Source organism: Saccopteryx bilineata, chromosome 8 (assembly GCF_036850765.1).
Source record: "Saccopteryx bilineata isolate mSacBil1 chromosome 8, mSacBil1_pri_phased_curated, whole genome shotgun sequence".
In the NCBI taxonomy this organism is placed as follows: domain Eukaryota; kingdom Metazoa; phylum Chordata; class Mammalia; order Chiroptera; family Emballonuridae; genus Saccopteryx; species Saccopteryx bilineata.
The window spans coordinates 28,092,078-28,364,009 of record NC_089497.1 but is presented as its reverse complement, the minus strand read 5'-3'; the positions used below and the strand labels follow the sequence as shown (position 1 = coordinate 28,364,009).

The following is a 271,932-nucleotide window of genomic DNA, read 5'->3' as shown; positions in this document are numbered from 1 at the left end:
GTTATTGGCAACACTGAAGAGAACTTTTGGTAGAGAGCTGGGAGTGGGGTCCAGAGAAAAGGTCCTGAGGGCAGAAAGAATAATGTAAGTGAGAGAGAGTTCTCCCTCTGGCATGTAGCATCTTTCATGACTTGAACCACCCCGATGTGCTATTAAGATGACAAAACATCACAATTTCCCCAAGACAGTCCTGTTTTAGCACTAAAAGTCTGCCTCCCAGGAAATTCCTCAGCTCTGGACAAAGTGGGATGGTAGGTCGCATTACAACTCCTTCTGCGACACCTGGCAATTAGTAGGTTTTCAGTAAGTATCTGTTGAGCCAATGATTACAACAAAAACATTTGAGGCAGCACAACGGCTCTGAGGCTTGTTCCCTAACTTTCTAAAATGTGGTTGACGATATCTCTAGTGTCCAGCACATGAGATTTGTTTTGATAACCAGATGAAATAATGTGTCTGAGAACATTTGAAAAAAATAAACACTAAACATATATATTTTTAAAATTTTATTTAAAAAATTAAATTGGACGGGGTGACGTGGACTCGTAAGAGTACCTAGGTCTCAGGTACACATTTCTGTAGCATTTGAACTGTTGATGATGTTGTGTGCCCATCACCCAAAGTCAACTCATTTTCCGTCACCTTATATTTGATTTGTTCCTCTTTACAGCCTTTCCACCACTCCCTCCCCTACTATAAATGTATAAAAATATAGAATAACTTTTATTATTTTTACTTATTTTATAAAAACATACTATGTTAAAATTTTCACTTTTTTTTTTTTTGTTAATTAACTTCTCATTGCCACTGATCTGCTATTGGCACTGAAATGAGTAATTAGTTTTATTTATTCGGCACCTAACACCCAAGAGCCTCTAGGCATCTTGCCAAAGACTATTTTAAACATAGTCATTACGTGGAAGAAAATAACCAAACAAATTCCTAAACTGACGAGTGAAAAAAAGAGCAACTGCCAAATGGAGGGGAAAAAAGGAATTAAAAACAAGTATCAATTGAGAGGATTGCATTCATTATGTACAGACAAAAATTGCCCTCCAAACATAAGAGAAATATGGTTGTCTAAATTGAGCTATCCATTCTCCTACCTTCTGAATAAGAGAGTCCCTGATTCACAGATTTTTAATAAAAATTTCTTTTTATTTTATTTATTAAAAATACAGTTAGACCTTTTTTACTAACCATAAAATTATCTTGTTAAAGCTACAAGAGACCTTGGAGGTCATTCCGTCTCACCTTCTTATTTGATAGGTGATTTTCGTAGGAAGAACTCTGAGTAATATTTATTTGCATACAGAATACAAAGTTTTCTGAACATAGCTTGGTGAGTGCAAGGAGCACTGCCCTGTGACTTAGGAATTCCTGGCTGGGTTCTGAGCACAGACAAGGGATGGATCAGGGTCTCTGACTGCACTCGGTCCCCCCTGGCTGGGTTCTGAGCACAGACAAGGGATGGATCAGGGTCTCTGACTGCACTCAGTCCCCCCTGGCTGGGTTCTGAGCACAGACAAGGGATGGATCAGGGTCTCTGACTGCACTCGGTCCCCCCTCTGGCTGGGTTCTGAGCACAGACAAGGATGGATCAGGGTCTCTGACTGTACTCAGTGCCCCCTGGCTGGGTTCTGAGCATAGACAAGGGATGGATCAGGGTCTCTGACTGTACTCAGTGCCCCCTGGCTGGGTTCTGAGCACAGACAAGGGATGGATCAGGGTCTCTGACTGCACTCGGTCCCCCCTGGCTGGGTTCTGAGCACAGACAAGGGATGGATCAGGGTCTCTGACTGCACTCGGTCCCCCCTGGCTGGGTTCTGAGCACAGACAAGGGATGGATCAGGGTCTCTGACTGTACTCGGTCCCCCCTGGCTGGGTTCTGAGCACAGACAAGGGATGGATCAGGGTCTCCGACTGCACTCGGTCCCCCCTGGCTGGGTTCTGAGCACAGACAAGGGATGGATCAGGGTCTCTGACTGCACTCAGTGCCCCCTGGCTGGGTTCTGAGCACAGACAAGGGATGGATCAGGGTCTCTGACTGCACTCAGTCCCCCCTGGCTGGGTTCTGAGCACAGACAAGTGATGGATCAGGGTCTCTGACTGCACTCGGTCCCCCCTGGCTGGGTTCTGAGCACAGACAAGGGATGGATCAGGGTCTCTGACTGCACTCAGTCCCCCCTGGCTGGGTTCTGAGCACAGACAAGGGATGGATCAGGGTCTCTGACTGCACTCGGTCCCCCCTCTGGCTGGGTTCTGAGCACAGACAAGGATGGATCAGGGTCTCTGACTGTACTCAGTGCCCCCTGGCTGGGTTCTGAGCATAGACAAGGGATGGATCAGGGTCTCTGACTGTACTCAGTGCCCCCTGGCTGGGTTCTGAGCACAGACAAGGATGGATCAGGGTCTCTGACTGCACTCAGTCCCCCCTGGCTGGGTTCTGAGCACAGACAAGGGATGGATCAGGGTCTCTGACTGCACTCGGTACCCCCTCTGGCTGGGTTCTGAGCACAGACAAGGATGGATCAGGGTCTCTGACTGTACTCAGTGCCCCCTGGCTGGGTTCTGAGCACAGACAAGGGATGGATCAGGGTCTCCGACTGCACTCGGTCCCCCCTGGCTGGGTTCTGAGCACAGACAAGGGATGGATCAGGGTCTCCGACTGCACTCGGTCCCCCCGGGCTGGGTTCTGAGCACAGACAAGGGATGGATCAGGGTCTCCGACTGCACTCGGTCCCCCCTGGCTGGGTTCTGAGCACAGACAAGGGATGGATCAGGGTCTCCGACTGCACTCGGTCCCCCCTGGCTGGGTTCTGAGCACAGACAAGGGATGGATCAGGGTCTCTGACTGCACTCGGTCCCCCCTGGCTGGGTTCTGAGCACAGACAAGGGATGGATCAGGGTCTCTGACTGCACTCAGTACCCCCTCTGGCTGGGTTCTGAGCACAGACAAGGGATGGATCAGGGTCTCTGACTGCATTCAGTGCCCCCTGGCTGGGTTCTGAGCACAGACAAGGGATGGATCAGGGTCTCTGACTGCACTCGGTCCCCCCTGGCTGGGTTCTGAGCATAGACAAGGGATGGATCAGGGTCTCTGACTGCACTCGGTCCCCCCTGGCTGGGTTCTGAGCATAGACAAGGGATGGATCAGGGTCTCTGACTGCACTCGGTCCTCCCTGGCTGGGTTCTGAGCACAGACAAGAGATGGATCAGGGTCTCTGACTGCACTCAGTGCCCCCTGGCTGGGTTCTGAGCACAGACAAGGGATGGATCAGGGTCTCTGACTGCACTCAGTGCCCCCTGGCTGGGTTCTGAGCACAGACAAGGGATGGATCAGGGTCTCTGAGTGCACTCGGTCCCCCCTGGCTGGGTTGTGAGCACAGACAGGGATGGATCAGGGTCTCTGACTGCACTCAGTGTCCCCTGGCTGGGTTCTGAGCATAGACAAGGGATGGATCAGGGTCTCTGACTGCACTCGGTCCCCCCTGGCTGGGTTCTGAGCACAGACAAGGGATGGATCAGGGTCTCTGACTGCACTCGGTCCCCCCTGGCTGGGTTCTGAGCACAGACAAGGGATGGATCAGGGTCTCTGACTGCACTCAGTCCCCCCTGGCTGGGTTCTGAGCACAGACAAGGGATGGATCAGGGTCTCTGACTGCACTCGGTCCCCCCTCTGGCTGGGTTCTGAGCACAGACAAGGATGGATCAGGGTCTCTGACTGTACTCAGTGCCCCCTGGCTGGGTTCTGAGCATAGACAAGGGATGGATCAGGGTCTCTGACTGCACTCAGTGCCCCCTGGCTGGGTTCTGAGCACAGACAAGGGATGGATCAGGGTCTCTGACTGCACTCGGTCCCCCCTGGCTGGGTTCTGAGCACAGACAAGGGATGGATCAGGGTCTCCGACTGCACTCGGTCCCCCCTGGCTGGGTTCTGAGCACAGACAAGGGATGGATCAGGGTCTCTGACTGCACTCGGTCCCCCCTGGCTGGGTTCTGAGCACAGACAAGGGATGGATCAGGGTCTCCGACTGCACTCGGTCCCCCCTGGCTGGGTTCTGAGCACAGACAAGGGATGGATCAGGGTCTCTGACTGCACTCGGTGCCCCCTGGCTGGGTTCTGAGCACAGACAAGGGATGGATCAGGGTCTCCGACTGCACTCGGTCCCCCCTGGCTGGGTTCTGAGCACAGACAAGGGATGGATCAGGGTCTCTGACTGCACTCGGTCCCCCCTGGCTGGGTTCTGAGCACAGACAAGGGATGGATCAGGGTCTCCGACTGCACTCGGTCCCCCCTGGCTGGGTTCTGAGCACAGACAAGGGATGGATCAGGGTCTCTGACTGCACTCAGTCCCCCCTGGCTGGGTTCTGAGCACAGACAAGGGATGGATCAGGGTCTCTGACTGCACTCAGTCCCCCCTGGCTGGGTTCTGAGCACAGACAAGTGATGGATCAGGGTCTCTGACTGCACTCGGTCCCCCCTGGCTGGGTTCTGAGCACAGACAAGGGATGGATCAGGGTCTCTGACTGCACTCAGTCCCCCCTGGCTGGGTTCTGAGCATAGACAAGGGATGGATCAGGGTCTCTGACTGCACTCGGTCCCCCCTCTGGCTGGGTTCTGAGCACAGACAAGGATGGATCAGGGTCTCTGACTGTACTCAGTCCCCCCTGGCTGGGTTCTGAGCATAGACAAGGGATGGATCAGGGTCTCTGACTGTACTCAGTCCCCCCCGGCTGGGTTCTGAGCACAGACAAGGATGGATCAGGGTCTCTGACTGTACTCAGTGCCCCCTGGCTGGGTTCTGAGCATAGACAAGGGATGGATCAGGGTCTCTGACTGCACTCGGTACCCCCTCTGGCTGGGTTCTGAGCACAGACAAGGATGGATCAGGGTCTCTGACTGTACTCAGTGCCCCCTGGCTGGGTTCTGAGCACAGACAAGGGATGGATCAGGGTCTCCGACTGCACTCGGTCCCCCCTGGCTGGGTTCTGAGCACAGACAAGGGATGGATCAGGGTCTCCGACTGCACTCGGTCCCCCCTGGCTGGGTTCTGAGCACAGACAAGGGATGGATCAGGGTCTCCGACTGCACTCGGTCCCCCCTGGCTGGGTTCTGAGCACAGACAAGGGATGGATCAGGGTCTCCGACTGCACTCGGTCCCCCCTGGCTGGGTTCTGAGCACAGACAAGGGATGGATCAGGGTCTCTGACTGCACTCGGTCCCCCCTGGCTGGGTTCTGAGCACAGACAAGGGATGGATCAGGGTCTCTGACTGCACTCAGTACCCCCTCTGGCTGGGTTCTGAGCACAGACAAGGGATGGATCAGGGTCTCTGACTGTACTCAGTGCCCCCTGGCTGGGTTCTGAGCACAGACAAGGGATGGATCAGGGTCTCTGACTGCACTCGGTCCCCCCTGGCTGGGTTCTGAGCACAGACAAGGGATGGATCAGGGTCTCCGACTGCACTCGGTCCCCCCTGGCTGGGTTCTGAGCACAGACAAGGGATGGATCAGGGTCTCTGACTGCACTCAGTCCTCCCTGGCTGGGTTCTGAGCACAGACAAGAGATGGATCAGGGTCTCTGACTGCACTCAGTGCCCCCTGGCTGGGTTCTGAGCACAGACAAGGGATGGATCAGGGTCTCTGACTGCACTCAGTGCCCCCTGGCTGGGTTCTGAGCACAGACAAGGGATGGATCAGGGTCTCTGAGTGCACTCGGTCCCCCCTGGCTGGGTTGTGAGCACAGACAGGGATGGATCAGGGTCTCTGACTGCACTCAGTGTCCCCTGGCTGGGTTCTGAGCATAGACAAGGGATGGATCAGGGTCTCTGACTGCACTCGGTCCCCCCTGGCTGGGTTCTGAGCACAGACAAGGATGGATCAGGGTCTCTGACTGCACTCGCCCCCCCCCCCTGGCTGGGTTCTGAGCACAGACAAGGATGGATCAGGGTCTCTGACTGCACTCAGTCCCCCCTCTGGCTGGGTTCTGAGCACAGACAAGGATGGATCAGGGTCTGACTGTACTCAGTACCCCCTGGCTGGGTTCTGAGCACAGACAAGGATGGATCAGGGTCTCCGACTGCACTCGGTCCCCCCTGGCTGGGTTCTGAGCACAGACAAGGGATGGATCAGGGTCTCTGACTGTACTCAGTGCCCCCTGGCTAGGTTCTGAGCACAGACAAGGATGGATCAGGGTCTCTGACTGTACTCAGTGCCCCCTGGCTGGGTTCTGAGCATAGACAAGGGATGGATCAGGGTCTCTGACTGCACTCGGTCCCCCCTGGCTGGGTTCTGAGCATAGACAAGGGATGGATCAGGGTCTCTGACTGTACTCAGTCCCCCCTGGCTGGGTTCTGAGCACAGACAAGGGATGGATCAGGGTCTCTGACTGCACTCGGTCCCCCCTGGCTGGGTTCTGAGCACAGACAAGGGATGGATCAGGGTCTCTGACTGTACTCAGTGCCCCCTGGCTGGGTTCTGAGCATAGACAAGGGATGGATCACAGTCTTTGACTACACTCAGTCCCTCCATCCACATGCCTGTGGGGTCCTCCCTGGTAGACATAGCTACAATCTCATAGCTCTGGGGTGTTTGGACTCCATTTTATCCCCCAAGACTTGCACTGTGAATAAGACTTTTATTACCTTCTTTACTTTCCTTGTCTTTTCTCTGCTCTCATTACTTTTTTTTCTATAATAGCTTTATATATTTCTATGAGTGGTAGATGTAATGTGATTCAGATAAATATTAGTCAAGAACTTAATTTTTTTTCTATAATAAATTTGGCCTACTTTAATATTCTTGTATTATTATTCTACTCATACTGCCTTTGAAGATTTTCCCTGGGTGACACCCTATGTTTGAAGTGTCCTCTACCTTTCAAGTTCTATTTCCACAGCAACAAAAGTTTCTATAATTAGACCTTCCTCGCAAATAATTTTAGAATTTGCAGAATTATTATTCATTTTAAAACTCAAAATTCTATGTAACAGTACTGTGCTAAGCTAACAGGTTTTAGTAAATTATATGCACACATTTTGCAAATTGTGTGAAGTTTATTTCATATGATCCCTGCCATATAATGTCTGATTGTCTAATTGTACTAATCAAATTATAACTTTAATATAGCCATATATGATATTACTAGCAAGGGCATGTTGTTTGCTATCGTATTTATTTCATGCATATATAACTAGTCATAGAACTAGCTTGTGTTAAATTGTGACATAAAGATACCTCTCTTCACTTTCCCTAGTAAATTCTTAAATCTTTAATTTAGACAGGTGTCTCTTGCTAAGAACACCTTATAATGTTGCTGTTTCCAAAGCACTTCCACTCAAAAAATATGGAAAGCATGATGCTATTCTATGGGATTGTACACTGCACTCCAAAGGTGAAGCAACAGTGTATTTTTGGCTGAGAGGGAAGGTGCTGGGGTCCAAGAAGCTTCATAAGAGCAAAATTCACCTCTGAGTCCAACTCTTATTAGTGATTGGACTTTGACTAGGGGATGAACCTGGCAAAGCCTGAATTTTCTTATCCATAAAATAGAAAAATAAACTTTACAGATAAAGCAAGTAAAAGCGTATTACAAATAAGTTATAAAGCAATGTATAAATGCCATGTATCACTTAGCTTCTTTTTATACTTCTTGTAGTGACTTTTTAGATGCCTACTAAATATTTTTCAATAAATGGTGACATGGAATTTCTACAGCAGGTCAAATATAATTATTTTTTCTAATTAGTCCCTTTTGGGGAGTTGCATATATATCCATCAAATTTTACTTCTTAGAAGAGTACTGGAAATTCAATTATTGGAAAAACATTTTTCCCTTGGATATCTGGGATACAACATTTTATATAAATTTTACAAGCTAGGTACAGGACTACCTTGTAATATTGTCTATAGACTTATTGAAACACAATTGCATTTCATTCTCAAAAACAGTTTTATAGCTTCGTAACATGTTTTGTTTTGTTTTTTCTTCCTTTGACAAGAAAAAATATTGGTCAAAATCCAGCTGCATTGTTTATATGGTATTCGCTCAGCCAAAATTGGCTCCATGGTGTTTGAATCTTTTCTTCTTTCAAACAAGCAAAACCAAATAAGCACAGAGTTATTTTGAATTTTTTCTATAAAAATTACAATTATTTTGCTTCTTAAAATTTCCTTGGCAAAATATTGATGGTGAGGGCATTCATTGTCTGGTCATTTGAAAAAGATTTCTATTTTCAAGTTTCCTAGAAAAATTAATTCTGTTTTTTGGGAATCTCAAGGGGTTTATTATAGTTATTTTATTATATAGAGTTCAAATATATACTTGATTTTACACTTGTTAAAATATAGAATCAAAATAGATTTACATATTATCCTCAACATAAATATGCCCCCCAAGTCTCTAATTTCTTATTTTCTTCTTTCTCCACTTGCCTCCATGCACACAGTAAACTTTTACAAATTAATTGTCTATGAGCAAGTTTATGTTATTTTAATTCCAGTCACTGGGTCAAAACTTCTTTAAAATATAAATAGCCCTAGGCTGTTTGGATTTTACTTTCATATCAAAAACTTATTTCTAAGTCTATATCAGTAGTCATGCTGAATGAGCTGCATTGTAGTTAGTTTACTGCCCACAGGAAAACGAAGGTTTTGGTGAGTATCGTCTGGCTTTGATTTCATGACTAGAGGTCGGCTGACTGAATATCAGGCCAGATCCTAGACTGCACGTCCTGGGCAACATTCTTGCATTTGATCAAAATCTTCTTTCCTCTTCTCCTTCCTCCTCTTATCTCTATTCCTCTTATCTCTTCTCCTCTACTTCCTCCTCCTACAATTTTTGGAACTATTATTGAATGTGGTGGTAGATGGCATGTCTCTCAATGAAATCAAAGGCATATGGCAGGCCATTTTCAGTAGTTCCATGCCACCTAAGTTGCAGTATTTATATTTCAAAAGAAAAGAAAATTAGGTTGTGATACCAACCTTTGAATGTAGTCACAATGAGTACTTAATTATCAAACACCATGCATTTTGAAGTTTCTAAAAGGTTGTATAAAAATCCTCTTTTGAGGGTAATGAATGGTCAAGTTTAGAAAGAATTTGCTCTTAGAGGGGTCTGACAATGCTAAGAGACCAAAAAAGGAAGGATTTTGTTATTGTTGTCTGTTTTTTTTAAAGACATCTTAGTAGGTTTTATAGCTTGAGAGAAAATAGAAAATTTCAAAACCATGTTTTTATCTAAGTTAAGAAAACAATACACTCACTCTAAATGCCAAACCTTTGTCACACTTTCCTTGTTTTCCTGTTTATTTATTAAATTATATATACAAATCAGAATCTAGGACTTTAAAAATTCCGTAAGTTATTTGTGTGTGCACCTCATTAATTCTATATAAATAATTCATTTCAGAGTATTAGTGGTTAAATAAATCTAGAATAACAGTCAAAATTCTAAGGAGAGAACTTCTACTCGGTATAATTTTTTTTCTTATAACACAATAAACCTCTGTGTTTCCAGAAGACTGGAATCAGAAATACTGTTGCCCTGGCCGGTTGGCTCAGTGGTAGAGCGTTGGCCTGGCGTGCGGGGGGACCCAGGTTCGATTCCTGGCCAGGGCACATAGGAGAAGTGCCCATTTGCTTCTCCACCCCCACCCCCTCCTTCCTCTCTGTCTCTCTCTTCCCCTCCAGCAGCCAAGGCTGCATTGGAGCAAAGATGGCCCGGGCGCTGGAGATGGCTCCTTGGCCTCTGCCCCAGGCGCTAGAGTGGCTCTGGTCTCGGCAGAGCGATGCCCCAGAGGGGCAGAGCATCGCCCCCTGGTGGGCAGAGTGTCGCCCCCTGGTGGGCGTGCCGGGTGGATCCCGGTCAGGCGCATGCGGGAGTCTGTCTGATTGTCTCTCCCCGTTTCTAGCTTCAGAAAAAATACAAAAAGAAAAAAAGAAAAAAAGAAAAAAAAGAAATACTGTTAACTCACACCATCGTATCTCTCTGGAGTCCACATTTTTGCATGCAGAAAATCAGCACCATGAAACAGGGACAGCTGCCGTGATAGGAACCCTGTAATTGTCCTGGGCTGAACTCCCAGGAGAGTAAAAGAAACCAAGGTAGAGAAAAGAAACAACACCAAGGCTCAAAGAGTTTCCATTTTTCTAAGTTACCTCAACACTTAATATCTGGACATTGCATATGTTTGAATTCAGAGTTAATAATTGGTCTTTTATTAGGTAAAAGAATGTTGCAATTTTTTTTTTCATCTGCAGACATTTTTTTTTTTTTTTCATTTTTCTGAAGCTGGAAACAGGGAGAGACAGTCAGACAGACTCCCACATGCGCCCGACCGGGATCCACCCGGCACGCCCACCATGGGGGCGACGCTCTGCCCACCAGGGGGCGATGTTCTGCCCATCCTGGGCGTCGCCATGTTGCGACCAGAGCCACTCCAGCGCCTGAGGCAGAGGCCACAGAGCCATCCCCAGCGCCCGGGCCATCTTTGCTTCAATGGAGCCTTGGCTGCGGGAGGGGAAGAGAGAGACAGAGAGGAAAGCGCGGCGGAGGGGTAGAGAAGCAAATGGGCGCTTCTCCTGTGTGCCCTGGCCGGGAATCGAACCCGGGTCCTCCGCACGCTAGGCCGACGCTCTACCGCTGAGCCAACCGGCCAGGGCCTGCAGACATTTTTTTTTTCATTTTAGTTGAATTATTATTTGCTAACAAGTTTTATGGCTTTTGTAGAGCAGATCTCTGAATTCAAGCCATTGCTTCACAACCAGTTCCCACGAGATAAATCGATAACCATCTCTTTTCCTCTGCTTCAAATTTGACAATGCCACCAGAAACTACTATTATAAACATTTTCTCTGTTAGATCTCACTCTACTCCTTTAGGAAGTGCTAGGCATTTATTTCCAGTAAGCTTCATTATGTTTATCTTTAGGCATCACAATTGTGATGCTAAAACTCAGAAAAGGCAACTTGATTGAAATGACAGGTAAAGAGTCACCTCTCCCGCACTGAAGTATCTACACCTCCTTCCATTTTCTGTTTGGTGTACCATTGAGAAATGGTAAGGGGTTTGCAGAAACACCTTCATTTAGGATGAAATCTTTGTTACTCTGAAATTTCTTGACTGCTGGAAAATACCCAGGAGTCAACTTATGCTGCACAATGTGTCTTGCTAAGTCTCTCCTGCCCAAGTTTTGGCAAGTAGAGGATTAGAGTCCTCCTTGTTATCAACCAGAATCACTCCCATTGGTATTTTCTTGTTATCATAAATCCTAATGTACAGTGTGTAGTTGTATATTTTAATAACTAAATTTTAAAAATGGCTATTTGGAACCTATTAATACGTTATAGCGTCCTGGTTAAAAGCACATAATCTGAAACTAATTGCTTGGGTTGAATCATGCTCCTTTTATCAGCTTTGAGACTCTAGACAAGTTACTTGACCTCTTTGTGCCTCAGTTTCACCACTTGTACAATAAAAATAATAACAATGTTTTCCTCACACAGTTATTAGAAATATTAAAAGAATTAATGCATAAAAAGCACTTAGAACAATGCCTAACACACAGTAAACACTAAATAAAAGTTAGCTGTTTATTCTTGAAATACAGAAGGTAGAAAATGTGATTCAATGCTTATGGAACATTATTGAATTCTAAGTATTTTGTTGTCCCAGCAATTATACTGCATTTGGGAAAATCACTCAGCCATACTTTTCTCATCTGTACAGTGGGGATTATAATAGTTACTTTAAAGGTATTACTGTGGATATTAGAGATCAAATATGTCACACTCTTCAAATACTCGCTGGCACAGAGTAGGCACTCAAAAAGTGTTAATAATTGTTGTTACTCATAGTCTCTAAGCGCAACCTTTCCTAATGTGCTGATTTCAGAAGTAAAATATACATGAAAACATCCATACTGTATTTCTATTGAAAAAAACTTATGAGAAATATATTTAGAAAAATTCAGAAATATGGAGCAACTGATTAAGCTAGTGTTGCACCTCCTTATCAGCCTGTCCTGGCTAAGCTTGGGGAAGCTCAGGCCAAATTCCGTACCTCAAAGTTCAGACCGGTGCCAAGGGAGCCATCATCCCTGATGTGGGCGAAGAGCGGTTCATGTTGATTCGCACATGGTTTTCTTTTTACTGAATGAGATTATTCTTTTGACACTGCTATGTTCCCAAGGTCAGTGAGAACTTTGATCTTCTGCAGGTGTGCCTATTCTTAAGCAGGTAGGAGTCAGATGGTTTAAGATAATTGAATTTCAGGGCTTGATTTGGAAGAAGTGAATAAAATTGACTAAAATAACAAGCATAATTTTTATTGACATAATTCAGGAAAGTTTCATCTAAAAAATAGAACAAAGATAAATATAGCATATCCATTATATATTTGCTAACATTGCTATGCATGATATAGCATAGAACAGTTTTTCCTCTTATGTGTTACATTTTACATGTACATTGGCATTTAGTTTCTAAGTACTTACTGATGAAAAAATAACAATGGGTCTTTTCCTTTAGAAAGCTCTTTCTATACCCCCTTTTTTGCTTATGTAGAATTTCTATCTTGAGGAGCCGACATGTATTTTAAAATTTTACTTATTGATTGATTTTAGAGAGAGAGAAGAGAGAGAGAGAAACATTGATATGTTGTTCCAATTATTTATGCACTCATTGGTGATTCTTGTATGTGCCCTGATCAGGGATCAGACCTACAACCTTGGTGTTTTGAGATGATGCACTAACCAACTGGACTAGCAGTCAGAGCCAGACATGTTTTTAATAATTTTCTTAGTAGACAATTAAAATGATTAGGTTACATTGTGCAAAAAGGAGAGCCACAGAATCTAATTTGATGTATGCATTAGTTGAATGCTTTAATCATTCCAAGTTAAAACCTTTATGTTGGCTTTTGTTAACCCTCTCCCCTCCTCCTCCAAAATACAAAAAAAAACAAACCCCAAACCTCAAACATATGCACATACACACATGCATGTGTAACTAAAGAAAGTCCCATTTCTTCCAATCTCTGTTTTTATATTTTTAATCCTATTTTTCCAAACAGTGAGTCTCAGCAATTTTAGATTTCTAAATAAGTCACAATGATGCCAAGGGGAGAATAATGTTCAAAGTGGTATAAATGTCAATCTAGTGATCGTAAAACAAAACTGATTTTGATAACCTATTTTACCTAGAAGCACATAGTTGTCAATTAGTGTAGATACTTTCCAGCACAATGGATCGCATCACTGCTTGCATGTTAGACTGACCCAGAAAACTTTCTAAAGCTGCCAGCACCTGTGCCTGTACTGGAGAGGTTAAGGACAACAGCTCTAGTCTGATATCTGAAATACAACATTTAGTAATTAAATATGCATGGGGCTTGTACTATCCTCTTTGAAAGTCATGATTCAGTTGTTCAACTTCCCTGTGACTTGAAGATCTATAAGAGTAATATTTTTGAGACTATGTATCTCCCCCAATAATGGTGCTAAGAACAGAAGAGTCATTCCTATAATGCCTTTGCATTATAGAGATTGGACTAGAAAGAGGAAAATAATGAGATAATGAATGTGGGATGAAGCAACTTCTTAAAAATAGTGATGTCCTACAGGAAATTGAACAATATAAATAGAGGGGTAAACTGACTCATGACAGGGGCCTAGAAGTTCAGAAAATGTGATGAGCTGGAAAGCTGTAGGTCAGTGAAGATTTATTTCCTACCCAGGAGGTTACAGAAGAGGACTGTGATCATTACTGCTAAAGCCAGTGGGGGAATTTTAGATGCCTTGAGTGGACAGGTACGCTGTGTGCCAGTCACCTGAGCTTGTTCTGGGGTGAGTAGTGTGAGATGGAATTTACAACTGCCAGTAGGCATAAACAGTTCACTGTTCTGACTCTTTTGTTAACTATAGCAATCTATTTTTTTAAATGCTGGCTTTCTAACATAAAAGGTATAACTGGTATTCTAAATAGCAATGAGCAATTATAGGAGTTTAAATGATTTTGTGTGTGTTTGACTTTAATTTGAAAGATCTGTTTTCTGTGTTTTTCCAAATATTGCTTTGTCTTTTATTTTTTGTTGCTTAGTCTATAAACTGAAGTAATTTAGAGTTCCCAACAAGATACTCTATAGATTATGGTGGTCTCTGGACGTTCTTAGTCTTTGATATGTGGCTCATCTGAATGATAGATTCTGTGGGAAAAAGTATTGACTAAGCCAGCTGATTTGAGCTGGAGTGAGAACTAAGATGACTGAGTGTTAATAAATTTAAAATATGAAAGGTTGGTGGTGTTGATTAGAAAATGCAAGAACTACCTAATGGCAAGCTAAGGAAGCATTTTTGAGAATGGAGCAAAAGACTAAATATCTGTTCTTAGGTTTAGTTTTAGGATAAATTACTTATTAATTTGGGTGCTATAAAATTATTTTATATTAGTGGCATTTATAAGACTGTCCTGGTGCAATTTATGAACTGGCAAGTAAGGGGACATGATACAAATATTAAGTAGTTAAAAAACATAGATTTTTTTATAGTTATTCAAATAGGGTAGAAGAAATGCTATTTTTAGGGACATATATGCAGTCAAAAATAATATTATATGTATATAATAAAGTTACACTAGAAGAACAACTGCAGAATGTCTCCAAGAACTCTTAGTGGGAATGAACAGAAAAGCTGAAGAAAACTACTTTAGCCTTACTATGTAGGTGTCAGTGTAGATATATAGAGTGTGAGAATACAAGAAGTAAATAGTGAACTGGAATATTTTTAAACTTTTGTTAATTTTAATGTATTGTGTTTCATAGATTCAAGTGTCCCACTGAATATAACTCCCTCACCCCCCACCCCTGTGTCCCTTTTTATACCACCTTTGCCTGCCTCTCCCTATCTCCCTCCCCCCTTCCCTCTAGGACCCTGATGGCGAACCTTTTTATAAAAACCGCTCACTTTTGCAGTGCTGGTCAACCTGGTCCCTCTCGCCCACTAGTGGGCGTTCCAGCTTTCTTGATGGGAAGTAGCGGAGCAATCTAACGGTGCCACGTTCTTTATTTCTCTTGCTTGTGGAGATAAATCAGCAAAAATATTGCTACGAGTGATATTGGAGAGTTTACTGCCTGTGTTTTCTTCCAAGATGTTTATGGTTTCATGACTTACATTTAAGTCTTTTATCCATTTTGGGTTTATTTTTGTGAATGGTATAAGTTAGTGATCTAGTTTCAATTTTTTTGCATGTACTTGTCCAATTTTTCCAACACCATGTATGAAAGAGAGTGTCTTTACTCTATTGTATGCTTTTACCACCTTTGTCAAATATCAATTGACCATAAAGGCATGGGTTTATTTCTGGATTCTCTGTTCTGTTCCACTGATCTGTTCTTATGCCAGTACCAAGCTGTTTTGACTACAATGGACTTGTAGTATAACTTGATATCAGGAAGTGTGATACTTCGCACTTCATTCTTTATTTTCAGGATTGCTGAGGCTATTTGTGTTCTTTTTTGGTTTCATATACATTTTTGGAATATTTAATCTGTACCTTTGAAATATGCCATTGGTATGATATTTTAATAGGAATTGCATTGAATTTATACATTGCTTTGGGTAATATAAGCATTGTAATGATGTTTATTCTTCCTATCCATGAACACGATATTTGCTTCCACTTGGACTTCCAGAACTGTGTTGAATAAAAGTGGTGAATGGGGCATCTCTGCTTTGTTTCTGATCTTAACGGGATTGGTTTTAATTTTTGCCCATTGATTATTATGTTGGCTGTCTGTTTGTCATAGATGGCCTTTATTATGTTAAGCTATGTTCCCTGTATTCTCACTTTGCTGAGAGTTTTTATCATAAATGGGTGCTGGGTTTTATCAAATACTTTTTCTGCATCTATTGATATAATTATGTGATTTTTATCCTTCCTTTGGTTTATGTGATGAATCACATTTATTGATTTACTAATATTATATCAGCCTTGCCTTCCTGGAATAAATCCCACTTGATCATGATGTATGATTTTTTAAGGTATTGTTGGATCCAGTTTGCTAATATTCTGTTGAGAATTTTAACATATCTGTTCATCAGGGATATTGGCATATAGTTGTTTTTTTTTTCTTTCTGGTTTCTTTACCTGGTTTTGGTATGAGGATCATACTTACCTCATAAAAAGAGCTTAGAAGTTTTTCCTTCTCTTGAATTTTTTTGAAATAGCTTGAAAAGGACAGGTGTTAATTCTTCTTTGAATGTTTGGTAAAATTTGCCTATGAAGTCACCTGGGCCAGGACTTTTGTTTGCTGAAAATTTTTTGATAACTGTTTCAATTTCATTTGTTGTAATAGGTCTGTTCAGGTTTGCTGATTCTTTGAGATTGAGTTTTGGAAGAATTTATGTTTCTAGGAATTTATCCATTTCACCTACGTTGTCCAACTTTTTGGCGTTTTGTTCTTCATAGTATTTTTTTTTACAATCCTTTGTATTTCTGTGGTGTCAATTGTTATATCTCCACTTTCATTTCTAATTTTATGAGTTCTTTCTCTTTTGTTTCTGGATGAGTCTGGCTAAAGATTTATCAATCTTGTATACCTTTTCAAAGAACCAGCTCTTAGTTTCATTGATCAAATTTTCTATTGTTTTTTTATAAAGCTTCTATGTATTTATTTCCACTCTGATCTTTTTTAGTTCTTTCATTCTACTTCCTCTGGGCTTTGTTGTTCTTTATCTAGTTCTTTTAGGTGCTGTGTTAAGTTATTTATTTGAGCTTTTTCTTGCTTTTTAAGGTCGACCTGTAATGCTATGGACTTCCCTCTGAGAACTGTTTTTGCTGTGTCCCATAAATTTTGAGTTGTTTTATGTTCATTTTCATTTGTTTCAAGGAAATTTCTGATGTCGCTGTTAACCCATTTGTCATTTAATAACATGCTATTTAGCCTCCAAGTGTTAGAATGTTTTTGTTTTTCTATTGTATTTGATTTCTAGTTTCATGCCACTGTGTTCAGAGAAGATACTTGATATGATTTCAATCTTCTTAAATTTATTGAGACTCGTTTTGTGTCCTAACTTGTGGACCATCCTAGAGAATGTACCATGAGCACTTGAGAAGAATGTATATTTTGCTGCTTTGGGGTGAAAACATCTGAAGATATAAATTAAATTCAGTTGATCGAGTGTATCATTTAAGGCCACTGAATCTTTGTTAGTTTTCTGTCTGGAAGATCTGTACATTGATGTTAGTGGGGTATTAAATCCCCTATTACAGTATTGCTGTTTATCTTTCCCTTTATGTCTATCAAAAGTTGTTTTATATATTTAGATGCTCTTATATTAGGTACATAAATATTTACAATGGTTATATCCTCCTCTTGGATTACTCTCCTTATCATTATGTAGTGACCTTCTTTATCCCTTACATAACCTTTGTTTTAAAGTCTATTTTGTCAGATATAAGTATTGCTACCCCAGCTTTCTTTTCCTTTCCATTTGCATGAAATACTTTTTTCGATTTCTTCACTTTTAGTCTATGTTTATCATTTGTTCTGAGGTGAGTCTCCTGTAGAAAACATGAGTATGGGTCCTATTTTCTAATCTATGCAGCTACCCTATGTCCTTTGATTGAAGCATTTAATTCACTTATATTTAAGGTTATAATTGACATGTACTTATATTGCCATTTTATTCTTTAAATCTATATTCCTATTTTATTCAATTTCCTTTTATTTTATAGTATGCCCCTTAACAGTTCTTGCAGTACTAATTTGGTTGTAATGAATTCATTGAGTGTTTTTTCTTTTTTTGATCTAGGAGGCTTTTTATTTCTTCTTCAATGTTAAACAGTAGCCTTGCTAGATAAAGCAGTCTTGGTTGTAGGCTTTTTTGTTCTGCATTACTTTGAGTACTTCTTGCAGTTCCCTTTTGGCCTCAAGTGTTTCTGTTGAGAAATTGGATATCATCCTTATGGGGACTCCTTCACAGGCAATTAACTGCTTTTCCCTTGCAGCTTTTAGTATTCTTTCTTTGTCTCTTAACTTTGGCATTTTAATTATGATGTGCCTTGGTGTGGGCCTCCTTGGCTTCCTCTTTAATGGGAGTCTCTGTGCTTCTTGATGTTGTGTGACTTTTTCCTTCATCAATATAAGGAAATTTCCAGCTATGATTTCTTCAAACAGGTTTTCTAATTTTCGTTTTCTTCTTCCTCAGGAACACCAATGATGTGGACGTTGTTTTTCTTCATGTTGTCACCGAGGTCTCTTAAAGTTTGCTTAGTCATTTTGCACCTCTTTGCATTTTGCAGCTTTACTTCTTTGCTTATGTTTATCTTGTCTTCTATTTTTTCTTTTTATTTAGACAATTAAATTTGACAGGGTGACATTGGTCAACCAGAGTACATAGATTTAGAGAAAAAATGTCCACATCATTTGGACAATCCATTATGCTGTATATCCATCACCCAAAGTCAAATTATCTTGTCACCTTATATTTTGTTTCTCTTTAAGTCCTTCCCCTTTCCCCCAACCACCTTCCTCACCTCCCTTTCCCTTCCCCTGGTAACCACTGTACTTTTTTCTATGTCCATGAGTCTCAATTTTGTATCCCACCTATGTATAGAATCATACAGTTCTTAGCTTTTTCTGGTTTACTTATTTCACTTAGTATAATGTTCTCAAGGTCCATTCCATATTGTCGTAAATGATACTATATCATCATTTCTTATGTCTGAGTAGTATTCCATTGTATATATGTACCACTTCTTTTTTATCCAATTCTCTATTGAAGTGCATTTAGGCTGTTTCCATGTCTTGGCCACTGTGAATAATGCTGAGATGAACATGGAGGTGCATGTGTCTTTATCTTGTCTTCTAAATTGCTGATTTGATCTGCTGCTTTATCCAGGATACTGTTGATTCCTTGTAGTGCAGTCTTCATTGAAGATATTGTATTTTTCATTTCTGACTGGTTCCTTTTAATGATTTCAATGTCCTTTTTGATATTTTCTATCTTTGTATTTAGGTGCTCATTATGTCCATCTATTATTGCTCTAAAATTCATGAGCATCATAAGAATCATTATTTTAAATTCTGCGTCTGGTAGTTTGGTTACTTTTATATCATTTAGTTCAGGGGTTGGGAAACTTTTTGGCTGAGAAAGCCATGAATGACACATATTTTAAAATATAATTCCATGAGAGCCATACAACGATCCATGTACGTTATGCATTATCCAATTAAAATTTGGTGTTGTCCCGGTGGACAGCTGTGATTGACTTCAGCCACCCACATCCATGAACATGAGCAGTAGAAAATGAATGGATTGTAATACATGAGAATCTTTTATATTTTTAACATTATTTTTTTTATTAAACATTTTTCTGCAAGCCAGATGTAGCCATCAAAAGACCCACATCTGGCTCGCAAGCCATAGGTTCCCGACCCCTGATTTAGTTATTTTACTGGAGATTTCTATTATTGATTAATTTGGATCACATTTCTTTGTCTGCTTTTCTGTGTATTAGCTAGCACTATCTGACTTTGAAATTTTTGTGTTATCTTTACGAGGAGGATGAACTTGTTGGTACTAACCTCTAGACCAGCTATTTCCCTTGTTCTAGGAATGCTTCTTGAGGGTACTATATTCCCTCCTGTTGGTGAATATTGAATGCAATTGTTTATTTCATCAGAACAATATTCCTTCAGACTTCCTGGCTCTAAGGGTCAACCATGATCATGTGTATTACACACTGTCCAATGTCTGTCCTTTTTGTATTTATTCTTCATAGTGTGTGGTGCCTGCTAGATTCCTCCTTTGTACATGCGGCTTGTGTAGCTAGCTGAGTCTGGGGTTGGTGCTGTCTGCTACATACTACTACTTCACGCTTTGTATAAAGCACATAGCATCATGAGATTGGCATCCACTTCTCAGCAGCTCCACCTACTCTTACAGCTGCCTGTCTTCCCACAGAGGCTTTGAAGAGAGACTGTAGTGTGGGACCAGACTGCCATCACCCAACCAACCTCTATAAAGTTATAGATATTGGATTAGCATCAGCTGTGGTTTGTAACCCACATGGGCTATTTGCTTGTGCAACTACTGCTCTTTATGATGTTCATGTCTGCGTTTTCTCTTTGCATTTTGCTGCTCTACTTCTGTGCTTCAGTTTATCTTACCCTTTAAATTGCTAATTTGATCCTCTGTTTTATCCAGCCTGCTCTTAATTCAACTAGTGCAGTCTTCATTTCTGATATTGTGTTTGTCATTTCAGACGGGTTGTTTTGTTATGATTTCAGTGCCCTTTTTGACACTTGCTATCTCTTTATGTGGGTGCTCATGATGCTCATCCATTGTTGCTCTAATATCCTTGAGCAGCCTAAGAATCATTATTTTAAACTCTTCACCTGGTAGTTTGGTTATTTCTATTTCATTCACTTCTTTTTCTGGGAATGTCTCCCGTTGCTCATTTGGGTCGCATTTCTTTGTCGGCTAACTTTTTCTGTGTATTAGGTAGCAATGTCTGAGTTTGTTTTTTTGTGGTGTCTTTATGAGGCAGATAGGCTTATGGGTTCTAATCTCCAGACCACCTATTTTTCTAATTCTAGAATTCTTTCTGAGGACAATATTTTCCCTCCTGTTGTATGTGAGTATTGAATGCAGGTGGTTCTTTTGTGAATATGGTTATTACTTCAGGCTGGTTGGCTCTATGGGTCAATCTTGATCCACATCACGCAGTGCCTGTTCTGTTGTGCATATGTATTCTCCACCATGACTAGTGCCTGCTAGACTCTTCCTTTTGGAGCGTGGTGCTTTTGTATTGCTTAGTGTAGATTTGGTGCTGTCTGCCACCCACTACCAGTTTTGTTGGTTGTAGATCTTCTTGGGTTGGTGTCAGCTGTTATTTGTAACCTGCTGTGGGCTACTGGTCTGTGCTGCTGTTCTTTATGCTGTTTGTGTCTGTGTTTTCTGTGCCTGGCCTGTATGGGATGGCACCAGTGTATAAGGATCAGCTTCCTCCTGGTCAGAGATGATTGCAGCTGCATAAAAGCCTCAGGCTCCACAAGATTTGCCTCCACTTCTCAGCTGCTCCACCTCTCCTTGTACCTGCGTGTCTTCCCAACAAGTTTTTGGTAGAAAGACTGTAGTGTGGTCTCAGACTGGCCTTACCCAATGACTCCTCTACAATTTTCAAGCTTGTTGGGTTCAGGGAGCTGAGGTCGGGAATACAATTTCTGTGGCACCCCCTTCTTCAGGGGTCTCTTAGTCAGGAGTTCAGTATGGGGAATGTGGCTCCTCATCCAGAGCCCAGTCCCTCAGTCATTGCTGGATACTCAAATTTTATTTTTCCCCAGCAAGGTGAGCAGCAGGGTCACTTCGAGTGGGGCCGACAGTCTCTTCTGTAGAAGTTCTTACAGCTGGTGAGACCTTGGTCTCATGGAGGAAGACTGAGATGTTTTCTCCTGGGGAAGACTTGGCCCCCAGAATGTGGTTAAGCCCCTTGACCAGATCCAACAATAGGCTTACAGGAACCCACACTTTAAATGTCCATGCTCCAAGCCTCAGTCCTTTCCCCTGTGGAATCTAGCCCAGCAGGGCAGGATATCCAGCACCCAGGTCAGCTGAATATGAAGCTCCACCTTATGTAATGTACATGAGCCGCTGTGCCGGTGCTGATCACAGAGAGTGGAACTTGCCTCAGCTGGGCCAGGTGTGAGGAGCTATTCCTTAGGATACCACTCTAGCAAGCGTTGTTAGGTTTGAACCGATGTTCTCTGCAGCTGGGCACTGGATGTGCCAGCCTGGGCCTCCCAGGCAGAAACCCGGTGCAGACCAGTGGGAGACACTGCCCGTGATTGGCCCTTAGCAACCTTCCTGGAGCTACAAACAGTCCCGATTTTGTGGCTGCCTCTGCTGGGCCCAGGTGCAAATGGAAATCCCAAGTTGCACACCTAGGCTGGCTTTAACCTACACTGCGCCTGGGGGAAGGTCTGCTTAAAATGGCAAGATTCTCTGAGTTCCACCTCCTGAACCCTCTGTCTGCAGGCTGCATTTTGTGCTCCACCACTGAAAAGACCTCTGGCAAACTCTATAGCCTGCAGCAGTTCCGGGATTAGGAAAGGTGATGAGTGTGACTTTGCCTCTCTGCCCCAGGTGTCAGTCTGTCCAGAGCTTTTTTTACAGTCCTCAGTAGGGTGTGGCCCCAGGAGTCTGGTGGGTGTGGCCTCAGATTCCCAGAAATGTGGTATGCCTGCACTCTGGCCAGTTTCTCCAGTGTCTTTCGAAAGGTGGAATTATCGGTCTTAGACTCAGGAGCGTATGGGGGACAGCCGCGACCTCCACACCTAGAAAACTGGGTCACTGACGTGCCCCTTTCTTCCGGGCTTCTCAGCCCAACCAAGTCACCATGATTCATGCAGGAGAGACTCAGAGGACAGAGCTGTTGCTTCTCTTTAGGCTCATGCTGCTCAGAGGGAATGCTTCACCCAAGAATGATGGTAACTGCAGTATTGCAGAATGACTCAGCACAGGGGTTCCTGTGGCCATCCCCCACAGTGTCTCTCCCTGGGCCTCCAACTTTAAACTCTCCTCAGGCAACTCTAGTCCCCTCAGCTCTCCCTCTACTGGGGTCCCAGGTAGGTGCCTGTGAACAAGATTCTCTGCGTGGGCCCTTTAAGATGGAGTGGCGTCTCTCAGAGCTCCGACTCTTTTCCGCAGACAGTAACCTGGCTCTTTTCACTTCCACAGGCTGTGTAGGCACCGCTTCTAGGCTCTAAGGCTCTAGGTTGGGGCTCTGGGCCTGGAGCTCAGTGCCCTCAACTCTAAGGGCGACACTCCCTGCACTGAGAGTCCCTCCAGTCCCTCAGCGGCCACTGGCACCTGGGAGCAGGGCAGCGCTTTTGCATTTCAGCTTTTCCTCCCAGTCTCAATGTGGTTTCTTCTATGATCCTTGGTTATATACTCCTCTTTGTTCAGTCCAAAGTTGTTTTTTCTCGGTGATCATTCTTAAATTAGGTTAAAGCAATTTAGTCCTAGGAAGTGGCAGTTGGAATGTGTGTCTACTGTGTCGCCATCTTAGAATCTGTTGTTTTATTCTTTAAATCTACAATCCACTGTTTCTCAATTTTTTTCTTTTTTTCCCTTTGGTTTTTTACAGCAGGCCCCTTAACATTTCTTGCAGTACTGGTTTGGTTGTAATGAATTCCTTGAGTCCTTTTTCTTTGATCTGGGAAGCTCTTTTTTCTCCTCCAATATTCAATGATAGCCATGCTGGAGAAAGCAGTCTTGGTATTAGGTTCTTGTTTTGCATCACTTGGAATATTTCTTGCCAATCCCTTCTGGCCTCTAGTGTTTTTGTTGACAAATTGGATATCATCCAATGGGGGCTCCTTTACAGGTAGTTAACTGCTTTTTTCTTGCAGCTTTTATTATTCTATCTTTGTCTCCTAACCGTGGCATTTTAATTATAATGTGCCTTGGTGTAGGCCTCTTTGGTTTCCTCTCTAATGGGAGTCTTTGTGCTTATTGATTTTGTGTGAAGTTTTTCTTCATCAACTTAGGGAAATTTTCAACTATGAATCCTTTAAACAGTTTCTCTATCCCCTGTTTATTCTCTTCTCCTTCAGGAACCACGACGATGGGATGTGGTTCTCCTTCACGCCGTCATCGAGGTCTCCTAGAGTTTCCTCAGTCTTTTGTGCCTCTTTGCATTTTGCTGCTCTACTTCTGTGCTTCTGTTTATCTTATCTTTTAAATCACTGATTCGATCCTCTGCTTTATCCAGCCTGCTATTGATTCAACTAGTGCAGTCTTCATTTCTGATATTGTATTTGTCATTTCAGACGGGTTGTTTTGTTATGATTTCAGTGCCCTTTTTGACACTTGCTATCTCTTTATGTAGGTGCTTATGATGCTCATCCATTGTTGCTCTAATATCCTTGAGCAGCCTAAGAATCATCATTTTAAACTCTTCACTTGGTAGTTTGGGTACTTCTATTTCATTCAGTTCTTTTTCTGGAAATGTCTCCCGTTGATCATTTGGGTTGCATTTCTTTGTCGGCCCACTTTTTTCTGTGTATTAGGTATAAATGTCTGACTTTGGTTTTTTGTGGTGTCTTTATGAGGAAGATAGGCTTGTTGGTTCTAACCTCCAGACCATCTATATTCCTTGTTCTAGGATTTTTTCTGAGGGCACTATTTTCCTTCCTGTTGTACTTGAGTATTGAATATAGGTGGTTCTTTTGTGAATATGGTTATAACTTCAGGATGGTTGGCTCTATGGGTCAACCTTGATCATTTGTATTCCACATCACGCAGTGTCTGTTTTGTTCAGTTTATTTATTCTCCACCATGTCTAGTGCCTGCTAGACTCTTCCTTTTGGAGCGTGGTGCTTTTGTAGTTGCTTAGTGTAGGTTTGGTTCTGTCTGCCACCCACTACCAGTTTTGGTGGTTCTAGATCTTCTTGGGTTGGTTCCAGCTGTTTTTGTAACCTGCTGTGGGCTAATTGTCTGTGCTACTGCACTTTATGCCATTTGTGTCTGTGTTTTCTGTGCCTGGACTGTATGAGATGGGCCAACCAGTATATAAGGATCAGCTTCCTCCTGCTCAGAGATTACTGCAGCTCCATAAATGCCTCAAGCTCTACAAAATTTGCCTCCACTTCTCAGCTGCTCCAACTCCTCTGGTAGCTGCCTGTCTTCCCAACAAGTTTTGGTAGAAAGACTGTAGTGTGGTCTCAGACTGGCCTTACCCAACGAACTCCTTTACAGATTCGGGCAGCTGAGGTCACAAATACAATTTCTGTGTCACCCCCATTTTCAGGGGTCTCTTAGTCAGGAGTTCAGTATGGGGATGTGGCTCCTCATCCAGAGCCCAATCCCTCAGTCATTGTTGGATACTCAAATTTTATTTCTCCCCAGCAAGGTGAGCAGCAGGGTCACTTCGAGTGGGGCCGACAGTCTCTTCTGTAGAAGTTCTTACAGCTGGTGAGACCTTGGTCTCAGGGAGCAACACTGAGAGAGTTTTGTCCTGGGGAAGACTTGGCTCCCAGCATGTGTTTAAGCCCCTTGACCAGATCCAACAATAGGCTCACAGGGACCGACACTTTAAATGTCCATACTCCAAGCCTCTGTCCTTTCCCCTGTGGAATCTAGCCCAGCAGGGCAGGATATCCAACACCCAGGTCAGCTGAATATGAACTCCACCTTATCTAATGTACATGAGCCGCTGTGCCGGTGCTGATCACAGAGAGTGGAACTTGCCTAAGCTGGGCCAGGTGTGAGGAGCCATTCCTTAGGATACCACTCTAGCAAGCGTTGTTAGGTTTGAACCGATGTTCTCTGCAGCTGGGCACTGGATGTGCCAGCCTGGGCCTCCCAGGCAGAAACCCGGTGCAGACCAGTTGGAGACGCTGCCCGTGATTGGCCCTCAGCAACCTTCTTGGAGCTACAAACAGTCCAGAGTTTGTGGCTGCCTCCGCTGGGCCCAGGTGCAAATGGAAATCCCAAGTTGCATACCTAGGCTGGCTTTAACCCATACTGCGCCTGGGGGAAGGTCCGCTTAAAATGGCAAGATTCTCTGAGTTCCACTTCCTGAAACCTTTGTCTGCAGGCTGCATTTTGTGCTCCACCACTGAAAAGACCTCTGGCAAATTCTACAGCCTGCAGCAATTCCGGGATTAGGAAAGGTGATGAGTGTGACTTTGCCTCTCTGCCCCAGGTGTCAGTCTGTCCAGACTTTTTTCACAGTCCTCAGTAGGGTGTGGCCCCAGGAGTCTGTTGGATATGGCCTCAGATTCCCAGAAGTGTGGTATGCCTGCACTCTGGACAGCTTCTACAGAGTGTTTCGAAAGGTGGAATTATCGTTCTTAGACCCAGGAGCGTATGGGGGACAGCCGCGACCTCCACACCTAGAAAACTGGGTCACTGACGTGCCCCTCTCTTCCGGGCTTCTCAGACCAACCAAGTCACCATGATTCATGCAGGAGAGACTCAGAGGACAGAGCTGTTGCTTCTCTTTAGGCTCATGCTGCTCAGAGGGAATGCTTCACCCAAGAATGATGGTAACTGCAGTATTGCAGAATGACTCAGCACAGGGGTTCCTGTGGCCATCCCCCACAGTGTTGCTCCCTGGGCCTCCAACTTTAAACTCTCCTCAGGCAACTCTAGTTTCCTCAGCTCTGCCTCTACTGGGGTCCCGGGTAAGTGGCTGTGAACAAGATTCTCTGTGTGAGCCCTTTAAGATGGAATGGCGTCTCTCAGAGCTCTGACTCTTTTCCACAGACAGTAACCTGGCTCTTTTCACTTCCACAGGCTGTGTAGGCACTGCTTCTAGGCTCTAAGGCTCTAGGTTGGGGCTCTGGGCTTGGAGCTCAGTGCCCTCAACTCTAAGGGCGACACTCCCCACACTAAGAGTCCCTCCAGTCCCTCAGCGGCCACTGGCACCTGGGAGCAGGGCAGCGCTTTTGCATTTCAGCCTTTCCTCCCAGTCTCAATGTGGTTTCTTCTATGATCCTTGGTTATATACTCCTCTTTGTTCAGTCCAAAGTTGGTTTTTTTAGGTGATCATTATTAAATTAGGTTAATGAAATTTGGTCCTAGGAAGTGGCATTTGGAATGAGCGTCTACTCTGTCGCCATCTTAGAATCTGTCATTTTAGTCTTTAAATCTACAATCCTCTGTTTCTCAATTTATTTCATTTTATCCCCTTTGGTTCTTTTATAGCACGCCCCTTAACATTTCTTGCAGTACTGGTTTGGTTCTAATGAATTCCTTGAGTCTTTTTTTTTTGGTCTCGGAAGCTCTTAATTTCTCCTCTAATTTTAAACCTTAGCCGTACTGGAGAAAGTAGTCTTGGTTTTAGGTTCTTGTTTTGCATCAGTTTTAATATTTCTTGCCAATCCCTTCTGGCCTCAAGTGTTTCTGTTGAGAAATTGGATATCATCCTTATGGGGGCTCCCTTGCATGTAATTACTTGCTTTTTTAATGCAGTTTTTAGTATTCTTTCCTTGTCTTCTAACCTTGGCATTTTAATTATGATGTGCCTTGGTGTAGGCCTCTTTTTTTCCTCTTTAATGGGAGTCTCTGTGCTTCTTGACCTTGTGTGATTTTTTTCTTCATCAACTTAGGGAAATTTTCAACTATGAATCCTTTAAATGGGTTCTCTATCCCTTGGTCATTCTCGTTTCCTTCAGGAACCCCGACGATGGGGATGTGGTTCTCCTTCACGTCCTCACCGAGGTCTCCTAGAGTTTCCTCAGTCTTTTTGCGCCTCTTTGCATTTTGCTGCTCTACTTCTGTGCTTCTGTTTATCTTATCTTTTAAATCACTGATTTGATCCTCTGCTTTATCCAGCCTGCTATTGATTCAACTAGTGCAGTCTTCATTTCTGATATTGTGTTTGTCATTTCAGACGGGTTGTTTTGTTATGATTTCAGTGCTCTTTTTGACACTTGCTATCTCTTTATGTAGGTGCTTATGATGCTCATCCATTGTTACTCTAATAACCTTGAGCACCCTAAGAATCATTATTTTAAACTCTTCACCTGGTAGTTTGGTTACTTCTATTTCTCTCAGTTCTTTTTCTGGGAATGTCTCCCATTGATCATTTGGGTGGCATTTCTTTGTCAGCCCACTTTTTCTGTGTATTATGAAGCAATGTCTGACTTTTGTTATTTGTGGTGTCTTTATGAGGAAGATAGGCTTGTTTGTTCTAACCTCCAGACCACCTATATTCCTTGTTCTAGAATTCTTTCTGAGGGCACTATTGTCCCTCCTGTTGTATATGAGTATTGAATGCAGGCGGTTCTTTTGTGAATATGGTTATTACTTCAGGCTGGTTGGCTCTATGGGTCAACCTTGATCATTTTTATTCCACATCGCACAGTGTCTGTTCCGTTGGGTGTATTTATTCTCCACCATGTCTAGTGCCTGCTAGACCCTTCCTTTTGGAGTATGGTCCTTTTGTAGGTTCTTAGTGTTGGTTTGGTGCTGTCTGCCACTCACTACCAGTTTTGTTGGTTGTAGATCTTCTTGGGTTTGTGTCAGCTGTTATTTGTAACCTGCTGTGGGCTACTGGTCTGTGCTGCTGCTCTTTATGCTGTTTGTATCTGTGTTTTCTGTGCCTGGCCTGTATAGATGGGCGAACCTGTTTATAAGGATCAGCTTCTTCCTTTTTCAGAGATGACTGCAGCTGCATAAAAGCCTCAAGTTCCACAAGATTTGTCTCCACTTCTCAGCTGCTCCACCTCCTCTTGTAGCTGCCTGTCTTCCCAACAAGTGTTCAGTAGAAAGAGTGTAGTGTGGTCTCAGACTGGCCTTACCCAACGAACTCCTCTACAGGTTCCAAGCTTTTTGGTTTGGGCAGCTGAGGTTGGGAATATAATTTCTGTGTCACCCCCTTCTTCAGGGGTCTCTTAGTCAGGAGTTCAGTATGGGGAATATGGCTCCTCATGCAGAGCCCAATCCTTTAGTCATTGCTGGATACTCAAATTTTATTTCTCTCCAAAAAGGTGAGCATCAGGGTCACTTTGAGTGGGGCCGACATTCTCTTCTGTAGAAATTCTTACAGCTGGTGAGACCTTGGTCTCAGGGAGGAAGACTGAGATGTTTTCTCCTGGGGCTGACTTGGCCCCCAGCATGTGGTTAAGCCCCTTGACCAGATCCCACAACAGGCTCACAGGGACCCACACTTTAAATGTCCATGCTCCAAGCCTCTGTCCTTTCTCCTGTGGAATGTAGCCCAGCGGGGCAGGATATCCAGCACCCAGGTTCGCTGTATATGAAGCTCCAATTTATCTAATGTACGTGAGCCGCAGTGCCAGTGCTGATCACAGAGAGCTGAACTTGGCTTAGCTGGGCCAGGTGTGAGGAGCCATTCCTTAGGATACCACTCTAGCAAGTGTTGTTAGGTTTGAACCGATGTTCTCTGCAGCTGGGCACTGGATGTGCCAGCCTGGGCCTCCCAGGCAGAATCCTGGTGCAGACCAGTTGGAGACGCTGCCTGTGATTTGCCCGCAGCAACCTTCTTGGAGCTACAAACAGTCCAGAGGTTGTGGCTGCCCCTGCTGGGCGCAGGTGCAAATGGAAATCCCAAGTTCCACACCTAGGCTGGCTTTAACCCACATTGCACCTGGGGGAAGGTCCGCTTAAAATGGCAAGATTCTCTTAGTTCCACCTCCTGAAACCTTTGTCTGCAGGCTGCATTTTGTGCTCCACCACTGAAAAGACCTCTGGCAAATTCTACAGCCTGCAGCAATTCTGGGATTAGGAAAGGTGATGAGCGTGACTTTGCCTCTCTGCCCCTGGTGTCAGTCTGTCCAGACTTTTTTCACAGTCCTCAGTAGGGTGTGGCCTGTCTAGTGCCTGTTAGACTCTTCCTTTTGTGGCATGGTGCATTTCTAGTTGCTTAGTGCAGGTTTGGTGCTATCTGCCAGCACCAGTTTTGTTGGTTCTAGATTTTCTTGCGTTGGTTCTGCTGTTGTTTGTTATCCGCTGTGGGTTACTTGTTTGCAGTTCCTGCTCATTATGATATTTGTGTGTGTGTGTTTTTTTTGTGCTCCAGCAATTTGTAAAGAGCCAACTATTGTGTTAGCCTCTATTTTTTTCTGCTCAGAGGTGATAGTATCTTCATAATTTCCAAGCTCCATAAAATTAGCCTCCAATTTTTTTTCTGGGTCTACCTTCTTTTGCAGCTTCCGGGTCTTCCCAACAAGTATTTTGTAGAAAGACTAGTGTGAGCTGAGATTGGCCTCACCCAACCAACTTTGTCAACAGGTTGCAAGCTTGTTGTGTTAGGCAGCTGAGTTTGAGAATACAATTTTAGTGGGACCCCCTATTTCATGGGTTTTTTCTGAACCTCAGTATGGGGAATGTGGCCTCTACTCCAGAGCCTATTTTTTCAGCCACTGCTGGATACTCAAACTTTATTTATACCCAGCAAGGTGAACAGCAGGTTCAGATAGAATTGTACTGACAGTCCTTTCTCCTGACAGCTCACCAGTTTTTGCAGCTGATGAGACCCTGGACTCAGGGAGGAAGATTGAGAGAGTCCTTTCTTGGACCTGACTGTGCTCCCCCACCAGAAAGTGGCCAAGCTCTTGACAAGATCTATCTGTAGGGTAAAAATAACCTACATGTTAAATATCCATGCTCCAGACCTCTCTTCCTTCCCCCCTTTTGAATCTAGCCCAACTGGGCAGGATACCTAGCACCCAGGCTAGCTGAATGTGAAGCTCCACCTTATCTAATGTATATGAGATGCTGTGCTGGTGCTGATCTCAGAGAGCTGAACTCATTTAGCTGGGTCAGGTGTGAGCAGCCCTTCCTTAGGATACGACTCTAGCAAAGGTTCTTAGGTCCAGAAATGATGCTCTCTGCAGCTGGACACTGGATGTTCTAGTCCTGGGCCTCCCTCATAGGAACCCAGTCCAGACCAGTGGAAGACACTGCTTATGACTGGTCCTTAGCAACTTTCTTGGATCTACAAGCAATCCAAATTTTTTGGCTGCCTTTTTTGGTTCAGGTGCTTAGAAATATCAAGCTGCACAGCTAGGCTGGCTTTTACCCGCTCTAGGTCTGAAGTGAGGTCTGCATAAAATGCCTGGGTTTCTGTGAGTCTTGCCTCCTGCAGCCTCCATTTTCTAGATGCTTGTTGGACTTGGCCACTGAAAAAACTTCTTGTAGAGTTTAGAGCATGCAGCCCTTCAGGGATTAGGAACGGTAGTAGGTGTGGCTCTGAACCTCTGTACCAGGTGTCAGGTTTTTTTCAGATACCTCAGTAGGGTGTGGCCTCTGAGATCCAGATGTGTGGTCTGCTCGCACTCTGGACAGTTTCTACTGAGTCTGCAGTGAGGCTGGATTACTAGTCTTAGACTTTAGGGTGTGTGAGGGAAAGCCCCGGCCTCAACAACAATCTGAGTCACTGACAAACCCCTGCTTTCTGGCTTCTCAGCACAACCTAGTTACCATAAGTGGCATAGCAGAGACTCCCGAGGGCAGAGTGGTTACTTTTCCTCAGGATTGGTGCCAGTCAGAAGAGACTGCTCCATCTCTAAGAATGATAATGACGGTGGTATTGGAGAATGAGTCAGCACAGGAGTTCTGTTGACTGTCCCCCACCGTGTCTCTCCCTGGGCCTCCAACTTTACACTCTCCTCTCAGAACTCCCATCCTTTCAGCTCTCCCTCCACCGGTGCCCCTGGTAAGTGGCTGTGAATGAGATTTTCTGCGCCCTTGAAGATGGAGTCTGCATATCTGAGAACTCCATCTTCTTGTAGGCAGAAACCTTGCTCTCTTCACCACCAAATGCTGTGTGGGCACGTCTTCTAGGCTCTGGGGCTCTAGGCTGGTGCTCTAGGCCTGGGGCTGAGGACCTACACCTCTCAGGGTGGCCCTTCCGTCAGTGTGAGTCCCTCTGGACCCTCATGCTCCACTTGCTCCTGGGAGCTGGGCAGTACCCTTCAAGTCTCCACCTTTCCTACCCGTCTCGTTGTGGCTTTTTCTGTGATCCTTGTTTATAGACTCCTGTTCATTTATTCCAAAATTGGTTCTTCAAGACGATTGTTTTTAAATTAAATTGTAATCCAATTTGGTCTTGGGAGGTGGCAGCTTGTACACCTGCGTACTCCTTCACCATCTTGAAATCTTGAACTGAAAATTTTGATACAAGCAGTCAAATTCATTCTGGTAATAATTACTGAGCCCAATTGAGTTTTATTTATAATTAAAAGAAACTAAATATGCAAGAAAGAAATATTTTTTTGAACATATCTATAATTATAGTGGATTAGTTTTCTTCATTTGTTCTCAATTCAAAAGAGAATATCACATGGAAATTTTTCTCTGGAGAACTTAAGGATAAGTAATCAGAAACAGATAGCCCTCTTTAGGTAATCAATACTTGGCATTTGCAAATTCAGAATTTTAGTGTGATCCTTTAAAGTAAGTAAGTCTAGGCCCTGGCCGGTTGGCTCAGCGGTAGAGCGTCGGCCTGGCGTGCGGGGGACCCGGGTTCGATTCCCGGCCAGGGCACATAGGAGAAGCGCCCATTTGCTTCTCCACCCCACCCCCTCCTTCCTCTCTGTCTCTCTCTTCCCCTCCCGCAGCCAAGGCTCCATTGGAGCTAAGATGGCCTGGGCGCTGGGGATGGCTCCTTGGCCTCTGCCCCAGGCGCTAGAGTGGCTCTGGTTGCGGCAAAGCGACGCCCCAGAGGGGCAGAGCATTGCCCCCTGGTGGGCAGAGCCTCGCCCCTGGTGGGCGTGCCGGGTGGATCCCGGTCGGGCGCATGCGGGAGTCTGTCTGACTGTCTCTCCCCATTTCCAGCTTCAGAAAAATACAAAAAAAGAAAAAAAAAAAAAAAGTAAATAAGTCTAAACCAACTCTGGTCATTTGTTGTGTATAATTCATTCCACTGTATGTTATAATTTTATCTAAACTATTGCATTTTTATACAATACCCATAAAAGTTTGCCTGCACTTTTCCCTTGGGTTCCAGTTTATAATATTTCTTGGGGTCCATCTGTTGTGTAAATATCATGTAGTTATCCCTTCTCTGCCATAACTTGGCCAAACTACATTTTAAGAAGTAGAGTAGTAATTATAGCCAAATCACCCCTTTGCACAGATAAGGGTGAGTCGAGACTTTACTTACACATTTCAAATAAAAAGAAGTGATCCCGGCCCTGGCCGGTTGGCTCAGCGGTGGAGCGTCGGCCTGGCGTGCAGGGGACCTGGGTTCGATTCCTGGCCAGGGCACATAGGAGAGGCGCCTATTTGCTTCTCCATGCCCCCCCCCTTCCTCTCTGTCTCTCTCTTCCCCTCTCGCAGCTGGGGCTCCATTGGAGCGACCATGGCCCAGGCGCTGGGGATGGCTCCTTGGCCTCTGCCCCCGGCGCTGGAGTGGCTCTGGTCACGGTGGAGCGTCGCCCCTGGTGGGCGGAGCATCCCCCCTGGTGGGCGTGCCGGGTGGATCCCGGTTGGGCGCATGCGGGAGTCCTCTGGCTGTCTCTCCCCGTTTCCAGCTTCGGAAAAATACAAAAAAAAGAAAGAAAAAAAAAAAAAGAAGTGATCCCTTGTCCAGGAAACTGGTATTTTAAAGACCTTTCATCTGTATTTGTTACATGTGAAAATAAAATGGAAGTCTGCATTCTTTTCTCCCCAATTTCTCTCCTTTAATCTCTCCCCAACACTAGTTCCCTCTGAAATAAACATTATCTTGAGAAGGAGTGCTTTCTTTATGTTTCTTTTTTTTTCTCTCCTTTTTCTTTTTAATGCAGGAGTAGGCATCTGGATGCTTAAAGCTGCCAGGTGCATCCCATGTAAAACCACAGCTGTTCCTTCTGATAATTAGGAAAATAAAGAGCGAAGAGCTAGACATTTGGAGTCAGAAAGAGACAATGCATTATTATTATAATTAGACAGGGCTACTGATATATTTTTTAAAAGTTTATGGTATTCATGGAAAAGTACCTAGTACAGGCATGGCCAACATATGGCCTGCGGGCCGGATAATGAGTTTATGCGGCCCGCAATTAAATATTCAATATTTTCCACTATTTTAAAATCTTAGCTACTCAGAAGCGGAAACATCTTTGATTATTGGAAATAGAGATATTTAAGAAGATCGTGATATGTGGAAAAGAATTCCGCGTGTGACTAATCTAGAGTTAACTTCCAATAATTGGTCGAATGGATTTGCGATACTTCTTTATTTTTTAAAAAAATTCCATTATAAAGATTTACAACTTTTGTACTCGTGTGTACTCGATATGAACTGTTTGACATTTAGTGGCGATGTGAAACCCACATTCTTTTAGGCAGAGTTTGCCAGTGCGCACCGAAGGTCAAACGATTCGTTATTTTTGTGGTCAAGTGTGCTGAATCAAGTGGCATTGTAGCATAGACAATAGCTGCAGTTGATAACTGAAAACGTGTCCAGGCTGTTTGTAAAATGAAATAATTGTTTTATTTGCGATATAACCCTTCAAGCTCATTCTATTAATTAAATATTGTTTCAATTGATTGTGATACAGTTTGGATATTTATACAATATGTAATTATATTTTTATTAAAATAATATTGTATATTAAAATCTTTTTTCACTCACATTTATTCATAAACAAATTACATAATAAAATTTTGTTTACTTAAATGAATCATTTTGTATTTAACATTTTTTAATTTTAATATTTCATCCGGCCAGTGAAAAAAGTTTTCTTTCTAAACTAGCCTGGGGGCAAAAACTGTTGGCCGTGCCTGAGCTAGTGTGTCATTCTCAATAGCTCTAGAGCAGGGGTCCCCAAACTTTTTACACAGGGGGCCAGTTCACTGTCCCTCAGACCGTTGGAGGGCCAGACTATAAAAAAAAACTATAAAAAAATCCCTATGCACACTGCACATATCTTACTTTAAAGTAAAAAAACAAAACGGTAACAAATACAATATTTAAAATAAAGAACAAGTAAATTTAAATCAACAAACTGACCAGTATTTCAATGGGAACTATGGGCCTGCTTTTGGCTAATGAGATGGTCAATATGCTCCTCTCACTGACCACCAATGAAAGAGGTGCCCCTTCCGGAAGTGCAGCGGGGGCCGGATGAATGGCCTCAGGGGGCCGCATGTAGCCCGCGGGCCGTAGTTTGGGGACCCCTGTTCTAAAGGCTGCCAATAAGAACAATGCTTAGGCACATAAGTCAGGAGGGAACAAAAAATGATGATTGCCACAGTTTCTGAAACTCTATTTTAAAGTCAATATGACTGGGAGATTAATAAAACATATAGTGAAAATTATATAGATTCTCTAGTTATTCTGTCAAGACTTTATTATTTTCATGATCACTTTCTATTATGATAGTTTTATCTGAAATTTTCCTACATAAATGCATTATTTTTAAAATGTGTAGCTTTTAAAATATAATTTTACTTGTAAGTTATCATTGCTTTGGGTTCATATCTATGTTTACTTAAATTGATGGTTGTAGAAAATTGCATTGGCTTATATTAAAAAATAAAAATTAAAGAAAGTATTTAAAAAATAATATAGGTCTGGTTTATTTGGATCAATCATGATATACATGTAGACTTTTACTAAGCTTTAATATATTATTACACTTAATCTAGAGTAAGATATCATTACCATAACCACATGAGTCAACACATGGCTGATTTAGCAGACTGTCTTATGGCAATACTGTGTTAATCAATATGATTACAATTATGGATTTAGTAAAAGATTTTTAGATTCGAAGTTCAGACAATGGCAAAATATTTTACTTGGAAGCACATTTCATGCTTTGGGAAACATATTCTTTACATTGGAATATACAAACATTACATTTAACTGTTAGGCTTTTCATTATAAAATTTAGATCAATATTTAAAATGTGTTGGAAGATTATAGGAATGTGGACTAATATGCACCCTCAGTCACACTGTATACAATGTAAACATACAATCATTTGATCATTTTTGAGAGGCTTTTATGTGCCAGGCACTACTCTTAAGAAGCTTCCATTCTAGCAGAAGTGATAGGAAAGAAGCTATAATGGTTTCAGTAGGTAAGGGATACTGTCAAGCAAACCAACGTGAGATGGGGAGAAGGGTGGTGAGCAAGAGCACGCTGTATCCGAGGCCTCTGTGGGAAGCCTCTCAGGTAAGGTTTGGTCTTTTTAGCAAAGAACTGAGGAAAATGAGAGATTAGGATATTCAACTATCCTGGACAAGAGTCAACTTCAAATAAGAGGTAGCACTCTCTTATGCATAAATTACTATAAATATTTGTTTATTGAAAAAATATTTATTGAGCACTTCTAAGTCCTAGGCACTGGGCTCAGCAGCAGGATTACAAGGGTGAATAAGATATAGTACCTGTCATCAAAATATTCACAGATGCCTTGCCAGGCAGTGGCGCAGTGGATAGAGTGTCGGACTGGGACTTGGAGGACCCAGGTTCAAGACCCTGAGGTCACCAGCTTGAGCGCGGGCTCATCTGGTTGTAGCAAGGCTTACCAGCTTGAGCCCAAGGTCAAGCAAGGGGTCACTTGCTCTGCTGTAGCCCCCAGTGAAGGCACATATGAGAAATCAATCAATGAACAACTAAAGAACCGCAACGAGGAATTGATGTTTCTCATCTCTCTCCCTTCCTGTGTGTCTGTCACTATCTGCCCCTCTCTCTGATACTCTCTCTGTCTCTGCCACAAAAAAAAAAAAAATCACAGGAAAACAAAAAAGGAAATAATAACAAAAATGCTAATTATCATGACAGGGGCTATGCATGGGGCATTAAGGTCCAATTTCTCCACTTTATCTTTATTATACTATTAATAATATAACTACCATCTCAAATTTGTTTTTAACAAAGTCTTATAGTAATTAATATAATTACATAATCAAAGGGATTTGTTCAAGTTCTGGCCCTAGTATTTTATTAATCAGGACTTTTCCTGTTGTGTTAATAGAAATCCAACTCTAGTTTTAATAAAAGTAGTATTTATTGGCTTTTGATATCAGCAAGTCCGAGGAGTGGCCTCAGCCTCAACTACTCCCAGGTTCAGCAGGTGTCATACTGTTCACCTTCTTTCCATCTCTCAGCTCTGCTTTCCTCACTGTTGGCATCACTCATCAAGGCTGTGTTTGTGTAATGACAAGGCCACCAGTACTCTAAATATATGCGACTCATATTGCTGTCATAAAAGTAGAGAGATCATTTCTTTCCCAGCATCCATACCTACTTTCCTGGCATCTGGTCCTGCAAGACACACATGGTCACTCCTACATCCATCACTGCATCCACCCTGACTATCCATTATGGTAACTTAGCCACACTTACTAAGTTAAGTCAGGGACAAGCAGAGCCATATAAGTAATATATTTACCAGAATCCTATCCAATTTGAAATGGACAGTATAGAAATGGTTCATCTACTTAAGTGAGAGGCAGGGAGGCAGGGGCAGAGAGAGATATTCCTGCATGCACCCCAACCAGGATCCACCAGGCAAGCCCCCTACAGGGCAATTCTCTGCCCATCTGTGGCTGCTCCTCCCTTGATCAACAACTGAGTTATATTGGCACCTGAGATGAGGCCATGGAGCCATCCTCAGTGCTTGGGGCCAACTTACTCAAACCATTTGACCCCATGGCTGTTGGAGGGGACAAGAGAGAGAGAGAGAAACAGGAGGGAGAGCGGTGGAGAAACAGATGGTTGCCTCTCCTGGGTGTCATGACTAGAAATCAAACCAGGGACTTCCACATGCTGGGGCGACACTCTACTGCTGAGCCAACATGCCAGGGCCTCTTTTTACCTCTTTCAAAAGTGAGAGACATTAAGTCATTAAAAGTACTAATAAAATATAATATCTTATGAGAAATAACCCAACTTTTAAAATGGTTACTGTTTCTTTTTAACTCTGGGACTGTAAGACTGCAATTATTTATATTTTGTTCTCTATCATCAGTGATTGTGGAAAATATTTTTATTGTCTAATTCAATGTTAATATTACTTTGGTATCCAACACACAAGGTGTTTGAGGTTATTTGTGCCAACTTATTCTTTAGAATAGAAAATTCTAATTTCTAACTAGTGAGAACTTACATGAGAAAAGAAAATTCTAAAGCTCACACAAAGAATAATTTTATACAAGCATCTCCTATAGTATATGTGACCTTTGTACTCAAAAATACAAACCAATAGTAAACTAAGATTAATACAAATTACTTTAAATTTTGTTTTTATCAATTTCTTCTACTACTAATTTACATTTTCACAATAGAATTATTATCTTTATCATAAACATTCAAACCTCTATTAATTAATTATAATATGCACTGGCATATAGTAGCATCCGTATAATAAGTAGACCTTTCAATTTAAGTAAGACTCTGGATAGTTCATTTTGGAAGTTTGTTTTAAAAAATTAAAGTATTCATATTACCTTACTCTTTTTTGTCCATCTTTGTTGTAGTTTTGGTGTGGTGTTTAATTGTAGGAATATTGGTGGAGAGTTTAAACAAAAAGAACTTGAACTAAAGAGCTCAGGAATCTGGAGATGGCAGTGGTCGATGAGGAGAGGTCGGCAGACTCCTGGGGTCGCCACGGGTGGTGCAGGTCTCCTCCTTGGTCCTCGTGTGCTGTTTGGTTCTTTGCCTTTTGTCAACAGAGTTGGAAGACATGAGAAGAAGTATAATTATGTTTGTCATTTAAAACATCTTTTCTTTTTGATTTTTGCCTAAGAGTGGAAAGACTGGTTTAAAAATATTATGGTTTCATTTTAAAAAATAAAATACCTTTTTTTAAAAAAATCTATAGACAAAGATCTGTTAGCAATGTTTGCCTTTGTGGAACTAGTTTTGGAGAATTTTATTTTAGTGATTCAAATCTTTTTAACCTTGTTAAAAAGACTTCTGTAATTTGAAAGTGTTACAAATCAATAAATAGAGATAATATTAATTTTCATTGTTTCTATTAATTTCTTATATGTCTCTTTTTTTTTTTTTTACAGAGTCAGTCAGAGAGAGGGATAGATAGGGACACACAGACAGGAACGCAGAGAGATGAGAAGCATCAATCATCAGTTTTTTGTTGTGACACTTTAGTTGTTCATTGATTGCTTTCTCATATATACCTTGACCACAGACCTTCAGTAGACTGAGTAACCCCTTGCTCAAGCCAGAGACCTTGGGTCCAAGCTGGTGAGCTTTTGCTCAAACCAGATGAGCCCACGCTCAAACTGGCCACCTCGGGGTCTCGGACCTGGGTCCTCGGCATCCCAGTCTGACGCTCTATCCACTGCACCACCGCCTGGTCAGGCAATTTCTTATATTTCTTATTTGCATTTTAACAATATAATTTACTCTATTACCAATATTAACAAAATTAAATATCTATAATAATGACTTATGGATCAACTGTAATCTTCAATTTTAAGGAGTTTCATGGGTGGCAGAGAAGTTAAAATTTATTTGAAGGCATAAAAACTTTGCTCTTTTAACTATAAGCTTAACTATTTTGAAAAAAATAACTGCTAGGTTCCATTTCAAACAACTGAAAAATTATATATTTCAGAAGTTACTTATAAATAAAGTTGCCACATAATTCATCCTTTAAACCAGGAACTCTAAAAATAAAATATTAATAAAAATAAATATACGAATAGCCAAAGCAATCCTGAGGAAAAAGAATGAAGCTGGGGGCATTACAATACCTGACTTTAAACTATATTATAGGGCCACAATAATCAAAACTGTATGGTATTGGCAGAAAAATAGACACTCAGACCAATGGAACAGAATAGAAAGCCCAGAAATAAAACCACATATATATGGTCAAATAATCTTTGATAAAGGGGCCAACAACACAAAATGGAGAAAAGAAAGCCTCTTCAACAAATGGTGTTGGGAAAACTGGAAAGCCACATGCAAAAGAATGAAACTCGACTACAGCCTGTCCCCGTGTACTAAAATTAATTCAAAATGGATCAAAGACCTAAATATAAGATCTGAAACAATTAAGTACATAGAAGAAGACATAGGCACTAAACTCATGGACCTGGGTTTTAAAGAACATTTTATGAACTTGACCCCAATGGCAAGAGAAGTGAAGGCAAAGACAAATGAATGGGACTACATCAGAATAAAAAGTTTTTGCTCAGCAAGAGAAACTGATATCAAAATAAACAGACAGCCAACTAAATGGGAACTGATATTTTCAAACAACAGCTCAGATAAGGGACTAATATCCAAAATTTACAAAGAACTCATAAAACTCAACAACAAACAAACAAACAATCCAATAAAAAAATGGGAAGAGGACATGAACAGACACTTCTCCCAGGAAGAAATACATATGGCCAACAGATATATGAAAAGATGCTCAGCTTCATTAGTTATTAGAGAAATGCAAATCAAAACTACAATGAGATACCACCTCACCCCTGTTAGATTAGCTATTATCAACAAGACGGGTAATAGCAAATGTTGGAGAGGCTGTGGAGAAAAAGGAACCCTCATACACTGTTGGTGGGAATGTAAAGTAGTACAACCATTATGGAGGAAAGTATGGTGGTTCCTCAAAAAACTGCAAATAGAGCTACCTTATGACCCAGCAATCCCTCTACTGGGTATATACCCCAAAACCTCAGAATCATTGATATGTAAAGACACATGTAGCCCCATGTTCATTGCAGCACTGTTCACAGTGGCCAAGACATGGAAACAACCAAAAAGCCCCTCAATAGAAGACTGGATAAAGAAGATGTGGCACATATACACTATGGAATACTACTCAGCCATAAGAAATGATGACATCAGATCATTTACAGCAAAATGGTGGGATCTTGATAACATTATACGGAGTGAAATAAGTAAATCAGAAAAAAACAAGAACTACATGATTCCATAAATTGGTGGAACATAAAAACAAGACTAAGAGACATGGACAAGAGAGTGGTGGTTACCAGGGGTGGGGGGAGGGAGGATACAGGAGGGAGGGAGGGAGAGAGTTAGGGGGAGGGGGAGGGGCACAGAGAAAACTAGACAGAGGGTGACGGAGGACAATCTAACTCTGGGTGAGGGGTATGCAACATAATTTAATGACAAGATAACCTAGACATGTTTTCTTTGAATATATGTACCCTGAATTATTAATGTCATCCCATCAACATTAATAAAAATTTATAATAATAATAAAAAAAAAAGAAACAAAAAAGAGAGAAAAAAAAAATAAAGATAGTTTCTCTGAAAGGAACCGTGGGAGCTAACAGTAAAGAGGGCAGCCAAGTTCAGCTGATGGGGCCTTGAATCCAGGAGATAAAGATGTGTTGTTTTTTGTTTGTTTGTTGGTTGGTTTGAATGAAAATGGTCACTATAAATATTAGACAACCATAAGGGCTTACATCACCAGAGACCATGGGTTTTTGTTGCAAAGGATTGCCTAACTAGAGTGTTAAGTGCAAATGCCAATAAAGATTAGCTGTGCTGCATTTTTATTAGAAAAAATAAATAAATATAGGAATTTTTAGGAAACTATTTTAATTTTTTTTTTTTTTTTACAGAGTCAGAGAGTCAGAGATAGGGACAGACAAACAGGAACAAAAAGAGATGAGAAGTATCAATCATTAGTTTTTCGTTGTGACACCTTAGTTGTTCATTGATTGCTTTGTCATATGTGCCTTGACCGTGGGGCTACAGCAGACCAAGTAACCCCTTGCTCAAGCCAGCAACCTTGGGTCCAAGCTGGTGAGCTTTGCTCAAACCAGATGAGCCCGTGCTCAAGCTGGCGACCTCAGGCTTTCAAACGTGGGTCCTCCGCACCCCAGTTCGACGCTCTATCCACTGCGCCACTGCCTGGTCAGGCTTAATTAATATAATTTAATAAATAATTGCTTAGTGCAAAAGACATTTAAGGTCTCATGTTAATATTTGAAGGTGATATATGAAAAACATGTTACTAGGCTAATCAGAATAATGCGGAATTTAGTATAAAGTAGGTGGGTTCATTCCCATGTGGCCAAAGGTTTCATAACTGAGGTGCCCACAGGCCTCGCTATGATCCTTTTCTCCTACATCACCAGGACTTGATGGAAGTGCTAAGAGGGAGGCTTCAAGGTGGTCTGAGTGCGTCATTTTCCTTCTAGGAATGTCACTGTAGTTTCCATGCTTACAGTTCTGCTACTACTGTTTCTCTACCCAATGTTTTCTGATACAGTTCATTGGTATCGACATTATTCACAGTCCATTCAAACAGGCAGAGAGATGAAGGGAGTGACTGGTCTGAGGGTGAAGTTTAACATAATTCTGAGATAACTTTTAAGGAAAAATAATACAGTACATTTGAAAAGGCTTTTCTTACTCATTATTCCTTGCTGCTAAGTACAGTACAATGATACCTCGGTTTTCGTCAATAATTCATCCAAGAACAATCAGCGAAATCCGAAAGCAACAATAACTGAGGCAATTATTTCCATATAAATAGATGTAAATCCAATTAATTCATTCTAGACACTCCAAAATGTATACGAAAAACACATTTTATAGAGAATAAATGTAGTGTTAAATACTAAAAACAATGAGAAATTAATATAAAATGAATATAAAAGACTGGCATTTACCTTTCTGAAGACTCTTCTTGGAGTATGGAAGACGGAGAGGAGGAGTGCAGATACTGTATTCGCAGTGATCACTTAGATGTCATTTTAGTATTAGCACCTGCAAGCAATAAAAAAAAGCACGGAAACACTGGACTAGACGTGCGGGGTGATGCTCACACAGTGAGAGGCAATGCCACACTGAGCAGGAGAACGCGTGGATCGCCCTCTGTTTTCACAAAATTAGCAGTGAGGTCACGTGGGCATGCTGATGAAATCCACAGCAACCAACAAAACCCGAGACAAACTTTTTGTGGAAAAAAAGCGATGATAACCAAAGTCAACAAAAACCAAGGAATTACGGTAGTCCTATTTATCATGTATTAAAAGAGACAAGGTATTTTCACACAGAATGTGGCAAAAATCAAAAGCCTGTAAAAAGAAAATAATTTAGTGTTAAGGCGCTCTATTGGGCTTATGTGTTTGTACAATATATTGTCTACGATATCATTTCTCAAACAATAGCCACTGCATCATATCCATGGAAACCTCCCTAAGCTCAAAAGACATTTTAATGGTGAATGCCATTTTTTTCTCAGGCCAATAGCTAAGATCTGATTGGTTATTACCCTATTTCAAGGAAAGCTTCAGGAGCTAATCAGGGGTGTTATCAGCTATGACTTTTATTGCTGCTGTACTATAAACTTAGCAATAAAGAAAACTGTAAATTTAGAATTTACTCTTTGTAGAGGTGTACCTCATGCTTAGAAGATTAATGAAAAATTCCTGGCTCATTGTTTATTAAAGATACCACCATTTAATAGCACTTTAATTGTAAATCTACTCTTTGACATCCTAACTAATGGTTCTTGCTAAATTAATGAAAGCAACGTAATAAGTGTATATCCCAGATAAGATAAAGATTGCTATTTTAATATCCCATCAATATCCTTTATCTTTCTACAGGGACTTTCAGGCCAGTAGTTTTTATAACATGCATGAATGAAGATGCTCTTTCTTAACTCTAATTGTGGCAAAGAGTTTTTCCTTTATATTAGCAGACAATCAATTTCAATAGCTTTTTAATGCTTTCTTAAAGAATCAATTTTAAAGCAGACGTTCTTCAGGGGACCCTCTTAAACTTCTACACAGCCAGTTTCCTAATTTTCTATTTCAATGCAATCTAAAGCAGCTACAAAAATACTGCAGATAATGTTTGCTGGGTAGTGATTTCCAATTTCCCCATTCCATGTACCCTGTTACTAGGAGAATCATCTTGGTTGTGTAAATTAATTTTCAATTCACTTCAGGGGAACATTACAATGATTTATTTGGCAACAGTGTTGAGGAAAGTGTTGGGAGGATTTTAGCAATCTGAAAAACAAAATCAATTTGTTCTGATTATCACCATATTAAAGGGTAAAAAGGGGAGAAAGAAGAGAGTTACTAGAATGTGTGTCTGGACTGTTGCAAGCACACTAGAAGCATGATTTGATGGTGGGTTGTCTCTTAATACATGCACTTAGCGAGAGAATGGTGCTCAGTCACTCATCTCAACTTGGAGATTAAACAGTGAAATAAACAGGAATATTCCTCCATATGCTATTTCAGTTAAAGATTTTCTAGGCAAGATAGCCAGCAGTCACATTTCTTTGAAAAAAGGAAGTATCATGCTAAGTTACAATCAAGGAGGAATAGTTTTCCTGCATACAGAATAATGAGCCAGTTTGACAAAATGTAAAACAGGAGCTGTCAAAGCAATTGTCTCATAACTATAAGAAAGACAACTTTTTTCTTTATTATACTTTATCTCCAACAAAAATTTTCAGGATTGTGGATAAACTATGGCCCTTATATTGCAAATAGGCCATCCTTTGTAAAGGTTTTATTGAACATTTGCTTTAATGAATTTCGATGTGTTGGTCACTGGAGTGAAATTTAACGGTGTCCAAGTACAAATGCAAACTGATGTCCTCCCACCCCCATTCACTGCACCAGATCACTTATCTTTATTCAACAAATACCTATGAGACTCTCTGCGGTATCCTGCACTGTGCTGAGTGCATAGAGAGATGCTGAGTCAGAAAAGCAAATTGCTGTGTGACATTGCAGCCTGTGGCACAGCCTGTGAAGAAGCTCATGGTACTATAAGGACATATAATATTTTAAATAATTTAAGATTAATAATGTAAAGAATCAGTCTTAAATTTAACAAGGTCAGAAAGGCCAGGGGAGGTTTGCCCAGGAAGTGATGGTCAGAATTGTTAAAATCTGACCTGAAGGGTCAGGTGAACTGACTAGAAGACGGGAGGGAGCAGTGTTCTAGGAAAAGAGACATGATCAGACTTGTGTTTTGAAAAGGACACTGTGGCTGCACTGTGGGGGACATACTGGGAGGAGCATAGACAATGGATGAAAGAATTCATATAGAAGACTGTTACCTCCGTCTAGAGAGAGAGGAAGCTTGCCAGTACTGCATGCTTACTGTTGTTGCAAATCTCTGCCCTCTCAACTGTAGGCGGCCAGGTTGGACATTCCTTTCTTGATTACATGTAACTGATGGTGAAGGCCCCGATCTGTGTGGATTGTAGTGAATGGGCTCAATTGAATTCCTGAAACTAGGTGCTTTTAGGTTGTGCTGATAAGTAGGAATGGATTTAGGATCCTTGACTAAGCAGTGGACAGTCATAGAAAAATGCAGAAGTATGAGTTTGATTTATGAAGCTAAATATTTGTTTGGTTTGTTTTATATTTGTATATTATTTGGGGGCACTACTGATCAATGCTCTTGTTTCTATAGAAGTTTTCTTAATAACACACAAATGTACTGTCTTGGCCAGATTCTTTTTCCAGGTCATATATTTCAGCTTGTCTTTCTCATAAGAAGTGGTTTGATGAAGTGATTAAATTGGCCATGCTCAGCCTGATGTGTGTGTGCAAAGCCAGGCTTATTCACTTATTAGCTCTATGGCTCCGGAAGCTTCCCAACCCTTGAGGCTCAGTTTCCTCTCCTGTAGGGTGAGCGCACTCAGCATCTTTATTATATGCGGCTTAAGTGTCTGTCGCCGATAGCTTATTGGTTGCTTGCGTAACTGTACTAGCCAATGGGATGAAGTTGCCACGGCTGAACGCAAATTGAGCATGTCAGGGGGAAGGTGAACATTTGTTTGCATTGGCAATCACCTGTTTTACATAAAAACTACGTCTTAACGTAATTTCTTTTAAGAATGCCTCCTAGAAAATACAGCACTGAAGAGGAGAGAAAAGAAGCTAAAGCTGCACAAAAACGACTTTCTCAACAAAAAGAAACCACTGAGCAGAGAAAGACAAGGCTTGCTTCAGTCACAGAGCAAACGCGTCTTTCTCGGCAAAATGAGACTGATGAGCATAGAGAAACAAGGCTTGCCTCAGATGCAAGACAAAAAAGCCTGTCTCGACAAAATGAGTCCCTTGAACAAAGGCATGAGAGAAATGCAAAAAACAACAACAGAGTAATGCTGACCGAAATGCAAAAAGGATTAAAACAGTTTCAAACGGAGAAACTTTAATTTTTGAGCATTCCTCTGGTGACATGAATATTAAATGTGAACACTGTCAGTCCTTAAACTTGAAGTTAGAAACTAATCGATTTGACCGTGGCAAGAAAGGATTTTCTCAATGTTGCAAGTATGGAAACATTGTAGTTCCACTAATTGAGAATTATTCACCACTCTTGAATAAATTATTGACTAATCAGCATCCAAATAGCAAACAGTACATGGATAGCATTCAATCCATTAATAGTTCATTTGCTTTTGCGTCCATGGGAAACAAACCAATTGACTTGCCTGGACCAGGACTTTATTCCTTTTGACTTCATGGTCAAGTTTACCATCAATCTGGAACTTTGCATCCTTCTGATGGGAAAAGAAAGTTTGCTCAATTATATATACTTGATCCCTCAGAAGCCAGTTCGGCATGTTTAGAATGGAATAAAAGAATTCCTGAGACCTTACTTAATGAAATGGGGGAATTATTTCAAGACATTAACCCATTTGCACATAAAATTAGAAATAATTGATGGTCCTCTGCAAGGCGAGCTTAAAAATGATGGAAAGATCTACACAAGAAATGTTGTGTACAAAGAGATCTTTGACATGTAAATTAACATTTTATTATTTAAATCACCTTTATTTATTGAGCTAGCGGTGGCTCTTAAGAAATGTACCGCCAGTGGTTTCCTTCATTGCACTCTACTTTAAGCAATTAAGCAAGTAGAAGGGGGAAACCCCGTGGGGCACTAAGCAAAGGGGCGTCCTCGCCACCTGCCCTGGGTAATTCAGTTTGAATTAGCAGACACCTTTGCACAAATCATTTTAATTACAATTTATAATATCTAGAACAGCGGTCATTTCGTATGACCGCCAGGCTTTCTAGTTCCCTCGTATGAGCTTATAGGAACTAGGTAAGGTAAAGCTTGTGAAGCTCCAAGCGGAATTCCTGCCATTCAGTAATCAGATCACACACACCTTTGCTCTTGTTAATCCAGAATTGTCTGACTATAGATAAGCAATCAGGAAAAATAGATGTTTTGGCACCAGCTGGCAATGTTCTTGGTTCAGGGTCATAGTCAGTCTAGGTTGGACAGGTTCAAATGACCCACTTTAGGCAGTTATATGCCACTCAGAATAGATGTGACCCAAGAATCAAGGAACCAGGGCAGTGGCAAAGCAAGTTTCCTGAACTTGTGTAGTAAGGGACACAAGATGACTGTTGGAGAGTCTGTCGGCACCAGAGTGTCCTGGTGAAGATGGAGTTCTGTGGCAGTTATCACTGTGGTTTCTGCTTCCTTTATAATAGCTCAGCATAGGCCAGCAGTATGAGACCTGCTCTCAGGACACACCGGGGCTCTCAGTCGTGCCCATGATGTGTCTCAGACAGCACTGACTATAGCACTCCAAGAGAGCATGAGTACCTAAGGTCTTGCCCCTGAAACCCGGGCACCTGCACAATGGTCTGACTTTGGACAGCCAGACAGGAACCTGGGCCATCTGACCCTTTAATGTGTCCTCTCTTCCATTATCCAATGTGCTTTGACCTCTTAATGTTGTTTTTGGCATTGGATTAACCCTGTAGTAAATGGCTTCAAAGAAGGCCAAGAACAGGGACATACATATTCACAGACATGTATTCTTGAATCATCCCTTTTTCAAAGACTTATATAAAGCAAGAATAAGGGTCGGTTAGGCTATCTAGAAGATTGAAATAGGAGCTCAATGTAAATAATATGGAAACTCAAGACAACAAGGTTAGTGGGATTCATTATTGATGGTCTCTCAACAATGCAAATGTAAATGAATAATTAACATATATGTGTGTGTGTATGTGTGTCTATTAGTTTGGGCTGTTTAACAGAAAAAAGACATTTTTAATGTTAAAAATTTTTATGAATGTTAAATGCTGTTGTAAAAATAGAACTACTATATATTTAAAAACTGCATTTATGGGAGTTAGTAGTATTGATTTTTTTTTAATATCAGCACTTTTTCCCTGGGCTTGTCAAAAGAGAGGAAGCTATCATGATTTCAAAGAGCATGCAATCAATGTTTATTAATCTTCCAATTATTTCTGAATTTTAACAATAAACTGACAGCTTGAGTTAGAAGTAATCACACCTAAATATTCTGTGCTTGGGGACAACTAACTCCATTTACTTAATCTCTCAAAACCATATAAAAGTTAAATCTGCTTCATGAGAAAATGGATATGTGAATAGTCACCAAATTTATTGGCTATGTTTTAAATGATCTGATGTAAAAATGTAAGCTGTGTAGCATCTACAGAATTCACTTTGGGAGGCTGTGAAACCAGCTCAAGGAGAGGGATTATGAGGATGGCTATCAGTAAATATGAAAGGTAAGTGGGAGGTCGTCTGACTTTAAAACGCAAATATAATTGAAATTTATGATATATTCCCTTTTGAGGGCAACTGAAGACACCTTAAGTGGAGGAAAATTCAACTTCCAGAGGTTGAAAGGGAGGCCCATATGCTGTTCTTTGGAAAAGAACTATCCTACATTTTGAGATAAGTTGGATTGTGAAGACAGTCAGTGGTTTTAACAAATAATAGGACAGATGCTCAGAATTCCAGGCATTGGTTTGCATTTGAGCTGGTTCTCACATGGGCAACTATGCTTCTTACTCAAGGACTAATTGCAGAACTGTGGCAAGGATTTTAAACACACACACATACATGAATCATGGTTAATGGTTTTCCTAAGAAAAGTTGGAAAGTGCAGCTAATAGAAAATATACCTCTTATTCAGCATTTTAAATACTGACCTCACCCGCATCTTGCCTTCGCCATCAACAAGTCAAACTGGTAGGACTTGCACCCTTCTGACTGATGCCTTTGTCTTGCATAGGCCACAACAAAGGGATTTTAAAAATCCTCTTAAGACTCTCCTGGTCACCCTCCACCAGCCCTGGTGGTGGCCAGAAGAGGCTGGGCTCCCACCATCAGGCAACCCAGTATTTCCTTCTTGGGTTCCACACCCACAGCTGGTGTTATTGCAGCTGGGTGTGGTGGGATGGGAGAGCACACAGGGTCAGGCTGGAATGCTGGGCTGCAGGCAGCATTCATAGCCTCTTGGCTGGATGGTGGAGTGTTGGCCCTGGCCTCATGGCTGGATGATGGAATGCTGACCCGGGATGCTGGGCTGGGTGGTGGAGCGCTGGGCCAGGGCTTGGGGCTGGGTGGTGGAGGGCTGGCCCGGGAGGCTGGGCTGGATGGTTGAGCGCTGGGCCAGGACTTGGGGCCGGGTGGTGGAGCGCTGGCCCGGGAGGCTGAGCCAGGTGGTGGAGTGCTGGGCCAGGACTTGGGGCCAGGTGGTGGAGTGCTGGCCTGGGAGCCTGGGCCCGGTGGTGGAGCGCTGGCCTGGGAGGCGGGGCCAGATGGTGGAGTGCTGGACCTGGAGTCTCGGCCCGGTGGTGGAGTGCTGGCCCGGGAGGCGGGGCCAGATGGTGGAGTGCTGGACCTGGAGCCTGGGTCCGGTGGTGGAGTGCTGGCCTGGGAGGTGGGGCCAGATGGTGGAGCGCTGGCACAGGAGGCGGGGCCAGATGGTGGAGTGCTGGCACAGGAGGCGGGGCCAGATGGTGGAGTGCTGGCCTGGGAGGCGGGGCCAGATGGTGGAGTGCTGGCCTGGGAGGTGGGGCCAGATGGTGGAGTGCTGGCCTGGGAGGTGGGGCCAGATGGTGGAGTGCTGGCCTGGGAGGTGGGGCCAGATGGTGGAGCGCTGGCACAGGAGGCGGGGCCAGATGGTGGAGTGCTGGCCTGGGAGGCTGGGTCCGGTGGTGGAGTGCTGGCCCGGGAGGCGGGGCCAGGTGGTGGAGTGCTGGCCCGGGAGGTGGGGCCAGGTGGTGGAGTGCTGGCCTGGGAGGCGGGGCCAGGTGGTGGAGTGCTGGCCCGGGAGGCGGGGCCAGGTGGTGGAATGCTGGCCTGGGAGGCTGGGTCCGGTGGTGGAGTGCTGGCCTGGGAGGCGGGGCCAGACAGTGGAGTGCTGGCCCGGGAGGCGGGGCCAGGTGGTGGAATGCTGGCCTGGGAGGCTGGGTCCGGTAGTGGAGTGCTGGCCCGGGATGCGGGGCCAGACAGTGGAGTGCTGGCCCGGGAGGCTGGGCCGGGTGGTGGAGTGCTGGCCTGGGAGGCAGGGCCAGATGGTGGAGTGCTGGCCTGGGAGGCGGGGCCAGATGGTGGAGTGCTGGCCTGGGAGGCGGGGCCAGATGGTGGAGTGCTGGCCTGGGAGGCGGGGCCAGATGGTGGAGTGCTGGCCTGGGAGGCGGGGCCAGATGGTGGAGTGCTGGCCTGGGAGGCGGGGCCAGATGGTGGAGCGCTGGCACAGGAGGCGGGGCCAGATGGTGGAGTGCTGGCCCGGGAGGCTGGGTCCGGTGGTGGAGTGCTGGCCCGGGAGGCGGGGCCAGGTGGTGGAGTGCTGGCCCGGGAGGTGGGGCCAGGTGGTGGAGTGCTGGCCTGGGAGGCGGGGCCAGGTGGTGGAGTGCTGGCCCAGGAGGCGGGGCCAGGTGGTGGAATGCTGGCCTGGGAGGCTGGGTCCGGTGGTGGAGTGCTGGCCCGGGAGGCGGGGCCAGACAGTGGAGTGCTGGCCCGGGAGGCGGGGCCAGGTGGTGGAATGCTGGCCTGGGAGGCTGGGTCCGGTAGTGGAGTGCTGGCCCGGGATGCGGGGCCAGACAGTGGAGTGCTGGCCAGGGAGGCTGGGCCGGGTGGTGGAGTGCTGGCCTGGGAGGCAGGGCCAGATGGAGTGCTGGCCCGGGAGGCTTGGCCTGGTGGTGGAGTGCTGGCCAGGGAGGCAGAGCCAGATGATGCAGTGCTGGCCACGGAGGCTGGGCCCGGTGGTGGAGTGCTAGCCCGGAAGGCTGGGCCTGGTGGTGGAGTGCTGGCCCCGGAGGCGGGGCCAGATGATGGAGTGCTGGCCCCGGAGGCTGGGCAGGGTGGTGGAGCCCTGGCCTGGCACTCTGGGTTGGACATACCTCCTTCTGGGCTACTGGCAGAGCCCTCCTCCACTGGAGCCTGAGGTGAGGGAACGATGATGTCATGCGTCTGAGGGCAGGGCCTTAAGGGGACAGTGTGTCCATTCCTCTGATATTTCCTTGCCTCCAAGAGGAGGTAGGTCCCCATTATGTGATCATATGACTGTTTTCTCAGTGCCTCCTGTATCTCATGGTGCTGGATCCCGATGCGGATCATCTCTTCTATAATTTCGGGGTCCAGGTTCCCCCGGGGCACGTCACCGTATGGCTCTAGTTGTTCCTTCTCGCCATTATTTACCCACAGATCTTTGAGGATTTCATCAGCGGCTGACCTCTCGCTGGGGTTGAGAGCCATTAATTTCTTTAGTAAGGCTTGACACTCCACCGACAAAAAACCTGGTATGGTGAATTTCCCAGCCATAATTTTCTTTTTCACTTTAGTTAAGTCCCAGCCCTTAAATGGCAGCTTTCCTGTCACCATCTTAAACAGGATTACACCGAGGCCCCAGATGTCCACTTTCCGGCCCTCATAAGTTTGGCACTGCAGCATCTCGGGCGCCATAAAGCATTCCGTCCCACAGTATGTGTCCAGTTCGTCCTTTTTCATCCTCCTCCCTGAACCAAAGTCTGTGACTTTGATGTTATTGTCCGCATCGACCAGGACGTTCTCCAGCTTTAGGTCCCTGTGGACGATACCCAGCCTGTGGCAGTACTGCAGTGCTAAAATGAGCTGCCTGAAAATGCGCCGCGCTTCCGCCTCGGTGGTCGGGCGGTGGCGGGGTAAATAGTTGGAGAGGTCACCGCCGCTGGCATACTCCATAATAATGAATAGTGTGGAGTCCGTGACAATCACCTCCACCAGCTTTACCACATTGGGATGGTTTAAAGCTTTCAGGTACTCAACCTCCCAGAAGGCGTTAGGGCAGTCCCCTAAGTTTTGAATTTTTACAGCGACGAGTATGCCCGTTGGCAAGTGCCGGGCCAGCTTTACTGTGCCTGAGCCCCCTGTGCCCAAAGTGCGAATAAACCGATAATTTCCCACCTCAGATAATTTGCCCTTCTTCCACCTAGTGGTTACTCCAGGCATGGTACTTGATGATGTTAAAGTTCGGATCTAACCAAATCGGAATCCAAAAAGAGTAATCCGAGTCACAGTCCGAGTTCCAAATCCAATACAATCAATCCGAGTCCACAAATCAAAATCCAAAAAATCACAGTCCAAATGTGTCTAAAACCTCAGGTCACTGTAACGCTTCCTGGGCTGTAACAGACAAAATGCTCAGCCCAGCCAGGGCCTTATATAGGTCAGTTTGTAATTCCATCACAATGGTGCCTTTATGAGGTCAGAGCCAATCATGGCCAATCATGGCTGAGGATAAACCACTGTGTTTTTTTCTCCCTTTCGTGTCCCATAACCCTTTTACTAAAGAAAATAAATAAAAGAACCCCCAAAGAGCTTTCTGTTTATGTGAGATAGTAAATAAAGATTGATATTGACTATATTGAAAATAAAAATCTAAGATGCAAAACCCTGGGGCAGGACCAGGCCACGCGCGAGGAGGCCTGTGTGGCTGGAGTAAAGTGAGAGAGGGGGAGAGAAGGAGAAGGTGAAAGCAGGGAGGGGATGGGGGCAGGTAGTGCAGGGCCTTGTGGGTCGCTGTGAAGGCTTGGGCTTCTAGTCCAAGGGATGGAGGTGGGAGCCCTAGAGGGCTGTGGGCAGATGGGAGACAGGACTTGACCGGTATTCAGGGGTGTTGCGGGGAGGTCACACTGTGCAGGTGCAGGGATTGAATACAAATCAGGGAAGAGATCAGGAAAGAGAGGGCAACTTTACCCAGACTCCTGTTTGGTGCCTTTTGAATTTTGAATCTTGGGAATGTATTCCTTGTTCAACAGAAAAAAATTTAAGTACACATCTGTTGATTATTTGTGTGCAGTGCTATGTTGACTGTGGGCAGGCTGGGGAGTTGGGCGGGGAGGTCTCTCACTTCCCCTGTGTCTCCCCAGGCAGTGGGACAGGGAGACTGGGCAGGAGAGATAAATTTGTGAGATTCAAATGCAGCCCGATGCCCTTCCCTCAATTCTGTCCAAGCCAAGCTGTGGCTGTGCAAGTCTTATGACACTGGGCAGAGCACTACCCTACCTGGGCCCAGAGAGTGGGAGAACATTTGTTAACTATCCAAGCACCTCAGAAAGACATCATTCCAAGCTAGGACATAGCTATTGACGTTCAAAAACAAATTATCTGTTATATATTTACATTTCAAAGTTTTTAAAAGGGAAACATTTCAAAAAAATTTCCCTATTTTTCTTTACAGCTGCTTGGCCTAGAGGGAACATAGGACTTCCCAGGAAACACCAAGGCCATGTGGGCATGTGGGGCTGGCCGGCCTGGGAGCTGGTGGTGGCCACCCGGGGTGCTAGGGCAGCAGGTGTTATAGCTGAGCCCCCAATTCTGGGAAACTGTGGCCCCACTGACTGGAGTTGCCCTATCCTATGTGGCCTCCTCTGCTTTTGCCAGGCTCTGCCCACTTCTAGGAGCACTTTTCCCAACCCATGACTCATTCCTCAGGTCTCAGCTTACTTCCTCCTTCCAGAAGCTTCTCAACTCCCCGAGGCTAGCCAGGGGTCCCCTTTGGGTTCCAGCAGCCCCCTACAGTTCCCCATCACAGCCCTAATTACCCCATAACAGTCTCTGCCTCTGGCATTGGGCCATGCACACTGAAAGGAGAGGGCGGGGTTGTCATGGGTCACCTCCAGGGGTGACCACTCCACTGTGCCCACAGGGCCTGCACACAGTAGGACCTCAATAAATGTTGGTTGGAGGTCCTGGCCGGTTGGCTCAGCGGTAGAGCGTCAGCCTGGCGTGCGGGGGACCCGGGTTCGATTCCCGGCCAGGGCACATAGGAGAAGCGCCCATTTGCTTCTCTACCCCCCCTCCTTCCTCTCTGTCTCTCTCTTCCCCTCCCGCAGCCAAGGCTCCATTGGAGCAAAGATGGCCCGGGCGCTGGGGATGGCTCCTTGGCCGCTGCCCCAGGCGCTAGAGTGGCTCTGGTCGCGGCAGAGCATCGCCCCCTGGTGGGCAGAGCGTCGCCCCTGGTGGGCGTGCCGGGTGGATCCCGGTCGGGCGCATGCGGGAGTCTGTCTGACTGTCTCTCCCCGTTTCCAGCTTCAGAAAAATACAAAAAAAAAAAAATGTTGGTTGGATAAGTGAATAGACGAATCCACCTTCTCACTCACTGCAGGTAACAGGTCTGTGTCCCCAGAACCCCCCACAGGCTCACACACAGCAGGTGTTCAATAATTGTCAAAATGACTTAATTACCAAGTGTAAAGCCAGTAGCCACAGCCACCATCACAGCCACCTGGCCCATGCAGGTTCACATTTGATTCGGACAGACAATAATGAAACAATGGAGGCAAGAACTGGTGGGCCATTAGCTTTCATCTTAGCTTGCACCCGGCGGGCAAGAAATACACACAGTGGGAAAACACTTCCCTTTCCATTCAGGGCTCCCAAAGCCACTGACTTATCCGAGTTTCCTAGAATCAAAGGTTTGTACCTCACCAGCCTTATTCACCTCTGTTCCCCATCTCCTTCTCTTTGCACAAACTCTGCATAAACTGGCTTCTCCTTCAGCACTCCGCCATCTTGGCTGCTTCTCCTCTCCTTTATGTGGCCTTTCTCTGCTCTCCTCTCTAATGCTAATCTCAGGAACCAAGAGAGAGAGAGAGAGCAAGCCTCGGTCTGCCCCATTTTATAGTGTAGAAATCCAAACCTTTAAGCCAATCTACAAATAAGAAAGTTTCTGATACAAAGCCACTTATCTAGGGCATAATGGAATTCCTCATGAGAGTGCACCACCACACAACATGCAACAGTCAAGGGTGTGAGGAAAAGCTTAGTTTTGAAACTAAGCCTTAGGCTATAATGACTTTGCCAGTTTACAGCCTGTCTCCCACACCCAATGCAAACTATAAGCGAGCAAACATATATATTTGCAAACTTATTTGACCGACACCAAGCACTTACCATGTGCCACGCCCTGTCCTAGCTTCTGAAACACCATAGTGAACAAGACAGATCTGGCCCCAGCTCTCTTGGACTGGACAGGTTGTGATAGAGAAACCATGAATTAACAAATACTAAAATTAACAAGAATATTTCAAATAATTAAAAAATTGAGGCAATGAATTAACAGGCTGCTCAGTCTGTATGGGCCACGATCCAGTTGAGAGGTCCCTGGCTGTTTATTCTGACCTTGAAGGCTACTTATAAACTGTATGACCTTGGATAAGTCACTTCATCTCTCTTGGCCTCAGTTCCCTCATCTGTAAATTGGGGACAATGATAATCGCCAGCTTCTGGAGCTGCTGGGAGAATGAAACGCACTCATCCGCCCTAGTCCCCTAGCTCCCTCCCACCCTGGCCCCCAGTCTGTCCTCCCCACAGCAGCCACGAGCCCTGTGAGCACCTGAATCAGGTCCTGCCCTTCTCAGGCCACAAGCTCTCGAGGGCTCCCACCTCCCTTGGTGGGTGGGGAGGGGGAAACCCACGTCATTTAAGTGGCCCACAAGGCCCTCCATGAACTGCTTCTCCCAGCCATCACCCCGCTCCAGCCACTTAGCTCTTCTTCCAACAGGCCAAACATGGCCTCAGCCCAGAACCTGTTTCCTCTTCTAGATCATCCTTATCCCAACCCACCCAGTTTTTTCCATGGCCAGCTCCTTCTCTTTCTCTAAGTCTTGGTTCCAGTTCCAATACCACCTCTCAGAGAGGCCCTCTCTGGCACCCCGATCAAAGTTCTCCTGGGATATTCCCATCACCTCACCCTGTTATCTTTCTTCCTTATTTGATGACTCATTCATGGCTCTCCTCTCCTCCAACTGGAAAGAGAGCAAGGGGCAATCACATCTGCCCTTACTGCACCCCACTGCCTGGGAAGATCCTGGCAGGCACTCAATCAATGTTGGTCAGATAAGCACATATTCATTGCCACTCTCCAGTTGTGTGCAGCTCTCTCTTGCCTCTGACACCTTCTATCTCCAAAACCCTGCCTACTCTACCCCACCGCAAAATCTATTCTCAGACCTTCCTCCTACAGGTTTCACTTCATTGCTGCTGGGAGGCCAGGAGCAGACCCTTGACCAAGTCTGAGTCCGTCGCAAAAGCAAGTGGCGAATGACAGCCTGGGTGACTCACACCAGGCCTGCTCTTGAGGGTGGCAGGCACTGGAGGAAAGTAGGTGCAAAGCAAATGTCAAATCAGACAGCTGGGTGGAGGGAGCCTTTAGCTATTTGGCTCAGCCCACCCAAATTCCTCCCTAAGCCCTCCCATCATTTCCTCCTTGGAAGTTTGGCTTCCTCAATTGTAATCTCTCCAGTTCCAATCCATGACTTTCGGGACCAGAATTCACCTCTCTGGGCTTCAGTTTTCCCCATTTGTACAATGGGCCCAACCATAGCAGCTTCTACCTTGGGGGTCATTTTGGGAGATTAGAAGATGTTTAGATATTTAAAGCCTCCAGAATCATTACGTGGTGAGTGCTCAACAGATTTTAATTCTATTCCTCTCAAGAAAGCATGAATCCCCTTTCTACCAGGCATGTGCAGTTAATAAGCCCTTACACTGTCCCTGGTGTTTCAGTGTTACAGAATGCTTTACTGATGAACTTGAAACAGTGGAATTGTAAATCCACTTCTGAGAAAGTAGGGGCTCAGAGTGGTGAGGATACTTGCCCCAAATCACACAAAAGATAGCTTGCAAAAGGCCAAGAGCCCCTGGCCTGCTTTATTATAGCCATATGCAAATAAGGAAGTCTCTGATACAAAGTCACACAACTCCAAGGCAACCCAAGAATTCTCTCAAGTGCAGAAACCCTTCACCCTGCATAATCAACCAACATCAGAACAAAGAAAGGGTGAGAGGAGGGGCATGTAAATTACTTCTAGCAACTTAACCAAGCAAGTGAAATGGGAAGATGGGATGATGGCAAATACTCAGCTTCATAGCCAATATGGAGGTGGGGGAGAATTTAGCCTTTTGCTAAGCCTGGAACTTACAAAGGCTTTGCCACTTGCAGCCTCCCATACAATAGGTCACTGGCTCAGCTGGAGTCCGCCAATCAAGGGATGTATGAGAAGCAATCAATAAATAATCAAAGTGAAGCAACTATAGGTTGATGCTTCTCCTCTCTCCTCTTCAAAAAAGGAGAAAAAAAAGAGAGAAACATCTGTATATGTATGATTCTTAAATATCTCCTTTGACTCTGTTGCAACTACTTCTTACTTACTGTAATTTTACTGATTTCCTCACTAATTCATGATTTCATTTTTCTTTTTTCTCTTTCTCTCCTTTCCTTTCTCTTTTCCTCCCTTCCCTCTTTCCTCCCTTTCTCCCTTCCTCCCTCTCTCCTTCCCTCCCTTCCTCCCCCCTCTCTCTTTCTCACTTTTCTTTCCTTCCTTCCTTCCCTCCTTCCTTCCCTCCTTCCCTCCCTCCCTCCCTCCCTCCCTCCCTCCCTCCCTCCCTCCCTTCCTTCCTTCCTTCTAGAGAGACAGACTCCTGCATGTGCCCCCACAGGGATCCTCCTGGCAACCCCCCTCTGAGGGTGATGCTTGAATCAACTGAGCTCTCCTCAGTGCCCAGGGCCGACATTCTATCCACTGAGAAAACTGGCCAGGGCTCATGATTATAATACGTTTGGTGTGTTCATTATATATTTGTAGAAAAATCATTATTTTACCTTCCCTGAAAATTATTATCTTTACAAATTTTTACTTATTGATTTTAGTGGGAGAGGAAGGGAGAGAGACAGGAACATCAATCTGTTCCTTTATATGCCCTGACCAGGGATTGAACCTGCAACCTCTGCGCTTCAGGACGATGCTCTAACCAACTGAACTGTCCGGCCAGGGCAAGAATTATTTTTAAATAATGGACATTTTCTCAACAATGTATGACTAAAGGCCTCTACAGAAGATAATGCTATTTTTGCTGACCTGCAACTTACAGTGGAAGTAAAAATTATGCTTTCTTTGCAAATGCTGCTTCAAGACCTAACTACTATAACAAGTGCAAGGACCAGTCTTTCTGTGCCCCCCTGTAGGAAACTATTTCATGTCGGATGTGAGGGACAAAGTGGACACAGAGCACAGCTGAGAAATTTCCAACTTCCACTTCTGCCCAGGAGATTCAATATAGAAACAGTTGTATCAATCAGATAGAGGATAGATAAGCAGTGTCTCTCTCTCTCTCTCTCTCTTTCTCCCCTGCCACACACAAGGAGGGTGAGATCTGGAGAGTCATATTCTTACCAGTCAGCAACGCTGAAGTCTCTTGTATCTGAATGAAGGCAGGTAACAAGAGACAGGAAAGGAACCAAACTCTCCCACCTTATTCAACAGATAAAAACAAGTTGTTCTGAGCAGCAATCCTTGCGGCCATCTTCATCATCTGTATCCCAACGTATAACCACTCTCAGAACTGTGACAATCCTTCAGCTTCCACTCTGCCATGTAGACCGATGGGCTTTGGAACAAGTGGTCAAAGGACCTGATCATGCCCTTCCAGTTCTTCTCTGGCTCATTACGTGATGGTCCAGCTTTGATGCATCACCTAGAAGAATAAGGAAACAGCTACTGAACACATTAAAGAAGAGACGGAACATCTCTGTGCAAAGTAATAGCTCTACAATAGCTTCCGTTGCTTGACTTCTCAGTTACCTTATCCTGAATGGGGGAAATAGTGGCAGGAATAGTTCCTGATTTAGAGTTTAACAACTGTTAGCTATTGATACTGTACATTAAGCTCTGCAGGGGGGAGGGGTGGTGTCGGATTTTTAACGTCTTTCTGTCTCCCACAGAGCATAGCAGAGGGGGGAGGCGCGGAGAGGGGGCTCGCTAGGTTTCAGAGAGATTTGGAGGGCACGCCCCGTGCCCAGCAAGCCCGACAGGGGGCGTTTCCGCGTGGGACCAGCACAGCCGGAACCCAGAGCTCGGGGTGCGGAGGCGCCGGAGCGCCTTCGCGCTGGGACGCGGACCCGGAAGTGGCGGGGGCGGGGTCTGCGCTAACGGAGGAGATTGGCCTCCCCGCAAGGATGCTGCTGGAACTGTCGGAGGAGCATAAGGAGCACCTGGCCTTCCTGCCGCAAGTGGACCATGCGGGTGCGGCGACGCAGCGGCGGAGGGTGGCGGGGTGTGGGGTGCGGGGCGCGCGCGGGGCTCACGGCCTGCCGGCTTCCCTTGCAGTGGTCGCGGAGTTTGGGCGCATCGCGGTGGAGTTCCTGCGGCGCGGCGCGAACCCCAAGGTCTACGACGGCGCGGCCAGTAAGGAGCGGAGGGCCGGCCCGGCTGGCTGTGGGGCGAGAGCTGGCCGTTGTCGGCCTGGAGGGGACGGGGCCGCTGCCCGGGCGGGGCGGGGGCGCGGGGCGTCTCGTTCTCCCTGCGGTCCCGTCAGACCCGAAGGCTCCGCAGTCGGGGCGCCCGGCGGCTGGGTCTCCGGTGACTGCGGGGGTGCCAAAGCTCCCAGGTCGGCGCCCTCCTGTGTAAGACGGGCACAGAGTGTGCGGGACAGCCCGGCGACCTAAGTGTCGCGCAGGCGCGTTATGGGGCCCCGCTCCCCTACTGGGGGGGGGGGCACTGTTGTCCCCGTACTGGGTGAGCGGTGACCGCCCGGCCTGAGGGCGCTGAGCATGGGGGTGGGGGGGCGCCTACCCCCGGCACTGGTCTCCAGGGGTGCATGCCGTAAAGAAAGGGACAAGGCGACAAATGCTGCAGGCTTTTGCTGGGAGTGGAGAGAGAATGAGAGGCTGTTGCCAACTCTTTGTTTTCCTCTTGATTTGAGAGCGACAGGCATCCAGTCCTCGTTCCACTGACTTGTTCCATTTAGCTGTGCGCTCATTGGTTGCTGACTGGGATCAAACCTGCGATTTCCACCAGCTGGGGTGGCGGGGTCGGTGCTTTAGCTACTTTGCAACCTGGCCAGGGCCTTAAGGGCAGAGTTTGAAAAAGAAAAGGGAATAATGGAGAATATTTATTCTTAAATGAGAGTTTGAGTAAAAGTGAGAAATATGACACAACAATTTATTTGCTCATTTTTCCTTTTTTCCTCAGGAAAACTCAGTGTGAGTAGTGACACTGTCCAGCATGGCGTGGAAGGGTTAACATACCTCCTCACTGAAAGCTCAAAGCTCATGGTAAGGGCTTGGGTAAACTGGTGTTAGTGAACCTTAAAAAGAGCATGTGGACCCTGGCCGGTTGACTCAATGGTAGAGCATCGGCCTGGCGTGCAGAGGTCCGGAGTTCTATTCCTGGCGAGGGCACACAGGAGAAGCGCCCATCTGCTTCTCCACCCCACCCCCCCTCCTTCCTCTCTGTCTCTCTCTTCCCCTCCCGCAGCCGAGGCTCCATTGGAGCAAAGATGGCCCGGGCGCTGGGGATGGCTCCTTGCCCTCTGCCCCAGGCGCTAGGTGGCTCTGGTCGCAGCAGAGCGACGCCCCTGGTGGGCGTGCCGGGTGGATCCCGGTTGAGCTCATGCGGGAGTCTGTCTGACTGTCTCTCCCCGTTTCCAGCTTCGGGAAAAAAAAAAAAAAAAAGGGCATGTGATGTGTACCACTGGTCTGCAGACCCCTGCCAGTCAGCCAGAGATTTCTTGTGGGTCCAAGAAAGAGTTAAGCACCCGGGTGTTGTATGAAGAGTGTAGAGTCTGTAGTCCAAAATCGTTGAGTCTGGCATCTTCACACAGCATCAGGGTGGTTAACTCTTTTGCAGAATGGCACCATTCTGCGGAGCATCAGTTAAAAACCCTGATGTAGCCTGACCAGGCCGTTGCACAGTGGATAGAGTGTTGGACTGGGACGCGGAGGACCCAGGTTTGAAACCCCAAGGTTGCTGGCTTGAGTAAGGGGTCACTCGGTCTGCTGTAGCCCCTCGGGTCAGGGTACATATGAGAAAGCAATCAGTGAACAACTAAGGTGCTGCAATGAAGAATTGATGCTTCTCATCTCTTTCCCTTCCTGTCTGTCTGTGTCACAAAAAGAAAAAGAAAACCCCGCTCTACATCATAAGCCCCCGCAGGTACCTGCTCATTTCAGTAAGGTTGTTGATGATTTATACTTGATTTGGTGAAGCTGTGCCTAAAGCATGTGTCTGTGCAAACCTGCTAGCATGAGTACCTACCTCATGTTAGTGTAAATTAGAACTGCTTGTATCTGCGTGTTATTGAAACATACACCGCAGTATGTGTCCTAAGAGAAGGGAGAGTGGAATGAGTTAGCTTTTTTGCATATTAGCAATGTCTGGCTTGATGAAGAATAGGAGAGAAAATTGGGTGTTTTAATGATTCCTTTTATAGTTTAATAAAGTATTTTTGTGTATCAGAAGCTTAGATTTTAAAATAGCGGGCAAGGTGGGCTCTCTCGGGAGCACACCCACGCCTTTCTACCCTCTCCCACGTGCCTGTTTCTCTCCTAAACTCTGCGGGCCCCCACAAGACTTGCAACCAGGGGAGCAGCAGGCAGTGGCCGCTCATCTGGGCTTAGCCACGCACCTGTCTCCAGCGCCTCTTTTATTTGACTTCAGTGAGCCGAGAGCCGTGATGCACTGCTGTCCCTGTGACTGACCTCTCGGGGAGTTCACACAGCCCGGTGTGACCCACTTCTTCCCTGTGACGTGTCTACGAGCCGGCACAGAGCACCACCCAGACTCTCTTGCTGCCTCTACCCTAAGCCCTTCCTTTGTTATTTTTTTTTTTTTAAAGATTTTGTTAATTGATTTGAGAAAGAGAAAGAGAGAGAGATAGAAAGGAGAGAGGAATGGGAAGCATCAACTCATAGTAGTTGCTGGTCATATGTGCCTTAACCAGGCAAGCCTGGGGTTTCAACTGGCGACCTCTGTATTCCAGGTCAAGGACTTACCCACCGCGCCCCCATAGATCACGCTAAGTCTCTTCTTTGTTTCACTGTCCCCAGCTTTAAAAAATGAACTCTCAAAAGCAAAAAATAAAATAGTTGTCTTTAATTAAGGAGTGTTGTTGCCTTTACTAGACAGAAAAGCGTTAGGGGGTTTCATGGCCTTTTGTGTATGTCAGCTGTTTCAGAATTTACTAGACAAAGGTAAATTTTGATGTTCTGTTAAATCAATTCACTTTAGATCTCTGAACTGGATTTCCAAGACTCCATTCTTATTCTGGGATTCTCTGAAGAATTGAACAAATTGTTGCTTCAGCTTTACCTGGACAACAGGAAGGAGATCAGAGCGATTCTGAGTGAACTGGCCCCGGACCTTCCCAGTTACCACAGCCTTGAGTGGCGACTGGATGTGCAGGTGGGGCTTTTTTTAAAGTTAATTGTTTCGGGTTTATGTCCTTGGGCTTATTGTGTTCTTTACCACTGTAACCAAACTTTGCTTTGAAACTTTAGTCTTCTCTTGCTCATTTTCTATCCATTTCATAAATAGTTCACTTTCTTATATTTTTAATGTGTCAAATTGGTTTAATTTTCAAAGATTGTGAGAAATTGATTCTTTTGGAAAAGAAGATAGATGGTTATGCATATTTTTTTAAGTGATGCTTAGATTTTTTTATTTTTAAGATTTATTGATTTTACAGAGGGAGGAGGGAGGGAGGTGGAGCAAGAAGTATCACCTCATAGTTGTTTCGCTTTAGCTGTTCATTGATTACTTCTGGCATGTACCTTGAGTGGGCAAGCTCAGGGTTTCTTTTTTTTAAGCCTTTATCATTTTAGAGAGGAGAGGGGGGCGGGCAGGAAGTATCAACTCCTACATGTGCCTTCACTGGGCAAGCCCAAGGTTTCAAACCAGCAACCTCAGTATGCCACATTGATGCTTTATCCACTCTGCCACCACAGGCCAAGCAGTGATGCTTAGATTTTTTTTAAAACTTCTGTTTAAATAAATACACAGGTCAGTGAAAGTACAGCTCAGTGAATTATAGTGAAACACCTGTGAAACCAACATTCGTGAAACCCATGATCGGCATCCTTCTTGCCTCCTACGAATTCTTATCCTTTCCTCTTTCCCTGACTTCTCATACATAGATTACTTTTGCTGACCTTGAACTTTGTGTATGTAGAATGATTCAGCAAATGTTCTTTTGTGTCGGGCACATATTATATTTATGAGGTTCAGTAGGGATTTTTTTTTGTTTGTTTGTTTGTGTTTTTTGTTTGTGTTTTTTGTTTCTTTTTTGTATTTTTCTGAAGCTGGAAACGGGGAGAGACAGTCAGACAGACTCCCGCATGCGCCCAACTGGGATCCACTCGGCACGCCCACCAGGGGCGAAGCTCTGCCCACCAGGGGGCGACGCTCTGCCCCTCCGGGGCGTCCCTCTGTTGCCAGAGCCACTCCAGTGCCTGGGGCAGAGGCCAAGGAGCCATCCCCAGCACCCGAGCCATCTTTGCTCCAATAGAGCCTCGGCTGCAGGAGGGGAAGAGAGAGACAGAGAGGAAGGAGAGGGGGAGTGGTGGAGAGGCAGATGGGCGCTTCTCCTGTGTGCCCTGGCCGGGAATCGAACCCTGGACTTCTGCACGCTAGGCCGACGCTCTACCACTGAGCCAACCGCCAGGGCCTGTTTGTTTGTTTGTTTTCCTGAAAAAGAAGAAGGGAGAGAGAGAAATTTGTTTCACTTAGTCCCATTTAGTTGTGTACTTGCTGATTGCTTCTCGTATGTACTCTGACGGGTCAAACCTGTAGCCTCTGGCATGCCAGGTTGGTGCTTTACTGAGCCATCCAGTCAGAGCTGATTCAGTAGATTTGAAAGCCATAGAAATGAGTGGTTTTTAACCTTTTTACACTTGGGGACCTGTGAAAGTAGGAGAATTATTTCAGGGACCGCTGAGGCAGATACCACCCTAAGCATCCGTGAATTTGGCTAAGATCACTGGGCCTGTGACCCTCACACAACAGCAGAGTGGTGGGCTTTTTTTTTTTTTTTTTTTTTAAGATTTTATTTATTGATATTTAGAGAGAAGAGCATCAACTAGTAGTTACTTCACTTTAGTTGTTCATTGATTGTTTCTCTTATGTACCTTGACGGGGTTTCAAACCAGCGACCTTGGCATTCCAGGTTGATGCTCTATCCATTGTGCCACCACAGGTCAGGCAGGGTGATTAACTGTTCTGTGGACCAGTGTGAAATTTCTGACGGAGTGGTCTGCGGACCTGCAGTTGAAAAACACTGGATTAAGAGATGTTTATTGAATGTCGTCCATTTGCTGACCAGAGCCTTGCTAAATGTTTTGGGAAACAAAAGTGTAAGATGCCTTCTCAGCTGTAAAAGATATGTCATTTATGAATATTAGGTGGTCTCAAAATAACTAGTAATTAGAGATAGTTGTGAAATATGATTCTGGGGGGGGGAAAAGAATAGAATTGTGTAAATCAACGTACAACTGAGTATTTCAAGAAAGCTGTAGCTCAGGTAATTTGGTTCAGTGTACACAGGAGTGATCCAGAAAGGATTCAGCAAAAGGAGGTGGAATCTGAGAAGGATAAATGAATGGAGAAAACCAGGGTAAATGTTCTTGGTAGAGGAGACAGTGTCTGCTGCCAAGGCCCGAGCGCATGGGAATGAGCGTGTTGAGTATGTGGCCTAGCGCACCAGCCCTGCCAGCATGCTGGAATGACCCGGGAGCTTTCAAAAACTAGGTTCCATCCCCCCCCAGAGATTCTGACTTAATGGTAAGGGGTTTGGCCAGGACATCAGGATTTTTAATAATTCCCCATTCCCCCAGGTAATTCTAATATGCAGTAAAATTTGTAAACTACTGTTTTGCTGAATTCTTCCTGATTCCAATATTGGTGAGGTGGTCCAAATAGGTTACAGAAATTCAGTGAGGGGAGTTGAGCCATTATAATCTAGTGTGATGAGTGCTTGAATAGATATTAAGACAGGATATGGTATAAGCCACGTTATAGACTCCACAAGGACGGGTACAGTGTCTTGTTGACTCCTATGTCCCCAGCACAATGCCTGGCACAGAATAGGCATTCACTGCTAAATATAAAAACGGCGGGGAGGGGCCTGACCAGGCAGTGGTGCAGTGGATAGAGCGTCGGACTGCGATGCGGAAGATCCAGGTTCGAGACCCCAAGCTCACCAGCTTGAGCGTGGGCTCATCTGGTTTGAGCAAAAGCCCACCAGCTTGAACCCAAGGTCGCTGGCTCCAGCAAGGGGTTACTCGGTCTGCTGAAGGCCCATGGTCAAGGCACATATGAGAAAGCAATCAATGAACAACTAAAGTGTTGCAACGTGCAATGAAAAACTAATGATTGATGCTTCTCATCTCTCTCCGTTCCTGTCTGTCTGTCCCTGTCTATCCCTCTCTCTGACTCACTCCCTGTTTCTGTAAAAAATAAGTAAATAAAAAAAAAACAAACAAACAAAAAAAAAAAACGGCGGGGAGGGGACTGGCGGTGGTAAACACCGTCTTAAATAAAGTATTGGTCAGGTATTTCTTGTGTGCCTGTCCTGTGGTATGGAGACAGCAGAGAACAAGGCACAGTGGCCACTCTGGGGATCATAAGCAGCAAGTCCTGTGGAGCTGGTGGGGAGGAGGAGATGGCTGGCCAGGCCTCTGTGTTCGGGTCCTTTCCTGACAGCGGGCAGAGGAGGATGGGGATGTGCGTGTTCCTGTGGCTCAGCAGTGACTGCACGTTTCTAACTGGGGTATCTCCTGACTCTTTGCATCCTCTAGGCCCGAGAGGCTCTTTATTTTTCTTGATTTGCTTTGAGTTTTTTCCATTTTGAAGACATTTCTTAGAAGTTAGAAAGTTAAGCAATTGAATTTTCTAAAGTTAAACTCAAGAGTGCTCATTTATCCAGTGAAATGAGTTTGAACGGCTGTGTTACCACAAGGATTAGCCCCGTTTAGTGTGTGCCGCCGAGGTGAGCACAGGGATTAACACGGACTAAAGTTGAGGGTGTACAGAAAGAGTGTTGCCTCGTGGTGAAACGCATTTAAAAAAGCTACTTGGAGAATTGATTTTGTGAGCTTACTAATTGAAATTATTACAACAGATTTTAACTGGAGTGTATTCTGTGTATGGGAGGAAGACTTGTCAAATGAAAATCAGCTTAAAGGCTAGGAAACTAGTAACAGTACAGAAGCTTTTGTTTTTTGAGTAACTGATTTGTCTCCTGGAGACGAGTGGTGAATGAATAGTTACCATCTAATTATTGTGCATTTGCTTATGGGGAATAAATTAATCATCATAGTTTAGATTCTAATAGAAACATTTCTTGTACTTCATAAATTGCAAGTGTAATTAATGCCTTTGTTAATAGCATCAGTAAATATTGGATGTATCTGAGATTAGTGAAGGAAGATGTTACTCTTTAGGGATGATTTATTTAAAATTGCTATCATTTTTACAGGGAGAAGGGCAGAATTTCGTCCTCATTAAAAATAAGTTCATACATATTATGAATTTTGTGGAGTACTACTGTCAAATTTCTCTCTGAGAAAAATTAGGCCTAGTTTTTCTTGCTAGGTATTTGTTAAGAATGTTATGTAATCTTTATCTACAAATTTTAAAGAATGGTGCAGATACCTGTCTGTAAAGATTATTAATTTAGATACTGTGTTATCTAAAAATGGGAGGGTAGCCTGACCAGTGGTGGCACAGGAATAAAGTGTTGACCTGGGACACTGAGCTCACCAGCTCGAGTGTAGGGTCATTGACACAATCTCAGGGTTGACCTGGGACTCTGAGCTCGCAGCGTGAGTGCAGGGTCACCTGACCAGTGGTGGCACAGGAGTAAAGCGTTGACCTGGGACACTGGTCTCGCCAGCTTGAGTGCAGGGTCATTGACACAATCTCAGGGTTGACCTGGGACTCTGAGCTCGCAGCGTGAGTGCAGGGTCACCTGACCAGTGGTGGCACATGACTAAAGCGTTGACCTGGGACTCTGAGCTCGCCAGCGTGAGTGTGGGTCACCTGACCAGTGGTGGCACAGGAATCAAGCGTTGACCTGGGACTCTGAGCTCGCCAGCGTGAGTGCAGGGTCACCTGACCAGTGGTGGCACAGGAATAAAGCGTTGACCTGGGACTCTGAGCTCGCCAGCGTGAGTGCAGGGTCACCTGACCAGTGGTGGCACAGGAGTAAAGCGTTGACCTGGGACTCTGAGCTCGCAGCGTGAGTGCAGGGTCACCTGACCAGTGGTGGCACAGGAGTAAAGCGTTGACCTGGGACTCTGAGCTCGCCAGCGTGAGTGTGGGTCACCTGACCAGTGGTGGCACAGGAATAAAGCGTTGACCTGGGACTCTGAGCTCGCCAGCGTGAGTGCAGGGTCACCTGACCAGTGGTGGCATAGGAGTAAAGCGTTGACCTGGGACTCTGAGCTCGCCAGCTTGAGTGCAGGGTCATTGACACAATCTCAGGGTAGCTGGCTTGAGGCCAAAGGATGGCCTGAAGCCCAGGCTTGAGCAAGGGGGTCACTGGCTTGACGAGTCCCCCGATCAGGGCATGTATGAGAGGTAATCAATGAACAACTAAAGTGCCACAACTCCGAGTTGATGTTTCTCATCTCTCTCCTCCCTCTCTCTCTTTCCTTACTCTCTCTCTCTCTCTCAAAAAAAAAAAAAAAAAAAAAGTAAATAAATAAAAATGGGAGAATAGATCGAGTGACCTTAAGTCTTTCAACAAAAATTAATTGCTTAGTTACACACCTAGATACATTTGGTCCTTATCTATCAGTGTAGGTAGAGAGGAAAAGAAGTATAAACTGCGTAATTGAATAAGTAGTATTTTCAATAATTATATTTATTACCATTTGCTTTTCTATAATCTACTAGACAAATGATCTTATACAGATAACTTACCTTACAATTACCTGTTTTGTGTTTGAGGACTAGCTTACCCAAAGGGATTAATATAGTTTCCAAAGTATTTTGAGACATTACATTTCAGCTTTGGATCAATACCTTGGGTTCTGTTTTTTTGCACAAATGACCTAGAGTTAATTGGAAGAAGTTAGAGTGTTCTATGTGGTGGTATTTAAGTTAATCCTGAAATCTTAGGTTTAGATGTGTTACTCACTTGGAATTCTCATTGATTTGGCTTGTCCTTTTGACACTACTGCAGTAGTTTTAGATAACAATCTTGCTTTCTCCGATAGCAAGATCTTTCAGGTTCATCTTGTACAATTCCTGTCCCAGACTTGAATCAGCTATTACTTTGGGAGGTCCTGTTTCCTTTTAAAGGAGAATGGTCTGCGAGCACACTTTGGTGCGAGGGTCAGATAGCATCATTTCCAAGTTGGTCATTGTTTCTAGTGGGTTTTTTCTTTTTCTTTTAACAATATATCGATGGTACATTTTAAAAATTTTGGAATATATCTTAGAAACAAAAGATTATATAGCTACTCAGTTTAGAGAAGAATGATAAAAACAAGTACCCATTGCCAAGCTTAAGGACTCGAACAAAAGCAGTACCGTACGATCTCCCTCCTCCAACGAGAATCGCTTCCGGCGCCCTGGAGGGCACCTCCATCCTGAATTTTTTGTTAATTTTTAGTGCTAGGTTTATTTACACACATTTTTTCCAGTAAACTGTTTTTTGATTTGCATGTATTCTTCAGTGACTTGCTTTTTTGGTTAAACACTTTCCTTTTAGATTTATCTATGACAATTCATGTTGCCACAGTGTATTTCTTTTTGCTGCCAGTTAGTAAGTATTTCATTGTATGAGTATTCTCAATTTATCCATTCTGTTGTTAAAAAATATTTGAGCTGCTTCTAATTTTTGGTTCTTAGGAACAAATACTATTAGGAATATATGTATATGTAGAAGAGTTTACTTAGGTCATCTGCCTAGGAGTGGAATTACTGGTAACACTTTTCCAACGTGACTCAGCACTCTCCCTGCAGTGGATGAGAGCTTCCATTGCCAGTACTTGCAGGGTTCCTTGTGGAGAGGTGTTTAACTCATGCTAGTCTGATATGTGGACACTGCAGCATTTTTATTGGCCTTTTGATCTTGTTTAGCAGCAAGAGAGAAACAGACAGGCAGGCAGGCAGGAAGGGAGAGAGATGAGAAGGATGAACTCATAGTTGTAGCACTTGAGTTGTTCATTGATTGCTTCTCATATGTGCCTTGACCAGGGTGACGGGTAGGGGTGGTGCTCCAGCAAAGCCAGTAACATTGGGCTTAAGACGACCATGGGACCATGTATATGATCCAGTGCTCAAGCTGGTGACCTTGGGGTTTCAGACCTGGTTCCTTAGCTTCTCAGGTTGACACTCTACTCTCTGCGCCATCACCAGTCAGTCTTATTAGCCATTTTCTTGATTCCTAATAATGTTGAACATATTTACTTATGTTTATCTGTTTGTGTTATTCTTTTGTTAAGTGCTTCCTTGGGTCTTCTACACATTTTTTTCTTGGTTTTGTTCCTTTAAATCAGAGCAATTATTCATGCATTCTGGATACTAATCTTCTTTTTTGTATATTTGCTACAAAATAACTTCTCAGTTTGTGACATGTTTTCCATTATTTTTAGGTATCCTTTAAGACAATGTAATAATTTTAATGTAGTTAAATTTGTCATTTTTTTCATGATGATTTGTGCCTTTTATATCATTCACTGTAAGGTTGCATATACTCATTTTTTTCCCAAAAGTTTTAAAGTTTACTTTTAATTGTGAAGTCTGTGATTTCTCTGAAACCTGACTTTATATATGAGATAAGGTAATTATAACTATTCTGTATTCAGCATGATGATTCAATCGCTGTTATGCTTTCATTCCATTTGAAATCAAGCTTGCAAGCAGAAGCCTCAGGCAGCAGATAAAACCGGCAGTGACTCTGAAGCTCCACCTGAATCGGAACGGAGGTCAGGGCACCGAGGTTCTGCAGACAGACCCAGCCACGCTGCTGCACCTGGTTCAGCGGCTGGAGCAGGCCCTGGAGGAGATGGGAACCCGCCACTGCAGGAGAGTCGTGCGCAATGTCAAGTAGCCCTGGCCGGGCCGTTCATTCCTTTTGAGTCATGTGTGCATTAATACATGCAGCAGCGACTTTAATTTTCTTCCTGTTGTTGTAAAGTACCCGTACCTCAATTCCACGGGTTTACGTAGAGACACCAAGTCCAGATGAATTTTGAAGAGTTTTATTAAAGGAGGAGATTTATTAAATATGCTGTCCGCATATGGCTGACATAGGGCAATTGCAAACCCAAATCATGTGCCCCAAATACATTTCAGGGTCTATTTATGTACCCTTGATCACACATGGGTGGGAGTGAGCGTGACATCATGGCACAAGCTTACAACATTTGTGTAGGGGATACACAGAAACATGAAGACTTTCAAGATAACACAATCAAAGATGTTTACAAATCTTTTGGGGTTCATCTTTGCTCCTTTGCCTAGAGGTATGTTACTCTCAGGATTCCAGGGAGGGGGAGGAACTACAATCAATGCAAGGTGGTGTATAAATTCTGTCTCCCATTGTAAGAGAAGAAGTTTCTTGGTTAACCTTTATTTTAGATTTAAAACTAAATGACTCATTGTTCTCACAAGCCAGAAACTTCTGCATTCTTTTCCCTCCCCTCCCCAAAGGAAGGATGGGACAGGAAAGCCTGACCTTTCCTCCTAGATTATCAGTATTAATTTTGCAGCTTTTTGATACCTTACTACACTGTGAGGGTAATAACTACATATAGAGTCTATCAAAGTTCTTTTTCTATGACAAGATTTGAGATCATGTTCAAAAGCTAACGAAAAGTTCCTTTCCTGGGGCTAACTATGGTCACTTTCTTGACAAATGAAGGTGATCTTATACTTTAGATGTGTAAATAGGATTGAATCAACCGAAAGTGAATCTTGACTGTTCATTTTTTCTGTATATTTGAATGACTATCCTTTTTTTTTACTATTTCTTTTGACTGCTTAACTTTATTATTTTTCTTTGTATTGACCAAAATTTTGAAAATGAAACAGTGTAATACTGTTCCTGTTCACAGTATTTCCAGACAGTTCAATGTTTTTGACCTTTAAAAGCAACCTGGGACGTTAATAGCCACAGAAGAGTTGAAAATAAATATGAATATATATATATATATATATATATATATTTGTATTTTTCTGAAGCTGGAAACAGGGAGAGACAGTCAGACAGACTCCCGCATGCGCCCAACCGGGACCCACCCGGCACGCCCACCAGGGGCGATGCTCTGCCCACCAGGGGGCGATGCTCTGCCCCTCCAGGGGGTCGCTCTGCCGAGACCAGAGCCACTCTAGCGCCTGGGGCAGAGGCCAAGGAGCCATCCCCAGCGCCTGGGCCATCTTTGCTCCAATGGAGCCTTGGATGCAGGAGGGGAAGAGAGAGACAGAGAGAAAGGAGGGGGGTGGGGGTGGAGAAGCAAATGGGCGCTTCTCCTATGTGCCCTGGCCGGGAAACGAACCTGGGTCCCCCGCACGCCAGGCCGACGCTCTACCGCTGAGCCAACCGGCCAGGGCCAAATATGAATATTTTTAAGGTGCTATATTGCTTAGACAGTTCATGCATTTTTCTTTGCATTTGAAGATAAGTACTTGCCATGTTGCTTAATTTTGAGTTGTTGTGGCTAACTAGCTTCAGTGTTGAGTGCTCGAATTTATGTGATTTATACTGCATTTTATTAACTCTTTGAGTAGTATGAATGCTCATGTATGTCCTCTTGCATCCTGACCATCCAGAGTACAATCATACAAAAATTTGTATTTTAAAAATGTGTAAGGCAACATTAAAAAAAGGCAAATGTATGTTTTTCTTATTTCCATAAATTGGTTATCAAACAATTATAAGTTAATAAAACTGTAACTGGAACTAATTTTATTTTTTTAAAAAAACAACAAAACAAAACAGAACTCACTTCTGAGAGTCAGCAAACATGAAAGAAACTCACTCCTCAAAGGGGTAAGGACTCCCTTTTTTCCCTAGTACCCAAAGCATCTAGGAGACATGCTGTCATTCACTTTTATAAACGTGTGTAGGGGTAATAGAATTGATTCTTAATTGTCTGGGTAAAAGTTATAGTCACTTTTGCCTGACCGGTGGTGGCCCAGTGGATAGAACATTGACCTGGAATGCTGAGATCCTAGGTTTGAAACCCCAAGGTCACTGGACTGAGCCCAAGGTCATTGACTTGAGCAAAGGGTCACTGGCTCAACTTGAGCCCCATTGTCAAGGCACATATGAGAAGCATTCAGTGAACAACAAAGGTGCTACCACTATGAGTTAATGTTCTCATCTCCCTTCCTGTCTGCCTCTCTCACTAAGAAGAAAGTAAATAGCCTGACCAGGTGGTGGCAAGGTGGATAGACCATTGACCTGGGATGCTGAGGTACCAGGTTCAAAACCCTGAGGCTGCTGGCTTAAACACAGGCTCATCTGGCTTGAGTGTGGGATCATCGACATGACCCCAAGGTTGCTGGCTTGAGCAAGGGGTCACTGGCTCAGCTTGAGCCCCCTGATCAAAGCATGTGTGAGAAAGCAATCGGTGAGCAACTAAGGTGCCGCAACTATGCATTCATGCTTACCTCTTCCTGTGTGTCTGTCTTGCTGTGAGTGAATGAATGAAATTACAGTTACTTTCTATATTTCTGTTTGAATAAAGTACAAAGAAGGCAAAGGAGAACATGCTTACTACATTCCAGGGAGATATCCCTTCTTCCTTACAAATTTTGTTTTGTTTTGTTTTTTAGCAGGTAACTGTAAGCTATTCTGAAAAACTCAGATGCTGATGTATCAGGTCCGCTGGACAGAGTTCAGGGACACAGGGAGGGAGACTTAAAGAGAAAAGGAAGCTCAGGGAGGAGAATCATGGAAGGGTGGGAATGGATTCAGTCTTAAGTGAAAGATTTTCAGGTCAAAGTGACATTGTGTTTCTTTGATATGGGTTTACAGGTTTACATCTAGCCACTCTTACCAGGAAACAGGCCATTGAAAGAACAACACTATTGAAATCACCACCCAACAGCCCACTGCAGGTTTATGGGTCACTGTTTTCCCATAGGGATATGTTCTACAGTTGCAAAATAATCACATCAGGTATTAGCAAACTAATCAGAAAAATATTTTAATTACAGTGATAACTTGATTAATCCAACTTTCCTATTTTACAACCTCATAAACAGAAGGAAACTATATTGCATAAAATAGCATATGTTGTGGGGTTTTTTGTTTGTTTGTATTTTGTTTGTTTTATAAGCAACATGCCTGCCAAGCTGCGATGATAAAGACAGCCCTGTGAGGCTTCTTTTTTGTCCATATCTGGTGGAAGATAAGCAGGACTGACCCCAGCCAAAACTGAAATAATAGCCTGTGTCCCCTCGGGGTAGCCTTTCTTCCATTTCATATCCACAGTTCTCACCCCAGTCTTACCTTAGTCTTTTTACACTTGTATGAAACTTTCCTCTCTGTTCTCCATTATTCTTTCTGATGGTCTTCCTTCTGCGCCTTTTTGGGCCAGAGTAAGTTGGGAGCAGTCTCCTCATATCCCTTTGAACCTGGAGCTCACCTTTGAGTACAGGCCATCGACATGAGCCTCTTTCTTTTCCTGTTTAAACATACTCTACCCTTGTAGGCAGCTCTGCTTTCTTGGCTCTATGGCACATTTGATTGTTTTGTGTTTTTTGGTAGCTTGTATATGAACACATTTTCTGCAGATGCAATCACTGTTCTATTTGCCTGTATGGCTCATATGTCTGGACTCTGGGTAAAACATTTTGGGTTATTAGTGTGCCGGTTTTTTAGGATTAGCTGATGCATGTTTAGACATAATTGTCATGTCCTTCCTGTCTCAAACCTAGAACAGAGCTGTGAAGAAGAAATGCTCTTTGTCACAAAGCCTGTGTCCTTCACCGGCTGATTTCTTGGTGTTTCAGATTTCAGTGAGCTTGTTTGTATGTTTCCAAGCTTGGATAAATTAGAAAAGGGAGGGGAGTGGGAAATGGTAGGAAGAATATATATCTTTTTGAAAACTGAACGAGGAGAACCAGACAGCAAGGAAAGTTTGAAAAGTCATTAACTGTGTGGAAATGGTATGTGTATTGGGTCCTTATTATTTATGGTAGTACTTGGCCTTTTAGGGGATAATGTGAAAAAGTTAAGTCAGTCTTTGGAGATGGATGAAGGAGTTTGAATTTAGGCTTTGTGGCTTATGAGTCCTTGATAAATTCCCAAAGTCTTGTTTTCTTCATGTCTAAAATAGAAATACTAACATTGTTTTGGCTTGTGGGGTCTAAATGAGACTATGAGTATAGAATGTTTAGCATTGTGCCAAACTTAAGAAAATACTTGTGAGGATTGAGGTCTCATTATCTTATGGCCTTGAATTATGTCCCATGTACACTGTTACCTGGTGGTTCCTGGGTAGTTGGATTATGGCTGTTGATTCTCCTCCTTCATTTTTATAATGAGTTTGATAATGCATAATATTAAAAAATACAACTTGCAAATCTGAAGAAAGGAGAAAAAATGATCAGGAAATTTAAATACATTTTCAGTATTATTTCCATCCAAAGTTTTAATTCTCGGAATGATACATATATATATATATATATATAGTTCGCCAGAAAACTCAGGTATTCAAAACTACTCAGTGCCCAAAGGAGTCAGGAGGTGAGGCCGAGGGTGGACACACGGGCTTGGCCTAGGGTCCCCTCTTTTGTCCTTTTCTTCTCCCTACTAGTGGCAAAAGCACGGGAAGCTCAAGACATCTAAGACAGTTCTCTTCTGTTAGGTTGCTTGATTTGCAGCTGAGACGGTTGTACAATTCATAGACGAGGTCAACTGGGAAAGGCTGCAGGAGATTTTTTTTTTAGTATGTAAAGAGCAAAAATGATTTGTCTCATGATATGAGCAACGTAATAAAAATCTTTTTTAAAAAAAGTTTAGACTCCAAGGATGTAATTATCAGGTGTTTTCTTCTATGGCCTTTTTTCTCCCACTCTTTATCTTCGCCTTGATAGAAATACCAAATTCCATGCTTTTCTTAGGCCCTTAAAACAATTTATCTTCATGCCAAACCTCTCATTAAGGCTCCTCCCTCCCTTTACATTTTCTATTTTTATTTTTGAGAAGTAGTTCACATAAAATCCATCCTTTCGAAGTGTGCAATTCGGTGGTTTTCAGTATGTTCACGAAGTTGTGCAAGCATCATCGCTGTCAGATTACAGAGCGTTTTCACCGCTCCAGTAAGAAGCCCGTCCCCATTAGCGGTCACTCTCCCCCGTCCCCTCCCGCCACCTCCCGGCAGCCTCTGATGCCTCTGTGGCTCTGCCTCTTCTGGACAGTTCCTACCAGCAGGATTGGACGACACACGGCTTTGTGTGTCTGCCTTCTCTCACTGCGTGTGATGTTTTCAAGGTTTGTGTTGTAGCGTGTGTCAAATCTTCATACCTTTTTCTGACTGAATAAGAGAGCCTCTGACGACACATTTTCTACAAGGATGGTATTCTAGAATTATCTTCCCAGATATAAGTTAGAAAAGTCTGGGAGTGACTCCTTCCTAAGTACCAGTTACTAGTAGTTACTCTCCACTGCCCTGAGTATTTTATTCTTAGTCTCCTTCAAAAAGTTATACCAGGTAAGTAGCTGGTCAGCTAAATGGTTGGAGATTTAGCTGAAATTAGCTCCCAAGAAAGTTACATTCGTGTTCTCTTTAATTTATTTAGTAGATTTCCTAAAGGAGAAATCTACTTATATTTTCAACATAAGGAGTGTTCTGTGGGCATTTTAAAGGTTTAGAGAAAATAGGAAATCAGCTAAGATTTATGTCTTCCTGTATTCATTTAGTATATTTTTCATATTAGATAAAACCATGAAGAATTTATAAAAATTGTCTGGAGTGGAATAAAGACATTTACTTTTGCTTAAGTTCACTCCTCAGAATTTTTTTTAAATTTATTTTTAGCGAGAAAGACAGGAAGGGAGAGAGATGAGAAGCATCAACTCCTAGGTGCCTCACTTTAATTGTTCATTGATTGCTTCTCATAGGTGCCCTGACCCAGGGGCCCAAGGGGAGCCAGTGATGCCTTGCTCAAGCTGGCAACCTTTGGGCTCAAGCCCGTGACCTTGGGCTTCAAGCCAGCGACCATGGGGTCATTTGGACCTTGGGGTTTGGAACCTGGGACTGCAGTGTCTCAGGCGTTCTAGGTTGATGCTCTATCCACTGCCCCAAAGTCAGGCACCTCAGAATATTTCTGAACTAATTTTGACGTCGAGCACCGAGGGGTCTCTGGGACGCGATCCTCCCGATGGTCCTCCCGATGGTCCTCCCGATGATCCGCTGCTGCAGGTGCTGTCTGGGGCTCCACGGGCCGGAGCAGGAACGGGGAAGGTGAGCGGTGCTGGTTCAGGCAAAGTGCAGTGACACACAGGAGGGGTACAACACACGAGGAGGGAGGGGCGAGCAGTGCTCACTGGGGACGCCTGGGAGGCTCCTTTCCCTTTGATCATTTTTGCTCTTCAAGTACTCACACTCCCATTCCGTTTGGGGAATAATCTCCCCAGCCGCGTGTAGTGTGGTGTGACTGTCAGGCAAGGGACCAGGCCTTCCTATCTTCGTGCTGAGCCTCTTAAGTCTCTCTCTGCGGACTCCGAAACCTGAGGTGTCAGAGAGAGTAGTAGTGGCAGCCTCAGGAGATGCTGATGGCCTCCGGAAGGTGGCACGGCCTCATGGCCATGTCCCTGAGCTTGTTCCATAAGGACCTGGTCTAGGCGCTGCCCCTTAATTCCTTCGAGTACCAAAACACGTCCAGTGAATCCTCTCTGCTTAACTTAACCCTGAATATTACTGGGGTAATACAACTAGATTAGTTTTTGGAAAATTGCGTACTTTATTTCATGAAATGAGAGTTTTGTAAAATAGCTCTACAAATCGTTGGGCATCTAAAAGTTAAGCATTATTTTAGGATACAGGGTGAGTGCAACAAAACTCATAATTAGGCTCTCACAGTTGATAAAGGAGGTGAAGATTCAAAACAACTTTTTTTTTTTTTTTTTTTTTTTTTTTTTTGTATTTTTCTGAAGCTGGAAATGGGGGGAGAGACAGTCAGACAGACTCCCGCATGCGCCCGACCGGAATCCACCCGGCATGCCCACCAGGGGGCGATGCTCTGCCCCTCCGGGGCGTCGCTCTGTTGCGACCAGAGCCACTCTAGCGCCTGGGGCAGAGGCCAAGGAGCCATCCCCAGTGCCCGGGCCATCTTTGCTCCAATGGAGCCTCGGCTGCGGGAGGGGAAGAGAGAGACAGAGAGGAAGGAGAGGGGGAGGAGTGGAGAAGCAGATGGGCGCTTCTCCTGTGTGCCCTGGCCGGGAATCGAACCCGGGACTCCTGCATGCCAGGTTGACACTCTACCACTGAGCCAACCGGCCAGGGCCTCAAAACAACTTTAATTAGCCTTTGAATGCTGGACTCTTCCTTGTATTTGCTTCCTGTGTTTTCTCTATCATGTCTATAAACTGTTTCCTTCAACTTTACAATAATCTGGTGGTTTCACTGTAATCCTTTTAATCAGTGCAGTGCAGTTTGCTTGTAGAGATCAGATAAAAACATAAAACAGTAATTATCAAGTGAAACTGCCTGGAATAGTACCTGGCACATAAGATTTAAAAAGAATGAATGAACAAATGGATGAATAGATAGAGGGAGCAAGCAGTCTGCACGCTGAGTGCACCCTGCGGGACTTCAGAGCAGGGAGAGCAGGGCAGCCGGAAGTGGTCAGGGGACGCTCCCGAGCTGTTGCGGGAAGGGCCAGTCTGAGCAGGTGGATGAGCGAGGTGGGCATTCTGAGCAGGAGGTGACCACGAGCAGAGGCACAGCCGTGGGGAATCAGAGGGCGCCCTCTGTCACCTGCCGAGCTGTGGTATGGGTTGTGGCTGCCCCTGTGCAGATTGACACCCTGTCGCTAATCTCAGGCCTGGTTCTCCCCTCAGGACCCATTTTCCTTTGGCCAGTGGGTGTTGTCTGGAGCCTTGGGGAAGTCTGGAGGGGCGGCGGGTGGTGGTGGTGGTGGTGGTGGTGGTGGTGTAGTGTCACCCACCTCGCATCTCCAGCTGCCCCTTTCCCTCTTGTTTCAGGACCTAGCCCATTAGCAGGTGTGCCATTCGACTGTGCCCCATATCATTAACAGCCGCCTCTCATGTACTTCCTGGCTTTAGTGAGCACCTACTATGTTCCAGGATCTGTATTGAGTGCTGAGAATACAGTGGGAATGGGAGAAAACCCCTGCCCTCACTGAGCTTGCATCCTAGTGGTGTGATAGATAAGAAAGATAATAAATGTTCACTACATGGCTCACAGAAGTTAAGGGATCAGGGAACGTGCAGAAACTCCACTACCTTCAGCCTTTTGCACAGTGCATTTTCACCAATGAAATAAAACTTGGTTTTGCCTCTCATTTGCATAATTGAACAACTTTCTTTGACTTGTTTGCTTTTCTGATGTTCTTGCTTAATAAAAATAAATCAAATGCTTCTCTTTTTTATTGCTTTATATTCACTTTGAAACATCCCCTAATTTTTCTGAGCAGTATATAAACTTGGATTGATTAGGGGTTAGGGTGAGGGCTCAGAGTCAGGAGTTGCCATTGCAGGTAGACTGGTGAGAGAGAACTCGGAACAGGTGATGTTGCAGCAGCAGCCTGAACCAGGAGAGGGTGTGAGCCATGGACCATTTGCAAGAAGAGTAAACGAGGAGAGGGCGTGAGCTGTGGACCATTTGGAAGAGGAGTAAACGAGGAGAAGGAGTGAGCCATGGACCATTTGGAAGAAGAGTAAACGAGGAGAGGGCGTGAGCCGTGGACCATTTGGAAGAGGAGTAAACGAGGAGAGGGCGTGAGCCGTGGACCATTTGGAAGAGGAGTAAACGAGGAGAGGGCGTGAGCCGTGGACCATTTGGAAGAAGAGTAAACGAGGAGAGGGCGTGAGCCGTGGACCATTTGGAAGAAGAGTAAACGAGGAGAGGGAGTGAGCCATGGACCATTTGGAAGAAGAGTAAACGAGGAGAGGGCGTGAGCCGTGGACCATTTGGAAGAGGAGTAAACGAGGAGAGGGCGTGAGCCGTGGACCGTTTGGAAGAAGATAAAATGAGGAGAGGGCGGGAGCTGTGGACCATTTGCAAGAAGAGTATTCAAGACTGGAAGACGGGTGTACACAAAGCCTGAGGTGAGAATGAGGTTGGCATGCTTGCGAGGGTGTGAGGAGGGTGGCGTGGCTGGAGTTAGGTGTGGGTAGCAGTGACCTGAGGACTGGGTTATGCAGGACCCTGGGCTTCCAGTGTTCTTCTCCCCCAAGGTCTTCCATCAAAGAGAGTGTGTCATTTATCCAGCGCCTCAGCTTCCCGTTTTCTGGACCTCATTTCCCACGCTCTTCTCGGTTCCTTTCAGCCACTGCCCCCCCCACCCCCCACCCCCGCACAGCCTGGACATTGTCCCCGCCTGAACGGTTCCATTTCTGAAATCACAGTCTCAGATGTCCCATCCTCTGAAATTGATCCAGCTCATCGGTCAGTTCCTTCTCCATCTGACAGCCCTTGCCTATCTCTGTTTTCCTCCCTATCTGGCTTGGATTCACATCCCATCACTTCAAACAACCCATCACTGCCAATATTCTAAGTCCTTTTTATTTCACCTACCGTTGCACCTGTCTCGCCCACTGTATATGAAGGCCCCTGTCCGTCCTTCCACTTAGCTGGTTCCGTCTTCTCCAGTCCGCTGAAACCTGACTCACCCGCTGCAGGATCGCCTCCTGCACAGAACGAACGGCAGGGAGCAGACAGGCGTTCTCCCCGCCTCTGGGCAGCACACCTCCAGCCCTCGAAGTGCCCTGCACTTCGCTCCTCCCTCTCCAGTCTGGTCACGCAGACATCCCGCACACTTCTGGACCCTGAAACTTGTGAACTTTTGATTCTTCTACTTATCCATCTTCCTGATTTCTTTCCATTAAAAAAAAATTCTAGTATATGTCATCATAATATCCCTTGACTCACATTCCTTTTCAGTTACCTCACACTCACTCTCTTCTCCACTTTCTTAACTTTTTAAAAAGTTCACCTTCCCAAGGTACTCCTGGTAGTGAAGCCAGAAAATACATCACAGTCCGTGCTGCCCGTCACCCATTCAGACACAGACTGAACCTCTCTGGGCGCTTTGTTCCGAGGCCGGTAACCTGGGGAGACAGGGTTACGTTCCCAAACTGTCTCCACCGCCTCTCCCAGCTGGCATTTTTATAAGGGGGAGGGAGAGGGCAGGTAGGAGTTTGGGGATTTGAAGGGAACTGGGTTATAGTCAGCGGGTGTCCTTGGAGCACAAAGGCTTTTCGGGAAGTCCCCTGAAGCACAAAGAAGGGGCATTCACAGATCTCCCAGGGGCACAAAATGGTATTACTTACAGTCTTCCGGGGCACAACGGTGGGTCCCTCCCAGACCTCGTTCAGTCCTGTGTGCCTGACAAGGGTGGACCACCAGCAGGTAGTCCTGTAGGGCTGTGCCGGTCTCCCAGCTCCTGGAACAAAGCTCTTCCTTGCATTTACCATCATGCCCACTGACCATAACCAAAGCCACCATGACTCCAGCTAACATTTAAACTCTTGAGTGCCTTCTGTCGGTAGCATTTCCAGACCCTTCCATGTTGCTCTATTCAATGTACGTTTTTCAGTCCCCATCTTACCAGACCTTCCAGGGTTTTTGGCAGATTGATCACTATGTCTTTCTTTAAAAAAAATCTACCCATTCCTTGCCTGGCCAGGCGGTGGCGCAGTGGATAGAGTGTCAGACTGGGATGCGGAGGACCCAGGTTTGAGACCCCAAGGTCACCAGCTTGAGCGCGGGCTCATCTGGTTTGAGCAAAGCTCATCAGCTTGGACCCACGGTCGCTGGCTCGAGCAAGGGGTGACTTGGTCTGCTGAAGCCCCATGGTCAAGGCACATATGAGAAAGCAATCAATGAACAACTGAGGTGTCGCAACGGAAAACTGATGATTAATGCTTCTCATCTCTCTCCATTCCTGTGTGTCTGTCCCTATCTATCCCTCTCTCTGACTCTCTCTCTGTCTCTGTAAAAAAAAAAACAAAAAAAAAAACTACCCATTCCATCTGTGTGTGTGTGTATAAAACATGCTCCTGTTCGGTTTTGCCTCCAATATCTCTGGTGATGTGTTCCCAATTTCTCTGAAAGACTGTCCTCTACACTCCTCTTAGTTGTAGATTTTCCTCAGAGCTTCTTCCTGAGCCATTGCTTTCGACAGGCCTACACCAGGTCATTCGATTCTTCTCTTGGCTTTAATTACTATTAATGTCCTGATGACTGTCAGCTAGACAACTCTAGCCCGTATTGCTCTTCTGAATTGAAGAGACGTGTAACCATCCACCAGCTCTTTGCACCCACATGTCCAAAAGACACTTCAAGCTCAAGATAAGCAAAATTTAACTCATCTCCTTCAAACTTGTTTTTTTTTTTGTAACTTTCTTTTATTGACTGATTGATTGCTTTTTAGAGATACAGAGAAAGTGGGATGGGAAGCATCAACTTGTAGTAGTTGCTTCTTGTTTGTGCCTTGACCAGGCAAGCCCAGGATTTTGAACTGGTGACCTCAATTCCAGGTCGACGCTTTACCCACCTCGCCACCACAGGTCATGGATAAACTCACTTTTCTTCCAGCGTTCTTTATTCAAGAAATGACATTGCCATCCACATAGCTGCTCAAACCAGAGATAGGTGTGTCACTCTTGCTTTCTGTTTGCCCCTCAGTCAGCACAGCTGGTCAGTGACTAAGTCCTGTCAGCTCCACCTTCTTACATGTCACTCAGATTATTCCGCCTGATGCCTTTCCTGTGGCCACCATGTTCTTGCTGGACAATGTATCTGCCTGCACTTAGCCAGTCTCCCTGACTCCCTCTTAAGCTCTGCCTTCCTTCTACACAGCAGCCAGAATTTTCTGTCTTTCTTTTTCATTAGGTGAGAAGCGGGGAGTTAGAGAGACAGACTTCCGCATGTGCCCCGACTGGGATCCACACGACAAGCCCTCTCTGTAGGGGGATGCTCTGCCCCTCTGGGGCCGCTGCTTCACTGCTTGGCAACTGAACTATCTCAGCACCTGAGGCGAGGCCATGGAGCCATCCTCAGCTCCTGGGGCCAACTCGCTGGAGCCAATTGAGCCATAACTGAGGGAGGGAAAGAGATAGAGACCAGGGCAGAATTTTCTTTCAGAAAGAGAAATCACATTCATTGCTTAAAGCCCTTCGGTTTACTTGCATTGCTTTTGGGATAATGTTCTGGCTCTGGTCTTCCTCTCCAACTTCATCTCTCTGGTCCTCTCCTCTTCTTCGTGCGACATGAGCTTTCTCTCAACAGTCTGGGTCCTCCATCATCGACCAGGTAACTCATGTGCATCCTGTAATTTTTTTTTTTTTTTTCCTGAAGCTGATGCCCCTCCGGGGCATCGCTCTGCTGCATCCAGAGCCATTCCAGTGCCTGAGGCAGAGGCCAAGGAGCCATCCCCAGCGCCCGGGCCATCTTTGCTCCAATGGAGCCTCGGCTGCGGGAGGGGAAGAGAGAGAGACAGAGAGGAAGGAGAGGGGGAGGGGTGGAGAAGCAAATGGGCGCTTCACCTATGTGCCCTGGCCGGGAATCGAACCTGGGACTCCTGCACACCAGGCCGACGCTCTACCGCTGAGCCAACGGGCCAGGGCCTCATAGCTACTCTTATTGGTCATGTGTCCGATGGGGTACTTGGGAAAAGGACACCTCTAAAAGGAAAGAAGTATATTCTAAGACAGGGGTCCCGAAACTTTTTACACAGGGGGCCAGTTCACTGTCCCTCAGACCGTTGGAGGGCTGGACTATTAAAAAAACTATGAACAAATCCCTATGCACACTGCACATCTTATTGTAAAGTAAAAAAACAAAACGGGAAGAAATACAATATTTAAAATAAAGAACAAGTAAATTTAAATCAACAAACTGACCAGTATTTCAATGGGAACTATGGGCCTGCTTTGGTTAATGAGATGGTCAATGTTCGGTTCCATATTTGTCACTGCTAGCCGTAAGAAGTGATATGACACGCTTCTGGAGCTGTGACATGTGCGTCCCGCGACACCGGAAGTAGTACTGTACGTGAGCGACACCATGCTTTGCAGCACTGCCACATACAGTACTCCACATACACTGACCACCAGTGAAAGAGATGCCCCTTCCAGAAGTGCAGCGGAGGCTGGATAAATGGCCTCAGGGGGCCGCATGTGGCCCGCGGGCCATAGTTTGGGGACCTCTGTTCTAAGAGAGGGGTAGCTCTGTCAAACTGCACCACCCAGGGGTGAAATCCCTTAGAGCTGATCATAACCAATCCCCTAACCCCCCGCTGGAAGGCTGGAGAAGTGCTAACACTTGGCATTGACGGGTGGGGGCTAGATCCCATCATTCCAATTGTTACTAGAGGTCAGGTACTGCACCACCCCGCTCAAGCCTCCCAAGTATATAAGTCCTTTTATAAGGAAGCAACTGAACCCCTACCTCCACCCCCACAGTCAACCAAGAACTTGTTCCTCAGGATGGCTGAGGGAATAGCCCGTTCCCTAAATGTCGGCTCCTGCTATGTATGTGGGGGAACTCTAACGGGGAACAAGTGGCCGTGGGAAGCCAAGGAACTAGTTCCCACTAGGGCTAGGCCAAATGTAACAACCCCCACACCTCTGAGGACAGCCAGTGGATTCTAAAACATGCTATCATAGGGAAATACTGCTTAGGCAGGGGAGGAGATCTGACTGGATCAGTGGGGGAACTGACTTGCCTTGGACAATGGTATTATAATGCCACCTCCAAGCAGAGTGTGTGGTGAGGAAACCAGACGGAGAGGAATCCGCCGGCCAGGTCCCCGAGCTAACTGGAGCCTGGCAGGACCCAGGCAGGGCCAGAGACTGGGTAGCCCCACGTGGACTTTACTGGATCTATGGGAACAGGGCTTATACCTGTCTCCCCACAAATCGGGAAGGAAGCTGTGTGATAGATGTGATAAAGCCCTCCTTTTTCCTCTTGCCTCTGAAAACGGAACTGCTTGGCTACCCAGCTCCACAGTCCTGACAACGAGTAAAAAGAGAACTCCAGATAGGAGTCTAGAAAGATAATGAGTGGCCCCCAGAGTGGATAATCCAATACTACAGACCTGCCATCTGGGCAGAGGATAGATTTTAGGGATACTGCATCCCCATTTACATGTTAAACCAGATTATCCGATTGCAGGCAGTGTTGGAAATCATTACCAATGAGACTGAGAGAACCCTCACCCTCATTGCACATCGGCAAACTCAGATGAGAAACGCCATCTACCAAAACAGGTTAACACTAGACCATCTGTTCGCAGCAGAAGGATGAGTGTGTGGGAAATTCAATCTCACTAATTGTTGCCTGCAAAGGGATGACCAGGGCCAGGCAGTTGAGGACCTTGTCAAAAAAAATGACAAAACTGGCACATGTGCCTGTGCAAGTCTAGCACAGGGGGAACCCCGGTAGCCTTTTTGGGGGATGGTTCTCAGCCTTTGGTAGGTTCAAAACCCTAATAGGAGCAGTCTTCCTGCTCCTAGGAACTTGCCTGATAGGTCCGTGTCTGTTGCCACTGCTAATGAACAGCATAAAAAGCATGATAGCGATCACTGTGCAGCAACAACTACAGATTAATGATCTTCCAAGGTACTTACACTGCTCACCCCCCCACCCCCATAGAGAATGAGTCAAGGATTTGACCCATGATATAAAACCAGTGAGGAATGTGATAAGGTGCCAAAGAACTGTGAAACTTAGCATTACAAATACCATTTTAAAGAGGAAAAGTCAGGCTTCTTACCCTCTCCTTTCTGTGGAGAAAGGAAAGAGAAGAATGCAGGAACTTCATGGCTTACAAGAACAGCTAGATGATTTAATCATAGTTTAGCTGATTCCTAGAATTCTCTGAAAGGGTGCCTGGGGCCACTTGCCACACAGAGCAAAGAAGATAGAACTTATCTGAAAACCTTAGAAAACAATGTTTATGTACCTTAATCAAGAATTCCTATACTGGGACTCACCCTAAAATCAGGAGAGTGACTTATACCTCTAGACCAGTGGTAGTTAACCTGGTCCCTACCGCCCACAAGTGGGCATTCCAGCTTTCATGGTGGGTGGTAGCGGAGCAACCAAAGTATAAATAAAAAGATAGATTTAATTATAATAAGTTGTTTTATAAAGATTTATTCTGCCAAACTTAGCAAAAATCCAACATAAAGTTCTTGATAATTATTACTATATGCTTTAACTTGCTGTAACTCTGCTTTACAAATTTTATAAAGTAAAGTTACTTCCCTACTTTATAAATCACCATTACTGTGGAACCGGCAGGCGGTTAGAAAATTTTACTACTAACAGATACAAAAGTGGGCAGTAGGTATAAAAAGGTTACTAGCCCTGCTCTAGACAAAAGGATCACAAGCTCCTTCTTACCCACTCCAACCAGTACTTGATTTTGTATAAAAGCAGGCTCAGAACTGTATTAGGCCTACATGATTTGGGATTGTGCCCCGTGTAGCTAGCCGGCTAATTAATAAACTCCTCAAAAATTTTGGCCCTGGCCGGTTGGCTCAGCGGTAGAGCGTCGGCCTGGCATGCGGGGGACCCGGGTTCGATTCCCGGCCAGGGCACATAGGAGAAGTGCCCATTTGCTTCTCCACCCCCCCTCCTTCCTCTCTGTCTCTCTCTTCCCCTCCTGCAGCCAAGGCTCCATTGGAGCAAAGATGGCCCGGGCGCTGGGGATGGCTCCTTGGCCTCTGCCCCAAGCACTAGAGTGGCTCTGGTCTCGGCAGAGCGACGCCCCCTGGTGGGCAGAGCGTCGCCCCTGGTGGGCGGGCCGGGTGGATCCCGGTCAGGTGCATGCGGGAGTCTGTCTGACTGTCTCTCCCCGTTTCCAGCTTCAGAAAAATAAAAAAAAATAAAAAAATTTATCTGGACTTGTTGCCTTTGTGGAACTCACAGGTTACATTACAACACTGTAACTCAACAGCATTTTAATCTCATTTAGAACTACCTATTTAGAGAAGTTTATTTTTCTTGATACCGATCATTGTTCCTTTTCACTTTTATTTTGAAATGATTATGGATTCACAGGAAGTTACAAAAAAATGTACATGGAAGTTCCATGTACCTTTTCACCTCTTCCCCAAATCTCCCAACTTGCATAACTGTTGCATAATATCAAAACCAGGAAATTGACATTGACACAACTCACAGCACTCACTCAGATTTAAACAGCCATACGTGCAATCCTTTGTGTGTGTGTGTCTGTGTGTTATAGTTTTGTGCAGTTTTAACACATGCATAGCTTTGTAAATACCGTTGCAATGAAAATACAGATCTATTGTATCACCACAAAGCACCCTCATGCTTAACTTTTACAGACTCAGCCCTGCCCTCCTCCCTAATCTTTGGCAGCCACTAATCTGTTTCTCATCTCTAAGATTGTGTTAAGCAATGTTATATAAAGAAAATCATGCAGTATGTATCCTTTTGAGATTGGGCTTTTTCACTCAGCATTTTTAATAATATGAAGACTTTCCATTGTTTATTGACTCAAACTTAAATCTTCCTAGTTTCTTTTTCTAAATGTCTTAAATATTTTGCCACATTTTCCTTTAACTGTTTGGTGATCTCCTTTTTCGCCCCTATAAGAAGTGAGACTCACAGGGCTCTAATTTCCCCAGTTCTTCTCTGAAGCACTTTTTAGGGACATTGAGATATTACCCTTAGATTCTGTAAAATTGCAGTTGGTTACAGGGAAGAAGCCTTTTGTGAAGTACAACACACTGATGAACTGGGTATTTTTTTTACATTGTAGTAAATTTTAAAAAAATCGTATTTTCAATCTGTTTTAGAATAATAGGTTCTCGGAGGTCAAAAAGACCTTGGAGATCATACAATTAATAACAGTCTTAGAGGCAAAGCTGAAAAGATGATCTTCCATCCCTGGCAGATGAGAGACAACGCTGTGTTTAAAGGTCTCCCATGGAAGAGATGTATCATCTCATAAACACCTATTCCTGCCTGACCAGGAGGTGGCGCAGTGGATACAGCGTCAGACTGGGATGCAGAGGACCTAAATTTGAAATCCTGAGGTCGCCAGCTGGTTTGAGCAAGGCTCTCCAGCTTGAGCCCAAGGTTGCTGGCTTGAGCAAGGGGTCACTCGGTCTGCTGTAGCCCCCTGGTCAAGGCACCTATGAGAAAGCAATCAATGCGAAACTAAGGTGCTGCACCGAAGAATTGATGCTTCTCATCTCTCTCCCTTTGGATCTGTCTGTCCCTATCTGTCCCTCTCTCTGTCTCTCTCTGTCTCTGTCACAAAAAAACCAAAACAAAACAAAAATAAAATGCTTATTCCAACATCTAACAAGTGGGACTAGTATAAAGACTTTCAATAGCCAAAATCTGTAGAACTTAATAATACTGAATGCTAACTGAATGTGTACATAACCAATATTCTTGTAGGCAAACTCTAAAGACACACCTTTATTTCCTTCATATGCTTTTTACATCGACAGTGGTATTATTATTATTTTTTTTTGTATTTTTCTGAAGCTGGAAAAGGGGAGAGACAGTCAGACTCCCGCATGCACCCTACCGGGATCCACCCGGCACGCCCACCAGGGGCAACGCTCTGCCCACCAGGGGGCGATGCTCTGCCCCTCCGGGGCGTCGCTCTGCCGCGACCAGAGCCACTCTAGCGCCTGGGGCAGAGGCCAAGGAGCCATCCCCAGCGCCCGGGCCATCTTTGCTCCAATGGAGCCCTGGCTGCGGGAGGGGAAGAGAGAGACAGAGAGGAAGGATGGGGGTGTGTGTGGAGAAGCAGATGGGCGCCTCTCCTATGTGCCCTGGCCGGGAATCGAACCTGGATCCCCTGCATGCCAGGCTGACGCTCTACCGCTGAGCCAACTGGCCAGGGCCGACAGTGGTATATTTTAAAAGTGGTTTTCATAGCTTATTAGAATAAAAATAATGATGATGTGGTCTCGTGTATATGCTTTAGGACACTTGGTTAAACAACAATCTGTTTCTTTGATGATCATCTGAAAAGGGTGGCAAAGTTCACTGTGTAACCTGATAACATTCATGGGAATGAATGATTCTGTTATGACATTTTGCCTACAAAAGAACATTCTGACAGTCAGGATATTAAATGGAAACAGCACACAGTTTAAAGTATTCAAACACTGCTGTCTGGCAAGTAAAAACTGTCTACAACCATTCATGTATTTTGATTGGATATAAAAAATGATGCAGCGGCCTAGTTCTTTTGTACACAGCATTTCTTTCTGAGAATGGGACCAGCTCAGGCAAACTTAAAAGCAGTGTAAGGGATAATTTCTTCCTTTTAGCTATTAAGAAAAAAACAAAACAAAACTAAAAGACTAAATTACTATAACAATAGGGGCCATGGAGAATTAAATAAATAAAAGGAAAGAATATTTTCACTATTTCAGTCTTCCGGATCAGAGACTATGGAAGAGGGCATTGAAAAACCATTTTATTTTTACATAGCCCAACAAGAATTCTCACTGATTACCTGAGCACCCATGATGTCTGGTTGCTTATGAGAATACACATACTTCAAGCTTCCTGCCCCTTATGAGCGGGTAGCACCTTCCACACTAAGCATGATTAAAAGCAAACCACGCACTCAGACTGCAGCTGTCTCCGCCACGTGACCCTTCGGGGATGCTCTGTGGGCTGGGCAAGGCAGAGCATTCGAGTAGGGTCTAAAAGGGCAACTCCCTTGGGTCCTGTGCCCCTGGCAACACCTCCTCCAGGCGGGTGTCCAGACTCCTGCCCGGGGGAAGCCAGCAGCTGGCCTCCCAGGGGAAACCTGGCCTGTCTTGGGCCAGGGTGACAAGCCGGCAGAGCAGCGCTCCCAGCCTCCAAGGTTTGACAGCTGCTGCTGCCGCTGCCGCTGCTCCATCACTGCGCCGGTTTTGTTATGCAAAATCTGGTCCAGGCAGAGTGGGGAAAACCTTTCTCTCACATTTTTAAAGAAATGGGCTTAACAGGAAAAAAAAATGGAGGTGGGCTAATTTTATATAATATAGACCAAATTATATATTTTTCTTCCGGTGGTAAATTTGTATCTTGTTGCTTTGGGTAAAAATTTTTTTTTTTTTGAATTTTTCTGAAGCTGGAAACGGGGAGAGACAGACAGACTCCCGCATGCGCCCGACCGGGATCCACCCGGCACGCCCACCAGGGGTGACGCTCTGCCCACCAGGGGGCGATGCTCTGCCCCTCGGGGGGGGGGGGTCGCTCCGCCACGACCAGAGCCACTCTAGCGCCTGGGGCAGAGGCCAAGGAGCCATCCCCAGCGCCCGGGCCAACCTTGCTCCAATGGAGCCTTGGCTGTGGGAGGGGAAGAGAGAGACAGAGAGGAAGGAGAGGGGGAGGGGTGGAGAAGCAAATGGGCGCTTCTCCTATGTGCCCTGGCCAGGAATCGAACCCGGGTCCCCCGCACGCCAGGCCGATGCTCTACCGCTGAGCCAACCGGCCAGGGCCCTTTGGGTAAATTTTTGACAAAAGATTTGAGGTGTTCCTTTCCCTTCCCGTGCTGGGGAACCTGACCACTCCCAGGTCTGGTGACTGAAAGGATTCGCAGGGCTCAGAATCTAGTGTACTCACAGCTAAGATTTCCCACTTAGCTGTGGATATGGTGCAGAAGCAGCACAGTGAAAAGGCAAGCAGGTGACGTCAGGCGGAAACCCGGCTTATGCTTCCAAGCATCCCTTCCCACTGACGTCACAGGGGATGTGCTCAGTTTCTTCGGCGGTGAGCTGTGACAGCACAGGCAAAGTGTTCACGGGAAGCTCATTGGCGAAGACCTAGAAAGACTTCATGTTTAGGAATTGATTGGGACAAAATGTTGAATTTTCAGAATGTGTTTACATAACCTCACCCCTTTTGTCCTGATCATTTATTTAGTTAGCAGTCTAGAAAAGATCAATCTCTATTTGGGGACAGCTATATTTAATTATCAAACTTCCTGACTAAACAGAAAGGTGAGTGAAGTACAACTAGGCAATCAATCTATTGTCGCAAGTTTTAACTAATCTGGAAAGTCAAACACAAGTCAACAGCAGTGTGACGTCCCTGAGAATGGGTCAAAGCCCTGACTGGTTGGCCACACGGGTAGAGCATCAGCCCAGAGTGCAGACATCCTGAGTTTGATTTCTGCTTAGGGCACATAGGAGAAGTGACTATCTGCTTCTCTCCCCCTCCGTCTTCTCCTTCATTCTCTCTTCACTTCTTGCAGCTGGTGGCTTTATTGGTTCGAGTGTCAGCCCGGGGCACTGAGGATAGCTTGGTTGAGTCAAGCATCAGCCCCAGATGGGAGTTTCCAGGTGAATCCTGGTCAGGGCTCATGCAGGAGTCTGTCTCACTATCTCCTCTCCTCTCACACACACACAGAGAGAGAGAGAGAGAGAGAGAGAGAGAAGGGACTGAGAGTCCCATTGGCCAGGGGTGGGTGAGAGGTCCTACCCCCCATGATGTGCTGTCCCCAACTTGTACCTGTAGCTTTCGACAAGCGTGGTTTCTTGGGATCGATCATCTCAGATGCAATTAGTCTTCACATTAGAAATGCAGAGCCACCAGCGGCTCGGTCTCAGATGGTCCCATCAGAGAAGAAGTCTTTCCTTCTGTGCATCTTCCAGGGTCCCCTGTGGTACAGGCAGTGCCCAAGATGTTTGTATAGTTTATTGTTCAACTTATTTATAAATGTATTGGTATGTGCCCTAGCTAGGGATCAAACTCACAACCTTGGTGTGTCAAGATGATGCTCTTAACCAACTGAGCTAACCAGTCAGGGCAGATGTTTGTATAGCTTATGGCCCACAGGCCAGCATCTTGAATCTGCAGGAGTCCCAGAATGCCAGTTCTGCTCACTGACACTGTGCCTGTGTTTGGAATAGTCCATCACAGATGTTATCAGCTTTCCACCCATGGTCAGGACCAGGAAACGAGGGTTTGAATTCAGGATTCCAAACCTGCCAGTGACTTTTCCTTTTTAGCAGCAGCATAGCTGAGAGACGAAGGGGTCAGGCAGTGGGACTCCAGGTCCTCCTAAGGCCTTTTTGTCTCATCAGTTTTGGAGTCCAAATTGACCCAATCTAAAATGTGCACCGTAAGCTGGAAAACCATCAGCTTTGATGGGTCAGCCAACTGATTTCACAAGAACTGATTAGCAAACTAAAAACTGCGTTTTAAAACACAAAAAGGGTATTTTCCTGTGGAGCTATCTTTCTTAGCTTTTACATTGTCTATTTTTTCCAACAGGGGAAAGTCATAGCAAAAACAATCAATCATAGAGGATTCAATACTCAGACAGTCGAAGAGTTTAAATTTTAACCCATCCACCAACAGCAAAAAGCAAGGGAGCTGTGTTGCACTAACACTTTTTATAGGGAAGCTTTCCTAGACTGGGACAATCTCTCTACCATTTATGACAATATAAGCATATGATATTTTATTTATTTTTTTTTGTGTGTGACAGAGGCAGAGAGAGACAGAGAGAGGGACAGACAGGAAGGGAGAGAGATGAAAAGCATCAATTCTTCGTTGCGGCTCCTTAGTTGTTCACTGATTGCTTTCTCATAGGTGCCTTGACGGGGGGGGGGGGCTACAGCAGACTGAGTGGCCCCTCGCTCAAGCCAGCGACCTTGGGCTGCAGCTGGTGACCTTGGGGTTTCAAACTGGGCCCTCCGCATCCCAGTCTGACGCTCTATCCACTGTGCCACTGCCTGGTCAGGCTGGCAAAGCATATAATATTTTACATCAGTTTTTATCATACATCTAGAAGCAATAAGCCACAACATAAAAAGGCATTTTTAAAAGTCTCTCCTTTTCTTTCTTTTTTTTTTTTTCATTGCAAGTTTATTCAAACCCTGGTCAGCAAATTCAACACTTGAAGGGTTGCCTGAGATTGCAGCTGAGCTACAAGGAGCTGCTGCCCCAGTGAATAGAGTGCTGTTCCTCCCCCGCCCTTCCGCCTCCCTTTTTTCTGATTTATCTAAAGTTTGCTCCAACCTTGGAACTGACTTAATTGTTCACCCTCCCACTTGGAGGGAGCAATCCAAAGATTAACATTTTGGATCACCCAAACTGTGTTTTGGGGAATTTTTGGACCTTTTCCCTCCCACCTAGAGGTGAGAATAAAGCCCACAGACAGCACCCAGACCACACTTTTTAATCCCTTGACTTTAGCTATCATGGCCCAAAGCAGCCAGCGGATCCAGTGAGCCAGTTCCCCTGGGGTTGGATGTATCAATTTTAAATTACGTAGGTGACATTTTACCTCACAACAGACATAAAAGTTCAGCTGCTGTTTCGTACCAAGATGGCTCTGTAGCCAACGGGCATAGAAGGTTCATCATCTCATCCCCTTCACCCTTCCTTTTCTCAGGGGTGGTGTTAGCAAGTTCCACCTCTGACGCCGACCGTCAGCCCTAGTTTGGGAATCTATCAGAAGGATTTACAGGACTGAGCATATAGTTGTGCTTATGGGTCAGATATATTGTACAGAAAGGGTACACAGCAAAATCAGAAAGGGGGAGAGGCGTTCAGGTGAAGTCCAAGGAAATCAGAAACAAACCTGCAAACATCCTATATGCTTTGCTTGATTCCTCCAGCAATGAGTTTGTGGTTTCACATGTGAAGTATCGTCTACATCAGGGGTCCCCAAACTACGGCCCGCGGGCCACATGCGGTCCCCTGAGGCCATTTATCCGGCTCCCGCCGCACTTCTGGAAGGGGCACCTCTTTCATTGGTGGTCAGTGAGAGGAGCATAGTTCTCATTGAAATACTGGTCACTTTGTTGATTTAAATTTACTTGTTCTTTATTTTAAATATTGGATTTGTTCCTGTTTTGTTTTTTTACTTTAAATTAAGATACGTGCAGTGTGCATAGGGATTTGTTCATAGTTTTTTTTATAGTCCGGCCCTCCAACGGTCTGAGGGACAGTGAACTGGCCCCCTGTGTAAAAAGTTTGGAGACCCCTGGTCTACATGCTTAGTAGAGACTTAGTGCCCAGGGCTTTTTACTGGGTGCTCGTCATGGAGGCTGGACTAAATGTTTGGGGTCCTCCCAAATTCATATGTTGAAGCCTAACCCACAATGTAATGGTATTTAGAGGTGGGGTCTTTAGGAGGTAAATATTTTAGATCAGGCCTGACCTGTGGTGGCGCAGTGGATAAAGCATCGACCTGGAAATGCTGAGGTTGCCGGTTGATGCTTCCAGCTCCTCCCCCCCTTCTCTCTCTCTGTCTCTCCTCTCTCTCTCTCTCTCTCTCTCTCTCTCTCTCTCTCTCTCTGTCTCTCCTCTCTCTCTCTCTGTCTCTCCCTCTCCTCTGTAAAAGTAAATAAATAAATAAAATCATTTAAAAAAATATTTTAGATCAGGAGGATTTCATGAATGGGATTAGTGCCCATGATACAGGTATTGATCGACTTACGACCTATGCAATTTATGACCATTCGACTTTACAGCCACAATCGCTAGCCACGACTGCTCCGCGTCTGGCAGCGCAAGCGTTATTTTGATATGTTTTGCAATTGGGAAAATGTTTCCTATGGTATTTTTTACACCTGTATTTTGTAATTTTGTATGTTTTGCAAATATTAAACCAGTTGTACCGGTAATGTAGTGTTTTACTTAAACCTGACGAATGTAAAAATAAGAAGCAAAATGGTGTAGAGATGATACAAATGGCACCAAATGAACAAATAAAATTATGATGTATAACAATAATGAAATAAAATTATGACAAAATATGACTTGAAGATTTTTATAACACCATTTCATAGTACTGTACATATAGCCTACTCAACTTATCACCGAATCATGTTATGACCGATCTGTCGGAACCAGTTGTGGTCATAAATCGAGCAGTAGTTGTAGTTAATTTTCTGTAATTTTGATGGTCTAGGGCTGCCCAGATTAACCACTATGTCTGAGCGTGCCTGTAAGGGTGTTTTTAGATGAATCAGAGTTTGAATAAGTGGACTCAGTAAAGCAGGGTGCTCTCCCTGACGTGGATAGACATCATTATTCAATCCGTTGAGCGCCTAAATACAACAAAAGGCAGAAGGCAGAATTCACTTTTTTTTTTTTTCCTGCCGCATTGCTTGAGCTGAGATATCTCATTTCATCATTCCCCAAGAGAAGTTGTCTTATTCCTTTCTTTAATAACAGAGACAACCAACAGTGATGAGATACAGTTGTAACTCTCTATCTCATCTGGGTCGTTGAGAAGCAGGCTTCTGCCATTCCCAAATAAAAATAATACTGTTGATATAGAAAACGTCCAAACTTATAGAGAGTTTTTACGAGTTTATTTGAGTCAAACTGATGACAGTTTCCAGGAAGTAAAATCTCAGTGGATTGAGAAAATGCTCTGGGGAATGGCAATTTTACAGCCTATTTTATAGATACATTAGAATCACATGAGTAGACAGTAGAGGGTTCCATGAAATTCATTGGTGGTAAATTAGGGAGACAGGACAAAGCAAAGAGGAGAATCTCTGAGATTGGATAAAGAACAAAACAGAGAGACACATACTTGTTTTACATTAGTGACTATAGGAGAGTTAACAATGAACATTTACAGCGCATAGAGATAGTATTTGGGGGACAAGATAACAATGAGGGCTTCTATGGTCTTGTGTTCTGGTGTGATGGGAATATCCTGAGGCGTCCATAAAAAGGGGTTTGCTCTGACATTCCAAGGGTATATTATCTTAGATGCTAAAAGATGAAGGAGAGGCTTACTTAAGGTAAAGACTGACCTTTGTCAAGGAAGCTACAGACCCAGGATGTGTCTACCCACCATAACTCACTGTTAGGAATTTTTTTTTTTAATGTTTATTGTATTGATTTTAGAGAGAGAGAGAGGAAAGGAGAGAGGGAGAGACAGAGAGATAGAAACATCAATCTGCTCCTGGATGTGCCCTGACCGGGGATCAAACCAGCAGCCTCTGTGCTTTAGGACAGTGCTCTAACCGACTGAGCAATCCAGCCAGGACTTAGTTAGGAATATTTGTGTTCAGACCATTCTGTGTGGTTCCTTTTAGTGCTGTGAAAGCCTCTCCTGAGCTTGTCAGATTTAGTAGGTGCCCCCTTTTCATCCACATTACAAAGTAACAAGCATGCATCTCTCTATTTAAAACAAGATATAAAAATGTTACAAGCCACTTTATGCTGTGGTTACTTTTCTTTAGTGACGTACAGATTGTGGTGACATGCTCTAGGTAGCAATGTGGTAGCATTGCTCATAATTATCTTCCTTTCTGCAGCTCAAGGAAGAATTTTCATATGAAAAAGGGCCAAGAACACCTCTGTTTAAAACTGTAAGATTTTTCAAAGGTCTCTTCGGAGAACTGAAGGAGTGGTGAAAAGAGCCTAGATTTTGTTATTTTACTACATGTTTTAAACTCGGCTGTGCTGCTTAGTAGTAATTTCTCCTTGGTCAAATCATTATTTGAATCTTAATTTTCTCATCTATACAATGTATTACAAATCTCCCAGCTACGGGGTTGTTATAACAAAAATAGCATATGTAACATACTTAACTCCATACTTAGCACAGAAGGGCTGAATATGTATAATATTTTCCTTACTTTGGAAAAAAAAAAAAAGGCCACTGAAAGACAGGGACCATAATGTTCATAGAAGCTTTGTTTGTAATAGCCCAACTGGAAACAACCCAAATGACAGCCTCAAATGACCATAATTAGTAGATTGGAAAAAAAAAATGTGGATTATTCGTACAACGCAGCATGTAATACACAGCGTGAACTATTGTTGTGATAAAAGCATGGATAAACCTCACCAACATAATGTTGAATGACCCAAAATAATAATTCATTGAAAGAAAGTTCAAAAGCAGGCAAAACTGATCTATGATGACAGAAGTCAGAAGTGGCCATCTTTTGGAGGGAGGATGGACTGGAAGGAAGCAGGAAGGAGGCTGCGCAGGCTTGGCGTGTTCTACAGCGGTGATCATACGAGGGTAGATGGATGTGGAAGTTCATCAGACTGTGCATTTAAGATTTATACAACTTGCCTGACCAGGTGGTGGCACAGTGGATAGAGCGTCGGACTGGGATGCGGAAGGACCCAGGTTCGAGACCTCAAGGTCGCCAGCTTGAGCGCGGGCTCATCTGGCTTGAGCAAAGAGCTCACCAGCTTAGACCCAAGGTCGCTGGCTCCAGCAGGGGGTTACTCGGTCTGCTGAAGGCCCGCGGTCAAGGCACATGTGAGAAAGCAATCAATGAACAAGTAAGAAGTCGCAACGCGCAAAGAGAAACTGATGATTGATGCTTCTCATCTCTCTCCGTTCCTGTCTGTCTGTCCCTGTCTATCTCTGCCTCTGTAAAAAAAAAAAAAGTTAAAAAAAAAAGAAAAAAAAAGATTTCTACAACTTACTTGTACATTATTTACACTTAAATATATATAAATAATGTCAATTAAAGTCCTGTCCCCTTTTCCCCACGACCTGGATTTTATATCTATATCAATTTTATGTTGTAGGAGACTATCGAGCTCTAGATATGACATACCAATAGCTGGCCATCTTGCAGGCTGCAGTCAATCTGTCCCCTGTGCGTGTCCCCATTTTAGAGCTGGCCCAGAGCTGACAGGCATATGATGAGGGTCACGCACTATCATTATTGACAGATGGAGATGCCATCACATGCCACTGGCAGCCCAGCGCTGGGGAAATCAGGCAGTGGACCGTGCTTCCCACCCTGAGGCTGCCAGGCACCGCCTGGCAATGGAAGGATTAGAAAGCTTCTCGGTTTAAAAAGGCAGAGGGAGGGGAGGGGAATGTGGGCTGGACAATTTATAAATAGACATTGTTGGAGGCTGCCCGATGGTGAAGGCGTTGTTTAGTAAATCTTTCTCCTTTAAGGGTCCCGTGATCGGAGACCCCTTGAAAATACCAGCGTCTTTTTGTTGTTCGTGGGAGATTGTAGGTTTCATCAAGTCCGCTGAGTTGGATGCTATTTCTCTCTGCCAGATTTAGGGACAGGCCTTGGATATTTTGAATCGCTTTTACATGGAGCACAAAGATGACAATGATGATGGGGGTGATGAGGTGTCTTTTGCCAAATGGATGAGCAGCTTCTGGGGTCACAGCTGGACAGAGGAGGATGAGCGACGACCCCGGGACCGCCACGGACCGCGAGACGCCAGCCGCAGGAAAGCCTCCTTGCCCTGCTCAGTGAGTTGTGATCGGGAGCTGGGGCGAGCTGAACTGGGGGGGGGGGGTCCCCTTAGGTAATTTTTGAAGAGCCCTTCCGTATAAAGTTTTCTTTGATTGAAAATGAGTATAGTACTCCCAAATCTTTTTATAGCCACAGAAATGCCTTTTATTATTTTGTCTTGTCCTCCAAGGGACCTGATTTTCTTCTATTAGGTAATGATTTCTTCATTTTTAGTAACCTGAGATATCTTTCCCTTCTATTCAGAGCTCCAGGTAGATAAACCTGAGATAGTCCTACCGCGTGACAATATAATTCAAGTAAAAGGGAAGAAACTTGATGTCACAGTCAGTCTGTGTAGCCTCAGTGTGGATCAGTGTGTGATTTCCAATAGTATTTGGCAATATTGAAAATAGCCTCACTGTTCGGTGACTTCTAAGGAACTGGGGAGTCTCAATAATAAATCACTCCTTTTGATACATGGGGTGCACTTTTTATTCTGGTTCCCATTTGGTTTCCTGATGGGAGAGGGAGATAACATTCTCCCATCCTCAGCACTACTTTGGCGTGGCTGGGCAGCGTACCTGGTGTCCCGAGAGTAAGCTGTGAGTGGGAGAGTTCCCCAGCGGGGAATGGGTGGGCGTGGCGAGGTACGGGGTGGGCGTGGCGAGGTACTGACTCAGCCGCAGGTGCAAACAGGGTTCTCTCTTCTACTGCGAGGCTGGATGACTCCACAGTAGACGTGTACGTCCTCTGATTCGCAGTTACACTGGGATAATACAGCTCTTCTTTTTTGCAAGTCACTTAGAATTCCAGGTAGTAGAGAATCCTCCCTACCCTCTGCTTCTGCCAACCCCAGAACCAAATCAGTTTTGGGGTAATGTTATTTTATTTTATTTTATTTTTAGTTCTAGAGTTCTCAGATGCAGACTGCTGTATTCCCAGGGGTCAGCAAGTGGAGGAATGAGACCTTTTTGAGACATAAATATTTGAAAATAGATCCCTTATCAAATGTATATATACTCAAGGACAAAAGGCAAGCTTTAACACCTCTTTGAACTTCAGGTTCCTTAAATGAGAAAGAAAAGAGGTTGTCTTGGATGGTCTCTGAGAGCCCTTCTCGCTCTAACTTGCCATGATTCTGTTGTAAAATAAACACCTACTTATCACACTTGTTTTGATCTCTTATGTTCCACATCAAGTGAGATATTCATAATGTGTGAGCCAGGGGCGTGATTAGTTTCCAGTTTCCAGATAATGTGAACTGGGAAGAAACAAGGAGAAAAAAACCTGTGATATCGAGGCTAGAGTCACGCTTGGGTATCAACTATGGCCTTAGTGTGCTAGAGTCCTCGAAGAGTGACCACTGACCTTATTCACTGACTGTGGCCCCCTATGGCATAGCCAGTCACCAGGCTAGTGACATGTAAAAAAAAAACCCCAACCCCCCCCCCCCCCACAAAAAAAAACAAACCTTGTGATTTACTATTTATCACAACAGCCCTTTGGAGCCACAGGAAATATGAAAACAAGGGAAGGTACATGACATAAAATGTAATTTCTTAAATAAATGTTACTACCTACTAGACTTTAAAACCTGAGATAATCTACTGTATTTGGAGACTCAACTTACAGGTTGCAATTTTTTTTTTTTTTTTTGCCTTAAGCTATTGGGGAAGCCCAGAATTTGTTAGGTACAATATTTCTAAATGGTGTCCACATATCTTTTTTGGGTCATGCTGGCTTTGAACATTTGCCTGAATTAATCTGTTTAGATTCTCCGAGTCAACAATGAATTCCATAATTATCGGGCTAACATGCAGAAAGCATGTGTTCATTTAAGGAGACGAGGCATGGAGCAAAAACGACAGGTTGCCTGAATAGAGCAGAGAGAGCACCAACATGGGACACAGACCAGGGGACCCAGGGGGATGTGGGCAGAGCACTGGAGAGTAGGCGGTTTGATTCTTTAAATTAATTATTTTATTTATTCATTTAGAGAGAGGGGACAGAGAGAGGGGGTGGGGGAGGAGCAGGAAGCATCAACTCCCATATGTGCCTTGACCAGGGAAACCCAGGGTTTTGAACCGGCAACCTCAGCGTCCCAGGTCGACGCTTTAACCACTGTGCCACCGCAGGTCAGGCGGCAGTTTGATTCTTAATCTCTCTTTATACAATTTTGTGTATTTGTGAAGATAATCTGTAACTGGATACTTAACTCTAAGATGTGTTCAAATTTTTCTTATGTTAGAGATTTGAGAACAATTAGGTATTTAATTTTTGTGTTTGGTTTTGAGGTTAATGAAAATAACTTCAAAAGAAGAACTCACTCTTAACCTTATCTTCTTTCTTCTCTCCCCACTGTCCCAGTCTAAGTCTCTTCCCTCTCATTACCTGTGAATAACGTCATTATCACACACATATGAGAGAATTTTCCCTTTCTTTCTTATTTGAATATAATATGGCTTTTAGTCTCATGATTTTTGATAAATTATAGTGATGGAGTATTAATTCATTCAACATGTTTATTGAACACCTACTATGTGCCAGGCATTGTACAAGGCACATTAGAATTATACCGTAAAAGGAGACATATGTGGTCTCCAGACTTGTGACACTTCAGTCTGGCAGAAACACAAATCTGACAGAAAGAATGAGGTGTGACAAAGGGTTAAAGCTGAGTCTTTCGCAGAGAATACTGTTTTTCAACCAGAATCATTACGATCTGTGATTGCTGATTTAAAGTGAATAAAAAAATTCATCTTTATTGTTTTGGTTGTCCTTGGTGAAAAAAAAATTTAATATGACATCTCTCTCATTACTGAACTGATCTACTCTTTCCTGCCATCATCCCGTGAATACAAACTTGAAGTAAAGTGACTTTGGTATCTCTTATTTACTCTATTTATTGAAAGTGGAGCTCTAATACTTAGTCTATTCAGATTTCTAGGCATCTTCTCTTTCAGCTCATGCTTCTCTCAGTGTTGCTCTGTATAGTTTGGACCTAGTAGAAGGAAGGAGTAAGCTAATGAAAGACTCTTTGAGGAGGTACTGAGTTCATTGGCCAGGGCTCGGTTAACTCCAGATGGACTTTCTCAGTGCTCCTTCTCTGCTCCAAGGTAGGCACAATATGTATCTGCCCATGTGGCATCATTTGAGGGGATTGAGGGATACAAAGTAAGTCTCTACCTACCTTCACCTACGGTTTTTTTTTTTCATTTGTTTTTTTTAAAAATCACCTTTTCCTCCACCTTCTAATTTCTCTTCATATTCTCAATTTAAAAGAGTAGAAAGGCCCTGGCTAGTTGGCTAAATGGTAGAGCTTCAGCCTGGTGTGTGGAAGTCCCAGGTTCAATTCCCGGTCAGGGCACACAGAGGAAGTGACCATCTGCTTCTCTACCTTTTCCCCTTCTCTCTCTTCCCCTCCCACAGCCATAGCTTGATTGGCTCAAGCGAGTTGGCCTCAGGCTCTGAGGATGACTCCATGGCCTCCACCTCGGGTACTAAAAAATGGCAACAGCCTCAGATGGGCAGAACATCGCCCCGTAGTGGGCTAGCTGGGTGAATCTTGGTCGGGGCTCATGCAGGAGTCTGTCTCTCTGCCTCCTACACAGAAGTCTTCCACTAGTCCTACCAGCTACCCCAACACCTCTCCAAATAGATACAGTTTTACCCTGTTACACCCTCTCATTGCACCTTAAACCTTTGTAGCATTGGCCAAAGGAGCAAGAACATACCCTATTTGTTTCATGTCTACCGTCTGTGCAGACATAAACTCCAAGATGGGCACATTCTGCCTGTTTTCTCCCCAACAATTTATAGCACCAACTAGCATAAAAGGACTTATATATATACAGATTGATCTCATGTATCTTAGTGCTTTACAAATCTTTAACCATATTTCTGAGTATTCATTGACAGTAAGTTTTTAGACATGTGTATTAGTTTGTTTGGATTCCCATAACAAGATACCACAGACTGGGTGGCTTGAAGAACAGAAATTTATTTTCTCACAGATCTGGAGGAGGTTGGAAGTCCAAAATCAAGGAGTCGGCAGATTTGGTTTCTTCTGAGGCCTCCTGCCTTGGCTTATAGACAGCCACCTTCTCACTGTGTCCTCAATTGGCTTTTCTCTGTGTGAACAAATCCCTGGTGTTTCTCTGTGTGTCCAAATTTCCTCTTCTATTAGGATACCAGTTATACTGGATTAGGGCCTACCCTATGGCCTCATTTTAACTTCATCTTTAAAGGTTCGACCTCCAAATGCTGAGTTACTCACATTCTGAGTTACTCACATAGGGCTTCAATATGGGAACTGAAGAGGGAGGGCACAATTCAGCCCGTAACAACACTCAACAGATGGATCCAAGGAGGGAAATCGTTTAAGCCTCCAGACATGTTTTACCGATGGCTCTTTAGGAAGGTGTGTACATCTATAGTCCTATCAGCCAGGAACAGCAAGCTCGTCTCTCTCCACTCTTGCCACTATTGGTATCATTTAAAAACTTTTTATTTTATTTTTTTGCTAACCTGAATGGCAAAATTATACCTTATTCCATTTTATATAACCTTTCACTACCAAAAAGCATAAACAGTTTTTACCATTTGGTCTTTCTAATTTCCATTTTTTATATATTTATTAATCCAATATATATTTAATAAACTAATGTTATAAATAAGAAAAGGTGTTGCATAGTCTGGCATTCCCATAGCGAATGAAATGTAGCCCTTGATGTCATGGAACATACAAGCTAACGGAAGAGAGACTTGTAACAAAACTCCCCAAATTATTGATTACAGTTGTGATAAGTAGGAATATGAGAAAGGAGAAGTAGCCTGACCAGGTGGTGGCACAGTGGATAGAGCATCAGACTGGGATGTGGAGGACCCAGGTTCAAGACCCTGAGGTCACCAGCTTGAGCGCAGGCTCATCTGGTTTGAGCAAAGCTCACCAGCTTGGGCCCAAGGTCACTGGCTTGAGCAAGGGGTTACTCAGTCTGCTGAAGGCCCAAGGTCAAGGCACATATGAGAAAGCAATCAATGAACAACTAAGGTGTCGCAACAAAAAACTGATGATTGATGCTTCTCATCTCTCTCTGTTCCTGTCTGTCTGTCCTTATCTATCCCTCTCTGTGACTCTCGCTCTGTCTCTGTAAAAAAAAAAAAAAAAAAAAAAGAATAGATTGGTGTTCCTGTCTCTCTCTCTCTCTCTCTCTCTCTCTCTCTCTCTCTCTTCCTCTCTGGTTAAAATAAAATAAAAAAAAATAAAGAGAAAGGAGAAGTATGAGATCCCAGGAGAACATATAACGGACTTGAACTGATCAGGTTGGTGGGAAAGGTTTTCCGGGGATATGCAGTTTGGGTGGTGACTGAAGGATGATTAGCTACTAGCAAGGTAAAGGTGGTTGGTGAGGCCACAGGCAGGAAGATCAAAGGGAAACCGGGAGGGTACAGTGGTAGAAAGACAGAGGAAAGAGTGTTTCCACAAGGGCCCTAAGGGCAACTGAGTTGAATGCTACTGAATTAATCAAGACCAAAATGTGCCCAGAACTTGGCAACATTGAGACCAATATCATGATCAAAATTAGTTGTGGGTGCAAAAGCTAGATTGGAGTGTGTTGGTGAATGAGAGAAATGAGAGAGCAAGTGTCACAATTTTTTCAAGTTCTTTCTTCTGTTTTTCCCTTGATCATTTTCCAATATGATTTTAACACTGATGTCATTGTATTACATGCCCTCTATGTTTCTCTGTTTGTATGCAAGATATATTATGCATTGAAAGGATATTTATTAAACATTAGTAACATGTAGCACATGTTTTTGGATCTTGTCTACTATTTAATTTTAAGTTGGTTTTTATAAAAATTGATTTGAGAAAGGAGGAAGAGAGCAAGAGAGAGAGAGAGAGAAATACTGATTTGTTGTTCTAGTTATTTATGCATTCACTAGTTGCCTCCTTTATGTGCCCTGATCAAGGATCGAACCTGCAACCTTGGCACATTGGAACAATGTTTCAAGTAACTGAGCTATCTGGCTAGGGCTAATTTTAAGTTGTTCTTGTTGTACATCAGCTTTTACATAGTTAAATGAATTTTTTACCTTATGACTTCTCCCTTTGCTCTCTGCTTAGAAATTCTTTCTTTGTACCTAAATAATATAAACATTAATTTTTATATTATTCTTTGAAAATTTATGGCTTCGTTAAATTGTATTTATAATTTTGGAATTTACTTATACATATAAATTCAAGGTTTGGAATGCTTGATTATGTGCCCTAATGGTGGAGGAGAAATGTAGCAAATCTTGGGATGTTCTACTTAACATTTTAACCAATTGATTCTATTGCTCCATTGTAGAAGAAAGGTCCTACTAATGAAAACGATGAAATTACAGTTCAACATGTGATTTGTTTAGTTACTAATCTATGGATATTCTGTCTCTGTGCTAATATCATGTAGTGTCTTTATATTATAAACATTTTTGTTTTATATTTCCAGTTTCCTGTGCTTCCCAGAGTCAAATCATCTGACAGCCATCCAAGAAGGCATTCTCATCAGGGCCACGAATTCCAATGCTGTACTCACATGAAGGAATACGAAAAAAGCTCAGAGGATAGGTCATTCAAGGAGCCACTGGAGTCAAAAAGAAGATCCCATTCCAAAATTCAGGCATTTTCAGAGTCTTTTGAACAACAACTGTCCTTTAGAACCAACCGCTCTGTCTCTTTGGTATGTAACGGAGTTATTGAATATTTAAGCCACATTAGAAAAGGAAAATTAAAGGGTGCCTCCTCCCCAAATTTGAGAAGACCAAATCTAACTTCTTAATTTACAGCTTGGTGATGATAGTTCTGAAAAGCAATTCTTTGTTTTACATAGTTCAGTTGTACAGAAGATTTTCTAATTATTATTTTTATTGAAAGCATCTGGTGTAGGAAGAATTCCTAGAGGACCATTAGTGGAAAGTTTTTGCTATCAAAGTCCTCTAATTCTTTTAGACTGCTTTCATCACCCTTAATATAAGTAATTGTGACTCATTCTCCTTTCACTGTATGGAGAAGAGAAAAACTGCTCCTACTGCTCCTATGCAGTATTTAATCCAGTAGCAGGTAGTCTATGATGGTGTCATATTCTCCTGTACATTTATTTATTTATTTATTTATTTATTTATTTATTTATAAAATGGAATTTAATAGGGTGACACTGATCAATAAGAGTACATAGGTTTCAGGCAAACATTTCTATAGCATTAGAACTGTTGACTGTATTGTGTGCCTATCACCCAAAGTCAAATCACTTTTCATCACTGTATGTTTGTACCTCTTTACTCCCCTTTCCCATCCTCCTTCCCTTGGTAACCACTTCACTTGAAGTCAGAGTAATGGTGGCATGAGAGATACTCTTGCTCTCTCCCCTTGAAATTTCAACAAATTGAACAGCTATAACACAGCGAAAGAATACCAGGTAGGCTTGTAGGCTTGCCTGAAAAGATCTGCTCATGAAACTGACTAAAGGTGGGAAGGGTTGAGAAAGGGGATGGAAGTCAAGACATACTTGCAGTCGGGCTTTAGAGAGGGGAGAAACCTGGAGTGAGTGGACTTCTGCAAAGAGGAGTGGAGAGATTAGGGGGCACTTGGGGAGATGTGAAGCCAAAGTGACAGCATAATGAAGGGTCACTGCCAGCATTCCTGTGGTCTAAGGACAGCTCACACTCAGCACAGTGACAGAGAAAAACAAAGTGTGGCTACCCAAGTCCCAGATCCCACCTCCATCCCTTCATGGGGTATGGAGAGTGACAGAGACATACCCCATAGCTAGTTCTACAGTACAACTCTTTCCCCTGAAGAAAAGAAGTGCTCTGTGTCTGGTCCCCTGGTCTGTTGAGACATGAAGAGGAGCATTGGAAGGCTTGAGATTGCTATATATAAAGCCATAAAGCCCTCACAACATGCCCTACCCATCATCCTGAGAGCAACATTTCAGTGGAGGTCAGCCCAGGAATATCACATAATTAATTCTTGTACTCCAGTGTCACAATTGGAAAATAAAGAGAAAAGAAAAACTTCAGAACTGAATTTTTCCCCTTTCTTCTCTTTATTCTTTTGAATTTTATTTTTTATCACTATTTTATATTTTTATTTTGGTGGGTATTTTGTTTGTTTTTTATTTATTAGTTTTGGTTTTCTCTGTTTTCTGTGGTTTTTCTCTTTTACTTTTTATTATTTTAAAAATGGTTTTCTTTTTATTTTATTGTATTTTTTACTTTTACTTTTCTTGTAGTTGTTTTCTGTTTGATTTCTTAACAATACCACTCTCAAATGCCATCAAGGATGAAGAAAGCTAATACCATGACTACACATAAGAGAGACATAGTTCAGAAAGAAAATGAAAAATCTCCAGAAAGCAATCTCAATTACATGAAAACCTTGAAAGTACTCATGAGATGTGAGAAAACACTGATAGACAATTTAAAGAACCCAGAAAACAAATTAATGAACAATTTGAATACTTCACCAAGGAGATTGAAACTTTAAAAACAGAGATGAAGAAGTCTATACATGAATTGAAAAATGAGGTAGGAAATTTAAATAATAGAACAGGCCAGATAGAGGAGAGAATCAGTGACATTGAAAAAAGGCAACTAGAGATGCTACAGAGAGAAGAAAGACTCACACACTTTAAAAAATGAGAGAGCTCTATGAGAATTGTCTTACTCCATCTAAAAGAGCAATATAAGAATAGTGGGTATATCAGAAGAAGAAGAGAGGGAGAAGGGAATGAAGAGTTTATTAAGACAAATAATTGACGAAAACTTCCCAACCTATGGAAAGACTTAGACCTTCGAATCCAAGAAGCAAACAGAATGCCAAGTTACTTCAACCCAAATTGACCTTCTCCAAGGTACATTGTAATGAAACTGTCAATAAAACTGTCATTCTTTCAATGACATAGAAAGAATCCTCAAGGCAGTCAGGAAAGGAAGAAGATAACATAAAGGAAGGCCCATTAGGTTATCAACGGACTTCTCAGCAGAAACTCTACATGCCAGAAGATAGTGGACTCAAACATTAAAAGGACCAAAAGAAAGGAATTACCAGCCAAGAACACTATATCCATCAAAGTTATTCTTCAAATATGAAGGAGAAATAAAAACTTTTGCAGAACTACAGAAGCTGAGAGAATTTATCACTAGAAACCCCCACTGCAGAAAATATTCAAGGAGGTTATTCTGCTTGATACAAAGAACAAAGCAAAACAAAACCACAAGTAAAGGCCCCATCACAGTTACATATAAACAAGGACAATCTGTGACAACAAAAACATAAAAAGGAAGTGGATAAAGGTCTGAAGTAGCTAAGGAGGATGGAGTGCAGAAGCACTCATAAGACAAAGGACTCTAGTATATATAAAACATTTTTTCTAAATAACCTAATGATAACCACCCACAAAAAAACCAAAACTGAAATCCATAGCTTAAAAAAGAGGAAATAAAGGAAGCATGGAATATCATCAACAAAAGCAACTGACAGACACACAAAGGAAAGAACTAAAGGAGACAGAGCTACCAGAAAACAAAACATAAATGGCTATAGGAAATCCTCATATGTCAAAATTACTCTAAGTGTAAATGAACTAAACTAACCATAAAGAGGCACAGAGGAGCAGATTGAATCAGAAAGCAAAACCCAACCATATGCTGCCTTCAGCAAGTTGCAAGAAAAAAGTAGACTCAAAATGAAAGATTGGAAAACAATTCTCCAAGCAAATAATGTAGCCATGTTTATATGTGACAATACTGAGTTCAAGACAACAAAAGTAACAAGAGACAAAGATGGACATTTCATAATGGTAAAGGGGACACTGGATCAAGAAGACACAACACTTCATAATATATATACACTGAATCAGGGAGCACCAAAGTATATAAAGCATCTACACATCTAAAAATAGGATCTGAAAAAAAAATGCAATCATAGTCTGACTGGTGGTGGTACAGTGGGTAGAGTTGACCTGGGACACTGAGGACCCAGGTTTAAAATTCTGAGGTTCCTGGCTTGAGTGTGGGTTTATCCAGCTTAAGCAAAGGCTCACGAGTTTAGCACAGGGTCACTGGTTAGAGTGTGGGATCATTGTCATGATCCCATGGTTACTGGCTTGAGCCGAAGGTTGCTAGCTTGAACAAGGGGTCACTGGCTTGGCTGGAGCACCCCTGTCCAGGCACATATGAGAGTCAATCAATGAACAACTAAGTGATGCAACTATGAGTTGATGTTTCTCATCTCTCTTCCTTCCTGTCTTTCTATCTCTCTGTTTTTGTCTCTTTCTCATTAAACAACAACAACAGCAACAACAACAAAAGTGTCATTATAGTTGGAGACCTCAACACACCATTGATGACTTTTTCCAAACAGGAAATCAATAAAGAAATATTGGCCTTAAACTACACACCAAGCCAAATGGACATAATAGACCCTACAGAACATTTTATTCCAGAATAGATTATACATTCTTTCCCAGTGTGCATGGAACAGTCTCAAGGATAGATCATATGTTGGGCCACAAAACTAACCTCAACAAATTTAAGAAGGCTGAAATTATACCAACCATATTCTCTGACCATAAGGTTTTGAAATTAGAACTTAACTGCAAAAAGAAACTAAAGAAACTCACAAAAATATGGAAATTAAACAATATACTTCTAAAAAATGACTGGGTGAAAGGAAAAATAAAAGCAGAGATCAAATATATATATATACAAACAAGAATGACAACACGACATATAAAAACTTTAGGGATGCAGCAAAAGAAGTAATAAGAGGGTAGTTTATATCACTACAAGCTGAAGTCAAGAAACAAGACATATCCCAAGTAGACAACCTAACATTACATCTGAAAGAACTAGAAAGAGAAGAACAAAGGCAGCTGAAAGTTAGCAGAAGAAAGAAAATAGTAAAAATTAGAGCAGAACTAAATGAAATAGACTATAAAAATCTATAGAGATATTAAGACAACAAAGAGATAGTTCTTTGAAAAGATTGATAAAATTGGCAAACCCCTGGCTAGATTGACTAAAGAAAAAAGAGAAAGGATGCATGTAAACAAAATCTGAAATGAAAGAGCAGAAATGACGACAGACATCAGAGATATACAAAGGACCCCACTAGAATACTATGAAAGATTATATGCCACCCAATTCAACAACATAAAAGAAATGGATAAGTTCCTAGAACAATACAATCTTTCTAGACTGAGTCACAAAGAAGTGGAAAACCTAAATAGACCCATAAGCAGAGAGGAAGTAGAAACAACTATTAAAAACCTCCCCCAAAATAAAAGTCCAGGACCAGATGGCTACTCTAGTGAATTCTACCAAACAATCAAAGATTTGGTACCTATCCTTCTAAAACTCTTCCAAAAAACAGAAGAAGAAGCAATGCTTCTTAACACATTTTATGAGGTCAATATAACCCCAGAGGCAGATTTAACAGTGAGCGCACTGGGCCCTGACTTTTGAAGGGTCCCACAAAACCCCAACTTTACACTTTTTTCTAATGACACCAAGCTTGGTTTCAGATGTGCAATTTTAACATTAATAGCACATAATACTTTTTATTTATTTAAAAATATGGTTAACATGTATTTTTATTTTTCCTGTCTCTTTTTTTTAAGGAGCCTCGTATTTTCTTCTGCACCTGGGGCCTCAACTGACCTTAATCCACTTCTGCATAAACCCAATATCAAAATCTGGCAAGAACAACACAAAAAAAGAAAACTATGGACCAATATATCTAATGATTACATATACAAAAATCCTACAGAAAATATGAGCAAATTGAATACAATAATACATTACAAAAATAATATGTCATGAGCAAGAGGGATTCATTCCAAGAGCACAAGGATGGTTCAACAAATTGATTAATGTAATACACCACATCAACAAAACAAAGGACAAAGATCCATCAATAGATACAGAAAAGGCATTCAATAATTTACAATATCCATTTATGTTTAAAACACCCACTCACCACTGCGTAAGTTCACTTGATAAGCATTTAGGGTTCCTCAACATTTTTAGATCAAATGGAGGAGGGGGAGAACAATGATTTTTCTTTCTTTCTTTTTTTAAAATTTTATTTATTGTTGTTAGAGAAGAAAGAAGGGAGAGAAACATTAATTTTTTTGTTCCACTTATTTATACATTTGTTGGTTGATTCTTGTATGTGCCCTGATTGAACCACTAACCTTGGCATATTGGGATGACATTCTAACCAACTGAGCCACCTGTCCAGGACTATTTCTTTACTTTAAAAAAGAGAAGTGAAAATAGGTATCATTCCTACATTTATTAATACCTTTTTTTTTTTTGTCAGTAATTCCTTTGAAAGGCACTCCCTGACCATGGAAACTAAAGAAGCAACACCTCTCCCCCATTGTTTTTTATCATATTATCCTATCATTGCACTCATCACTATTTCTTATTCTTTTGTCTCCTGTTAGACTTGTTGATTAATTGCCTGTCTCTCTCCACGTAGGTATAAAACATAGGAAGCTGGGTCTCTGTAGTTAGTGTATCTCCTGATACCAGTGAATATGGACCCTTGGGTAACCTGTTGGGGACTGTTAATAGGTTTGGATGTAATTTTGACATTTCAGTCTTTACAGAGTCCTCTTCAGTCTTTTTTGTTTCTTATTTTTCCGAAGCTAGAAACGGGGAGAGACAGTCAGACAGACTCCCGCATGCGCCCGACCGGGATCCACCCGGCACGCCCACCAGGGGGCAATGCTCTACCCACCAGGGGGCAATGATCTGCCCCTCCGGGGGCGTAGCGACCAGAGCCACTCTAGCGCCTGGGGCAGAGGCCAAGGAGCCATCCTCAGCGCCCGGGCCAACTTTGCTCCAATGGCTGCAGGAGGGTAAGAGAGAGACAGAGAGGAAGGAGAGGGGGAGGGGTGGAGAAGAAGATGGGCGCTTCTCTTGTGTGCCCTGGCTGGAAATTGAACCCAGGACTTCTGCATGCCAGGCCGACGCTCTACCACTGAGCCAACCAGCCAGGTCGAGTCCTCTTCAGTCATTACAGAGTCCTCATATGAAAACTAGTGCAGGCCCTGGCCTGTTGGCTCAGTGGTAGAGCGTCAGCCTGGCGTGCAGGAGTCCTGGGTTCAATTTCCGGCCAGGGCACACAGGAGAAGTGCCCATCTTCTTCTCCACCCCTCCCCCTCTCCTTCTTCTCTGTCTCTCTCTTCCCCTGCCAAGGCTCCATTGGAGCAAAGTTGGCCCGGGCGCTGAGGATGGCTCTGTGGCCTCTGCCTCAGGCACTAGAATGGCTCTGGTTGCAACAGTGACGCCCCAGATGGGCAGAGCATCGCCTCCTGGTGGCTGTGCTGGGTGGATCCCCGTCTGGCACATGCGGGAGTCTGTCTGACTGCCTCCCCGTTTCCAACTTCAGAAAAATACAAAAAAAAAAAAAAAAAAAAAAGAAAACTAGTGCAAACACTACTGTTAGTATAATTTAAGGGAGTAGACATAGGAAGATTAGAATTATTGCATGTAGGATTCACTTATATTTCTTTTCAAAAAAACACCTGGAGACTATTAATTTCATCATTCTGTGAAATCACATTCAGAGGCAGAATCAGAATCATGGGCTGAGTTTCCTCCATAGACCATCTGCTGATGCCCAGGCCCCTTAGTCTGTTTATTTATGACTAAGGCCCTTAGCACCACCCTTAGGCTTATGCTAATTTATTACAAGAAACTAAGATGTAAAGGCCTGCTTAATAGTCAGGCCTTTCTCCATTTCTGATAATGAAGAGAAAAGCGGAACATTGTCAGCCATTGGCACATTTTTATGCTTTTTAAAATCCTTTTCTTCCAGGGACCTGAGAGCAGAAAGGAAAGAAATGAAAGAGAATGCCAGCAGAAGGAAACAGGACCCCTCAAGAAAGTGGAGGAAAGAAGGAGGTGTAGGAAGGAAGAACATGGAAAAGCATACGTGGCTCCTCTCTTTGAAAAAGGACCCAAGTAGTACATTGTTTCCACATTGCACCCACACTGCTACTGTGTGTTTTGAGTCCAGTATACTAGCTGAGGGGCGGCGACTTTAAAAGATTGTCTGCTGGCCTGACCTGTGGTGGCACAGTGGGTAAAAGGGTTGACCTGGAATGCTGAGGTCGCCGGTTCGAAATCCCGGGCTTGCCTGGTCAAGGCACATATGGGAGTTGATGCTTTCTGCTCCTCCTCCCCTTCTCTCTCTCTCTCTCTCTCTCTCTCTCTCTCTCTCTCTCTCTCCCCCCCCCTCTCTCTCTCCTCTCTCTAAAAAAGGAATAAATAAAATCTAAAAAAAAAAAAAAGACTGTCTGCAGGCACTGAGTGATGGAAGTGGGTGGTTGGTGCGACTGCTTCCCAAGAAGGCTCTCATCTTAGTTGAGAGTTTGATCTGCTTTTTTTGTCCTTTTGTAAGAATAAAAAATACAAAAAATATTTTAATAGAATAAAGTAACTCTTGTAAATGTAAAGAAAGATATTTAAAGAGCCACCCACACATCTTTATCAACCCCTCTTCCACGTCAATATCAAGTTAAATAAACGTCATTGATGTGACTCTAAATTTATTTCCTTATTAGAAGTAACTATGTAAGTATGCCTAATGGCCAGCCTTTAACTGCTAATTAACATGCCAAGTACTAGGCTGAGGTCTTCAATGCCTTACCTAAAACAATCCCCACCACTCTAAGGTGGGACCTATTCTTGTCTTCACTTGCTGGCTGAGGAAACTGATATTTAGAGAAGTTCAGGACTCACAGGTGTGGTGACAGAGTAAGGGCCAGACTCATACTCCTACCCTAAGGCGGGGCCTCCATTTCCCCTTAGTGGTGGGTGCTGACTTAGTGTGTATGTGGTGTACGTGGGAATGAGCTGTGTGAGAAAAGCAAGACTGGGGATGATTTCCCATTTTGACTGTATGGTAGAGACTGATTCTTTGAGGTCTGCTTTATACTCTTGGTTATAATTTTATGAGGCCATATACTTTTATATATATTTATTAATTATTTTATTGAAATATAACTGACATATAACAGTATATGTTTCAGGTGTACAGCATAATGATTTGATATAGGCATATATTGTGAAATGATCACCACAGTAAGGCTAGTTAACATCTATGACCACACATAGTTACATTAGTTTTCTTTTTAAAAACGTTTTTCCAGCCCTGGCCAGTTGGCTCAGTGGTAGAGCAATGTGCAGCATGTGGAAGTCCCAGGTTCAATTTCCGGCAGGGCACACAGCAGAAGTGACCATCTACTTCTCCACCCCTCCCCCTCCTTCTCCCCTTCTCTCTCTCTTTCTCTCTCTTGTCCCCTCCCACAGCCATGGCTCAAATAAACAAGTTGGCCCCGGGCACTGAAGATGGCTCCATGGTCTCACCTCTGGGGCTAAAATAGCTCGGTTGCTGAGCAATGGAGCAGCGGCCGCAGATGGGCAGAGCATCAGCCCCAGATGAGGCTTGCTGGGTGGATTCCTGTTGGGGCACAGGTAGAAGTCTGTCTCTCTGTCCCCCTGCCTCTCACTTGATAAAAAAAAAAATTTTTTTTCATTGATTTGAGAGTGACAGAGAAAAAGAGAGAGACTCACAAGGAAGAAACAGAGAAGCATCAACTTGTATTTCACTTAGTTGTTTCATTTAGTTGTGCACCCATTGATTGCTTTTCATTGATTGTTTTTTGTACATGCTCTGAACAGGGATCGAACCTGTGACCTTGGCTTGCTGGTATGACACCCTATTCACTGACCCACCCAGCCAGGATGCAACAATTTTTTTTCTTATGATGAGAACTTTTATGATTTACTCTCTAAGCAATCTTCAACTCCACCATAGAGTATTGTTAAGTATGGTCACCATGCTGTATATTACATCCCTTGAATTATTTAAAAAATATGGAGCACTTCACAAATTTGTGTGTTATTCTTGCTCAGCAGCCATGTTAATCTTTGCTGTGATATTCCAATTTTATATGTGCTACCGAAATGAGCATTTGTTTTTCTTACTTTTCAGCTTTATTAAGGTATAAATGACAAATAAAAGTGTATATATTTTAATTGTACAGCACAGTGATTTGACATATGTACACTTCATGAAATGATTATACAATCTGGTTAATTAGCATATTGAGGCCAAATTCTATCACTATTATTTTTCTCTAGAGGACAAGACTCTGATACTCCCCTGATTTACTCTTTGTCTCTGTCTTGAATCTTTAAATGCTCAAGGGCAGATAGTCTCCGTGTTGTCAAGAAAGACTATCTCCCCAAACTACTACTTATAACTAAGACAATAATTTATTGATTAGGTAAGATACAAACTAACTTTGACATAGGCAGTGGAAAGAAGGAAAATGAGAAGGAAAAAGAGGAACACTGAAAGAAAAGTAAAATAGTGATGATCTGTGACCGGAATTTTTTCAGTTTTCATACAGCTTATACCTTCATCCATTCCGCGGCCTTTATACAGTTTTGGGCTTTTTACTCCTGTAAAAGACAACTTCAAGCTTTTACATGTGGCGTTAGCCTCTTATTTGCCAGCACCAAGGGGAGGGTGGGGCCTGAGCTGCCATCAGGCCTGCGTTATGCTGTAGCCATGCCGTGGGGAAAGCAGTTGTTTTTCAAGCCTTTCTATAGGGAGTTTTTAGTCTTACCAACCCAGGTTCAGATTTGGGGACAGCCTGCTCACCGACTCTGGCTCCTACAGGAAGAGCTAGGGAGAGGAGGTCCATCCACAGGAAGAGGAGAAACTGATGGAGCTCCCTTGGCCAGTGCTGGCCAAGACGATAGCCCCTTCCTACTTCCGCCCAGACACCTGTGAATGTTCTTCCCCTCCCTGAACTCAAAAATGGCAGTCCCTGGAAAAATCATGATTAGGGATTTTATGATATATTTCATCAAAATGGGGGAAAATTTATTTTCACCATTTTTTTATTTTTTTTAATTTTTCTGAAGCTGGAAACGGGGAGAGACAGTCAGACAGACTCCCGCATGCGCCCGACCGGGATCCACCCGGCACGCCCACCAGGGGCGACGCTCTGCCCACCAGGGGGCGATGCTCTGCCCCTCCGGGGCTTCGCTCTGCCTCGACCAGAGCCACTCTAGCGCCTGGGGCAGAGGCCAAGGAGCCATCCCCAGCGCCCAGGAGTCTCGGCTGCAGGAGGGGAAGAGAGAGACAGAGAGGAAGGAGAGGGGGAGGGGGAGGGATGGAGAAGCAAATGGGCGCCTCTCCTATGTGCCCTGGCCGGGAATCGAACCCGGGTTCCCCGCACGCCAGGCCGACACTCTACCGCCGAGCCAACCGGCCAGGGCTATTTTCACCATATTTTCAGGACCAGAGCACAAGAAGGAGGGGGGACTCTCTGAAAATGAAGTCGCCAGCTTATGACCTTTTTCATATCACAGAACAATACTTCTCTTAACAAAAAAGGCTGATAAGGAAAAAGAATAAAAATTATAAGCCTTTTATTGTGCCTACTCAGAAATAAATATGGTTAATACTTTGGTATATGTCCTTCCAGAATATTATCCATGTATACACACACATATATACATAAACAAACTAAGAAACTATTTTTCGGACATGAGCTCATTCCAGTTGACAGTATATTATTAACATCTCAAATTAATAAAATAATCTAGTGTGTAATTTAATGATTTCTTTCCAATAGCTTTTAAACAAGCTCAAGTCTCTTCTATCTTAAAAACTTTCCCTGATAATACACCAGTCGGTACCACCCTTGATATCCTATGGTTATCACCTTAACTATTTTTTCTTATCAAGCAAACTTCTTGAAGAATTATGTACATGTCCCCTTTGACTTTCAGCCAGCATTAATGTGACTCCTATCCTTATACTCTATAGAAGCTGTTGACATCAAAGTCACCTATAACTTCTTTTCTGTCAAATTAATTTTAGGGAAACAACACTTGACTTTCTTCACTTGATTTTCTGGCAGCATCTGACATTGCTGGCCAACCTCCCCCTCTTGCCTGTCCTGACCCATATTCTGCATTTTCTTTCATCTCTCTAATCACTTTGGGTTGGCCTTTGGTGAGGGATTCTTATCTCTTAAATAATGATTTTTCTCTGGATAGTCACTTTCCCTCCTGTCTTTATTCTCTCTGGACAATCTCACACATTCACACCGTCAGTGCCCTGTGTGTCGATGCTCCCCAAATCAATCCCTGTGCTGCAGACCTCTGCTCTGAGCGCCGCAGCCACACACACAAAACTGGCTTCAACACAGAAGTAGTTGCAGGTTTCACTGGCATCTCAAACTCTCTTTTAAAAGCAAATTATTACTTCTTGCTTTGTCTGCCCCCCATTTTCTCACCTCCTGTCTTCCTTATCTCAGGGAATAGTAGTACAACTTACCAGTTGTTGAGCAAAGGACTGCTTTACTTTGAAACCATCATGTACTCTTCTTATTCTCCGTTCAAGTAATCACCAACTTATGCCTCTTTTGCTTCAAAATATCACTTGGTTCTACCCAATTCTCTTCATTTTCATTGCCATTACTCTTTTATACCTTGCCTTGATTCCAACAAAATTACAATATTTTGGATATATTTAACAAAATGAAATAGAGTATTAAAATTAATTTCTCTTGTCCCCTCCCAGCCCTGGCCAGTTGATTCAGTGGTAGAGCGTCGGCCTGGCGTGCAGAAGTCCCGGGTTCGATTCCCGGCCAGGGCACACAGTAGAAGCGCCCATCTGCTTCTCCACCCCCCCTCCTTCCTCTCTGTCTCTCTCTTCCCCTCCCACAGCCAAGGCTCCATTGGAGCAAAGATGGCCCCGGTGCTGGGGATGGCTCCTTGGCCTCTGCCCCATGCGCTAGAGTGGCTTTGGTTGCAACAGAGCTACGCCCCGGAGGGGCAGAGCGTCACCCCCTGGTGGGCGTGCCGGGTGGATCCCGGTTGGGCGCATGCGGGAGTCTGTCTGACTGTCTCTCCCCATTTCCAACTTCAGAAAAATACAAAAAAAAAATTAATTTCTCTTGCCCCCTCCCATTTTTAATGTAGCTGCTAGAAAATATTACATCTATGTCTCATATTTCTTTTGTTTGTTTGTTTGTTTTTGTATTTTTCTGAAGCTGGAAACAGGGAGAGACAGTCAGACAGACTCCCGCTTGCGCCCAACCGGGATCCACCCGGCACGCCCACCAGGGGGCAACACTCTTCCCCTCCGGGGCATTGCTGTGTTGCGACCAGAGCCACTCTAGCGCCTGGGGCAGAGGCCAAGGAGCCATCCCCAGCACCCGGGCCATCTTTGCTCCAATGGAGCTTTGGCTGCCGGAGGGGAAGAGAGAGACAGAGAGGAAGGAGAGGGGGAGGGGTGGAGAAGAAGATGGGCGCGTCCCCTGTGTGCCCTGGCTGGGAATCGAACCTGGGACTTCTGCACGCCACGCCGATGCTCTACCACTGAGCCAACCGGCCAGGGCTCTATGTCTCATATTTCTATTGGGCAGCACTGATCTATATATATCCTGACTAATGCTCAGACCACCTTTTGTATTACTTGCATTTTACTTTTTAAGTTCTCCTGAGATTACAAAGTATTGGAATTTAATTAATTCCTGGTGTCATTTGGGGTTACTGGGCCTAATTACAGCATTTTAAAGTTCATTGTGCCTCATTCTGTCCTTCCTTTTTTTCATCCTTCCTGCTTTCCTTCCATCTCCAAATAAAAATGCCTCTCTCATTTCATATTCTCTCGTGTTCTATAGTACAATTAAATAGTTCTTATTATGCAATGTAATGATTTTCTTACATATCTGTCTTCCCATCTAGACTGTGGCCACATCTTAATTGTGTTTTCATTCCCAGAATTTAATAGCTGGGATTCAATATATACAGTTTGGGGAAAAAAATGTAGTTAATATTTTCCTCTTAAAATGGAACATTTTTAACTTATAAAAACAATATCTGACACACTTTCAAATAGTGCAGAAGCATATAAAACACAAAGTGACAGTCCTTGGGAAAAGCTCAGTGTCAGAATTATGAACGTAATACACAGTTCACCGATAAGGTTAAGGCACTCTGGTTTTTCTACTCTAGAGGGCAGACTTGAGCTGACATTTGCACAGGTAACGCTGGACACCCAGGAAGAAGCCCCAGTGTTTGGCCAATGATAAAATCATTACCATGACTTTCAAACAGAAAGGAGAAAATTCTATGTATGTATGAATCTGACTCTATTTTGCTCATGAGTTTATTTTTTTCATTCGATTCCACATTTGAGTGAAATCATATGGTACTTGTCTTTCTCTGACGTAACATAATGAATAATACATAGAGAGCAGGCTTACAGCTGTGGGGGCTGGGGGCTGGGTGAGAGATAGAGCAAAAAAGGACACCTCCCCCTCAGTTATGGATACGGACAGCAGTGTGGTGATTGCCAGGAGAGGGGGTGAAATGAAGGAAGGTATAGGGGGCATAAATGGTGATGGACAAAGACTTGACTTAGGAGAGGAGTGGGGAGTGAACACAATGCTGTGTACAGAGATGTGTTGTAGAATTGGGCCCCCGAAATCTGTATAATGGTAAATAAGTGTCATCCTAATAAATTAAATTAAGGTTTTTTTAAATTGGAGAGAACTGCAGCATTTCCTATCAAAACTCTTTGATGTTAGATTAAATGCTGGGTTATTTTTTATGACTTATTAATATAGTTAAAAGTATTCATGAGGGAAGATGATTAATTGGTTATTTCCATGGTACACAAAAAGAGAAAGAGTGCTTAAAATACTGCTTAGATGATTTACATTTACACCATGGAAAATTTTAAACTGGTGAAGGGAGGAATTATAAATTCTGATTTTTTCTGTCTTTGGAATTTTTAAACATCCTATTCTAACCTTGGATATAATTCTGTTTTGGCTAATTCCTGCTGTAGTTTGAAGCCAGGATTAATTGAAGCCAGGATCATATTAAATGGCTGAACACAGTTCTTCTCTTTCTATATGTATGGAGTTGTGAGGGGGAAAAAATAGTGAATGGGAACCCCTGTGCACAGTTAGGGGAAATGTAAATTGGTGTAACCACTGTGGAAACAGTATGGAGATTCCTTAAAAAATTAAAAATAGAGCAATGATATGACCCAGTAATACTTCTGGGTATTTCTCTAAAGAAAATTAAACACTAACTTGAAAACATGTTCACTGCAACATTATTTACAATAGCCAAAGTGTCCATCAATGGATGAATAGATAAAAAGATATGGTATATATACACAAAGGAATATTATTCAACCATAAAGAGGAATGAAATCTTGTCTTTTGCAACAACATGGATAAAACTTGAGGGCGTTATGATAAATAAATGAGTCAGATAGAAAAAGACAAATACTGTCTGATCTCATGTATATGTGGTATCTTTAAAAAAAAAAAGCTCATAGATATGGGGAACAGATTGTTGGTTGCCAAAGACAGGAGCCAGGGGGTGGAATAGGTGAAGAGGGTCAAAAGGTACAAACTTTCAGTTATAAAATAAGTCCTGGGGATGTAATGTACAGACAGCATGGTAACTATAATTAATATGCTATATTGCATATTTTAAAGTTGCTAGGAGAATAAATCTTAGAAGTTCTCATCACAGGAAAGAAATATATATATATATATATATATATTTTTCCAGGGACAGAAAGAGAGTCAGAGAGAGGGATAGATAGGGACAGACAGACAGGAACGGAGATGATGAGAAGCATCAATCATGAGTTTTTCGTTGCAACACCTTAGTTGTTCATTGACCACCTTCTTATATGTGCCTTGACCATGGGCCTTCAGCAGACCGAGTAACCCCTTGCTTGAGCCATTGACCTTGGGTCCAAGCTGGTGAACTTTTTGCTTAAGCCAGATGAGCCTAGGCTCAAGCTGGCGACCTCAGGGTCTCGAACCTGGGTCCTCCGCATCCCAGATCGATGCTCTATCCACTGCGCCACTGCCTGGTCAGGTGGAAAGAAATATTTTTTAACTGTGTGGTGATGGAAGACTTACCATGGTGATCCTTTCACAGTTTATACAAACGTTGACTCATGTTGGATACCTAACACCTGGAACAAATGTGAGCAAAGGGGATAAAACCCCTGCTGTTCAGGAACTCACATCACTGGCTCAGAGATAACTTGTTAAAAACAACAACATTGTATAGCTAGAAGGCCTCTGCAGGCTCATTGGTATTTACAGAATTTAATAAAAATCTTTAAGCATGACATCAAACACCCATCTAGCTGGTTTTCAAACTTTAAATGAGGACATTGTTTCAAAATCTCCTTACCTCAACATTCTGTGCACAATATGCCTTTCTTCACAGCTCATGTTTTCATTGTTATTGTGTAAATTGCCTTGAAGTGTTTTGGTGGAGGGATAAATGCAAACAAATGGAAACTTTATAATAACTATTGTATTTATTTGTTTAGATTTTTCATTTGGGAAGGGCACAGTTTACCCATTAATTAAGGGGAAGTAATAATGTGATACTGGCCATGAACTATTTTAACATGATTAACGAGACAACCAAATACTTTCCCAGGAATCTCTTTTCTCATCTCTGAAATACACCTACCATCTGTGATTAGTTAATATGTTTAAAGACTACTCATTATGTTCTTATAAACAAGTAGCTTTATTTTTTACCCCTGAATTTGCAAATATAGTAAGATAATGACAAGTCACCATTTCCAGAAAGTGCAGGAGCAAATAAGAAACAAACAAACAAAAAACATGTTAAGGAAGGGAAATGAGAGAAACAAATTACAGGACTATTAAAGATCACCTGATAGCACCAATGCTAGACTCAGCTAGCTACACAAGCAGAACACCCAAAGGAGAGGTTCAGCAGGCACCAGACACTGTGGGGAATAAATATGCCCAACAGGACAAACACTGCACAGTGTCTAGTACATATGATCAAGGTTGACCCTTAGAGCCAGCCAGCCTGAAGGGATAACTTCACCTATGAAAGGACCAACTACATTCAATACTCACATACAACAGGAGGATAAAAACTACCCTCAAGAAACATTCCTTGAGCAAGGAACTCAGGTGGCCTGGAGGTCAGTACCACTGAGCTCATCTTCCTCAAAAAGATACCACAACACATTTTAAAGTCAGAGCAGAGCAACCCAATACAATGGGCAAAGAAATATGACCCAAAATAAATCAACAAGAGAAATCCCCAGAAAAAGAACAAAATGAAATGGAAGTAACCAAAATACCAGATGCATAGTTTACAATAATTATTATTAGGATGCTCAAGGATCTTAGAGCAACAATGGATGGACATCTACGACACTGTGGACGAGCCCAGGGTATTTCTTCCAAGAAGCAGGTAAACTGATCTCATTTGCACAAGGGCCACTTAACTATGTTTGGCCTGAATAGTCAGGTTTTTTATTCTTCCCTCAAAGATCTCTGTTGTGGGTGTTGATAGTCCTATGTTCTGATGCTTTGCTTAATATATAGTGTTTCCTTTATCCCTCCTATCTCAATGCCCCACTCATATTTCAGGCTGGGACCTACTCCTAATTTAGAGCTCTCTTTCCCCCTTTTGCCAACTTCTATTATGAATCTACCTTTGCCACCCAGCTTAGTGTATCCCAAGGTTCTCTTTACCATGCCACAGTCGCAGAGCTCCAGGGAAAAGCTACCTGGTCTCATCTCTCCAGGCAGAGGAGAACAGAAGCTCCATATCCACACATGCTGCAAATGGCTTCTCCAGTCTACCTGAATCATTACCAGCTAGAAGCAGCAATCACTGGGACTTGGACATGAGCTGCAAAGTATAGAATGGTGACAACAATTCCAGTGCCATGCGGACTTTTCCTGGATGTGGACTTTTCCTGGACTCCTGCTCCCTGTGACAGATCCTAACAGACTGAACTGTGGTTGGGTTGCATTTTTCAGGGATTTGACATGGTGATGGGGCCAACTTGGACTTGGTGAACATGTTAAGGACACTACTCTTTTATGGATTCTTGCTGTATGGGCCAAGAGTTTGCTTAAAGGCTTTTAATCACTGTAAAAAAAAATAGAAGGCTGGATAAAGAAGATGGGGCACATATACACCATGGTATACTAGTCAGCTAGAAGAAATGATGACATTGGATCACTTACAGCAGATTGGTGGAATCTTGATAACATTATGCGGAGTGAAATAAGCAAATCAGAAAAAAACAAGAACTGCAGGATTCCATACATTGGTGGGACATAAAAGTGAGACTAAGAGACATGGACAGGAGTGTGGTGGTTACGGGGGGTGGGGGGAGGGATGGAAGGAGGGGGAGGGGTACAAAGAAAACTGGATAGAGGGTGACGGAGGACGATCTCTTTTTGGGTGATGGGTATGCAACAGAACTAAATGACAAAATAATCTGGAAATGTTTTCTTTGAATATATGTACCCTGATTTATTGATGTCACCCCATTTAAATAAAAATTTATTTATTAAAAAAATACAATGGATGGACATAATGGGCATCTAAATAAAGAGATAGTAAGCATCAAAAAGGACATTAAAATCATAAAAAAGAACCAATCAGAAATGACAAATACAATATCAGAAATGAAGACTGCACTAGAAAGAATCAACAGCAAGCTGGATGAAGCAGAGGATCGAGTCAGTAATTTAGAGGACAAGATAAACACAAGCACAGAAGGAGAGCAGCTAAAGGAAAAAAAGCTCAATAAGACAGGACACTCTAAGAGACCTCTGTGACAACATGAAGAAAAACAACAACTGCATCATGGGGTTCCTGAAGGAGAAGAGAACAAATAAGAGATAGAGAATTGTTTGAAGAAGTCATAGCTAAAAATTTTCCTAAACTAATGATGGAAAAAATTACACAAGATCAGAGTCCCATTAAAAATGAACCTTAAGACACATTTTAATTAAAATACCAAAGTTAAGAGACAAAGAAAGAATACAAAAAGCTGCAACAGAAAAATAGTCAATTACCTATAGAGGAGCCCCCATAAGGATGGCATATGACTTCTCAACAGAAACACTTGAGGCCGGACAGAATTGGCAAGAAATATTCAAAGTGATGCAAAAACAAGAACTTACAACCAAGACTGCTTTATCCAGGAAGGCTATCATTTAAAATTGAAGAAGTAAAGAGTTTCCCAGACAAAAATGACTCAAGGAATTCATTACAATCAAACTAGTACAGCAAAAAATGTTACGGAGCCTGCTATAAAAAGAGCAAAGGAAAAAAGAAATTGAGAGAAAGAGGATTGTGGTTTTAAAGAATAAAATGGCAATAAATAAGTATATATCAATAATATACTTAAATGTAAATGTATTACATGCTCCAATCACATTACATAAGGTAGCTGCATGGATAAGAGGACCTATCAATAATAACCTTAAATAAAAATGGATTACATGCTCCAATCAAGAGACATAGGGTAGCTGCATGGATAAGAAAATAGGACCCATACATATGCTGTCTATAAGAGATCCACCTCAGAACAAAAGATACACATAGACTGAAAGTGAAAGGATGGAAAAAAGAATTTCATGCAAATGGAAATGAAAAAAAAAAAGCTGAGATAGCAATATTTATATCTGACAAAATAGCCTTTAAAACAAAGGCTACAGTAAGGGAAAAGGAAGGTTATTACATAATGATAAAGGGAGCAATCCAACAAGAGGTTATAACCATTGTAAATACTTATGCACCTAATATAGGAGCACCTAAATATATAAAGCAGACTTTGATGGATATAAAGGGTGAGATCAACAGTAATACTATAATAGTAAGAGATTTTAATATCCCACTAACATCAATGGATAGATCCTTCAATAGAAAATTAGCAAAGAAACAGCAACCTTAAATGATACACTAGATTGACTGGATTTATTTGATACTTTCAGAACATTTTACCCCAAAGCAGCAGAATATACATTCTTTTCAAGTGCTCATGGTACATTTTCTAGGATAGACTATGTGTTAGGGCACAAAACAAGTCTCAATAAATTTAAGATTGAAATCATATAAAGCATCTTCTCTGATTAGAATGGCATGAAACTAGAAAGCAACTACAATAGAAAAACTAAAAACATTCAAACACTTGGAGGCTAAATAGCATGCTATTAAATAACAAATGGGTGAACAATGAGATCAATGAAGAAATAAAAAAATTCCTTGAAACAAATGAAAATGAACATATAACAACCCCAAGTCTATGGGACACGGCAAAAGCAGTCCTTAGAGGGAAGTTCTTAGCATTGCAGGCTTACCTTAGGAAGCAAGAAAAAGCTCAAATAACCTAACCTTGCACCTAAAGGAACTAGAAAAAGAGCAACAAATAAAGCCCAGAGAAAGTAGAAGGAAGGAAATAATAAAGATCAGAGCGGAAATAAATGATATAGAGGATAAAAAAATACAAAAGATCAATGAAGCCAAGAGCTGGTTCTTTGAAAAGGTAAACAAGATTGACAAACCTTTAACCAGACTCATAAAAAAATTAAAAAAATAAAAGAGAGAGAGAGAGAGAGAGAAGACCAAAGTAAAATTAGAAATGAAAGTGGAGAAGTAACAACTGACACCACAGAAATATGCCAAAAAGTTGGACAAATGAAATTGAAACAGTTATCAAAAAACTCCCAACAAACAAAAGTCCTGGACTGGGACACTAGAATCCATTTCAACACAATAAATTTTAAAAATTAATAATCCAAAAAAGAATGACAAAAAAAGAAATATTATTTTCTTTAAAAAATTATCTGATAAATACTAGGGATTTGCACATGACTATGGTTAACATGCATGTATGATATGTATAAAAACTTAAGAGAGTAAGTTTTGAGTTTTTATTACAAGGAGAAAAAACATTTTCTCTCTTTTTTTTCATTTCTTTTTATTGAGTCTATATGAGATGATGGATGTTAACTAAAGTTATTGTGGTAATCATTTTATAAAATATTTGAATGAAACCTTTATTCTGAACACCTGAAACTTATACAATAATGCATGACAATTACCTCTCAATAAAACTGGGGAAAAAAATCTGATCCAAGACTGTCTCATCCAAATTTCTGCTTGAGACAGACACTCCCTCTGTAATGGGTCTGACAGCCTTCTCTTGATGACTGCCAGAGCTGGAAGTCAGCCTATTTCATTGTGTGGAAGCTCTCATAGTTGATGCTGTTGTTATCCTGCCGTCCCTTCTGCTCGCAACAAAAAAAGGTCCTTTCACACCCTGAGCTGCAATCTCCCTATTTAAGAGCTCCATTCACATAGAACCTAGTCCCTTTCTTTCCCTGGAGTTCATTATGGCATGGGTTCTTCTCCTGAATGATGTCTTTACAGTTTCTGGAAGAGAGAACTCATGCCTTTCTCTACTTCTCTGATCCCAGGGCACTTTCTCAGGTGATGTTCTGAGCTATCTACTATTTCCCACAGATCCTGAGTTCCACAGCCCATTACCCTGAATGTCTTTAACCTCTCTAGTTTTTCTTTCTTCTTTTTTTTTATTAATAATTTTATTTTTTTTAATGGGGTGACATCAATAAATCAGGATACATATATTCAAAGATAAGTTTTTCAATTTTTTGTTTAAAACATGACATTGATAGTAATAAAAATGTAAACAAAATAAGAGGCTATTTAAAACTCAAATTCGCAAATGTTTGGGGGGGGGTGATAAGAGGTGATGTTAAAAGTACGGTTTTATTTAACCTTTCTTGAAAGTATTCTGTGTCTCAAGAACATTGAAACTATTATTACTATTTGACTTAGTAAATGTCATTAAAGGAATGCATTCTTAAGAAATACGATTTGTGGGGTAAAATATTTTTGCATAATGATGTTTTATAGCATTATTTTATATCAAACAGCATCTAAAACAGCTTTATTAAGGTATAATTTACAGATAAACTGCTCATATTTAAAGTGTATACTTTGAGGCCCTGGCTGGTTGGCTCAGTGGTAGAGCGTCGGCCTGGCGTGCAGGAGTCCCGGGTTCGATTCCCGGCCAGGGCACATAGGAGAAGCGCCCATCTGCGCCCATCTGCTTCTCCACCCCTCCCCCTCTCCTTACTCTCTGTCTCTCTCTTCCCCTCCCGCAGCCGAGGCTCCATTGGAGCAAAAGATGGCCCGGGCGCTGGGGATGGCTCCTTGGCCTCTGCCCCAGGCGCTAGAGTGGCTCTGGTAGCGACAGAGCGACGCCCCGGATGGGCAGAGCATCCCCCCCTGGTGGGCGTGCCGGGTGGATCCAGGTCGGGCGCATGCGGGAGTCTGTCTGACTGCCTCCCCGTTTCCAGCTTCAGAAAAATACAAAAAATAAAAAAATAAAAAATAAAGTGTATACTTTGATAATTTTTTTATTTGTAGTTAAATATACATAACATAAAATTGAACATATTTGATAAATTTTGAAACATGTATATACTTATACTCCTAAATAAGCCCTTCCTCTTACTTCATCCTATAACTCTCTTACCCTGCCCAGAAAATCATTGATCTATTTCCTGACACTATAGATTAATTTGAATTTTCTAGAAATTTGTATACATGGAATCATACAAAAGAGAATGTTTTGATGTGGCTCTCCAATTTTCTCAGCACTATTTATTGAAGAGGCTTTTTCTTTGTCAAAGATTGTTTGCCCATATACATGTGGTTTTATTTCTGGGCTCTTGATTCTAGTATGTTTCTTCTTCTGTCAATAGCATGTTGTTTCAATTATTGTGGTTCTACAGTATAATTTGAAGTTAGGTGGTGTGATACCTCCAGCTTCAGGGTTGCTTTGGCTATTTGGGGTCTTTTATACTTCCATATAAATCTGATGATTTTTTGTTTTATTTCTTTAAAAAAGGACATTGGGCCTGACCTGTGGTGGCACAGTGGATTTAAAGCGTCAACCTGGAAACGCTGAGGTTGCCAGTTCAAAACCCTGGGCTTTCCTGATCAAGGCACATATGGGAGTTGATGCTTCCAGCTCCTCCCCCTTCTCTCTCTCTCTCTCTCTCTCTTCCCTCTCTTTTATGAGGATTGCATTAAATTTGTATATTGCTTTGGTTAATATGGCTATTTTAACTATGTTGATTCTTCCAATCCATGAACATGGAATATTTTTCCATTTCATTGTATCTTTTTCAGTTTCTTTCAATAATGCTTTGTAATTTTCAGTTTTTAGGTCCTTCCCATCTTTTGTTAAGTTTATTGCTACATATTTTGTTTTTTTGTAGCAACTATAAAAGAAATTTTTTTTTCAATTCATTTTCTGAAGTTTCATTGTTGGCATACAGGAAAGCAGTAGACTTCTGTATATTAATTTTGTATTCTGTGACTTTACTGTATTTGTTTATTATTTCTTTTTTTATAAATAAATTTTTATTAATGTTAATGGGGTGACATCAATAAATCAGGGTACATATATTCAAAGAAAACATGTTGTTATCTTGTCATTCAATTATGTTGCATACCCATCACCCAAAGTCAGATTGTCCTCCATCACCTTCTATCTAGTTTTCTTTGTACCCCTCCCCCTCCCCCTTCCCCTCTCCCTCTTTCCCTCCCGCGTCCCCCTCCCCCCCACCCCCGGTAACCACTACACTCTTGTCCATGTCTCTTAGTCTCGTTTTTATGTCCCACCAATGATGGAATCATGTAGTTCTTGTTTTTTTCTGATTTCCTTATTTTACTCCGTATAATGTTATCAAGATTCCATCATTTTGATATAAATGATCCGATGTCATCATTTCTTATGGCTGAGTAGTATTCCATAGTGTATATGTGCCACATCTTCTTTATCCAGTCTTCTATTGAAGGGCTTTTTGGTTGTTTCCATGTCTTGGCCATGGTGAACAATGCTGCAATGAACATGGGGCTGCATGTGTCTTTATGTATCAATGTTTCTCAGTTTTTTGGGTATATACCCAGTAGAGGGATTGCTGGGTCATAAGGTAGTTCTATTTTCAGTTTTTTTTAATTTTTATTTTTTATTTATTTATTTTTTAAATTATTTTTTTAAATTCATTTTTAGAGAGGAGAGAGAGACAGAGAGAGAAGGGGGGAGGAGCTGGAAGCATCAACTCCCATATGTGCCTTGACCAGGCAAGCCCAGGGTTTCGAACCGGCGACCTCAGCATTTCCAGGTCAACGCTTTATCCACTGCGCCACCACAGGTCAGGACTATTTTCAGTTTTTTGAGGAACCACCATACTTTCTTCCATAATAGTTGTACTACTTTACATTCCCACTAACAGTGAATGAGGGTTCCTTTTTCTCCACAGCCTCTCCAACGTTTGCTATTACCTGTCTTGTTAATAATAGTTAATCTAATAGGTGTGAGGTGGTATCTCATTGCAGTTTTGATTTGCATTTCTCTAATAACTAATGAAGATGAGCATCTTTTCATATATCTGTTGGCCATTTGTATTTCTTCCTGGGAGAAGTGTCTGTTCATGTCCTTTTCCCATTTTTTTATTGGATTGATTGTTTGTTGTTGAGTTTTATGAGTTCTTTGTATATTTTGGATATTAGGCCCTTATCTGAGCTGTTGTTTGAAAATATCATTTCCCATTTAGTTGGCTGTCTGTTTATTTTGTTGTCAGTTTCTCTCGCTGAGCAGAAACTTCTTAGTCTGATGTAGTCCCATTTATTTTTGCCTTCACTTCCCTTGCCTTTGGAGTCAAATTCATAAAATGCTCTTTAAAACCAAGGTCCATGAATTTAGAACCTATGTCTTCTTCTATGTACTTTATTGTTTCAGGTCTTATATTTAGGTCTTTGATCCATTTTGAGTTAATTTTAGTACAAGGGGACAAACTGTAGTCCAGTTTCATTCTTTTGCATGTGGCTTTCCAGTTTTCCCAGCACCATTTGTTGAAGAGGCTTTCTTTTCTCCATTGTGTGTTCTTGGCCCCTTTATCAAAAATTATTTGACCATATATATGTGGTTTTATTTCTGGACTTTCTATTCTGTTCCATTGGTCTGAATGTCTATTTTTCTGCCAATACCATGCTATTTTGATTGTCGTGGTTGTATAACATAGTTTGAAGTCAGGTATTGTAATGCCCCCAGCTTCGTTCTTTTCTTTAGGATTGCTTTGGCTATTTGGTTTTTTTTATAGTTCCATATAAATCTGATAATTTTTTGTTCCATTTCTCTAAAAAATGTCATTGGAATTTTGATGGGAATTGCATTAAATTTGTATATTGCTTTGGGTAATTTGGCCATCTTGATTATATTTATTCTTCCTATCCAAGAGCAAGGAATATTCTTTCATCTCATTGTATCTTTTTTAATTTCCCTTAACAATGGTTTGTAGTTTTCATTATATATGTCCTTTACATTCTTTGTTATGTTTATTCTTAGGTATTTTATTTTTTTTGTTGCTATCGTGAAGGGGATTATTTTTTTGAGTTTGTTCTTAAATGTTTCATTGTTGGCATATAGAAAGGTTATGGACTTTTGTATGTTAATTTTGTATCCTTCGACCTTACAGTATTGGCTTATTGTTTCTAGTAGTCTTTTTGTAGATTCTTTGAGGTTTTCGATGTATAGGATCATATCATCTGCAAAAAGTGATACCTTTACTTCTTCTTTTCTGATATGGATACCTTTTATTTCTTTGTCTTGTCTGATTGCTCTGGCTAGAACCTCTAGCACCACATTAAATAGGAGTGGAGAGAGTGGACAACCCTGTCTTGTTTCTGATTTAAGGGGGAAAGCCTTCAGTTTTGTGCCATTTAATATGATGTTAGCTGATAGTTTATCATATATGGCCTTTATCATGTTGAGATATTTTCCTTCTATACCCATTTTGTTGAGTGTCTTAAACATAAAATTGTGTTGTATTTTATCGAATGCCTTTTCTGCATCTATTGATAAGATTATGTGGTTTTTGTTCTTTGTTTTGTTGATATGGTGTATTACGTTAACCATTTTACGTATGTTGAACCATCCTTGAGATTCTAGGATGAATCCCACTTGATCATGATGTATTTTTTTAATATGTTGTTGTATTTGATTTGCTAGTATTTTGTTCAGTATTTTAGCATCTGTATTCATTAGAGATATTGGTCTGTAGTTTTTTTGTGTGTGTGCTGTTCTTGCTCAGTTTCGGTATGATTATGTTGGCCTCATAAAATGTGTTTGGAAGTATTGTTTCTTCTTCAATTTTTTTTTCTTTCATTTTTTCATTTTTCTGAAGCTGGAAACGGGGAGAGACAGTCAGACAGACTCCCGCATGCGCCCGACCGGGATCCACCCAGCACGCCCACCAGGGGCGACGCTCTGCCCACCAGGCGGCGATGCTCTGCCCATCCTGGGCGTCGCCATATTGCGACCAGAGCCACTCTAGCGCCTGAGGCAGAGGCCACAGAGCCATCCCCAGTGCCCGGGCCATCTCTGCTCCAATGGAGCCTTGGCTGCGGGAGGGGAAGAGAGAGACAGAGAGGAAAGCGTGGCGGAGGGGTGGAGAAGCAAATGGGCGCTTCTCCTGTGTGCCCTGGCCGGGAATCGAACCCGGGTCCTCCGCACGTTAGGCCGACGCTCTACCGCTGAGCCAACCGGCCAGGGCTTCTTCAATTTTTTGTAAGACTTTGTTGTTTATTATTTCTAATAGTTTTTCAGTGGAATCTCTGGGGTTTTCTATATACAGGACCATGCTACCTACAAAAAGTGATAACTTTACTTCTTCTTTTCCAATATGGATGCCTTTTATTGATTTTTCTTGCCTGTTTGCTCTGGCTGATACTTCCAGTACTATTTTGAATGAGAGTGGAGGGAGTGGGCATCTTTGTCTTGTTCCTGATTTTAGAGGAAAATCCTTCAGTTTTTCACCAGTTAGTATGATATTGTCTAATGGTTTTCATATACAATCCTTATTTTATTGAATGTTTTAAACATAAAGGGCATTGTTTCTTCCTGAATGCCTTGTTGGCATTTATTGATAGGATAATATGATTCTTGTCCTTTGTTTTGTTGATGTGGTGTATCACATAGGTTGATTTGCATATGTTGAACCATCCTGTGCTCCTGGAATAAATTCCACTTGATCATTATGTATTATATTTTTAATGTATTGTTGTATTTGATTTGCTAGTATTTTGTTTAGGATTTTTGCATCTGTATTCATTAGAGATATTGGTTTGTAGTTTTCTTTTTTGTGTTGTCCTTGCCAGGTTTTGGTATCAAAGTTATGTTGGCCTTTCAGATATAATGTTAGGGATTTTACTTAGGAGATCTCTTGTTTCTTGATATAAGCCTATAGTGATATAAACTTCCCTCTTATTACTGCTTTTGCTGCATCCCAGAAGTTTGATATGTTGTGTTGTCATTCTCATTTGTTTATATATATCTTTTGATCTCTGATTTTATTTCTTCTTTGACCCAATCATGTTTTAGAACTATGTTATATAATTTCCACATATCTGTGGGTTTATTTAGTTCCCTTTTGCAGTTGAATTCTAATTTCAAAGCCTTATGGTCAGAGAATACGCTTGGTATAATTTCAGACATCTTAAATTTGTTGAGGTTAGTTTTGTGGCCCAATATATGATCTATTTTTTAGAATATTTCATATATATTGGAAAAGAATGTATAACCTGATGTTCTGGGATTGAAATGTTTTGTAAATGTCTATTATATCCCATTGGTCTAGTACTGTGATGGCAAACCTTTTTATAAAAATCACCCGGAGGGACCAGGTTGACCAGCACTGCAAAAGTGGGCAGTTTTTATAAAAAGGTTCGCCATCACGAATCTAGTATGTCATTTAGAGCTCATATTTTTTTATTGATTTTTATTGGATGAGCTATCTAAAGTCATCTAGAGATCTCCAAATATGATTGTGTTTTTGTCTGTTTCTATTTTTAGATCTGTTAGTAGATACCTTCTATATCTTCATGCTCCCTGCTTCAGTGCATATATATTAAAAAGAGTTATGTCTTCTTGATATAGTGTTCCCTTTATCATTATGAAATGTCTTTGTCCTTTGTTACCTTTATTGTCTTAAAGTCAGTATTGTCAGATATAAGTATGACTAAACCTGCTTTTCTCTGGGTATTATTTGTTTGGGGAGTTGTTTTCCAACTTTTCACTTTTGAGACTGCAAACATTCTTGAGAAGATAGTCTGGAAGAAAAACTGTCAGTGCTTCTGCTCTTTAGATGTGCAGAAACCTGAGACATCCAATGGAGAAGTGTCTCTCAAACAATATACATCTGTTGTTTTTCTACCTTTTTCACTTCAGAGCACATTTTCTCCAGGTATGCCACTCCATCAGCAAATCTCATTAATCTTACCAATAGGAGCGAGGACCATCTCTGTTTAATTTGACTCAGATGTCATTTAAATAAGGGTACTATCAACAGGACTTCAAGCAGCAATATTGATTGTAACAGTAACCTCAAACCATCTTCCCTCTCCATTCAGGGTCTTAAATTTAACCAGTTGAACAGATCCCACACACCAGGGGTTGGGAACCATTTTGGCTGAGAGAGCCATGAACACCACATATTTTAAAATGTAATTCTGTGAGAGCCATACAACAACCCGTGTATGTTATGCATTATCCAATAAAAATTTAGTGTTGTCCCGGAGGACAGCTGTGATTGGCTTCAGTCACCCACAACCATGAACATGAGTGGTAGGAAATGAATGGATTGTAATACATGAGAATGTTTTATATTTTTAAGGTTATTATTTTTTTTTATTAAAGATTTGTCTGCAAACCAGATGCAGCCATCAAAAGAGCCATATCTGGCTCGCAAGCCATAGGTTCCTGACCCCTGCCACACACCATTAGCGCATCTACCTTACACAGCTGGGTGGCTTTATTTTTAAGTTTCTGTGTTAAGCTTTCCACTTGGCCCAAGGGATTACTCTGGATTCAGCAAGACATATTTGTGATTGTACAGACTTTGCTTTGGCCCATACACAGACAGCCCAGGCCAGTGAGTTGAGGCTGACCTGAATGTCTTTGAGGACCACAATGGTATCATTGATCACTTTAGCTAAAATAAGGAGTAAACTTGCACCGTCTTTTCTAAGTTTATGACTCCCATTGTAGGGACGAGTGCCAGCAGATGTGCATCAAAATAATGAATCATTTATCCATCTGAAAAGCTTCTGCAAGTAACCAAAGGTAGTCTTGTTTTTGAGAGATCATCATAATTTAGAGTATGTGATCTGCTCATAATGTTTGTTTAAACACTTGTAGGTTTCTCATAAACATTCCTAAAATGCAACTTACTATGTTTGGGGAGGGAGACAACATAATACCTTGGTCTCACATCAAGAAGTATACCCCTGGCAACAACCATGGTGTCCCTGGAAATACCAGGGTGTTGACAATTATTGGGGCTGCTCAGGGATGGGTCCACATAAGTGGCTGATGGGGGGGTGCACAGACAGACACTGCTTCCAGTATGGCCTCCAGGCTAACTGATAAGCCTTAAGATTCTCAGTTAAGGGTAGACTAGTCCTTGTTTTTGGAAAGACTACCAGAGGGTAGTCAGTCCAACCTGTCTTGTTTGTCTATACCACTAGCTGAGTGGTATTTTTTTTTAATTGCATCGGATTACTGTGAATGGAAGTGAATAAAACATTCAGAGGTATTGACAGGTGTTTTGTGGACAAGGCATAGGAGCTGCTATCTTTTGCTGTTTCTAATAGACTTTTTGGTAAGATCGAAGGGAACGGCTATCAAATTGTGATCAGATCTGACCTGCAGTGGATGACAGACCACAGTGTCATCTAAGATGCATGTAACAGTTTGGAAGAGTTTCATCAAGGCATTTTCCTTGGGGAAAAGGGCTCCAGGAGCAGTGATAAAAGAGAAGCTTTGATTAATACTCTCCTCCCCACTGTTTCATATATTTCAAGTTTTGTGGTGTCCCTCTTCAGATGCCAGGATTATTGCTTTCCCATCTCCTTCACAAAATGAATACGTTCATTCCAGTAGCTATACCCTCACTTCTTTCTCAATCATACTCTACTTGCACCCACATTTTTTGTCCAGCAGGTGAGGTGCAAGAAGGACAATCACATCTTTATAGAACTTAACAAAGATCCCTTATGTTCCCTTCATGGAGCTGTAGGAGGACTCAGTGAGCAGTGTACTCAACCAAGTTTGATTACCTTTATGATCTAAGACCATGTCAACAAACAAGAGGATGCAGGTGGCTGAGCTAGAATTAACTTTGAATCCCTAGATCCCTTTAGGGCCAGGATGCCACCTGGAATGTGTACCAACCCAGCAGGCTTAGTGTGTTGCCATTAAGGAAGAAAAAAATAAAACATGTCCAAGAATGGTCAGAGCAGAATTCCAAATATTCCAAATACTTCTGTATAACTCTCCACTCCTTTCATCCAGAACATTTTTAGAAAGTAACTAAATGGTGATTATTCCTTTCTAGAGAGAGTTGTATCCAGTGACCAGACTGCTACTAAGTTGTGTGGACCAGGAGGAGGTCAGCGAGATAGAGTCAGAAATCTTTTTTTTTAATTAAACTTTTAATTTTGCGATAATTATAGGTGCATATACAATTGTAAGAAATAATACAGAGAGATCGTAAGTGTCCTTTAAACAATCATCTCCAATGGTAACATTTTGCAGAATCATAATACACTGTCCCAACAACATCTCATAGATACAGTCAAGCTACAGAATATTTCTGTCGCCACAAGGACGTCTTATGTGGCCCTTTTTTAGCCACACTAGTATCTTCCCACCACTTCCTTAATTCCTGGAAACGCTGAATCTGTCCTTTAGTTCTATAACTTTGTCATTGCAAAGATGTTGTATAAGTAGAATCATAATGTGTGTATGGACAGCATCTAGTCTTTCACACAAAATGTAATGTTAGCTGTAGGTTTTCTGTAGGCGTTCTTTACCAAATTACAAAAGTTTCCCTCGATTCCGGTTTTTCTGAGCATTTTTATGGTGTTAAATTTTGTCAAATGTTTGACCTCCATCGATTGATATGTTGGTGTAATTTTTCTTCCGTGGGCTGTTAATCTTATGGATTATATTGATTGATTTTTGAATATTCAACAAGTCTTGCAACTCTGGAAAAATCCCATGTGGTCATGGTGTATAATTATTTTTAAGTATTACTGAATTCTATTTGTTACCATTGTGTTAAGGCTTTTAGTGATATATTCAGGAGAGATATTGGTGTGTAGTTTGCTTTTTTGTGAAGTGTTTTTTTTTGGTTGTATATTAGCATAACACTATCTTAAGAAAGTGTATTGGATGTAGTCTCTCTTGGTTTCTGGAAGAGATCATATAGAATTAGTGTTAATTCTTCTCTAAACACTTGGTAGAGCCCTCCAGTGAAACCCATTTGGGCCTGAAGATTTCATAGTTAAAGTATAGGAGTATTTAAAGTATGAATTAAATTTCTTTAATAGTTATAGGGGTAGACAAATTATTAATTTTATATTGGGTGAGCTGTGGTAATGTGTTTTTCAAGGAATTGGTCCATTTCACTTAGTCATATTTATGTGTTTTTTTTTTAAATTTTCTTTTTATTATTATTTTTTTTTAGAGAGGAGAGAGAGTGAGAGGGGGGGGAGAGGGAGGAGCAGGAAGCATCAACTCCCATATGTGCCTTGACCAGGCAAGCCCAGGGTTTCGAACTGGCGACCTCAGCACTCCAAGTCGACGCTCTATCCACTGCGCCACCACAGGTCAGGCTATTTATGTGTTTTGAGTTATTGTCTTATTTTCTTTTTGATGACTGCAAGGTCTGTTTCAATCTTGACATTGGTAATCTGTGTCTTTTCTGTTTATTTTTTTGTCAGTTGTGCTAGTGGTTTGACACTTATATTGATCTTTTAAAAAACCTAGCTTTTTGTTTTAACTTTTCTTTTTTTTTTTTTCTGTATTTTTCTGAAGCCGGAAACGGGGAGAGACAGTCAGACAGACTCCCGCATGCGCCTGCACGTCCACCAGGGGGCTATGCTCTGCCCCTCCAGGGCGTTGCTCTGTTGCGACCAGAGCCACTCTAGTGCCTGGGGCAGAGGCCGAGGAGCGATGAGCGCCCGGGCCATCTTTGCTCCAGTGGAGCCTTGGCTGTGGGACGGGAAGAGAGAGACAGAGAGGAAGGGGGGGGGGGATGGAGAAGCAGATGTGTACTTCTCCTGTGTGCCCTGGCCCAGAATTGAACCCGGGACTTCTGCACGCCAGGCCGACGCTCTACCACTGAGCCAAACGGCCAGGGCCTTGTTTTAACTTTTCTATAGTCTTGTGAGGATGGAAGTTTAGATTCTGTACTTCACCTTTGCTGGTATGGGTGTGGGCAGAACCACAGTTTATTCTGTGGTGTTGGCTGCAGTATGGCCTTTACTATCTCAGCTTTGTTGTTTTAGGCTCCACTTTCCTGGTCCTTTGGCTAGAGAGAACAAGCCTTTGCTGGCTCCAAGTCTGGGTCAATGAGGCAAAAATAAAACCCAGGCCCTGGCCGGTTGGCTCAGTGGTAGAGCGTCAGCCTGGCATGCAGGAGTCCCGGGTTCGATTCCCCGCCAGGGCACACAGGAGAGGCGCCCATCTGCTTCTCCACCCCCCCTCCTTCCTCTCTGTCTCTCTCTTCCCCTCCCGCAGCTGAGGCTCCATTGGAGCAAAAAGATGGCCCGGGCGCTGGGGATGGCTCCTTGGCCTCTGCCTCAGGCACTAGAGTGGCTCTGGTTGTGACAGAGCGATGCCCCGGATGGGCAGAGCATTGCCCCCTGGTGGGCAGAGCATCGCCCCCTGGTGGGTGTGCCGGTGGATCCCGGTCAGGCGCATGCGGGAGTCTGTCTGACTGCCTTCCGGTTTCCAGCTTCAGGAAAAAAAAAAAAAAAAAAAGAAAAGAAAACCCAGAGAACTCACTATCTTGTCATTCATGGGTCACTAGATTTCTAGCTGGTGTGTCATCTTCCTCTTCTTATGTTGGTTTACATATATATCAGCCTTTTTAGCTGTACTAACAGGAGAAATGGGGAAAATTATATTAACTCTATCTTATTCTTGCAAGCAGAAGGTACACTCTTGTCTGATTACAAGTGTTTCAGAAAGACAGACTTTTCATTGATTTCAAAGGCCAACCCTTCATTTTGGGTTTTCTTGATTGCTGGAGGAATTGAGTGTTGTGAGTCCACTCAGTTTCCCAGTTTACTTGGTAAGCAGGGCCCTGAATTTTTTTGGAGGGCTTGTGGAAATGTGATAACATTGCGATCAGGGTGACGGAGACTGACGGGTTGACTAGCCCACTGTGGCATACATACCCTAGGTAATCCCCCCATGAACTCCACCTCCTGGCTTTTAGGATGTATAGGAGCTAAGAATAAATTAGAGCAGCTGCTTGCTGACGTCCAGAAAGAAACTGGGGACTCAGCCCTACAGTTGTTGCAAAGAAATGAATCCTGCCAGCAATCTGAGGGAGTTTGGAAGCAGATTCTTCCTTAATCAAGCCTCCAGATGAGAATGTAGCCTGGACAACGCCTTGATTGCAGCCTTGCCAGACCCTGAGCAGAGGATCCAATTAAGCCATGTATGGGCTTCAGATCTTCAGAAACTGCAATAATAAATGTGTGGTGTTTCCAGCTACCATATTTGTGGACTAAATTTGTGGTAATCTATTACATATATAGCAATAGATAACCAATACACCAACCAAGAGGACATCAATATGTGGTGAAAGCTTTGGACATAAGAAGGTAAAGGCACTCTCAATAAATTCTGACTCATCCATTCCTGGAAAACAGCATTTAAATTTATGTTCCCGTTACGCAGGAATTGGTCCATTTCACTTAGTCATGTTTATGTGTTTTGAGTTGTTTTCTTATTTTCAATATGTTCTGCGAACATATTGTATATAGGAGATCTTGGTGGTATGCTGAGATAGGCTTTTCTGCATCTTGGTAGCCTCATCTTAAAATAGAGATAATTATAATATCCACTTTATAAGGTGGTTGTAAGAATTAAATACGTGGCTCAAGATGTTTATATAGTACAGAACCTGGCACTTTCAATGTGTGTGGCCCAAAAAATGTGGCCCTCGCAATTTTAATATTTCAGTGAGGTCATATTTCTGTCAACATCTTTAAGCTATAATGGCAAGTGATTTGCAAATCTCCATGCCTCCCCCCCCCCCCCCCCGCCCCAACTCACACCAAATTAATGAACCAATCAGTCAACCCTTCCACGATTTCCCTAGATCAAAGCATTGTTAGGGGTAATACTAATTTCCTACAGAACCAAGCAACAACCCCCACTCCCCGCCCCCATCTGACATCAAAAACAACAAACCCACCAAAGCACTCTTGTAACCAGTCCTGGCCTTTTCTCCACAGGTAACAACCATTTTCCGGTTAATAAGGATTTCAATGAAGGCTTCATTAAGGCTTTTCTGCCAACAGAAGAACACTGTCCTCAAAGAAGAGAGAGGCTCTTGGATTTTACAATTTGCTCCCTAGAGAAAGTGGAGAGAATGAGGTCCTGAGGCCTGGCCTGAACCTGTCCAGTCCCCGAGCCCCTTCCACTCGGAAATGCAAGGGAGTTAAGCAAGCACGGGGCGCTCCCTAATTTCAACCCCGGAATAGATTGAAATCATCCTATTCAAATCAGCCTGTCTAAAAGGACGGGCATAACAGAGGCCTGGGTGCGGGGGTCCCCCTACCCCGCCCCAGGGATCCTCTCGCGTTCGCTTGCTGCCGCCGACTGCCACATCAGCGCCCGCGCAGCACTTCCAGGTTTCCTTAAGAGGATGGAGAGGACTGGCTGGGCGGGTGGGGGCGGCCCCCAGGACGGAGGGGCGGCCCGAACAGCCAATAGGGGCCAAGTGAGAAACCGAGGCCACCAATGAGCTGGAGCTTCGGGTATCCGCGGCGGTCGTGATTCGTGCCCCGCGGGGGAACCAGCTGAGGCACATCTGGACAGCTGCGCTGAGGAGCTGAGCAGCCCCTTCGCGGGCCAGACCTTAGTTGAGCACGTCCCCCACGTCCTCTCCTTCTAGCCACTAATTGTTTATTCATTTTCCCAAAGAAGCAACCAAGGATCCAAGTTTAAAACTTTTTTCCCCCTCTAATGCGAGACAGGGCCAGATTCCATACAACACACAGTTTAATTTTCATGGGGCTCTGGGATCAAAAGAACAGAAACAACAACAACAAAAGCCCAGAAAAAGTGGGAAAAATTAAGTGTTGAGTAAACAGACCGAATTGGGTAAGTTTTGGATACGTGCTGGATATTGTATTTCTCCCGCTGTGATCTCTATTCTGAGTCTTTCTGCTGTTCTTACTAGTCTTCTCTTCATCAGGGAAAGAAAAAAAAAAAAAAAAAATACTGCTCCCTGCCACAAACTGCACAGAGCCTTGCCTTCCTTTTCTTCTGCGTTTCTAAGATTTCAATTTAATTTAACTTTTTGGTTATCTGTATACTATTTTAAAATTTCCTGGTAACAGAAATTTAACTGGAATCCTGTTGTAAACTTCTTCTTACTTCAAAGTTGAACCGACTGATAAGTTTATTTTTCTATTTTCTTTCTGTGAAAACAGATTATACATTTGTAAAGCCGAAATCTTTATACATCCTCTCCTCCCTTACTGTCTTGATAGAAGATCGAGAAAAATTATCTGGCTTATTCAGAGTTAACAAAACTTTTGTTTCTGTTAATAAGATGTTTAATATTAGATTATTTAGAACCTCAATTATATAGATAATTGCTGTTTCACTTACATTTGAATGTAAATTGTAACTCAAATGTGTCTTTTCTGTATTTTCCTATCAATATTGGGAGGCCCAAATTCTTTTATGATTGTTAAAAAAGAGCATCTTAAACATGTGACAGATAACTGTGTGTATCAATAACTTTATACTGTAATTGTCTATTAATCCCAAAATTCTATCAAAATACTACTCAGAGTGATCATTAGATGTGTATATTTGCAGATGGTTCTGGTTATATTTCAGGATGGAAATGATGGCAAATATTAGGTTAGGTGAGCGGCCTGAGGGTCATTCCATTTGAAACATCTATAATTCCCTCTGTTTAAGCAATGTTTTGGATTTCAGACCTTGTCATATATTACTTACTATAATGGCAAATATGGCTAGAATTGATCTTTAATTTATGGCTTAGAAGGCACTAGGTGGGAATTTGGTTCATAATTACAAGTTGCAAAGCATATTTTTGACTCAGAAAGGCAATACATACAATGAGTGGAACAGTTGAAGTAGTTTTCAGGGATGCAGGGTTAGAAGCAACAGTGTTACAGAAGAACAAAATAGAGAGCCTGCTGACCTGACTCAATTCACAACCCCACTGTTTGACTTTAGGCAAGTTACTCAGACCATCTGTGCCTCGGTTTCCACCTCTGTAATGTGGAGGTAATAGCACCTACCTCATGGGACTGTCTTATGGACTAATTGAGTTAGTATATGTTAAATATTTAGAATAGTTCTGGCAGATAGTAAATTTTTGCTGTTGTATTCACTCTTTTTTTTTTTTACTTTGCAATGAACTTAGATTTTATTTATCACAACAACATCTATATTCATTTAGAAAATAGTAGTCCATTAAAGTGTTAAAACCATGTTATTTATTCAGCTTAAGGTTTTTGTGCAAATAGATTTATGTACGTACAATAATCCTATAACCTCCCCTCACCCTACCACCACTGGCTCAAGGGTTGCTACCATTTAGTGTACTAAAGGCCCAGAGAAGACAGTGAATGCAATTTAGAAAAGAATCTTCTGATAAAGATTTGAATATCTAGCTGAAGAAGTGAAAAAATAGTCCGTAATATCCTTCATGATCCGGCCTCTGCTGCACATTTAGCCTCATCTCATACCAATATCCACATTGCTTCCCTTGGTCCAGACAGGTTGTCCTGCTTTTGCTTCTCAGGAAGCATTATTCTTTCTCCTTCTTCAGGATCTTGCAAGTACTGTTCCTTCTGCTTGGAACACTCTTTCTTACACACACACCCCACCTTTGATTAATATATTCTTAGACATCCTCCAGACCAACAATGCTATTTTAGGTTCTAGTGTCACTATGGCACAGTGAGAAAACCCTGAACTATATAGGTTGTGAGAACTTGTTTCTAAACCTAGATCAACTTCCATCTAGATATGTACCTTGGGTTCTTCTTTTTTTGTTCGTTTGTTTTTTCCTTTATTTATTTATATTTTTCTGAAGTGAGAAATGGGGAGGCAGAGAGACAGACTCCCGAATGCGCCCAATCAGGATCCACCTGGCATGCCCACTAGGGGGCAATGCTCTGCCCATCTGGAGTGTTGCTCAGTTGCAACCGAAGTCATTCTAGCGCCTGAGGCAGAGACCATGGAGTCATCCTCAGCTCCTGGGCCACTTTGCTCCAGTGGAGTCTTGGCTGCAGGAGGGGAAGAGATAGATGGAAGAAAGGAGAAGGGGAAGGGTGGAGAAATAGATGGGCTCTTTTTCTGTGTGCTCTGGCCGGGAATCGAGCCTGGGACTTCCACACGCCAGGCTGATACTCTACAGCTGAGCCAACTGGCCAGGGCTATTTATTTATTTAGATTCAATTGTTGATAGATATGTATTTATTACCATTTTGCTCATATTTTTAATTTTTTTTTCTTCTTAAAGAAGACCCTTTAACATTTAATGTAATACTGATTTGGTGGTGATGAACTCCTTTAGCTTTTTCTTGTCTGGGAAGCTCTTTATCTGTCCTTCAATTCTAAATGAAAGCTCTGCTGGGTAGAGAATCTTGGTTGTAGGTCTTTGCTTTCCATCAATTTGAATATTTCTTGACAATCCCTTCTGGCTTGCAAAGTTTCTTTTGAGAAATCAGCTGACAGTCTTATGGGAGCCCCTTTAGGCAACTAATTGCTTTTCTCCTGCTGCTTTTAGAATTCTCTCTTTGTCTTTAAACGTTTGCTTTATTTAATTATAATTTATTCATTTTAGAGAGGAGAGGGATAGAGAGAGAGAGAGAGAGAGAGAGAGAGAGGAGAGACAGAGAGAGAGAAGGGGGGAGGAGCTGGAAGCATCAACTCCCATATGTGCCTTGACCAGGCAAGCCCAGGGTTTCGAACCAGCGACCTCAGCATTTCCAGGTTGGCGCTTTATCCACTGTGCCACCACGGGTCAGGCCTGCTTTTTAATTATATATGATGTGTCTTTGTGTGGTCCTCTCTGGGTTCATCTTGTTTGAGACTCTCTGCATTTCTTGGACATGTATGTCTATTTCCTTCCTTAACCAGGTTAAGGAAGTTTTCCATCATTCTTTTATTCTTTCTTTCTCTCTCTCTCTTTCTTTCTTTCTTTCATTCTTGGTTGATTGATTTCAGAGAGAAAGGAAAGGAGTAAGACACAGAAACATCAATCTGTTTCTGTATGTGCCCTGACTGGGGATCGAACCAGTAACTTGCATTATCAGTACGATGCTCTGAACAACTGAGCTATCCAATCAGGGCCTGTCAGTATTTTTTTCAAATAGGTTTTCAATGTCTCCCCTTTCTCTTCTCCTTCTGGCACTGCTATGATGCAAATGTTGGTTTGCTTGATGTTGTCGCAGAGGTTCTTTATGCTATCCTCATCGTTTTGGATTCTTCTTTCTTTTTGCTGTTCTGACTGGATATTTCTTGCTTCCTTATATTCCAAATCATTGATTTGGTTCTTGGGTTTATCTACCCTACTGTTAATTCCTGTTAAATCATTCTTCATTTCAGCTAGTGTATCCTTCAATTGAGTTACTGGGTGGTTTTTTTTTTTTTTTTTTTATGTTGTTGAGGTTCTCACTAAGTTCATTGAGCATTCTTATAACCAATGTTTTGAACTTTGCATCTAGTAGATCACCTTTCTTCATCTTGTTCAGTTCTTTTTCTAGAGTTTTGTTCGGTTCTTTCATTTAGGGTATGATTCTTTGTCTTCTCATTTTGACAGCTTCTCTCTTCCCTGTTATTGTTTCTCTTTTTTTTTATTTTATTTATTCATTTTAGAGAGGAGAGAGAGAGAGGAAGAGAGAGAGAGAGAGGAGAGAGAGAAGAGAGAGACGGGGGAGAAGCTGGAGGCATCAACTCCCATATGTGCCTTGACCAGGCAAGCCCAGGGTTTTGAACCGGCGACCTCAGCATTTCCAGGTCGACGCTTTATCCACTGCGCCACTACAAGTCAGGCCCTGTTATTGTTTCTATGTGTTAGGTAGAGCTGATATGTCTCCCAGGCTTGGAAGAGTAGCTTAATGCAGTAGGTGTTCTGTAGGGTCTAGTGGCACTGTTTCCCCAGTCTCCCAAGCTGGGCACTCAAGGTGCACCACTGTGTGGGCTGTTTACAGCCTTCTTATTGCAGCTGAGCCTTGATTCCCATTGGTACCTCAATGGGAGGGATTTACTCCTAGGCCAACCAGCTGCTGTGACTTGACTATCGGCCACTAACTTCTGGCCACAGTCGGAGATCAGCTGTGCAGGGGCCCACCCCATGGAGTGAGGCTTACTTTGTTGGGGCTCTGGTGTCTGCTGAGTCTCACCTTTGAGTGTGCCACTTGTGGAGATGGTGTGGTGGTGATGCTTCAACGTGGACTAAAGTTGTCTACTAGGTGTGTTGGCTCTTGGCTTCCTGGAATGTGCAGGCCAAGTCAGCTGCTGCTTGCAAGTCTAACTGTGCCTGACTACAAAGTTATCTGCAGATGGCTGCTACTTGTGCTGGGCTTAGCGGTACGCAAGAAGGGCCAAGGTGCGAACCAAGGGTGGCTGCTGCCTTTGCAGGCCTTGGGAAACTTAACAAGGGTTATGGGGCACACTGAAACTAGATGCTGCTTATTTGAGAGATTTTAGGAAAATCTGAAGTATGACCAAGGCAAGCCATTTGTGTGAAAAAGCCACTGGAAACAGCTTGGGTGGGCCTGAAAGTTGGGTGAGGCAGGACTTCAGGGAATCACCAGGGCAGGACAAACAGTGATAGCTAGGTGGATGGAGATTCAGATATAGTGGCTGCCTGTGAGCTGTGTTAGGGTAGCGCTCAGAAAAGGAAAAATGGCCTCTGCCAGCAGTTCTACCTGGCAGAGAGCTTCCCCCTAGCTTTTGCTCTGATGCCAGACAATTCATTTCCTCCCCATATGTCTCTGGTGTCTTTCAAGTGGCTGCTGCAGCACTGGGACTCAGAGGGTGTAAGTCCACGTAAGTCTGTCTGTGAGCTATCCCTTTAAGAGGGACTGCCTGGGACTCCAGCAACCCTCAGTCTCCTTCAGCCATGAACCCTGCCGGTTTTTACAGCCAGAAATTATGGGGACTTCTCTTCCTGGCACTGGATCCCTGGGATGGGGTCCTGGTGCAGGGTTGGGACCACTTATTCTTTAGGAGAGATCTCTTTAGCTGAGATATCCCTTGTGATTTTTAACCACAACACATGGGTATAGGACCAGCCCACTCTGTGTCTCCACCGCTCCTGCCAGTCTTGATGTGGCTTCTTTAATTTTTTAGTTGTAGGACTTCCCATTCAACCTGATTTCAGGTGGTTCTACATGATGGCTGCTTTGTAGGTTAGTTGTAATTTTGATGGGGTTGTGGAAGGGAGCAAGTGCTGCATCTGCCTATGCCCCCATCTTGACTGGAAGCCGTTGTGCGCATGCTCTTCAGTGCCTTCCTTCCCAGCTCCCCCTGCTGCACATCGGTTTTCCCGGGTGCCATTCTGACCTTTGTGCTAGCAACTATTAGCGCTGACCACTCGTTAGCATGCACTGTGAAATGCTGTGAAGGACAGAGTCTTGGGGGGGGGGAGAGTGATAGAATTCATTAAATGCCTTAGAAAGACCTAGAAGGTTTGGAAGCTGCAGAGGATGGAAAGATGACTGCTTATTGTATGATGGCTTCATGGAAATGGCATTTCTGGGAAAGATTTTTGCCAAACAGTTTTAATGGAAGGGAAGGGCTCATAGAACAATAGCAGATGGCAGGCATTTTAGGAGGAAGAGAACAAGCCTGGGAAAAGCGCCGAGGCTGGGAAGTGGATCTACGTGGACGTTGAAGTGTAAGGCAGGACAGACTGTGAAGGGTTAGTGAGTGGACAGGCCGGGAAGGTGGGAGAGTGGGGGGATGGCATGGAGAGCCTGCTGGGGAAGGAGAGGTTGTGGAGGTAGATCGGTGAGGTGGGGGCTGAACTGGCAGCAGTTCCACAGGGAAGGTGTTTCAGGAATGATCTGTCTCTGTAGCCTGGCCTCTACCTTCTGTCCAGCGTACCCCCCCATCTGCTCCGTTGCCGCTGTGACCTGCTTTCAAGACCTGTTGGCTCTGTGTGCAGGGTGGTCCCAGTGAGTCTGGACCCCACTGTTTGGACTCGCTCTGTGGTGGCTGTCTTGGAGCCCTGCTGAAGTGGTCTGGCATTCTGGGCTACTACCAGGCTACAGTTCAGAAACAGGCCACGCCCTGGAGTCCTCGACGTGGGTGATTGTTGCACTTCTCACCTGCCCCCCATGCACACAAACTGTGTGCAGAATAGCTCTTGCTCAGCCCGCTGAGAGAATTGTCTATCACACGTTAACACTTACCACTTTGTAATTTGCAATCATTGAAGTAGATAGAACTTGTAATATATACGGAAGTGGGGAGGCAGTTCCGAGATCTCTTCCTGTCTCTTCCCCCAGAGCACTGAGCTGTCAGAGAGAACCTGAGTCTGACCCTGGTGCTGCTGCTGGCCACCTGTGTGACCTCAGGCGTGACTCGAAGCCATTAGCCCTTTGAACAGTGAGTTTTTTTCATGCTCGTTGACTCCCAGGACTGAGTTTTTTCCCCTCAAAAATGAAATTAGTTCCAGTTCCAGTTTTATTAACTTAAAATCATGTTTGTTTGATAACCAATTTATGGAAAGAAGAAGAACATACATTTGCCTTTTTTAATGTTGCCTTACACATTTTTAAAATCAATTTTACTCTGGATGGTCAGGAAGCACAAGGACGTACATGAACGTTCGTACTACTCAAAGGATTATGGCCCTGTCTGTGTCATTGTCTGTAAAATAATCTTTAAGTTCCACTTTCCCTTGGATGTTAGTTTATTTTTCTTCCCCACCATCCTTGGGACAGTCTTTTGCTTGCAGATGGCTGTGATGCATCTATGGCTAACATTGTCTGACCACTTAATACATGGTTGACATTGTTCTAAACCAGGGGTAGTCAACCTTTTTATACCTACCGCCCACTTTTGTATCTCTGTTAGTAGTAAAATTTTCTAACCGCCCACCGGTTCCACAGTAATGGTGATTTATAAAGTAGGGAAGTAACTTTACTTTATAAAATTTATAAAGCAGAGTTACAGCAAGTTAAAGCATATAATAATAATTACTTACCAAGTACTTTATGTCGGATTTTGGCTAAGTTTGGCAGAATAAATTTTTATGAAACAACTTACTATAGTTAAATCTATCTTTTTATTTATACTTTGGTTGCTCCGCTACCACCCACCACGAAAGCTGGAACACCCACTAGTGGGCAGTAGGGACCAGGTTGACTGCCATTGTTCTAAATGCTTTACATGCCTTAGCTTATGTAAGCCTCTCAACAACCCAGTGAGTGTTGGTACTTATTAGTTGAGGAAACAGAGACACAAGCAGATTAAGAAAATTGCTTACAGTCACACAGTAAACAAATAGCAGATGTGGACTCAGACAGTGTAACACCAGAGCCTAAGCCTTAACCATTAGTCTATACTGCCTTAGGTCTAACACAGCTGTGGTGATGGTAGTCAAGAAGTCCATGGAAGAAGGATCATTGAAGGGGCAGGGGATATTTGAAGAAACAAGTTGGTAAAATTTCCCCAGAAGGGTCAGAATAGCATCATGAGTCTTGTTCGTGGGCTGTGCTGCACACGGAAGCAGGAGATGCTTTACCGGCTTATTCCATGGAGTTTATTGCAGACACTGTCTTTTCATCCTGTTTCAACAGAACCACCTTAGCCCTGGACTTAAAGTACATGTTGAATAAATGTCAGTTAGATCAGTGGTCCCCAATCTTTTTTGAGCCACGGACCGGTTTAATGTCAGAAAATATTTTCACGGACCGGCCTTTAGGGTGGGACGGATAAATGTATCATGTGACCGAGACAAGCGTCAAGAGTGAGTCTTAGACGGATGTAACAGAGGGAATCTGGTCATTTTTTCTTTTTTGAATCTGCTCATTTTTTAAAAATAAAACATCATTCAGACTTAAATATAAATATATAAAACGGAAATAATGTAAGTTATTTATTCTTTCTCTGTGGACCAGTACCAAATGACCCACGGACTGGTACCGGTCCGCGGCCTGGGGGTTAGGGACCACTGAGTTAGATGATTATCTTCTTTGAAAAGCTGAAATGGTATAAAAGTCAAAAGTAGTGGTTTCCCCTTTATTTACCTGCTTTCTTCCCATTTTACTACTTTTTCCAGAGTAAACCTTTGCTAATAGTTGGATCAGTTCCAATCCGTCTCTAAGAACCCACTCACATGTATAGTGCTAAACATATATGTAATTTGAAAATACAAATGAGACCACAGTATTTTATTTAAAAAAAAAATAGGGAAGCTACAAAATGTTCCAAGGCTTACGGAAAAATGGGGCAATTTCATGAACATATTCTACCCCTATTTCTTGAGCATTCTGGCTTCTTGTCTGATTTTTGGATATGCTGTGGTTTTGGGATAAGAACTTCATGGTGAAGGCCAATCTAAGGCAATCTGGGGTGTCCTGTTACAATCGTACCCGATACGTAGTTCACATCATTTTGGAAATTCATTATTTAAAATTTTAATGTATATTCAACTTAAACTATCATTTGAAAAATATATATATATATATTTTTTTTTTACAGAGTCAGAGAGAGGGATAGACAGGGACAGACAGACAGGAACGGAGAGATGAAAAGCATCAACCATTAGTTTTTCATTGCGCATTGTGACACCTTAGTTGTTCATTGATTGCTTTCTCATGTGTGCCTTGACTGCGGGCCTTCAGCAGACCGAGTAACCCCTTGCTCGAGCCAGCTACCTTGGGCTCAAGCTGGTGAGCTTTTTGCTCAAACCAGATGAGCCCGCGCTCAAGCTGGCGACCTCGGGGTCTCAAACCTGGGTCCTCTGCATCCCACTCCGATGTTCTATCCACTGCGCCACTGCCTGGTCAGGCTCATTTGAAAAATATTTTGACTTGCTTTTGATCTCACTGCCTTAATGTAGTCACTCTTTTTAGTATAACACACTGATTAAGCACATAGAGCTTGGAGTCAGACTGTGCTTGTTTCCATCCCAGATCTGCTTCTTACTAATGTACCTTGAGCTAGTCACTTTCTCTAGGAGGCCTATTTAATCTGCAGAATGGGTTATCAATAAACATTGAGTGGGAGAATCAATTTAAGTCATTTAGCATAGTGTCTGAATCTTAGTAAAGCCTATACACGTAAGCACTTCATTTTTTTTATTGTGGTAAAATATGAATAAAATGTGCCATTTTAATTGTCTTTAATTGTATAGTTCAGTGGCATTAAGTACATTCACATTGTTGTGCAACCATCACTATTATTCACCCTTAGAATTTTTTTTTTTTTTTTTTTTGGTATTTTTCTGAAGTTGGAAACGGGGAGGCAGTCAGATAGACTCCCGCATGCTCCCGACTGGGATCCACCCAGCATGCCCACCAGGGGGTGATGCTCTGCCCATCTGGGGCCTTCCTTTGTTGCAACCAGAGTCATTCTAGCACCTGAGGGAGAGGCCACAGAGCCATCCTCAGTGCCCGGGCTAACTTTGCTCCAATGGAGCCTTGGCTGTGGGAGGGGAAGAGAGAGACAGAGAGGAAGAGAGGGGGAGGGGTGAAGAAGCAGATGGGTGCTTCTCCTGTGTGCCCTGGCTGGGAATCAAACCTGGGACTCCTGCACGCCAGGCTGACGCTCTACCACTGAGCCAACCGGCCAGGGCTCCTCCTTAGAATTTTACATCAAACTAAAACTCCATATTCATTTAAATAATAATCCTTTTTTACCCTTACTCTCAGCCTCTGATAACCACCATTCTGTTTTCTGTCTCTATGAATTTGACCACTTAGGTGCCTCATATAAGTGGAATTATACAATATTTGCCCTTTTACAATTGGCTTATTTCATTTAGCATAATGTTTTCAAGGTTCACCTATATTATATCATGTGCCAGAATTTCATTAGTCATGCATTGCTTAATGTTGGAAATACAGTCCAAGAAATGCATCCTTAGGCAGTTTATTCCTTGGGCAAACATCACAGAGTACACTTACACAAACTTGGATGGTAGCCTACTTCACACCTAGACTTTATGGTATAGCCTATTGCTCCTAGGCTACACTCTTATACAGCATGCTACTGTGCTGAATACTGTAGGCAATTGTAACACAACGGCAAGTATTTCTATCTCTAACACAGACAAGGTACAGTAAAAATATGGTACAAACGACAAAGTGTGTCCTATGTATGAGCATGCCTGTGGGGGTGGGGGCAGGAGGAAGGCTGTGAGGGGAGGCTTCTTCTGATGGGGAGTAGAACTCCGGAGAAGGATGGAGAATGTGTGAGAGGGAAGGAAGGGAAGGTGAGAAAAAGGGACAGCAGAGTTTGGAAGAGAACCAGAAAAATAGAGCTTGGGACAAGAAATAATAAAAGAGAAAGGGGAAGAAGCATAGGCGGATTAAGGTCCGTTGAGGCTTCTGGCCCAGAAGAAAATATTGGGCCCCTTACATTAGAAAAAAGTGTAAAGTTGGGGTTTTGGGGGACTTTTCGGAAGTTGGGGCCCAGGGTGCGCAGTGTGTCAACCCTTTAAGTCTGCCTCTGGGGAGGAGAGAGAGGGAGAGAAGGAAGGAGAGAGGAACCAGCTTGGGAGGACAGAGAGATCAAGAGAAACAGGAAGGGAAGTGCGTGTGTGTGGGTGTGCGCGTGCGCACGCGTGCGTGTGGGTGTGCGTGTTTGTGCAGGGGTTTCCCTCCGCCTTAGCTCCCACACCAACTCTAGACCCAGACCTGGGACCTGGGGTGGACTCAGGGCGGACAGACAGCATGCTAAGCCTCCTCAGCTATTTAAACCACACAGAGCTAGCAGCAAGTTCGACGACTTAATTAGGTCCAGCCTTTCCTTTCAACGTCAGAAACAAACATTTTGCTTATAGTTCATTTTAATCTTATGGGACCACTGTCGTATATGCAGTTCCTTGTCGATGGAAACATCACTATTCAGTGCTTGGCTGTATTCTTTTAAGGGCAAATAATGTTCTATTGTATGTATACATCACTCATCTGCTGAGGGACATCTGAGTTGTTTCCATCTGTGATGGTTAGTTTTTCTGTGTTGATTTGGCCAGGCTATTACCCAGATATTGGATCAAATATTTAAAATATTTCTATGGTAGTATTTTTTAGGTGAGATGAACATTTAAATGACTAACTGTGAGTATAGCAAATTACTTCCCATAATGTGGTGGACCTCATCCAATTATTTGAAGGCCTTAATGGAAAAGAACTGATCTCCCTTGAAGACGGAGTTAGTTCTGCCAGCAGACTGTCTTTGGACTTGAACTGCAGCTTCAGCTCTTCCTGGCTTTCCAGCCAGCTGGCTTACCCTGGAGATTTTAGACTCACCAGCCTCTAAATGAGTGTAATTCATAAAATCTCTGTCTCTCTTTATATATGTGTATATTATATATTTAATATATACATTATATATAATATATAGATATATTTTTATATATAATTTAATATAATTATATAAATATATATATGTTCTATAAAATGTAGAACTCTGACTAGTATACTATCTTTTGGCTATTGAAGATATCGCTACTGTGAATATTGTGTACAAATGTCTGTTGAAATTCCTGCTCTCAGTTCTTTTGCGTATATACCCAGCAGCTGCACCAATTTACATTTCCTTTAGTGGTATACGAGGGTTCCAGTTTTTCCACATTTTTATTCTATTTCTTTTATAAATAATAGCGATCCTTATGAGTGTGAAGCGATATCTCATTGTGGTTTTGATGTGCATTTCCCTAATGATTAGTGATATTGAGCATCTTTTTGACTGCTTATTGGCCCTTTACATTTCTTTTTTGGACAAATGTCTATTCAAGTTCTTTACTCTTTCTTAGGTCAGGTTGTTATTTTTGGTTTTTATTTTTGTTTTGTTATGGAGTTGTATAAGTTATTTATGTATGCTCGATATTAACTACTTATTAAGTTTATGACTTACAGATATTTTCTTCCATTACCTGGGTTGCCTTTTCAGCTGTCAGTTGCATCCTTCGATGTTCAGAAGTTTTTTATTTTAATGTAGTCCAATTTATTTTTTCTTTTGTTGCCTGTGGTTTTGGCAGAGAAATCTTTGCCAAATCAAATATCATGCGGATTTTCTTCGAAGAGCTTTATAGTTTCAGTTCTGATGTTTAGATTTTTTTTATATATTTTGAGTTAATTTCTGTATATGATGGAGGGAGGGGTCCAACTTTATTCTTTTGTATGTAGATATATAAGCAATTAACTTATCAATCATGATAATGTTCATCTTTATATAAATATCATTAAAATAGACATAGCCATAGTATAAAAATATTGGTTCATTCTTGACTTATTTTTTAAATATGTCTAAAGTGCTAATATTTTTCTCATAAAATTACTCAAAATTTCTACTCTTTGTAACTTTTCATGTTTCTGTGTTGAAAGGGAATTGATTGCTGATAGCTTTCCTTCTTCCTTCCCTCCCTCCCTCCCTCCCTCCCTCCCTCCCTCCCTCCCTCCCTCCCTCCCTCCCTCCCTTCCTTCCTTCCTTCCTTCCTTCCTTCCTTCCTTCCTTCCTTCCTTCCTTCCTTCCTTCCTGGTCGTTCCTTCTTCTCCTTCTCCCATTCCTCCCCTTCCTTCCTTCCTTTACTCCTTTCTTCCTTCCAGACCCTCTTTATCTTTCTGTGGCTTTTAGAATTAAAAAGGCAGTAATTTATGTTTGTTAAAAAAAACTGAATCAGGGAGTATAGAAAATTGAATCGGAGAGTATAAAGTTAAATGTAATGGTTTCCCCTTTATTTACCTACTTTCTTCCATCCCACTGCTCTCCCCAGAAGTAACCTTGGTTAATAGTTGGCCTGTATCTTTCTAGACCTTCTCCGAGAATCTACTCGCAGGTATAGATCTAAACATAAACATAGTTTTAAAATATAAATGAGACCATATACACTAATTGTTCTGCCTTTTTTTATACTCTCTATATATGCACATGCAAATACGTACACATATACATGTATAATATACATATTGCAACTCGTCAATTAAAACATATAGGTTTTTGAGAACCAACAGTAGAGCTCAAATGGAATAATGTTCTTTTTCTACAGAAGACCAAGTCACTTAAAGTAAGTGGCATTGAGTTCGTTTTGTCAAACCAAGCTTGTGTGCACTGTTCTTTCTCTCTGGACTGTTGGCTTCTCCCTGGGAACCATCTGACTGTTTGCATTCTTCTCTGGCTTTCAGAGCTCCCACCAAAGACTCTGATGCTCAGCTGCCTCAGGGAAACCTTGGAAGACGAGTACTTTTTCATGTATCTGCCACCACTCTGACCAGCCAGGCCTCTCTGGTGCCATTAACTCTCCTAAAGTGTAAAAAGGTCCAGAGCCAAATTTCCCCCTTTCTTTCCTGCTGTTCAGAGCAAAGGTTGCTGTCCTCTGTGGATCTTGTTTTTCTTCCTTATAAAGAGTGACCAGCACTTTCCATGGAAGGAAGTGAGTAGTGTGTCCTTACCTGTCTCATGGTGCTTGAAATTCTATAGCTTCTAAAAAATATATGCATCATCTTATTAAATTCCTTTTAATAGGTAAGAAAATTGATTTTTAGAAAGTAGTACTAAATGCCTAAGGAAGTTGATGTTTAGAAAGTTATACTTTGCTCTTTGTCTAATAAGTGAGGAATATGAAAACTTATCTAATTTTAGTGTTCTTTGAATTAAATATTCCTGCTGTTTCCAAAAGACAGCACACTACCCTTGAGAATTCTAGAGTCTAGCACCATGACACATAACTGCAGTTGTTCAGCTGAATCACCTAGGAACTAATTGTCTTTTTTTTTTTAATTTTATTTATTTATTTATTTACAGAGACAGAGAGTGAGTCAGAGAGAGGGATAGACAGGGACAGACAGACAGGAACGGAGAGAGATGAGAAGCATCAATCATTAGTTTTTCATTGCGCGTTGCAACACCTTAGTTGTTCATTGATTGCTTTCTCATATGTGCCTTGACTGTGGGCCTTCAGCAGGCCGAGTAACCCCTTGCTGGAGTCAGTGACCTTGGGTTCAAGCTGGTGGGCTTTTGCTCAAACAAGATGAGCCCACGCTCAAGCTGATGACCTCGGGGTCTTGAACCCGGGTCCTCTGCATCTCAGTCTGATGCTTGATCCACTGCGCCACAGCCTGGTCAGGCGGAACTAATTGTTTTTTAATGAAAGAGGCAGAAGAACAGACAGAAAGACCAGAAGTGAGAGAGATGAGAAGCAACTTGTAGTTGCATCAATGTTTAGTTGTTCATTGATTGCTTCTTATATGTGCCTTGACTGAGGGGCTCAAGCCAAGCCAGTGACCCCTTGCTCAAGCCAGTGACCATGGAATCATGTCTATGATCCTGTGCTTAAGCCAGCAACCCTGCACTCAAGCTAGTGAACCTGTCCTCAAGCTGGATGAGCTCATGTTCAAGCCTGCGACCTTGAGGTTTCAAACCTGGGACTTCAGCATCCCAGGTAAACGCTCTATCCACTGTGCCACCACCGGTCAGGCTTACCTGGGAACTATTAAAAAAATATTCCTGCTCTTTTCCTGCCCCTGGACATTATTTTTCAATAGGTGTAGAATGTGGCCACACATCTGTAAAAAGCTCACCTGTTTGTTCTGATGCTTGGTCCAGGTTGAGAACCACTAGCCTAGTTGGAAGAGTTACCCAGACAACGGTAATAACCATTACAGGTAGGCTGGTGCTTTCGTTCCCAATGCTCAGAACTGGCCCAAGGAGTCACAGTTTCAGGAAAGCTCTTCATAGATCATAATTAAAACAAAACAAAACAAAAACAACAAATGTGTGGTGATGGATGTTAGTTAAGTAGACTATAATAATCATTTTGTAATACAGACATATATTGAATTATTATAATATACACCTGAAACTAATATAATGTTATATGTCAATTATAACTCAATTAAAAAAACAACAACAACAAATACATTGGATGGGAACCTCTTCTTCCTGAGGATGTTTACAATGGTTTCCTTTTCGTCTTATGGCCTAATTCTCATGAAAACTCACTTCTTTAACTAAACTGAAAGGTGAACTCTTTCTCACTGAATTATAACTTCGCCTTTATCAGAGCCAAATTTCCCTCAGTGCTGTAGTTATTTCCTGGTAGTAACTTAGGTGTTTGGAAAAATCTGCATGCCTCCTACCCACTCAATGACCTGAAAGTAGTCCATTTTATGATTGGGTTAATGGCTAGGATGGCTAAGTAGATCCCGTCCTTGTGCGAAGAGATGATTTCTATCTCTGCATTTGGCCCAGAGTTTACCACCAGTTACATTTTCAGTATAAAATATTATATTTAACTGGTCATAAATTTAATAGAAAAAAAGTAAAATGTGAGAAATTTCTGAATTTCAGGTGGTGAATTTTTTTAAAAACAATAGTATATTCTAAAAAGTTTCTTCTAAAATTAGAACAAGGTTAAAATATCAAGATACTGAAATTATTAACTCTTCTCACAAAATGTAAAACACATCGTTCAGATCCAAATAGCCCTATGTGGAATTATTACTTCCGTATTTTAAATAAAATAGAATAAAGTTTGAAATTTCACTTTTATACATTTAGATATGGATTATTATTATTATTATTTCTTTGAATAGCATTCTTTCTATTTTTTTAAAAAAATTTATTGAGCCTGGCCAGGTGGTGGCGCAGTGATAGAGCATCAGAGTGGGATGCGGAGGACCCAGGTTCGAGACTCCAAGGTCACCAGATTGAGCATGGGCTCATCTTGTTTGAGCAAAAAGCTCACCAGTTTGGACCCAAGGTCTCTGGCTCAAGCAAGGGGTTACTCGATCTGCTGAAGGCCCACAGTCAAGGCACATATGAGAAAGCAATCAATGAACAACTAAGGCGTCGCAATGAAAAACTGATGATTGATGCTTCTCATCTCTCTCCCTTCCTGTCTGTCTGTCCCTGTCTGTCCCTCTCTCTGACTCTCTCTCTGTCCCTGTAAAAAAAAAAAAAATTATTGAATTTACATTGAATTTATTGGGGTGACATTGGTCAATAATATTATATAGGTTTCAAGTGTATAATTCTTTAACACATCATCTGTATATTGTATTGTGTCACCACCCCAAGTCAAGTCCCCTTCTATCACCACTTATCCTCTCTTTACTCTCTTCTACCTCCCCCAATCTTCCTTTCCCTCTTGTAATCCCCGTACTCTTTTCTGTGTCTATGAGTTTGTTCTTTGCTTTATTCCTGCACCTTTTCACCCACCCCCAACCCCTCTGACAGCTGTCAGTCTGTTCTCCATATCTAGGAGTCTGCTTCTATTTTATTTTGTTTGTTTATTTTGTTCATTAAATTCCACATATGAGTGAAATTATGTTACTTGTTTTTCTCTGGTTCTCTGACTGGCTTATTTTGCTTAGCATAATTAATGCTTGCCAGGTCCATCCTTGCTGTCACAAAAAGTAAGACTTACTTCATTCTAATAGCTGAGTAGTATTCCATTGTGTAAATGTACCACAGCTTTTTTATCCACTCATCCACTGATGGGCACATAGGCTGCTTCCAAATCTTGGCTGCTGTAAATAATGAATATAAGGGTGCATATATATTCTTTCAAATTATAGTTTTGGTTTCTTTTGGATATATTCCCAGATGTGAAATTATTGAATTATAAAATACAGTCCTCCAATCACTAATCACTAGAGAAATGGAAATTAAAACCACAATGAGATATCACCTCACACCAGTCAGAATGGCGCTCATTAACAAAACAACACAGAATAAGTGCTGGCAAGGATGTGGAGAAAAGGGAACCCTCCTGCACTGCTGGTGGGAATGCAGACTGGTGCAGCCACTGTGAAAAACAGTATGGAGATTCCTCAAAAGATTAAAAATGGAACTGCCTTTTGACCCAGCATCCCACTTTTAGGAATATATCCCAAGATCACTATATCACTGATTCTAAAAAAGAAATGCACTCCCATGTTTATGGCAGCATTGTTTACAGTAGTGAAGATCTGGAAACAGAAAAGTGTCCATAAGTGGACAAGTGGATTAAAAGTGGTGGTACATATATACAGTGGAATACTATGGGGCCATGAAAAAGAAGGAAATATTACCTTTTACAACAACATGGATGGACTTGGAAGCTATTATGTTAAGTGAAATAAGCCAGGCAGAGAAAGAAAAATATCATATGACCTCACTTATTTGAGGAATCCAATGAACAATGTGAACTGAGGAACGGAATTGATACAGAGGAGGGATCAAACAAATGGACCAGAGGAAAAGAGGACAGAGGGAAAGGGGGTGATAGGATGGGATAAACCTGAAGGGAAGGGGGGAGGGCGCTGTTGAAAGGGGGCAAGGGAGATGTTGAGGGGAATATGGGGGAGAGGGGGATGCATTCGGGCTGACTAAAATCTATGCAAACACAATAAATTAAAATAGATAAAAAAAATGTAGTCCTCCAGCCCACTGGCAAGTACCAGTGTGGCGTGGAAAAACTTGCTCAAGACACAAACTATTGTCAAGAAAGGAGGGAAAGGCAGTCAAGAGATACTGACCTCCTGAGTCCCCTGCTCCCAGAGCTTTTATTGATCAGAAGCAGAAAGGTAACAGGATTACAGAACAGGGAGATCAGGTGATAAAGGGATTAACAAACACAAAGGGAGTGGCAATCTAAACATCTAAGCAGTTTTCCTAAAGCCTGTTCACTCGCATTCCTTTGTGTTTGCGCAAAGGTCACTTACATAGTTTCTTGGTGTTTGCATCCAAGAAACCTATTTATCACCATTCACACTCAGCACTTTTTAACTAAAGTTCCTTAATCCAGGTTATAGAGGGTCCAATATTAGATGGGTGATTCCCTACAATAAGGCAGTTTCATTTTTAATATTTTGAGGTAATGTTATAAAGTACCGTACCCCAGATTCTGAAAGGCACTGTCCACGTAGAGACACCCAGTCCAGATGAATTTTGAAGAGTTTTACTGAAGGAGGAAATTTGTTAAATATGCTGGCCGCATATGGCTGACACAGGGCAAAGCAGGCCCAAATCATGTGCGCTGAGTGTATTTCAGGGGCTGGTTATATACCCTTTGACCACATACAGGTTCGGGGGCATGATAGCATGACACAATCATTAACAAGATTATAACATTTGTCTAGGGGATTTACAAGAAATGTTAACTTTCAAGGTAATACAATCAAAGACATTCACAAATCCTTTTAGTATCTATCTCTCCTCCTTTGCCTAGAGCAGGGTTCGGGAACCTATGGCTTATGAGCCAGATGTGGCTCTTTTGATGGCTGCATCTGGCTCAAAAATTTTTAATTAAAAAAAAAATAACGTTAAAAATATAAAACATTCTCATGTATTACAATCCATTCATTTCCTACTGTACGTGTTCATGGTTACAGGTGGCTGTAGCCGATCACAGCTGTCCTCCAGGACACCAAATTTTTATTGGATAATGCGTAACATACACGGGTCGTTGTATGGCTCTCACGGAATTACATTTTAAAATATGTGGCGTTCATGGCTCTCTCAGCCTAAAAGGTTCCCGACTCCTGGCCTAGAGGTACACGTTAATCTCAGGATTCCAGGAAGGGAGGGAGAGCTAAGATCAGTGTAGGGTGGTACATTAATTTTGTCTTTTATTGAAGGAGAAAGGGAGTTCTTCAGATAACCTTAATCCTTTCAGAGAACTTAAAACCAAATTACTCTAGTTGTCCTTGTAAATCAGGAGACTTCTATATTCTTTTTCCTCCATTTTCCAAAGAAAGGACAGGAAAGCCTGACCTTTTCTCCCAGAATATTAATATTAATTTGCAGCTTTCTGATACCTTGCAACAGTAACTTCCTTCTGCTTTCCATAGTCGCAGCATTAATCTGCATTTCCACCAACAGTGCAGAAGGGTTCTCTTTCCTCCACACCCTGCCAACACTTATTGTTTGTGGGTTTATTGATGATAGCTATTCTGAGAGGTGTGAGGTGATTTCTCATTGTGGTTTTAATTTGTGTTTATCTGATGATTAGTGATGTTGAGCATTTTTTCATGTTTATTGGACATCTGTACGTCCTCTTTGGAGAAGAATCTATTGAAATCCTTGCTCATTTCTTAATTGGATTGTATGTTTTTTTGTTTTTTTTTTGTGGTTGTAAAGCCAGCAGCCGTGGCCAGGGCCACCATTACAGCAGCCTGGCCTATGCAGGTTCACATTGGATTCGGACAGTTGGTAAAGAAACAACGGAGCCACAAACTGGTGGGCCATAGTCTTTAATTCTAGCTTGCACCCGGCGGGCAAGTAAAAACACACACTGGGCTCCAAAACCCAATCACATTCAGTGCTCACAAAGCTACTGATTTATCGGAGTTTCCTAGAATCAAAGGTTTCTAGCTCACAAGTCTTATTCTCCTCAGTTCCCCATCTCCTTCCTTATCCCAGATACAAACTCTGAACAAACTGGCCTTTCACTCAACACTCCGCCATCTTGGCTTCTTCCCCTGGCCTCCTCCACGTGGCCTTTCTCTGCTCTGCTCTCTAACGCTAATCCCAGGAACCAAGAGCGCAAGTTCCTGCTTCGTCCCCATTTTATATTGTAGCTTCACAACCTTTAATCCAATATACAAAATAGGGAAGTCTCCAATACAAAGTCACTTCTCCGAGGCATGATTGGATTGTACCACCCCACATCAAAAAGGGTGGGAAAGGCTTAATCCCCAAACCAAGCCCCAGGCTACAAGGATTCTCAACACACATTAATATCACCTGGGCGACGGCCTCACATGGGCAGCGTTAACTTTAACAAAGTGAGCATAATACATTTTATCCGCCCAACAGTGGTGTTGAGTTTATTAAGTTCCTTCTTCATTTTGGATATTAACCCCTTATCAGATCTATTGATGAATATGTTCTCCCAACCAGTGGGTTGTCTTTTCATCTTGTTGGTTTCCCTGGCTTGCAGAAACTTGTTAGTTTAATGTAGTCCCATTTGTTTATTTATTTATTTTTTGTTTCCCTTGCCCAGGGTGATATGTCAGAAAAAATATTGCTACCTGAAATATCCAAGATTTTGCTACCTATGTTTTTCTTCTAGAATTTTATGGTTTTGAGTCTTACTTAAGTCTTTAATTCATTATGAGTTTATTTTTGGGCATGATGTAAGAATAAGGTCCAGTTTTATTTTTTATTTTTTTTTGTTATGTATCTGTCCAACTTTCCAACACCATTTATTAAATTGACTATCTTTAGACCATTGGATGTTCTTGCTTCCTTTGTCAAGTATTGTCTCTGAAGATGTGGGTTGTTTACTGTACTTTGTTCGGTTTTTATTTCAGTACCATGCTGTTTTGATTTTTATGACCTGATAGTATAGTTTGATACTAGGTAGTGTAATTCCTTCATCTTTGTTCTTTTTTCTTAAGATTGCTGTTGCTATTTGGGGTCTTTTGTTGTTATACATTTTTGAAATATTTGTTCTAATTCTGTGAAATGTGCCATTGGTATCTTGATAGGAATTGCACTGAATCTATAGATTACTTAAGATAGTATGGGCATTTTAATGATGTTAATTCTTTCTATCTATGAATGTGGTAAATGCTTCCACTTATTTCTATCTTCTTCACTTTCTCTCATCAGTGTCTTATACTTTCTGAGTACAGGTCTTTTGCATCCTTTGTTAAATTTATTCCTATGCACTTAATTCTTTTTGAAGCAATTGTAAATGGAATTGTTTTATTATTTTTTCTTTCTGATAGTCCATTATTTGTGTATAAAAACAACTGATTTCTGGATGTTTATTTTGAATCTTGCTACTTGACTGAGTTCACTTCTCAGCTCTAGTAGTTTTTTGGTGGAATCTTCAGGATTCTCTATAAAAGTATCACATCATCTGCAAACAATGACAGCTTTACTTCTTCCTTTCCAATTTGGATGTATATTTTATTTCATCTTCTTGTCTGATTGCTGTGGCTAGGACTTCCAGTACTATGTTGAATAGGAGTGATGAAAATGGACATCCCTATCTTGCTCACAATGTTAAGGAAAATGCTTGTAGTTTTTGCCCATTAAGTATGATTTTGGCTGTGGGTTTGCTACATATGGCCTTTCTTACTATGAGTGCTGGATTTTATCAAATGCTTTTCTGCATCTATTGATAATCATGTTGTTTTTATCTTTCATTTTGTTTATATGATGTATCATGTTTATTGATTTGTGGATATTGTGCCAATTTTGCATCCCTGGAATAAATCCCACTTGATCATGGTATATGACCTTTTAAATGTATTGCTGGCTTTGGGTTGCTAATTATTTTTTGATGACTTTAGAATCTATGTTAATTAAGGATCTTGGCCTCAAGTTTTCTTTCTTGGTAGTGTCTTTATTGGTTTTGAAATTAGGATAATGCTGACCTTGTGAAATGAGCTTGGGAATATTCCTTCCTCTTGAATTTTTTGAAATATTTTTTTGTTTGTTTGTTTGTTTTTGGATAAGTGTTAGCTCTTCTTTGTGTATTTGGTTGAATTCATTTCTGAAACCATATAGTTGGGACTTTTGTTTATTGGAAATTTTGATTACTGCTTCATTTTTGTTAGTTGTGATCTGCTTTTTTTTTTTCAGATTCTTTGATTCTTCCTGATTCAGTTTTGGAAGATTACATGCTTCTAGGAATTTATCCATAGCTTGTTCATTTTATTAGCATATAGTTGTTCACAATATTTTCTTATAATTCCTTGAATTTTTTTGGTGTTACTTGTTACTTTTTATTTTCAATTTTATTTTATTTATTTGGGTTCTCTCTCTTTTTTTCTTCATAAAGCTGCTGAAAGATTTATAAATCTTGTTTATGTTATCAAAGAACCAGCTTTTGGTTTTATTGACCTTTTGTATTTTTTTTAGATTTTATTTTGTTTATTTCTGCTCTGATATTTATTATTCCTTTTGTTCTATCACTTTGGGCTTTGTTGTTCTTTTTCAAGTTTCTTGTAGCATGAAGCTAGATTGTTTATTTGAGATTTTTCTTGTTTCTTGAGGTAGGCCTATAATACTATCAATTTCCTTCTTAGGACTGCTTTTGCTCTGTCCCATAGATTTTGGGTTATTGTGTTCTCATTTTCCTTTGTTTCAAGGTGTTTTTGATTTCATTCTTTCTTCTTCTTTTTTTTTATTTTTCTGAAGCTGGAAACGGGGAGAGACAGTCAGACAGACTCCCGCATGTGCCCGACCGGGATCCACCCGGCACGCCCAGCAGGGGCAATGCTCTGCCCACCAGGGGGCGATGCTCTGCCTATGCTGTGACCAGAGCCACTCTAGCGCCTGAGGCAGAGGCCACAGAGCCATCCCCAGGGCCCGGGCCATCTTTGCTCCAATGGATCCTTGGCTGTGGGAAGGGAAGAGAGGGACAGAGAGGAAGGAGAAGGGGAGGGGTGGAGAAGCAGATGGGTGCTTCTCCTGTGTGCCCTGGCCGGGAATCGAACCCGGGACTTCTGCACGCCAGGCCGACGCTCTACCACTGAGCCAACCGGCCAGGGCTGATTTCTTTCTTGATCTCATTGTTAACTCATTCATTGTTTAGTAACATGTTATTTAACTTCTATGTCTTTGTGTGTCTTTCGGGTTTTTCATCTTATATTTATTGAGACTTGTGTCTTAATATGTGGTCTCTCTTAGAAAATGTTCTATGTGCACTTGAAAAGAATGTATATTGTGTTATTTTGGGGTGAAATGCTCTGAAGGTATAAATTAAATCCACCTGCTCTAGTGCGTCATTTAAGGCCACCATTTTCTTATTGACTTTCTATCTGGAAGATCTATGCATTGATGTCAATAGGGTGTTAAAATCCCCTACTATTACTGTATTACTGTCAATCTCTCCTTTTACGTACATCAAGATTTGCTTTACATATTTAGGTGCTTCTAGGTTGGGTACATAAATGTTTATAAGGATATATTCTCATATTAGATTGATCCCTTTATCACTATGTAGTGTCCTTCTTTGTTTCTTTTTTTTTGCATTTATTTTAATAACCACAAAATTCTTTAAAAAGCATAATCTGTTGAAGGCTTATCTGCTTAGATACTATCAAGCTCTCACATATACATATTTATAAATTGTCTTTGGTGCTCAAGGAACCTATAGAAGTAAGATATGAAGTAAGAGATATTGTCATAGGCCCTGGCCGGTTGGCTCAGCGGTAGAGCGTCAGCCTAGCGTGCGGAGGACCCGGGTTCGATTCCCGGCCAGGGCACACAGGAGAAGTGCCCATTTGCTTCTCCACCCCTCCGCCGCGCTTTCCCTCTCTGTCTCTCTCTTCCCCTCCCGCAGCCAAGGCTCCATTGGAGCAAAGATGGCCCGGGCACTGGGGATGGCTCTGTGGCCTCTGCCCCAGGCGCTAGAGTGGTTCTGGTCGCAACATGGCGACGCCCAGGATGGGCAGAGCATCGCCCCTGGTGGGCGTGCCGGGTGGATCCCGGTCGGGCGCATGCGGGAGTCTGTCTGACTGTCTCTTCCTGTTTCCAGCTTCAGAAAAATGAAAAAAAAAAAAAAAAGAGATATTGTCATAACAGAGACATATAGTTAAGTTGAAACTTGAAAGAAATTACATGAGTAGAATCTAGCCCCCAACTTAACTTTTCCTAAGTTGACCATAAATATGCAAGAGCCACTTCTGAGAAATGACAACAGAAAACAATTACACATGATGAACTGGTTTCCAGAGGAGTTTTTTTTTTTTTTTTTTTTTTTAACAGAAATAGCAAATGGGTGGCCACTCATTCCTTGGAAAAGGATTCCTATTAAATATCCAGAAACAGCTATCAGCCAAAGCCATTATTTGTTCTCATCACATCTCTGTATCTTCAGAATTGGAGGAAGAATGAGAGGCTGTACTGTAGGCTCGTTCCTTTGCTGTGTGTGAGTCGTGCGCTGACTCTACTGATGTTCCTTCTTGGGAATCAAGGGGTACATCTAGTGGATCAGCCATGGAGGAAACAATAGGTTTTTTCTTAGCCTGGAAATAATCATAGGCCTTCTTTCCACAGACTAAAAGTGTGACATTCTTCCCACTGCTCTGGATTCTGTCCACCATTTTCTCATAGCGTTCGTCCAGCACATTTACCCCATTCACTTCAATGATGATATCCTCATCCTCTAGCCCAGCCAGGTAGGCAGGGCTGCCCTTCTGTACCTCTTTGACGAAGGGGCCTGGCTGACCCCGAATTGCATTTAAGTGGAAGCCATAGCCATTTTCATCTTTAACCAGTCTGCACAATTTAGGCTTATGATCTATTTCCTTTGTAGTATCTGGACTTGAGCTCCCCAGAGGAGCAGGAATAGGAACTGGAGCCTCCTTGAATAGGAACTGGTTGTTCTTGATTTTCATAGTAGAGAAATGGAGAAAAATTAGCCAGTTTATATATGCTGTCCGTCTCTTTGTCTACCACCAACAGTGAAGTCTGATCTCCACCCTTTCTGATCATTTCCACCGCACTGTCATGATAGAGGGTTTCCACAGATTCGCCATTGACAGCAACTACCAGGTCACTGGTCTTCAAGCCAGCCTCCTCTGCTGGACTTCCAGGATCTATGTCTTTGATGATTTGACCTTTCTGTTCTGGGCCTGTCCTCAGATAGAAACCATAGCCATTGCTTCCTTTCTTCATTTCAACAACTCGAGGCTGGTGGGGTAATAATTTCAGACTGGCTGTTTCTCTCTTGAATTTTATATTCTGCTCACTATGGTGCTTGTCAGTTTCCTTGTCCACCAGCAGGAACATGACACGGCTTCCTGACTTCCTCGCCTTTTCAGCTACTTCCTCATGAGTGGCATTTTCTACAGGCTCTCCATTCACCTCAATCAAGTGATCATCAGCTAGAACACCAGCTTTCATAGTCACACCTTGAGGTATTATGTCAGTCACGTACACTCCCTTTTTACCTGGGACAGTTTTTAGAGAAAAGCCATAGCTGTTGTTGGGCAGATAAAATGTATTATGCTCACTTTGTTAAAGATGGCGCTGCCCACGTGGAGGCCGTCACCCAGGTGATATTAATGTGTGTTGGGGGCGGGCTGTGGGCAGGCAGGATCCTTGTAGCCTGGGGCTTGGTTTTAGGATTAAACCTTTCCCACCCTTTTTGATGTGGGGTGGTGCAATCCCATCATACCTCAGATAAGTGACTTTGTATTAGAGACTTCCCTATTTTGTATATTGGATTAAAGGTTTTGAATCTACACTATAAAATGGGGGCAAAATGAGAGCTTGCTCTCTTAGTTCCTGAGATTAGCATTAAGAGGAGAGAAGAGAGAGCAGAGAGCAGAGAAAGGCCACGTGGAGGAGGCCAGGAGAAGCAGCCAAGATGGTGGAGTGTTGAGTGAGAAGTCAGTTTGTGCAGAGTTTGTACAGGGAGAAGGAAGGAGATGGGGAACAGAGGTGAATAAGTCTGGTGAGCTAGAAACCTTTGATTCTAGGAAACTCGGACAAGTCAGTAGCTTTGTAAGCACTGAATGTGAATGGCTTTTGGAGCCCAGTGTGTGTTTTTACTTGCCCGCCGGTGCAAGACTAGGATTAAAGCTAATGGCCCACCAGTTTTTGGCTCTGTTGTTTCTTTACCGACTGTCCGAATCCAATGCGAACCTGCATGAGCCAGGCTGCTGTGATAGTGGCCGTGGCCACTGGCTTTACAGCTGTTCCCCTCCTTCACCAGGTAGCAGAGCCGTGGCTGGGTCCAAGTTCGTGCGCCTCCATTCATCATAGGAGGCAGTTTCTTATCATTCAAACATGGCCCCTTCTGACTTGGACTCAATTGTTTCAAGTCTACCTTTTTTTTCATGGCTTTCTCATAGGAATCCCCATCCAGAACTAGTAAAGTCACTGAATTCCCACTCTGTCTCACCAGATCCACAACCTGTGTATGTTCTTCCTTGTCCACAAAGACACCATTGATCCTAAGAACTCTGTCTCCATCCTGGAGGGCAGCCCTCTCTGCCGGGCTCCCCTTCTCAACCACCCGGACAAGGCGCCCATCAGTGTCTCTCAATCCTCAGGAAAAAGCCATAGCTGTGCCCTGGCCGGTTGGCTCAGCGGTAGAGCGTCGGCCTGGCGTGCGGGGGACCCGGGTTTGATTCCCGGCCAGGGCACACAGGAGAAGCACCCATTTGCTTCTCCACCCCCCCCTTCCTTTCTGTCTCTCTCTTCCCCTCCCGCAGCCAAGGCTCCATTGGAGCAAAGATGGCCCGGGCACTGGGGATGGCTCCTTGACCTCTGCCCCAGGCGCTAGAGTGGCTCTGGTCATGGCAGAGTGACGCCCCAGAGGGGCAGAGCATCGCCTCCTGGTGGGCAGAGCATAGCCCTTGGTGGGCGTGCCGGGTGGATCCGGTTGGGCACATGCGGGAGTCTGTCTGACTGTCTCTCCCCATTTCCAGCTTCAGAAAAAAAAAAAAAAAAAAAAGCCATAGCTGTGTCCTTCTTGTTTGGACAGCTTACATTCTCGGGGGTTGAAGGCAGAGGCCATTTCTGGATCCTGGAGGAAAAGCTGCTGGATCCACTCAGGAATTCACTCTCTGCTGCTGAGTTGTTGTCTTGGAACTCACTGGACTTTGAACAAAGGTTGATTTAAAAGCTGATGTATTTAACAGGGACACATGGTCTGAATTCAAGTGACCTCTGTCTTGCTTTCTGCCAATGGGCTGGGCCCTAAGCTGGACAAACCCAAGGCACTGGCCCACCTGCCTAACTGCGGAATTCCACTGCTCACCAGCCCCTCCCAGATTAAAGGAGGGCAGAAAAGAGGAGAAGTGCAGCCGGGGGGAGGTGCCTCTGCCTTCTCAGTTCTCTCTCTTAGGCAGATGCCTTGGTCACCAACTAACACCCAATGCCTTAGGGGTGTCCACTGTCTCCCATCCACAGGTGAGGGCTGAGGGTCACCTGAGCATCCTCACACAGTGAGGTCTTCTTGGGGAGTAGTAACCTGTGCAACCACAATAGAAGTAGAAGGCCACAAGGCCAATAAGCCCAGTAAATGGAGCAAAGCTCCTCACCTGCCCGTCCTTTCTCCTCTGGCAGTGGAAGTTCTAACTTGCTCGCTCCCTAGGGGTTGAGCAATAAAGCCCTAGCTGTTATCACTCAGGCTCCCTTCCTCTTGTTACACACTGTCTCTTCCCTCTCTCTCCTTTTTCCCTCTCTTTCACCTGAGAATGCTGTTTTATTCTCAATTGTTTCCCCCTTTCACCCTCAGTCTCTCAGTCAAACCCAGCTAGGTAGGTGGAAGGCATTTCTCCAAACCTCTTCTTCGTTTCTTACTGTAGCCTTTGTTTGAGTCTATTTTGTCACATATAAGTATTGCTTTCCAAGCTTCTTTTTTTCCTATTTTCATGAAATATCTTTTTTTATCCCCTTACTTTTAGTCTCTGTGTATCTTTCCTTCTGAGATGGGTCTCTTGTAGACAATATATATGTGGGTCTTGTGTTCTTTTCCATTCAGCCACCCTTAATCTTTTGATTAGAGCAGTTAAGCCATTTATGTGTGAAGTGTTGGCTGTTTGTTAGGCTCAGTCACTGAAAGGGCCTTTGGCAGAACTGAGACGATAGACCTAGTGGATCTCCTATAAAAGAGAGGTGCTGGTCAGTTTCAAGGAAGGTAGTGAGTGTGGCCTCCATTCTAGAGCTACATAACTTAGTCTGTTCCAGATATGGCCCAGACCTAGCAAGATGGAGCCACTAGGAGCTGGGCAGGAGACTGGGGCTTTTGGAAGTCTAAAGGGTTGTTCTATTATATACATCTCCCGAGAGGGGGAATTGCTAGTCAGATTCACAGAAAAGTAGGGTCTTGGTCCCTGCCCCAAAGCTGATAGCTAAGTCACTGACACTTCTTGAATGTGCTCATACCTCTCTATTCTGGCCAAGATAGCTGACTACTCAGGAGGGTCTAAGCTTCCTAAGTGGGATGAGAGGGAATCCAGAGGGTGGGGCAATTGCTTTCTCAGAGGCTGATGCCACATTGGGTGGAGTGCTCCACCCAAAAAGGATAGTGTTTGTGGCATTAGACAATGATTCAGCACAGGAATTCTGATGGATGTCCCTTATGTTTCTCCCCAGAGGCACAAACCCCAGATTTTCCTCATGCAACTCTAGTGTGCTCCACCCTCCCTCTGTCAGAGCCCAGGGTGAGTGGCTGTAAATGAGATTTTTGTGTATTGGTCTCCCTTTTTTCTTTTGTAGTATTTTTCTAAAGTGAGAAGTGGGGAGGCGGAGAAACAGACTCCTGTATGAGCCCGACCGGGATCTACCTGGCATACCCACTAGGGGGCGATGCTCTACCCATCTGGGGCACTGCTCAGTTGCAACTGGAGCCATTCTAGCATGTGAGGCAGAGGCCATGGAGCCGTCCTCAATACCTGAACTAACTTTGCTCCAATGGAGCCTTGGCTGCAGGAGAGTAAGAGAGAGACAGAGAGAAAGGAGAGGGGGAAGGGTGGAGAAGCACATAGGAACTTCTCCTGTGTGCCCTGAATGGGAATCAAACCCAGGGCATCCACACATCAGGCCAGTGCTCTACCATTGAGCCAACTGGTCAGGGCCATGCATTGGTTTTTTAAAGAGGGTGCCTGTGTCTTTAACCATCTCTCCCTGGCTGACAAGAACCCCACTCCTTTTCACAGCTGAATGTTATGTGGATGCTTCTTCCTGGCTCTGGTGCTCTGGGCTGGGAAGCCAGGCTTGGGGTGTAGGCCCCACACTTCTCAGGAGGAATCGTCCCCTCCACACACACAACTGAGATGTCTCTCCAGAACCTCAGCCACCGCCCACAGGGGCGTGTCACATCTCTCCCTTTCCTACCAGTCTCAGTGTGGCTACATCTGTGAAGTTTTTACTTCTTCAACTAGTCTTCACTTGAGTATTCAGGATGATTAATCTTTAATTCAGTTGTAATTCCAGTTTGGTCCTGGGAAGAGGTGAGTGTAGCTTTCACTTACTCCACTGCCATCTTGATCCCCTGTCTGGGTTAAAATGTTTTATTTTCTCCTGATGTGTCTTTCAATTTGAAGACTCAAGACTTCTTTTTAGTTAAGGGAGTTTTCCTCCAATTATTTGATTTTTTTTGTACTTTTTTTTTTTTTTGTATTTTTCTGAAGTTGGAAATGGGGAGAGACAGTCAGATAGACTCCTGCATGCGCCCGACTGGGATCCACCTGGCACGCCCACCAGGGGCGACGCTCTGCCCACCAGGGGGCGATGTTCTGCCCCTCTGGGGCGTCGCTGTGCCGCGACCAGAGCCACTCTAGCGCCTGGGGCAGAGGCCAAGGAGCCATCCCCAGCGCCCGGACCATCTTTGCTCCAATGAAGCCTTGGCTGCGGGAGGGGAAGAGAGAAGCAGAGAGGAAGGAGTGGGGAGTGGAGAAGTAAATGGGCGCTTCTCCTATGTGCCCTGGCCAGGAATCAAACCCGGGTCCCCCGCATGCCAGGCCGACGCTCTACCGCTGAGCAAACAGGCCAGGGCCCAATTATTTGATTTTTTTCTTGCCTTCTTCTTATAAGCTAGGCATAAATCAGACTGATGGTTATAGAAAATTGTTAAAGAAAGAGAGGAAAGGGCGAAATAGAGAGATATACAGTATTAAGAAGCACATTTAGGACAGTTTATGGAATTGTGTATTTAATACATAACAAAAATTTAGTAATGCTAAAAATGTTAATGAAGAAAAAAAATAATAAAAAATGCTCACACCCAAAATCCTGACATAGTTGACCCTTGGGGATAAATGCCAGAGGAGGATAGAGTAACCAGGGTGGGAGGCAAGGGGCTGGTTTTGTTCAGGAAGAATGCAGGGAATTGGGTCAGAGTCTTAGAAGCACTGTGCCTTTAAGCAGATTCTCAGGATAACTGACACCCAGTTTCCCAACCTAGGGAGCTGCTTCTCCTCCTTCTGCTCAGCCCTGAGTTTGTGTGCACTCAGGACACAAGGACAGACTGTAGAAGAGCAGAGTGATCTTGTTTTTTTTTTTTTTTTTTTTTTTTCCAAAGCTGGAAACAGGGAGGCAGTCAGACAGACTCTCGCATGCGCCCAACCAGGATCCACCCAGCATGCCCACCAGGGGGCGATGCTCTGCCCATCTGGGGCATTGCTCTGTTGCATCCAGAGCCATTCTAGCTCCTGAGGCAGAGGCCACAGAGCCATCTTCAGCGCCCGGGCCATCTTTGCTCCAATGGAGCCTTGGCTGTAGGAGGGGAAGAGAGAGACAGAGAGGAATGAGAGGGGGAGGGGTGGAGAAGCAGATGGGTGCTTCTCCTGTGTGCCCTGGCCGGGAATCAAACCCGAGACTCCTGCAAGCCAGGCTGACGCTCTATCACTGAGCCAACTGGCCAGGGCCTGATCTTGTTTTTTTTGTGTAGCTTTTTTCTTTCACTGTTTCTATGACTTCTTGGACAGCTAGTTTCCAATCAAGGGAGCAGACAGATGAATCAAAATCTCATCCTCCTGGGACAAGTTTGGGAACCTTCTTCTAGACATTTTCCTTATTAGAAAACTGGGATTAATGAAACATAGTCAGACTTTGGATAAAAAGTAGGTTTAAATAGAAGACACATAATAATTTGGGATATGAGGTACACTTTGTTTGGTTCTTTCATCTACTAGCTCAAGCGTGAACAAGTGCTTCCATCACTGTCCCTAGTAGCAAGAAGCTTCCCGCTAGTTTCAGAATGAGTGAGATGGCCAATACTAAGTTCCAGAGGAGATTTGTGAGCAGTTCGACTCATGTCGTGTAACCTACTGCTTCTCTGATGGACTCTGTCTACAGATGTTTGCAGTCTTTATATATGCTTTATAGGCTGTCTGTTTTACTCCCCAGAAAATGAGACTGTTGTGAGCCAAAGTGGTAGAGCGGTTATTCCAATTTCTCTTGAGATTGGGAATAAAAGGTTTGATAGTGTGATTGTTGTTACTGTTGATGAGAGTTTATCGGTGGGGAGCATGACTTTATTTAATGAGCTGAAGTAGAAACACACATTCCGGCAAAACAGTTTCCAGGTTGCTCTGACTGTGGCCCTTGGTGCTTGCCATCCAGGTCCCTTGTGTGGAGGCAGCCAAGATTATTTCTCCATTTTACCCTAGCTTTCCAATCTCTAAATGGTACACTACTGTTACAATGAATGAGAAGGATCTAGCTATATAACTAGATCCAAAATGTTTTGTTTAGCCATATTGAGTCACGGTTGCTAGGAAGCATGCTTTATAGCTGGAAAAAATGTCAGAGGGTCATGTCTGGGGTCAACATCATTTAAGGCTGGCCTCCCAATATTCTTCTTGACTTTTAAATTTTTATTGAGGTGACATTGGTTTGCGAGACCATTCGGGTTTTAAGTGTACAATTTATTATGATGCCATCTGTCTGCACACTGCATTGTGCATTCTTTGCCACAAGGAAAGTTTCTTTCTGTCCCTATTTCTACCCCCTCCCCACTTTGCCCCTGTCTACCTTGCTACCACCCCTTTCCCTCTGGCTGTTTCCACTTCGTTTTCTGGGTCTGTGTGTTATGTATATGATTTAGGCTAATCCCTTTATCTTCTTTCATTCAGTCCCCTCACCTTCCTCCTATTTGACATCTGTCAGTCTCTTCCATGTATCCATGTCTCAGTTTCTATTTTGTTCCTCAGTTTATTGTGTTCATTAGATTCTACATATAAGTGAGATCATATGGTATTTGTCTTTCTCTGACTGGCTTATTTCCCTTAGCTTAATAATAATCTCTAGGTCCATCCACGCTATCACAAACAGTAACATTTCCTTCTTTTTTATGGCCATGTAGTATTCCATTGTGTAAATGTTCCACGGCTTTTCCTATCCACTCATTCACTGATGAGTACTTGGGTTGCTTCCAGACATGGAAATGATGCAATGAACATGGGGGCACATATATTCTTGATTAAGTTAATGAATATAATTAAAAATTATATTCATTAGTTAATGAATATAATTAAAAATTATATTCATTATTTAATTCATGATTGAGTGTTTCGGGATTCTTAGGTTATATCCCCAAAAGTGGAATTGTTGGGTCATAAGGGAGTTTCATTTTTAATATTTTGAAGTAACTCATTGCTTTCCACAGTGGCTGTACTAATGTGCATTCCCACCAACAATGCATGAGGGTTCCCTTTCCTTCACACCCTTGCCAACACTTGCTGTTTGTGGATTTATTGATGATAACCATTCTGACAGGTATAGGTGATATCTCATTGTGGCTTTCATTTGCATTTCTTTGATGATTAGTGAATTGAACATTTTTTCATGTTTATTGGCCATCTGTATGTGCTCTTTGTAGAAATATCTGTTCAGGTCTTTTGCCTATTTTTTCATTGGGATCGCTGGGTGAAAATAGATTCATTTTTAATTTTTTTTTTTCTGTATTTTTCTGAAGCCGGAAACGGGGAGAGACAGTCAGACAGACTCCTGCATGCGCCCGACCGGGCATTTTTAATTTTTTGAGGAAACTTCATGCTGTTTTCCACAATGGCTGCACAAAACGACAAGTCAACCAATAAACAAATAACAAGTGTTGGTGAGGATGTGGAGAAAAGGGAACCCTTGTGCAGTCTCCATGATTTTTTAATCCATTCCCCATCCCAGTAGTTTCCCAGCTTCCAAAAGAGAATTTATTGTCTTCTGCTAGTGAATTGTTATAGTAATGGCAACAATTCTCAAATTTTAGTGGCAAGAAATTTATATTCAGCCTGACCAGTGGTGGCTCAGTGGATAAACCATTGGCTTGGAATGCTGAGCTGAGCGATCCCAAAGCTTGCCAGCTTGAGCCCAAAGGTCACTGGCTTGAGCAAGGGGACACTGACATGGACCTAGTCAAGGCATGCACAAGAATCTCAATGTACAACTAAAGTGAAAGCAACTATGAGTTGATGCTTCTTCCTCCCTTTTCCTTCTCTCTCGAAAGCAATCAATGCACAATTAAAGTGAAAGCAACTATGACCTGATTCTTCTCACCCTATCTTACCCTCTCTCTCCCTCCTTCCTGTTTCTCACATATTCTCTCTCTCTCTCAAAAAAAAAAATTATAATCATTAGATCTGGGGATGTTACATAGGAACGTGCAATAAGGCATCTGGGTGATTCTAAGGTAAGTAGTTCAAGACCCTTACTTTGAAAAAACAGAGGTTAAAGTAGTATCTTTCCTCTGTAGTAATATTGTTATTGGGTACAAAGTTGACTGAATTTTTAAAAAGTTCTGTTTGTTTCCAAAATGGAGTAACAGGGCTGGATTTACCTCTTTTGCCTGAAATACCAAAAATGCCAGATAAAATATATGAAAAAAATATTTTTGAAACACTAACCTTCAGGCAATGAAAAACAATAATCTCTAAGCAACTGGAAACAAAAGAGGTAAGCGCTAGTACTACTCCAGTGTATTGAATGAGGAGTGTTTTTAGGTTGAGTCCAAGGGAGGGCAACTTAGGTGGAACTCAGACTGAGTTGAAGAGATGGAGCTAAGAGCCCTAGAAAACCAAGTCGGCTAGAGTTCATGAAACAGCGCACCAGAAATGAGAGAGCGGCATGGAAGGAGAGGTGCTCACAGATCTGCAGAAAGTCCTCTTAAGTATTCAGCAAAGTACCGACGAGCACATGAGCACATGCGTGAGAGGAGAGTACTGGAAAGCTGGGAGTAGAGTGGAGGGAAGGCTGTGGAACAGAGAGAAGAAAGGAGATGGGGAGGCTCAAGGAAGGAGGGAGCAGGGAGGGACTAGAGAACAATGCCATGCACTCACAGAAGGCTGGAAATACTGCTTGTCTGTCCAACCAAACAGGAAAACTCATAATTCGTGGGGTATTGGGTAGAACAATTAGGAAGGTCTTGTCTCAGTAGTGGAGAATAATTAGCCTTATACTGAGCACTGCTCCAGACGTGCTTGACACATCAGGAAAAAAAAATACCTAAAAGGATCAAATTGCTTCCAAGTTACTTACTCATTCCAGAGCAAAGCTCAAGAATATTTATTGTGATAAAAATATATTCAAGTACAATTCACAATGTCTAGTGCCTTAGACTCATAAGATAGTTGTGTTGAAAATGGAAATACACTGTCCTTGACTGTCCTGGGGGTGGACTTCCATATACGTTTTATACCATTAAAAAGTCCAACAGTTGAGGCCTCAGTGTAACATTTTGTACATAACAAACCAGGATTGACCAAACCATGGTCTGTGTTGATACTTACCTTGGTTTCTGAGATGGCAGTTCCCCTTTGATGTCTGTTAATGGTTTTTTTTTTAAATACTTTTCATGTGTTTGATTATTCTAACCTCCTCATTGGATTACGGTAAGGGAAACTCAGCTAAGAGTAATGTTGGCCAAAGACATTATGTGTACTAAGGGTTGGAGCAAGGAACAGAGGTCATGGGTGAGGGGTGAGATGGGGCTTATTTTCTGAGGCCAATCAATAGATGACACAGAATCAAAGGCCTCGGAGGGCATTCAGGGCCAAACCAAGGAGACTGAGATCCGCTGACTGGTCTAAGGGGGCAGGCTAAGACTGGCCCAGAACCAGAAGCCTTTGAAACCTAACAGGAGCGTACAAGGAGATAAGTTAGCAAAGTTAGGACAGTGACCAAAGCTGAAGAGTCAGAGCTTGATTTCATTACCAGAGGTTCTAAGTTGGGTCAGGGAAGGATGCTCCGAGGTCATTCATGGCTTTAAAGCTCTGGAGGTCCAAAACTGAACTCCACACCGTGAGCCTGGGCTGGCGATTGCCCCCCTGAAGATGGGACAGGTTTTAATTTGGTTTAATTAGGCATGTTTCTTTGAAGCTTCACCACCTTGAAGTCTAGTCTGACACCCTATCTTCTGGCTATCTCTATCTAAATGTTTTGCTGCTAGAACGAACATGTTTTCTGCCATTTGGTTTGGGCTAAGCACCTTGGCATTCTTTCCCTGTCTGCCTGTGCAGCTATATGGGTTTTCTTCATACAACTTATAAATCTGCTGGATGTTGGAAAAACGGTATGTTTCTTAAACTGCTATAACCCAGATGAGTTCTTGAGAAAGCTCTTACTTGAAGGTAAGGATAAGATATTATTACTATCATTTGCCAGAAATTTTACTTTCTTTGGGACTAAAAGATCAGTGTTTGGGAAATTGGAAGTCAGTTTGTCTTTTAAAAGAGGGGTCTTAAAGTCACTTTTTTTTTTTTTTTTTTTTTTTTTTTTACCTAGAAAGGAAATTTTTGATCAGAGGTCTTGGAAAACTTTACTTTTAATCTCAATGATGGTCATTGTGGGTCAAATAAGTTTGCAAATATGATTTATACATTTGCTCACTTATAGTTTGCATTGGGTGTGGGGGACAGGCTGTAAGCAGGCAGGGTCATTATAGCCTAAAGCTTAGTTTTAAGACTAAGCTTTTCCCACCCTTTTAATACTAAGATCTTCTCAACACTAAGCTTCTCCCCACATCCCTGACTGTTGCATGGTATGGGGTGGTGCACTCTTATGAGGAATCCCATTTATGCCTCAGATAAGTGACTTTGTATCAGAAACATTCTTATTTGTATGTTGGCTTAAAGATTTTGATTTCTACACTATAAAATGAGGCAGACCAGGGGCTCGCTCTTTCGGTTCCTGAAATTAGCATTGTATAGGAGAGAAGCAGCCAAGATGGCAGAGTGCTGAAGGAGGAGCCAGTTTGTGCAGAGTTTGTGCAGAGAGAAGGAGATGGGGAACAGAGGTGTATAAGGCTGGTAAGTTAGAAACCTTTGATTCTAGGAAAACTTGGATGCGTCAGTAGCTTTGGGAGCTCTGAATGGAAAGGGAAGTGTTTTCCCACTGTGTGTATATTCTTGCCTGCCGGGTGCAAGCTAGAATTAAAAAGTAATGGCCCACCAGTTCTTGGCATCGTTGTTTCATTACCATCTGTCCGAATCAAATGCGAACCTGCATGGGCCAGGTGACTGTGATGGTGGCCGTGGCTACTGACCTTCCAGTCACAGTATGTATTGGGTAACTACATCTGGGATGTAGAAATGGATGCTGGTGAGTATTCTCATAGTCACCATGGTGTTTCCCATGGCAGAAAGAATTCACTTGCAGTATTATAGTAATAACAATAATAACAACAGCAAGACTATATAGTAGATGGAGTTATGTTTATCACTTTAATTTCCTTCAAATTAACATTGATTAAAGGAGGCTTTATTCCTCTCTGTGTTTTCCAGCGAAAGAGTGAGAAAGAGAGATGTGAGTGATAGGAGAGCATGAGAGAGAGCTTTCTACCTCTATTTGATGAGCTCAGGACTGCCTTCTGTACTCCTGAGCATTTCAGAGCCATCCATCCGCCTAACCAGAAAGATGCAGTCAAGACAAAGATTAAGGTCTCTGGAGAGAAATGCACAAAACATTGATATAATCTAATTGTCTTGTTAATTGTGATAAATGTTGTTTTTGCCTTTGGCATTATGTAAAATTATTTATGCTTTATGGTGGTAATGAGTAAGAGAGGGTGGGGTGAGTGAATGACATTGTTTCTTCACCCTGATAAGTGGTTACATTGCTATTGGTGCTTGGGTAGGAGTTTGTTTATTCCACAGGAAGAGAAGCAGCTTGACAAAGCGAAACTTGAAGTTGGCACGATCCTTTTTTTTTTTTTTTTTTTTTTTTCTGAAGCTGGAAACGGGGAGAGACAGTCAGACAGACTCCTGCATGTGCCCGACCGGGATCCACCCGGCACGCCCACCATGGGCGAAGCTCTGCCCACCAGGGGGCGATGCTCTGCCCCTCTGGGGCGTCGCTCTGCCGCGATCAGAGCCACTCTAGTGCCTGGGGCAGAGGCCAAGGAGCCATCCCCAGCGCCCTGGCCATCTTTGCTCCAATGGAGCCTTGGCTGCAGGAGGGGAAGAGTGAGACAGAGAGGAAGGAGGGGGGGATGGAGAAGCAAATGGGCGCTTCTCCTATGTGCCCTGGCTGGGAATCAAACCCGGGTCCCCCGCACGCCAGGCCGATGCTCTACCGCTGAGCCAACCGGCCAGGGCCAAGATCCTTTTTTTTATTTTGTCTGTCTCGGACTCATTTCATTTCCCCACTTTTGTCTCTGTCCCAAAGCCACGATTGCCCTTCTGTCAGCAACTTTCTCCAGGGTCTAATCTGCACAGAAAGTGCACAGGTTTCAGAAGAGTCTATGATGAGAGATTCCACCCCCCTCTTTTCTGTGGGTCTTGTTTTTGGATTGAAACTAGAATTTATATACCACTCTAGCAATTTTTCATCAATTTCTTTTTTTTTTTTTGAAATTAAAAGAACCCAAATTTCCTCCTAATGTCTTGAAAGAGGAAGTTTTTGAAAAGTTAGGAATGGAAAGAGTCAATGGAGGGGATGTTTTGATTTTGAGATATCTTTATACTGGCATGAAATTAGTTCTTGTGAAAATAAAACATCGGGCTGATCCGTGAAAAAGCACCTACTCCGACCCTCAAACAGTGTGGTCCTACATTTTATGGGAGATAGCATTGACTCACACTAAGGCCGGTTTAAGCCTCTGAATTTTCCTTTTGGTGCATTATCAACAACAGATGGTGCTGAATCATAAAGCATATTGTCGGGTTTGGGCATGGAATTTTTTTTTTTTTTGGAGGGGATGGAGATGAACTTGGGAAGTCCTGAGAGTAAATTTTCGGGAAAAGCTATAGGCTCAAAGTGTACCATTTCCTCCTCACTGTTTGGCATATTATCACTTTGCTTTTCCAGGTTTTAGTAATGTTAAAAGATAAACTGAGGAATATTAAATATTTAAGAGTTTATCTGAGCAAAAATTGGTTCAAATTGGACAGCATCTAATCTAGCAGATAGGAAGGAGCTCTAATGAGCTTTGCAAAATTAAATACTTTTCTAGGCAGAGGGAAATGGAAAAAGAACATTCTTATACTAGAGAATGAGAGTATATTGGTGTAAAGCCAGAATGCAGGGCCACTATCACAGCAGCCCGGCCCATGCAGGTTCGCAGTCGGTAAAGAAACAACGGAGCCAAGAACTGATGAGCCATAATCTTTAATCCTAGCTTGCACCCGCGGGCAAGTAAAAACACACACTGGGCTCCAAAACCTACTCACATTCAGTGCTCACAAAGCTACTGACTTATCCCAGTTTCCTAGAATCAAAGGTTTCTAGCTCACCAGACTTATTCACCTCTGTTCCCCATCTCCTTCCTTCTCCAGCATCAAACTGCACAAACTGGCTTCTCACTCAACACTCCGCCATCTTGGCTGCTTCTCTTGGCCTCCTCCACGTGGCCTTTCTCTGCTCTCTGCTCTCTAATGCTAATCTCGGGAACCGAGAGCAAGCTCCCGTTCTGCCCCTATTTTATAGTGTAGAAATCCAAACCTTTAATCCAATATACAAAATAGGGAAGTCTCTAATACAAAGTCACTTATATGGGGCATGATTGGATTGTATCATCCCACATCAAAAAGGGTGGGAAAGGCTTAATCCTAAAACCAAGCCGCAGGCTACAAGGATTCTGCCTGCCTACAGCCCGTACCCAACACACATTAATATCACCTGGGCGACAGCTTTCACGTGGGCAGCGCCATCTTTAACAAAGTGAGCATAATATATTTTATCTGCCCAACAATTGGTTATTTCTTTGATGGGTCTGTTGAAGCAGATGCCTAACTAGTGCTAATCAGGCAATTTCTGATTGACTGGTTTAGGATTCTGTTTTTGGAAGAGACAAAACTGTAATTAAGTCTTGGTTTGGTGACATGAGGCCTAGTATGACCAACTTCATTTTGGGACTGTTGTCATGTTTTTTTTTGTTTTTTTGTTTTTTTGTTTTTTGTCATGTTTTTTAACAGTTAAATTACATTTAGAAATTTCCTCTCCTCCACTATTCACAAACCAAAGTTCATCTTTTAATTTTTTTTCCTGTAGGTCTGATTTGAGAAACAACTCATTGAGACCACTTCTGAGTCAATGTTGAATAAAAAAAGCAATATAGGTGAATGACTATTTTTTTCTGTGGTCTGAGTCCAGCTGGAGGACTAGTAAGCAAGTTAGCTTACATTAACTGAGCATTTTATTCTTATGGACAGGGCCATTAGACTAGACATAGTTGTTTATGTGGTGTCCTTTGAGGAAAGACTTTGTGGTTTAAATAAAGTTCTCCACTGGTCATCATTAACCATATTTCTAAAATTTATCTGTTGGAGGAAGCATTTGGTTTATAGGATAAGTGGATTTTGACTGGGAGTAGTGGTGGGTGGGAAGGGTAGAGCCTGCTGGTTATTCCACTGAGGCCTGAACAGCATGGCAGGGAGGAATTAAGAAGAAGAAAGGGGAAAAAAAAGTGACTGAGTGTAAGACCAGGAGCCGTCATCGTGACCATTCACATGCAGGTTCCCATTGGATTCGGGCAGGCGATAAAGAAATGGTGGAGTCAGAGGATGGGGGGCCATCCTATTTATTGGTGTCTCACCAAGACAGGCAAACCACAAAAGAAGACAAGGGAAAAGCAGAAAACCAGCTCTTCCCATGAAGGGCAAGGGATCAGGGGAGCCCCTGCAATTGTGATAGCAGGAACTGTGTGTCTGAGCTCCTGGTCTGTCCCACTTTATAGTGTAGAAAACCAAAATCCCTTAATCCAATATACAAACAAGGAAGTCTCCAATACAAAGTCACTTATCCAAGGCATAATTGGATTTCTCATGAGAGTGCACCACCCAGATCATACAATCAGTCAAGGGTGTGGGGAAAAGCTTAGTCCCAAAACCAAACCTCAGGCTACAACGACCTGGCCTGCTTATAGCCTGTCCCCCACACCCACTATAAGTCACAAGCGAGCAAACATATACATCATGTTTACAAACTTATTTGACCAACACTGAGCTAATCTTAAAAAAATTTTGTTGTAAGTTTGCTTGAAAACAAATTTACTCCTTTTAGCCATAACGTTGAGTCTTATATTTTTGTAACTAGTTCTTAAATAATCCAACCATTACTAAGCTGATGACCAAAGAAGTCTCTTCCAACTTGATAGGATAGAGAAATCTCTAATCAAAATTACAGAAAACTTTCTGCCATCAAGCACTCATATTTCTTTTTTTTTTAATTTTTAATATTTATTTATTTATTTATTTTTACAGAGACAGAGAGAGGGATAGATAGGGATAGGCAGACAGGAACGGAGAGAAATGAGAAGCATCAATCATCAATTTTTTGTTGTGACACCTTAGTTGTTCATTGCTTGCTTTCTCATATGTGCCTTGATTGTGGCCCTTCAGCAGACCCAGGAACACTTTGCTTGAGCCAGTGACCTTGGGTCCAAGCTGGTGAGCTTTGCTCAAACCAGATGAGCCCCGTGCTCAAGCTGGCGATCTCGGGGTCTCGAACCTGGGTCCTCTACATCCCAGTCCGATGCTCTATCCACTGCGCCACTGCCTGGTCAGGCTTATATTTCTTACTGGGTCTATCCCTCTAAGACTGATCTTTCCAGATTAATTCAACTGGTTAGGTTACTTTTTGCTCAATCTTAAATAAATACATACCAATTACAGGAGCAGGAAATTTTGGAATCTCTTAGGGGAACAGGCATGTTTGTGGAAGTTCAGTGCCTGATTATATCAGATGAGAGAAATTACCATTCTCCCCAAGTGATCCCAGCGTGGAGTGACCCTTTGTGGGGTCGTTGAGGTTTTCAGGGCACTCTACCCAGAATGAGTGAGAGCATGTCATTTCACCATTGTTTTTCGCCAGGTCTTTTTCAGTCAGCAGCGGTCAAGTTCTCTATCTGCAGGACCAACTTTGTGTGTGTGCAACCCGTACAGGTGCACAGAGCCCAGTTTTAGGAGGGTCTCATGCTTGGTTTCATGCTCTGATGGCACTGTTTTGAAATTCTCCACAATTGCCAAACATAGGGCGCCACATTTTAATTTTGCTCTAGGCTCTACAAATCATGCAGCAAGGTCTGCCTCTACTCTTTCAGTTACTCAAGTGTGACAAGAGTGAGAAAATAAAATTAAGGGTCCAGTTTTACCACTTTCCTCCAAGTTTATGTGTCCAGATGAGCACCTAATGAAAGTGATGCTCATTTTCTTGTCTTAAGAAACTTAAGAAGCTTTGTTGTTTAAACTTTTAAAAAAGATTTTATTTATTGATTTTAGGGAGAGAGAAAGAAGTGGGGGTGAGGAGGAAGCATCAGCTCGTAGTAGTAGTAGCTTCCCATATGTGCCTTGACTGGGTAAACCTGGGGTTTTGAACTGGTGACCTCAGCATTTCAGGCCAATGTTTAACCATGCGCCACCACAGGCCAGGCTAAACTTTTTTAATAGGAGGTTTTCAGAGGTCTCTTTCCCCCTTCTAGAACAACTTCCGTACGGATTTAGAGCCTATAGTTAAAAGGGTAATTCAGGTCTTGCAAACACGTAGTACTTCCGTCCTTTGAAAGAAGTATTTCCTAAATCTCCGTGGTTTACTTTGTTTTATGGTACTTGAAGAGCACAGCCTTACATTTCATAGGCTCATACCACATGCACTCCAATAGGTCTTATTGTTTAAGCAAGAACTAAATAATATTCGTATTGGCCGATGGGTCCAAATGCTGAAACCAGAAGCAATGATTGGGCATATTTATCCCTGAATTTTCTTAGTCTTCATAGGTGCAACTCAGGCGAGGGGTGCAGACTGGAGCATTTATCCATTCTCCTTGGGTGGAAGTGGGTATGATCTGGTTGTAGATCGGCCCAGGCAAGAGAAAATAAAGTCATTGGTGGGCCCCTGTCCTGTGGGAGCCTTCCAATTTTACTGTTTTTATACACTGGACACCTTAGCTGGTTGGTTGAACAATTATTATAAATTACTAATCAAGAAGTAGACTTGGTGAAGGGAGAAATAAGTATGAATATTTTGTAGGTGTTAGAAAAATACCTGCTGGCAGTGACTCAGTAGTCCCTCCCTGATTGCACAAGACGGTGACTTCTGGTGAGCTGAAAGCATCCCAGGGTTGACAATCAGACTTGCATGTCTCATGACATTAATTGCAGGGTGTTAGGGGCCAGGTTTCTGTAAATTGGGTGGAGGTGGAGGCCACTGGCAGGAAGAAACATGTGAGTGGGAGGAATAAAAGAGATTTTTCTGGGGCTGTTGCAAGGCCGATGCTGGTGCAATATGCTTGTCTTTCTTGAGCATTAAGCAGCCGCTGCCAGGATCGGCAGCTACTGAGCAGCAGGGCTTCGGGACTCATGACCCATGAGAGATTTGTGTGAAGGTAAAAGTGTGGTAAGTTTCAGTATTGTTTTTTTCCCTACTGGTTGCTTTTGGTGTGCACATGGGCATGTGTGTGTAAAACTGACTTAAAAGGTGTCAGGTTTCAGCCCATTGGTTTTTTTTTTTTTTAATTCTGATGGTTAATTTTCAGCATTAGCTAAGAAACAAAGGCTCAGTGTTAGTTTCCTTTTTTCCTTATCCCTTTTGCCCTAATTCTAGGCTCTTGATCAACTGAGACCAAGAATAATGAAAGACCAGGAAGGGAGAACTGGTCTGAAAAACTCAAGGGTTAGTTAATTATTTATAGAGTAACCTTTCGTGTGGAAAGAGCAAGAATTTTTTATTCACATAGATCGAGTTTGAATCCTGATTCTACTGTGTATTTGTGATTGTGCAACTAGCTTCATCTCTGTGAACTTCAGTCTTTTTATTTGTGAAATGGGAGTAATAACATCTACACTAATGAAACTTTCATTATAATGATGGAAGATGCAATTAACAAAATAACTCAGTAAATTATGTAGTGTATTAGAAAAGAATGTCTTGTGGAGGAAATAAGGCAGGAAAGAGCTTGGGGTGTTGAAGCAGTTTGCAGTTTTAGAGAAAATATTTGAGAAAAGGCTTAGAGGCGGTAAAGAGGAAGTGAATTTTCAGCAAGTGCAAAGGTCCTGGGGGAGCTTGGTATGTTCAAGGAAAAGTAGGGAGGCTGGGTGACTGGTGGGGAGTGTTTGAGAGGAGAGGGTGAGGAAGAAAGGCTGAACACATGCCAGGGGCTACATCATTTAGGGCCATGTAGGCCATTCTGCGGACTTGACTCTGACCTACATTTCAACAGGATAACACTAGCTCCTGTATTGAGAAGCAAGGAGTCCAGTTAGGAGACCATTATAATAACTCAGGCATGAATTATCTTTCCATGTATTTCTGACTTCAATTTCCTTCTGTTTTCTTATTGCTGAGTTTTAAAAATCTTGGGTAACAGTTCTTTATCAGACATACCTTTTGCAAATATATATTATCTCCATTGTCTTCTATTTCTCTTAAGAGTGTCTTTTTAGAGCAAAGTTTTAAATTGTAGTAAATCCAAGTTGTCAATTATTTGTTTCACGACTATGCTTTCGGTATTGTATATAAAAATTCATTGCCATGCCAACAGACACATAGATGTTCTATGTTGTCTTCTAAGTGTTTTATAATTTTGCACTGTACATTTAGGTCTGTAATGTATGTTGAGTTAACTTTTGTGAAGGGCATAAAGTTTGTGTTTAGATTCATTTTTTTGCATGTTCAGTTATTTCAACACCATTTGTTGAAAAGACTATCTATGCTCCGTTTTGCTGCCTTTGCTCCCTTGTCAAAGATCAGTTGACTATATTTATACGGGTATGTTTCTGGACCCTCAATTCTGTTCCAGTGTTCTACGTGTCTGTTCTTTCACCAGTACTACGCTGTCTTAACTACTGTAGTTTTCTAGTAAATCTTGAAGTTAGAAAGTGCAGGTCCTCTGATTTTCTTCCTTCAATATTGTGTTGGCTATTCTGGATCTATTTCATTCCATATGTACTTTAGAATTAATTTGTTGATATTGTCAAAAAGAAATTGCTAAGATTTTGATTGGGATTGCATTGAAATCTGTAGATCAAGTTGAGAAGAAAAGATTTTTTTGACAATATTTAGTTTTTTTATTCATGAACATGTTATATCTATTTACATAGATCTTTGATTTCTTTCATCAGTGGTTTGCAGTTTTCCTCATGTAGATCTTGCACATGTTTTATTAAATTTTTATCTTAAGTACTTTATTATTTTTTGATGCTTATGTAAATGGTATTCTGTTTTAAATTTCAAATTGTACTTGTTCATTGCTGGTATATAGGAAGATGATGGACTTTTGCATATTAACCATGTATAATGAAACTTCACTTGAATTGTTTATTAGTTCCAGAAGTTTTTTATGTTGATTTTTTTTGGATTTTCTACACAGATGATTATATCATCTGTGAACAAAAACAATCTTATATCTTTCTTCTGGATATTTCCCTTTATTTCTTTTTCTTATCTTATTATATCAGTTTAGACTTCAAGTTCAGTGTTGAAAAGGAGTGGTGAGAGGGAGTGACTTTATCTTTTCCTGATCTCAACAGGAAAGCTCTAATTTCTTATTGTCAAGTATGATGTTAATTTTAGATTTTTGTAGATAATTCTTTATCAAGTTGAGGAAGTTCCCCTCTACTTTTAGTTTGCTGAAAGTTTTGGGTTTTAATCATAAATGGGTGTTGGATTTTGTCAAATGCTTTTTCTGCAGCTATTGACATGATTTTTTTTTTTTTTTTTTTTTTAATTTTATAATTTTATTTTTTTAATGGGGTGACATCAATAAATCAGGATACATATATTCAAAGATAACAAGTCCAGGTTATCTTGTCGTTCAATTATGTTGCATACCCACCACCCAAAGTCAGATTGTCCTCTGTCACCTTCTATCTTGTTTTCTTTGTGCCCCTCCCCACCCCCTATCCCTCTCCCATTCCCCCCTCCCCCCTATTGACATGATTTTGTGACTTTTCTCCTTTATTCTTTGTTGTGATGGATTACACTAATTGGTTTTTCAAATATTGAACCAGCTTTGCACACTTTTGATAAATTTCACTTTGTTGTGGTGTATAATTATAATAATTATAATTATTATTATTATTTGTGACAAAGACAGAGAGAGGGATAGATAGGAACAGACAGACAGGAAGGGAGAGAGATGAGAAACATCAGTCTTCATTGTGGCTCCTTAGTCTCCTTAGTTGTTCATTGATGACTTTCTCATATATGCCTTGACTGGGGGGCTCAGCAGAGCAAATGACCCCTTGCTCATGCTAGCAACCTTGGGCTCCAGCCAGCTACCATGGAGTCATGGTATCTCATCACCAAGAAACACTTCTCACTTTTCCTGTCTTGGTCTAGGAGGCAGAGGAATAATAGGCAGCAAAAAAATTGAGGTAATCACGGTGTCACTGCCATGGTGGGAGCTGGGAGCAAACTTTGTAGTCCTAGGTGGGATTCACATCAAGGAGACTCCCTAATTCTTCCTTGGACCATTGTAGATGAGTGGTGAACATATTATATTAACTTTAAGGAAGGAAGATATTTGCTTTCCAGTCATCTCCAAAGGTCGAAGAACACTTTTAGGAGCTGGGTACAAAGTTTAGAGAGAATCTCTGTGAAGGCTTTGGATGACTTTTAATTTGGGATATAGTAGAGTTCACATTCCTCTGGCATGTGCTCAGCAACCCACTGGCAATGTTGGACAGATAACATCTGCCTCTCTGGCTAATGTTGTATGTACTGAGGATTAGCTTTAGTTCCCCCTTTTGCTGTCTGCCACACCTTGGCAAGGCTATTTATATCTCAGATGTCAGCTTCTCCTTGGCTAGAATCCTTGTAGTACCACACTAGCTTCAGCACGTACACACATACCCTTGGGGCTGTCTACTCCTTATCACTTTGTGCCAGATGGATCTGGTCTTCACCTGCCCACTCAGGTTGCAGGAGCGTGATGCCAGCCAGAGTCACTCTGACTGGTGGGACTGGTCTTGCACCTGTTTGGAGTGATTAGAACATCCTTGCCACATTAGCTCCTGCACCCTGACTCCAGTACAGCCCTGGATCCACTTGCCATGACTGTGAAGTATATTTCTGAGCATATTAGTAATGTGGGGAGAGGTGTTGGTTTTTGTTTGTTGTTTCTGGTGGAGTGGGAGTTGAATAAGAAGCCATACTTTTTAAAATACTTCTAGTTCTCTCTCAGGTGGCAATGTGGTACTCTGGTTATGTGCCTGCCCACCTCTGTCCATTTCTGAGTTCAGATCTATGCTTTAAAAACCAATGGCAAATAGTGGTAAGAGAATAAATGTTGGACATAGGGGTAATAGGCCAAGCTTCACTGACAATTGCAGCTCCCCCCTTCCGCTTTCCACCTTGTCCGCGAGGCTATAATAATGGTGAGAAATTCTGTGAGAGTTTTTCATTTCTAAGGACTAATTCCTCCCTGGGCCAGACCCAGCTAGGAAGGGAGGTAGGAAGGTGCCAACGAGTGGTTGTAGGGCTTACTCTGGCCCATGACCTGCTCCTCATGATCAGGAAATAGGGGTTCTTTGAAGGATGAAGTATCACTTGCCTTGATTCATTTGTTTTTTCAGGAGTGTGCCTTTATCGAGGACATAAGCCTTACTCTCGTGGGTTATTGCTATTTGCTTATTTTTAATGGTGAAACATTAATGTATTCTATCTTTTGTCTGAATTCACAGAAACACAACAAATAGGGTGGCCTTGGTCTATACTTCTGTTTGAGAACTCGCAATCCTGAGAAGCTGTTGGGCCAGATCCTAGTTACTGTCATATCTATTACCTTCTACCCGCTTGGCTTTCATCAGAATGCAATCTTTATTAAAAGGTGCTGCTCATTTAGTCTAGCTCAATACTTCCCAACATTTTTCATGTCACCATATATAGAGAACATAACAATATGTAGATTCTAGGGCTCATTCTCAGGCAATAGACCAAGGTGTCTGGCTTCCACGGCCCTGCCCCACCCTTACTATACTTACCTGACTGTTTCTGGGACGGAGGAAAGTTTTGTTTTCTTCTGTCACACCTGTACCTGCCAGGGGTACACTAGTGTGCTGCGTCAGTGGTTGGAAGCTCTGGCCCAAGACCTAATACATATCACAGTTTCAAGGTGCAGCCAAATTCCCCATCTATAGATATCTCTCAAGGTGTCCCCAGAAGGTGAACACATTTGCCCAGGGTGTTGTGAGTTAGGGAGAACTAAGTTCCCGTGGTCCTGTTCTTTGCTCAGTGCAGTCACCACCATCTGCTACCCTTCTGGGGGGTGGTGGGTACCAACATTACATGTCCTCTGTGCCCTCCAGGTCAGTGTGCTTGGGTTCCTTAGTTCTGTGGCTACATACTGATGCTTAGCATGCTTCCTCCTACACACCACGTTCCTAAGCATTTCACAACTAATGTGGTAGGAGCTAACATGGGAGCAAGTCCCAACTTTGCTACACATTCTGTACGGCTTAAAACATTACTGCTTAGGAAATGGTTGAGGTCATCACAGGGTGCTCTGCTGGTGCTGTCCACTCCTGTCATTGTGACCCGCACTCTGACAATTGGCCTAAGCGGGCTGCAGATATTACAAGAGTATTTTAGTTCTCTTCTGACTTTTCAGACCATGTGGTACTTGGTATTGCTTCTTTTTATTTTTATTTTTATTTTTGTGACAGAGAGAGACAGAGAGAGGGACAGATAGGGACAGACAGAAAGGGAGGGAGATGAGAAGCATCAATTCTTTATTGTGGCACCTTAGTTGTTCATTGATTGCTTTCTCATATGTGCCTTGACCGAGGGGCTACCGCAGACTGAGTGACCCCTTGCTCAAGCCAGTGTCTTGGGCTCAAGCTGGTGAGCCTTGCTCAAACCAGATGAACCTGCGCTCAAGCCGGCAACCTTGGGGTTTTGAACTTGGGTTCTCCACATCCCAGTTCGACGCTCTATCCACTACGCCACCATCTGGTCAGGCTGGCATCGCTTCTTATGCTTAATTAAGACTATGAACATACTCATGGATTCATCCATTCATTTATATATTTCTTAAGAACCCATTTAATAAATGCTAGGCAATAGGGATATAAAGATAAAAACATAGTTCTTGCCTTCCAGAAGCGTACAGGCCAGAGAAGACTAGATCTATACTGATGATATGTTTGAAAAACTCCATGAGAAGCAGTGCTTTGGAAAACACAGAAAAGGGGACCCTCACACTTGCATGGTGGGTCAGGGGAGATCCTTGGCTGAAATGAGTTGACTGATAATTGAGTTTTTTTCCATCTCTTTCTTCCTTTTTGTTTTCTTGAACTGAATCACGTATATTAATCAGGTGAAGGAGGAAAGGGTTCCAGGCAACAGGAAAATTATACAGAACTGAGAAGACATATTAGAAAGCTTGGCATAGTTGGGGAAATTGAAATGCTACTTTCTTTTTGTATAGCAGAATCCTGATGGACAGCAGCAAATGAGATAATGATCCCTTGGAAACATGTCTGGAGGAGGAAGGGGAGACTCTCATGTTAGCCGCAATGGTCCAGTCATACTTTTAGAATGAGTGTGTCTGTGAGATTCAGAACAGTATCTTATAGGAGCCTGGGATGTCTCAGTAGGAGGAGGAGAGAGATTTAGACAGCAGTCTGTGTTGAGAAGACCTGTTCTGTTGGCTTCTGTGAGTACAGGCGGCTCAATTAGGCAAGGGAGGTTGCATTCTGGATCTTGCTCCTTACACGCAAAAGACAATGTGATCTTGGGCAAGTTACATGGCATCTCAGTGTCCTCATTTATGAAGATGGTTATAGTAACCCCTACCTCGCCATTGATGTGAGAATGAAATTACATAATGTATTGATATATGAAAGAACCTAATGTAGTAAATACCTGACAAATGTTAGTTCCTCTTTCCTTCTGTATTTTTCTCTCTTCATTTCTTTCCTCCTTTCTTCTTATTTTCCCTTTTTCATGAATCAACTTTTTATTAAGTAAGTAATGCATGTCAAGCACCCTGCAAGGGTCTATATCAGGGATTGGGAACCTTTTTGGCTGAGAGAGCCATGAACGCCACATATTTTTTTTAAATTAATTTTATTTATTTATTCATTTTAGAGGGGGGAGAGAGAGAGACAGAGAGGGAGAGAGAGAGAGAGAGAGAGGGGGGGGGGGAGGAGCAGGAAGCTTCAACTCCCATATGTGCCTTGACCGGGCAAGGCCAGGGTTTTGAACCGGCAACCTCAGCATTCCAGGTTGACGCTTTATCCACTGCGCCACCACAGGTCAGGCGAACGCCACATATTTTAAAATGTAATTCCATGAGAGCCATACAACAACCCGTGTACCTTACGCATTATTCAATAGAAATTTGGTGTTGTCCCAGAGGACAGCTGTGATTGGCTCCAGGCACCCGCAACCATGAACATGAGCGGTAGGAAATGAATGGATTATAATACATGAGAATGTTTCATATTTTTAACATTATTATTTTTTTTTATTAAAGATTTGTCTGCAAGCCAGATGCAGCCCTCAAAAGAGCCATATCTGGCTCGCAAGCCATAGGTTTCTGACCCCTGGTCTATATTGTCCTTTGCGGTAGCCACTAGCTACCTGTGGCTGTGGAACACTTAACATGTGGCTCGTCCCAACTGAGATATGCTAGAAGTATGAAGCACAGAAATTTAAGACATAGGACAAAGAGAAAGGAATCTAAACTGTTTGATGAATCTGTTTTTTATAGATCATGTATTTAAATGACATTTTGGATATATTTGGTTAAATAAAATATAGTATTAAAATTAATTTTACCTGTTTCTCTTTATTTTTAAAAAATGTGGCTACCGGGACTTTAGCTGGGTGGCTCAGTGGATGTAGCGTTGTCCTGGCACTCTGAGGTCGTGAGTTTGATCCCTGGTCAGGGCACAGAGGAGAAGCAACCAATGAGTGCACAACTAAAATGGAACAAGTAAGTGGATCAGTGGGTTGATGTTTCTTTCTCTCTCTCGCACTCTTTCTCTATCCCTCCGTCTCTCTCAAATCAATGGAAAAATTAAAAAATATATATAAAATAAAAAAATAGAAATGTGGCTACGGTATATTTGAAATTACATATGTGGCTTATTTCTGTATTTTATTTCTATGGGACATGTCTGTGCTGGCAGTTGGGGACTCAGTGGTGAAAAGGAAATCGGCCTTTGTGGAGCTTATAGTTTAGTGGAGGAAGGTAGAAAACCACAGCAGACAGCAAACACAACAGAAGGAAATAAAAATAAATTAAAAAACAAGTCTAAACTCATTGCAACAATACTGTGAAAGAGGCATTTCTATGGTAGGAAACTGGAGGACCTTATTTAGATTGGTCACAGGGCCTCTCAGATGTGCTGGGCTGTCAGGGAAGCCTTCCCGTGTGGAGTTTCCAGGCGGAGGAAACACATTGCCAGCCAATATTTATTGAGCTCACCAAGCACCCAGGGCGATGCAGAAAAGCGGTGGCACTGCCAGACACAAGAAGGTTCCCAGACGTGGTGGAGCTTGTGGTCTGGTGAGGAGACAGCGGGGCACGTCCCTGAGTGTGCAGGGCGAGCAGCTGCTGGCTCTGGAGTGTCTCTCCTCCTCTCCTCTCCCCCTCAGACTGTCACGGGCCACAGTCTTGGCTGTTGCAGGCCCTCCGAGGCCCGTCCGTTCTTCCTTCCCAATGCAGAAGGTTCGTATTTGTCCCTTTCCCCTGTCCCCTGTCTGCTGTGCTGGCACAGACTCATCTCAGAAATGACTGTCTTGCAGTTGCCTCGTAACCAGTTTCCTTGCCTCCGGCCTCTTGCTCCCTTAATACCTTCTGTGCACAGCTGCCAAACTAATCTTTCTGAAATACCATTTATACCATGTAACTTCCTTGGTTCAAAGCTTTTACTAGCTTCTTGATACTGGTGGAGAAGCGGTTTGCCGGGAGCTGCTGTCCCTCTCTGCGTTTTCACCACTATGACAAGCTCCTGGGGAAGCTCGGCCTGCAGCGGGATTGGCGGCCTCTCCAGCTGAGGTTGAGCCGTCTTTGCAGCCTCACTTCTAGCCTTCTTCTCCTATTTCCACGCCTGTGTTGTCTTATTTTCTTGACCAAGCATGCTGGACTCATTGTTCTTCAAACACGGTGTGGCACTGTCTCCCAGGGAAGGACAAGAGCATATGAGTAGGAACATGGGTTCCGGAGTCAGCCAGACCAAGTTCAAATCCCAGTTCTACATTCAACTAGGTGTTCGAGCCCTTTTAAAAGGTATTTCTCGCCTGACCAGGCAGTGGCGCAGTGAATAGAGCATTGGACTGGGATGCAGAGGACTCAGGTTCGAGACCCCGAGGTCGCCAGCTTGAGCGCGGGCTCATCTGGTCTGAGCATAGCTCACCAGCTTAGACCCAAGGTCACTGGCTCGAGCAAGGGGTTACTCGGTCTGCTGAAGGTCTGCGGTCAAGGCACATATAAGAGAGCAATCAATGAACAACTAAGATGTTGCAAGGAAAAAGTAATGATTGATGCTTCTCATCTCTCTCTATTCCTGTCTATCTGTCCCTATCTATCCCTCTCTCTGACTCTCTCAGTCTGTAAAAAAAAAAAAAAAAAGGTATTTCTCTTTTGTAAGCCTTGGTTTCCTCCTCTTTTAATACTGGGAAGCTAATCATAATTGGTATCCCTTGGGGATGGGCAGATAAGGTGTGACAGTGTAGGTAACGCGCGTTTGTGGGTGTTTAGCCTGTGGTAAGTCCTTAATTCATGGGTATTGTTTAAGTGAATAGCAAGCCATCCCTGTGCTGACAAACAGAGATGCCTCTAGAAACCTCTGGCCCTGCTTTCAGTTTGCATCTCAGTGCCTGTTAGCAGCCTCTTTATATCTGGTGATGGACGGAGGTCTGACTTCTGTGTACCTGTGATGCTGGTTGGAAATGCTAGATGGGGACACTGGACAGTGGTGTCAAGGACCTCAGGAGACAGTCCAGCACAGCACCTCTGAGCTCCCTTGGTGTGTCCAAGTAGATCCAGAAGAGTTAGTTGAAAAGGTCCAGTCAGCCTTTGAGGGGCTTGTTATTTTTCTTGCATAATAGTCTCTGGATGTTTTGTTTTTCCCACCAAAGTACAGTTATTGCTGGTTGACACTTGCTTTGAGACACTCTTAATTAGGTGTCTTTTTTGACTTCTGTCAGCGAGGAACAGTGAAAACGGTTTGAAGCTGGGGATATACGAGACTAGGATCTAGCCATGCCTCGGCTGTGATCCTTCTGGTGAGTAATAGCCTCACTTTTTGTGTTTTGATCACACTTCGCAAGGTCCTCCATAGAATTGCCATAATCGTATCATGGAAGGGTTTAACTTTGAAAGGTTAGAAAGTCTCACACAACTTTAAGGTGTTATTATTACCAGTCATTCTTCCCTTCTTCCCCCCACCCCAAGACTTGGTGTAAGGTCCTGTGTTATAGTGAGGAATGTTTTTGAAGACAGTACTATAGGTAGACTAAAGGCAAATTAGCCATAAAGAATTCTTTCAAATAGAAAACAAAAATTAAGACATCATCCTCCCAAACAGTCTTGGATGTTTGCTTTTTGTAAGTTTTAATTAAAAATTTTTTTTATTAGTTTTGGGTTGCAACAGACTCGTCACAACTCAAACAAATGAAATTACAAAGAACACACTGTGTTTCAGAGTCTCTTAATTAAGAAAGATGTTTTTCAAATTAAGCTTTAAGTAGAAGAAGGCTTTGGTTCAAGGTTGACTTTTATATTTGCAGTCAAATGCAAAAAGTGAATTAATGTGATTAGAAAGATGTTTATTAGTATTTTTTTTTAAGACCGAGACACATAGAAATTATCATTTACATCTGAAATCACTGAACAAAGAATTCTGCCTTCCCATTCATTTATCTCTTTGGAAAATGTAGTATGCAGCAGATTGTCAACAAGAGAGAAATAGAATACCTGGTCCAGAGTTAGTGCAGTACAAATGCAGGGTGGGGCAAAAGTAGGTTTACAGTTGTTCTTACAGAAAATAATACAGTACTTAAATAATACTGCAAGAATGAACTCTGTGTTTCATATACTCACAAGTGTAAACTTGCTTTTGCCCCTCTCTGTATTTGTAAAGCGAGAATAAATGAAAATGAATAAAAAATACATTTTTTTATTTTTGGCTCCATCTCCTCAAACAAGGGAAACAAAAGAAAAATTAAAAAAAAAATACAAGTACATCAAACTAAAATGTTTTTACTTAGTGAAGGAAACCATCAACAAAAGAAAGTCAACCTACTGAATGGGAGAATATATTTGCAAATGATGAGTCCAATAAGAGTTTAATATCCACAATATATAAATAACTCATACAACTGAACACCAAAGCAAACAAACCAACCCACAAACAATCCAATTAAAAATGGACCTGATTATATAGTTCTCTCAGGAAGTCATACAGATGTCCAAAAGACACATAAGAAGCTGTTTAACATCACTAATAATCAGAGAGATTCACATTAAAACCTCAAGAGGTATCACTTCACTCATGTCAAAATGGGTGTCATCAATAAATCAACAATTAACAAGTGCTGAAGAGGAGGTGGAGAAAAGGCAACCCTCGTGCACTTTTCGTGGGATTGTAAATTAGTGCAACCACTATAGAAAACAGTATGAAGATTCCTCAAAAATTTAAAAATAGAACTACCCAGCAATTCCACTTCTGGGTAGTCATCCAGAGAAGACAAAAATACTAATTCAAAAAGATATAGATGTACCCTATGTTTATTGCAACATTACTAGTAATAGCCAAGATATGGAAGCAACTGAAATGTCCATCAATAAATAGATGTAATGTAGAAACAAGATGTGATACGGATCTAGAGGGAATTATGCTAAGTGAAATAAGTCAGAGAAAAACAAATACCATATGATTGCACTTACATGTGGAATCTAAAAAAATAAAATAAACGACAAAACAAAACAAAATGGAAACAGATTCATAGATATAGAGAACAAGCTGATAGTTGCCAAAGGGAAGGATGTGAAGAAATGGGAATAAGAAATCTTGCTCACATGGAACTGATATTATTCTAGTGGTTGGGCAGGACATGGAAAGTACTTAACGGAGCAAAACATATAGTATGGCAGATGGTGGAAAGTGCTGAGAAGAGTGAGTGGAGGGGTGTTTCAAGTTATAAGTATGATAATAAAAAAAGGAGAGCTTCATCAAAAGATGTCATTTAAAAAATGAAATAAATAAGTAACTATCAATATAACACTTGACTACAGGAAAAGGAACAAAACACCAACAGGAATTCAGAAGATGTCTTATATACTAGATCCTCAATCTGTATTTGTTAAATACATCTAAAGGGCCTGACTAGGCAGTGGCGCAGTGGATAGAGTGTTGGACTGGGACGTGGAAGACCCAGGTTCGAAACCCCGATGTTGCTGGCTTGAGCATGGGCTCATCAGCTTGAGTGCGGGGTTGCTGACTTGAGCATGGGATCATAGACAGGACCCCTTGGTCGCTGGCTTGATCCCAAAGGTCACTGGCTTGAAGCCCAAGGTCACTGGCTTGAACCCAAGGTCACCAACTTGAGCAAGGGGTTACTCGCTCTGCTGCAGCCCCCTGATCAAGGTACATATGAGAAAGCAATCAATGAACAACTAAGGAGACTAAGGAGCTGCAACAAAGAATTGATGCTTCTCATCTCTCTCCCTTCCTGCCTGTCTGTCCCTATCTGTCCCTCTCTCTGTCTCTGTCACACACACAAAAATGTCTAAAGCAACAAGGTTTATATAGTGCCCATCTCACTTGACCACACTTATAACAATCCTTCTTATTTTGGGCCCCAAGATTTGCCTTGTCATCTTATTTTATTTGCTCAGAGACAATTTTCAGAAGAACCAGTAAAGAACCAATGATTTTGGTGGCTCTGATGTCAGAATGCTGGGAATTATGAAAAATTAAAAGAAGCATTGGAAATTGTCTTAAACCAATGATTCTAACTTTATTAGATAAGAGAATGACTCATTTTTAACATCAGAGAATTTCTAGGTTTCTTCCCCCACTGCATCCCACAGCTTGACTGTGGCTAGACTTTTACTGTCCGCTGATTAACAGAAAAAGGACATACTCGTACTGTTGGGCAAATGAGTTTGTAAAATTTGTGTTTTTTGTGTGCTCACTTTTATTGTTAAAAATGGACTGGGCAGTGCCAGGTATGTGACCTGTGAAATTGCAAATTACCTTCCTGTTTGGAAAGGGCCATTGTCTTGCTAATGTGTGCTGGAGGAGGGGCTTTCAAGGCAAAAAAGCTTTACAAGGAGAGAAGGAGAAGGAGGAAAAGAAAAATGCCATGGTTGGCAGAGAGAGAGAGAGAGAGAGAGAGAGAGAGAGAGAGAGAGAGAGAAGCCAGTTTTGCAGGGAGAGGAGAGAGAATGCAGAGTGCTGAAGAAGAAGCTAGGGAACCAGAGGTGAGGGGCTTTTGTGAGCTCCACTGAGACTGGTGGGGCCTTTGATGCTAGGAGGAACCGGAGAAGATTCTCCTGGCTGTGGAACTGGAGACTGTGTCAGTGGCTTTGGAAGCCCTGTGTGTTTGCTCGTTGGCCGGTGCGAGTCTTGAATAAAGGAGTGGCCCACCGTAAGGCCAGTATCCAAGGCCACCATCACAGCTGCCTGGCCTATTTGATTTGGACAGACGGTAATGAAACATCAGAACCAAGAACTGGTGGGCCATTAGCTTTAATCCTAGCTTGCACCTGGTGGGCAAGAAATACACACAGTGGAAAAACACTTCCCTTTCCATTCAGGGCTCCCAAAGCCACTGACTTATCGGAGTTTCCTAGAATCAAAGGTTTCTACCTCACCAACCTTATTCACCTCTGTTCCCCATCTCCTTCTCTCTGCATAAACTCTGCACAAACTGGCTTCTCCTTCAGCACCCTGCCATCTTGGCTGCTTCTCCTCTCCTCCACATGGCCTTTCTTTGTTCTCCTCTCTAATGCTACTCTCAGGAACCGAGACAGAGTAAGCTCCAGGTCTGCCTCATTTTATTGTGTAGAAATTAAAACCTTTAATCCAATATACAAACAAGGAAGTCTCTGATACAAAGTCACTTAGGGTGGGAAAGGCTTAGTCTGAAAACAAGCCTTAGGCTATAACCACCCTGCCTGCTTACAGCCTGTCCCCCACACCCAATGCAAACTATAAGCAAGCAAACATATATATATATATCATATTTACAAACTTATTTGACCAACACCCACCATTTTTGGCTCCACTGTTTCTTTACCATCTGCCCTAATCTAATGGGAGCCTGCATGTGCATTGGCCACGACGGCCGCGACTACTGGCCGTACACATACCAATCCAGGTGGCGTCTTACAATGGAGGGTACCTTGGCACAGGTACATATCCATTACCTGATGAGTCCAGCAACATTTTAGACCAAATTCCTCATTGTATAAATAAGGCACAGGAGCATTTGTGACTAAGAAATATCCAAGGTGCAATTCAGAAAAGCAGAGGATATTTAAATGGAGATTTGGAAATATTCAGAAATCACAACCAAGTCAACCTAAGATATTTTTACTCAAAAGGACATGCCAGCCTCTGGCTAATGGATTTCATTCTTGGGGAGAAAGAGATGTTCTTTTTAAAAAATTTAATTTTAATTTCATTAAACATTTTATTTTTCAATAGCAGTCTCCATTTAATAGTATTTTGTTTTCGTTTTAGCTGTACAGCATAGTGGTTAGACAATCATTACTTTACACAGTGGTCCTCCCAATAGAGACACAAATAGTCTTGTTTTTTTCTTCTTATTATTTTCATGTGGCACTTTAGTGTTCATCACTAGCTGCATGGGTAGTATTGAGAAATCTCCACTCTCAGCTCTTGCAATGTTCTTCACCTCAGGGAAATGCCTTCATGAGTTGCCAGATGAAACACAGGATGCCCAGTGAAATTTGAATTCAAACAAAGCATGCACTATATAGGACATACTTATGCTAAAAATCATTTGTTTAGCTGGCATTCACATTTCGCTAGTAGTCGATACTTTTGTTGTTGTTGCTAAATGTGGCAAGTGTACCTGCAGATGTTCTAAGTGCCACCAAGTACTAACAGGCAGAAACTGACAACACCGGTGACCTTCATGCACGCTGGCACACTGATTGCTGACACATTTTCTGGGACCTTTCAGATTTCTGTCAAAGGAAGGCTTGTGTAGGGGGGGGGATCTTACTGTTCTTCATGGACACGCAACCCATCTCAGACACTGGCAGTCCGGGCGGCAGTTCCTCGTCCTCCTTGTTCCCTCTGTTTATTCTGATCTACGTTGAGGTTTGGTCATGAACATGTATACCTGACCTTGAGGTGGGATGCAGTAATGTCTTCAAGGGTCAAATCGGCAGACAGAGGAGGAGGCAGACAGGAAGGAGACTTCCGCTCACTCAGACCCCCCTCATTTTCCTGTATAGAAGTCAGAACATTTCCTGTGGGGCAGAGGGTGCTGTAAAGCTCTCCAGTTTCTCTTGTCTGAACTTGAATTTAAAGGAGGTTGGAGTTTAGATGCCTTTGTCTCATTTTTTTCTCACACAGTTTCTCTCTCCCTTTGTCACTTAGATTCAAAAGAAAAGCTGTCATTGGATATTTTTTTTTCCGTTTTTTAAATGGACAGGATGGGATATTTTAGGATTTTTCTCACTCCGATTATAAAATCAACAAATTTATTCCAAAAATATGCAAAATACTATGACCAAGCCAAAAAAGCAGTTCATTTAAATGACTGTTCACATTGAAATTTTGTCACCTTAAGGCAGACTTGTATGAAGGAATGACTTTTCATAACGTGTTCTGGAGACCAGAGTGTTGTGCTGTCTAGGTCAGAAGGAAAGTACTAAAAATTAGGCTTTTTGCTAGACAGAATTTTGTTGCCTGCCCAGAAATGGTTGGTAGGGGATGACTATTTAAAATCATAGGAGGATGTAAAGAAATTAAACAAATGGAGCACTTGGGGGCAGGCTGTGACAGTAACAGAAGAAAATAAAGGCTGAACGGCAGTAGTAACACATGATTGGCATAAGAGGAGCATTACTTTGATTCATTCATGAAATACATTTGAGTGCCAGCTCGGAGCTTTAATTAGTAAGGGGATCCTGGCTTGTGGGAAGAGGTTGAGTGTAACAGTGGTGTCAGGCAAATGAGTTTGTAAAATTTGTGTGTTTTGAGTTTGCTCACTTTTAGTGTTAAAAATGTGATCTGTGAAACTACAAATTACCTTCCTACTTGGGAAGGGCCTTTATCTTTCTAATGTTTGCTGGAGGAGGAGAAGCAATTTTTGCAGAGTGAGAGCAGAGAGAATGCAAAGTGCTGAAGAGAGAAACCAGGACGGCAGGGAAAGAGAGAGCTGAGGGGCTTTTGTGAGCGCCCCTGGGACTGGTGAGACCTTTGATTCTAGGAAAAACCGGAGAAGATTCTCCTGGTTGTGGAATCGGAGAAGGTGTCAGTGGCTTTGGGAGCCCTGTATGTGTTTGCTTGTTGGCTGGTGCGAGTCTTGAATAAAGGAATGGCCCACCATTTTTTGACTCCACTGTTTCTTTACCATCTGCTCGAATCTAATGGGAACTTGCATGTGCTTGGCCACAACGGTGGCGACTACTGACCATACAAGTGGGCAGAAGGGCTATGGCAAAGGGATGTGCAGGTGCCGTGTGGCCAGACAGGGAGCAGTCTAAATTAGACTGGGGGCTCAAGATCAAGGAAAAAGTCACGTCCAAGGCCAAGTATTTCTGGCCTTAATTTCTTCCTTGTGAGTCTTGGGGTCACAGCCTAGTGTTTCCCAGGACAGTCGTGATTTGTGATGTGCTATTCTACCATCGTATCCTGTGGCAAAACACATACACACATGCACACGCACACACAGTCTCTTCCATTTTTAAAAATCTTTTCCAACTTTTAAAATAGAAAATGCCAAGAAGATGCAAATAATAGAATAGTAAAATGTAGTGTCAACATAAAACAACTTCCAAACCTGTAAAAATTTTTATGAGTTTATCTGAGCCAAACTGTCGACAGTTGACGGGAGGCAAAGTCTCAACAGATTGAGAAAGTGCTCAGGAAAATGGCAGTTTCACCACTGATTTTATACAAAGGGAAAGATGTAAGAGGGTCGCATGAAATTGATCGGTGATAGATTCGGGAGGTGGTAGAAAGCAAAGCAGGGAAATCTCTGGGATTGGATGAAAAGTGAAAATGTGCATGTTGTTGAACCTTTTACATAGGCAGGAACAAGACAGTTCACAGTTAATGATTCACATGGCAATAGCAGTGAGGGGTGGGATGTCTGGCCTGATGGGGACCAGAAAAACCAAAACAAACAACAACAACAAGAAGAGAGAAAGGGACATTACCCTTACTTTCAAAGGCACATTACCAGGTACTTTATGGTAGATGCAGAAGACAAAAGACAGGCTTGAGTACAAGTAAGCATTGACCTTTGTTTGTTTAGAGAGAAAATACTTCCTTAGGACATGGCTACCCAGCATAAACTGCTTTTAGTTAGAAGGGTTTAATTTAGACCATCCTGTGTGTTGACTTTTGGTCTCTGAGTTTGTAAGGTCACCATGCAGGGCTCACCTGAGCTTGTCAGGTTTAGTATATGGCTGTCTTTTATTTTTTATTTTTTTGTCCACAGTAGACATTACCTAGTTCCAACAATGACTAACTCCTGGCCAGTTTTGTTCTATTCCCCTATCCACTTCTCCTCTCCCCTGTATAATTCTTGTTTTAGTCATGATTCTCTAGAGAAACAGAACAAACTAGGTATGCGTGTGTGTGTGTGTGTGTGTGTGTGTGTGTGTGTGTATAAATATATGCAGAGACTTATTTATTTACTTACTTAATATATGAATTGATTCTTAAGATGATGGGAAACGGCAAGTTTGAAGTCCCTAGGGCAGGCCGGCAGGCTTGAGACCCAAGGAAGAGCTGCAGTTTCTGTTGGGAAGACAGTCTGGAGACAAGCTAACTTCTCCCTTGGGTTTACTCTTAGATCCTTCAAGTAATTAGATCCTTCCGTCCACCCCCATCGCGTGGAGAAGGATTCTCTGATTTGCACACTGTCTGCTGATTTAGATGTTGAGCACATTATAAAAAATATTTTCATAGCAACTTTTAGACTGGTGTTTAACCAAAAACTGTGTACTATCGGCTTAGCCAATTTGACATACAAAATTAACTGTTGCATATTATTTTATTCATAACACAGGGTGGGGCCAAAGTAAATTTACAGTTGTGAGTGTGTGAAACACAGTTTATTCTTATATTATCATTTCTTAATTATTGTATCATTTTCCATATGATCAGCTCTGAACCTACTTTTGCCCTGCCTTGTATTTTTAGTATAGATTTCTAAAAAAATAAAGATTAAAAAAATTAAAACACACTACAATTATCACTCTTCTGAGATTAAAAATCCTGAATTATTTTTTGTTTGAATTAAGATCTAAATAAAGCCCACACATTGCAATTATAGATATGACCCAGAGGAGTCCCCATTGATATACAATTTCTGCTTTCTTCTGTTTGTTTTGTTTATAATTAATCTGTGGAAATATTAGTGTTGGTCAAATAAGTTTGTTAAATATGATTTTTATGTTTGCTCGCTTATAGTTTGCATTGGGGGCTGGGCATTGCCAGGTATATGTGGTCTGTGAAATTGCAAATTACCTTTCTGCTTGGGAGGGGCCATTGTTTTTGCTAATGTTTGCTGGAGGAGAGGTTTTTGAGCCAGAAATTTTGAAAAGAGAGGGAGAAGAGGCAGAAAGACGCCATGTTTGCAGAGTGAGAGCAGAGGGAATGCAGAGTGCTGAGGAAGAAGCTAGTTTGTGCAGAGAGTGAGAAGGTGTGCAGATGTTGAACCAGAGGTGAGGGGCTTTGCGAGCTCCGCTGAGACAGGTGAGGACTTTGATTCTAGGAGGAACCAGAGAAGATTCTCCCAGTTGTGGAACCGGAGAAAGCGTCAGTGGCTTTGGGAGCCCTGTGTGTTTGCTCGTCGGCCAGTGTGAGACTTTAATAAAGGAATGGCCCACCATTTTTTGGCTCCACTGTTTCTTTACTGTCTGTCCAAATTAAATGAGAACCTGCATGTGAATGGCCACAACGGTGGCGGCCCCTGGCCCTACAACTAGTTTGCCCATAGAATTTTGCATCTTCTTGATTTTACTGATTATGTCCCTGTTGGGCAGATAAAATATATTATGCTCACTTTGTTAAAGATGGTGCTGCCCACATGGAACCCATCACCCAGGTGATATTAATGTGTGTTGGGGGTGGGCTGTGGGCTGGCAGGATCTTTGTAGCCTGGGGCTTGGTTTTAGGATTAAGCCTTTTCCACCCTTTTTGATGTGGGGTGGTACAATCCCATCATGCCCTGGATAAGTGACTGTATTAGAGACTTCCCTATTTTGTATATTGGATTAAAGGTTTGGATTTCCACACTATAAAATGGGGGCAGAACGGGAGTTTGCTCTCTTGGTTCCTGAGATTATCATTAGAGGAGAGAGCAGAGGGGAGAGCAGAGAAAGGCCACGTGGAGGAGGCCAGGAGAGGCAGCCAAGATGGCAGAGTGTTGAGTGAGAAGCCAGTTTGTGCAGAGTTTGTGCAGGGAGAAGGAAGGAGATGGGGAACAGAGGTGAATAAGTCTGGTGAGCTAGAAACTTTTGATTCTAGGAAACTCGGATAAGTCAGTAGCTTTGTGAGCACTGAATTTGAGTGGGTTTTGGAGCCCAGTGTGTGTTTTTACTTGCCCACCGGGTGCAAGCTAGGATTAAAGATGATGGTCCATCAGCTTTTGGCTCCGTTGTTTCTTTACCGACTGTCTGAATCCAATGCGAATCTGCGTGGGCCAGGCGGCTGTGATGGTAGCCACGGCCACTGGCTTTACATTTCCCATGTCATTTAACATGTTTCTCTGCCCCTGTATTTCCTATGAATTAGTAATATAGAGAGGGGCACACTCAAATTCAATTTTTTTTCAATAATAGTTCAAGCTGTTTTTTTTGTATGTCAGCAATCTTTGTTTATCAATGCCTGAAATTACTAATTTATTAGGGTTTGTAAAGTTCTAAATTATATAAGCAGAAATATTTATATAAAGAGAAATTTCCCCTCATCAACTAAATGGGTGCAGTTTTTCCTAATTCTTTATCCCAGTGTTTCCCACGTAGAAGTGGATAAACTCCTAGGTGTCTGTTGACATGCTGTTGAGGGCAAGGAGGGAGGTCTGAAAACTTGCTATTATAACAATCTAACTGTATTTTCATCTCAGCAACAACTAAGAAATAAGCACACTCTAGATCACCTGGATGAGCATTTGTATCAGAGTTCAACCAGAAACCTCAGTGTTGGAGCTCAATTTGTATTTAGAATCATGACAGGGGCAAAAAGCATTGTTTTAATGATCAAAAGTTGATGAATAAAGAAGATGGACTTAATATGGTAGCCAGCCTTTCAGTGGCTTTCAGCGTCCATAGAGAATTGAGTCAGTTTGGGCGGATAGATAGTATTCAGATTCCAGACCAATGAGAAGATACAAAGTAGCTTTGCTTAGAGTCATGCTGTGAAAGGTGAGAAATCATTATACCTTGTTTGTATTAGTTTATTTGATTTGTGTTGGCTTTGTTGTTTTGCCGATACTTAATTTAGAAATTGCCTTTTATATTGTCAAAATATATATTTTTACTATTTAAGAAAATTTATAATAAAAACAACTTAAGTCAACAAACTGGCTCTGAAAGAATTTTTTTTCTTTTAAAAGGTCTAAATATAACTCAAGCTTGAGAAACACTGCTTTATGCTGTCTGGCTTTTATAGGGCTATTAGCTGATCCCATATTCAGTGTATTTTGTCTTGCTAAGGAGTGACCTTCTGCTGAGGGTATTTGGAGTGTAATGGTGCTTGGAGACCAGGAACACCCTGAGATAGAGAGTTGTGTTGGGAAAAGGGTGTCTGTGGGCCGCCTGCCCTCCCTGACATCATCTTAAACCACAGCTACCTCCTGTGTATCTTTCAGTGGCGCTAGTGCGTTCTGACAAATGGAGAGTCTTAGGTCATACACATTACAGAACAACTCTTTGGAAAGATAAAAAAGCAAAACAAAAGCTATCCAGAGCAGTCTTCTCCAACTTCCATGCGCTAATGAGTTACCTGGGGGTTGTTAAAACGTGGATTCTGACTCAGAGGTGAGGCCACGGGGCCTGAGAAGCTGCATTTCTAATCCTCCCGGGTGAGTAACTATTTTGTCTTGATGTCAGTCATTTTACTTGACTTTTCTTAAATAATGCATATAAAGCTGTTGGTATAGTATTTGGTACAGAGTCATCATTCAATAAATGTTCACGATTCTTGTTGCAATTATGTAGCTTCTGAGGCATGGGGCAAGGGGGAGGTGATGAGAAAGAGGACAGGGGTTAAGAGGTAGACAGACTTGAGTTGGATTCCACTTTTGCCATTTACAAGCTATTTGACCCGGGCAAGTTTGCCTTTCAAGTCTTTGTCCTATTAATGTAAAACGGGGAGGAAAATACTACCTCATAGACTTGAGAGGACTCTGTCCACTCCTGGAGTGGTGGATGCTCAACAGATGTTATCCCCTCCGTTTTTTTCCTGTTGGATAGACTTGGGATTGAATCTTGGTTCTTTCATGACACTGTTGTGAATTGTGTTATAATCTTTATGAAATGTGCCTCTTGATCATTATCTTTCAAACGAGGATAATAATTATGAAGGTCAAATTAATTGGTGCATGTAAATTGTGTTGGCACTGTTGGCTGGCTCTTAGCTTTCTTCCCATTTAATAGCCTACCACACCTTTTCTACCGCCAGCTTCAGCCTTTCTGTTTCTTCTTATTCACTTGTCTAATTCTTTATCTATTCCAGCATGAGGAGACCTGCAACTCTGCTCCTAATGCTGCCCTTCCCTTGGCGTATTGGGGTGAACACTTCTGGAGCCCATCACAACCAAGAAGGGCAAGAGCAGCTGTGCTTAGTTGTACCCAATTCTATTCTTCACACCCTAGAACCACAGATATCACTTTGGGCTCCCACCTGAGTCAGACACCCCTCTGGAGAACTTTGAGGCATTGAAAGCAAAAATGACCTATAACATTGAGGCAGCATCTACTATGTGGCAAGAATTTTATTTGTATTATGTCAGCCTAGCCTCAGCTGTATAAGATAGTTCTACTAATGACATCATTATAAGTTTATAGAAGAAACTGAGACAAAGTTAAATAATGTCCCTCAGGCCAAGCACACAGTGGGGGGTGCTGGCCTTTGCATGCAAGAAGTCTGAATCCAGAGTAATCCCCTAAAGGGGATTTTAAAATGTTGAGACCTGGACTTACCCAGATGAATTGAAGCAAGGTCCCTAGTGATGGGGTTCTGGCATTGGTTTGTTTGTTTATGTACTTGTGAGCTCTTTGACGGATTTTCTGGTGCAGCCAGGATTGAGATGTAGTTAACACTATGGTCTTTAGTCTCCCTTAATGACTAGGAACCTGAGAGTCTGGAGAGGATTACTACTTTTCCTGTTCTCTTTTCCCCCTCTGCTTGTTGATAATATATATATATATATATATATATATATATATATATATATATATATATTTTTTTTTTTTTTTTTTTTTTTTTTTTTTTTTTTTTTTTGGTATTTTCTGAAGCTGGAAATGGAGAGAGACAGACAGACTCCTGCATGCGCCCGACCGGGATCCACCCTTCTTGCCCACCAGGGGGCGATGCTCTGCCCACAAGGGGGCGATGTTCTGCCCCTCCGGGCGTCGCTCTGTTGCGACCAGAGCCACTCTAGCGCCTGGGGCAGAGGCCAAGGAGCCATCCCCAGCGCCCGGGCCATCTTTGCTCCAATGGAGCCTCGGCTGCGGGAGGGGAAGAGAGAGACAGAGGAGAAGGAGAGGGGGAGGGGTGGAGAAGCAGATGGGTGCTTCTCCTGTGTGCCCTGACCGGGAATTGAACCCGGGACTTCTGCACGCCAGGCCGACGCTCTACCACTGAGCCAACCGGCCAGGGCCTGATAATATATTTTTTAAAAATTATTTTTATAATTGTCAGAGGTCCTCCTTCTGACTGGCATTTCTTTGGAAGTGCAGTAAGCTGAGTAAGGGTCCCCCGAAGATGTCCATCTCCCAGTTTCCAGAGACTGAGGATATGTTACTGTACGTGTGTAAGGATAGCAAACTTTGAACTCAACTCATGTTACAGCTGGGACTTTTTTTATTATTATTTATTATTATTATTTTTTTACAGAGACAGAGAATGAGTCAGAGAGAGGGATAGACAGGGACAGACAGACAAGAATGAAGAGAGATGAGAAGCATCAATCATTAATTTTTCATTGTGTGTTGCAACACCTTAGTTGTTCATTGATTGCTTTCTCATATGTGCCTTGACCGCAGGCCTTCAGCAGACCAAGTAACCCCTTGCTCGAGCCAGCGACCTTGGGCTCAAGCTGGTGAGCTTTTGCTCAAACCAGATGGGCCTGTGCTCAAGCTGGCGACCTCGGGATCTCGAACCTGGGTCCTCTGCATCCCAGTCTGACTCTCTATCCACTGCGCCGGCGCCTGGTCAGGCAGCTGGGACTTTTTAACAAAAAGACAGATTAACAAGACAGTTTTTATTTTTTTTTAACACTTGCAGCCCACTGTGTAAGAGAAACTGTTACCAGAACAAGCTGGGTTGGGACTGCTCATCACCACTGAGTCCATTTAGTCAGGGACCGAGGGGTATGGTTGTCTTTAATCAACCTGAGAAGGCAAGGGGCCTCATTGCATCCAAACTCTGCCTTAACAGTCTCGGCTGACTGGCCAGTTGACATACTTTGGGGGAAGGTTAGTGATTTACTAAGGAGCATGCAGTCAGTCACGCAGCGGGTACAGGAGGTGGCAGTCTGGTTTGCAGGAATGCCTCCCCGGAATGTTCTTCTGGTTTAGCACAGGTCCAATTAGCATAGGTCCATCACAGGGCCACCTAGCATCCTTGGTGTTATGTCCAGAACATCTGGGACCGGGTTCCTCTGGGAGCTATCTGTGTCTCTGGGAGCTATCTGTGTCTCTGGGAACTATCTGTGTCTCTGGGAGCTATCTGTGTCTCTGGGAGCTATCTGTGTCTCTGGGAGCTATCTGTGTCTCTGGGAGCTGTCTCTCTGGGAGCTATCTGTGTCTCTGGGAGCTGTCTCTCTGGGAGCTATCTGTGTCTCTGGGAACTATCTGTGTCTCTGGGAGCTATCTGTGTCTCTGGGAACTATCTGTGTCTCTGGGAGCTATCTGTGTCTCTGGGAACTATCTGTGTCTCTGGGAGCTATCTGTGTCTCTGGGAACTATCTGTGTCTCTGGGAGCTATCTGTGTCTCTGGGAGCTATCTGTGTCTCTGGGAACTATCTGTGTCTCTGGGAGCTATCTGTGTCTCTGGGAACTATCTGTGTCTCTGGGAGCTATCTGTGTCTCTGGGAACTATCTGTGTCTCTGGGAGCTATCTGTGTCTCTGGGAACTATCTGTCTCTCTGGGAGCTATCTGTGTCTCTGGGAACTATCTGTGTCTCTGGGAGCTATCTGTGTCTCTGGGAACTATCTGCCAAAGAGAATCCCTGCCCTCCTTGGAAGACAAAGTAAAGGTTAAGGTTTGTGGACTAAGCTCTTAGTTATCTATCGGGCCTTAACTCCTGACAGGAAATTCTGTGACTAAGTCCTTACAAGAAACTATTGTGGTGTAACCCCTTACATTTCCCCCCTGTAGGTGACTTTCTGTTTATATCTGTGAACTATATTTTGTCTGAAACAACTCATAATTGTCTTATAAGCATTTATGAGTGCTTATTAGACAGTCCAGTGGTGCTGTCCTTCTTCTTGGCAGTCGATGAATCACCTTGCAGCAGAGTGGACCACAGTGAATACAGCAACAGGTGAATAGACCTAGGAAAAGAAACAGCAAGAAGATTCAAAAGGCTTTCTGAAACTGCAAGACTAGGCAACCAAAGCGTTAGTTTGGAGAGATCTAGTGTGAAGAATCTTTCTCCTTGTGTAATCTTGGAGACTTCTTGGTGGATGAGTTATACCTTCTCTTCTATAAACTGGGAACTATCAGTTAGATTGAAACAGCACAGTCCCTTAAATTCTTCACAACCATGGGTATGCGAAAAAATAAATAGTCAGTGGCAGCCTGGTTTTCTAATACAGCTTCTCTTGTCCTCATTCCTGACTAATTGCCAAAGTAGCATTAACCATACCACAAGCAAGTCTTTCTATTTGTATATGAAACATAGTTACCATAGCTGGCATAACAAAGTCAAAGAAACATATTCTGCGGGCCTGAAAAGATGGAGGTTGTCTTGACAACCAGGTGGAAGTGAGAGTCCTTGTGTTATGTGCAGTGATGTTGCCTCTGGGGCATATTGACCATTAGTCGCCCAACAGAGCCAGGGCCCCCATGTTGTTGGCTGGGACATAAGAATATACAATCTTTCTACAGATTATAAACTATCCCCTAGGCATCTTGATCTGGCCACACATGGATCTTACTGAAACAGAATTATTGCAGTGTATATCATTATTTACATTTATACAATTTTCAGTACAGCCTGTGAAGGAAAAGCATTGGTTGGTGGGGGTTATATTGGCGATTTTAAAGGAAAACATGCTACTATTATGAAATTTGGTGATAGGTCTCCAATGTGAGCATGGCCTCAATTGGGGTGCACACACTAATTAGGAAGGAAGTGAGAGCCTGCTCAACATAATTCCCAGCTGCAAGACAAAACTCAGAGATGTTAAGTGCCTTTTTAGCTAATTATACCCAGATGTTCTCACCTCATTGGGATGGGATGAGTTCTCCTGAGCAACAGGAGCAAAAAAAGGATAAATGTTATTGTTTTTGAAAGGCCAACTTAAGGTCCCCTGTTTGTTCGGTGGCCCATGATTCTTCAGGTGCCTTCTTCATCTCGGTATGATGAATCCACGGCTTTATTCCTGCTAATTTTACTGCTGTTGGGGTGATGAATAGAATGTCCCATGGTCTCGTCCACTGTTCTTCTGGTTGGTCTTCTGGACACCCAGTTTTCCAGATCTCAAGGAGAAGTTTGTCCCCTGCTTCAAATGAATGTAATGAATCTGCAGGGGAAGAAAAATCTTTTTCCTTTGCAAAACTGTGCATAGAATTCACTACCTGACTCAAATACTATACATAATTTTAAATCCTAAGTTCCTGTTCTATAAATACATCCCCAGTTCCTAGTGCACCCTGGAAAGGAGGCCCCCAAACAAGTTTATCTATCTATCTATCTATCTATCTATCTATCTATCTATCTATCTATCATCTATCTATCTTCAGCGAGAAGATGGGAGGCAGAGAGACATATTCCCACAGGTGCGCTGACCAGGATCCACCCGGCAAACCCACTAGGGGGCAATGCTCTGTCCATCTGGGGCTTGCTCCATTGCTCAGCAACCTAGCTTTTTGTAGTGCCTGAGGCAGATGCCATAGCAGGCATCCCCAAACTACAGCCCGCAGGCCGCATGTAGCCACCTGAGGCCATTTATCCGGCCCCCTGCAGCACTTCCGGAAGGAGCACCTCTTTCATTGGTGGTCAGTGAGAAGAGCACTGTATGTGGCGGCCCTCCAACGGTCTGAGGGACAGTGAACTGGACCCCTGTAAAAAGTTTGGGGACCCCTGATAGAGCCATCTTCAGTGCCTGGGGCCAACTCGCTCCAATCGAGCCATGGCTATAGGAGGGGAAGAGAGAGAGAGTAGTGAGAGAGAGAGGGATGGAGAAGCAGATGGGTGCTCCTGCTGTGTAACCTGACTGGGAATCGAATCCGGGACATCCATACACCAGGCCAGCACTCTATCACTGAACCAACCGGCCAGGGCCGCAAAGACAAGTTTGAAATTACTCTCACTTCCAGGGGCTGCCCTTATTCGTAGCCCCTTGATAGGGCTACAATAAGCAGTACCCGGCTCCAGGGCAGATGAGTTTCTTGACACAGTTTGGCTACAGTTTTTTCAAGGTATGATTTATTTTGTCAACCTTTCCTGAAGATTGTGGCCACCAAGCAGTATGGTAATTACCCGTGTGGGTAATTTCAGAAATAAAGGCTATGAGCCATTGTCACTTTGAATGCTTTTAGGCAATCTAAAATGGGGAATTATCTCCTTGAAAAATAAAATAAAATAAAATAAATAAAATGGGGAATAATTCCAGTCCTCAAAAAGACACTGTCCTGTTTATTGCTGTCCTTTTTCCCATTTGGTGTGGTTCCCCTTTCAGGGTTATTTCCCTGACAGAGCACACATGCCACAGTCACATACCGTAGTGCCTTGGAAATCCCTGGCCTGGTGACCCCTGGTCTAACGCACTCTCCTGGGGCACCTCTCCTGTAATGAGTGGTTTTGTGTAATTATTTAATGACTGGCCTGACGAGTCTTCCTGGGACTAGTATTATTCCTTTCGTATTCTTTCTCCATTTCCCACTGGGGATTTCCTCCTGAAATCCCCACTCTTTTACCTTTCTGATATCATCTTCCATAAATTCGGGGAAGAACTGAGCTAAGTCTATGGTAGGTACTAGAGGCAGTAAAACAGGTCCATGGGCCACCTCCTTGGCAGCCTGGTCAGCTAGATTATTTCCTCTAGCAATTTCAGAGGTACTTTTCTGACGACCTGGACAGTGCATTACTGGCACGTGAGCTGGTTTCTGAATAGCTTCTAGCTGTCTTAATATTTCAGTTGTGTGTTTAATTCCCTTCTGTAGAGCCAGTATACAGGGTCACCAACACAGCCGCCTGGCCCATGCAGGTTTGCATTGGATTCGGACAGATGGTAAAGAAACAATGGAGCCAAGAACTGATGGGCCATCATCTTTAATCCTAGCTTGCACCCAGCGGGCAAGTAAAAACACACTGGGCTCCAAAACCCACTCACATTCAGTGCTCACAAAGCTACTGACTTATCCGAGTTTCCTAGAATCAAAAGATTCTAGCTCACCAGACTTATTCACCTCAGTTCCCTATCTCCTTCCTTCTCCCTGCACAAACTCTGCACAAACTGGCTTCTCACTCAACACTCCGCCATCTTGGCTGCCTCTCCTGGCCTACTCCATGTGGCCTTTCTCTGCTCTCCTCTCTGCTCTCTGTTCTAATGTTAATCTCAGGAACCAAGCTCCCGTTCTGCCCCCATTTTACAGTGTAGGAATCAAAACCTTTAATCCAATATACAAAGTAGGGAAGTCTCTAATACAAAGTCACTTATCAGAGACATGATGGGATTGTACCACCCCACATCAAAAAGAGTGGGAAAGGCTTAGTCCTAAAACCAAGCCCCAGGCTACAAGGATCCTGCCTGCCCACAGCCCACCCCCAACACACATTAATATCACCTGGGTGATGGGCTTCCATGTGGGCGGCGCCATCTTTAACAAAGTGAGCATAATATATTTTATCTGCCCAACACCTTCTTATTAGAGGTAAGACATCTTCTTTCCTTCCATATAGAGCCATGAGCCTGCAAAATTAGAAAGGCATACCTTGAATCTGTGCACACATTTATCTTCATTCCTTACGGCAATTCAAGAGCCCTCATTCGTGCAGTCAACTCTGCCTTCTGGGCTGAAGTGCCAGGTGGCAACGCCTGGGCTTCAGCCGTTCTCTCTTGTGTCATGACTGCGTAAGCAGTTTTCTAGTTCCTTCTGTTTACATAACCGGACCCGTCTGCAGACAAGGTTCAGTCGCTGTCTTCTAAAGGTTGATCCTGAAAGTTAATCCTACTGGGATAAACCTCCTTCATTGTCTCAGCACAGTCATGCTTCAGGAGTTCTGAATCTGCATCTGGCAAGAGCGAGGGTTTAGTCTGTTGATAACCCTCAGAGTGACATAAGCGTGCTCTAACAGTATTGCTTGTTTAGTATTTTCCCATTCACCCAGTGGTGAGCCATAAATTCCCTTTTTGCTCTAATACATTTAACACCTGATGGGGTACAAAAATAGTAGTTGACTGTCTGAGAGAAAGTTTTTATGCTTCCTGTGACAAGTCACAAGCGGCTGTCACTGCTCTCAAGCCGGCAGGCCAGCCTAAGACAATGTGAGCGAGTTCTTTTGACGAGTAAGCTACCAGCTGGATAAAGTGTTCTATCACTTGGGCTAATATCCCAACAGCTTACCCTTGTCTTTCATGAACAAATGACCGGAAAGTCTTAAGCAAATTGGGGAGCCCGAAGGGCCAGCACTGATACTAAACAGGGCTTCAGAGTTTCAAAGGTCTGGTAATATTCTATTGTCCACTTGAGAGGGCACAACTCTCAGGGCCCTTTAGAGCTTCAGACAGAGGTTTGGCAATCGGTCCAAAATTAGGGGTCCATATTTGACAATACTCAGCCATTCGTCTGGGGTACCTGTAATCGAACAATGGCCTCTTTCCTGTTTCCTAAGAAGCTCTTTCTTCCTGGTTCCAGTATGAACCCGAGGAATCTGACTGCCTGTTGGCAGATCTGGACCTTCTTTGCGGACACTTTACTAGAGTTGTTAAAGAGGCAATGGTATTGGACAGACAATTCAAAATTGTCTCCAGTTATTAGGAGATCATCAAAAAAACTTCAACAAAAAGTAAGTCAAAGTAGAGGCTTAGAAATCTAGCCTATATAGCATCCCCAATAAAGAACAATAAATTTGTATAAAAGCAGTTTTAGGCTCCCCAGGGTGGCACAGGTAAATATATGGAGAGAACTGATGGAGTAGAGCAGGGGTCCCCAAACTACGGCCCACGGGCTGCATGCAGCCCCCTGAGGCCATTTATCCGGCCCCCGCTGCACTTCCGGAAGGGGCACCTCTTTCATTGGTGGCCAGTGAGAGGAGCACATTGACCATCTCATTAGCCAAAAGCAGGCCCATAGTTCCCATTGAAATACTGGTCTGTTTGTTGATTTAAATTTACTTGTTCTTTATTTTAAAATTGTATTTATTCCCGTTTCGTGTTTTTACTTTAAAATAAGATATGTGCAGTGTGCATAGGGATTTGTTCATAGTTTTTTTTATAGTCCAGCCCTCCAACAGTCTGAGGGACAGTGAACTGGCCCCTGTGTAAAAAGTTTGGGGACCTCTGGAGTAGAGTTTGCGCATTGATAACTTTGATGCCATCTGTGGGACAGAGAAAATGTGTAAGTTGTTTTTTTAAAGAAGGAATTTAGGGGCATGTTGGTTTACTGTTGTTATACATTTAGAGCAATCACTATATAAGATATTCTTTTCCTAAGTGTAAGACTGTTCAATGAGTTTTTTTTTTGTTTTTTTTTTTGATAGGGTCCAAATATGGGAAGGCCTGTAGCTGATAGGGTCCGATTACAACATGACAAACAATAAAACGGCTTTGATGTATGTTATCGGGGCTTTGTTAAAACTAATTTCTAGGTACCAGAAAGATATTTGTGTAAAATAAGAGCTCTCTAAAAAAAAATCTTTTTAGATACAAAGTCCAAATTTTTAAAGGTATATCCATTTTAATATGACTCTAAACGAATAAGCCTTTTGTATGGCTTAACGCCAACAAGCCTATGGCTTAGTTATGGACACAAGAAGTGTTCCCAAAAAGGGTGCAAAAGATGCGGTCTCTTCTTTATCCAAAGTTTCTCCCAGATATACTCGGAGAAAGTCAACAGCTTCATTGTGACAGGTGGCAAAGGAACTCTAGCCTCTCTCAGAGATGCCGTAAGTCACAGACCTGCTGATAACCTGTGTTACTTGACGGGTTATACTGGGAATTTTCCAAGCACGAAAAAAACAAAGCAAGGAAAGATGTCAAAGGCCCTTTATGACCTCCTTATGACAAATGTACAGAAGACGGAGATAAAGAAAACAATGCCTGTTTCTGAGAGGCTATATGTAGCCCCAAAATCAAATCTACAGAGTCTTTAAAGTGAAGAGCTAAGTTTAAACATTTTTTTATTTTAGGAAACTATTTGGAAGGGAATCTGGCAATGAAAGGATAAGAAAAAGTTTTACTTTCCTTTCTTGGCTGGCACCGCGAACATAGATCTGGGATCGCCGACCTTGGTAGGAAAGCTGACCTTGAACTGGCTTTCTCTCAGCCTCCCCAGGATCCCGTCTGCTGGCGCTGGGCTGCTGGGGGATCCCAGACGGTCCCAGCTGTGTCTGCAAAAACTCTGGGAGGCAGAACGTTGCCCGTCGCAGATTTGTGGCTGGGACTCTTTAAGAGAAAGACAGGTTAACAAGAGGAAAACAATTCGTTTTTATTTATTTATTTGAAGAGAAGTCTTTTACTCTTCTGTGTGTCCTCTTACGTATTTATTTTTAATCTATTTACACGTGTTACCTTATAATTGAAAAAAGCAGTTAAAATAAATGTATAATGATAAATAACTGCTGATGAGAAGAAAAGCTAATATATTAATTCCAGTTCAGTGAAAAAAGTACAATATTTATATGTCAGAGCACTCAAAGAGACTCCATAAATGCATGGCAGTTAAAATTTTTTTAAAATTATTTTATTAAAGCTTGCATTTAATACTATTTTGTATTATTTTCGGGTGTACAGCACAGCAGACAGACATTCATAGTAACCTTACAAAGTACACCCTCAGATAATTCAAGTACCCACCTGGCATTATACATATTTATTACAATATTGTTAACTATCTTCCCTATGCTTTATCTTAAATCCCCAGGATTATTTTCTAACTACCAATCAGTGCTTCTTAATCCCATCACCTTTTGACCTGCCCCCCAATACCCCTCCCCTGGTATCCGTCAGTCTTTTCTCCTTTTCTATCAATAATGGGTTTTGTTTGTTTGTTTTGTACTTTAGATTCCACATATAAGTGATGTCGTGGGGATTTATCTTACTCTGTCTGACTTCTTTCACTTAGCATAATGCCATCTAGGTCTATACATACTGTTGCAAATGGTAAGATTTTATTCTTTTTTAAGTACCACAGCTTTTTTATCTACTAGTCCCCTGGTCGGTAAACCGTGGCTCGTGAGCCACATGCGGCTCTTTGGCCCCTTGAGTGTGGCTCTTCCACAAAATACCACGTGCGGGCGCTACCTCGATAAGGAACGTACCTACCTATATAGTTTAAGTTTAAAAAATTTGGCTCTCAAGAGAAATTTCAATCGTTGTACTGTTGATATTTGGCTCCGTTGACTAATGAGTTTGCCGACCACTGTACTAGTCTATTGGTGGGCAATTGGGTTACTTCCACATTTTATTTTATTTTATTTTTTATTTTTTTAAAGACTTTATTTATTCATTATAGAGAGGGGAGAGAGAAAGAGGGAAGGAGGGAAGAGCAGGAAGCATCAACTCCCATATGTGCCTTGACCAGGCAAGCCCAGGGTTTTGAACCGGCAACCTCAGTGTTTCCAGGTTGACGCTCTATCCACTGCACCACTGCCTGGTCAGGCTTGAGTTTCTTTAAATACAATATATACTCAGAAATGGAATCCCTGGGTCATAAGGCTGTTCTATTTTTAATTTTTTGATGAACCTCCCCACTGAGGAGAACAGTTTATTAATGTATGCAGTGCATATCTCAGTAGAAAAAAGAAAACTCAGTGAAAAGTAACAGCATGGTGGCTTAGAATTCCTGCGTGTTGGGCAAATGAGTTTGTAAAATTCATATTTTTGGAGTTTGCTCACTTTTAGTGTTAAAAAATGGCGCTGGGCAGTGCCAGGTGTGTGTGATCTGTGAAACTGCAAATTACCTTCCTGCTTGGGAAGGGCCATTGTCTTGCTAATGTGTGCTGGAGGAGAGAGAGAGTTTGTGTAGAGAGAAGGAAAAAGGAGATGGGGAACAGAGGTGAGGGCTCTTTCGAGCTCTGAGTGAAAAGGGGAGTGTTTTTTCCCTGTGTGTTTGCTCGCCGGCCGGTGAAAGATGAATAAAGAATGGCCCACCAGTTTTAGGCTCCACTGTTTCTTTACCGTCTGACTGAATCTAATGGGAACCTGCATGTGAATGGCCGTGACGGTGGGACTCCTGGCCGTACACTGCATATAGAGCATCTTCAAGTAAGAACAATAAACTTGTAGAAAAATTATAGGAAACAAAGTAGTTTTAGGTGGCAAACTGTGGGAAAGTAAACAGATGGGAGAGAATTAATGAAGTCAAGTTTGTTTGCAGATTCCTGTGGTGCCGTCTCTGGGCTGAGGATCTATTTCCAGCAACAGGAGAATTTGTTTCCTGTGTTTCGGCAGAAAGGGGAGAGGATTAAGAGCTTTTTCTGAATTTTCTGCATCTTCATTGCCTTCAACTCAAAATAAATTTTATATTAAAGAGGCATATTTCGGTGTGTGATATTCTGGTTTCCTTCACATGGTATAAGGGATTTTAAAGATTTGAGTAAATTAAGAATTTTAGGATGGGAAGACTTCTCTGGATTATATGAGTTGGCCCAATGTATGTAATTACAAGGGTCCTGGTCGGTTTTTTGTTTGTTTGTTTGCTTTGCTTTTTGTATTTTTCCGAAGTTTGAATCAGGGAGGCAGTCAGACAGATTCCTGCATGTGCCCGACCAGGATCTACCAAGCATGCCCACTAAGGGGCAATGCTCTGCCCATCTGGGGTGTCGCTCTGTTGTGGCTGGAGATATTTCCAGCCCCTAAGGCGGAGGCCATGGAGCCATCCTCAGCGCCCCGGCCAACCTCACTCCAATGGAGGGGAAAAGAGAGACAGAGAGAAAGGAGAGGGGGAGGGATGGAGATGCAGATGGGTGCTTCTCCTGTGTACCCTGACCAGAAATCGAACCCAGGACTTCCACATGCTGGGCTGACGCTCTACCACGGAGCCAACGGGCCAGGACAAGGGGTCCTGGTCCTTGTAAGAGGGAGGCAGAAGGATCAGCATAAGAAGAGGGACATGTGACAACAGAAGAATCAGAATCACTCAGTATCAGAAAGAGAGATTTGAAGATACTATGTTGCTGACCTTGAGGACGGAGGAAGGGTCCAGGAGCCAAGGAATGTAAGAGGTCCCTAGTGGTGGGAAACAGAGGTGGACTCTCCCCCAGAGCTTCTAGAGCAGTGTTTTCCAACCATCCATGTGCCAGAAATGAACTACCATGGTTAATTCTTTCGTGGACCCGCACGAAATTTCTGGAGGACCAGCACTGGTCCGCGAGCCGGTGGTTGAAAACCACTGCTTTACAGGAAGCATGGCCCTGCTAACACCTTTGTTTTACTCCAGTGAAACCCATTTCAGACTTCTGACTTTCAGAACTGTAAGTTATTGAATGTGTGTTGTAATTTTCTGATGATTTGCGAGCAGCAACAGGACACTAAGGCAGGGGTATGTGGTGGTGTAGAAAGAACACTGTCCACCAGTCCCCCAGATAGATGGGCTCCTTTTCTGCCTTCTGCCACTTCCTATGGACATCCAGGCAAGACGTGAAATGTCTCAAGCTCAGCTGCCTCTTCTGTGAAATGGAGCCACTCTAACCGATGCTTCGAGGCCAGGACTGGGCTGATGGTCTCGTCCACTTCACAGAGGCAGTCCCTTCAGTAGGCTTGATCTGTTGGCTCAATCCAGCTCAGCTCTGCCCAGCGCAGCACTTCCAAAGTAGAAACACTATTCTCGCTCCCCAAGGACACTGTCTTGGGTTATTTTATCAGTAGCTGAAAGTATATCATTTCTTTCTTTCATTGTCATAGACAAAATCAGGACTTGTTATTTCTTAGACTGGGTTTTTAAAAAATATTAATTACAATCAACAGTAAGACATAAATTTCCAAACACCAAGAGACTGAGAGACTAAATGATTATTCTGCTGATGACTCCACATGTAACCCAGTCAAAATTACACAATGTTCAGATATCACCCTACTGTCTCAGCCTCTGCTGTGTGATTCCTTTTTTCTTTTCTTTTTTTTTTTTTTTTTCATTTTTCCGAAGCTGGAAATGGGGAGGCAGTGAGACAGACTCCCACATGCGCCCGATCGGAATCCACCCAGCACGCCCACCAGGGGGCGATGTTCTGCCCATCCCGGGCATCGCTCTGTTGCATCCGGAGCCACTCTAGCGCCTGGGGATGAGGCCACAGAGCCATCCCCAGTGCCCAGGCCATCTTTGTTCCAATGGAGCCTCAGTGCGGGAGGGGAAGAGAGAGACAGAGAGGAAGGAAAGGGGGAGGGGTGGAGAAGCAGATGGGCGCTTCTCCTGTGTGCCCTGGCCGGGAATCAAACCCGGGACTCCTGCACGCCAGGCCGACGCTCTACCGCTGAGCCAATCGGCCAGGGCCTGATTCCTTTTTTCATTAGCTAGATTGGAACATGGCTTTTCCTCTCTTGTCCACTATTTGATGGTGGACACAGAGCATTATGCTCACATTGGCCGTCTTTTTCAAAATGGCGAGATGTTCTAGATAGACCTTTATATGATTGCACCTAGGACAAATATAATTGGCAGTGATGACATTCAGTAAGTCTTTTTTTTTTTTCTTTATTCATTTTTAGAGAGGAGAGAGAGGGGGAGAGAGATAGAGACAGAGAGAGAGAGAGAAGGGGGGAGGGCTGGAAGCATCAACTCCCATATGTGCCTTGACCAGGCAAGCCCAGGGTTTCGAACCGGCGACCTCAGCATTTCCAGGTCGACGCATTATCCACTGCACCACCACAGGTCAGGCTCAGTAAGTCTTTGACTTCATGTAGGTCGTATTTAATGCCAGGCCCCTTTTTGTTCTTAGTAGTAATATTAAACAGCAATCTTGATTTTTAAAAAAGATTTTATTTATTGATTTTTAGAGCAAGGGGAGAGAGAGAGAAAGAGAGAGAGAGAAGGGGAAGAAGCAGGAAGCATCAACTCATAGTAAGAGTTGCTGTCTGTATGTGCCTTGACCAGGAAAGCCCAGGGTTTTGAACTGGTGACTTCAGCGTTCTAGGTCGACACTTTATCCGCTGCACCACCACAGGTCAGTCTGAAAGACTTTTATGTTAAAGGTCATGAGAATTTTGCAAACATCATTTTCCCAAATAATGTTTTGTTTGTTCTAGTAATTGTAATAATGCGTATATTATTTTCCTGAGAAAGATGCATGTAATCTTGGTTGGACTTTCTTTGATACAATAGTTAACAACTAAATTTGGTACATTTCTCTTTTTCCCAACAGAAAAGAAAAAAGATTTTATGTTAAGGGGATTTGACCAAGAGTCTTCTAAACCAGTACTTAAAACAATTATTAAATTTATCGGGGAGATACATTCGTTAGGTGACTCCTGGCTGCTGGTGGCGGCTGCCGAGTAAGCACCGTGCACGTCTCCCCTCCCACGGTTGTCACGTCTAAGTCAGAGTCTCTCCAAGAGCCAGACAGCTGTGGAAGCTCGTTATGGGAGGTTTGAGCTTTGAAACGACCGAGGAGAGTCTGAGGGACCGTTGTGAGCCACGGGGAGTGCTCACAGACGGTGTGGTGACGAGAAAGGCAAACCGCAAGGGCTCCCGAGGCTTGGGTTTGTCACAGATGACACAGGGGCAGGAGGTGGCTGCAGCCCTGAGAGCAGGGCCACGCAAGGGGGAGGGAAGAGTTGTGGAACTCAGGAGGGCTGTCTCAAGAGGAGATTCTCAAAGTCCTAGTAGCCACTTCACTGTGAAAAAGACTTTTGTTTGTGGTGTTAAAGAAAACCCTGAAGAACGTTGCCGAAGACCCTGGTCGGCAAACTGCGGCTCGCGAGCCACACGCGGCTCTTTGGCCCCTCGAGTGTGGCTCTTCCACAAAATACCAAGTGCGGGCACTACCTCGATAAGGAACGGACCTATCTATATAGTTTAAGTTTAAAAAATTTGGCTCTCAAAAGAAATTTCAATTGTTGTACTGTTGATATTTGGCTCCGTTGACTAATGAGTTTGCCGACCACTGGTAAGAGATTATTTTGAGCATATGGGAAAATTGAAGTGATTGAAATCATCACTGACTAAGGCAGTGGAAAAAAGAGAGGCTTTGATTTTGTAACATTTTATGATCACGACTGTAGACAAGATTGTCATTCAGAAATACACAGTTGAGTGGCCACAACTGTGAAGTGAGGAAAGTCCTATCCAAGCGAGAGACGGCTAGTGCTTTATCTGGTCAAAGAGGTTGTTGTGGAAGTGGTTTTCGTGGGAATGACAGCTTGGTTGTGGAGGAAACTTTAGTGGTCAAGGTGGCTTTGGTGGCAGCCGTGGTGGTGGTGGATATGGTGCAGAGAGGATGGCTATAAAGATTTGGCAATGATGGAAGCAATTTTGGAGGTGATAGAAGCTACAGTGATTTTGGCAATTACAACAATCAATCTTCAAATTTTGGACCCACGAAAGGAGAAAATTTCTGAGGCAGAAGCTCTGGCCTTTATGGTGGTGGAGGCCAGTACTTTGCCAAACCATAAAACCAAAGTGTCGGCCCTGGCCGGTTGGCTCAGCGGTAGAGCATCGGCCTGGCGTGCGGGGGACCCCGGTTCAATTCCCGGCCAGGGCACATGGGAGAGGCGCCCATTTGCTTCGCCTCCCCCCCCCTTCCTCGTCTCTCTCTTCCTCTCCTGCAGCCAAAACTCCATTGGAGCAAAGATGGCCCGGGCGCTGGGGATGGCTCCTTGGCCTCTGCCCCAGGCGCTGGAGTGGCTCTGGTCGCAAAAAGAGCAACGCCCTGGAGGGGCAGAGCATCGCCCCATGGTGGGCAGAGCGTAGCCCCTGGTGGGCGTGCCGGGTGGATCCCGGTTGGGCGCATGCAGGAGTCTGTCTGACTGTCTCTCCCCGTTTCCAGCTTAAGAAGAATACAAAAAACAAACAAACAAACAAAAAAACCCAAAGTGTCTATAGTGGTTCCAGCAGAAACAGGAACTATGGCAATGACAGAGGTTTTAATTACTGCCGGGACACAGAGCTTAGCAGGAGGGGAGAGCTAGAGAAGTGATGGGGACGCTACAGGTTACAATGGATTTGTGAACTCAGCCACGCACCGTGGTGGCAGGTCCTAGATGCTACAGAGAAGACATGTTTTAGACAACACTCATGTGAATGGGCAAAAACCTCAAGAACTGTATTTGTTATTAATTGTATAACAGGTTATTTTAGTTTCTGTTCAGTGGAAAGTGTAAAGCATTCCGATAAAGGATTTTAATGTTTTTGTTTTTGTTTTTTTTTTGGACCCATGCAGTTGATTGCTAAAGATGATAGTCTGATCATGATGCTGAATAAATGTCCTTTTGAAACAAATTTTTGGGGTGACATTGGTTAATAAAATTATATAAGTTTTGTAGAATTGAATGCTGTATAACAATAAAAATAAACTGCATGCCACAAGATGTATGCTCACAAACATTTATATGGAATATATAAAGCACATATAAAAATTTTTACAAAATATATATTAAGCTCAAAACTGGCTAAAACCAATATATAGAAATAAAAATCAGAATAGTGCTTAATTTGGTAAGAAGTATTGGTAACAGGGCGAGATATCAGGGAGAAGTTTGTTTTTCTGATACTATTCAATTTGTTGAAGTTTCCTGGATGTAAGCTATATTCTAATAAAATGTAATTAAAATTAAAAGTATTATATAGGTTTCAAATGTACATTTCTATAATACATCATCTGTATATTGCATTGTGTGGTCACCACCCAGAGTCAAGTCTCCTGTCACCATATATATGATCCCCTTCCCTCTCCTCTAACATTGCCCATCCTCTCTCCTCTCTGGAAACCACGACACTGTTGTCTGTGTCTGTGAGAGTTGGTCTTGTTTGTTCATTGGTTACTTTTGGTTTTATATCCCACCCATGTGTAACGTCATATGGTTCTTAACTTTTTCTCTCTGACTTTATTTCGCTTAGCATGATATTCTCAAGGTCCATTCATGTGATCACAAATGGCAGTATTTTATCTTTTCTTAGGGTTGAGTAGTACTCCATTGTATATATTACCTTATCTTTATCCATTTATCTATTGAAGGACACTTTGGTTGTTTCCATGTCTTTGTCACAGCGAATAATGTTGCAATGAACATAGGAGTCCTTATTTGTTACAAATAAGTGTCTTCAAATATTTTGGATAGATACTCAGAAGAAATATTACCGGGTCATGTGGTAACTCTACTCTTAATTTTTTGAGGAACTTTCCTCCTGCTTTCCACAGCGGCTGTTCCCAGTTTACATTCCAGCTAGCAATGTACGAGGGTTTCTGTTTCTTCACAACCTCTCCCACACTGTTCCTTCTTGTCTTGATGAGAGCCATTCTAACATATGTGAGGTGATATCTCATTGTGGTTTTGATTTGCATTTTACTAAACTGGTACTTCTTAAATGGAAAGGAAATGTGATTTTATCCCTTGGGCCATTTATCAATATCTGTAGATATTTTTAATCTGTAGATATTTTGGAAGAAAGTGCTGCCAGAATCTGATACACAGAAGCCAGAAATGTTGCTAAACCTCTTAGCACAGGATGGTCCTGCGCAACAAAGAATTCTGGGGTTAAAATGTCAATAGTGCAGTTGAGAAACGGCACCCAGACCAGTGTTTCTCCAACGTTAATGTGCATATGAGTCACCTGGGGATCTGGTTAAAAAGAGAATTCTGATTTGATATCGTGTAACCAATGGATAGTAACATCATGGTTACTTGGTAAATACTTGATGAAAACATGAATGGCTAATTAGAGGAATGAGGGAATAAATGACAGAGCAGGCAGCCAATAGCACTCTTGTCTTTCCCGTACATATCTCTGAATAATCTTAGAGGCGCTTATTCCAAAGAAAACTGAATTTCTTCTCAACAAACCAGAAATTTGCTAAAAGCCTTTCCCAGGGAATCACAGATGTCCTCAGGTGAAAATTGACCTCCTTTCTCTGATGTCTCACACTGTTCCTTCTGACACAGGGTGAGAGTTGAATGATTAGTTATTCTGAGTGGTTGCCAAGGCTGGATGTGTGTTAGGTGAATACAGTAGAAAAAATATGAGCTTCCTAACTCTGGCCTCACACCTGAGCCTTCCCCAAGGGAAAAAGATCCAGATCAAATCAAATTTACTTGTGTATTGGTGGCAAGAGGGAAGGAGAAAGTGGAGAACCAGAATAGATTTTTATAAGAAAATCAAATTAGAATGAGTTTCATGGAGCAGCCTGCTAGAGCAAAGACATCCACCAGTGAGTGCTACAAAGCTGGAGGGTGGGGAGAACCGGATGCCTGTGCAGTTTGTAAGCTTATGAGCTGCAGAACCCAGACGTGTATTAGCCCTAGCTGGCCAATCATTGCCTTTTCCCTTATTCTTGGCTCTCTGGGCTTCTGTTGATTATCTTCTATCTACCATCCCTTATAGGTACCAAGGATACCTCACACAGATATCCAAGCCAGGCCAGAATTTAAAATTTGATCCAGAGGTGTCTTTCTTACCCATGATGGTTCTCGAGCTCTTAGGGGCAATTTGCTTAGGATCCTGGTACATTTCTGCTGCCTTCTGAGAGCTGGTTGTGCTGGTTGTGGCTGGCAGAAAGGGGAAGAGGAAAGGAAAAGCAGGATGCCGGAAAGTGGGTAGAGAGAGGCGAGTCAGCCAAGGCCATGAGAACGGGGCTGCAGGAGTTCTCTGTAGATAGGACAAGGATTCTTCCAGATGTCATTGTCGACAGAGCTGCTGATAACCACGCTCCTCAGTTAGAAGGTGTTATGTAAATGACTGTGTCAACACTGTTGATTCAGGTGTGGTCCCTGCTTTTTGGCTATACATTGCTTAGCTAGTAGGGGCCACTGAATGCCTGTGCCTCTACCTTGAATCACAGTTGCCTAACTTTCTCCTCTGGGCAGAAAGTAGGTAGTGGAATACTGAGTTTGAGAGTCATGCCTTTGAGGAAGCAGTTCACCAAGACTGATGGATGGGACATAAGACATCTTTCCTGGGACCTCCAGGGATTCAAGTTTGCTATGAGGCTAACAGAGAATGATATTTGTATGTTGCCAGAATGGGTTATTAAGGGATTTGGAGAAGTTCCTTTTTCTGGACATCTTTAAATAGTAACTAGATTTTTGTTTTATGGAATAGTTGCAAGGGTTCTGATGTACGTTTCCGTTATATTCCTTCTTTGCTCAAAACATTCAGTTGCTTCTTATTGCTTTGTTCATAAAATAAAGTGTAAGCTTCTTAACCTGGCTTTTAAGATCCTCTGTTATCTAGTTCTAAACCACCTTTTTAGGTTTTGATTTAAAAGAAATTGTAAAAAACCTGAAAAGAAGCAAACTAGAAATAAAGGGAAACTGCCTCAATCTGATAAGGAATCGCTACACAAATCCTACGGCTAATATTGTCCTTATGGTGAGAAACTGTTTCCCTCTTTGGGAACAAAGTGAGGATTTCTCCTTTAACCACTTCTGTTCAACATTATACTAGAAGTCCTTCCTAACACAGAAAGATAAAAAATGAAATATAAAGTGGAAGGAAGAAACAAAACTGTCTTTGTTTGCAGATAATATGATTGTGTATGTAGAAAATCCCAAAGAATCAACAACAAAGTGACAACATAGGAAACTTTCAAACCTGTAAGATTTTTTTCTGAGTTTATTTGAGCCAAATTGTTGACAATTGCTGTGAAGCGAAGTCTCAATGAATTGAGAAAATGCTCTGAAAAATGGTGGTTTGACCACTTTTTTTATACATCAGAATCAAAGGGAAAGACATAAGGCAGTTACATGAAACTGACTGAATTAGGGAGATGGGAGAAAGCAAAGCAGGGAAATCCCTGGGACTGGATAAAAAGTAAAAATGTACCGTATATCCCCATGTAAAAGATGCTCCCATGTATAAAATGCACCTTAATTTTGGGGCTCACTTTTGAAAAACAGTGTATTATATAAAGTTATCGAACTCAAGTTTTATTCATTATAAAATTCATACAACTCCTCATCACTGTCAAATCCATTGGCTTGTCCTCATCTGTGTCTGTTGGCAAATCACTATCTTCAACAATGAGCACAAAAATAAGAGTGAAAAAGTGGGAAATGCAAGTAAAAAAACTACAACTACTGTATAAAACGCACTCAATTTTTATACCCCAAAATTTTTATAAAAGAGTGCATCTTATACATGGAGAAATATGGCATATACTGAAACTTCTTTTACATAGGCAGGAATAAAATAATTAATAGTTATTTAAAATGATAATAGCAACAACAATGAGGGGGTTTATTGGTTCCAGCTCCAGTGGAATGCCTGCCCTAAGGGGGGCAGGAAAAGAAGGTTACCCCTACATTTCAAAGGCATGTTATCAGCCTGACCAGGCAGTGACTCAGTGGCTAGAGTGTGGGCCTGGGATACTGAGGACCCAGGTTCAAAACCCTGAGGTCACTAGCTTGAACCATAGGGTCTCTGGCTTGAGTGTGGGATCCCATAGACATAACCCCATGGTTGCTGGCTTGAGCCTAAAGGTCGCTGGCTTGAGCCCAAGGTTGCTGGCTTGAGCCCAAGATCATTGTCTTGAGCAAGGGGTCACTGGCTCAGCTGGAGCCCCCTGGTCAAGGCACATATGAGAAAGCAATCAATGAACAACTAAAGTAACTCAACTATGAATTGATGCTTCTCGTCTTTCTTCCTTCCTGTCTGTCCCTGCCCACACCTCTCTTCCTAAAAAAAAAAAGGTATGTTATCAGGTACATTGTTGTAAATGCAAAGGACAACAGACAGGCTAAGTTAAGGTAAGCATTGGCTTTTGTTAGAGAAAAATACTTTCCTAGGACATGACTACCCACCATAAACTGCTTTTAAAAGTTTTAGTGTCAGACTATACTGTGTGGTTAGTTTAGGTCTCTGAGTTTGCAAGGCAACCATGCAGGCACTCCCTGAGCTTGTCTGGTTCAACATGTGGCTCCTTTTTTGTCCACACAGCATACAAGATTAATGTATAAAAATCAACTGCTCTCCCACGTACTAGCAACGAACAGTTGGAATTTGAAATTAAAATCAGAACACTATATGAGCACCAAAAAAAAGAGAAGAAAAGAAATACTTAGGTATAAGTTAACAAAATAGGTACAAGATCTAGATAAGGAAAACTACAAACACTTGGCAAAAGAAATCAAAGAAAATCTACATGACTGCAGAGATATTCCATGTTTATGAATAAGAAGAATCAATATTGTTAGCATGTCTCAACCTGATCTCTATACAGTATTTGGTGCAATCCCAGTAAGTTTTACTTATTTATTTTTTTCTGTGTGGATATTAATAAACTGATTCTAAAATGTATATGGAAAGGCACAGACTCAGAATAACTAATATAATATTGAAGAACAAAATCAGAGGACTGACATTACCCAACTTCAAGAATTAATATGAAGTTATAGTAATCAAGATAGTTTGGTTTAGTGAAAGAAAAAACATCTATATGTATCAATGAAATAGATTGAAGGGTCCATAAATATACCCTTGCAAATATAGTCAACTGATTTTTGACAAAAGGACAAAGAGAAAGGATGTATAAAAAAGATGTATAGAAAAAGGATAACCTTTTTAACTAATGGTGCTGAAACAACTGTATATTCACATGCAAAAGAATGAATCTAAATACGGTTCTTATATTGATATTTTCACAAAAATTAACTTAAAATGGATCATAGACCTAAATGTAAAATAAAACATTATAAAATATCTAGAAGATAACATAGCAGAAAAGGTGAGCTTAGGTATAGTGATGAGTTTTTGTATACAACCTCAATACACAATCTATGAAAGAAAAAAATGTATGTGTAAGGTAGACTAGACTGTAATAAAAAACTACTCTGTGAAAAACACTTTTAAGAGAATGTAAAGACAAGCCACAGACTGGGAGAAAATATTTACAACTTTTATCTGACCCAGGACCGACACCGAAACTATACAAAGAACTTAAAAGTCAATGATAAGAAAACAAATATAAACCAATTAAAAAGGGAGCAAAAGATCTCAACAGGCACCTCACCAAAGAAGATATACAGATGGAAAATGATCATATGTCAGTCAGGGAACGACAAATTAAAACAACAGTGAGATGTTACTGCACACCTATTAGAATGGTCAAAATCCAGAACACCGACAACACCAAATGCTTGAGAGGATATGGAACAACACGAACTCTCACTCACTCATTACTTGCAGTAATGTGAAATAGCACAGCTTCTTTGGAAGACAGTTTGGTTTCTTACAAAACTAATCATACTGTTAATATAGGATCCATGACTGTGCTTGTAGGTATTTATTCAAATAAGTTGGGAACTTATGTACACGGCAAAAACCTGTATATGAATATTAATAAAAGTTTAATTCATAATTTCCAAAACTTGGAAGCAACCAAGATGCTCTTCAAAAGGTGAATGGATTAGAAAAAAAAAACAACCCAGTGGTGCATGCATACAATGAAATATTATTCAGAAATAAAATAGTGAACTATCAAGCTATAAAAAGACATGAAGGGGCCCTGGCCGGTTGGCTCAGTGGTAGAGCGTCGGCCTGGGGTGCAGGAGTCCCGGATTTGATTCCCGGCCAGGGCACACAGGAGAGGCACCCATCTGCTTCTCCACCCCTCCCCCCTCCTTCCTCTCTGTCTCTCTCTTCCCCTCGCACAGCCAAGGCTCCATTGGAGCAAAGATGGCCCAGGCGCTGAGGATGGCTCTGTGGCCTCTGCCTCAGGTGCTAGAGTGGCTCTGATTGCCGCAGAACAACGCCCCAAGATGGGCAGAGCATCCCCCCTGGTGGGCGTGCCGGGTGGATCCCGGTCGGGCGCATGCGGGAGTCTGTCTGACTACTTCCCCGTTTCCAGCTTCGGAAAAATACAAAAATACAAAAAAAAAAAAAAAAAAAAAAAAAGACATGGAGGAAATTTAAATGCATATTGCTAAGTAAAAGGATCAGCTTGAAAAGGCCACATACTGTATTAAAAAAAAAGCCCTGCCAGATAGCTCAGTTGGTTCGAGTGTTATCTCAAGCCAAGGTTGCGGGTTCAATCCCCAGTCAGGATATTGGAATCACCAATGAATGCATAAATAGGTGGAACAACAAATTGATGTTTCTCTTTCTCTCTCTGCCTCTATTCCTGTCTCTAAAATCAATAGAGAAAAAAAATGAGATTGCTGGTTGCCATGGGCTCAAGGGGAAGAAGGGAGGGATGAATAAGTGAAGGAAAGGAGACTTTTGTGGCATATTCTCTAAGATACAGTAATAAATAATTTTATTTTTTTAATGGGGTGACATCAATAAATCAGGATACATATATTCAAAGATAACAAGACCAGGGTATCTTGTCGTTCAATTATGATGCATACCCGTCACCCAAAGTCAGATTGTCCTCTGTCACCTTCTATCTTGTTTTCTTTGTGCCCCTCCCCCTCCCCCTTTCCCTCTCCCATTCCCCCCTTCCCCCCGTAACCACCACACTCTTATCAATGTCTCTTAGTTTCACTTTTATGTCCCACCTACGTATGGAATAATGCAGTTCCTGGTTTTTTCTGATTTACTTATTTCGCTTCGTATCATGTTATCTAGATCCCACCATTTTGCTGTAAATGTTCCGATGTCATCATTTCTTATGGCTGAGTAGTATTCCATAGTGTATATGTGCCACATCTTCTTTATCCAGTCATCTATTGATGGGCTTTTTGGTTGTTTCCATGTCCTGGCCACTGTGAACAATGCTGCAATAAACATGGGGCTGCATGTGTCTTTACGTATCAATGTTTCTGAGTTTTTGGGGTATATACCCAGTAGAGGGATTGCTGGGTCATAAGGTAGTTCTATTTGCAGTTTTTTGAGGAACCACCATACTTTCTTCCATAATGGTTGTACTACTTTACATTCCCACCAACAGTGTATGAGGGTTCCTTTTTCTCCACAGCCTCTCCAACATTTGCTATTACCTGACTTGCTAATAACAGCTAATCGAACAGGTGTGAGGTGGTATCTCATTGCTGTTTTGATTTGCATTTCTCTAATAACTAAAGAAGATGAGCATCTTTTCATATATCTGTTGGCCATTTGTATCTCTTCCTGGGAGAAGTGTCTGTTCATGTCCTCTTCCCATTTTTTTATTGGATTGTTTGTTTGTTTGTCGTTGAGTTTTATGAGTTCTTTGTATATAAGATACAGTAATGATGGATACATAACATCATGCATTTGTCAAAACCCACAGAACTGTACAACACAAATTGTAAACCCTAACATAAGTTATGGACTTCAGTTAATAATAATATATCAAGATTGATTCATCAATTAAAACTAGAAAAACAAACAAATACTCAGAGATACTGACAACAGTATAATGGTTACCAGAGGGAAGGGGGATGGGGTAGTAAACAGCCAAATATACAGGGCGGGGTAAAATAGGCTCACAGATGTTTGCATGGAAAACAGTAAGTAGTAATACAAAAATAAACTCTGTTTCACATACAACTATAAACCTACTTTTGCCCTTCCCTGTATGGTAATGGAAGATGATTTGACTTTGGATGGTGGACACACAATGCAATATACAGATGATGTATCAGAGAAATGTACACTCGAAATCTGTATAATCTTATAACCAATGTTACCCCAATAAGTTTAATAAAACAAAAAATGCAAGGTGTTAATTAGAAAACTCAGAGCAGTGGGGAGAGAAAACATGAAACTCTCTAATTTCTGCTCAATTTTCTGTAAACCGAAAAATTCTCTAATAATAAAGTTTATGAATTTAAAAAAATGAGGAGCACAAATATAAATGACAAATACTTGTGTTTGTACCATACAGAACTGATTTTTGCATTATTTGCTTCGTTTCTATTACTTTTAAATAAAAATAAATATTACAGTTAAAGTACCCTTTGACATCCCTCAGTTCTATTCTTTCTCACCTTCTCCAAAGGAAACCACTATTATTAGTGCATAACTCTGCTTTTATATTGTTATATTCATATATTAACATGAGCAATGAATAGTATTATTTTTCAAGTGTTTGAAAACAATACATTAGTTGTATCAAACTATAAGTGTTTTGTAACTTGCAAATTTTATTCAACCTAATGCTTTAAAAATCTGTTCATGTTCCTAAATATTGATTCAATGCTTTTAAGAAATCTTAAACTGGGCCCTGGCTGATTGGCTCAGCGGTAGAGCGTCAGCCTGGCGTGCGGGGGACCTGGGTTCGATTCCCGGCCAGGGCACATAGGAGAGGTGCCCATTTGCTTCTCCACCCCCCCTCCTTCCTCTCTGTCTCTCTCTTCCCCTCCCGCAGCCAAGGCTCCATTGGAGCAAGGGTGGCCCGGGCGCTGGGGATGGCTCCTTGGCCTCTGCCCCAGGCGCTAGAGTGGTGCTGGTCGGGGCAGAGCAACGCCCCGGAGGGGCAGAGCATTGCCCCCTGGTGGGCAGAGCGTAGCCCCTGGTGGGCGTGCCGGGTGGATCCTGGTCAGGCGCATGCGGGAGTCTGTCTGACTGTCTCTCCCCGTTTCCAGCTTCAGAAAAATACAAAGAAAAAAAAAAAAAAGAAATCTTAAACTGTAATATCATATTATACTGTGTATGTGTCACTTGATGATTTTTTAAATTTTTTAATTTTTACTGAGAGACTGTGTGTGAAATAGAGACAGACAGGAAGGGAGAGAGATGAGAAGCATCAACTCATAGTTGTGGAATCTTAGTTGTTCATTGATTGCTTTCTCATATGTGCTTTGATGGGGGGGACTTTAGCAGAGCCAGTGACCCCCTTGTTCAAGCCATCGACTTTGTGCTCAAGCCAGCGATTTTGGGATTTAAGCCAGCGACCTTTGGGCTTTAGCCAGTGACCATGGGGTCATGTCTATGATCCCATGCTCAAACTGGTGACCTTGGGGTTTCGAACCTGGGTCTTCAGTGTAGCTCTATCCACTGTGCTACTGCCTGGTCAGGCACTTCATGATTATTTTACTTTTCTGTTGTTGGTTGTTCAGATTATTCTAATTTTATGTCACTATAACCAATGCAGCAATGATTTTTTTTTTACAGTCCTCAAGAGGATGTGTATATGATTTTTTTTTAGGGTAGGTCCTACAAACGATACTGCTCGGTTGTGGGTGAACGTGTACTTCAGGTATTTAAGCTACTGCCAAATTGCTTGGCAAAGTGGTAATGTCAGTTTACACTTCTAGTAGTGTATGTGTGCTTCCATTTCCCCACACTTTCACCAACGCTTGATATAATAGATCTTTTAAATTTTGACAGTCTAAGAGATGAAAAATACCTCAGCTCTAAATTCCGTTATCTTCAGTCTCTAGTGAAATGGAACATCTTTTTATAAGTTTATTGGACATTAAGGTTTTGCCTTGTGTTTGAATTGTCTATGCTTATTTTTTGCCACAAGTTGGGTGGGAAGCAGTTTTTATTGTTCTGATTCCTAGTTGAAAGTTACATTCTCTCTACTCAGTCCTCTTCAGTTACATTACTGCAAATAGTTTCTGTCACGTGTTTTAACTTTATTTACAGTACCATTGTGGTAAAGCTATTGTAGACCCAGGGCTGGATATGAATCCAGTTTTGTTACTATCATCTGCATGACCTTGAACATTTTAGTTCCTCTTTATGTATCAGTTTCCTTACCTGCATAATTGGAAAGATAACAATACCTATTTCAGAGGTTTTTTGTCAAAATTAAATGAATTAAAATTTCAGAGCTTCTACTTAAATGGAGACTGGTAAACAGAAAGTAATAGATAAATGTTAGCTATTATTTTATTTATTTATTTATTGTATTTTTTTTAAGTGAGCAGCAGGGAGGAAGAAAGACAGACTCCTGCATTTGCCCGACCTGGATCCATCTGGCACGCCCACCAGGGGACGATGCTCTGCCTATCTAGGACGTTGCTCCGTTGCAACTGGAGCCATTCCAGAGCCTGAGGAGAGGCCATGGAGCCATTTTCAGCACCCAGGCCAACTTGCTCCAATGGAGCTTTGGCTGCAGGATCAGAAAAGAGATAGAAAGAAGGGAGAGGGGGAAGTGTAGAGAAGCAAATGGTTGCTTCTCTTGTGTGCCCTGACCAGGGATCAAACCGGGACATCCACATGCTGGACCCATGCTCTACCGAGCCAACTGGCCAGGGCCTTAGCTATTAGTTTGACATATAAAAGCTTTAAGTTTTTGTTGTTATACAAAATAGACTTACTTTTTTTTTCTTTTATACATGATAGAATTTAATTTCCATATCACATAAAATAGTTATGAAAACAGCGTTCAGGGATAGAATGGTAGATCAACAGAGTTGTTAAGAATAAGCATCTTCTATATTCACTGCTCCTTCCCTTGAAAATGGGCCTTATCCTCGTCTTCTAAAACAGTGACCAAGAAGCTCCAGCCACTACAGTCACGTTCCAGGCAGCAGGAGAGAAGGAAGGGCAGAAGAAGTCTATTCTCCCTTTTTAATCAGCTTCATTGAAGTATAATTCATATGCAATAAAGTTCCCTTTGAAATTTTAAGTATGTAATTTGATGTTTTGACAGTGTGTAAGCTTGTGCAATTATTTTTTACATTCAATATAGTATATTGACTATTTCCATCACCTTGAAAAGCTCCCTCATGCTCCTTGCAGTCAATCCAGTTCCCCTTGCTTTCAGATGACCACTGAGCTGGTTCCTATCACTACAGTTTTGTGTTTTCTAGAATTTCATATGAAAGAAACCATGTGGTGTGTGCTTTTTTCCCTCTTGTTTCTTTCACTTAGTGTAATGCTTTTGAGATTCATCAGGGAATTATTATTATTATTTTTTTTACAACAATTTGTTTGTTTTTATTTAGAGATGTATCACTTTGTCCATTCACGAGTTGATGGGCATTTGGGTTGTTTCCAGGTTTTGGTTATTATAAATAAAGGGGCTATGAGCATCCATGTGCAAATCTTTGTGTGGACATAATTTTAATTTCTCTTTGATAAATACCTAGGAGTGGAATTGCTGGGTGAAATTGTAAATGCATATTTAACTTTTCAAAAATAACAAACTGCTTTTCATTCTGTGTTCTCATTATAGAGTATAAGAGTTCCAATTGGTCCCTATCCTTGCTAATACTTAGTATTGTCAGTCTTTTAAAATTTAGCTATTCTAGTGAATGTGTATTGGTGTTTGTTATTTTAATTAGCATTTCCCAGATGATTAATTATGTTGGACATCTTTTTTCGTGCTTCCTTGCCATTCATATTTAAAAGTTTTAATTTTTAATGTGCTCAAATTTATCAGTCTTTTCCTCCATTATTTACTTTTTGTATCCTGTTTAAAGCAATCTTTCCTATCCCAAGGTCACAGAAACTTTTCAGATATTTAAAGAATTTTAAAAAAAGACTATTCATTTTAGAGACAGGAGAGAGAAAGAAAGAGAGAGAGAGAGAGAGAGAGAGAGAAGGCAGGGATGAGCAGGAGGAAGCATCAACTCCCATATGTGCCTTGACCAGGCAAGCCTGGGGTTTCCAACTGGCTACCTCAGTATTCCAGGTCAACGCTTTATCCACTGTATCACCATAGGTCAGGCTCAAATATTTTTTTTTTTAAATTTTAAGTCCCTGGCCAGTTGGCCCAATGGTAGAGCGTTGGCCTAGCGTGTGGATGTCCAGGGTTCCATTCCTGATTCGGGCACACAGGAGAAGTGACCATCTGCTTCTCCTCCCCTCCCCCTCCTCCCTCCCCCCCTTCCCCTCTCCCACAGCCATGGCTCAGTTGTCTCCAGCAAGTTGGTCTCGAACACTGAGGATGGCTATATAGCCTCTGCCTCAGGTGCTATATATAGCTCAGTTGCCAAGCAACGGAGCAATGCTCCAGATGGGCAGAGCATTGCCCCATAGGGGGCTTGCTGGGTAGATCCCAGTGGGGGTACATGTGGAAGTCTGTCTCTGCCTCCCCTTTTCTCACATAATTAAAAAAAAGTTTTAAATTTGATTTCTGACAATTAGGTTTTTAATTCAGTTAAATTTTATTTTTGAATCTAGTTTAATTTTTATCTATAACTAGAGACTTAATTGTAAAAACACTTTTTTCCCCACTGATTGGTAATTTGTATTGTCATTTCTGCCACTTACCAACTTCTCATATATGTGGGGGTTCCAGCTGTATTTTCTTTTGTCTCCTACTCCCATGGTAAGAGTGACTTCAACATCTCCTGTATGTTTCTGCCATTGTGAACTGATTTCTCTTGTTCCCTATGTCGGGAGTGCTTTCCTTTTACTTCTCCCTTTCAAAATCTTATTTATTCTTCAAGGTCCAGCTCAAATGGTCTCTTCCAGTCTTCTAATACCCTGCCATATGCTTACTCCTGCACCTGAATTAAATAAAGGGGTTCAGCACATTTCTACTATTTTATTCCTTTACCATAAATCTTAGCTCATCTCTTTGGTATTTCACAATCATATGTGTTTGTCTTCTTTATCCTGACACATATAAACCTTTACATGTTGCAGTGGTAGACAGAATGTCTCCACTCTACCTCCCATATTCTAATTTTTAGAGTTTGTGATTGTTACCTTACTTTGCAAAAGGGATTTTGCAGCAGTGGTTAAATTAATGGGCTTGAGATGAGATTATCTTGGCAGACCTAATCTAATCATGTGGCTTCTTAAAACTGGAGAACATTTTCCAGCTGAGTACAGCAGCAATAGAAAATGAATATTCTTGCTCAATGGAGTCCCTGCTAATTTTAAGCAGAGCGTTTGATGTTCAGGAAGTACTCAATCATCATTCATTGACTTGAACTTGTGAAGCAGCATGAAGCCTGGAAGTGTAGAATGACGATGTTAGTTTCTTACCGCATCACTGATACCTCTTTCTAGCATCTCTAGACCTTTGTCAAATGAAATCCTTGAAGACTACTCAGCCCAGTCTTCCTTGTTGTTGGCAGCCCTGTGCACTATGACTTTGACTAAGTAGTAGTAGGTAAATACTCAGAATATATGCAAAGCTTTACGTCTTTTACATGTGCTGACAACTCAGTAATAGAAAGTCCCAGAAGGAGAAAACCTTTGCCCTACAGTGTTTAACCTACTCAGAAGTGACTGATGAAGATTATCGGATGGGTTATACATAGACATTTTCTAGTTTTTGCCCTTATCTATGAGAATAGTATGAGATTTGGAACCAGATATTATTATATAAGGAATTTGGAATCTTAGCTCTGGTTTTTACTAACTTTATGACTTAGAGTAGGTTAGAAAAATCTCTTTGAGTCTCAGTTTCCACATACCTGTGGTGAAATACTTCCTTGAGCTGTCTCAAAGATAGGATAACTGAAAAGTTATTAACACATACTAGATGTTCAATAAATGCGAGCTTCCTTCCCATCTCAAGTGCAACATTACTAACAGAAATAGTCCAGACTTCAATTTACTTTGAAGAGTTGGTTAAGGCAGGTGATGCAACATAACTTTTGTGCTTACTTTCTGTCCATTGGTTTCTTTCTTAAGACATAAATCTTAAGATTGCATCACCATCTATCATATTTTCAAGTTTGCAGTTCTGTTTGTCATTCTGGATGTTTGGTTAAGAACTGTCCACGTCACACGGACATGACATGATCATGAGAGGGGTACAGAGGTATAGAAGAGATCAAAATAAAATAAAATAATATTTTAATAATACATGATAAAATAAAGGAACTATAATGGCAACACTCTAGAATGGTTATTGTCTTGTGACAGAGCCAGATTATTATTCTAGCCCCAGGAACAGTATTGAGCCATTCACCTCCGCCCACCATGAACAAACACATCAGGGTGTATGACACTGTCAGTTGACAAATGGCCTCTGAGGTAAGGTGATGGGAATGTCACATTTAAATCTTACTGTTATAGTGTCAGCCTGCTTGTTCCCATATACTGTAAGCCATATTCTGGTTCTCAGAACAAAGAATACATAAAAATCAACTGGTAAGAGCTTGTTGAAATTTAGAATCCTAGAGCCTTCCTTGCCCCCACTGATAGATTTGGTAGATCTGAAGTGGGGTCCAGGAACCTGCATTTAACTAACTATTATGCCTTGTTTCTAATACTGGTTGCCACCCAAGTCAGTATTTTGCAGAGGTGGAGTCCAGGCAGGAGCTCATCACCCACTGGCTACTTATTGAGTGCTAACTAGGTAGAAACATTACAGGGGACACGGCCCTTGCTCACCAAGGACTTAACACTGAGAAGAAAGATAGGACTTGTATAAAGACGTGTAACAGTTGCCGGCTATACAGGTTAGAGTCAGACTCTCTTCTCCCTTGTTCCCATTTCACTTTGTGCAAGCCTCACGTTGGTTTAGAATAATTTGTGCAAATATCTCTCTACCAGATCGTGTATTCCTTGAGAGCAAGTGAACTTCATTATCGATCTATAACAATCCTGTTTCATCATCTTTTGTTATTCCTGTAACTTTGGTTTGGGTCATGACTCCAACCCTGGCATTTGTGGCAATTTCTTGCTTGAGGTCATGTAAGTTAAGAAATGGATTGTCTTTATAGGACTTGACAAACAGGCCCTATTATGTTACCGCTGCCATAACCATTCTCTTTGTCTTATGTTCATCTCGATGGCATAGAAGAGAGAGAGCAAAGATCACACATGACCCACTGTCTTTGGTTCTCACAACAGGTGCTACATGACTGAAGCTACTGGTCATGTGGGCGGGGTGACAAGGTGAATCTCATTGAGAAATACTCTATGGCACAAGTGTAGATAAAAAGGTAGGTTGTTCTAAAGGGTGTGGTCCCTCGACTCACATTTATGCCGGCATTGTGACATTCTGAAGACTTATCTGTTCGACTTCATTCTGACAGATATGAGCACATTGGTTTAGTCTCCACGGAGGAAGAGTTTTTGATTTAGACCAATCAGTATCTGCTTTTTCTTCTTGACTGGAACCATCATACATTCTTGGAAGAAGAGAACTGAGTTGAACTTGACATTGAGAAAGTGTGAAGGTAAGGATAGTTTAAGAAAAATTTTCAAAAGTAAAATTTGAGAGAGAAAGTGCTAGTATGAAATGATGGAGAATCAAAAAAATTGAAAGGCACATATGCTTATATGTTTTGCTCTGAGTGTTAAGGCAAACAGTAAGATGAGGCTCAAGAAATAGTTCAAACTCGTTTAGTGTGCTGGAATTTATAGGTGTATCTTGAAATATGAGTTACTAATTAAGATTTAAGAATACTTTATTTTAGTGATGTCTCAAGGTAAATTTTTAGTTTGTTTTCCCTATGGTATCCATTTTATATTGAAGTTAGTTATTTGAGATTCTACCAAGAAAATTGCAGAATACCTTTTTCTGGACTATTTTCCTCTTTCTGTGCACTAGCTTGGTCTGTGGTTTATGTGAGTGTAATACTCAGAATTAACACTTAACACCCAATTTCTATCTTGGGATAGAATATTTACCCAATATTATCTCTAAGTGCTAGAATTTTAAAATATTTCCCTTTTGGGTGATGAGTAAATGAGCAAGTGTGTGTGCGTGCGTGTGCGTGTGTGTGTGTGTGTGTGTGAGTGTGTGTGTGTTTTGGAGGAGCAGTGAGAAAAAAAGAGGCCAATATGGGTATTGTATCTTATCTTTAGCTCAGATGGAATTGTATCTTATCTTTAGCTCAGATGATGTTTGGTGTCATTAAAAGAAGAGGGTTTTTAGATGGAGAAGGAGTATGAATTTTTAGGATGAACTGCAGCGAGAAGCTGGTGGTTGAATCTTGGCCTGGGTGAACCACTTTCCTTTGTGAGATTATAAGTAATGAGATCAGGCAGGGAGGATGTTGACAAAGGACCTTTTTGTTTCCTTCCCTAGAGATTTTCCCTGAGGTTTCTGCTGGTTGTCTGGCAGGTATGTTCTGCTTTGTGGGTGAAGAAAAGCCCTATGTTCTCCTTCCAAAGGGAATGTGTCTGTTCTTTGGATTAAGATCTAATCAAACTCTGGAGTACTTGGCTTTTACAAGTAGCAAGTTATACCTGTGGGAAATAGTAAAACAGGGGGCAAAAAGGTGGATTTATGGAGAACGGTGTTCCAGGAGATGACACGGAAGTCCTATTTGAGGAGCTAAGCAACCTTTTCTCTCTACATTGAAAATAGAGTGAAATGAATGTCACTTGCACTTCCAGGAGCAACTGGGTCTATTAGGTCAGGCAAATATAGTAAGCCTACTTGGACCTCATTTTCTTTGGGAAATTTAAACAAAAAATTATTGGAATCATCAGATTGTTTTAGATTAAAGGGTTAAAGGTACAGAAATTTTATTAACTGAAGTAGAAACAAGGGTTCACCCCCCTCCCCTGTACACACACACTCCGATCACTCCTTGTCCCTCTTTAAAAACCTTCACCTACTGCCCATTGCCCTCTATTACATCCCAGCGGCCGTGCTGAGATATGCTGGCTCACTCAGCCCTTGGGGCAGCAGGAACCTGTTACCTGATTGTGGAGGTGGATTAGGGAGATTATTTGGTTTATAGTTTGTAGATTTATGATGACTCCAAGCTTAATTTTTCACTTTATCTTTAACATGAATAATGTATTTTACACGTATGCTGAAAATATTTGTTAGATAAATTGAAACAATCACAGTTTTTGTAACTCTGTTTTGGCATTTTCTTCCTTTTTAAATATACCAGGAGCCTCAAAAAAAAGGAGGCTCCTACTGTAGGAGAGGTCCTAGTTGCTTGCTTCTCACAACGTGTTAGTAAACAGTGAAGCTAACGAAGAGGATAGACCTTCAATAACTGATCACAGAAAGAATTCATTAGAATGAGAACTGAGTACCTTGATAAGGTATAAAGGGGCCAGTCTCCTTTGTAGGCCACCAGGGAGGATTCCACAAGCAGATACAATGGAAGGGGTTAGAGGAAGGCAGTAGAGGCAACAGGTCTCAAAAACGAGTTTTCAGGGATACAGGGGAATTCTAGGATGATTTTTATATTTTGAGTTTGAGCAAGTGAGTGAATGGTGGTGTTAACCAAAATAGCCAACTGGGAAAAAATTATTTTTTGGCAGTGGCTGAGTGGATACTCTGATCAGTTCAATTTTTGAGTATGTTGAGTAAGAATGTGCTGGGAAACATCAGAATGAAGATATTTTTAAAATAAATGTTTCTTGCTACACAAGCTCTCATAACACAGTCCTTTTAATTACTAACGATAATTTAGAACCTCACTGTGTATAAGGGACTCTCCAGGTCCATGGGGGAGTAGAAAGAATAGATTTATGGTCCCTGCTTTCAAGAAACCTATTCTTTAATTGCAGTCAAGAAATTAAATAACCACAGAAGATCCCATTAATCCTTTGAGACAACAGCAGAAGAAATGTTAAAGACTGTACATGAATAACAGTCCAGAATATTATATAGATGTTTCTTGCCTTTCAGCAGTTAGTATCCAAGTAAAATTTTTTATAAATTTCACTGAGTTTACTTTTGTTTTATTTTGGTAATTTGAGGTGGGTTGAGAATAACACAAGCTTGTTTAACAGTACTGTGGGTTAGTTGCTTTGGAGTAACTCATTTTAATGTTATGAGGTGGGTAGTGTTCCTTGTCCCATTTTACAAAAGAGGAAACTGAGGCACTTAAATGTTAAAAAACTTGCTCAAAGTCATGTAGCTAGTAAATGGTAAAGTCAGGATTCATAACTAGTCAGTCTGAATCCAAAACCCCTTTTCAGTTTCTTTAAATCCTATTTTTTTCCACTAAATATAGCCACGGTTATATAATTTATTTGAAAACTTTACTTTTAGTAGCTACAAAATTTATTTAATCATTCTCCTAATTTTAGACATGTATTGTGTTTAATTTAGTACCTGTAATTCTAATTATGTTTTTAAGATAAACTCCAAAAAGTGGGTTTCTTGTGCCAAGGAATAGAAAACTTTAAGGCTTCTTAAAAGATGTCAATTTTTTTTCCCAGAGAAGTTCAGATAATTTTCAGTCTGGATGTATTTTTCAGTCATACATAGAAGTATTTTTCAACCCCAGAGAGTTGCCTAAACCAAGACAAACAGGGGAATTCCGTAACACTATGATGGAGATGGTGGTTAGGATAGTGAGTCACAGAATGGTTGAGCAGGAAGGAACTCTAGGTAGGCCACTTCCTTTAAAAAAGAATTTTTTATTAAGTAAGAGTTAAAGCTCAACAATGTTAAAGACAAGCCTCAATCCATACCACTAATTAGAGTTAAGACAAGAACTTGCATTTAGCACTATGTGATTGATTTAGTCCAAGTCTCTTGGATGGTTGGCATGATTCAGAGGTGTGCTGAAATGTACCTTAGGGGTCTTGTGTAGCTATTTAAGAGAATTTTATCATCTGAGTCAGTTTTACAGTTCTTCCTTGAAACTTCACAGTTGTGTCAGAGGGATGTGGAAGTAACCCAAAGGGGTCTGCCCTGAATTGAGAAGCCCAATACCCACCCACAGAGATAAAGAACTCTGCTGGCCAGGGGAACACTGAAGTCCGCTTTCATAGTAAGATCTACAGGGATGATTTTGAACTCTCTCTTCATTATTCCATTGATGATACCATACATTTGAACAAAGGGCTGCTTACATAACTCAAAACCTAAATAATTCAAGACTGATTTTCCATATCACTGGCCAAGACTGGGGGACATTTCTGTTTATTATTGCTCCAACATGCAGCAATCGTGTAAAAAGAATTTACAATAGATTTTCCTTGGTATATACATCTGGGTTACCATCTGGGGTTAAGCTGTTAAGCCTCAAAGTTTCAATGACTTGGTGCGATCAAGGGTTGTTTATTGCAAAAACTGAAGCAAGGTGGTTAGCCGTCCTCTATATTACAGACATGCCATGTCAAGGTTGCCAAGTCAGAGGAAGAGAGTTCAAGGAGTCATGTAGGCTCTAACTGACTTAGCCTGAAGGTGAGAAATGCTGCAGTTCATTGGCCAGAACTAGAAACATGGTTTTGACTGAACTGGAAGAGAGGCTGGGAAAGTGTGAAGGAACACACAGATAATGGATGAACACTAGTAGTCTCTTCCATAGATCTGATTTCTGATACTTTGAAATTACCTTCTTAAGAAATTAGTCAGCAACTTTATATCATTTTAAACTTTAAACATAAAAGTATAACTTTCATATTACTTCCCTTCAAATATGCTTAAGAAATGCTTTTAGGCTCTGTTAAAAACCAATAAAAATTTTGCTTAATAGTTGTGGGGTAAGTCATTTAACTTCTCTAAACCTGTATCCCAGTTGAAAATGGGATTTAATCTCATTTGCTACTCTGTGAGTATTCTATGTGAGGTCTGGCTTGTCAAAATTATAACAAGCAATAAATAATGTTCACTTTGCAAGATAAAACAAAACCCAAGTATGTTGAAAACTTTAAGTTAGAGACCTTATGTAGAACATTTGGCACAGTTCCTAGAACAAGATAAGTGTTCAAAGACCAATTTTTTTTCTTCTGACCGGTGTTATTGATATTGTACTGATTCTACTACTGTTGAGAGTAATATTCTTTTATCCAATACTTGGAATCGGTGGTATATTTATGATTATTAGAAGATAAGCAACTAGCAACGTTTTGGCTAAGTTCTGGAAATAAAATGTCTTTGTCTTTATATTTTCTTATCTCAGCAGACATGGGGAGTTTCAAGGGTCATGCTCTCCCTGGAGCTTTTTTCTTTATCATGGGTATTTGGTGGACTCTGAAGAGTGTTCTGAGGTATGCCTGCAGAAAACACAAGCGGATCTCCTATCTTGGTACCAAAGTATTATTCCATCGAATAGAAATTTTGGAAGGAATCATAATAATCTTCATGGCTATAACTGGTGAGTGAAATATTTCTGTCTTCTGTTTTCTCCTTTGGGGTATTTTCACATGCAAAGAGAAGATTTAATATCAAATCAGCAAATAGCTGAAATGAATTATTTATTTAAAAATATCTCTGAACACATATTCTAACTGTGATTTCTATCTTATATAATTGTTAGGAGATGATGTGTCATATTTATACACAGGTTTGTTCCTTAAAGAGTTAGTCCTGGTAATTAATTTGCCTGTGCACTAAAGGTTAACTTCCTCTATGAAATTAGCTGGAACCTCTGAAACAATTTTATAGCAATTATTCTGATACTTGAAAGAGTAAACTCCATCAGAAACCATTTTTCAAAATGACACCCAAATAATCAGGTGGTTACGGGAAAGTTTTAATAATAATCATTGATAATAGGCTATACAGAGAGTTAGGCTGAAGACTTGCCTCATGCATTCATCTTGTTTGTGTGATTTCTAAATTAGAGAGAGAGGTTAGGTCAGATGACTTCTAAGACCTTTCCATTGACTATAAGATTCCGTAAAAATGTTCTGTGTTTTTAGAATTTCACTTCTTTATGAAAGGCAAACCTTCCTAATATTCTTTTATATATCTTCATGTTTAATTCATGGCAATAGTCTTTGCTTTGGCCATCAAATTACAGAGCAACCTTTTCCAAGAAAAGAAGATTCCATGCCAAATTCTATAGATTAACAAGTAAAGCAGCATCTTTAAGAAAATTTAACTGTTTGTGTAGCTGACTAGACCATATGCTATATCTGCCTGTGCTTTCTCATTTATTCTTATTAGGGAAAAGCTGAACTCGAGCATTTTTATGCTGAACAAAGCACAACTCCCTACTTTGTGGAAGCTACTCAGAGATATAGAATGTAAGAAGCAAGTAATCGACCTCTGTGGGACTAATCCCACAAATCCAAACCCCAAGTCATTCAGTATTTATCTGGTCATTAGATTAAAATAAGAAGTAAAATAATCCGTGGAACTGATCGTGGAGCTATGTAGAACTAAGATCCTTCAGCTTTAAAGATCTAAGATAGCTGTTTGACTAAATTAATTGTCTTGATTGAAAGTGATTATCTAAACCAATATATGAACTTCTAAAACAAGCATAACCTACCAGTGTTCAGCTATTAGGGAATAGCCCAGCAAGAGGAATTAATGTTGTAGAGGAACACTAGATTAGACTAAGCAGTGGGCTAATCCTCTTTCATCTTCCTTCTTTCTTGGTAAAGTTATGAAGAGAATTACTAAAACTTTAACATGTTCGTCTACAGGTATGCTTGGGGAGCAGTTTATTGTTGGCGGGCCCCACCTGTCCTTGTATAACTATGAAGAAGGCCAGTGGGTCCAACTCCTGGGCTGGCATCATACTACCATGTATTTCTTCTTCGGGCTGCTGGGTGTGGCAAACATCTTATGTGCCACCATCAGTTCACTGCCTAAGTCTTTAAGCAAGTTAATGTTGTCAAATGCCTTATTTGTGGAGGGTAAGTACGAGTTAGTATTTTTTGGTATCTTTCACTATTATTGAATAATATTCCTTTAGAGTCCTAGTACAGCCTTGATCCATACGGTTGTCCATTTGGGCCATGGTGAACTATTTGATGACCTATGCAGAATGCCAAAGATTTTTCCCTTTCTACTGACTCATTTAGTAAAACTGAACAAGCATGATCCTTCAAAGTGCTTTATTTACATTTTACATCTGCCTTAAGGAGCCACTTGCTCTGTTAGTTATCTCTGGGTTTTATCCTGGCGATTATCATTATTTTTGTTTTTAAAAGTAAAACTGAGGGGACCTGGGTGAAACAGGTGAAGAGATTAAGCAAAGAAAAACGATTACAGACAGAGAATGGTGTGGGGATTGTAAGAGGGAAAGGAGGGTGGGGGGAGATAGAAGAGTGTGGGGAAATAAATGGTGATGGAGGGAGACTTGCCTTGAGGTGGTGAACACCCAACACAATATACAGATGATGTGCTATAGCATTGTGCCCCTGAAGCCTGTGTAATTTTATTAACCAATGTCATCCCAATACATTCAGTAAAAGAGGGAAAAGGTGGAACTGAACTCAGAGTAGTGGAACATGAATATCCCGAAATGAGAGACACAACGGAATAGCTCTTGCCATCCACTAACTGGCCTTTTTTATATTGATATAGCAGCACTCCACCATGACGTGATAAGTAGGGTCCGAAACATTCAGTCACATAAAAAATACGACGTCCTGTTTTGGAGAGATGAATGAAAAACAACACTTTTCATTCAGTTGATCTCCCTGTTACTGCTTGGGGAGACACTGAAAGCAAGTGTTTAATGATGTTTCCATTTACTGTTATTTGCCAGAAACAATTGATTGTGAAACTAAAAAAAAGTCTCAAATTATCGGAAGGCAGTCATTTCCTAACTGTTCACCTTGCACCCCACCCCCCTCACATATGAAAATAAGAACTTTTGCCAAACCCAGTTCGAGAAAAGGAGCTAGATGAAAGATGACCCCAACAACCAACGGCCTGAGTCTTACTATCTCAGGGTGTTATAATATTTTAAATAAATATCTTTTCTTCATCTAAATGCAAAAGATGATGAAGCTGTAATCTTTCTATGGGATTAAAAATGTAGTTAGCTACCACTTTTTGGGAGGTTCCAGCATATCTTACAATTTATGTGTGTATTTGCTTCTCCCAATGGACTGAATTCCTCAAGTGGAGGCTTTGTCTCATTCATCTCTGTGAGCTCACCTGAGCTCCTGCTTTCATACCCATCATGGTTATTCTTCATCCTGCTGCACAGAAGATGCTTTGGAATATAGTTACAGTGTCATGATGTGTTTGAGGAGAGAGTAAAGGCGGGGGAAAGGAAAAGGAATGTTAGATTTCAAAGATTCTATTCTAAAGAGGTAGCGATGACTCTTCAGATGCCGTTATTGTGGGCAGCTGACAAGCAGTGGTCAGTAGATATTTTGGACAAATGTATATATGTATAAAATGCTGTGGGAGAGAGAAAAAGAGGAAAAGAGAGAGAGAGAGAGGAACAGTGCATTCATTTAAAAAAGACCAACTATTTTTTCCCTTTCTATCAGCATTTATTTTCTACAACCACACTCATGGCCGGGAAATGCTGGACATCTTTGTGCACCAGCTGCTGGTCTTGGTCATCTTTCTGGCAGCCCTGATGGCCTTCCTGGAGGTCTTTGCACGTAACAATTTAACCGTGGAGCTTCTGCGTGTCAGCTTTATCCTGCTCCAAGGGAACTGGTTCTGGCAGGTGAGTTTGGGCCTCCAGTGAATATGTCTGGTGTCTTTACCTATAACCTTCTGACTTTGTTTGTTGGTACATTTTCTCTAGAACCTAAGGACTTCTTTCTGATGAGCTGCGGTAGTGAGAACATGGGCGTTTGAGAGCAGCCTGGTAGAAGCAATGACAGAGTGGGGGGAGAGAAGGGGTGTGTACATCTTACACCTGAACATCCACGATATAGGTGGTGCTTTTAGTGGAAAGCAGTTCCTGATGCTAAAGCCACTTATAGCCTAATGGATAATAAGCTTGAGAAATATGTGAAAGGCAGGAAATAGAGGGAGCTATTATTTGTTAATTTATTTTTCCAAAGTGAGAAGCCGGGTGAGGCAGACAGACCAACTCCCGCATGTGCCCTACCAGGATCCACCTGGCATGCCCACCAGGGGGCGATGCTTGGCCCATCTGGGGCGTTGCTCTGCTGCAATCAGAGCCATTCTAGCGCCTGAGGCAGAGGCCGTCCTCAGTGCCCGGGCCAACTTTGCTCCAATGGAGCCTTGGCTGTAGGAGGGAAGAGAAAGATAGAGAGAAAGGAGAGGGGGAAGGGTAGAGAAGCAGATGGGTGCTTTTCCTGTGTGCCCTGACTGGGAATCAAACCTGGGACTTCCACACACCGGGCCAACACTCTACCACTGAGCCAACCAGCCAGGGCCGGGAACTATTATTGATTGAAAAACAACTAAATGCCAGCCACTGAACAGGACTTTCACACACACATTGTTTCATTAGGTCCTTCCTCATTGTAAGTTAGGTGTTAGCATTCCCTTCACATTCTGATAAGGAAGACTCAGAAAGACCAAGTTACTTTTCCAGGATCGTACAATAATAGAACTAGAATCTAAATGTAAGTCTCTGATGCCAAACCACAGGTTCTTTCTCCATTTTTCTCTGTCAAATTCCTAATCTTGGTGTGTTGTTGAAAAATTGAATTTCAATCTGTGGACATACATTTTATAGAGACTGGTTAATCATAATACAACATCTATATATAGATGTAAAGAAGGTCTGGAATGAAAGGTAAATGTAGTTTAATTAGGGAAGACCACTTAGATATGGTTTCAGTCACCAGACAGCAAGGATTTGGGACCTCAAGATTATTTCAGGGACTTGAATTCACAGGAGGAATGAGAAGAAGGCATTGGCAAGCAAGAGGGAGAGAAACAATGCGGTCAAAATGGGATAGGAAAGATGTGATATGTAAGCATATGAGGGAGTAGAAAGGCTGTGGGAGCAAAGGCTAGTAAATGGGCCAGGTCTAAGGGCTATTTTAAAGAAAAATGATCTAGAAAAAATAACAAATGTCCTATAATGTGATAAAATTGATAATTGGTGAGTTTAACCAGCTTATATGCAGAAGTTGTTTTCTAAGATTATTTATCATCTGCTGGAAACCTAAGGAGAAAGGAATAATAAAACATGATTATGCATTTTATATCTCCTGATTGGATTGTTTTACCATTTGCATGTATTATCACTTATTCACAAATAAAAATAAATTTCAAAAAATTTAAAAGAGTTCACTTCTGGTCACAGTGACACAGTGAGTTTATACTTCAGTATAAATCTCCTCTGTTCCAAATACCTAACAATGACAGATAAAATATCGAAAATACTTATAAAATATAAAAGGGATTAAAGGAAGAACATGAATAAACAAAAAAATAAGAAAGTAACAAATACTTGGCTGCAAAAAATAGTATGAACAAAAAACAAGGCAAGCTCCTTTGTGGGCCAGACACAGAACTAACTGCACAGTGGGAGTGGTGCTGGGCTGCAGGCCTGCGGGCTCCAGGGCTACCGCAGACAGGGAGGGTTTGTTGTTTGGTTCCAGTGGAACTAAAAGAAAACAAGGCCTTGGCCGGTTGGCTCAGCGGTAGAGCATCGGCCTGGCGCGCGGGGGACCCGGGTTCGATTCCCGGCCAGGGCACATAGGAGAAGCGCCCATTTGCTTCTCCACCCCCCCCTCCTTCCTCTCTGTCTCTCTCTTCCCTTCCTGCAGCCAAGGCTCCACTGGAGCAAAGATGGCCCGGGCGCTGGGGATGGCTCCTTGGCCTCTGCCCCAGGCGCTAGAGTGGCTCTGGTCGTGGCAGGGCGACGCCCCGGAGGGGCAGAGCATCGCCCCCTGGTGGGCAGAGGTTGTCCCTGGTGGGCGTGTCGGGTGGATCCCGGTCGGGCGCATGCGGGAGTCTGTCTGGCTGTCTCTCCCCGTTTCCAGCTTCAGAAAAATACAAAAAAAAAAAAAAAGAAAACAAAAGTGTTCCTCTTAAGGTGAGGGGTGAGGCCAGGCTTTAGGAGCTCTTTAATTGTGTTGTTTATATATTCTACATTGGCTCTTTTGATGGCTGCATCTGGCTCGCGGACAAATCTTTAATAATAAAAAAAAATAATAACGTTAAAAATAGAAAACATTCTCAGGTATTACAATCCATTCATTTCCTACCGCTCATGTTCATGGTTATGGGTGACTGGAGCCAATCACAGCTGTCCTCTGGGACAACACCAAATTTTTATTGGATAATGCATAACGTACACGGGTCGTTGTATGGCTCTCACAGAATTACATTTTAAAATATGTGGCGTTCATGCCTCTCTCAGCCAAAAAGGTTCCTGACCCCTGCTATAGCCTTTGTTTTAAAGGCTATTTTGTCAGATATAAGTATTGCTACCCCAGCTTTTTTTTTTCATTTCCATTTGCATGAAATACTTTTTTTCATCTCTGCACTTTCAGTCTATGTGTATCTTTTGTTCTGAGATGGGTCTCTTGTAGACAGCATATGTATGGGTCCTATTTTCTTATCCATGCAGCTACCCTATGTCTCTTGATTGGAGCATGTAATCCATTTTTATTTAAGGTTATTATTGATATGTATTTATTTATTGCCATTTTATTCTTTAAATTTACAAGCCTCTTTTTCTTGATTTTTTTTTCCTTTGCTTTTTTTACAGCAGGCCTCTTAACATTTCTTGCGGGTTTGGTTGTAATGAATTCCTTGTTTTTTTTGTTTGTTTTTTTTTGTCTGGGAAGCTTTTTATTTCTCCTTCAATTTTAAATGATAACCTTGCTGGGTAAAGTAGTCTTGGTTGTAGGTTCTAGTTTTGCCTCACTTTGAATATTTCTTGCCAATCCTGTCTGGCCTCAAGTGTTTCTGTTGAGAAGTCAGATGTCATCCTTATGAGGGCTCCTCTGTAGGTAATTAACTGCTTTTCTCTTGCAGCTTTTAGTATTTTTTCTTTGTCTCTTAACTTTGGCATTTTAATTATGATGTGTTTTGGTGTAGGCCTCCTTGGGTCCCACTTTAATGAAACTCTCTGTGCTTCTTGAACTTGTGTGACTTTTTCTTTCATCAGTTTAGGGAATATTTCAGCTATGATTTCTTCAAATAGGTTCTCTCTCCCTTGTTCATTCTCTTCTCCTTCAGGAACCCCTATGATACATATGTTGTTTCTCTTCATGTTGTCACAGAGATCTCTTAGAGCTTCCTCAGTCATTTTGCGCCTCTTTTCATTTTGTTACTCTACTTCTGCGCTTATGTTTATCTTGTCTTCTAAATCGCTGATTCGATTCTCTGCTTCATCCAGCCTGCTATTGATTCCTTGTAGTGCAGTCTTCATTTCTAATATTGTATTTGCCATTTCTGACTGGTTCTTTTTTGTAATTTCAGTGTCCTTTTTGATGCTTGCTATCTTTTTTATTTAGATTCTCATTATGTCCATCCATTGTTGTTCTAAGATCCTTGAGCATCCTTAAAATCATTATTTTAAACTCTGCATGTGGTAGTTTGGTTACCTCCATTTCATTTAGTTCTTTTTCTGGGGATTTCTCTTGTTGATTCATTTGGGCTCTCTGTCTGTTCATTTTGTCTGTGTATTAGGTAGCGCTGTCTGACTTTGAAATTTTTGTGGTGTTTTATGAGGAAGATGGGCTTAGTGGTAGTGACATCCAGGCCACCTGTTTTTCTTGTAGGTATGCTTCTGGAGTGTACTATTTTCCCTCCTGTTGTATGTGAGTATTGAATGCAGTTGGTCCTTTTGTGGGTATGATTATTCCTTCAGGTTGGCTGACTCTAAGGGTCAACTTTGATCATGTGTATTACACACTGTGCAGTGTCTGTCCTGTTAGTTGTATTTATTCTCCACAGTGTCTTTTGCCTGCTAGACCTCTCCTTTGGGCATGCTGCTTGTGTAGCAAGCTGAGTCTAGGGTTGGTGCTGTCTGCCATCCACCACCAATTGTGCTGGTTCTTGATCTTCTTGGGTTGGCATCAGCTGTTGTTTGTAACCTGCTGTGGGCTACGTGTCTGCAGCTACTGCTTTTTTCACTGTTTGTGCCTGCATTATCTGTGCCTGGGTAGTGTGGGAGGGGCCAACCTGTGTATAAGGATCAGCTTTCTCTTGCTTAGAGATGACAGCAATTCCATAAAAGCCCCAAGGTTTGTAAAATTTGCCTCCACTTTTCAGCTGCTCCACCTCCTTTTGCAGCTGCCTGGTCTTTTCACAGAGTCTTTTGTAGAAAGACTAGTATGAGCTAAGACTGGCCTCACCCAACTAACTGCTCTCCAGGTTGCAAGCTTGTTGGGTTAAGGCAGCTGAGGTTGGGAATACAGCATTTAGTGTGACCTCCTACTTCAGGGGTCTCTTGGTTAGGAGCTCAGTACAGGTATTGTGGCCCCTACTCCAGAGCCTAATCCCTCAGCCACTGCTGAATACTCAATTTTTTTTCTCCCCAACAAAGTGAGCAGCAGGTTCAGATTGAGTGCAGAAGTTCTTATAGCTGATGAGACCCTGGTCTCAGGGAAGAAGACTGGAAGAGTCCTTTCCTGAGGCTGACTGTGCCCCCCCAGAAAGTGGCTAAGCCCCTCAACTAGATCAACAATAGGCTCACAGGGACCCATGTCTTTCTCCTTTGGAGTCTAGTCCAGCAGGGCAGGATATCCAGCAGCCAGGACAGCTAACTGTGAAACTCCACCCTATCCAGTGCACATGAGCCACTGTGCAGGTGCTGGTCACAGAGAGCAGAACTCACCTCAGCTGGGCCAGGTGTGAAGAAGCCTTCCTTAGGATACCACTCTAGCAAGGGTTCTTAGGTCCTGCACCAATGGTCTCTGCAGCTGGCCAGTGGATATTCCAGCCCTGGGCCTCCCTGGCAGGAACCCAGCACAGACCAGTGGGAGACACTGCTTGTGACTGGCCCTCAACAACCTTGGAGCTACAACCAATCCAGACTTTTTGGCTGCCTCTGCCGGGCCCAGGTGCTCATGGAAATACCAAGCTGCACACCTAGGCTGGCTTTTTTTTTTTTTTTGTATATTTTTGAAGCTGGAAACCGGGAGAGACAGTCAGACAGACTGCCGCATGCACCCGACCAGGATCCACCCGGCACGCCCACCAGGGGCAACGCTCTGCACACCAGGGGGTGATGCTCTACCCCTCCGGGGCGTCGCTCTGTTGCGACCAGAGCCACTCTAGTGCCTGGGGCAGAGGCCAAGGAGCCATCCCCAGCGCCCGGGCCATCTTTGCTCCAATGGAGCCTTGGCTGCGGGAGGGGAAGTGAGAGACAGAGAGGAAGGAGGGGGGGTGGAGAAGCAAATGGGTGCTTCTCCTATGTGCCCTGGCCGGGAATCAAACCCGGGTCCCCCGCACACCAGGCCAACGCTCTACTGCTGAGCCAACCGGCCAGGGCCCCTAGGCTAGCTTTTACTCACACTGGGCCTGGGGAAAGTTCTGCTTAAAAGGACAATGTTCCCTGAGTCCCCTCTCCTGTAGTCTCTATCTGCTGGCTGCTTGTTGGGCTTGGCCACTGACAAAACCTCTGGTAGAGTGTAGAGCCTGCATCACTTCAGGGATTAAGAAGGGTGTGGGTGTGGCTCCACCCTTAGGTCCCAGGTGTCAGTCTGTCCAGACTTTTTTCACAGACCTCAGTAAGGTGTGGCCCCAGAAGTCTGGTGGGTGTGGCCTCTGAGATCCAGAAGTGTGGTCTGGCTGTAGTCTGGACAGTTTCTACTGAGGGGGAATTACCAGTCTTAGACTCAGGGGCCTGTGCGGGAAAGCTCTGGCCTCAACACCAGAAAACTGAGTCACTGACATGCTCCCTGCTTTCTGGCTTCTCAGAACAACCCCACCTTAGGGCTTTCCTTATATATATGGCATCTGTGACATATATTTAGTTTTACCCCCCCCCCTATGCAACCTAGATGTCATTTATTTATTTTGCTTGCCTAATTGCTCTGACTAGAATTTCTACTATAATGTTGAATATTAGTGGTGAAACCAGACACTTTGTCTTATCTTGATCTTAAGGGAAAAATTTTCAGTTTTTCATCACTGAATATAGTGTTAATTGTGGGCATTTATTTACTTTAAAACCTTTTTGCACTATAAATTTGAAGCAACCAGGCCCTGGCCGGTTGGCTCAGTGGTAGAGCGTCGGCGTGGCGTGCAGAAGTCCCGGGTTCGATTCCCGGCCAGGGCACACAGGAGACGCACCCATCTGCTTCTCCACCCCTCCCCCTCTCCTTCCTCTCTGTCTCTCTCTTCCCCTCCTGCAGCCAAGGCTCCATTGGAGTAAAGATGGCCCGGGCGCTGGGGATGGCTCCTTGGCCTCTACCCCAGGCGCTAGAGTGGCTCTGGTTGCGGCAGAGCGACGCCCCGGAGGGGCAGAGCATCGCCCCCTGGTGGGCAGAGCATCGCCCCTGGTGGGCATGCTGGGTGGATCCCGGTCGGGTGCATGCGGGAGTCTGTCTGACTGTCTCTCCTGGTTTCCAGCTTCAGAAAAATACAAAAAAAAAAAAAATTGAAGCAACCAAATGAAACGGCACAATTTAGAAACCTAAGCACATTCTCTGAAAGTCCACCAATAGCTAGAGATAATTACTATTCATATTTACTTTTGAATTACTATTTAAGTTTATTTTTGAATGTCCTTAAATTTTTTTTTTCAAAAATATGACTTACTAGGTACTGACTATATTACTAAAATGCATTTGTAGTATTTCAGATAATGGGAGTTACATTAGTTACCATTAATCTTGGAACTAAGCATTTTGAAGTATGGCAGATTAGTTTAATGTGTGTTTTTCTGTTTTAACTTGCAGATTGGTTTTGTCCTCTATCCCCCCAGTGGAGGTCCTGCATGGGATCCAAAGGACCATGACAACATTATGTTTCTCACCATATGCTTTTGTTGGCATTATGCATTCACCTTTATTGTTATTGGACTGGTTTACGCTTTTGTCATCTGGTAAGTGAATTTTATTCATGGGAGTTCTATTTCTTAGTCTATAATCAACAGCACTTGATAGTATTGAATTAAAATTCAAAGGGGGATTTCATTCCTGAACATTACACACACACACAAAAAAAGGGTGTTATAGCAGAAAATTATCTGCAAACAGAAATTTCTAATAGAAAGAATAAATACTGGATAACGTCAGAGTAATGGCGGAGTAGGAAGCGATACTGATAAATCTCCCCCAAAACTCAACAAAATCTTCAACCGGAAACAGAAAAACCTATCCTTGGAGCTTCCAGATGTTTCGCAATACACCCGAAGGTATGATCGAGCAAAAAATTGGCTAAATATATAACCAAACCCCGAAGGAATTAGGGAGTAAGAAATGCTCCGCCTTCCTCACTAACCTAAACAGGGCGGCTTTCTCTGGGATCCGTGAAAATAGAAACTGAGGCGGGCAAAGGGGGTGAATAGATCCAGGCCACGGCACAAACAGCCGAACCAGGCTGTGGCACGGAGATCCAAGCTGAGGAAAAACTGATCCTGTGGCAACCTGGGCAATACAAGCTAACACTCGCGCCAAACCCAAACAAAGAAAGACAGGTGGGGCAGCCATTTTACCCAATCTCCTGGTCGGGGCACGCAGATAGTGGGAGAGAGATTTCTTCCTAAGCCCCGGGAGTGGGTGCCTGTGTTACCCCACAGAGAGGCAGAGTCAGAGGCCTTTCTGTGGGCCGAAAGCTGAATCTCTGGGCAGCCCCAGCACCCTGGGAAAGCCGCGCATGGGAGGGAGCGAGAACTGATTCCAACAGTGGAACTTTTCCGTGCTGGTAGGGGATTCACTCAGAGGGAAACGCAGCCGGCCTCATATCCTGGTCTGCGCGCGCAGATAGTGAGCGAGAGATTCCTCCGAGTGCCTTGGCAGTGCGTGCCCGTGTTATCGCACAGAGGGGCAGAGTCGGGGGCCTTTGTGTAGGCCAAAGCGGAATCTTGGGCCGCCCCAGCGCCTTGCAAAAGCCGCGCACGGGGACGGAGCGAGAGCCAATTCCAACGCTGCAACTTTCCCATGCGGTTGGGGGTTTCACTCAGAGCGTGAGACTGCTGGCCGGATATCCTGGTCTGCGCACGCAGATAGTGAGCGAGAGTTTCCTCCAAGCACCCCGGAAGTGGGCGCCCGCCTGTGTTACCAGACAGAGTGGCAGAGCCAGAGGTCTTTGAGTGGGCGGAAACCCTGCCTGATTATGCTAGCAGCTCTGACTGACTGAGCCTTACCCAGAGCCCTGTGCTGACTGGAAATAGAGTGGGGAGTTGCCAGCTCTTTGAGCCTCTTACTATCCAGGCAGAGGCAGCAGCAACCCCATAGCTGGATTATCAGGCTACTAACTGAGGAAGTAAAGACTAGGAGAAAGGCTCCAGGAACACGGACTCTCTCACTGTCGGAGCCTATAAATGCTAATGAGCCTTGACTGCCAACAAGACTAAAGCACAATACATGACATTGCCATAGAGACTTATCAACTGCAAACCTCTACCTGAGCGTGCCAAAGGGGCAGAACCCGGGGTACAGAGTCACCAACCAGGAAGAGGGAGAGAAAAGAAAAAGCAAGAAGATAACCTCTCAAAATCAAGAATAATCTGCAGACTTTATAACCTATCCCATTTTATTATAATTGTTTGTTTGTTTCTCTTATCTTCATTCTTGATATTTTTTTTCCTCCTCCAATTTGGCCGATTAACTCTCTGCCGGTCTTACTCTCTCCTCTCCTTGAACTACACTACCCATAAGTGTTACATCTCCCATTATCTTTTCTTTCCTCTTCCTCTCTCTCTATGAGGGTTGCATTCCAAAACCCTTAACTCTCTTTCTCTCTCTCTCCTCTTTTTTCTTTTTTCCTCTTTTAGTGGTTCCCTCTTTCTTTCTCTCTCTCTCTTTCTTTTCTCCCTCTATATTAGTTTCTTCCTTTCTCCTTTACATCTCCTCTCATTCAAACCTCAATAACAAATTATCTTATCTGGGACTCAAACTTATGTTTGTGGCATTTTGGGATTTTTTTACTTCACCTTTTTAACTCACTAGCAGTGCTCCCATCCCTGGCTTTCCATTTTATCTAGTTCTTGTTCCACTAAATATAATAGTAATTTTTTAATTTGTCCCCCCATTTTTCTGTTTCCCTCTTATTCCTCTCATCATAACTCTTAGTCAACCAACACCTAAAAGCAAATCATTTTATTCTTGACCCAAATTTTTTCCTTATTTGCTTTTTGTGGGTCCATACCCCCTTCTTTTTTTTTCTTTTTTTTGCCCCTTTATTACTTTTCCCCAATTCAGGCCCTCCATTACAGGCATTGTTTGTTATAATTCACAGTTCACCACAAGATTTTCTCAAGAAAGTGGGGAGAGGAGAGGAGAGGAAAAAAGGAGGGGGGGAATAATTTCTTTTTTTTAAAAATTTTTATTTTATTTTATTTTTCTTTATTTCATTATTAATTTTTTTAAAAAAACAACTCTTCGATTTTTTATTTTTTTAACTTTTTATTCTTTATTAAATCTCATTAATACTATCAACAAAACCACCCTCAGATGCCATTAAGGAAGAGAAAATCGAATATCATGGATACAAAAGAAAGAGAGGTAACACAGCTAGATGAGGAAAAATCTATGGAGAAAAAATTTAATATATTGGAAACCTTGGAGCTAAATGACAGAGAATTCAAGATAGAAATCCTAAAAATCCTCCAAGATATACAAGAAAACACAGAAAGGCAATTTAGGGAGCTCAGAAAACAACTCAATGAACACAAAGAATATATGTCCAAGGAAATTGAAACTATAAAAACAAATCAAACAGAGATGAAAAACTCAATTCACGAGCTCAAAAATGAAGTAACAAGCTTAGCTAATAGAACAGGTCAGATAGAAGAGAGGATTAGTGAAATAGAAGACAAGCAACTTGAGGCACAACAGAGAGAAGAAGAAAGAGACTCAAAAATTAAAAAAAATGAGATAGCCCTACAAGAATTATCTGACTCCATCAGAAAGAATAACATAAGAATAATAGGTATATCAGAGGGAGAAGAGAGAGAAAATGGAATGGAGAACATACTCAAACAAATAATAGATGAGAACTTCCCAAGCCTGTAGAAAGAACTAAAGCCTCAAGTTCAAGAAGCAAACAGAACTCCGAGCTTTCTTAACCCCAACAAACCTACTCCAAGGCATATCATAATGAAATTGACACAAACCAACAGCAAAGAAAAAATTCTCAAGGCAGCCAGGGAAAAGAAGAATACAACATATAAAGGAAGGCCCATTAGATTATCATCAGATTTCTCAGCAGAAACTCTACAAGCTAGAAGAGAGTGGACCCCAATATTTAAAGTCCTGAAAGAGAGGAACTTTCAGCCAAGAATACTATACCCATCAAAGCTATCCTTCAAGTACGAAGGAGAAATAAAAACATTCACAGATACAGAAAAGATGAGGGAATTTATCATCAGAAAACCCCCACTCCAGGAATTACTAAAGGGGGTTCTCCAATCAGATACAAAGAACAAAGAAAAACAGAGCCACAAATAAAAGCTCCAAGAAGAACACAATAAAACCAAATTTAAACTGTGACAACAACAAAAAGAAAGGAGGGGAGAAGATGGAGATTAACAGTAGCAAAGGATGATGGAGTGCAAAAGTACTCACAAAATAGTTCGCTACAATGAACAGGGTAGGGACCCTTTTCATTACTCAAAGGTAACCACCATTGAAAAAACCACCACAGAAGCACATGAGATAAAAAAGATAGCAACAGAGGAAAGATGTATGGAATACAACCAAATAAAAACAAAAGATAGAAAAACAAAAGAGAAGGATCAAACAAGACACAAAACTAACAGAAAGCAAGATATAAAATGGCAATAGGGAATTCACAAGTGTCAATAATTACACTAAATGTAAACAGATTAAACTCACCAATAAAAAGACACAGAGTAGCAGAATGGATTAAAAAAGAAAATCCAACTGTATGCTGCCTACAGGAAACTCATCTAAGTAACAAGGATAAAAACAAATTCAAAGTGAAAGGCTGGAAAACAATACTCCAAGCAAATAACATCCAAAAAAAAGCAGGTGTAGCAATACTCATATCGGATAATGCTGACTACAAGACAGGAAAAGTACTCAGAGACAAAAATGGCCATTTCATAATGGCTAAGGGGACACTGAATCAAGAAGACATAACAATTCTTAATATATATGCACCAAACCAAGGAGCACCAAAATATATAACACAGCTACTTATTGATCTTAAAACAAAAACTGACAAAAATACAATCATACTTGGAGACCTCAATACACCGCTGACGGCTCTAGATCGGTCATCCAAACAGAGAATCAACAAAGACATAGTAGCCTTAAACAAAACACTAGAGCACCTGGATATGATAGACATCTACAGGACATTTCATTCCAAAGTTACTGAGTATATATTTTTCTCCAGTGTACATGGATCATTTTCAAGAATTGACCATATGTTGGGCCACAAAAACAACATCAGCAAATTCAGAAAAATCAAAGTTGTACCAAGCATATTTTCTCATCATAAAGCCTTGAAACTACAATTCAACTGCAAGAAAGAGGAAAAAAATCCCACAAAAATGTGGAAACTAAACAACATACTTTTAAAAAATTAATGGATCAAAGAAGAAATAACTGCAGAGATCAAAAGATATATACAGACTAATGAAAATGAAAATACGACATATCAGAATCTATGGGATGCAGCAAAAGCAGTGATAAGAGGGAAGTTCATATCACTTCAGGCATATATGAACAAACAAGAGAGAGCCCAGGTGAACCACTTAACTTCCCACCTTAAGGAACTAGAAAAAGAAGAACAAAGAAAACCCAAAACCAGCCGAAGAAAGGAGATAATAAAAATCAGAGCAGAAATAAATGAATTAAAGAATAGAAAAAATTAGTAGAACAAGGAGCTGGTTCTTTGAAAAGATCAACAAAATTGACAAACCCTTGGCAAAACTTACCAAGGAAAAAAGAGAAAGAACTCATATAAACAAAATCCAAAATGAAAGAGGAGAAATCACCACAGACACCGTAGATATACAAAGAATTATTGTAGAATACTATGAAAAACTTTATGCCACTAAATTCAACAACCTAGAAGAAATGGATAAATTCCTAGAACAATACAACCTTCCTAGACTGAGTCATGAAGAAGCAGAAAGCCTAAACAGACCTATTAGTAGAGCAGAAATAGAAAAAACCATTAAAAACCTCCCCAAAAATAAAAGTCCAGGCTCTGACGGCTATACCAGCGAATTTTATCAAACATTCAAAGAAGACTTGGTTCCTGTTCTACTCAAAGTCTTCCAAAAAATTGAAGAAAAAGCAATACTTCCAAACACATTTTATGAGGCTAACATAACCCTCATACCAAAACCAGGCAAGGATGGCACAATAAAAGAAAACTACAGACCAATATCTCTAATGAATACAGATGCTAAAATACTAAACAAAATACTAGCAAATCGAATACAACAACATATTAAAAAAATAATACATCATGATCAAGTGGGATTCATCCCAGAATCTCAAGGATGGTTCAACATACGTAAAACGGTTAATGTAATACACCATATCAACAAAACAAAGAACAAAGACCACATGATCTTATCAATAGACGCAGAAAAGGCTTTTGATAAAATACAACACAATTTTATGTTTAAGACTCTCAACAAAATGGGTATAGAAGGAAAATATCTCAACATGATAAAGGCCATATATGATAAACCATCAGCTAACATCATATTAAATGGCACAAAACTGAAGGCTTTCCTCCTTAAATCAGGAACAAGACAGGGTTGTCCACTCTCTCCACTCTTATTTAATGTGGTAGTAGAGGTTCTAGCCAGAGCAATCAGACAAGACAAAGAAATAAAAGGCATCCATATCGGAAAAGAAGAAGTAAAGGTATCACTTTTTGCAGATGATATGATCCTATACATCGAAAACCCCAAAGAATCCACAAAAAGACTACTAGAAACAATAAGCCAATACAGTAAGGTCGCAGGATACAAAATTAACATACAGAAGTCAATAGCCTTTCTATATGCCAACAATGAAACAATTGAGAACGAACTCAAAAGAATAATCCCCTTCACGATTGCAACAAAAAAAAAATAAAATACTTAGCAATAAACATAACAAAGAATGTAAAGGACTTATATAATGAAAACTATAAACCATTGTTAAGGGAAATTTAAAAAGATATAATGAGATGGAAGAATATACCTTGTTCTTGGCTAGGAAGAATAAATATAATCAAGATGGCTATATTACCCAAAGCAATATACAAATTTAATGCAATTCCCATCAAACTTCCAATGACATTTTTTAAAGAAATAGAGCAAAAAATCATCAGATTTATATGGAACTATAAAAAACCTCGAATAGCCAAAGCAATCCTAGAGAAAAAGAATGAAGCTGGGAGCATTATAATACCTGACTTCAAACTCTATTATAGGGCCACGACAATCAAAACAGCATTGTATTGGCAGAAAAATAGACACTCATACCAATGGAACAGAATAGAAAGCCCAGAAATAAAACCACATACATATAGTCAAATAATTTTTGATAAAGGGGCCAACAACACACAATGGAGAAAAGAAAGCCTCTTCAATAAATGGTGCTGGGAAAACTGGAAAGCCACATGCAAAAGAATGAAACTGGACTACAGTTTGTCCCCCTGTACAAAAATTAACTCAAAATGGATCAAAGATCTAAACATAAGACCTGAAACAATTAAGTGCATAGAAGAAGACATAGGTACTCAACTCATGGACCTGGGTTTTAAAGAGCATTTTATGAATTTGACTCCACAGGCAAGAGAAGTGAAGGCAAAAATTAATGAACGGGACTACATCAGACTAAGAAGTTTTTGCTCAGCAAGAGAAACTGATAACAAAATAAACAGAAAGCCAACTAAATGGGAAATGATATTTTCAAACAACAGCTCAGATAAGGGCCTAATATCCAAAATATACAAAGAACTCATAAAACTCAACAACAAACAAACAATCAATCCAATAAAAAAATGGGAAGAGGATATGAACAGACACTTCTCCCAGGAAGAAATACAAATGGCCAACAGATATATGAAAAGATGCTCATCTTCTTTAGCTATTAGAGAAATGCAAATCAAAACTGCAATGAGATACCACCTCACACTTGTTCGATTAGCTATTATTAGCAAGACAGGTAATAGCAAATGTTGGAGAGGCTGTGGAGAAAAAGGAACCCTCATCCACTGTTGGTGGGAATGTAAAGTAGTACAACCATTATGGAAGAAAGTATGGTGGTTCCTCAAAAAACTGAAAATAGAACTACCTTATGACCCAGCAATCTCTCTACTGGGTATATACCCCAAAACCTCAGAAACATTGATACGTAAAGACACATGCAGCCCCATGTTTATTGCAGCATTGTTCACAGTGGCCAGGACATGGAAACAACCAAAAAGCATGTCAATAGATGACTGGATAAAGAAGATGTGGCACATATACACTATGGAATACTACTCAGCCATAAGAAATGATGACATCGGAACATTTACAGCAAAATGGTGGGATCTTGATAACATGATACGAAGCGAAATAAGTAAATCAGAAAAAACCAGGAACTGCATTATTCCATACGTAGGTGGGACATAAAAGTGAAACTAAGAGACATTGATAAGAGTGTGGTGGTTACGGGGGGGGGGAGGGGGAATGGGATAGGGAAAGGGGGAGGGGGAGGGGCACAAAGAAAACAAGATAGAAGGTGACAGAGGACAATCTGACTTTGGGTGATGGGTATGCAACATAATTGAACGACAAGATAACCTGGACTTGTTATCTTTGAATATATGTATCCTGATTTATTGATGTCACCCCATTAAAAAAATAAAATTATTATAAAAAAAAAAGAAAGAAAGAATAAATACTGGCTTAATGTTAGAAGAGTTCAGGAGTGTCTCCGCTGTGCCTGTCACTTAGGAATCACCCTTCAACACATTCTTGTGTGCTTCCATGCCTTTGCATAAGCTGTGACCTTTTATGAATGGTTCTTCCTACACCCGCAGTGAGCGAGCCCTCCATTTGCCCATATATCCATCAATTTTAGAACTTCCCAAGGTTGGTGTTATATTTTGACCAACATGCTTGTCTCCCATTGAATTTGATTACCTGATTAATTTGAGTTTTACTCTGATATATAACAGACTTCAGCACTGATCGAAATGTCCTTTATCTGCAGTCTTCATATATATTTGTATTTTTCTGAAGCTGGAAACGGGGAGGCAGTCAGACAGACTCCCGCATGTGCCCGACCGGGATCCACCCGGCATGCCCACCAGGGGGCGATGCTCTTCCCATCCGGGGCGTCTCTTTGTCATGACCAGAGCCACTCTAGCGCCTGGGGCAGAGGCCAAGGAGCCATCCCCAGCGCCCGGGCCATCTTTTGCTCCAATGGAGCCTTGGCTGCGGGAAGGGAAGAGAGAGACAGAGAGGAAGGAGATGGGGAGATGTGGAGAAGCAGATGGGTGCTTCTCTTGTGTGCCCTGGCCGGGAATCGAACCGGGGACTTCTGCACGCCAGGCCGACGCTCTACCACTGAGCCAACCGAACAAGGACCTACTCTGATATTTTATAAATAGGATTCCAATGAAAAGGGCATGTTTTCACAAAGACCTTGATGGGTGAGGAACAATAAAGCTGACTGATATAAACACATATTTCTAGCTTTGCTGTTATCAGCTGTATGACTTTGAGTAGATTATTTAACCACATTAAGTCTGTTTTATTGTTTGCAAAATGGGGATAATAACTGTATTTAAATAAGATCATGTATTTAGACTGCTTACACCGAAATAAGAGCTCAATGAAAGTTATTCTTATTGTTATTCTTGTTTTTGTTCTTCTTGTTGTTCTTTTTCTCTTTTTTCTTCTGTGTCAAAAGGTGTAAATGTAGACCCTATGGGGGAGAGAAGATAATTTAAGTATAATGCGATAGGTGGAAATAGTACGAGAACAAATCACCGTTGGAGCTCAGAGGAGGCCTCCTCATAATTGAGAATTAAACTGCTGTTTGAATGAGGAGTAGAACTAGGAAGGGGTGAACATGATTCCTCTCTCTAAGGTAGCTAGAGCCAAACCACAATTGGCCTGACTGATCCTAACTACTAGGCATGCAGCCTCCGATAACTAATCCTTCAGACTTCAGCACGGATCGAAATGTTCTTTATCTGCAGTCTTCATTATGGTAGCCATGAACTACATGTGGGTGTTGAAAATGTTGACATGTTCCTAGTGCCACACTGATTTTCATTAATTTAAATATCCATATTTATAGTGACTACTACATTGAGCAGTACACATCTGGCAGATTCGTAAAATGCTGTAGCTGTTTTTGGCCCAGTGGGATCTCAGCTTCTGTCAAAACTAGCTTTCTACTCTTCTTTCTAGATGTAGGCCCCACAGACCCTCTCCTGCTCTGTGCTTCTTTGAGCTTCTGAAGCAAGTCGTTCTCTGAGTAGGGAAACCATTAAGAAAATGGCTCCCAGATGTCTCTGCTAGGCTTTGAGCTCACCCACTTTGATCGATAGTTACCTCTCTCTAGAGGACTAAGTGTTTTGGGAGCTGTGAAATTTTATTTCCTCATTGATTAATTTCTGTTAGACCTATTTCATCCCCCCAAAGCATGTACATGAGCTGGTTGTTAAGGCTGGCTTTGCTACTGAGTGAAACTTGGCTTCTTCCTCTGTTGTTCTAGGCTGACATCTGGGCTTCATCTCCTTAGAGGCTTGGCAGCCTCCAAGACCAATGCCAACATTCAGGAAGCCACTCTACCGCATGTTAGCTCCTTTCCAGAGCCAAAAGAAGACTACTGTCTTTTTCTATTTCAAAAATCTGCAGATCCCTAATGACAATCACATCTGCTTACAGTTCTTTAGAAACCAGGGATGCCACGTTTATTTTTTCAACCTCTGACTCCCCACCCTTTAGCCTTTTGACCATACAGTTTCCTCTACCTGACATATCCAAATTAAATACCTAATTTCTCTTCCATAAATACTTCTGTGGTTATTCTAACCCTTGCTTCTCTCCCTTCATAAGTTTTTATGGCACTTTAGTATCTACCATGCATTTTAACAATTGTGATCTATCTTGCGGTGTTTACATTCAGCTCATGTTAGTCTTATCTATTAGCTAGATTGTATTGCCTTGAAGAAAAGACCCTTTTTATATTTCTCACAGCTCTTGGCACACTGTCAAACGTACAGTAGGTACTCAATAAACAATCTGTTTTCATAGATCTGTTTTAGAGTTACTTGAATCTAGGTTTCATTTGTTGGAAATCATGTTTTATATGCTTTTCAGTTTTGTTCTTATACTGCTCTTGAAAATATAAGATCAGAAGCTCATGTTCTGATATATTTTGATATGAACTTAAGCAATAGCTTAAAAATTTTCATTTAAATTTAGTACTGACTTGCAGTAAGGTCACATGACAAGCTAATTCAGTCTTATAATCATAAGGAGCTTCAAAAATCTTTCTGTCAGGTTTTGACTGTGGAATGGTTTATGATTCAGGGACAGGTGATAGATTTTTCAGGACATTGTATCAGAATCTGTTTGACATAGTACAAAGATCACCATGGAAGCAAAACAGAGTTATGGAACCACTACCCTCAAAATTTCTGAAAAATGAAGCTGTACTTTCCAGTTTTCCAGACTAATGGTTCAAAGATTGTCTCGCTGAGTCCTATGCCTGCAGTCTTGATTATGATAGCTCAAAGACAAAACCTACCTGTTTGGAAATCTTATTACATGTTTTAGCATATTTCCTATTTAAACACCTTTGTTGCTCAGAACTACTTTGAAAGTCCCTCTCTATGGGTTGAGAAATAGTATCCATTTCCAGGTTTGTTTTCCAAGCAATGATTCATGTCAGACATTTTGAAGAACAAAATAGAGATCACATATGATTGTTTGCCTTCTGGAAGTTTGATTTCCAGATAGACTCTGGAAAGACACCCAGAGTCTCAGCTCTGCTTTCTCACACATTCATTGAGGAGAACATATGGGAACAAAAGCTCAGGCGCACCTTGACCTTATTTCCCTGGATTTGGGTCATTCTAAGAACTAGTAATTATTTTTCACTTTCTCTTCTTACTTCATCCTTTAGTCTATCCTCAATGGCCATTTCTCCATTTGTCCATACCTAGAGCTACAGGGTACAGACAAAGCCTGTTTAAAGTGTCTTACCATTCCTCATCTTTGTGGCCTGTAGCAACAGCAGATACAATTTAAACAGGATAAAGAAGAAATCAATAGGGTCTGTGTTCACAATTAATTTGTAATAAGTTGCCATGTCTTTGTTTTTAAAAATTTATCAGGAATGGATCTAATGAATGAACTAACTAATCCATTTTATTTAGCATGCATTGAAATTGTACAATGTGAAAATAGCTATGTGGGTTTAAAAAATGACAAAAATGTTGTCCCAAACTTTCTCTTAAGACTTAGCCTTTCATGAGAACAATGGCTCAAAGAATTAAGGACATTGAAAGCAACATCAATTGTCAGTTAATAATCAAGGCAAATGATTTTGAGTTTTCCTTAGCTCTTGACAAATCAACAGATGTTACTGAATACTGCTCAGTTGTTGCTATATATTAGAGTAGTTAGTGCTGAATTGGAAATGACTGAAAAATAATGGATTATCTATGAATAGACAAATAATATGAACTCCTGGCAGATTGCACCAAAGGCTATTGACTTATCAACAGTTCTAGACTCTGTTCTAGACTTTGCTTGGGGTTAGGGCAGTAAATAAGGTGAGGTCTCTGATCTCATGAAGCTTATATTCTAGTGGGATCCAGAGCACAAGTAAAGATGATGCATATTGATAGGGGCAGACCAGACCTTCACTGGAAAAAGAAGAAAGGGTAGGCTGGTAAAGTTTTTCATAAAATGAGAATGATTTTGATGATTTGATTTATCAAGTTTGTTTGCATACTCCTATGTATTTCTGGAAGTTAAATATGTTTTGTTGATGTAGTCACAGTACAATGTCTTTACAAATAATCATTCACAGAAGAAAACTTTTTCTAGTTATTATTATATCAGAGAAGGGGAGAGCCTGCTGAGTCTCTGCTGCTAAAAGAGCTGAGCATCTTCCAATGTCAAAACTTATAATTGCTGCTTCCCCCATCATACAGATCATCTTACTCTATGAAAATAGTCACAAAGGTGGATTGCATATCTCCTAACTTAATTTATCATGGACATCACACACAATTGAGCAGCCTGTGGGCTGCACAAAGACACCTTTCTGAAGGCTCGAGTAAGGGCTGCAATACAGCCCAGATTTGACATGGAGAAGTTGCCTTCGTGCACTTCCTCTCAAAAGAGGGCTCCTACTTAGAATACACAGTAAGGGGTAGACTTGAAAAAGCTCAGCTAAGTTTGGTTTCATCTGGGCTTCCTACAGCCCAGAAATTCTCTTGCTTGTTTTAGAAATAATGGAAGTTACAAACAATTAGACATCTCCCCATGCCTAATTGTTCAGGTGGTGCATTTGAAAGTTACATTGTATCTGTTTACTTATTATATCCTGCTTTAATCCACAAAAAATTTTCAGATACATCCAAGAGCCAAACAAACGTGATTTTCTCTTTTGGGATGCCTCTCCCATTTGCACAAATAATGTTAGAGTTGGTTGTATTATAAATATGTATTGTTCTGGGTTTTTGATCTTAAACACCATAATGTGAGATGCCTTTTACTCTCCTCAGGTTGGTTAAATCTCGACTTCACAGGTTCTGCTCTTCAGAAGTTGGACTCCTGAAAAATGTTGAACGAGAACATGAGTCAGAAGAAGAGATGTGATTTTACTGGGCATCTGGTCTTTTCGGATGAACTTTTTCTTTCTTTCCTTTTTTTTTGCATTGTTTTTGTTTATGGTTTTCTTTCTTGATCTTTTTTTTGGCTGAAGATAAGTCTTGGTGTACTAGTTGTATTTGGAATTTTGTTAAAGTATTTGAATTTAAATGTTTTATTTTAGGTTTAAAAATACTTTGGATGGTAAGTTCACTTTGCACATCAGTCATGCTATGCAAAATTTTCATGCGCATGCTATGAAAAACATTTGTTTTATTTGCCTTATAGATATGCTCAAAGTTTCTGGGCTTACTACCATGTGTAACTTGTTAAACATGAAATTACACTTGTTTGTCTTGTTGCTGCAATGAGAAATAAATGAATACATGAACTTTGGTTCAGATACCTCAAATCTTCGTTTTTGTTATTCACTTGGACACCACCATTTCATCATGAAGAAAAAGCTATGACACTGAAATTCCTTTTATTGTGAGAATTCTTTTTCTGTAACACCTAAGTTGTCCTCTGGAAAAAGTAAATCAGAATCGTCTTGAGTTGTGCTCTCTTTGAGAGAACATAAAAGGGATAGTCTCTAGAACATAGCATTGCAAAACCACAACAGACTGGGAAAGGTGAGTCATGATATTATCTATAGAGTAAAAAGTCATCAATAGCATAGCATGGCCACCGTACCACCCTCCCTGCTGAAACGGTTGCAGGGTTAAAACAGGGAATAGCCTTTTATGAAAAACCTGGGTTAAAAGTCAGAGCCCTTGCAAAGCCTTTGGTCTATAGACCTTAGGAAAGAGTAAAAAAAATCTTGTTTCTAATTCTGCATCTACCGTTAACCAGCTGCTAGGCCTTGAGCAATCACGATGACCTTCTCTCTAAAGCAAAGGAATTGAATTGGATGAATCATGGGACCCTCTCTGAATATTGTCACATGTTATAAATCTAGAGTTTCTGAGACAAAATTGAAGCATGGAGGTAGCTAATTTTGTACAATGTTAGTCAAAAAAGTCAGTGACTGCCATGATAGAAAAGGTGAGGAGGGCTTCAGGAATCCTTGACAAGCGACTCAAATATGGTGGAAAAGAGACAGCCTCTTGGGAAGCTGGAGGTAAAATTCCGGCAATTAAATCCTGTGGGCTCCCTGGTGTTCAAGAAGCACTGACAAATCCAGAAAGCTGCTCTAGTCTGCTACAATCACAGTGACACTGAAGAGGGAGGTGAGTGGATTCTCTAGGCCAAAGAACTGGACACATTCTATTTATTATTTATTTATTTATTTATTCAATATTTTCTACTTTTCCAAGTGAGAGGAGGGGAGATAGAGAGAAAGATTCCTGCATGCACCCTGACAGCTGTCCACCCAGCAATTCCCATCTGGGGCCATACTCATAACCAAGCTATTTTCAGCACCTGAGGCAGATCCTTGGGCTGATGCACTTGAACTAAATCAAGCCATGATTGTGGGAGAGGAAGAGAGAGAAAGAGAGAGAAAAAGGAGGAGAGGGAAGGGTGGAGAAGCAGATGGTTGCTTCTCCTGTGTGCCCTGACCAACAATTGAACCTGGGACATCCACGTGCCAGGCAAACATTACCACTGAGCCAACTGGCCAAGACCTTTTTTTTCTCAGCCATTTTTCATTTTCCTTTTCAATTGGCAAATGTTTCTTTCTGCTTAAATTATTAGTATTTAAAAGTAATTAGAAAGAAATGTTATCTTTATTTCCCAGGAAAGCAATTAGGAAGGTCTAGAGTCCCAAGCGTCCCCAAACTACGGCCCATGGGCCACATGCAGCCCCCTGAGGCCATTTATCCGGCCCCTGCCGCACTTCCGGAAGGAGCACCTCTTTCATTGGTGGTCAATGAGAGGAGCATTGTATGTGGCGGCCCTCCAATGGTCTGAGGGACAGTGAACTGGCCCCTTGTGTAAAAAGTTTAGGGACCGCTGGTCTAGATAATACAGTACAGAAGATGATCATCTACTATAGGTTACCACATATACTCTGTCTCAATGTGTTAATGAAAGATGTTAAAGGTTATTGAATGAACAAATAATCAGATACTTGGTATGCCTCTATAAACTTTAGTTTTTCTATCAACTGGTTTTCAGACACATTCTCTTTTTTTTTTTAGTGTAAGTGTTGAAAATAACTGAACTGGGTGCCTAAAGGTTGATTTTTTTTTAAGGTTGTAATTTTTAAATTTATTTTTATTTATTCATTTTAGAGAGGAGAAAGAGGGAGAGAGAGAGAGACAGAGAGAGGAGAGAGAGATAGGGAGGAGGAGCTGGAAGCATCAACTCCCATATGAGCCTTGACCAGGCAAGCCCAGGGTTTCGAACCGGCGACCTTAGCATTTCCAGGTCAACGTTACATCCACTGCACCACCACAGGTCAGGCTAAAGGTTGATTTTGAACAATGCAATAAAACTCTGCATTTCTGGCATATGAAATATCCACATACCAAGGTCCTCAGGGGATCATGGCCTTCTGCCCCTGTATCTCAGGTGTCTTTTCTAGTCTAGCAAGTTTCTATGACTTTGTTAACTTTGCGTTTCCAAAGAGTGAGCCATTACAAGGTGCAGGGACTTAGAGGTACAAATTGGTAGTTATGGAATGGTCATGGGGATGTAAAATACAGCTTAGGCATATAGTCAATAATATGGTAATAACTCTATATGGTATTAGATGGGTATTAGAATTATCTGGACAATCACTTCATAAGTTATATAAATGTCTAATCACAGGTACACCTGAAACATATAATATTGCACATCAACTGTAATTTAAAGATAAAGAAAAGGAAAAAGAAAAAAACATGAGCCATCTATGCAGTTACATGAACAGGGCATTGCTGGTATCTAGGCCTGAGCAGGAACTCTATGAATAATTATCATGAGCTAGATTAAGGCTAGGATTTTACAAAATGATAAATGAAAAAAATTTTAATTTTATTTAAAAAATGAAATTCAATGGGGTGACTGAGCAATAAGAGTATGTAGGTTTCAGGTAAACATTCCTATAACATTTGGACTGTTGATTATGTTGTGTATCCATCCTGCAAAGTCAAATCATTTTCTATCACCATATATTTATTTGTCCCCTTTACTCCCCTCCCCTCAACCCCAGTCCCTCCAAACCACCTCACCCTGGTAACCACTCCACTTTTATCTATGTCCATGAGTCTCATTTTTATATCCCACCTATATGTGAAGTCATATAGTTCTTAACTTTTTAAAATTTACTTAAGTCACATAGTATATTGTCCTCAAGATCCATCCATGTTGTCGCAAATGGCAATATGTCATTTCTTATGGCGGAGTAGTATTTCATTATACAATATATGCACCACATCTTCTTTATCAAGGCCTCTATCAAAGGACACTATGGTTGTTTCCATGTCTTGCCCATCGTGAATAATGCTGTGATGAACATAGGAGTGCATGTGTCTTAATGTTTCCGAGTTCTGGGGGTAGATACCCAGTAGAGGAATTGCTGGAGTCTTTAGGGTTTTCTATATACAGGAGCATGTCATCTGCAAAAAGTGATACTTCTACTTCTTCTTCCCTAATATGGATGCTTCTTTTTCTTGCCTAGTTGCTCTGGCTAAGACTTCCAGTAATCAGTTGAATAAAAGTGGAGAGAGTGAGCAGCCTTGCCTTGTTCTTGACTTTAGAAGAAAAGCCTTCCAGTGCTTTACCATGTAGTATGATATTGGCTGATGGTTTGCCATATGTGGTCTTTATTATGCTGTACTGTTGTATTTGATTTGCTAGTATTTTGTTTACAATGTTTGCACTTGTATTCATTAGAGATATTGGTCTATAGGCTTCTTTTTATGTGTTGCCCTTGCCAGGTTTTTGTATGAGGGTTGTGTTGGCCTCATAAAATGTGTTAAGGAATATTGCTGCTTCTTCTATTTGTTAGAAGACTTTAAGAAGGATAGGTACCGAATATTCTTTGAATGTTTGGTAGAATTTACTAGTGTAGCCATCTGGTCCTGGACTTTTATTTTTGGGAAGATTTTTGATAGTTATTTCTACTTCCTTTCTGCTTATGGGTCTATTCAGGTTCTCCACTTCTTTATGACTCAGTCTAGGAAGATTGTATAGTTCTAGGAACTTATCCATTTCTTCTAGATTGTTGAGTTCGGTGGCATATAATATTTCTTAGTATTCTACAATGATCTTTAGTATATCTATAATGTCAGTTGCAATTTCTCCTCTTTAATTTTGGATTTTATTGAAATGAGTCATTTCTCTCTCTCTCTCTCTCTCTCTCTCTCTCTCTCTATATATATATATATATATATATATATATATATATATTTTTTTTTTTTTTTTTTTTTTTGCATTTTTCTGAAGCTGGAAACAGGGAGAGACAGTCAGACTCCCGCATGCGCCCAACCGGGATCCACCTGGCACTCCCACCAGGGGCGACGCTCTGCCCACCAGGGGGCGATGCTCTGCCCATCCTGGGCGTCACCATGTTGCGACCAGAGCCACTCTAGCGCCTGAGGCAGAGGCAACAGAGCCATCCCCAGCGCCCGGGCCATCTTTGCTCCAATGGAGCCTTGGCTGCGGGAGGGGAAAAGAGAGACAGAGAGGAAGGCGTGGCGGAGGGGTGGAGAAGCAAATGGGCGCTTCTCCTGTGTGCCCTGGCCAGGAATCGAACCTGGGTCCTCCGCACGCTAGGCCGACGCTCTACCGCTGAGCCAACCGGCCAGGGCTCTATATTTTTCTTAGTAAGTCTAGCCAGTTTTGTCAATCAAATTTATTAGTCTTTTCAAAGAACCAGCTCTTTGTTGTATTAATTTTTCTATCGTGTTTTTGTTTTCTATTTCATTTAGTTGTGCTCTAATTTTTAATATTTCCTTCCTTCTGCTGACTTTGGGTTGCCTTTGTTCTTCTTTTTCTAGTTCTTTCAGATGTAATAGTATGTTGTTTACCTGGGATCATTCTTGTTTCTTGATATTAGCCTATAATAATATAAACTTTCCTTTTATTACTGTTTTTGCTGAATTCCAGAAGTTTTGATATGCCATGTTGTCATTCTCATTTGTTTGTGTATAACTTTTGATGTCTGCTTTTATTTCTTTTTTAACCCAGTCATTTTTTAGAAGTATGTTGTTTGATTTCCACATTTTCTTTACTTCTTTTTTGCAGTGGAATTTTAATTTCAAAGCCTTATAGTCAGAGAATATGCTTGGTATAATTTCAGTCTTCTTAAATTTGTTGAGGTTAGTTTTGTGGCCCAACATATGATTGATCCTTGAGAATGTTTCATGCACACTGGAGAAGAATGTATAATCAGATGTTTTGGGATGAAATGTCCTATAAATGTCTATTATGTCCATTTGGTCCAGAGTGTCATTTAAGGATATTTCTTTATTGATTTTCTGTTTGGATGATCTATATAGAGCCATCAATGGTGTGTTGAGATCTTCAAGTATGATTGTGTTTTTGTCTGTTTTTATTTTTAGATCAGTTAGTAGATGTCTTATATATTTTGGTGCTCCCTGATTCAGTGCATATATATAAGAAGTGTTATGTCATTATATAGTGTCCCCTTTACCATAATGAAATGTCCATATTTGTCTCTTGTCACCTTTGTTGTCTTGAGTCAGTATTGTCAGATATTAGAATAGCTATGCCTGCTTTTCTTTGGGTATTTTTTGCTTGGAAAATAGTTTTCCAACCTTTCACTTTGAATCTACTTTTGTCCTTGTAGCTTAGGTGTGTCTCTTGAAGGCAGCATATGGTTGGGTTTTGCCTTGTGATTCAGTCTGCTACTCTGTTCCTCTTTATTGGTGAGTTCAGTTCATTTACTTTTATGGTAATTTGTGATGCTTGAGGATTTCCTTTAGCCATTTTATGATTTGGTATCTGATAGCTCTATGTCTCCTTTGGATTTTCTCTTTTGTGTTCCTGACAGTTGTTTTTGTTTGGAGGTATTCGATGCTTCTTTCCTCTACTTTTTTTTTCTGTGTTTCAGTATTAGTTTTTCTATGGTAGTTACCATTAGGTTATTAAGGGAAAAATTTTATATATACAAAAGTCTTTTGTCTTCTGAGTGCTTCTGCACTCCATCTTCCTTTGCTACTGCAGATCTTTATTCTGTCCCATTTTATGTTCTTGTTGTCACAGATTATCCTTGTTTTTATTTTAACTTTATTGGAGCTCTTAATTGTAGTTTTGTTTTGTTCTTTGTGTCTGTTAGAATAACCCCCTTTGAGTATTTCCTGCAGTGAGGATTTTCTGGTGATAAATTGCCTCAGCTTCTGCATTTCTGAAAAAGTTTTTATTTCCCCTTCATATTGAAGGACAAGATTAATGGATATAGTATTCTTGGCTGGTAATTCCTCTCTTTCAGTACTTTGAATGTTTCGGTCCACTCTCTTCTGGTTTGTAGAGTTTCTTCTGAGAAGTCTGATAATCATCTAATGGGCCTTCCTTTATATGTTATGTTCTTCCTTTTTCTAGTTGCCTTGAATATTCTTTCTTTGTCTTTGATTTTTGACAGTTTTTTTAAACAATGTACTTTAAAGAAGGTCTGTTTGGGTTGAGGTAACTCCTTGAGAAAATACCATGATAAACTGTGAATTATATTGTGCTAAATGCTTGTTCAGATAGTTCCAATATATTGTTACAAGATGATACATTGACAAAAAATATTCATTCAAAGAAGCAGCCAAGGTGAATAATATTACCTAAACGAGTACTTTTTCCTTATAATTATTAAAAATTGGATTGATTTCTTTAGCATTATATAATGTCCTTTGTTTTTTATTGTGACTTTTGTTTTGAAGTTTATTTTGTCTAAGTATTGCTAACCCAACCATTAAAATTTTTTTCATTTTTATAAATCTCTTTTTCAGTCTTTTTTTTATTTTTATGGGGTGACATTGATAAATCAGGGTACAAATATTCAAAGACAATATTTCCAGATTATTTTGCATTTGATTATGTTGCATACCCCTCACCCAAAGTCAAATTGTCTTCCGTCACCTTCTATCTGGTTTTCTTTATGCCCCTCTCCTCTTCCACACCTTCCATCTCCTTCCTCCCCCCTTCCCCCTCCCTCCCAGTTACCATCACATTCTTGTCCATGTCTCTGAGTCTCATTTTTATGTCCCAACTAAGTATGGATTCATATAGTTCTTAGTTTTTTCTGATTTACTTATTTCACTCCATATAATGTTATCAAGTTCCATCCATGTTATTGTAAATGATCCGATGTCATCAATTTCTACTTTTAGTTTGTGTGTGTCTTTCATTCTGAGGTAGATCACTTGCAGAAAGGATATACATAAGTTTTGTTTTCTTATCCATTCAGCTATCCTGTGTATTTTGATGGGAGTATTTAAACCATTGACATTTAAAGTGATTATTGATAAGTACCTATTTATTATCATTTTATTTTTTATAACTTGTTCCTCTGTTGTTGTTGTTGTTGTTGTTGTTGTTGTTGTTGTTGTTCTTCTTCTTCTTCTTCTTCTTCTTCTTCTTCTTCTTCTTCTTCTCCTCCTCCTTCTCCTCCTCCTCCTCCTTCTCCTAGAAGATGCTTTAACATTTCTTGTAATAGTACTTTGGTGATAACAAACTTATTAGCTTCTTGTCTAGGAAGCTCTTTATTTCTCCTTTCTGAGTAGTCTTAGTTTCCTTGCTTTTCATCTTTGAATATTTCATGCCAATCCCTTTGAGCCTGTAATGTTTCTGTGGAAGAATCAGCTAACAATCTTATGGGAACTCCTTGTGTATTGCTAACTGTCTTTCTCTTGCTGCTTTTAAGATTTTTTCTTTGTCTTTAACATTTGCCATTTTAAATATGATATGTCTTGGAGTGTACTTCTTTGAGTCCATCTTGTTTGGGACTCTCTGTGCTTCCTGGACTTGTGTGTCTTTTTTTTTTTTTACCAGGTTAAGAAAAATTTTAGTCATTAGTTCTTCAAACAGTTTCTGAATCTGCTCTCTCTCTTCTCCTTCTGGTATCCTTATGATGTTGATTCTGTTATGCTTCATGTTGTTCCAAAGGTCCCTTTAATTATCTTCACTTTTTAAAATTCTTTTTTCATTTTGCTGCTCTGATTGGGTGTTTTCTGTTACCTTTTTTTCCCAAATAGCCAATATGATCCTCTGCTTCATCAAACCTGCTGTTTATTTCTTCTAGTGAATTCTTCATTTCAGATATTATATTCTTCATTTTTTTTTAATAAATTTTTATTAATGGTAATGGGATGACATTAATAAATCAGGGTACATATATTCAAAGAAAACATGTCTAGGTTATTTTGTCATCAAATTATGTTGCAAACCCCTCGCCCAAAGTCAGATTGTCCTCCGTCACCCTCTATCTAGTTCTCTGTGCCCCTCCCCCTCCCCCTAACTCTCTCCCTCCCTCCCTCCCATGTCCTCCCTCCCCCCCCACCCTTGGTAACCACCACACTCTTGTCCATGTCTCTTAGTCTCATTTTTATGTTCCACCAATGTATGGAATCATGTAGTTCTTGTTTTTTCTGATTTGCTTATTTCACTCCTTATAATGTTATCAAGATCCCACCATTTTGCTGTAAATGATCTGATGTCATCATTTCTTATGGCTGAGTAGTATTCCATAGTGTATATGTGCCACATCTTCTTTATCCAGTCTTCTATTGAAGGGCTTTTTGGTTGTTTCCATGTCTTGGCCACTGTGAACAGTGCTGCAATGAACATGGGGCTACATGTGTCTTCACGTATCAATGTTTCTGAGGTTTTGGGGTATATACCCAGTAGAGGGATTGCTGGGTCATAAGGTAGTTCTATTTGCAGTTTTTTGAGGAACCACCATACTTTCCTCCATAATGGTTGTACTACTTTACAGTCCCACCAACAGTGAATGAGGGTTCCTTTTTCTGCACAGCCTCTCCAACATTTGCTATTACCCGTCTTGTTGATAATAGCTAATCTAACAGGAGTGAGGTGGTATCTCATTGTAGTTTTGATTTGCATTTCTCTAATAACTAATGAAGCTGAGCATCTTTTCATATATCTGTTGGCCATTTGTATCTCTTCCTGGGAGAAGTGTCTGTTCATGTCCTCTTCCCATTTTTTTATTGGATTGTTTGTTTGTTTGTTGTTGAGTTTTATGAGTTCTTTGTAAATTTTGGATATTAGGCCCTTATCTGAGCTGTCGTTTGAAAATATCAGTTCCCATATAGTTGGCTGTCTGTTTATTTTGATATCAGTTTCTCTTGCTGAGCAAAAACTTTTAATTCTGATGTAGTCCCATTCATTTATCTTTGCCTTCACTTCTCTTGCCATTGGAGTCAAGTTCATAAAATGTTCTTTAAAACCCAGGTCCATGAGTTGAGTACCTATGTCTTCTTCTATGTACTTTATTGTTTCAGGTCTTATATTTAGGTCTTTGATCCATTTTGAATTAATTTTAGTACACGGGGACAGGCTGTAGTCGAGTTTCATTATTTTGCATGTGGCTTTCCAGTTTTCCCAACACCATTTGTTGAAGAGGCTTTCTTTTCTCCATTGTGTGTTGTTGGCCCCTTTATCAAAGATTATTTGACCATATATATGTGGTTTTATTTCTGGGCTTTCTATTCTGTTCCATTGGTCTGAGTGTCTATTTTTTTGCCAATACCATGCTGTTTTGATTATTGTGGCCCTATAATATAGTTTAAAGTCAGGTATTGTAATGCCCCCAGCTTCATTCTTTTTCCTTAGGATTGTTTTGGCTATTCGGGGTTTTTTATAGTTCC

General features: G+C 42.1%; 4 protein-coding genes, 1 long non-coding RNA gene, 3 other non-coding genes and 2 pseudogenes across 14 annotated transcripts; 5 read left to right on the top strand and 5 right to left on the bottom strand.

Moving 5' to 3' along the window:
• Window positions 1–48,524: 48,524 nt before the first annotated feature.
• Window positions 48,525–51,683, bottom strand: LOC136311650 (serine/threonine-protein kinase MARK2-like). The gene is made up of 2 exons (XM_066240797.1): window positions 49,851–51,683; window positions 48,525–49,751 (listed from the first exon to the last, which is right to left on the bottom strand). Exons 1-2 carry the CDS (start codon window positions 51,681–51,683, stop codon window positions 48,525–48,527), a joined length of 3,060 nt encoding a protein of 1,019 aa, XP_066096894.1.
• Window positions 51,684–58,609: 6,926 nt separating this feature from the next.
• On the top strand, window positions 58,610–71,359 carry COMMD2 (COMM domain containing 2). The gene is made up of 5 exons (XM_066241511.1): window positions 58,610–58,759; window positions 58,844–58,921; window positions 59,708–59,790; window positions 61,745–61,918; window positions 69,375–71,359. The coding sequence occupies exons 1-5, from the start codon at window positions 58,693–58,695 to the stop codon at window positions 69,570–69,572; spliced, it is 600 nt and encodes a 199-aa protein (XP_066097608.1). The 5' UTR covers window positions 58,610–58,692; the 3' UTR covers window positions 69,573–71,359.
• Window positions 71,360–96,520: 25,161 nt separating this feature from the next.
• On the top strand, window positions 96,521–111,116 carry LNP1 (leukemia NUP98 fusion partner 1). Its single transcript, XM_066241253.1, has 3 exons — window positions 96,521–96,880; window positions 103,358–103,588; window positions 110,740–111,116. The coding sequence occupies exons 1-3, from the start codon at window positions 96,716–96,718 to the stop codon at window positions 110,887–110,889; spliced, it is 546 nt and encodes a 181-aa protein (XP_066097350.1). The 5' UTR covers window positions 96,521–96,715; the 3' UTR covers window positions 110,890–111,116.
• LOC136312381 (small nucleolar RNA SNORA3/SNORA45 family) lies at window positions 98,158–98,288 on the top strand. Its single transcript, XR_010726973.1, has one exon. It is a non-coding gene; the product is annotated as a small nucleolar RNA SNORA3/SNORA45 family (small nucleolar RNA).
• Window positions 111,117–112,796: 1,680 nt separating the features above from the next.
• LOC136312362 (U6 spliceosomal RNA) lies at window positions 112,797–112,898 on the bottom strand. Its single transcript, XR_010726957.1, has one exon. It is a non-coding gene; the product is annotated as a U6 spliceosomal RNA (small nuclear RNA).
• Window positions 112,899–129,366: 16,468 nt separating this feature from the next.
• Window positions 129,367–129,442, bottom strand: TRNAV-AAC (transfer RNA valine (anticodon AAC)). Its single transcript has one exon. It is a non-coding gene; the product is annotated as a tRNA-Val (tRNA).
• Window positions 129,443–137,785: 8,343 nt separating this feature from the next.
• Window positions 137,786–262,420, top strand: TMEM45A (transmembrane protein 45A). 7 transcript variants are annotated; one of them, XM_066241119.1, is made up of 8 exons: window positions 137,787–138,072; window positions 233,538–233,629; window positions 233,723–233,866; window positions 238,517–238,711; window positions 239,991–240,203; window positions 241,797–241,981; window positions 249,102–249,247; window positions 262,087–262,420. In XM_066241119.1, the coding sequence occupies exons 4-8, from the start codon at window positions 238,522–238,524 to the stop codon at window positions 262,178–262,180; spliced, it is 828 nt and encodes a 275-aa protein (XP_066097216.1). In that variant the 5' UTR covers window positions 137,787–138,072; window positions 233,538–233,629; window positions 233,723–233,866; window positions 238,517–238,521; the 3' UTR covers window positions 262,181–262,420. The 7 variants fall into 7 exon arrangements, with proteins under 7 accessions (XP_066097222.1, XP_066097221.1, XP_066097216.1 ...); XM_066241120.1 differs by lacking the exon at window positions 137,787–138,072 and adding an exon at window positions 180,244–180,366; XM_066241121.1 differs by lacking the exon at window positions 233,538–233,629.
• On the bottom strand, window positions 161,861–164,047 carry LOC136311913 (putative PDZ domain-containing protein PDZK1P1; annotated as a pseudogene).
• LOC136311988 (uncharacterized) lies at window positions 203,226–208,687 on the bottom strand. Its single transcript, XR_010726860.1, has 3 exons — window positions 208,527–208,687; window positions 205,814–206,113; window positions 203,226–204,919 (listed from the first exon to the last, which is right to left on the bottom strand). It is a non-coding gene; the product is annotated as an uncharacterized lncRNA (long non-coding RNA).
• On the top strand, window positions 214,069–220,636 carry LOC136311649 (heterogeneous nuclear ribonucleoprotein A1-like; annotated as a pseudogene).
• Window positions 262,421–271,932: the final 9,512 nt, after the last annotated feature.

Coding starts and splice junctions, on each gene's coding strand:
- LOC136311650 (XM_066240797.1), bottom strand. CDS start 51,683: ATGCCTGGAGTAACCACTAGGTGGAAGAAGGGCAAATTATCTGAGGTG. Junction 49,752..49,850: donor CATCTGGCCCCGCCTCCCAG/GCCAGCACTCCA, acceptor CCTGCCTCCCAG/GCCAGCACTCCACCACCCGG.
- LNP1 (XM_066241253.1), top strand. CDS start 96,716: ATGGAGCACAAAGATGACAATGATGATGGGGGTGATGAGGTGTCTTTT. Junction 96,881..103,357: donor AAGCCTCCTTGCCCTGCTCA/GTGAGTTGTGAT, acceptor TTATATTTCCAG/TTTCCTGTGCTTCCCAGAGT. Junction 103,589..110,739: donor CCAACCGCTCTGTCTCTTTG/GTATGTAACGGA, acceptor CTTTTCTTCCAG/GGACCTGAGAGCAGAAAGGA.
- COMMD2 (XM_066241511.1), top strand. CDS start 58,693: ATGCTGCTGGAACTGTCGGAGGAGCATAAGGAGCACCTGGCCTTCCTG. Junction 59,791..61,744: donor CTGAAAGCTCAAAGCTCATG/GTAAGGGCTTGG, acceptor AATTCACTTTAG/ATCTCTGAACTGGATTTCCA. Junction 61,919..69,374: donor AGTGGCGACTGGATGTGCAG/GTGGGGCTTTTT, acceptor TTTGAAATCAAG/CTTGCAAGCAGAAGCCTCAG.
- TMEM45A (XM_066241125.1), top strand. CDS start 238,522: ATGGGGAGTTTCAAGGGTCATGCTCTCCCTGGAGCTTTTTTCTTTATC. Junction 240,204..241,796: donor AAATGCCTTATTTGTGGAGG/GTAAGTACGAGT, acceptor CCTTTCTATCAG/CATTTATTTTCTACAACCAC. Junction 241,982..249,101: donor AAGGGAACTGGTTCTGGCAG/GTGAGTTTGGGC, acceptor TTTAACTTGCAG/ATTGGTTTTGTCCTCTATCC.